Here is a 273,934-nt window from a genome sequence, read left to right as displayed (position 1 = left end):
TGTGTGTTGGGGGTAGGGGGGGTGGATAGGGGAGGTACAGACACGAGGCAGCTGGGTCTGAGGCAGGCAAAGGGGGAGGGGCTAGTGTGGCAGTCAGGGTAGGCTCATGCACTCACCTTGTGACCTCAGGTCCCCCGATTCTCTCAGGTTCGTCTGTGACCCTGGAGGAGGGGAGGGGGGCAGAGTGTCTAATCTGCACACACGGAGCCCCCTCCCCCAACCCACTGCCTCCAGGACTCTGGGCAGCCCCTGCCTCAGCCCTGGTCCCTCCCTGCTGGCTGGAGCTGGGCTGGGGAGGGCTGGGAGTCTCCGTGCCCAGGAGGGGGAGCCCATTCTGAAATGGTTAGTGCAGGTCGTAGGAAAGATACTGAAGAATTTGGAAGACGAAAGAGAAAGGGGGGGGTGGGGGGGGTGGGCAGAGGCACACAGGTACGTATAGAAGGCCACGGACACACATACACACACCCTCCTTCCAGCTTCGCTCAAACCTCCTTAGTGAGGCCTGCTCCATTTAAAACTGCCCCCCTCTTCCCTGCCCTTCTTCTTCTCCGTACTCATTTACTGTCTGGGTCCCCGTGTAGAACGTCAGCTCTGCCTGGGCTGGGATTTTACACGTTCTGTTCCCTCCATCCGGGGTCTAAGATCGCGCCAGGCGCTCAGTAAGTAAACATACGTCATTTTTGCAAGGCAACATTCTAAGCTCAGCCCATATACCACCTTTTAGTCTACCCGATAACCCTCTGAGGAAGGCACTGTCACTGCTGCTCCGTCTTACAGAAGAAAGTGAGGTCCAGAGAGGTTGAGTGACTTCCTCGAGGTCACTCAGCAGAGCTACGGTCCGCCCCTCAAGAGTCCGGCTCCAGAGGCCAGACTACTGTTTATTAAATGAGTCAATGAACAGCCAGATCCCCCAACCCGTGCCCCTCCCGCTCGCACAGAGTCCCCCTCCCCTCGCCCGGACACACAGGTCAGACATGCAGACAGGGAGGCAGAGCCGGGGACAGCAGAGGGTGGCGGGACTTACTGATCTTGGATCCCTGGGGCAGAGAGGCGCCCGAAACGCAGCGGTTAGAGTTCTGCCGTTTAGAGGGATCGAGGGTAACCCTGTAGTGTGAGGGGTGAGGTGAAGGGTGACGGAGGAGGAGGAGGAGGAGGAGGAGGAGGAAGAGGCGGAGGAGGTGATGATGATGATGTGAGGGTACAGAAGGCAGAGCAGAGCAGAAGACAGGTTAGGTCCCATTCCCCCCACCCCACCCCTGCCCCCCACGTCCCCTGGGGCTCACCTTCGGGTCAGTTTGGAGGTCAGCTTGGTGAAGAGGTTGGTGGTGGGGCGGGGCCGCCCAGTGGGCAGGGGTGTGGCCTCATGGGCCAATGTGGGAGAGGCGGGGGGTCCATTCTGCACACCCCCGCCTCCCCCGCCCCCTGCCCTCCGGTCCCGGACCTGGCCACCGTGGAAGGTGCTGCGGATGGTGGAACCGCGTGCCAGGCGGCTCCGCTCCCCCGATGGGGGAGCCAGGCTGTGACTAGAGGGAGAGGCGGGGGGCACCCGTGGGGTACCCGAGCTGTGGGCAGAGAGGGACAAGTCAGAGTGGGGCCTCGAGGCAGGCCGAGGCCCCAGTCCCTCTGATTCTTCACTGTCCTGTCCTGCGATCAGAAACCTCGAAAGACCTAGAGCTCAGAGAAAGGGCTGCCATGTACAGTTGCGCAGGCTGTGTACTATATAACCCTAGTTGTTTTACGGACTCTTCTGTCTTCCTAAGTCATCCCTTCTTCAAACTGCCCTTTCTTCAACCCCTACCGGCTCCAAACGTATCCTGACTCTCCTCTCGCCAAACGCGGCAACTGAATAGATTCAGGTGACATTTTTTGATGAATCCCTTGCCATTTGCCTCCAAACCGCAGGAACCAAATCAACTTTGCAAACACTGTCCTTTGCTATCTCAACTATCATTATTCAAACTCGGGATAGGAATAGATGTGAACATCATAGGCACTTATGAGAATGTGCTGACAGGTGAAAAGGGACCCTTTTCCTAACTTTTGTAGTTGTGTGGGCAGTGATGGCTCCAGTGTCCCAGGACCCTCCTCCAGGCCCTCGCAATCCTGACAGGAGGGCCTGACTATGGCAGATGCCACCACCCCTCCCTTGGAATCCGCCCTCCTTGTTTTACTTTTAGTGACCAAACTTCTAAGAGCAGGCATGTTGCACATGGCCACCTAGCGAGAGACTACATTTCCCAGCCTCCTTTGCAGTTCGGGATGGTCATGGGACTATTCTCTGCCCAGTGGGTTGCAAACAGAAGTACTTTGTCCTATTTCTGGGTCATGCCTCTGAAAAAAAAAAAAAAAAAGAAATGTAGCCTGCGCTCCACTCTCTTTCCTTCCTTCCTTCTGGTTAGGAAATGGTAACTGGTGCGCTGGCCTCAGTCCCGGAGCTGGAGCCTCACGCTGAGTTTGGCAGAATCAATCTGGGTCCTTGGAGGAGACTGCCTGCCTACCTCTGGCTGGTTATATCGGGGAAGGCTAAACCTCGGTTTCATCGAAGCCAGAACTGGAAGGCTATGCGTTACAGCGTTCACACTGGAGACACACGCTGGAGTCAGCGTGGGATCTTTGCTCCTTGACTCGCCAGCTGTGTGGCCTTGGGCAAGTTCCCTCATCTCTCTGTGCCTCATTTCCTCAGCTGTGAAATGGAGACACCGGGGTCTACCTCACGGAGTCGTTAGGGGCATTCAACCAGCAAATACACACGAAGGCCTGGCATGCTCTTACCGCTTGATGAGCATTCGCTATTATTATTTTTATTTAATAATCACAAAACTAGCGCTCACTCATCAAATGCCTTCTGTGTCACAGAACCTGTGCCAGGTACGGGACACAAGCGATCTCCACCGGATCCCTCTCACGGGGCCCAGAGGCAGGGAACGTCAGCCCCATTTTACAGAGGAGGAAAGCGAGGCTCAGGGACTTGGCCAAGACAATCCTACTAGCAGAGCGCGGAGGCAAGATTTGAACTCAGGACTTAGCAGCCACGGAATCACTGCTCTCGAGCACCCCACATCCTGTCCCCACCACACAGTACCACCTGTTTATCAGGTTTTCCCCAGCGTGCACCTCGGTGTCGTGCCCTACAGTCCCGGTGGGCGGGAGTGCCGTGATCCTGAAGCCCGCCCCCCTCCTGAACTTGAACCGCGATGTGAACTCATTCATTCCCTTTTTTAGGCTCCAGCCAGTCTGCACTGGTTTCCCTCACTTGCCAGCTGAACGACATCGAACAGACTCAGGAAAACTAGTCTGAAAACCAGCCAACAAGAGGATGTTGAAGCTGTGACATTCTGGGGCTTCTCTCAAAGTTCTAAAAATTGATCATTCAAGAAGAAAAAAAAAAAAAAAAATTCAACTCTGTTTCCCAAGGCTCGTAGGCAGAGAACAGGGCAAACTGCTTTCCTGGTGCTGATGACTAATTAATTAATTAAGAGGGGAAGATTTTCAGGGGGGTCTGGGAGGAGGAGGACCTGGGTAGATTCTGGGAAGAAGAGACACACACGCTCCCCAGTCCCCACGGCACCCCTTCCCCACAAAGGTTATCATCTTAGATCAAAGGAGGGTCCTGCTCCCCTACCCCCCCCCCCCCCCGCCACTCCCCACTGCTGTCCCCTCTCCATACCTGTTCTCTTTGCCATTTGGCAACAGGGACGGGCGCTCAGCCCCAGGGCGTTCTGTGCAAACGTAGGTGTTTCTTCGGGTCATCATGCTGGGAGGGAGGCTGTTCTGTGGGGAACACGGCCAGGAGGGAATGAGCGGGCGAAGGGACACCCCTTAACTCCCCGTTTACCCTCTCTGGCCTCCCTCGTTACGAAGGAGGCAGGGGGCCAAGAGCGGGTAGGTGATGGTTTACTTCAGGAGAAAGGGAAGGTTAATGAGCCATCCCAGCAACCCAGGCCGAGAGTCACGTTGCTGAGACGGGTGCTGAGGAGGGTGGCTCAGGGGCGGTGCCTGGGGGGGGTGGGGGTGGGGGGCGCCTTGCTCACTCCTCTCCCAGCTCTGCCCCACCTGGGTACGGGCCAGCCACGTCAAGCTTTTTGGAGAGCATACTTCTTCCGGGCACATTTGGTGCCTCCTCCTGGCCTTTGCACAGGCTAGCCCACCTGCTTGGCTATTCCTCCCACCTCTCCCCTTGACTCACACACCTATGGAACTTTCTGGTGTCGGTTCATAATATGCCCCCGCCTCTGGCCCCCGGCTGAGTCAGGAGCCTTCTCAGGGTCCCCGCTGCAGCCCTGATCGCTGTGTATCACTGACGTCTATCCCCTTAGACACCCCCCACCCCCGCATGGGACTGTGGGCTCTCTTGGATCATGGGGTGCCCATCGGGATTATGCCACCTCCCCAGATGAGCTGAGAAGTGATCCCTCTTTTTCTATCCTCTGGAAGCCTGTCTAAAGTTGGCTGGTGTTATTCCTTCTTTCAGTGTTTGGCAGAATCCCACCACTTAGGGTCTGGAATTTTCTTTATGGGAAAGTTTTAAGTCACGGATTCAGTTTCTTGAACAAGAACATAAGCGGTTCGGATTTTCTGCTTCTTCTCGGACAAGTTTAGTTACTTGTGTTTTTTGAAGGCATCTGTCCATTTCATCTAAGCTCTCACATTTATGGGCATAAGGTGGTTCCTAATACCTTTTGACTGTCTCTTTATGTTAGAATATAGCTTCCTTCTTCTTCGTTTTTTCCTCCCTCTTTCTTTTAAAAAGAGAAAGAGAGAGAATCCCAAGTATTCTTAGAGCGTGAAGCCTGACCCGGGGCTGAATCCCACGACCATAATATCACGACTTGAGCCAAAATGAAGGGTTGGACGCTCAAATGACTGAGCCACCCAGGTGCCCCTTTCACTTCTGCTATTAGTAATTCGTGGGGTCCAATGATCGCACCAACCTTTTCAAGACCCAGATTGCAGCTTTTTTTTGGTTTTCTCTAGGGTCCTTCTGTTTTCTCCTTTATTACCGTCTGTTATTTCCCTTCTTTTACGTTCTGGAGGCTAATTTCCTCTTCTTTTCTACCTTTTTAAGGTGTGGGTTTACCTTGACAATAACAAGAGCCGGGGCACCTGGGTGGCTCAGTCGGTCAAGCGTCCGACTTCGGCTCAGGTCACGCATGATCTTGCGGTTCGTGAGTTTGAGCCCCGCGTCGGGCTCTGTGCTGACAGCTCGGAGCCTGGAGCCTGCTTTGGATCCTGTGTCTCCCTCACTCTCTGCCCCTCCCCTGCTCATTCTTTCTCTCTCTCTCAAAAATAAATAAAAATTAAAGTAAATTAAAACAAAGTAACAAGAGCCTTCACTTATTGAGTGCTTCCTGAGCTGGACACTATGGGAGGTAGTTTATGTCCCAGACCTTATCAGAGCCTCACAAGAATCTAAGGCCTCTGATGAGCCCATTTCACAGGGTGGAATACTGAGGCTCAGAGAGGTGAAGTCACTTGCTCAAGGCCACACAGGTCACCAATGTAATTCAAGCTCTGGTCTGTAGGGCCTCAGAGTGCTGACCACTTTCCTATGACCTGTCTCCACCCACCCTCGTCTCTGCTGTGGGGCCTGTGTTTGTTTCTCAACTTCCTCTTTTAAGGAGCTGCACTGTCTCTCTCTCTCTCTCAAAGAAAATAAACAAACATAGGGGCGCCTGGGTGGCGCAGTCGGTTAAGCACCCGACTTCAGCCAGGTCACGATCTCGCGGTCCGCGAGTTCGAGCCCCGCGTCGGGCTCTGGGCTGATGGCTCAGAGCCTGGAGCCTGTTTCCGATTCTGTGTCTCCCTCTCTCTCTGCCCCTCCCCCGTTCATGCTCTGTCTCTCTCTGTCCCAAAAATAAATAAACGTTGAAAAAAAAAAAAAAAAAAGAAAAGAAACAAACATTAAAAAAATTTTAAAGGAGCGCCTGGATGGCTCCGTTGGTTAAGCGTCTGACCTCAGCTCAGGTCATGATCTCACGGTCCAGGAGTTCGAGCCCCGCATCGGAGGCTCTGTGCTGACAGTTCAGAGACTGCTTCGGATTTTGTGTCTCCCTCGCTCTCAAAAAATAAAATAAAACAAAATAAATAAACATTAAAAAAACATTAAGGAGCTGCAGAGGCAGGGAAGCCTAGTTGGCCACCTTTGCCCGCGGGAAGATTTGGAAGGCGGAAATGGGATGGAAGTTGCCTTCATGTCCCATCTGCCTCCTCCGTCCACGGGCAAGGTCAGGGGATGAGGGTCTTTGCCTCCGGAGGGCCCCAGGGCCCGTTTTCCAGACTTCCGGGCATCGAGGGGCCCTTCCGGTAGAGAAGAAAGTTTCTGAGTCTCGGATTACCGTCACCACCATGTGACAGTGATTCAACAGTGCCAGGGGCTAAGCAGCCCCTGTGGCGGGTCAGACCTGCTGTGCTGTGGTGCGACCCCTGAGGGTCTAATCATCCCCTGCCTGCTCCGCTGGTCCTTTCCACAACTTTGTAAGTACCTAATTCCCCGTATGAAAACCCTTCCGGGTGCCTGGGTGGCTCAGTCGGTTGAGCGTCTGTCTGGCTCTTGATAACGGCTTGGGTCGTGATCTTGAGGTCACGGGATCGAGCCCCACATCAGGCTCTGTGCTGACCCTCCGAAGCCTCCTTGGGATTCCCTCTCTGTGTCCCTGCCCCTCCCCCACGCTCTGTCGCTCTCAAAATAAATAAATAAGTATTTAAAAAAAATTCTTCTGGGGCACCCGGGGGGCTCAGTTGGTTAAGCATCTGACTCTCGGTTTCAGGTCAGGTCATGATCTCACGGTTTCATGGGATCGAGCCCCGAGTCAGGCTCTGTGCTGGCAGTGCAGATCCTGCTTGGGATTCTCTCTCTTTCTCCCCCCCGCCACTCCCCCACTCACGCTCGGCGTCTCTCAAAATCAATAAATACGCTTAAAAAAGTAAATAAATAAAGTCCTTCCCACCTAAAGCAAGTACCTTGCTTCTTTCTGACACTGAATGCTAATTTATATACTAGCGGTCACGCACAAGCTCCGGCAGAGGGAGAGAGCGCTCCAATGTCTATGGAATGAATGAATGAATGAATGAAACCAGCAGTCCTGCATGGTGGTCGGGGGGAGCAGGCTGGGAAACAGCAGGGTCTGGAAAACGTACACCAGGCGGTCTCCGCCCCCAGCCCGGGCCACTCACCGGGGTGCTCGTGCTGTCCTTCCGCCGCTCTGGGATCTCTGCCTTGTTGGGGTTGTGGGCGCTGCTGACCATGGGGCTGGAGGGGGGCAGCCCCCGGCTCCCGCTGCCCGCTGCACTGCAGCTAGCCTTCCGGCCTGGCAGGCGCTCCTCCTTCAGCTCCGTCTCCCCCGTGCTGGTTGGGCTGCGCTTGGGGTGCAGCGGTGCGGGGGAGGGGCCACCTGGGGGAGGGAGGGGGCAGCTTAGGGCTCGCGTGCCCTGGAAAAGCCCGAACCTACTCTGGGTGACCCTCGGAACCCGAGAGTTCCCCACGCAGGCTACAAGCTCCCGCGCAGGCCATTCTGACAGTATCTGGCCGGGTGACGAATGCGTGCACTGATCGCCCCGCCCAACTCCACGTACATGATATGTGATCCTCACGCAGGTTTATTCACGGCAGCCTTGTTTTTCTTTTAAGGCCGAAAGACTGGCAACAGCCTGAGTGCTCGTCAATGGGGGAATGTCTAAGTCAAGTCAAGATTTTTTTTTTTTTTTGAAACATTTATTTATTTTTGAGAGAGAGAGATTGAGAAAGACCGTGCAAGCAGGGGAAGGGTGGGAGGAGGGGTGGATAAAAGATCTGACGCGGGCTCCGGACTCGAATTCACTAACGGTGAGATAAGACCTGAGCCGACCTCCGGCGCTCAACCGACTGAGTCACCCAGGTGCCCCAAGATATTTTTCTCTCCCCCCCCTTTTTTTTTTAACTTTATTTATTCTTGAGAGAGGGAGAGAGAGAGACAGAACGTGAGTGAGGGAGGGGCGGAGAGAGAGGGAGACACAGGATCCCAAGCAGGCTCCGGGCTCTGAGCTGTCGGCACAGGGCGCAACTGGGGCTCAAACCCAGGAACCTCGAGATCACGACCTGAGCGGAAGTCGCAGGCTCAACCAACTGAGCCACCCAGGCGCCCCAAGATATTTCTATACGATGTAATACTCTGCAGCTAGGAGGAAGCTGCTTGTGTACCAACAAAGAATGATCTTCACGATGGATCGTAGAGCAAAAAAGGCAACGCCTGAGGTCCACGGGGTCCTATCATTTGTACCCAAAAGGGGAAATGTGCAGATCTATTTCTATTTATCTCTATCTACATATTTATACATGAACATCTTCAGAGGCAATCGTTTGTCTTAAAAGGTGAGAATATTACCTTTATGGTGCGTGACTATGTTAGCATCGTATTTATACATCTTTATGGCTCTTTTCTTTTCCTGTCTCTCCTTTTCATATCTAGCTTATATATACAGTTGACCCTTGGACAACAGGCGTTTGAACGCCGCATGGGATTTTTTCGATAAAGACTATCCAGTACTGCAAATTTGTCTTTTCCTCACGATTTTCTTACGGACATTTTCTTTCCTCTAGCTTCCTTTACGGTAAGACTACAGTATCTAACCCAGACAACATACAAAGTTATGTGTTGACGGGCTATGTTATCAGCGAGGCATCTAGTCCACAGCAGGCTATGAGCAGTTACATTTTGAGGGAGTCAAAAGTTATGCGTGGATTTTCAACGTACAGGGGGTTGGTGCCCTGACCCCAGTATTGTTCAAGGATTAACTCTATTTATACGTGAATAAAATCTCCCCAAAAGAAGTCATATAAAACTGATTAACAGTGGCTGCCTCCACGGATAACCGGGAGACCGGTGTTTGATGAAAACTTTTTTACTGTCTACCCTCCTTGTACTATCAAATTTTGAAGGAAGTGACTGTATTCGTTTCAAAAACAAAACAAACAAATCTGGTCTCCCTTAGAACATCTTAGTAAGGAGATTACGGTTTTAGAACCAGCCGATTTGAATGTGTTCACGAACTTCAGACAATTGAAACGTCTGTGTGTTAATTTCTCAGGAACCTTAATGCTTGGAAGTCCCAGAAGCATAATAAGGTCTGTAAATGACGGACACAGGGCACCTGTCGACAACCCTCCGGGAACCCCGGGAACCCAGAAGATTTCCATGTGGGTGTTTTTTAAGGTTACCATGTTGTAACCATAGAATGCTGGAGTCTTGAGCTCCTTAGGGACTTTCTGGACCAATCCGGCTATTTATAGGTGGAAAAAGGGCCACGAACACATGGATGAAAACGTTAGCCTAAGTGAAAGAAGCCAGACACAAAAGGCCACATGTTGTAAACTTCTTCTTGTAAGAAATGTCCAGAATAGGGGAATCTGTAGAGACAGGGAATAGACTGGTGGTTCTCAGGGGCTAGGGGCGGTGGATGGGGGTTTGGGGGTTGATGGCTAGCTAGGGCTTGTGGAGTTTCTTTCTGGGGCGATGAATATGGGCTAAAATGGATTGTGGGGCTGGCCGCACAACTCTGTGAATACACTAACGCCACTGAATTGTCCACTTTGGGTGAATCGTATGGTATGTGAATTATATCTCAACAAAGCTGCTTAAAAAATAGTTGGGGGCAGGGCACCTGGATAGCTCAGTCGGTTACATGACGGACTTTAGCTCAGGTCATGATCTCCTGGTTTGTGAGTGTGAGCCCCGCATTGGGCTCTGTGATGACAGTTCGGAGCCTGGAGCCTGCGTCGGATTCTGTGTCTCCTTCTCTCTCTGCCCCTACCCCGTTCATGCTCTGTCTCTCTCAAAAATAAACAAACATTAAAAAAAATAATAAAAGAATCTTAAGAAAGATAGTTGGGAGGATTAACACTTGAGGAGGGTGTAGGTAAGAGAAACGTCCATGTCTAATGTGTGGTGGTGGTTGTGGGATCTATTTTCTGTGGGTGATGACTATCTTTCAGTTACAGAATGTGGGGTCCAAGTAGGTGTCCGCCCAGCCCCTTTCCACTAGGAAGGGCCTCCCATCCTTTCAGCGCGGAGGAGAGCCAGAGGGCAAGCTCTCGGCAGCCACTCTGTGCAATGTGTCCTCCTGTGTCCCCATCACAGTGGCTAAATTCCAAGTGGACCCTGACATGAGAACTCTGTGCCTGACAAGTGGACCAAAGGGATTCATGCTACCATTTGGGCTGGTCTCCAAAACAGAGATGGAAGGAATTGAGAAACTAGGAAAAAGATAAGGTGAGATAAGTGAGAGAAAAAGGCAAAACCAGAGGAACAGAGGGTGTCTACTCCAGCTGCTTTTCCAGTTTCTAATCCCTTCCTGATCCTGGCTGGGCATTCCCGCCTCCAAGTTCCCTGTACCATCCCTGCAATCTTTATGCAAAATTCCTCTCTCCTCTGCAGCTGGCTCCAGTGGGCTTCTGGTGCAGGTGACCCCGATGTAACGCAGGGACGGTGTGGGAGGGCGTGGGGCCATACTCACAGAAGTCGCTATGCCTGCGCTGGCGGTGGTAGGTGGACGAGGAGGTCCGCTGCCCTTTGCTGTGGCTGGTGCCTTTGCTGGAGCTCGCTCCATTGGTGGTGTCGCTGGGCGCCCGCACCCGTGCGAGGGCCAGCCCCGGGGTGCCCCGGTCCCCACCCTCCTGCAGGAGGATGACAGACAAAGAGCCTCAGCCTCTGCCCCCGCTCTGCCCCAGAAGTCCCTCCACCCCGGGCATCGCGCATCCCAAATGCCCCTGGCGCCTTCTGACCTCAGTCTTCCTGCCCAGCAGGAGGTAGGTGGCGGTCACTTCGTTGTACTTCTGGCTGGTCAAGGCCTCTTTGATTTCTTCCCGCGTGTAGCCCATACCCACCATCACCTCTGGGAGAGGGGGATGGAGAGGAGGTTCAATCTCCCCAGACCCTTCCCTTGGACTCGCTTCCGCCCCACACAGCAACGCCTGCTCTTTGGCCTGTTCAGTATCCATTCCCCCTTCTGCCGGCAGCACCCCGATTTCCTTGGAAGAACATTTCTTTCCCGCTTGGATCACCTGGCCCACTCCTGCCTGCGCCAAGCCCCCAAGAGCACGTGTAACACCCAGGCCTGACCCAACAGAGTAGTCCATCCCCATAGCCACACTGATTGGCTCACGGCAGGCGTACGACCCGGGTCTGGCCACTCAGAACGCTCTATACCCCAAACCACACAGATTGGTTCAGGATGGGCATATGGCCCAGTTCTGGCCAATCAGAGCACTCCATCCCCACGGCCTGGTTCAGGGGTAGCCAATGGGTACCAGCCTAGAGCTTCCGTTGGAACATTTAGGAAAGTGGCATCTTTCCTTGACGGGGTGCCCAGGCCCCTAGTATATGCTGTTGCCAGCTTGCTCCTGTGACGTGAGCCTCCGGGGACAGAAGCCACCACTAAGATTTCCAACGACTGTCTTTGAGCGCCTGGGTCCAGCTGTGCCTGAAGGTCGACATACCCTGGCGTTTTCAGTTATGTGAATGAGTAAGTTACCACTTGTAGGTTATACCAGATAAACGTGCTAATGCTCACAAATTCTGACCCATAAAAATACCAATTTCAAACGGCTCAGCCTATTATTATTATTGGTTGAAGCCAGAATGGCTTGGGTTTTCCATTAACATATAACCACAAAAGTCCTGACTAATGTAACCAGCTCTGACGGTGGCCTTGGTCTCCTCCACTGTATAACGGCCAGTGAGCGGACGGCTCCTAAGGGGCTCTTGCGGGGCTAATGCCTTCTGGGTCCAGAGTTCAAGGGTTCCAGGCTGGAGGATTTGAGACCAAAGGGTTGGTGGGTGAGGCACATGCCAACATAGGGGCTTTCCCCAAACGTACAGATTACCAACGACTTGTGCCCAAACATTTCTGGAAGTGAGCTGTGATTTCTTTTTGTGTCTTAAGAGTCAAAACCAAGTGCTTTATGTGGGTTCACTCACTTAATATTCACAACAGCCCTATGACGGGTTCTGTGGCTGTCCCATTTTACCGATGAAGAAATGGCAGCACAGAGAGGGGAAGCTGCCTGCCCAGGGTCACACAGCGAGCGAGTAGCAGCACGGGGATCAGAGCCCCGACTTCACTCTCCCTAATTGCCTTGCACTCATCAAAGGGGTATTGTAGGTGCTGGGAAGCTCCTCCCCCTGGCTTGGGGGGGGGGGGCGCGTGGCTCTGAGGAGCTGGGGCGCCCGCTCTCCCCGACCCTCACCGATTCGCTTGGTGTCCCCGAAGTCTTCCTCGGGCTCCGTGTATGGCTTCAACTCCTCACCCTCATAGCCAATGTTGATCCACTTGTCTTTCATGATTTGCTGCAGGAATCGCGGGCAGGATAGGGAAGGGGGAAGACAGACGTCAGACAAAACCGGGGAAAATACAGTTCCTCGTCTCCCAGGCAGGCCCTCAAGTAGGGCTACATGCCCTGCCCCCCCCACCCCCTCCAAGACCTAACACCCCAGAATCGAGGGCTTCCTGAGAGCCAGCGCCTCCTCACCACACCCCCAGCACCCCCCCCCCCCCACCATCGGAGCCTCCCGATGTCACCTCCCTCCTCTGCATCATCTGGGTCCCCGGCACCCTGTAATCAGCCTAGGAGCTCATTAGCTAATTACTGGCATGGCGGGGAGTGGGCGAAGCTGGGGGTGGCGTCGAGACGGGCCCGGGAGCCTTTTCTCGGGCTGCCCGGCTCCCCCCACCTTCCAGCAGCGATCTCAGGCAGATGGGCACAGGAGACGAAAGTGAGGGCAAGAAGGCTGTAGTGAGGGGGGGCCGGGACTGGGGCTTACCTCGAGAGTACAGCGTTTAGCTGGGTTCAGCACCAAAAATCTCCGCAGGATGCTCTCACAGTCTGTTGACATGTAGAAAGGGACCCGGTACTTCCCTCTGAGGACTCGCTCCCGCAGCTCCTAGGGGGACGGGTTTACTGGGGGAGGGATCCACCCGGCCTCCCTGACCCATCTCTCTCTCTCTCTCTCTCTCACACACACACACGCACACACACACACACACACACACACACACACACACTCCTTCTCCCAATCTCCTGACAGAAGCGGCAGGTGGTAGAACCCCCCACCCCTGTCTCCTGACCACAGCTGCCCATCTGTAAAATGGGAACCCCGTACCAGGTGTAGGCATTTTCAAAAAAAAAAAAAAGCATTTTCATTCAGAGGAAATCCCACCGAGAAAAGCGAATTCTACGAGCCAGGAAGAGGGGAGTCAGCATCCGGGCCTCAGTCTCCTCGTCTGGGGACCCAGGGCTCACAGCACCCATAACGCTACATAAGTAAAATGCACAGCACACGTCTGGCCCAGGGTAAGTGCGACTTAACTGTTAGGTTTATGAAGAGGGCGGGGATCCTGCCCCTCGGCTCCCCCCTTCCCTGGGCATGCCTGTCTTTCCAAAGAACTGTGAGACGCTGGCAGTCTCAAAGCATGAGAGCCCATTTACAGGCAGACCTTTTTCTCTTTTTTGAGGGCCTTTTTTGAGGGACCTTGCCAAGACAGAGAAAAGAAACTCCAAGCCGCATGGCAGGCCAGGGACAGCCCCTTCCATCCTGAAGAAGAACTGGGGGAGACAGGAAACGGAGGGGGGACCGGTGTTGGGTAGGGGGGTGGGGGGGCGGAATCTCTGGGTGGAGCTCTGGGCTGGGAGCTCCCCTCCTGGGTGTCCTCCTGAAAGGGCTGGGAGCCTCCTGGGTCTCCAGATCACTACAGCCCGGAGGGTTGTGAATATTTAATACTAACGAGTATCGCTTTCCGAGCAGGGCACTTACCCCGCGCAGGCCATGTTCCGAGTGCTTTACGCAAGTTACCTCTGTGCTCCCAACGATGCTGTGAAGCAGGGCTATGCTGCCCGTTTTTCAGACCAGGAAACTGAGGCTTAGAGGGGTTAAGTCACTGGTGCTAGGAGTGTGCAGCCGGGAAATGGCAGGGCCAGGGATCCAAGCCAGGCAGTCTGGCTCCGGAGCCCATGCTACGTGACCACCGCACCACGCTGCCACTGTCACGTGGTAATGAGGAGTCGCCAAGGGGCCATCGCCACCACCAGCGTGGCTCCCAAGTGTAACACCCTGGCCAGATGCCAGGCCCTGGTGGAGGGCTTTAGACACCCAGGCTGGCCGTCAGCGGATACTCTCAATGTCCCCATCTTACAGACGGGGAAACTGAGGTTCTGAAAGGGAGTATGTCCCAGGTCGCTTAGCAAGGAAATGACAGAGTGGGGACCTGTCCCTAGCTGCATGTCTCCTTTGCCCAGAAAGGCTGAGGGTGGGAAACCAGGACAGCAGGAGGTGACAAGGGCCTGGGGCAGGTGGGATGTGGCCTAGCCTTCTAAAAAAGTCTCTTGGCTTGATGCCCGGGGCTCAGAGAGATTACTCTGTGATGGTGAGCACTTCGCACGTCTGATCTTAGCAAGCCCTCGAGTCACTGCTACATAGCTGGTTACCTTATGGACACCGAACAGAGGGGAGACTGAAGCTCAGAGGGGTCAGCGCCTCAGCTGAGGCCTCTGTGAAGAAGGGGCTCCTTCCTCCTCATCACTCAGGTCCCTGCTCTGGTGGCCTGTCCCCAGTAGTGGCTTCCTGACCTCTGAACGCTCCTTGCGGGCCACCTCGAGCAGGACCGAGCATCCCGGCTGTGGAATTCCTGCCCCAAAATGCACCCCTGGGACCCCATCGCGAGGAGACGCGGGTCACCCCAAACCGAGGGGGGCCCTGTGGCACAAGTGGCCTGATGGCCACAAAGCCATGCCACGCGGGACAGAATTGCTGCTCCACATGACAGGAGATGAAAGATACAGGTCAGCTGCAGACGACTCGGGAGCCCGAGTGCCGGTGCAGGAGAAAAACAGCTACGAGGACATTCTCAGGACGACTGGGGACATCAGAGGATGGTCGTGGGTTGCAGGCCAGGACTGCACCCTGGCTGGATTTTCCCGAGTGTGACTGTAGACAGGAAAACGTCCAGTCTCAGGAGATACCTGCTGTGTGTCCCCCGCAGGGACAGAGGCGCATCGTGTCTGCGGCCGACCCCCAAACGTTCCATCAGTAATGGCAGAGGCAACGGCGTGTGCCCGTACAGACTGATGGCAAACGTGGCCGGAGCATGTCCTGAAAGGTCCTGCGTGTTCTCTGTCCCAGTCCTGCGACTTCTCCATAGACTGGCCACGTTTCAGAATAAAAAGGTCAAAGAACGGAGGGCACCTGGGTGGCTCGGGGGTTAAGCGTCTGACTCCCGATTTCGGCTCAGGTCATGATCTCACGGTTCGTGAGTTCGAGTCCCACATCAGGCCAGGGCAGGGCCCGCTTTAGATCCTCTGTCCCTCTCTCTCTCCCCCTCCCCTGTTCACACACTCTCTCTCAAAACATTAAAAAAAAAAAACCCAAAAGGGCAGAGAAGAAAACCTCACACCATTCTGCCACTCACCACATATTTCCCACCCCTCCATGCACCCCCTCCTCCCCCCAGCACTGGTCAGCATTTGACATTGACATAATATTATGCATTTTGCTTATTTATTTTGTTTTTGGCTCCGCTCCGCTCCCTCCCCCGGGGGCAGGGATTTTTCTGTTTGCGGTACCCTATACAAAGGTTTCGAGTACATTCACCGAGTGGTGTGGCCATCACCAGTCAGTTAAGCCTGTTCTCCAACTCCCCCAGCCTGAGGTACCCACTCATCTGCTCCCACCTCTAGGGATCTGCCCGTTCTGGACACTTCATAGAAATGGAATCATATGATGGGTGGCCTTTGTGATTGGCTTTTCCCACTTTGGTTGTCTTCTCAAGGGTCACCCATGGTCCAGCACGTATGAAGGCAGAGATTTTTTGTCTCTTTTCTTCATATGGTATCTGTAAAACCTAAAACAACCTGACCACCCCCCCCCCCCCCCGCAATGGTGGGCAATGAATATTTACTGAGTGAATGAGGGAGTGAGCTGAGATTTGAACTCAAGCCTGCCGGCTGCAAAGCCCATGCCCTGAACCCCAGCACAGCACGGTCCGCTGGGGCTGGCCACACGACCCACGGTGGGGACCCAGGTCCTGCCTGGACCCGCCCCCCCCCCCCCCCCAACTTTCTTGCCGTGTGACCTCAGGCCAGCCCCGCCCCTCTGGCCCTCTCCAGAGGAGGTGTGGGGGGAGGGGCTGGGGGCCTACCGGAGAGACCCTCCCCAGGAGATTAAGACCTCCACGCCAGCCCCGCCCAGCACCTTGAGGTTGTGCCCATCGAAGGGCAGGGAGCCGCTGACGAGGGTGTACAGGATGACACCGAGGCTCCAGATGTCCACCTCTGGCCCGTCGTACTTCTTGCCCTGGAACAGCTCCGGGGCGGCATACGGGGGGCTCCCACAGAATGTGTCCAGCTTGGAGCCCAGGGTAAACTCATTGCTGAAGCCAAAGTCGGCGATCTTGATGTTGGCCTCGGCATCCAGCAAGAGGTTCTCGGCCTGGGAGAGGGTAGAAGGTGGACGTGTGTGGCAGATGGCAGACGGGAGCACAGGCTCTGAGCCGGCCCGCCTGGACAGCCTGTGGTCTGGTCCCCTGCTCCCCATGTGACCTGGGGCAGTGGCTTTGCCTGGGCCTCAGTTTCCTCATCCGCAGAAGGGGGATAATCACAGCTTCTGTCTCAGCAGGCTGTTTGAGGATTCAGTGAATCCTAAATGCTGTATGGCATTATCCTATGGGGTCTGCAGAGCTGGGGGTCCTCAGGCAACCTCCTGCCCCTTTCTGGGCCTTAGTTTACCCAGCAGGAAAAAAAAAAAAAGCAAACAAACATGAGGACTGACTGCTCAAGACCCATGAAAAATGAAAAAAAAAATCAAGGTTCTGTCTACTTTTGGCGGTACGTGTTCGTATAACGAGGAATACATTCACGAATGAGGAAGCAGAGGCTTAGGGAGGACGCAAGTCATGCCCACAGCAAGAAAGTGGCAGAACCGGTGTCCCCATGGCCTGGGCGTTGGAAGGAGGCTCCAGCTCCCTGCCTCTTGCGGCTTTGGGGGCACACAGATCCACCCTTCAAAGTGTCGTCCATGTGCGGCCCCTCCCAACCACGGCCCTTCCCCAGTCAGGCCGCCAGCACCTCTGGCTTCCTCATGGTCTCCCTACCTCCTAACCCTCGGGGTTACCCACCCTCCCCCACCTCCAACCCCACAGGGGGGAGCGAACCCCCAAAGACACACACTTCAGAGGGATCGTCCCCAAACCTCAATGTAATGGCCTCTCGATCTCACTCAGGGGTGATACTTCTGGTCCCAGGATTTGAGGCTCCACAATCCAGCCGCAACCCCACAGGTGGGCTGGTCCCTTATGTTGGTTCCCCACTGGGTGCACCAACCAGATCCCCGAAATCCCTTTCAGCCACTTCCAGGACCCTCCACCAGGGGGCGTGCCTCCTCCGGGTGATGGGACTCTCCAGCACCCGCACAGGGCAAACAAACCCCCCAGCCTCTAAGGGGCTTTCTCAGAGGGCGGGTACCCACAGAGAGAACGTCTAGAAACTTCCACAGCAACGTGACAGTTGATTTTTTATGTCTTTTGAATGTAATCATAGTTGTTTTTTTTTTTTTAAATTGGGTCTTGTATTTTGGACTTTTTTTTTTTTTTCACCTTTATTGTATGTACTTCACAAGCGTATCCATCACAATGGACTGGGAGTTGAAAATATTAAAACAAACCTGGTCCTTCACTACAGATACCTCGAGAAGACCTTCCTTAAAGCACAGCGCCTAGCACACAGTAGGTGGCTCAAGAAACGATAGTCAAGACAACTCGATTGATTGAGCAGGACAAACGTTTCTCTCTCTCCGGTCTAGGACAAGAAGCCCTGACTCAGTGTGACTCTCTCAGGGTGGGGGGCTCTCTCGGGGTGGGGGGCAGGGCTCGAGGGGCTGCCCCTGCTCACCTCCACCAGGCGGCCGGGGTCCAGGCTGGCTGAGTCCCTTCCCCGCCCGGGGGCTGCCTCAGGGGCTCCCTCTCAAAGGTCCTCCTCAACTTCTGAGAGGCCTGTGATTCTGAGACCTGGAGGCCCTGTGACTCTGGGGCTCTATGAACCTCGGTTCTCGAAGATTCCTGAATGTTCTAAAGTCTGAGAGATGCCAAGGCTCCAGAGGCTCTGAGGGTGGCGAACCCTTTTATCGCAGCCTGTGTCCTTGTTCGGCACACACGGAACCCGTGCGGGGCGCCCCAGGACATTTTGTCTCTTTCCCTTTGTTCTCTCTTCCTGTCCCCGCCGCCCTACCTGCTCCCCTATCTGCTGGCCCTTCCTCTGCCGAAACAGCTTGGGAAAAAGTCAAGGAGCCCTGGATGCTGAGGGAGGAGCACGGGAGAAGAGGGGGGAATGCGGAGGCTACTGGAGAACCCCAGGGCGACTGAAGGCAGGACTGGGGACAAATACGTGTGCGTGTGGGGGGGGGGTCTGTGGGCCGAGATGGGGAGCTTGCGCGGGGGTGGGGGGCTCACCTTCAGGTCCCTGTGTACAATGTTTTTCTGGTGACAGTAGTGCACAGCCGACACGATCTGGAGGGGAGAGCAGGGAGGGTCAGTCCCTCGAGACCCCGAACCCCGCAGCCTCTCTCAGACCCCTACTCACAAACGAGACCCAGGACCCCAGGCCTCCCCGAGGCACAGGCCAAGATGCTGGGGCCTCACGCTCCGATTCGGTCACAGCAGGGAATGCCCCTGGGACCCACGGCTGCAGGCCTGCACTCAGACCCCCCAGACGGCCTCAGACACCCAGACACCCTCCCGGCAGGGGCGTCAGAACCGGGACACCACGGCCAGTCCCCTCCCGGCTTTCCAGAAACACACATAAGAATGCTGCGTACCTGCAGAGAAACACTCGGCCCCAGCACACTCAGCACAGTCCCGGACCAACACTGCCCGCGCTCCACCCTTCACCCCTGTTGGCCAGACACCCCCTCAGCGTGTCCTTTTACCCACACACCCGCAAGCCTGCCATCAGGCTATCCTCACACCTGGGCATTTGCATGCTCGTGGGCACCCAGCGGGCCACCCTCACTCCCACCCAGGCTGAAGCCCCCCGGGGCCAGCGGTCAGCCCAGACCCGTGCCGAGCGCCCCGTCCCTCCTCCCCGGGGACCGAGGCACTGCTTCCAGCCCGGCCGGCAGCTGTGACCCCCCCCCCCGCCCCCCCACCTGTCGGAACTTGGCTCGAGCTTCCTTCTCCTTCATGCGGCCGTGTGACACGAGGTAGTCAAACACTTCTCCTGCAGGGCAGAGGCCAAAGTGGGGTCAGCGAGGGGCGTGCGGGGCGCGGTGGGCAGGGCGGGGAGGGAGGCCTCACCGGCACTTGCGTATTCCATCACCAAGTACAGAGTTTTCTCCGTCTCGATCACCTCGAAGAGCTTCACTGCAATGACCGGGGAGGGAGGGGGTTATTCGGGAAGAGACGCACTCCCCCCAACTCCACCCACATTTCTAACTATGCGTGTGCTAACCAGAACCCCCTCACTCACGAACACTCAATGGCTCCCTACTGATGGCAACATTTTCCAAACTCCTCAGCCCTACTTCACCACCTTTCCTACTTGCTCGCAAGAAAGCGGGCTCTGTGAGGCCAAGGTGTGTGTCTGTCTTCTTCACTGCCTATGCTTGATGTCCCCAGCCCCTGGCATAATGCAGCCACTCAATAAACACTTCCGAGTGAACAAACAAATGGATGAATAAATGCTGTGGCCCCATCCAGGCCAGGCCAAATCCTGCTTCTCTAGGTAAAGACCCCCCTCCCCCCTCTGCCTAACGATGACAACGACAGCGGCTGCTACCGATAATCAGACCAGCTCCCACAGCGCAGCTTTGAAGGAAGGGTTTCGAAGGCTCGATCTTATCCAATCCTCACAATGACCTTGAAGTAGGTCCCTTATCAGCCCCACTCCAGAGGAGGAAACTGAGGCTCAGGGAGGTGAAATGACTTGCCCAAGGTCACCCAGCCATCGAGCAGCAGTACTGCCAAGAGCAAACAGGTCTTTCTAACTGTTAGAACTGCCGGTTCTTCTGTCCCCTGACTCTCTCCTCTGCCAAGTGCCCCAGCTCATAGCCTCCGAGCCCATCCTCTTCCCCTCCTCACCGATGTTGGGGTGGTTTAGGCCCTTCATGATGCGGACTTCCCGGAACAGCTGCACACGGCCAAAACAGGAGAAAGAGAAAGATCACGGTGGGTGGTTTCAAAGACTGTCTTCCCGACCTGTCCCCACCCTGCTCCCTCTCCCTGGGCCTCACTTTCTGCAGGCTGCTGGGGTTCAGCTGGGTTTTGTCGATGATCTTGATGGCGACCTGGAGGTGGAAGGAAGGGGGAAAAGATCAAAGTGCTGAGGGCTCTTGAGCTGGGAAAGGCTACCCCAGCTCAGATCACGCAAGGGCTTTTCTGTTTTTTATTTTATTTTATTTTATTTTATTTTATTTTATTTATTTATTTTTCAACATTTATTTATTTTTGGGACAGAGAGAGACAGAGCATGAACGGGGGAGGGGCAGAGAGAGAGGGAGACACAGAATCGGAAACAGGCTCCAGGCTCTGAGCCATCAGCCCAGAGCCCGACGCGGGGCTCGAACTCACGGACCGCGAGATCGTGACCTGGCTGAAGTCAGACGCTTAACCGACTGCGCCACCCAGGCGCCCCTGTTTTTTTTTTTAAAGTAACATCTACACCCAACGTGGGGCTTGAACTCACGACCCCAAGATCAAGAGCCTCACGCTCCTCCGACTGAGCCAGCCAGGCGCCCCTAAGTTTTTTGTTTTTGGCTTTTCTTAATTTTTTAAAAAAAAATTTTTAACGTTTATTTATTTTTGAGAGACAGACCATGAGCGGGGGAGGGGCAGAGAGAGAGGGAGACACAGAATTCGAAGCAGGCTCCGGGCTCTGAGCTGCCAGCACAGAGCCCAACGTGGGGCTCAAACCCACAAACCGTGAGATCCATGACCTGAGCTGAAGTCAGACGCTTAACGGACTAAGCCACCCAGGCGCCCCTTTCATTTCTTTTTTTTTAAGTAGGCTCCACGCCCAACGTGGGATTTGAACTTAAGACCCTGAAGTCAAGAGTCGCATGCTCTCCTAACTGAGCCAGGCAAGCGCCCCAGCACCCCTTGTTCTAAAAGAGCTTTGAGGCAGTCACCATGGAGGAAGAATCAGAAAGTTATTAAACTCTCCTTATATTTATCTTGCAGTGTGGTTGATATTGAATTTGAATTCAATATTATTTTGAATTGCACTTTGGGGCAGAGCACCGTAAGTTTTTCAGTAGCGAGGGGCCAAACTCAGCTCTAGGTCTCTTGTTTCCCTGAAGGGTTTTGGGGCCTGGTCACCTCCAGATATCCTGGATTACAGAACCCTTCCCCCGGGAGATCCTGTTTCCTTAGAAGCCGGTCCTCGGAGAAGCCCCCGGAATCACGTTCAAGATCCACACAAGGGGAACAACACGTTCTCCGTGCGGGAGAGGGTCCGTTAGCTTTCCTCACATCCTCAAAAACGGGTTTTTAATTTTGTCACGCACTTTTTATGCCAGTATCGAGAGGATCATATGGTCTCTCTCCTCAAGTCTGTGAATGTGGCGAAATACATGAATAAATTGTCAATTTGAAAAGAACTGTGTATTCCTGGGACGAACCGAGCTTTGTCATCACACAGCCTTCTTTAATGGATGTGCCCGCGTCTATCTGCTCCGATTTTGTTTAAGGTTTTTGTATCGATGTTTGCGTGTAAGGCCGGCCCATCATGGTGTTCAGAGCCGGTTCTGACATTTTGGTCACTGTCCAGCTAGCACTTAAAATCAGCTGGGCAGTGGCATTTCTTTCCTTGGTCTCTGGAAGTATTGGCATAAAATTGGAATGTTTGGTAGAATGTGCCCATAAAACCATTGGGGCCTGGTATCTTTTGCGTGTCTGGAGTAGATGGTGTGGGGGCAGGAAGAGAGTTCATCCGAGGCAGGAGAAATCGCTCCAGCCATGTTCTCTAAAATGGAGGTACAGAAGAGTCATACTCTCCTCCCAAGAGTGAGTGAGAGGCTTCATATCCAGATTACAAGGTCTGCGTGGGCCCTTCTGCAATAATGTTGCCATACTCCCAACACATGCCCACTCTTGGAGGGGAGGTGGGCAGACTCAGACTGTGCCTAACTGAGAATTTAAGGGGCACCTGGGTGGCTCGGTCAGTTAAGCACCCGACTTCGGCTCAGGTCATGATCTCACGGTCCGTGGGTTCGAGTCCTGCTTCGGGCCCTGTGCTGACAGCTCGGAGCCTGGAGCCTGCTTCGGATGCTGTGTCTCCCTCTCTCTGCCCTTCCTCCACTCATGCTCTCTCTCTCTCTCTCTCTCTCTCGAAAATAAACATTAAAAAAAGAGAGAGAGAGAGAGAGAATTCAAGTTCTCACGAAGATTGCCGCGAGGTTCGGTGGAACCAAAGTCTACCAGTGAAACAGGGATGCTGTCCAGGTCTAGCCAAAGAAGCCATGAGAATTCTTAGAGATACGACACAGGGTTCTCTGCCTGCCATCTGAGAGCTCCCAACAATTCCAGGGATGATGACCAATATTTAACGAGTGCCACTCATTAATGCGTCATCATCCCTGTTTCAAGTTGGGAAAACTGAGGCCCAGAGCTGGACAATGTTTACTCCGGAGCTGACAGTCTTCATCACCTCACACTCCCACACCTTTTTTTTTTTTTTAAAGTAAACTCTAGGCCCAACGTGGGGCTTGAACTCAGCACCGGAGATCAAGAGTCACATGTTCTGCCAGACTGAGCTGGCCAGGCGCCCCGCCCACATCATTTTTACTAAACAGCATTTACTGTGGGCTAAGTCCTGGGCTAATAAGGACCTCAGGTACATTTAATTCCCACGGTAGCCCAGTTCTACTTGGATTGTTCTAGAAAAATCTGAGATGTCCTGACCTGCCCTGGAGAGAGTCCAGGGATGTACCTGAGGTCACAAAGCAGAGCGAGGGCCAAGTCTGACCTCGCCCCACCTCCCACAATGCACGCGGGTGCTGCAGGGTTGGGCCCTGAGCCCCACCCATCCCCCCACTCACCTCTCGGCCAGTGAGGATGTGCCGGGCCAGCTTGACTTTGGCGAAGTTGCCCTTCCCGATGGTCCTCAGCAGGCGGTAGTTGCCCACGTGGGGCTGCTCCTCGGGACAGGAGGCGATAGAGTTCCGGCAGCGGGCACCCAGGGAGCGGCTGGACCAGGATGGTCCCTTGTCCGAGGAGCGGCCACTGCCCAAGGTGCCATGCTGGACAGCGGAGACAGAGTGTGAGCAGTGGGGCAGCGCCTGCCCGATCCCACAGTCAATGGCACCTGTGGGCCGGGGTGGTCGATGCCAGCCTTGGCCACCGGCCCCTTCGTGGTCCTTCTCAAACCCAGGCCCAAGAGAAGCACAATGCCTTTGGGTCCCCCCGCCCCCACCGCCTCTACAAACAGACGCCTCCAAGAACATAAACGCCCCCCAACTCTGCAGCAGCCGGGGGTCCCCGACATCAGGCCTCCTCCTCACCCCTCCCTGCGGCCTACCCCCAACTTCCTTTTCTAGTTGCTGAGACCACATAGTATTTTCTTCGAAATGCTGCGGCCCTCAACCCCAGTCCGGGTCCTCAATCTGGCGGCCACACCGGGCCCCAGGTCTCTCTCACTGCTCTTGACGTCCCAGGTCACCCATCACCTCCCTGTCAGGCCCCGCAGCTCTGCTCTGAAGCCCATGAACAACATTTTATTCCCAGTTTACTGGCCCTAACATTTTCTTCCGCTCCCTATTTGCCCCAAATCCAACTTCAAACACTGTGACCAACAGTCCTTCATTCTGCCCTGACGGGCTAGCCCTGCACGGTCACCTTCCTTCCGTGGAAAACATTGTTGCTTCCCCCCCAACCCCAACCGTCGCTCCCCCCACCCCCCACCGCCCTGGGAACCTCTGTGGCTCCATCCACGCCCTGACCGGCGGTCTCCCACGCCAGCCCTCCCATCTGGCCCCAATGTTCTGTTCCTGCTGTCCTGTCCTCCTGGGCCTCTCCCCCGCAGGTCACTGCCTGCTCCGGGCTGCCCTGTCCTGATTGTCAGCCCCAGGGACTGTGCCTCCCTTTCAGCGCTGGGGCCCAGGGTGCAGGCGACGGAGGCAGCCAGAGGCCCGAGCCAAGGCGGCTCTGCTCAGACCCTGTGCTGCCCCCGTGCCCTTCCCAGGGCGGGGGTGGGAAGCAGGTGGACAAAGGGAGCTGAGGAAGAGAGAAGGCCAAGGACGAGGGCTTGCTGCAGGGAATCCGCGTGGCTACTTAACTAAGTGATGATGACCGCGATTTAATGAGCCCTGGCCGTTAATGTGTCCTCATCCCCGTTTTTAAGGCAGGGAAACTGAGGCCCAGAGCTGGAAAACGTTTACCCCAGAGCTGATGGCCTTCACCGTCGCCCAGCGCACGGACTCACACTCCCACATCATTTTTATTAAGCAGCTTTTATACGGGCCACGGCCTGGACCAGGAGGCACCTCGTCTGCATTCAATTCCCACGCTAGCCCGGTGACCGCAGGACCTACATCCTCATATTCCAGACAAGAAACTGAGGCTTGGGGAGAGAGGTGCCTTGTCAAGGTCACTCGATTCACCCACAAGAGGCAGGGAAGACAATGGTCCCCACAAGGGGCTGAAAGACGACCACCACTGCTGCAGCCCCAGCCACACACCGGCCGGCCAGCCGCTGTGTCCTCACCTGGGCCTCCCCTGTGCGACCAGTCACGATCCACATTCTCCAGACAGGGACCCCAAGGCTGAGGCAGGGTAAGTCCCTTGGCCAAGGTCACAGGGCACCGAAGCAGAGTGGCGGGGATTCGATCCCAGACCTGCTGGCTCCTGAGTGCCCAGCTCTTTCCTACCTCCTGCCCCAGTCGGCTCACAACCCCAGGTCTCCTCCCAGGGGAGGGAGGGTGGGAAGGGAGGTGGAGATCCTGGCTGATGAGGCCCCTGATCCCCACGGAGATAAGGGCTTGGAGAAGAAGAATCCCCATTAGGTGGCACCAGGGGAGCCAACTGGGGGTGGGCTGGCACCCCACTGAAGGCAGCATGCTGGAGGGACCCCTGCAAGGGGCAGCTGGGGCAGTAGGTGACAAAGCCCCCAGGGGCCGGGGGCGGGAGCTAAAATTGGCCGGCACCACCAGCTGGCCCGGCTCCCTCCCTCCCGCCCCGCTGGCGCCCCAACACCGGGCCTGTTGCTAGGGAACCTCCAGAGAGGCTGGGCGGTGGGGGGGCCTGGGACTTGGGGTGGGGGAGCGTGACCCCACATGGCTGTCGTCGTGGTAACTCGGGAGCAGGGGAGGAGCCTGCGACCTCCGATTCCAGAGGGAGAGGTGAGCCCCAGCCAGGGCTGACCAGCAGGACTTACAGACTAGTTGGGAGGAGAGGAGACAAGAGGACAGAAGGGGATTAGCCCTCTTCAAATGCCCACCGTGCACAAATCTGGATGAAAAAAGAGGAGGAAGCGTTCGGATGAGCCCCATTTTACAGATGAGGAGACCGAGGCTCACAGAAGTGAGGTCACTTGCCTGAGATCACACAGCGAGGGAGGGACAGAAACTAGATTTGAACCCATGCTTATCAGAACAATCAAAGTAACAATAACAGCACAGCTACAAGCGTGGTTTGCTCCCAGCATCTCTCCGCTCCTTAAAACATCCCTAACAGGGAGGTGCTATCATCAACCCTACTTAGAGATAAACCAAGGTCCTGAGCAGGGAGGGGATCTGTAAGCGCACGCGACAACTGATGACAGCCCCAGGTTGGGACTCCACGGCCCGTCTGACTCACGTCCATAGTCACCATAGCAGTGAACATGTGTAGAGAGCGTCCTATGTGCCGGGCTTCACCCATGGCATCTCGAATAATCCTCTGAGGGACTTGAGCATCCCCATTTTTCAGAACAGAAAACTGAGGCTCGGAGAAGACGACCCGGTAGTTTGAGGGCACAGTGTAAACCAGCTGGCAGAGAGTGCCAGCATTTGAACCCAGGCCTGTGGGCTCCCTGGCACTTCCTGAGTGACTTGGGGGCGGGGGGGAAGGGTGGGTATCTCATCGGAGACTCCAAATCAGAGTCCGACCTATTGTATGTGGGCTGCGGCACCACGGTGTTGAGGGGATCTCTGTGAGGGAGGGTTTGGCAAGAGGAAGGGGCAGAGACAGATCTCTCTGGTGGAGATCTGGAGTGAGGGTGGCTGGGCGGCTGGCAGGCAGGGGTGTGTGTGTGTGCACGCACGCAGGGACCTGGCAGAGGTCTAAGGGAAAAGGGACAAAGACCCCAGCTGGGAATAAGTCTGGCATTGGTTGGTGGCAGAGGCTCTTTAGAAAGGCTGAGAGTAATCAGAAACTAGGGAGATGGGGAGGGGGGTCTCCCAGGATTGTTCTGGGCTGTGGTATAGGGACAGGGGGCTTGGGAAGGGTTAAAGCCATGGGGAAGTGGCACTCAGGGGCCAAGGAAACTCCTAGAAGTTAAAGAAGCGGGGTTTCTAGGAGCAGTCTTCAGAAGCGGAGAAAGGTCTCGGGGCATGCAAGTCCCAGAGGACAAGAAGAAAGCCCGAGCCTTGGAGGGGGTCAAAAGGGCCTAGAAACTTAGGGAGGAGGTTTCCAACAGACAGACCTCCAAGAGAAGAGCTAAGGTCTTAACAGCTGAGGTCTTACAGCTAAGACCAGACCAGACGCTTTAAGTCCAGGAGTCTTCTGGAAGAAGGATCTGGGGCCAAGCCTTGTGGGCTTGGGGGGGCCTCCAAAGTTGAGGAGGGGGCTTCCCTGGGAGGCCAGACACCCCCACCCCCCACCCCAGACACACACACACAAGGAAGAGGGAGGCCTTGGGGCAGAAGAGATGGGGGGACCTGGAGATCAGTGGAAGGAGTGGTGTCCTGTGAGGAAGCTCCTGGCCTCGGAGGGGGTCAAGGGGGTCCTGGGGGTTTGGGGAGGGGGCTTGCCGGGAGCTGAGGAGTTGATACAGGCAGGATGAGGCCTGGAGTCAGACTAACCCAGGGCCTAGAAATAGTCAGACTAGGCTAGGGGCCTGGAAGTTGGAGGCCAAGGCTGCCCGGGAGAAGACACCAGAGAGGGTCCAGGGGAGGGGGGTGCTGGGGGAGAGCCGGGGTACTGGGAATCCAGGGACAGGGCTGCTTGGAAGATAGGGACCAGGCCTGGGAGTGGAGAGACCATGAACAAGCTAGAAAGGGCCCTGGGCCCAGGAAAGGTGGAAACCGGCTTCCTGTGAGGGGGTGCCCACAGAATCCGGGAGGATCCAGAGGGGCGGAGGGCTGAGAATGAGAGAAGGGGGGTTCCTGGGGAGCCCGGCACCCACATCCAGATGGGGAAGGCCGGAGCCAGAGGCGGGACTGGGCCGGGCCTTCCTGGGAGAGGGCCAGGGCCGGGCCTTGGGGTCAGGAGCCTTGCAAATCCTGGAGGGGGCGAGTTGTCTGGATGCAGGCAGCCAGGAGGGGAAGGGGCTTAAGAACACGCGGAGAAGGGAGGGGCTCCTGGAAGGCAGGGGAGGGGGCTTCCTGGAGGGGAGAGACCCGAGCGGAAGCGGTCTGCAGAGGGACAAGAGAGGGGTCCCGGGAGAGGGGCGCCCGCAGGGGTCGGGCTGGGCTGGAGTGGGGGAGGGTCGAGAGGCCTGGAAGTCCGGGCCGGGGTCGGGAGGTGGCACGCTGGGCCGAGCCGGGGGAACGAAGGTAGGGGCTCGCGCGGCGCGGGGCACACCAGGACGAGGGGCTCGGCGGCTGAACCCGACCGGCGCTCCCCAAGGGGCCGGGCCCCACTCACCGTGTCCGAGTTCCGATCGTTGCCCGGGGCCAGCGCCGTCCGCGAAGACATTTTCTCCGGGTCCCGGGGGACTGGGCGGCCGGGTGGGGGGGGGCGGGGGTCCCGGGGTCCCCTCTCTTCCCCTCCCCCCCCGCCGGCCTGGGGACGCGAGCTCAAAAGCTGGGTGCCGTGGACACCCGGGTTCGCGCCGCGGGAGAGGGGGCAGGGCGGGGAAGGGAAGGGGACGCCGAGGGTCCTAGTGGCCCCGCGCAGTGGCGGCCCGGGGCGCCATGGGGGCGGCGGGCAGACGGGCGGGCGGGGGCCGGGGAGGGGGCGCGGAGCCGGCCCGGGCGGCGGCGGAGGGAGGCGGTGGAGGGGCCGGGGAGGAAGGGACGTCAGGGGGAGGGGCGGGCAGGGCGGGGCCGCGGAGACCCCGCCCTCTGCCGCCGGCCCTTAAAGGCGCAGGCCCGGGCTAGCCGGGGGCTCCGGGGGCGGAGGCAGGTCTGGGCGCGTCTGTAGGGAGCGTGTTCTCACAGGAGAGCGGAGACTCACCGGAAGAGAAGGGGAGAGAAACGCCTAGGCAGAGCGCCAGAGACGCAGAGAAAGATAGAGAGATGCAGAGATAGAGAGACAAAGAGACACAAGGCTAGAGAGACAGAAGTAGGGAGACACGCAGACATACAAAGAGATGTAAAGGGAGCCAAAAGACCCGAGCGACTAAATAAATAGATAGATAGATAGATAAATAAATAAATAAATAAATAAAGGAGGGAGAAACATAGGGAAAGAGAGACACACAGAGACAGAGAGAACAGAGACACAGAGAGCGACAAAGACTGAGAGACCCCCACACGGGGACGGAGGGAGAGGCAAAAGGAGACAAAGAGATAACACACAGAGACGCAGAGACCTGTGAAGAGAGCGGAGATAAAAAGACAAGACAGACCGAGGCAGAGAAGCCCCGAGAGACACGAACCAGACAGACGGCGGCGCTGTCCGCATTCTCCCTCCCAGCCCACCCTCTGCTCAGTCGAGGGGCCCAGGAAGTTCTTGGGAACAGAGCTGAGGGCGCTGGGGGCGTAGTGTGCTAGGCAGAGCCGCTGCCCAGGGCTGACCACGATCTCTAGCAATGCCGCCCTCCCACCTCCCAGAAAACTCCAGAGCCCAGGCTTGTGGCTGCGGGCCCCTCTCCTGTGCACCCCAGCTGGGGTCTGAGGATTTCTCCGTATAGCTCTGTGACTCAAGGCAGGCATTGGCCCCTCCTTGGCCTCAGTTCCCCAATCTACAAAGCGAGAGCAAGGATCTACATGTTGCCTTCCTGGCAGGGCTGAAGCAGGTGCCAGAGAGCCCTGTGTAGGTATGCACCTGCCGGGTGCAGCTGCTGTCGGGAGGGGCAAGCTGAAACCAGAGGAGGGCAAGGGCTTCCCTGAGGTTCTGCAGTGGGGGCCACCCATCCCCTCTAGACTAGGGTGGTCTGAAAGAAAGAGGGGCATTGCACGGTCCTGCCCCCCCCCCCAAATCCCACAACCCTTGGATCGGGTCCATGCCCTGCCCCTGTCTGACCATCTTCTTGAGCCTCAGTTTGCCTTTCTAAAAGATGGGTGTGATGCTCACACCAGTGTGTTGGGAGTCAGCTCGAGCGAGCTGCCTGTTAAAGGCTCAGGAATTTTGGAACCGGTTAAGAGAGCCATTATAAAAAATTAAAGTATGCAAACACGTAATTAAATAAATTACACTTAAAACAAAGGTAACAAATGCGCATCACAACCTAATTATTTTACTACGTTTTGCTATCATCTGTGATCCTGTGGTGATTTACATCTATTGTGCCTTCATAGTGAAACAACTGTCTAATGAGCTTCTGTGCATCTCTTCCCCCCAAAATGCTTTCACTGACATCACTGTGGCTTCACATCACTGAGTCCAAGCTTGGCAACTTGAATGAGCCCCGGCGGGACAATTGACACCATGGAAGATGGCAAACGCCGCAAATCGAGGCTCCCCACCCCCCCAACCCCCAGAGAGCAGGTTGTCAAACATTCATCAGCGTATCACCGGTTGATACTATCAGCTACGTAAACTCACAGAAGCTTCCTCTGTGCCTGGCTCTGAGCACTTTCTTCTTTCTGCCACCTTGTGAGTTTGGACCGTCATTCTCAGCCCCACGTACACATGCTGAAAGGTTACGTGGCTGGTGAGAGGCAGGCTTGAGGTTTGAACCCAAGTGCTTCCAAACTCTGGAACTTGGGCTCTTAAGCACTATGGGCTTCCTGTCCCGGGACCATAATAGTAGCAACCTCAGTCTGCGGTAAGAGACTATGTATGTAACGACTACATATGTAAATGCTTCACAGGGGAACATATTAGAACTTCGTAAGCGGGTGACATTACCATTGTTACTCAGCAGATGGGGCCCAAGGAGTCTCAGGAATGGTGGGGTGCAGAGAGGGAGGAGTTCAGGATGGTGTTCCAGAAGTTTTGAGATCCCAAGGGCTCTGCAGGGTGAGGGGTGGGGTCTCGGGGATGGGTTGGGGGAGCTGAGTCACTCCTTCCTAGGCTTAGCGCGGAGAGCCACAGTTCTCCAATGCACCACGCGGGGGCAGCAGATCACCTCCCTACACGCACCTGCCCGCCACACCTCAGGCCTCACCCTGGCTCCGCCCCCCTCACCCCAGTACTGTCCCCACCCCATTTCCCAAATGAGGGGACTGAGGCTAAATGAAGGGGGGCGGCTACAAAATGATGAACCTTAAAAACAGTATGCTTAGCGAAAGTAGGCCGACACAAGGGACCACTTACTGTGATTCCTTTTATATGGAATGTCCAGAATAGGGAAACCCGCAGGGCTGGGAGCAGAGGGGAAGGGGGGAAGGGGGGGCTGCTAAAGGGCTATGGGTTTCTTTGTGAGGTGATGAAAATGTTCTGGAATTAGATAGGGTGACAGTTGCTGCATCCTTGTGAATATACTGAGAGCATTGAATTGGGCACTTTGAAAGGGTGAATTTTATGGCATATGAATTGTACCTCTTTTTAAAACAATTTTTTAAAGTTTATTTTGAGAGACAGAGTGTGTGTGTGTGCGCGCGCGCGCGCGCATGTGCATGAGTGGGGGAGGGTCAGAGAAAGAGGGAGAGAGAGAGAGAATCCCAAGCAAGTTCCCAGCTGACAGCAAGGAGCCCAACGCGGGGCTCAGTCTCACAAACCCTGAGATCGTGATCTGAGCTGAAATCAAGAGTCGGACCCTCAACCGACTGAGCCACCCAGGTGCTCCTGAATTATATCTCAATAAAATATTGAGTTAAAAAAAGAGGGGGGATCTGACAGCTGTCACCGCCCACGACAGGTCATTTGGTTCCAGCCAGATCTAGTCGCTGTCTTCTGATTTCCACAGGTCCACATGGACCTGGTGAGGACAAAGCCTCTTCCCCCCCCCACCCCCCCCCAATCTGGGCCACTCAACCTGGCTCCTTCCCCAGGGCCCATTGTCTGGCAAATCCAGGTCTTGAACTGAGACCTTCAGATCTTGGAATCTTAACCCCTGACCCACTTCTTCCAGCATAGGTGTCTATAGAGCCCTTGCTGGGGCTGGGGGAGAAGCAGGGATCCCTGAGCCCAGCCCCGACCCTAACCCCACACCAACCCCAACTTTGCCTAGGCAAGTGATCCCTTGTTCCAGGCCTAACACCTGTGACACGATGCCTGAGCGCCCAAAAGAGCACCTGAACCTGAAACCCAGCCTTACAAGTAACCCAAAGCCTGCATCTAACCCCACCCAACCCCCAACCCATTCCCAGCGCCCCCCCCCCCACTGCACCTGCCATATGCGTCCCCACCTTCCAATCCTTAGCTCTGATCTATCCCCATGTGTGCATTCGGTTAATAAACCTTTACTATTATGTGCCAGACGCACATGTAGGGATATAAAGATGAATGAGGTAAGCAAAATCTGGTTTGGATTTACATTCAAGTAGGAGAGTCAGGAAATCTACAAGGGAGACAGAGAAATCTGATCGTTCAAATTGAGGAAGGTGATACGAAGGAATTGAGGAATCAGAGCCAGTCCCTGGGGAGAGAGGAAGTGGGTGGGGGGGAGAAGGGGCTTCTGCTGTTCAGGGAATGTCTCCTTTGAGGGACAGAGGCTGGAGCCGAGGCCAGGATGATGTCGAAGGAGGGAGCCATACAGGGACCTGGGGACAGGGGAGAGGACTATAGTTCCAAAGCCTTGCCCCGTGCCACCCACGCCCTCAGGCCTCTGATCGCAGCTTCTGGGCCAGCAGAACCTTCCTCCCTGTCTTTATTTCAGAGCCAGGAACCCGAAGGAGAGCTCTGGGCCCGCATCCAGCATTGGGTGTCTCCCCAGGGTGCCCAGGATGGTGTTGTCACCTTGGAAGGCGTGAAGAACAGGCGGGGGGGGGGGGGCAATTCCGGGTGGGGGTGAGGGCGGGGGCCAGACTGTGGCCTTGTCCTTCCCAGCCCAACCCCAGCTTGGCCTAAAAGGGCAGACAGATAAAGAGTCCTTCCCGCCCCTGGCCCCAGAGAGGGAGGGGTTTCCTGACAGGAAATTGACCTCCTCTAACCCCCCCCCCCCCCAGTTCCAAGCTCTCAGCAGTTCTGGCTGAAGTGTCCTCAGGGCAGGACAGCAGCAGGGACAGAGGGACGAAGGCGCCTGCTGACGAGGAGGTGAGTGTGCTGGAGGAGGGGGCAGGATTCTTGCGCCCTGGCCTGGGATCCCCCCTGGACCTGGGCTGGACCAGAGGTGGTGAGAACATGTGCCCTGAAGCCAGGAGAGGCTGGGGGCAAAGACAGCATGTGGGGCCTGGCCTCAGGAGGGTGCCAGGCACAGGGCAGGAGGAGCCGGGGACCGCAGGGGGGTGCAGTGAAGAATCTGGGGACCCTGGGGATCCAGAGAAGCTTCAAAGGAGCCAGGAGAGCTGGGACCACCAAGGGAGAAAGGAGAGAAAGCGTCTGATGCCCTCGGAGTTCAGGTTGGGAGAAAGCGGTGGATGCTTTTCTCCATCCCCAAGAGATGGGGGCTTGGAGATGGTGTTCGGAGTGAAGATGTGCATGAGCTTGAACCGGGCTGGGCTGATGATGGGATAGTTTGGGGGTGAGGTCTGGATTGGGGTTGTGTGGCTGGGGTCCAGCACGGACGCACACTTTATAAGGGCTGTTCTCAGATACAGACTTGGGGGCTGGAGGTGCTGACTTCTGCAAACAGGTCAGACTGCCCGTGGAGGGTTTAGGGCTTTGGGGAAAGGCTGGCAGCGAGGAGGAGGGGGGGGAGGAGGGGGAGGAGCCGAAGCCCAGAGAGGGAAGCGCTGGTGGCCAAGACATCCTGTGGGAGTCGGGAGGCTGGGGGCTTGAGGGATGCCTCGGAAGTGAGTCAGGGGCCCGGGCACTGGGAGGCAGATGAGGGGGCTGGAGGGGGCAGGATGTCGGAGGAGCCAGTCTGCAGAGGCGGGTGGTGGAGGGTGGTGGAGCCTGGAAAGGGGAAGCCGGCCGGGCCACTTTGGAGAAACTGTTGCAGCGGGGTCTGAGGATGTTGGAAATGGCTTGGGGGGTATTGGGATCCAGTTTGGGGATGGATGTGGGAGCCAGTGGGGGAGTGGCAGATCCAGTTTGGGTCATGTTGGCTTCTGTTACAGGGAAGTAGAAGGGGGATGTGGAGTTTCGGGGGGGGGGGGACGATGGACACAGGGCTGGGACACGGTGAAGCCATTTGTGGGATGAAACACACAGAAGCCAGTTGGGAAAATGAAAGACAGAGAAACCCGTGCACGACTTGTGGGTGTGTGCATGGGGGGCTCGTATCGATTGCCCACAGCCATGGGGGCTCCAGGCAAGGGTTGCCATGGTGACTGCCTCTCTGGAGGACAGGGGACCATGGAGACTGGAGAGAGGCTTGAGGAACGACAGCTGAGGTCCAGAGGCTGAAGTCAGGGAGGAAAGAAGCAGGGGGGTGCTCCCCCATGAAAGGAAGATGCTCTTACCCACAGCCCAGCCAGCTCGGGGACCCTTTGAGCATCAGCCTCCTTCCAGATGCTCTATGCACCCCCAAGGGGCCGCCCAATCCCGACCCTGTCCCTCAGCTGCTCGGAACCTGTCCCAATTCAAAACAACCTATGTGTCTAGCAGGAGGTGAGTGGGGAAACCCCTGACGTTTCACACAGTTTTGCCAAAGCCAGACAGTGGAAGAGTAATGCGACACTTAAATCGACTAGAGCCACCGAGATAGGCACGGATACCTCTCCCGTATATGTGAGTCCAAACACCACCATCAAAGCGCAAGTTGCTGGATGCACGTAGTAGGAGAGCCTTCACAGAGCGGTTCTGAAACCCTGTAAAACGATACATTGTTTCTGGATGCAAGGCTACGGAGACTTAAGAGTAAAAGTCGGGTTGGCCTGGGGAGACAGCATTCTGGATGCTACTGTCCTAGGAAGAGGGCAAGGGAGGAGAGCTGGGGGCGGGGAGTGCATCTTGTAATGCTGGATTCTAAAAAAGACCAAAAAAAAAAAAAAAAAAAAACACCACCCGAAACAAACAAACACCCAAACAACAGCCAAACCTGAGCCATAGAAACAGAATAGTCACAAAATAGAATGTTTGCATTAGACGCAGCTAGGATTGGAAGCAGAGGGGGTGTTTATTTGTTTTCTAAATTTTTCTGAATTCCTGAATCTTTGAACGATTTCATCATTTTAAAAAGCGCCCTTCCACAGTTCCCCAGTGTCCTCGGGAAAAAGCCCAAGTCCCTCCTCGAGGTTCTCCTCTCCGAGGCCCTGCACGGCTTGCTCTGTACTGACCTCTCCAGCTTGACTCCTCACCCACAAGGAATGAGGTCCTTGCCTCCTTCCTTTGTTTCCTGTTTAGCACCCATTCATTTCCTGAGCGCCTGCCCTGGGAGTTGGGGACACAGTGGTGATTGAGACAGCCCGACCCTGTCCCTCTAGGGACTTCACAGTCCGGTGGGGGACACAGACTCATCCCCAGACACTGACAACTCAGAGTGGGCAGGGCTGGGATGGGGAAAATCCTGAGGGGGGAAAACTCGACTCAGCCTAGGCATGACAGAGGGCTTCCTGGAGGAGAGGGCCTTGAGGGCTGGATCCTAAAGCCTGAGTGGTGCAGGGAGAACACGTGTCCAGGTAGAAAGATCAACAAACGCCGGCACCCAGAGGAGCCTGGAGGGGGAGAATGTGGGATAGCACTGTTGAGGTGCACAGTTGGCAGGCAAGGGCAGCTGGATTTCGTGCCAAGGGTACTGGGGAGCCATGCAAGGTTAAGAGAAAGAGCAGGGCAAGTTTGTGCTTTAACGAGATCCTCAAAGGTGGGCTGGAGGGGCCAAGGTGAGAGCTTGGAGACCAGGGAGAAAGGGGGGAAGTGGGAGGGGGCCTGGACTGGGGCAGGGGCCATGGAGAGGGAGGAGATGAGGGACTTAGGAGGTGGGATAAAATTCACTTTATTTTGTTCTATTTTATTTGAGAGAGGGAGAGAGGGAGAGAATCTTTTAAATGTTTATCGAGAAAGAGAATCTTAAACAGGATCCATGCTCAGTGTGGAGCCCAACGTAGGGCTCGATCCCGCGACCCTGGATCATGACCTCAGCCAAAATCAAGAGTTGGATGCTCAACCGACTGAGCCACCCAGGTGCCCCATCAAGTTCCAGTTATGGGGCGCCTGGCTGGCTCAGTCTGTAGAGCGTGTGACTCTTGATCTCGGGGCTGTAAGTTCGAGCCCCACGTTGGGTGTAGAGATTACTTAAAAATAAAATCTTGGGGCCCCTGGGTGGCTCAGTCAGTTAAGTGTCTGACTCTCAGTTTCCGCTCAGGTCATGGTCTCACGATTTGTGAGGTCGAGCCCCGCCTCAGGCTCTGTGCTGGCAGCACGGAGCCTGCTTGGGATTCTCTCTCTCTCCCCCCCTCTCTGCCCCTCCCCTGCTCTCACTCTCCCTCTCAAAATAAGTAAATAAGTTTATTTAAAAATTTGACTTTAAAGCGTACAATTCAGTGGCATTCTAGTACATTCACAGTGCTGTTAACCATCCACATTATGTAGTTCCAGAACATTTTCATGTCCCAAAAGGAAACCTGTACCCATTAAGCAGCCACACCCATTAAGACCCACCCCCGTCTCCCAGTCCCCGGCCACCACTCACTTCCTTTCTGTCTCTCTGGATTTGCCTGCTCTGGACATTTCCCAGTAAGGCTTTGCTAAGGCAAAGAAGAAGGCGGGATAGAGGTGACAGGTGTGCTGGCTGGACAGGGGAGAGACGAGGCAGGTGCCCCATGTGTGTGACTGATGTCCGGGTAGACGGTGGGGCCCGAGTCCCCATGCAGTCTCTCCTCTTCGCTGGCTGTGCCGCCTTGGGACGGACCCTTCCCCTCTCTGAGCCTGTTTCCTCTTAGAGTGGGAGGGTCCACAGAGGTGATGAGCACCCAGACAGGAAGTCAGGCAGGGAAAGGGTCTGAACGCCAACGGTCAGGGTAATCAGACAGGTCTGGGCGCGAATGCTGGCTTTGTCCCTGAATCACCGCGGGGCCTTCGGTAAGCACCTTTGGTCCTCTGAGCCTCAGTTTCCTCATCTGCCACGTGGGCATGTAGTAATAGCACTAGCCTCATGGGATTAGTGAATGCTCAGACCAGTGCCTGACACGCAGGCCCTGCGTTGCTGGGCACCCAGAGGCGTTAATTATCAACACCACTTATGTTTTTCCCAGGTCCCTGCCTGTCAAGATGCCCATCCTGAAGAGTCTAGGGGTGGCCGACCCTAAGGTGCCCCGGGCGGGGACGCTGCCTCTGAGGTCCTCTCGGAACCCCTTTGAGGAAGTTCCGGGACCGGAAGAAGACGAGGTTGGGGAGCTGGGGAGCCTGCCCAACGGAACATCGTGTCGCCGCCGTGCCACCCTGGAGAAGCTGGCCGGCCTGGCCCCCTTCCGGCTGGGCTGGACCCCCGGCCGGCGGGCAGGCAGCCCCGGAGATGGGCAGTCCCGCTCTTTCCTGGGCCGAGTGCTGACACCAGGGATACGCAGGAGCTCAGCAGATTTTGGCCTCCTGGCCAGGCTTCAGGGGACCCGAACCCAGGGCGACGAGGAGGTGGCTGGGGAGGCCGCCCGGAGACTGGCCTTCCTGAGACTGGGACGCGGGCCCAAGCCCCGCCGCGCGTCACTGGCTGAGAGGGTGGTGCCCGCAGGCGAGGCAGCTCCCGAGCCCCCGCCCAAGGTCCCTGAGCCCCCAAAGATGAAGGAACCTCTGTCAGGTGAGTCGGGAGCCCCCGCCCAGCCCCCTCCCCCCAAAATCTTGATTTCTATCACCAAGCCCTGGCCCCAGCTGTGTCTCCACACCCACCCCCCCAACCCACCCCGCCCCCAATCCACCCTGGACCCATCCCACCCGCCGCCTGCCAGCCTCAACCTCACCCCCATGTCCTATGATAAGGATCATGAACTTTGGTCTCATCTCCTCTAATCCCTTCTGCACCCCCAATTTCAACCCTCCTTCCCTCCCTCCCTTCAAGTTCAGCCTCCATCCCATCTCCTTTCCACTCCTTTCCATGTAGCCACATCCAACCTTGACCTTATGCCTCTCCCTAACCTCTGTACCCCACCCCCTTCCCATCGCCAGCCCCAACCCTGGCCCCAGACTGCACCCCAACCTCCTCCTTCACCCCCAACCTCCTCTCCTTTTCCACCCCACTCTGAACCCCAAACCCAAATCCAGCCCAACCCCCAACCCCCAGCTTCAACCTCATCCCTACCTCACGTCCAAACCGCACCTCGAACTCCCCGCCACACCCAGCGCCTACCCCCCACCTGCGTCTCCCCACTGTGTCCCCCACGGCCTGTGTTATGTTCTCCAGGCTGCTGTAACCTTGTCCCACAACCCCACAAACCGGGTGGCTTCAACTATAGAAACCTATTCTCTCAGTTCTGGATCCATGTCCTTTCAGACACGCATAGGGGACTCCTTCCTCGACTCTTCTGTGCCTGGTGCTTGGCTGGCCATCTTCTCGTGATGCATGTCTGTCTCTGTGTCCAAATCTCCCTTTGTGTAAGAACACCAGTCACGCCGTATCAGAGCCCATCCTACGACCTCATTTTAACTTGCTCACCTCTCTGCTCATCTCTGTCTCCAGAGATGGTCCCATTCTGAGGTACCGGGGGCTTAGGACTTCACGCGTGTTTTTTCTTGGTGATGGTGGGGGGAGCACAACTCAGCTCATACCCCCACCCCGTCTCTATCCTCAGCCCCAAACTACCCCAAACCCCAGTGTCTTCTCTTCAATGCCTTTTTGAGTTTCTACTCTATCCTTATTCCAACCCCACTATCCCTTTGTCCAAACACCACCTTTAACCTCATCTCTGTGCCCAAGAACCATCAACACCACGGGGGCCAGCCAGTGCCCTCCGCATGCAGGTTGCAGCCTGGTCCCCAATTTAGCCTCACGCCCAACCCCCGACCCAGGCCCATGTCAGCACCCACCTTCAACCCCAACGGCAAGCTAGTCTCTCCCCCGTCATTCTTTTTTTTTTTTTTTTCCATTAAAAAAAATTTTTTTTACATTTATTTATTTATTTTTGAGAGACAGAGAGAGACAGAGCCACAGGCGGGGGAGGGGCAGTGAAAGAAGGAGACAGAGAATCGGAAGCAGGCTCCAGGCTCTGAGCTGTCAGCACGGAGCCCGACGCAGGGGCTCGAACCCACGAACCGTGAGATCATGACCTGAGCTGAAGTTGGACACTCAACCGACTGAGCCACTCAGGGGCCCCTCATTTTTTTTTTAACGTTTATTTATTTGTTTGTTTGTTTTGAGAGACAGCATGCAAGTGACCATGGGGGGGGGGTGGGGAGAGAGGCAGAGAGAGAACCCCAAGCAGGCTCCAGCCTGTCAGCACAAAGCCAGAGGCAGGGCTCAAACTCATGAACCGTGAGACCACGACCTGAGCCGAGATCAAGAGTCAGAAGCTTAACTGACTAAGCCACCCGGGGAACCCCTCTCCCTTCATTCTTAATCCCTGACCCTTAATCCACCCTGACCCTGAACCCCCCCCCCCCTTCCCAACCTCCACCCACATTCCTGGCCCCAACTCAGGTCCGGTTTTCATCTTCAAACTCACATCCAAACCCTTCTTTCCATCCTCAGCCGTCGCTTCAATTCATCTCCGCCCCCAGTCACCGTCCCAGGCCCCAGATGTCAAACTCAGCTCCTTTCCTGTCCCCTTTAGAGGTTGCACCCCAACTTCCCCCTCATCCCTTATCTCAGTCCCATCTCTGAGACTCCGGTTCGGATCCCTGGGGCTGGCTCCCTCCACCTTCATACACCCCCCTCCTCACTCCCAGACCCCACCCCCCACCCCCCAATGCATGCTGCCTCAGCCCCCGGGGACCTCAGGAGAGCCCTCACTTCGCCCCACATCCTGGCCAGGAGCTATTTCAGCCCCGGCTCCCAGGGGACTGGGAGGGCACTTCAGGGAGGCGAGGAGGGGGTGACTGGAGCCCCCGCCTTCTGGAAACGGATGGGCAGAAATAGCGCTGGCCAGGAAACAAGTTTCTCTGCCAGGGAGGAAGTGGAGGGGGGTGGAGGTGTCGGGGTAACCCTGGGCCACCAGGACCCTCCCTTGGCCTTCACGCGAAGGCCTCCCAACCCCATGGGGGTGTCTCTTGGGGGAGTCGGAACGCACAGTGCCAGATCACCCTCACAGCCACCCCCCCCCCCCCCCCCGCCCCGGAAAGACCCTCTCTGGTCTTGCTCTCCTCTCCCCACCTCCTGGCCTCCACCCTGCCCCTTGATCCATTGCTTCTCCACCGGCTCCCCCTACCTGGCTCAGACTGGCCTCCCTCCAGCCCTCTCATTCCCTGGATCCCTTTCTCTGGATCTGAGGTGCCTTCCCTGTCCTCGCCCCTCAAATATCCTGGTCCCTTCCCCCTATCCTCACCCACTCTCCCATACCCTGTGCCGTCCCCCGCCCCTCTCCCCTCTGCCTCAACCCCTTCCCCCCCTTCCCCTGACTTCTCTCCCTCCTCCGCCCTTCCACTTCCCTCCCTCACCCTGCCCCCCATCCCTCGCCCGACAACCTTCTCTCACCCACCCCTCTTCTCCCGGAACGTCCCGGGCTCCTTTCTCGGCCCCGCGCCTCCCCCTCTCCCCCCGCCCCGCGCCCTGCTCCCCCTGACCTCCCGCTCTGCCCCCACAGTGCTGGAGATCCTGAGCCTGATCCAGCAGCGCGAGCTCGCGCGAGCCGACGAGCACATCTTGGAGCTGGAGGCCGAGGAGCTGGCGTCGTCGGGGGGCGGCGCGCCCGGGCCGCCCGGGGCCGAGGGCGCGGCCGGCGGCCGCCGGGCGCGGGACGTGGCGCTGCTGTACGAGGCCCTGCAGCGCGAGCTGTGGGCGCTGGTGCGCGAGACGCTGGCGGGCCCCGGGCCGGGCGCGGGCGCCGGGGCGGGCGCCGTGGCGCAGCTGGGCCAGGTGCTGGTGCAGGAGGAGGCGGCCGACGGGCGCCGGGGGCCCGGGGCCGCCCGCAAGCTGCGCGCCCGCTGGGCCGAGGCGGTGGCGCGCGCGGCGCGGGAGCGCCTGGAGGCGGCGGCGCCCGGGGCGCCCGGGGGCCTGGCGGGGCAGCTGGAGGCGCTGCGGGCGCGGCTGCTGGAGGATATGGGCGTGGTGCGGGGCCGCCTGGCGCCCGCCTACCCCGCCGGCCTGGGCGCCTTCGGCGTCTACCTGCGCGGCTACCACGGCGCGCTCGCCGACTGGCTCGGGGCCGCCGCCCGCCGGAGGCTGCCGCTGGCCGACCGCTACGCCCTGCTGCACTGGCACAACCAGGTGTACCCCAGGTGAGGCGGGGCGGCTGCCCCCGGGGCGCGCAGATCCCGCCCCCGCCGCCCCCGACCCCCCCCTTCCGACCCACGCTCCCCCAGCCCCGGCCTCGCCAGGTCCTAAAGACCTTGGAACGGCCCGCTCTTCAATCCTCGCCTCTGAGAACCCTCGACCCCGCCAGCCCTCACCCCCCGGGGACCCTTACGATCCGAGCGTCTGAGCGCGATCCACTCGTCCCGTGCTAGAACCCGAGCAACACGGGCCCTTCCGGTTGTGACGGGCCAGGACCCTCAGGTGACCCCTCCACCCTGGGGAGCGTGGCACGGCTCACCCTGCCCGTCCTGGAATCTGAGCCTCGCTGCCCCCGCTGGTCCCGGAAGCTCAGCGGCGTTAAGTTGCCATTCTTAAAAATCTTAGCACCATCGACCCTTCCCCGGGTAGGACCTTCGCATCGTTGACGGTTAAACTCTCCGAATCTTAGCAACACGGATCATACCGATCCCTGCGGTTGTAGAACTTTAACACCCCTCGCTCTCCCAGACTTAGAACCTATGGGCACCATTGGCCCGCCCGGTTCTGAAATCTCAGCAACACTGACCATTTCTTTCCCCCCGCCACCCTTTCTTCCTTCCTTTTAAAGACTCCATTAAAAAAAAAAAAGTAACCTCTATACCCGGTGTGGGGCTTGAACCCACGACCCTGAGATCAAGACTGAATGCTCCACAGACTAAGCCAGCCAGGTGCCCACCACTGACCACTTCAGTCCTAGAAGCCCAGGGTGCGGTGGACCCCTCCAGGCCTAGAACCTTCGCATCAATGACACTTACACTATTAGAATCTCAGTATTGTTCTGAGTCCTAGAATTTAACACTGTTGCTCATTTTCATCTAGAACCTTTGTAGCATTGACCCCCCCCCCCAATCCTGCAACCTCCACACCACTGATTCTTAAAATACGAGGACCTTAGCACCAACATGCCTAAAATCTTAGCATCGCTGACCCTCCGAATTCTAGAACCGTTACTGCTCTCTCTTTCGATCCTAGGGCATTAGCACTGTTGATTTTTCCAATCTTAGAACTTTAGCACGGACGCTTTCTTAAAAACTTTTTAAATGTTTATTTATTTTTGAGAGAGAAAGAGAGAGAAGAGTAGGGGAAGGGCAGAGAGAGGGAGACACAGAATCCGAAGCAGGCTCCAGGCTCTGAGCTGTCAGCGCAGAGCCCCATGCAGGGCTCGAACTCACCAACCGCGAGATCATGGCATGAGCCCAAGTCAGATGCTCAACTGACTGAGCCACCCAGGTGCCGCTACACTTTCAATCCTAGAGCCTTAGCAGCGATGAGACTTCAAATCCTAAACTTAAGCCGCATCCACTCCGGATGTGGACCCACTGTGGATCCCTCCAGGGTTAGGACTGTAATCTCTTGATCCCTTGAATTCTAGAACCTTGGCATTTAGAACCTCAGCGCCATGGACTCTCCCGCTCCTAAAACTTCCTGTCAAGTGTTTGGATCCTAAAACATACCCAGTCTGGTGGCCAGGGGATGGAATATGATTAGCCATGACTGGGTCACCTACTGGTTCCAGGGACAAGGGAGATGGCCACACCCAAACCACAGGCTGGCGAGTGAGGAGGGTGGGTGGTCCCTCAAATAAAACCCTCATGCTGCCACCAGAAGGGGAAGGTGACAGGTACTGACATCGACCCCCTAGATCCCATCTGGGACTCCGTGTGAAGGACACGGTCACATCTCCCATGGGAGACGGAGGCAGGACGGGGAGTCCGGAAAGCTTCCTGGACGGGAGTTAAGTTGCTTTGTAGGAAGATGGTACTTCTGGCTGGGAAAAGGCCAAGAGCAAAAGCCTGGGGTGCGTGTGGGTGGTGGAGGAGGCATAAGGGGTCTGGTGGTATGGCACAGACCAGGTGTGTAAGAGTGTAGGGCCCGGGAGCGAGGGCTGGACTGGGGAGGCCTCGAAGGCGGGTGACGTGATGGGGACAAGGAGCGGAGGCAGAAGCTGGTCACGGCCGAGACTCTGCGTGCCAGCCCGTCAAGCCTGGACTTGATCCCTCCAAGTCTTGCCCGGACACCATTCATCAGGGAGCTGACTCAGACAGCTGGGGCCAGGGAAGCAACAATTCCAGAGACTTCCTTTGAGGGATGAGCAAAGCTGGCCCCTAGAGAGGAAGGGAGTGGCCCAGGGTCACAAGCACACTGGGTGTGAAGGGGTGGGGGGTGGGGAGGGGTTCCGTTGCCCAGACCCCCCCCTCTCACAGACCCCTCTGTCTCTTACCTCCCACTCCCAGAGAGGTCCTAGGCCTGGTGGACCTGGTGGCCCTGGAGAATGGGGAGCTGGGGCCCCTTCTGTCTCCTGGCACCCTGCGGGGCTTGGAGGATGAATGTGTCACAGACGTTAAGGTACCGGGGACTCGGGAGCCAGAGGCGCTCTGCAGGGAGGGAGGGGTCGCTTGGGGGGGGCTGGAGGGGAGGCTCTCCTCTCCCCCTTTCGCTGCGTCCATTTCCCTGTTCCCTTTGTGGATTTCTGGGTTCTGTCCGAAGGACACAGAAGTGTAAGCCCACGCTGATCACTTCTGCCTTATGTTCCGTGTGGTCACCCAAGCACCCAGGGGGGCACAGAGCCGATCAGCAAAGTTTCCAGACATTCCGATACTTCGAATCCTAGAGCAGGAGTCAGTCACAGAAGCTCAGCCCGCGGTCCCAAAGACTCACAGAAGGAGGGCATACAAGCAGCCTGTGCATACGAGCGGGGCCGATGGCAAACCCGGGTAATAACTGGCCGGGCGTAGGCACCAGTGAGGAGAACGGTGGGGCCATCAACACCCAGCCTGGCCACGGGGCTGTCTGCCACCGGAATGCCAGTCCTGCCTCGGCCACAGAGGTCAGAATCGTAGTAACTTGAGAGCCTAGAGTCTTAGGCTGGAACATACCTAGGTTCTCAGATTCACTGAAGGGAACATTGGACCAGGGAATCAGACGTGTGTCAACCTCAGAATCCCAGACCCTTGGAATTCTTGAATCACAGAATCTGACTCTCTTGAACAAAAATTTTTTTTTTTAATTTATTTTTGAGAGAGAGAGAGACAGAGCTGAGCAGGGGAGAGGCAGAGAGAGAGAGACACACACACACCGAATCCGAAGCAGGTTCCAGGCTCCGAGCTGTCCGCACAGAGCCCGACGCGGGGCTCGAACCCATGAAACCGTGGGATCATGACCTGAGCCGAAGTCGGATGCTTCACCGACTGAGCCACCCGGGTGCCCCTCGAACAAATTGTTTTTGCAGAACCTGGGGACCAGAGTCTTAGGACCATCAAATAATGACAGAATAGACCCTCAAACCCCCTGGCTGTCAGATGGATGAAACTTAAAACTATAGCCTCTTAATATGAAGCTCCAAATCATAAGGACGCAAGGGGCTGGGGAGGTTTTGTGGTCCAGCCTCCCTCCTTGGAGTAACCTTGGCAAGCTCAGGGGTAGGACCCAGATCGGCCTGGGGCTAAGAGGTGGGAACCATGGAGGGGAGAAAAGGAGGGACAGGCTTCCAGGCACCCCCTGACTCCTGCATTTCCCCCCTGCAACCTCCCCACTCCAGGCTCAGACTCGGGCAGCCCTGCTTCAGGTCCTACAGGAGAACGAGGAGCACTGGGGGAGCACGGAGGAGCAGCCCAGCAGCCTGGCGCAGGATGTGTGTGAGGTAGGGGGTGGGGAAGAGGAAGGAGAATCCGTTCTCCAGCGCCCCCCCCCCCGGGGGGCGGGAAGGTAAGACCTCCCCCCTCCTCACCCCTTCTCCTCTCCGGGGACCGTGTAGTTGCTGGAAGAACATACGGAACGAGCACCCCGCATCAGCCAAGAGTTTGGGGAGCGGATGGCCCACTGCTGCCTGGGGGGGCTGGCAGAATTCCTGCAGAGGTATGGAGGGCTGGGGCGGGGCAGGGGTGCAGGGCGGGACGGAGGCATCGGTAGCCGGGATCCAGCAGAGAGAGGAGAGATGAAAGGCAATCCAGTAAGGATGGGCAGGGGCGCTTCAGTGAGGGTCACGGGCTTTGTTGGGCTGAGTGTCCAGCAAGGGGACCCTCCTCAGGCCGGGTGCTCCGTCTGTCACGTGTCATCCCTTTCTCCCCCCTTCCCCCCGACTAGCTTCCAGCAGCGGGTGGAGCGATTCCATGAGAATCCAGGAGTTCGGGAGTTGCTACCCGACAGGTACATCAGTAGGACCATCTCCCTGGTCAACTGCGGGCCCCCCTTGAGGTGAGAGCACCCAGCGTGTGGCGGAGAGGACCAGTCCCGGCAACAAGCTGAACTGGGGTGCCCCGGGTCCCTGGGTGGGGATCACAGAGCTGGCCCAGAGACACGGGCACGTGGGGGCCTTAGAAACATCAAACCTGGGGGGGGGGTCCTAGAAAGAATCTTAGCATCACAGAGCACTAGAATTATGTAGCAATCAGAATATTGGGGTGCTGTAATTAACACGCACCTAGAAGAAAGACTCAAACACTCTAAGAATTACAGATCTTTTTTTTTTTTTGCTTTTTTTATCGTATTTTCCCTTTTTTATTAACGTATTTTCAATGCGTTTTCAAAATCGGTGATGTATTTACATGCTTCCTAATTCAAGGCACACTCGGGCACACCGTGAAAAGCCTCACGCCTATACGGCCCCCACCTTCCTTACTGCTAGAGTCTGTCATATCTTTGCAGGACATTTACCAGTAAATATGTGTAAATAAGGGTATGTGTGCATTTGCATACTCCATGCATATATATATACACATGAATATGCATATTTTGTGCATATCCATACACATATTTCATACATACCTATTTCATATTCATATTTCATATACAAGTAAATATATCTCACTAATGTGAATACATATTATTCCTTTCCCTTTAAGAACATTTTTTTCATGTTTATTTATTTTTGAGACAGAGAGTGAGCAGGGGAGGGGCAGAGAGAGTGAGGGAGACACAGAATCCGAAGCAGGCTCCAGGCTCCGAGCTGCCCACACAGAGCCCAATGCGGGGCTCGAACTCACAAACCATGAGATCATGACCTGAGCCGAAGTCGGATGCTTAACCAACTGAGCCACCCAGGCGCCCCTCTTTTTTTTTTTTTTAAGCTTTTATTCTTTTTTTTTTTCATTATTTTTTTAAATGTTTATTTATTCTTGAGAGAGACAGAGTGTGAGTGGGGAAGGGGCAGAGAGGGAGGGAGACACAGAATCAGAAGCAGACTCCAGGCTCTGAGCTGTCAGCACAGAGCCTGATGTGGGGCTCGAACTAACTCACAAACCATAAGCTCATGACCTGAGTGGAAGTTAGATGCTTAACCAACTGAGCCACCCAGGTGCCCCTAAAGCTTTTATTTTCAAGTAATGTCTACACCCAATGTGGGGCTCGAACTCACAACCCTAGGATCAAGAGCCTCATGCTGTACCGACTGAGCCAGCCAGGCCCCCCCCTTATTCCTTTTCCTTAAAAAGAAAAATATGCAAATGGTAGAATATTGAACACACTTCTGTGCCTTTCCCCCTTAACAGCTTGGAGATCTTTCTGTGAGCTTTTGGAGTTACCACTTTTCCTTTGCAACACGTGAACTGCATTCCACGTTTTGCATGTTCGATCATTTATTTAATGTGTCCCCAGTGAATGGAGAGTTGGCTCCACCCTTTTGCAGAGAAAAATGTGGCACACCTGTCAACTCCCACAGACGTGGGGACTCTGAGGGACACAGTCCCAGAGGGGGCCCGCTGCGATTTGGCCAGAAAATGCCACATTGCTCTCAGACCAGGTTACTGCCCTTTTAATGACAGAGGGATCATGGTTGCAATGAGAGAAAATGAGAAGCGTAGAATCTTAGAATTCTAGATGTTTAGAATCACGTTCCACGGAGCTTCCACACACACACACCCCCAGCCTCCCAGACATCCCCTCATATTTGTCATCCCCCCAGACTCTCCCCAGAGCCCTTGACTCTCCCCAGCTCCCCATCTGACCTGTCACCTCGGTGCTCACAAAATAGTCCATCTGAGAAGGCAGAGGGGTCCAAGCAGTTGAGCTGAATATCGGGGCTCCTTGACTTTTGGCTCCTCTGATCCACACAGGGCTCTGGCAGAGCGCCTGGCGCGGGTGGGACCCCCCGAGAGCGAGCCGGCCCGGGAAGCCGCAGCCAGCGCTCTGGACCGCGTGACCCGCCTCTGCCACCGTGTCCTGGCTGACCTGCTTTTCCAAGAGCTGCAGGTGAGTGAGGCAGGGGGCTGGGGTAGGGCCTGTGCCAGGAGAGGGGAGCACCCCCCCCCCCGCAACCTGCAGTTCCTTTAAGCCCATGACTCGGTGTTTGGGAAGCACGCAGGGGTGGGGGGGTGATGGCCTGTTTGGACCATTTGTAGGGGGGCAAAAGGGGGTGGCGGAAGGAAGAGAGGGGAGAACACAGTCAAGGGAAGGATGGAGAGCCACCAGCAGAAGGGGTCTTGGGGATCAGGTGGAGCCCCTCCCCACTGAGGCCCCCAAATCCCTGCCCGGCCTCTCCTAGACCCTGGAGCCCAGGTTACCCCTGGGCTCCTGTGCACGCCCAGAAGGGGCTGGGGTCAGAAGTGGGTGAGAGTATGTGGGGAGGGTGGTGGGAGTACCTGGGAATGAGAGAGAGGTGTGTGTATCCCTGGTTATAGTGCACGCTCAATCTATGTCGTACATCCGATCATGTCCCTCCTCTGCTCAGAACCCTCCATGGCTCCCAGCTCATTCAGGGCAAGAGCCAAAGTCCTTGCTGTGGCCCCCAAGGCCCTGGATGGTCTGACCCTTTCCTCTCCCTCTCTGACCTCCCCTTCTCCCACTGTCCTCCTCACTTACTCCACTCTGGCCATGCCAGCCCCCTTGCTATTCCTTAACAAGACATAGTCCAGCCTCAGGACCTTTGCACTTGCTGTTTGCTCTGTTTGGACCGCTCTTCTCCCCAGCAGCCCCATTGCCCCCTCCCTCACTTCTTTCAAGTCTTGATCCAGATGTCACCTTCTCAGTGAGACCTCCTCTGACTGCCCTATTTAAAATAGAAGCCCCGGAGGCGCCTGGGGGGCTTAGTCAGTTAAACCTCCCACTTCAGCTCAGGTCATGATCTCACAGTTCGTGGGTTCGAGTCCCGCGTCGGGCTCTGTGCTGACAGCTCGGAGCCTGGAGCCTGCTTCGGATTCTGTGTCTCCCTCTCTCTCTGCCTCTCCCCTGCTCATATTCTGTCTCTGTCTCTCAAAAATAAATAAATATTTTAAAAATAATAATAATAAAATAGAAGCCCCGAGAGGAGACTCCCTTCCCCAGTCCCTGCGGAGTTTCTTTCCAACCAAGCACTTAGGGCCACCTGCTCTGTTACTGCCTTTGCTTTTTTTTTTTTCCTCTCCCCAATCCAGCTCCCCCCCCCCCCCCGCCCCCGGAATGTGAGCTTCTCCAGGGCAGGATTTGTCGGAATGTTTCTAAAATAACTTTTTATTATGGAAAATTTCAAACATACACAAAAAATAGGCAGAATGACAGAATGACCTCCCGTGGACCAGCTCCAGCAAGTATCAGCTCCAGGCCAATCTTGTGTCGCCTTTCTCCACCCCCCCCCACCCCCGCCCCCGCCACATCCTGTCATCACCCATCAACATTTCAGCCTGCATCTCCGAAAGATAAGAAATCCTTCTTAAACAAACATAACCACGGTGCCGTTTTCATACCCAACCAAGGGAACGATAATTCCTTAAAATCACCAAATATCAGATCGGCATTATGATTCCCCTGACCTGCTCGCGATGATCAAATCCTCAAGAGTTTTGTTTGTCTCGTTCTGCACCGTGTGTCCCCGAGCCTCCTCCACGTGTCCCCAGCGACCCAGCTGAGCCACAGGAAGGGGGCGGGGGGGTGTTTGTTGAATGACTAGACGGACAAGTGTGTGCATGAACGTGAGCGAGTGGGGGCCTTATGGGGGTGCTGGGAAGGGGTACAGTCTTTGTTCCAGCAGTGGCTGCACTGCTTCTGAGGAGGGGGACCTTGGGCCAGTTGCTTGCCCTCTTGGGGATTCTGTTCGCTCATCTGGAAAATGGGCACAGGTGGCTGGTGGCCGGAAGGAGGCAATAAGATTGTGGCCGTACGGTGCTTAGCTGGGTCCCAGCCCATGGGCACTGGCTGATATCTTGGTAAAAATACAGGGTTCTTAGGGGCGCCCGGGTGGCTCAGTCCATTAAGCATTCGACTGCGGCTCAGGTCACGATCTCACGGTCTGTGAGTTCGAGCCCCGCATCGGGCTCTTTGCTGACAGCTTGGAGCCTGCAGCCTGCTTCGGATTCTGTGTCTCCCTCTCTCTCTCTGCCCCTCCCCTGTTCATGCTGTGTCTCTCTCAGTCTCAAAAATAAATAAACATTAAAAAATTAAAAAAAAAAATACAGGGTTCATAGTAACAGTGACAGGCCCTGAACCAAGAGCGTCAGCTCATCTAATTCACACCTGCTTTTCAACACAAGGCCCCACTCCTGGAGGTTCACGCAGCCAGGCTACTGTTCGCAATAGGTGTGGGGCAAAGTGGGATAGGACCTACTTCAGTTCAGACCCCCTGGACACTGACCCCCCATGTCCCCGGGGACCTCACGTTCCCCAGGGTCCACCCAGCCCACGGCATCTCCCCCTCCCTGCCCCCAGGTCCACTTCAGGGACTGTCCTGCTGCTGGTCCCACCTCTTAGGTCACTTGCAGGTGCCTCCCTCCCCTCCCCCCCCCCCGAAATTGTACGAATCCTACTATCTGGGTCCTGCATTCCCCCTCCTCACCACTCTCATCTGCTTCTTTCCCTCTTTCTTCTCTTTTGAGCCCCCCCCCCATTTCTGCTTCAGCCTTGCCCCTCCCATCAAGATCTCAGTAATGCACAAGCCTGACCTGCTCCTTCTCCTGCTCAGAAACTGCCATGGCTTCCCAGTGCCCTCAGGAGGAAGCTGGGGCTCCTCACAGCCCTATGTGCTCCAGCCCCACCCCCCCATCCCCCTGTCGCGAGTTCTAGCTTCAAGAGTCTGTGGAACCCATCAGTCACACAGGACGCCCTTGCCTAGAAGAGCCCGAGCTTGGTTTGCTGCTCTGCTGTTGCTGTGTTGAAGTTCTTCATAATTTTGAATGAGAGCCTTCCATTTTCATTCTGCGCTGGGCCCCTCAAGTATATGGATCTTGCCAGCCACAGGAACACCTTCTTTCTGATCCCACTGACCCCAAAGCCCGTCTGAAATCTGAGCCGCCTTCACACTGGCTCCTCCCGCCGATTGAGCCACTCCCCTCTCCCACCCCTCACCTCCAGCCTCTGTCCCCAGCTCTGGTGTCCCCTCCTCCAGGAAGCCCTCCTTGACTCTCTCCGCTGACTCAGGCATCCCCTCTGGGCTTCCTAAACTCCTGGGTTCCCGCCTCCCTGCCCTGACCACTCTGGGTCCATCACTGGGGACGGTCTGTCCCCCTCCCCGGACTGTGAGCCCGAGGAGGGCACCGTACAGAACCGGTTCAGCTCCCATCTGTTGAACTGGTAAGTGAAGAAAGACGGTGGCAGGGAGGAGGGCTAAAACCATCTCCCCCTTCCGTCGCACCCAGCCCCACTTCAACAAGCTGATGCGCAGGAAGTGGCTGAACAGCCCGGAGGCCCTGGATGGCATCGTGGGCACGCTGGGCGCTCAAGCCCTGGCACTGCGCAGGATGCAGGATGAGCCTTACCAGGTGAGCGGGCCGTGGGGGGGGAGAGGGGGGGCGGGAGCGCTCCGCTGGGGGAGACGCGTTCAAGGTGCGGAGCCACTCGCTCAGAGTGGGATGGGCGGCGCTCGCGCAGAGGCGCATCCGCGGGCACATAGGGTGGGGTGCGCCCAGGGTGGGGGCCTCTGGGAGGTGGGGCTCCCGGGGGGGGGGGCTGGGCTGGGCCGGCAGGGGGTGCCGGCGAGCTGATGAGGGGGCAGAGGAGGGTATCATCGGGCAGGACTTGGGGTCACCCGTTGGGAGTCGGAAGGGCTGCCTGGGGGGCCGGGGGGCTAAGAGGGGGTGTGGCGCCCTGTGGGCGGGGGAGGGGTTCCCGTTGGGTGCCCGGAGTGGGCGCGGGGCGCGTGGAGAGCGGGGGAAGGGGTCACCGGCTGCTCACAAGCCCTCGCGTCTCCCCCGGCCCCCAGGCGCTGGTGGCCGAGCTGCACCGGCGGGCGCTGGTGGAGTACGTGCGGCCCCTGCTCCGCGGACGCCTGCGCTGCCGCTCGGCGCGGACCCGCAGCCGCGTGGCCGGGAGGCTCCGGGAGGACGCGGCCCAGTTGCAGAGGCTCTTCAGGCGGCTGGTCAGTGCGGGCCCCGGGGGTAGGGGTGGGGGTGGGGGACTCCAAAAAACCTGGCCTCGCGAGAATCCGCCCGCTAGCCGGGGCGGGGCCTTAGCATAAAGCCGTCGCCCAGCTTTCAGCCCACGGTGAACACTTTGATCCTTGTCCTCCGCGCGTAAAAGCCGGCTTTCTCACGGTGGGTTGCCCGCCTCGGGGCGCAAACCGGAATCCGGTCCCCTGTGCGTGGGGTGCGGATTGGGTCACTTAAGTCCCGTGAAGGGCTTGGGACCCCACCTGGCACAGAGGTAGCGCTCCGGAAACGTCAGCTATTCTCACGAGCACAGACAGAGACTCAGCGCAGCCGGAACTCAGAATCTTGGCGTTCCCAAATCCAAGAGTTCCAAATTGCCCCCCTCTTTAATTTGTACCCCGTTGCAACCAGCAGAAGCTCAGCAGCGGGGGCGGGGGGGGGGGAGTGTGTGTGCGTCATTTTATTAAGAACGCAGAGAGACCCCGTGTACGCGTCCTCCAGGTTCCCCTAAGGGTAACGTTTTGCAAAATCCTAGGGCTAGGCTTTGAGGGGTGTCCCCGAGCCCCCCCAATTATCCACAAACCTGGGAGTAGATGTATTATGGATTTTTCTTCCAATTGCCCAAGCTTCCAGATAACCCGCCCCTGACCCCCTTTACAGACGAGAAGACTGAGGCCCGGAGGGGTGTGGTTTACGGGGAGGGGGACCTGGGGCCAGAGTGTGAGCCTGGGGCCTCCCCCTTGCAGGAGTCCCAGGCCTCGTGGCTGGACGCCGTGGTGCCGCACTTGGCCGAAATCCTGCAGCTGGAAGACACGCCCAGCATCCAGGTGGAGGTGGGGGTGCTGGTGCGGGACTACCCAGACATCAGGTGAGGGTCCCCCACCCCACGCCCGCGCCCGCCCGGCTCGTTTTTTGCGCGCGCTAGGCCGAGGACTGTCCGGGCCCTGGCATCCGTCCCCGCGTTTCCTGCTCTTGGGGCGGCGAGCGTGTCTGACGGCCGTTTCCTGCTGGAACCAGGGCATTATTAATACGATTTCCCTCCTTCTCCTGCCGCCGCCGCCGCCACCAGGGCTCGCAAACAAACAGGCAGTCACAGGAAGCCCAGGGCAGGGGGGCGCGGGGCCGCCGGCGGCAGGAAGGGCCAGCCCAGCCTGGGAGCCGCGGGGGACACGGGGACACGCACGGGCACACGGGCGCACACGCACTGGGACGGCGGCAGGCGCCGCTCAGATCCCGGTGGACCATTTCCTTTCTGGGTGACCCTCTCTGAGCCTCGGTTTCCTCACCAGGTCCATGGGGGATAATAGGACTCTTTTCCTAGGATTTGGCGGGGCGGGGGGGGGGGGTGGGGGGGGTGGGGGGGGAGTTCTTCGTCATCAGTCCATCCTCCTCCTCCTCGTCATCCACGGTGACCACACTACCGATTCCCGATTCTTATTTATGAGCCCTGATGTCAGACCTGAGAAAGCATGTTACACACCCACTCAATAAGTAACGCCTATAATAAGAGTTATTTTAGCAAATTATATGCAAAAGGCAGCGCTGTTCTAAATGCTTGGCGTCATCTGAGGCAGGCAGAAATTAAGGAGATTGCCCTAAATGCCACAGCTAGCAAAGCTGGGGACTTGCCCCCCCCCCTCCCCGTGGCAGGCCGTCTCTAAAGCTGGTGCACCTGACCACCCATCGCCACACCGCCCCCTGTGAATGTGGATGGTGGTGGTCGTGCAAGGCTCTTCTGTGTAGTGGGGGGGGGGGGTTACCCCTACGCCCCAGGGAGTGAGGCCTCCGCTGGGTTTAGGCTCCAAGGTTGAGGGCTTGGGGTGAAGGGAGCCACCAGTCCAGGACGGTTACTTCTGACTCTGGGGAGGCGGGTGGGGGGGGGGGGAGGGAAGACGCCTGAGCTGTGTTGAAGGGGGGTAGCGCGGAGGCCCGGGAGCTCTGTTTGAAATGAAGGTTCTGGAAATGACTGTTGGGTTCGGGGTCTCGTGTGGGAATGTGGTGATGGTTCCTAGCTTTGGGCATGGGCTCGGGAACCGCAGCGGTGGAGAAGCTTCCAGACCTGGCCTGGGGTCGGGGTGAAGGGGCGAGGTGAGGGTCCTGACCGGGGTTGTGGGTGAGCACTTCCGGGTTAGGTGGGAGCGATGGGGGTGGGGGTGGGGGCGCTGTTTGAGGGGCAAGGGAGGGTGGAGTTAGGGTTGGTGTAGATTCCAGAGCTGGTACACGTGTGAGGGGACCAGAAGGACATCCAGGAGCTGCCTGAACTGAGTTGGGGCTGAAGATTGGGTTTAGAGGTGAGGGTTCTGGAATGAGTTAGCAGTGGAAGGATTTGGAAATGGTTGGAAGGGAAGTTTTGGAGGATAGTGCGGGCAGGAGGGGAGACTGGGGGCTGGGGGGGGGGGGAGGGACCTGGAGGGCGGCAAAAGGGCTCCAGAGCTAAGGTAGGTTCTGGAACAGACGAGGTTCACAGGTGGGCCAGTGTGCGTCTGGCGCAGAGGACCCCATGCACGTGTCTCCTCCTCTGTCCCCAGGCGGAAGCACGTGGCAGCCCTCCTGGACATCCGTGGCCTGCACAACACAGCCGCCCGCCAGGAGATCCTGGCCGTGGCCCGGGACCTGGAACTGTCCGAGGCGGGAGCCCTGTCACCCCCTCGGGACCGCGCCTTCTTCTCAGACATCTCCGTGCCCCGCCCACCTTTCTGCCTCGGCCTCCCTCTCTTCCTGGGCCGCCTTCCCCTCTCCCGGCTGACCAGGCCCGGTCTGGCCTGCCTGCCCCGGCTTCGGCCTCCATTTCCATCACGGCCCCCCACCCAACGCTGAGACTCTCCCAGCCCCCTCCCACCTCAGTGCCCCCCATCTTTGCTGCTGACAAACCGTTCTCCTGTAGGGCCCCCTCTTGACTCCCTGCCTGGGACCACAGACGACCTAGGATGGAAAGATCTTCAGAGGCCTTTGGGGCCACCCCTACGCTCCCTGCGTAGAAGAGAAACGGGCCGGAGGGACCAAGGACTTTCCCAAGGCCACGAAACTCAAGCTCAGCACCAGCTCCCAGCCCAGCGTGTGCTGGGTGGCGTTTTGGAAGGCTCTAGAGAAGTGTCCCAGGCCCCCCCTTTTCCCCTCACCTCAAGGTCTGGCCCCAGTCCAATGTATTAAGGAATGTACGATACTTAGAATAAAGAGGTTTCTATTTAACACAAGGAAGGGCTGAGTCCCCAGCGTGTGGGGGAGGAAGGACCGGGGGCAGGGCCCAGGGCCAAGGGCTTCTCACACGCCCAAGGCTGGGCTGGGGTCCAACTCCTGGGCAGGGCAGTGGAGGCTGCGGGAGGCCCTGGAGGGCAGAAGCAGGCAAGCCATCCCATTTACCCCGAGTCCCCAGGCTGCGTGACTCCATCGCGAGGCCCTCGGATGCTCTCAGCCAGGGTCCCTCATTTTGTCAATCCTGACATGCCTGTCCTTCATTTCTGGGCCTGGCGGCTCCACCTTGGCACACCCCACCCCCCTCCATCCATCGTTAGCCCGGAATCTATGTCAAGAGAGGAAGGAGGTTGGGGGCAGGGCCGGCGGCATCCAGGGCGCCCTCCTGGGTTGATGCAGGAAAATCTCAGGGTGGGAAAAATTCCAGCGTCTCACCCCCAGCCCCTCCGGATCCTGGTCCCCACCGAGACCTTGAGGTCACCTCCCTGCTGACCCCTGCCCCTCCGGCCTGTTGGACAGCCTGTGATGGATGCTTCCTGGTGTGTGTGTGTGTGTGTGTGTGTGTGTGCGTGCGCACGCGTGCACTTTTTTTTTTTTTTTCCTGAGAAGTGGGAAGGAGGAGGCAGCCAGGGGTCAGCTTTGGGCCTGGGGTAGGAACCTCACCCACGTGTGAACTCAGGAAGGTGGGGACTGAAGACTCTTGGAGCCTCGGGGCTGTGTGACCTTGGGCAGGAAGCTGCCCCTCTCTGGGGAAATGCTTAACCTCTCTTTGCCCAGGACGAGGTGAGACATCCAGAGGCTGTCCCCGCCTCCTTCCCACTCCTGAGAGAACACTTTCAATGTCACTGATGCACAGAGAGAGGAGTTGAGGAGTGAACGACAGGTTGTAGTTTTCACTCATGTTCACGAAGGATGTATTCACCTCAGTGAGGTGGCGTTCTTTCCAGATTTGGGTTCCCCATTTAAAAACAGCTTTATGGAAGGGCGCCTGGGGTCAGGGGTCAGCAGGGAGGTGACCGCAAGGTCTCCGCGGGGACCTGGATCCGGAGAGGCTGGGGGTGAGACGCTAGAATTTTTCCCACCCTGAGATTTTCCTCAGTCGGTTGAGCGACCGACTCAGGCTCAGGTCGCAATCTCACAGTGAGTTCGAGCCCCATGTGGGGCTCTGTGCCGACAGCTCGGAGCCTGGAGCCTGCTTCAGATTCTGTCTCTCTCTCTCTCTCTCTCTCTCTCTCTCTCTCTGCTCCTCCCTTGCTCACACTGTGTCTCTCTCTCTCAAAAACAAATAAACATTAAAATTTTTAAAAAAATATTAAGTAATCTCTACACCCAACATGGGTCTTGAATTCACGACCTTGAGATCAGGATCCTCGGACTGAGCCAACTGGGTGCCCCTAAACTTCCTCAACTTAATAAAAGTCATCTACAAAGATGTCCACTAACATTTTACTTACTGGCGAAAGACTGATCACTGTCTCTCTGGGGTCAGGAATAGGATAGGAGCGTCTACTGCACACTTTTGTTAAATATTGTAACAGATCCTGACCAGGGCAATAAGGCAGAAAAAAGGAAATAAAAGGGAACAGATTAGAGAAGAAGTAAAATTCCATTTGTGGATGACATGATTATGTAAGATAGAAAATCCTAAGTGTTCTAGCAGAAAACAGAGGAAAAAAAACACACAAAAAAAACCAACCCAGCATTAATAATTGATTGTAACAAGGTTGCAACATACAAGGTAAACATAATAAATTAATCGTAGTTCTAGATGCTGCTTTTTTTTAAATAATTTTTTTAATTTTTTTTTTCAACGTTCATTTATTTTTGGGACAGAGAGAGACAGAGCATGAACGGGGGAGGGGCAGAGAGAGAGGGAGACACAGAATCGGAAACAGGCTCCAGGCTCTGAGCCATCAGCCCAGAGCCCGACGCGGGGCTCGAACTCACGGACCGGAAGATCATGACCTGAGCTGAAGTTGGACGCTCAACCGCCGGAGCCACCCAGGCACCCACCCCCCCCAAATCCAACTTTCAAATGAGTAAAAGCCTTGACTGACACTTCCAAAAAGAACATGTATGAATGGCCAACAAACACACAAAGATATTCAACATCTACATACAATTACCAGAGAAATTCAAATTAATACCACAAAGAGATATCCGTACACACTTTCTAGGAAGGCTAAAATTTTGCACGACTCTCAAAAACACACATTGGGAAAAGCGTGGAGTAGCTGGAACGCTCACATATTATTGAAGGGAATGTAAAATCGTACCTCACTCTGGAAAACAGGTTGGCAGTTTCTTGTGAAGTTGAACATACGTTTACGTGATAACTCAGAAATTCCTGTTGGGCGTCTACCCAAGAGAAATGAAAGCATATGTTTACAAAAAGGCTTTACACAAATGTTCATGGAAGATTTACTCATAATATCCAAAGAACTGGAAATAATCCAAACGTTTATTAATAGGTAAATAGAAAGAAATCACAGTATTTTCATTTACTGGATGTCACTCATCAATAAAAAGGAATAGCTTACAACATTGGTGAATCCAAAACCGTGACATTGAAAGAAAGAAGCCAGCCCTGAAAGTGCACAGGAAAATGCCATTTTCATTTATATGAAGTTCTAGTCTATGCAAAGCTAATCCATCAACGTAAACCAGATCTGTGATCGCCTGGAGGAGTTAGGGAGATTGTCTGGAAAGAAGAACAAAAAGGACTTCTTGGAATAATAAAAATGTAGTATTCCTTGATTAGTATGGGATCATACAAATGTATACATTTTTCAGAACTCAATGAATCATAGGTGTGTCATGTGAGCATTTTATTATCTGTAAATTATATGTCTACAATGTTGATTTTTTTTAATTAAAAAACATTTTTTAAGTTTATTTTGAGAGAGAGCAACGTGGGGAGAGGGGCAGGGAGAGGGAGAGAGAGAGAGAGAGACAGAAACCCAAGCAGGCTCCACACTGTCAGCCCAGAGCCCGATGCAGGGCTCGATCTCACGAACCGTGAGATCATGACCTGAGCCCAAATCAACAGCCGGACATTTAACTGACGGAGCCACCCCGGCTCCCCCGCGCCGAAGCAAATTTTTTAAAAAGCAAGTTTTGAGAAATTCCCAAAATAAATGGAAAACATTAACTCACAGATTAAAGAATCTCAGTGAGTCCCAAACACTATGACAACCAAAGGGGAGAAAACACGCGGGCATTTTGGTAGACTACTGAATCCAAAGAAAACCAAAATACCAGGAAGCCTCCAGAAAGAAAAAGTCACGGTCAAACTACTCTCAAGAGGAAAAGAAGAGGGTCTAAACGTTCCACAGAAACTATGTAGCAGTGTTAGCTTCTCAGGGCACCCAGAACAAAGCAGGCAGTGTGAAATGAGAATTTACTGTCTCACTTCTGAAGGCTACAAAGTCTGAAATCAAGGTGTCCCCGGGGCCCTGCTCTCTGCCCGCAGAGAGAGAATCCTTTCCTGCCTCCTTCCAGCTCCCAACGGCTCCCTGTGTCCCTCACTTCACATGGCCGGTTTTCTTTCTCTCTCTCTCTTTGTAAAGTTTTTAATTTCATTATTTTTGAGAGAGAGCACGCGCGAGCATGTAAGGGGCAGGAAGAGAGGGGGACAGAGAGGATCCGAAGGAGGGTCTGTGCTGATGCGGGGCTCGAACTCAACGAAGCACGGTATCATGGCCTGGGCCGAAGTTGGACGCTCAACCGACTGAGCCACCCGGGAGCCCCATATGGCCATTTTCTTATAAGAACAGCAGTCATATATTTTAGAGGTACACCGTATTCCAGTATGACCTCATATTTTTTTTTTTTTAAAGCTGAGTATGGAGCCTGATGCGGGACTCAGTCTCACGACTGTGAGATCGTGACCTGAGCCGACGTCAACAGTCAGATGCTTAACTGACTGAGCCACCCAGCCGCCCCCAGTATGACGTCATCTTAACTAGTCACATCTGCAACACTATTTTCCAATAAGGTCACATTCTAAGGTCCTGGGGATTAGACTTCAACCTATCTTTTGGGGGGGCTACAATTCAATCCAGAACAGATGTCAAAAGACAATGGAATAAAATGTTTAAAGCACCGAAAGGAAAAAGAAATTGTTACCCCAGGGGCGTCTGGATGGCACAGTCAGATAAGTCCGACTCTTGATCTCGGCTCAGGTCATGGTCTCACGGTTTGTAAGTTCAAGCCCCGCATCAGGCTCTGTGCTGATGGTGCAGAGCCTGCTTGGGATTCTATCTCTTCTTCTCTCTGGACCTCCCCTGCTTATGCTCTCTCTCTCTCTCTCTCTCTCTCTCTCTCTTTCTCTCAAAATAAATAAATAAACTTAAAAGAAAAGAAATTATTACCCTAGAATTCTATACCAGTGGTAACAGCCTTTAGAAATGAAAGTGAACGATAAGTTGGATTTCATTAAAATTAAAAAGCTTTGTGCATCAAAGAATAGCATAAAGAAAGTGAAAAAACAACTCACAGAATGCAAGAAAATATTTGCACATCACAGATCTGGTGAGAAACTTGTACCTACAACATATAAACAGCTCTTACAATTCAATAATGAAAAGACGACCCGATGTAAAAATGGACCAGGGGTCTGAGTAGACATTTCTGAAAAAGCACATACAAGTGTCCAATAAGCGCATGATGATATGCTCAAAATCATGAGTCACTAGGACAATGCAAGTCAAAACCACAATGAGATACCACTTCAGCCCCCTACGAAGGCTATAATTTTTTTTAAGTAGGTTTCACACTCACTGTGGGGCTTGAACTCATAACCCTGAGATCAAGGGTCACATGCTCCACTCACTGAGCCAGCCATGTGCCCCAGGATGACTGCAGTTAAAAGGACAGACAGTAACAAGTGTTGGCAAGGACGTGGAGAATTCTGAGTTATCATACAGATGAGCCACTTGTGAGTTCCTAAGCCACAACAAGTGACAGACAGTAAATGATTACTCTTGTTTTAAGCCTGTAAACTTTGGGGGTGATTTGTTACACAGCAGCAGATGACTAACGCAGTAATCTCAAACACCATATCCCTGAATATATTACATGCAAATGAAAATAAACACTCCAATTAAAGGAAAACATTGTCAGACTGGAAGAAAAACAAGATCCCGTTATGCACTTTTTACCTAAAAACATTTTTTTAATCAAATAATCTCTATGCCCACCATGGGGCACAGAGCTCATGACCTCGAGATCAAGAATTGCACACTCCACCACTGAGCCAGCTAGAGATGCATCTATACTCTTTACCTTAAATATAAAAATCACAGATGGATTTTTTTAACGTTTATTTACTTTTGAGAGACAGAGAGAAAACAAGTGGGGGGGGACGCAGAGAGAGGGAAAGAGAGAGAATCCCAAGCAGGCTGTGCACTCTCAGGCAGAGCCTAATGCGGGGCTCAAACTCACCAACAGTGAGATCATGACGTGCACTGAAACCAAGAGTTGGATGCTCAACCAACTGAGCCACCCAGGTGCCCGTGGATTTAGAGTAAAAGAAAGGGAGCGGGCTCCTGGGTGGCTTCATTGGTTAAACGTCTGACTATTTTAGCTCCAGTCACGATCTCACAGTTTTGTGTGATTGAGCCCCTCCCTGACAGCACTAACAGCACTTGGGATTCTCTCTCTCCCCTTCTCTCTGCCTCTCACCTGCTCGTGCATGCATGCTCTCTCTCTCAAATAAATAAAACATTTTAAGAAAATAGGAAGGGAGAATATGTACAAAGCAAATACCAAGTAAAAGAAGGAAAGCTGGCATGGTCATACTAATATCAGACAAAGTAGACTTTAGATAGAAGTATTATAAGAGTTAAGAGGGACATTTCATAATTTAAAATGAGTTAATTAGGAACCTATAATAAACTTGTATGCACCGAATAACATATCTTCAAAAGTATAAAGCAAAAGTTGACAGAAAGGGACAGGTAGACACATTTACAATCATACTTGGACATTTTAACGTGCTTCATGTAGTAACGGACAGAAGAAGCAAAAAAAAAGGGGGGGGGGTACCTGGCTGGCTCAGTTGGTAGAGCACGTGACTCTTAATCTTGGGGTCATCAGTTCAAGTCCCACACTAGGCATGGAGCCTACTTTTAAAAAAAAATCAGAAAATGTATAGATTTGAACAATGCAATTAATTGACTTGAACTGACACATTATAGAACACTACATCCAGTAACTGCAGCATATACGTTTTTTTTCAAGTGTATATGGCCCTTTAAACGTAGCTTCTGGTTTCCAGTTTCAGACGTAAGGAACCGTGGAGGTCACCACTCCATCTTAACAAGTGAAAGGCCGAGCAGACGAAAAACTCAACAACTCTACCAGGAGCCTTAAGAGAGGTGAGGACCCAGGGCAAACCCCTGTCCCCCAGGACCAGAGAGACTGACAGGTGAATACGGAAAATAACAACTTACCGGGGACAGACGCGTGGGCAGAAATGGCTGTGGGAAGCCGGGCCAGGCGGGAACATCAGAACCGTAACTGATGAGTCGCTGGAGGCTCAGTGTGCACAATTCTGAGAGTTAAAAACTCCAGGGGGACCCATTCACTGGAAAGTCCCCACAATTTTGTGAGATTTATGTCTAGGAGCTCAAGCTGGTTCCCAGAGTTAATATTAGAGGTGGGGGGGGGGGGAGTCTCCTTGGGCTTCTGGTAGGAAGTGGAGAAAAAGGACCATTTGGAAATTCATCACAGCACTCTTTTTTTTTTTTTTTTTTTTTTTAACAGGGCTCACCCCGCCCCCCCCCAGGAGAAACTAGTTAACCAGAACCTGAGTCACCTGCCGGGAGAAAACTATCCAACTGCAGTCCTCCCCCACGTGAGAGGGAGAGAAAAACTAAATGCATGCGTCAAGTTCACAGTCTAGAGGCTCGGGCTCGCTAATCACAGGACTCGAACGCTTCCTCTCCCCCCAACACCTCTTTTTGGATTTTTTTTTTCCCCCTAGGCTTTCCATCTCTCTGCTGACTCTGCCCATCTGTTCTTACATCCCTGACTACTTGATCCGTGACGTCCGTCCCTTAGCATATGAATCATCGTTGTCTTAAATTCCTGGTCTGATCATTCCAACATCCCTGCCATGTCTGCATCTGAGGCTCGCTCTGTCTCTTCAAATTGTATTTTTTTTTTTTTTTGCCTTTTGGTATGCCTTGTAAGTTTTTCTTGATAGCCAGCCAGCCAGGATGGGCTGGGGAAATGGAGCTAAATGGGTCTTTAGACATATATGTGTTCCCAGTAGATCTACCTGTATTAATTTCAGACAGAGCAGACTTCAAAACAAGGAAAGTTACTAGGGATAAAGAAGGGCACTACAGGGGCGGCTGGGTGGTTCAGCGGGTTAAGCATCCGACTAACTTCGGCTCGGGTCATGATCTCTCGGCCCATGGGTTCGAGCCCCGCACTGGGCTCTGCACTGTGGAGCCTGCTTCTGATTATGTCTCCGTCCCTCTCTCTGCCCATCTCTGGCTTGCGTTCTGTCTGTCTCTCTCTCTCTCAAAAATAAACAAACATTAAAAAAAAAAAGAGAGAGAGAGGAAGAAGGGCATCGCATACAGCCCACTTACCAAAGTACACGATATTCTGGGCCATAAATCAAGCTTTAACATTTTATTAATTTTTTTTTTTTCTTAGAGCGTGCCAGGGAGGGGCGGAGAGAGAGAATTCCAAGTGGGCTCCATGCTGTCGGGGCAAGCCTGACTCAGGGCTCAATCTCACGAATCGCGAGCTGAGATCAAGAGTCAGACGCTTAACTGACAGAGCCACCCAGGTGCCCCAAGCCTTTACAATGTTTAAGGGACAAGGGACACCTGGCTGGCTCAGTTGGTAGAGCACGCGATACTTGATCTCCGGAGTCGTGAGTTCAAGCCCCAAGTTGGGTGTAGCGAGTCCTTAAAAATAAAATCTTAAAAAAATTTCAAGGGATGAAAATTATAGCGAACACATTACCCAGTCACTTTTTAAACGTTTTAAATTTTAATTCCAGTGTAGTTAACACACAGTGTTATACTCATTTCAGCTGTACAAGACAGTGAGTCAGCAATTCCATATATTACTCTGTGCTCATCGTGATAAGTGTACTCTCGATCCCCTCCACCTGTTTCGCTCACCCCCCACCCACCTCCCCTCTGGTAGCCACCAGTGTATCTCTGTAGAGGAGTCTGTTTTTTGGTCGGTTTCTTTTTTCCTGTGTTTTGTTTCTGAAATTCCACATGAGTGAAACCATATGGTATTTGTCTCTCACTGGCATATTTTGCTTAACATTATACTCTCTAGATCCATCCACGTTGTTGCAAATGGCAAGATTTCATTCTTTTTATGGCTGAGTAATATTCCATTGTGTGTGTGTGTATGTATGTGTGTGTGTGTGTGTGTGTGTGTGTGTGTGTGTGTATATACCACAGAGTAATATTCCATTGTGTGTGTATATATATCTATACATTGTGTGTATAGATATATATACACATTGTGTGTGTGTGTGTGTGTGTATACATTGTGTGTGTATATATATACACATATATATGCACACTCACTACATCTTCTTTATTCATCCATTGATGGACACTTGGGCTGCTTCCGGATCTTGGCTATTGTAGATAATGCTGCAATAAACATAGAGGTGCATGTATCCCTTCCACATTAGTGTTTTCATATTCTTTGGGTAAGTACTCAGCGCAGTTGCTGGATCATAGGGTAGTTCTACTTTCTCAGGGTAGTTCTATTCTTAATGTTTATTTATTTTTGAGAGAGAGTCAGAGCACAAGTGGGGGAGGGGCAGAGAGAGAGGGAGACACAGAATCCAAAGCAGGCTCCAGGCTCCGAGCTGTCAGCACAGAGCGGGACATGGGGCTCGAACTCAACAAACCGTGAGATCATGACCTGAGCCACAGTCGGACGTTTAACTGTACAAGACTGAGCCATCTGGGCGCCCTTAAATTTTTTTAATGTTTATTTATTCTGGTGAGAGAGGGGGAGAGAGAGAGATAGAGAGTCAGTGGAGGAGGGACAGAGAGAGAGGAGAACAGAGGATCCGAAGCAGGCTCTGTGCTGACGGCAGAGAGCCTGATGCGGGCTTTGAACTCACCAACTCTGAAATCATGACCTGAGCTGAGGTCAGATACTTAACCAACTGAGCCAGCCAGGCGCCCCTTAAGCAGCATACTTCTAAATGGCTCATGAGTCAGAGAAGAAATAAAATGGGAATAAGGAATCATTTTTAACTGAGTGATAGTAAACATGTAACACTTGCAAAACTTGTAGATGCCATAAATACTAGGTTTAGAGGGAAGTGTATATAGCTTTAATACATACAGTAGAAAGTAAAATTCAAAAGCCAGATATCTAAGAAGGTAGAAAAAGAACAAAGTAAAAACAAAGTAGGAAATAAAGTACTATAGATAGGAGCAGCAATCAACCAAATAGAAAAAATACAACATAAAAACCAGTAAGGCAAAGCTGTTTATTTGAAAGGTTAGGGGCACCGGCCGCACCTGGGTGGCTCAGTTGGTTAAGCCTCTGACTCTTGATTTCGGCTCAGGTCGTGATCTCACAGTTTGTGGGATTCAGACCCACATCGGGCTCTGCACTGACAGCGTGGAGCCTGCTTGGGATTCTCCCTCTGCCCCCCTTCTCTCTCTCTCCCTCTCCCTCTCTCAAAAACAAACAAATAAACAAACATCAAGAAGAAAAAGGTTAGGGACCCCTGGCTGGCTTCGGTAGGCCACGTGTCTCTTGACCTCAGGGTCGTGAGTTCAAACCCCACACTGGGCTCAGAGATTACTTACAAATAAGAAATCTTAGGGTGGCTGGGCGGCTCAATCAGTTAAGCATCTGGCTTCAGCTCAGGTCATGATCTCACAGTTCATGAGTTCGAGTCCTGGTTCTGGTGAGCTCAAGCCCCACTTAGGGTGAGCCCTGCTTCTCTCTCCCTCTCTCTCTCTCTCTCTCTCTTTGCCCCTTGCTTACTTGCACCCTCTTTCTCTCTCCAAAATAAATAAATAAATAATTAAAAATAAAAAGTTTTTAAAAAATTCAAAGGTTAATATAATCAACAAGTCTCTATTAAGGGCAATGAAAGGGGGGGGGGAAGAGAAAACAGATTACCAATATCAAGAATCAAAATGAGACATCACTATAGATCCCACAAGCATAAAAAAGGGTAATAAGAGGATATTAGGAACCACTTCCTGTCAATGCATTTGAAAATTCAGATGAAGCAGATAAATTCTTTGAAAAACAAAACAACCACAGCTGACCCAGGGAGAAATAGGAAATCTGAACTCATATCTATCAAAGAAACTTAACCCCAAATTAACTCTTCCGCAAAAATCCAGACCCAGATGATCTCACTGGTGAAATCTTCTAGACACCTGAGGAAGCAATACCACTGTCACAGAAGTTCTAGGGAATCGAGAACACCGGGCACACTTCTCTGGCAGGGTTTTTTTTTTTAATGTTTATTAATTTTTGACAGAGAGAGAGAGAGAGAGACAGGGCATGAGTGGGGGAGGGGCAGAGAGAGGGAGACACAGAATCCCAAGCAGGCTCCAGGCTCCGAGCTGTCAGCACAGATCCTGACGCGGGGCTCGAACTCACGGACCGGTGAGATCACGACCTGAGCCGAAGTCGGACGCTCAACCGACGGAGCCACCCAGGCGCCCCTCTGCTGGTTTTATACTGTGTCAACTGGGCTGAGCTGCACCTACCTTCCTCAGAGTCCCCTTCTGCTTGGGGCGCCTGGGTGGCTCAGTCCGGTAAGTGTCTGACTTTGACTCAGGTCATGATCTCGCAGTTTGTGAGTTCGAGCCCCGCGTCCGGCTCTGTGCCGACAGCTCGGAGCCTGGAGCCTGCTTGGGATTCTGTGTCTCCCTTTGTGCCCCTTCTGTAGTCACGGTCTCTCTCTCTTAAAAATAAATAAACTTTAAAAAAAAATCCTTTTCCCCTTGTAGTTAGAGCTGGCCACAGAGGAAACTGCATGAAAAGTCAAAGGAAGAAATGAAGTTTGGTCATCGCTTCTGGGTGGTGGTTCTACTTGGAAGTGGCAAGAGGCAAATGTGAATGTGCCAGTGAGTTCTGCTTACCCTTGCTCTCTGCTGTCCTTGGGGGTGCGGAGGGGGGGTCTGGGGGCACGGAGGGGGGGGTCTGGGGGCACAGCGCTTTGTAAACTTGTTTCCCTCACACTCTGTTCATCTCAACTTTCTGCCTTGCCTGACCAACAGTGACCCCAGGCCCCCCACCAGGTGAAGAGGCCTTCCAGAAACTTCCAGAGACTTCCTCACCAGTCGTCCTTCGAGATCCCACTCTGGCAGCTGGCTAGGCCAGCTTCCCGGATTTTCCTGAAAGCTCTGACTGGCCCACCAGCATCAGGGCTTCCGGAGCTCTGGTAACCTTCCACTGGTCCCTCAACTCCCCTCTCCGGACCTTCCTTCTTTTCCCACCGTCGGCCGCGATTGTGTTAAAATCTTCTTCCCATAACAAACCCCTTATTCCACAAAATTCACGGTGTTTCTCAACCTCGATGGCGCAGTCGGTTAAGCGTCCGACTTCAGCCAGGTCACGATCTCGCGGTCCCGGAGTTCGAGCCCCGCGTCAGGCTCTGGGCTGATGGCTCAGAGCCTGGAGCCTGTTTCCGATTCTGTGTCTCCTTCTCTCTCTGCCCCTCCCCCGTTCATGCTCTGTCTCTCTCTGTTCCAAAAATAAAATAAATGTTGAAAAAAAAAAAAAAGAAAAAAGAAGAATAGTACATGGGGCGCCTGGGTGGCTCAGTCGGTTAAGCGTCTGACCCTTGGTCATGATCTCGCTGTTCGTGGGTTCAAGCCCTGCATTGGGCTCTGCACCTGCTTGGGATTCCCTCTCTCTCTGCCTCTCCCTTGCTCGTGCTCTCTCTCTCTCTCTCAAAAAAAAAATTAATAAATAAACTTAAAAAAATAGTACATGTCGGGGCAGCTGGGTGGCTCAGTGGACTGAGCATCCAATTGTTGATCTGAGCTCAGGTCTTCATCTCAGCGTCGTGAGTTCAAACCCCGCACTGGACAAGTCTACATTAAAAAAAAAAAAAAAAAAAAGTACATGTCGGGTGCCTGGCTGGCTGAGTCAGTGGGGGGGGGGGGGGCACTCTTGATCTCAGGGTTGTAGGTTCAAGCCCCACAGTGGGCATAGAGATTACTTAAAAATAAAATCCTTAAAAAAATAGTCAATGATCAATTTCCCCAATTCCATCACTGCCTTGTTGTCTTTAGGACAATGCCTTTCTTCTTAGGAATTACTGGCTGCAGCTTTGGGAGGTGAAGGATCATGATGTCTCAACTTTCAAACAGTCCATCAATCAATCATCATCGTCATTGTCCTCGTCGTCACATGCGCATGGAGAGACAGAAAAGCAAATTAAGCAAATAATAATGAGCGGTGACTCTAGATGAATACTCACGGACGCTGTTCTCGTCACTTCCATAAGTGTAACAATCTTCAAAATAGAAAGTGAAAAATAGCCCCACCTGTGCCGGAGATGCTTCCTTTCTGTTCTTTGAAGGTATCCAGCTTGACTCCACTCTCTCTCTCTCTCCCCTGCTCGTTACATGCTGGTGGGGCTCCACAGTATAATCCTGGGAGAGGCATCTCAACGCGTTCGCTGCTCTTTTAGCTGGCTGTTGTCAGATTTCTCTCCACCAAGGTTATGATCTTGCGTGCCCACCAGCAAAGCATGACAGTGTGTTTTCCAGCTTATGAATTTTTGCTAATTTTACAGGTGGGGAATGCTACTTTGGAGAAGTTTCAAATGGCTTTTTTTTGGGGGGGGAGGGGGAGAGAGAGACAGAGAGGTAGGGACAGCGGCAGAGGGAGAGAGAGAATCTTGAGCAGGTTCCACGCTCCGTGCGGAGCTTGATGTGGGGGTCGATCCCACAACTCTGGCATCATGACCTGAGCCGAAATCGAGAGGGGGACGCTCAACTTACTGAGCCACCCAGGCACCCCTGCATTGTTTTTATTATGAGCAACGTTGAGCATCTTTTCATAGACTTAAAGACTGTTTGTATCTGTTTGTGAATCGTCTGTTCATTTCTTTTTCACATTTTAAAACATTGGGCTTTTGTTTTTTTCTTATATATTAAGGAGATGAACATTTTGTGTGTGATGTAAGTTGTAACTATTTTCTCTGAGATACTTTCCTTATGGGCTCATATGTCCTTAACCAATTTCTAAATCTGCTTAAGTAGTTTTGTTTATAAATTTTATTTTACTGCCCTTGAATTTTCCCTAGCATTTTATTATACAGATTTCCAAACATGCAGAAGAGTTAAAGGAAGTTTACCGTGGACAGCCACATGTCTGCCACTTAGATTCTATTACTAACATTTTACCATTCTTGTCCAACTGTATTTCTTAAATTTTTTTAACATTTATTTATTATTGAGAGACAGAGAGAGACAGAGCATGAGCATAGGAGGGGCAGAGACAGGGAGACACACAGGATCCAAAGCAGGCTCTTGGCTCTGAGCTGTCAGCACAGAACTTGACGCGGGGCTCGAACTCACGGACCGCGAGATCATGACCTGAGCCGAAGTCGGCCGCTGAACCGGCGGAGCCACCCAGGCGCCCCATTGTCTTACTGTGTTTCTATCCACTGTATGCATCCCTCTATCCATCCGCGAATTCATCTAACTTTTCAATGCATTTCAAAGTTGCAGACGTCAGTACACTTGGGGCGGGGGGCGGTCCTCCATTTTAAAAAGTATTTTTACTGAGATATAATTCACATACCACGACATTCACCCTTCAAGCGTATGCAGTTCCCGAGTTTTCAAAATATTCACAAAATGTTTCAATCCATCACCGCTGCAGTTTTAGACCTATGTATAATTTCGTGTTTCTCCAAACGCCCATCTGGTTGTCTGAACACCACATCTTAAAAACTCCACCTTTCTGTCAGAGGCTGAGATGTCGCCAATTGTCGCTAAATGTCCAGTCTTGGGGAGGGGGGAGGGTATCTAATTCTGTTCCATTGACCTGCTTGTCCCTCTATTCCCACGTGTGGGACTTCTTTGCTAACAGCAGCCCCGGCTCTGGATGAGGGGGGAGGGGAGGTGACAGGTGGCCACGCCTCTTCGAGGCCTTTTATCCAAGAACTTTGCTTTATATGAGCTCGTCCGTCCACCGAGCTGCAAACTTTGCTCCCAGCGACTCAGAGAAAACCACCTGGGCAGGAGGAGAGGAGGCAGGAAACCCTGGGAAAGAGTGGGACCAGGCATCAGGAACACCCCATCTTAGGGTCCCCACTCTCCTCTCTCCCCAGCCCAGGGTGGGGGCCCTCCCCTCCTCTGGACAACTCACCCTCGCTTCTGAGGACTCCTGGAGCTGGGCGAGGGAATGTCCCGTCCGGCTCTCTGCACGAAGGCACCTGCACGGTGTCGCTGAGGCACCCGGAGTTTTGGGAGGTGAGGCCCAGCGTGTCCAACACCTGCCGGGCCGTCCTCGGAATTCACCACGAGCAGCCCTTATTGCACGTGTCTGGTCACGTTCGTGTCGGCCTCAAAGGGGCTCGCTGTCTGCAGGAAGGAAGGGGGGGGGGGTAAAGAAAAGAACTCCCCTCCCTCCAGCCTAAGCTCCCAGACCCTCTCAGAATCCCAGAGTCCCACCTACCCGCGCCTCTGCGGCTGCGTCTCAAGGGCTCCCCTCGAGGCCACGCCCCAAGCGGGCGAGTCCGCGAGAGGCCACGCCCCCGGCCACGCCCCCGCGAGAACCCACTCCTTCAGAGACCCCCTGAGTCACCGCCCTCTTTCAGAAATGCGCTGCCCGGGCCTCTGAGCCTCTACTGTCCCTAGGCTGCTACCCCCCGCCAGAGCCCCCAACCCCCTTCTGAGCTGCCCACTCTAGCTAGGCACCCGCATGGTGACCCCCTGAGGGGAGCACTCTGCGCCCACTACCACGAAGAAGCTTCCCGTAAAGGCCTGCCTTAGAAGGGGACGGAGGGTCCCAGCCCCAAGAGCCTTCCCTATGCAGCTCCTCCCGCCCGCTCTTGCTCAGTCCTTGATCGTAGAGCACCCCATGGCTCCAGAAGGCCCCCAGGCTCAGAGCCCAAGTCCTCACCTTAACCCCTGAATGTCTGCGTGTTCTAAGCCCTACCCCTGTTCCCATACACCCACTCTCCATTCCAGCTGGGGCGGTCTCACGCCTTGACCCCTAGCCCCGCCCCCTCTTTCTCTTAAAAAAAATCTGTCCTATTCACTGGACTGTGCCCCAGATGTCTGTCTGACCTATTAGCAGACCCAGACGTCGGTGGCACTTTGCGCGCGCGCGCACACACACACACACACGACTTTGCACCATAACTTTCAATGCCAGAACAAAGGGTCGTAGCGGGGACTTCAGCATGTCAGGACAGCCCTGGCCTAGGTCTGTGGGGTCTGAGTACATTGCTAACAATATGACAGGGGTTTCTGTCAATCACCGAAGACACGTTGGTGATGATGCCTTTGCCCCTGAAGGAGGAAGCCTTGAAAGGCGGTCATTGCCAATGGGGACGAGAGGGTCTAGGTGATCCCCCCGCTTCCACCCCGTAGCCCCACCCTGATGTAGAGTCAGAGGGATGGGGAAGAGCTGGGAAGGTGGACGGGACAGCCGGGGAATGGAACGGTTCCATTGGAAGAGGTTGGGTGGGGGAGGATCCAGAGTGGAAGAGAAAGAGACCGACTCTTACCTGGTGACCATGTGGGGCGGGACAGTTCTAGTCATGTACAGAGAAGAGCTGGGAACCCCTGCATCTTTCTGTTTCCCATCTCGTCACCTGCCCCTCCTCCTCAAGTTCAGGCTCCTCTTCCTGCCTTCCCTGGGGGAATCTCCTCCACACCAGGTCCGGTGCTGGTGGATGCTGGCTGGGGACGCTGCAGAGTGGCCAGGGCCATACGCTGCCCTTAAACCCCATCCCTCCTGGCCTTGTCTCACCTGGACCACTGACATCACATTACAGGTCATAATATCCAAGAGTCTCTGGAGAAGAGCGTGGCACTAACCTGTCTTCCCTTCCCTAGCCCTGCCACACTCCCATTTTCTTACTTCCTACCTTACTTTTCTTTTAGCATGGAACACTTTTTTGTTTGTTTGTTGTTTGTTTGTTTGTTTAAAGCAGCAGCTGCTATGATTTAAAATGCACACACCCTTTGATCCATCAAAAACTGCGCTTCAGGAAATGTGTTGCTTTCCAAGATACACGCGTGGGGAAACGAATATGTCCAAGGATGTTGGTTGCAACACTGTAGTCGCACAGAACAGGAAACATCCTGAATGTTCATCAGCGGTAGAATGGCTCAAATAGATACAGTGTAGCCCATGGATGGGTCACTGAGCAGCAAGTACAAAGGGTGGGTCAGGTGTTCACTCGCCTAGAACCATCCCCGAGATATATGCAGAGATACATGCAGACTGGTAAAAGGCAGGTGCATAACAGTAGGCTGCCTGCCCTCCAGATTTTATACGTGTGTGTATATAATATACATGTAAACACATATAATGTATGTTTCCCATATATAATATGTAACATGTAATATGTATACCATTATAAATAATGTATATATACTTCCATATGCATAGAGAAAAAAAACACCTACTACTTTTTTTTTTTAGTTTATTTATTTTTTGAGAGATAGAGAGAGTGAGCAGGGGAGGGATGCAGAGAGAAAGAGAGGGAGAGAGAATCCCAAGCAGGCTCCTCACTGCGCAAAGCCCAAGGTGGGGTTCAAACTCACAAACCGTGAGATCATGACCCAAGCCAAAATCATGAGCGGGTTGCTTAACCGACTGAGCCACCCAGGTGCCCCATACCTACCGCGTTTTCAATTGGGGGTCACTTTGGGGTAATGAGACTAGAGAAAGGGAGATTTTCACCTTCATTTCATAAAATTCTCTGTATGGATGCTTTGATCTGTACATTTTTATGTAAGTATAGCAGGGGCACCTGGGGGGCTCAGTCGGTTGAGCGTCTGACTTTGGCTCAGGTCACGATCTCACGGCTCCGTGGGTTCGAGTCCCGCGTCCGGCTCTGTGCTGACAGCTCAGAGCCTGGAGCCTGCTTCTGATTCTGCGTCTCCCTCTCTCTCTGCCTCTCCCCCACTTGCACTCTGTCTCTCTCAAAATAAATAAATGTTAAAAAAAACAGTATACCATACACACACCAAAGTGCACCAATCTTTAATGTAAAGCATGAGCCCAAATGATCAACGTCTCCCCATACGAAGAAACCAAGTAGTGACAATTTCCCAGATTCATCACCTCTTACGGTCATGCCCCGTGCCTCCCCTCTGGTTGACCACTGTCCTGACCTTGAACACGCTCTACAATAGTTTTGTCCAGTTCTGAACTTCATATAAGCGGACTCACACAGTACGTACACTTTTGTCTCTGGCTTCCTGTGTTAAACATGACGTTTCTAAGATGCGTCCGTGTTGGAGCTTGCAGACGTTCACTCCTGTCCTTTGCTATAATCTTCCACTGTGTGAACACAGCATGCTTTAGTTAATCTAACCAACTATCGATTGCCGTGCAAGTTGTGCCCGGTTTGGGGCTATCGCAAATAATCTATCTAGGAGCACTCTTTTTTTTTTTCCTAAATGTTTGTTTATTTTTGAGAGAGACAGAGAGAGAGAACACGAGCGGGAGAGGGGCAGAGAGAGAGAGGGAGACGTAGAATCTCCAGCAGGCTCCACGCGGTCAGTGCAAAGCCTGACGCGGGGCTCGAACCCACGAACCAAACCGTGAGATCATGACCTCGGCTGGAGTCGGACCCTCAGCGGAATGAGCTACCCAGGCGCCCCCTAGGAGAAATCTTGTGTCTTTCGGAGCCCGTGTGCACTCAGACACAACCAGGAGCCAAATGGAGGGGTCAGAGTATGCAGACCCCCCATCTTCCAAACGTATATGCCCACGAGCAAAGCTGAAGAATTCCTGTGGTTCCACAGCCCCACTGCACTTTGTACCGTCAATAATTTTAGTGTGAACCATTTTAGTGGCTGTACGGTCGCATCTCGCTCTGGTTATAATTTGCAGTTCCCCAGGAAGAATAAGATTGGAAGTAAGATTGCGGTAAGAAGAAGGTTGAAAACATTTTTGCATGTTCACTGGCCACTTGGACGTCCTCTTTTGTAGAGTGCCTATTCAGATCTGGTTCCCATTTTTCAACTGGGTGGTTTACATTGGTTTTTTTTTTTAATTTTTAAAATGTTTATTAATTTTTAAGAGAGAGACAGACAGAGTGTGAGGGGCAGAGAGAGAGAGGGAGACACAGAATCCGAAGCAGGCTCCAGGCTCTGAGCTGTCAGCACAGAGCCCTACATGGGGCTCGAACCCACGAACAGTGAGATCATGACCCGAGCCAAAGTCAGACGCTTAACCGACTGAGCCACCCAGCTGCCCAATAAAAACAAATCCTTTTTTTAATGGTTCATTATGGGTATTTAAATATAAATATGAAATCCACTGAATCGATTACTAAATTCTCCTGGGTTTTCTACATACGTGATCTTGCCATCTGCGAATAATGACAATTGTATTTCTTGCTTTCCTTGGTCTCATAAGTTTGATTTACTTCTTTTACTGTATTGCACTGGCTAGGACCTCCCATAAAATGGTCTAGAAGAGGTCACAGCAGAAATCCTTGTATTGTTCCCAATCTCACAGAAAAAGCGCTCAACACGTCACCTTTAGGGATGATGCTAGCTGCAGGTTTTTTGAAGATTGTTTATCAGATTAAGGCAGTTTCCTTCTATTCCTAGTTTGCTTCTTAAGAAATAATGAAGGCGGGGCGCCTGGCTGGCTCAGCCGGAAGAGAGTACAACTCTTGACCTCAGGGCAGAGAGTTTGAGCCCCACATTGGGCATAAAGATTACTTAAAAAATAAATAAATAAACAAGTTAGGAGCACCTGGGTGGCTCAGTCGGTTAAGCATCCACTCTTGATTCTGGCTCGGGTCATGATCTCTTGGTTTGTGAGTTTGAGCCCCACACTGGGCTCTGGGCTGACAGTGCAGAGCCTGCTTGGGATTCTCTGTCTCTCCCTCTGTGAATGAATGAATGAATGAATGAATGAATGAATGAATGAATGAATAGGGGCACCTGGGTCGCTCAGTCGGTTAAGCATCAGACTTAGGTTCAGGTCATGATCTCATGGTTCATGGGTTCCAGCCCCGTATCTGGCTCTGTGTTGACAGCTCAGAGCCTGGAGCCTGCTTCGGATTCTGTGTCTCCCTCTCTCTCTGTCCCTCACCTGCCTGCTCGCGCTCTGTCTCTTTTTCTCAAAAATAAACATTAAAAAAAAAAAAAACCCTTTTTAAAAATTCTTTAAAATTAGTAAATAAAAACAAACTTCTCTAGTGCAACTGTATGATTCAATTTACAACATTAGGATTACGTTAAGAAAAAAAAAAAAGAAGATGAAATTCCTTGAACTTTTTTATGGATTTGGATTACAGGTTGGACTTGAAGTAGCCATAATAAGTAGGTAGCAACGAAAAATCAAGGCGATGACTAACTCCAGGGAGAATAAGAAGTTGTTAAAGAAAGGAAATGATCGTCATCGTTCACTACACGACTTGGCCATTGCGCAGTGTTTTCATATGCACAGTGATGTAAATTCTGTAGCCACATCTGTGAAATACACCGGGGGGATGGGAAGCTGGGGAGGGTGTGTGTTTGTGGTGTGGGCACGGGTGTCTGTGAACAAGAAATAATCCTCATATTTCATTGTGGGTGATCACTAGACAGTGGCTAAAACGGACAAATCCAGATGTATACTATAAACATACTGTTTATTTATTTTTTAATTTTTATTTATTTATTTTTGGGACAGAGAGAGACAGAGCATGAACGGGGGAGGGGCAGAGATACAGGGAGACACAGAATGGGAAGCAGGCTCCAGGCTCTGAGCCATCAGCCCAGAGCCCGACGTGGGGCTCGAACTCACGGACCCCGAGATCGTGACCTGAACTGAAGTCGGACGCTTAACCGACTGAGCCACCCAGGCGCCCCTAAGCATACTATTTAAAAGCGTGAGTTATATACATAGTTTTTAAGGGTGTAAGTGGTACCTTCTAGGGCAGTGGTTCTTAACCAGGCGTGATTTTGCTTCCCGGGGGGGATATCTGGCAACATGTGATCACAAGTTCGAGCCCCACATCAGGCTCTGTGCTGACAGCTCAGAGACTGGAGCCTGCTTTGGATTCGGTCTCCCTTCCTCTCTGCCCCTGCTCTGCTTGTGCTCTGTCTCTGTCTCTCTCAAAAATAAGTAAAACATTAATTTTTTAAAGAAAATAATAAACGTTAAAAAAGTACTGGGGCAGGGGAGTCTGGTGGCTCAGTAGGTTAAGTGTCTGACCTCAGCTTGAGTCATGATCTCACAGTTTGTGGGTTCGAGCCCTGTGTCCCGCTCTGTGCTGACAGCCGGGAGCCAGGAGTCTGCTTCGGATTCTGTGTCTCCCTCTCTCTCTGCCCCTCCCATTTGTACTTGCTCTCTCAAAAATAAATAAACAATTTAAAATTTTTTTGAATAATTATTGGGGCGTCTGGGTGGCTCAGTCCGTTAAGCGACCAACTTCAGCTCACGTCATGATCTCATGGTTCATCATTTGGAGCCCCGCATCCATCTGTGCTGACAGTTCCAGGAGCCTGGAGCCTGCTTCGGATTCTGTGTCTCTCTCTGCCCCTCCCCTGCTCGCACTCTGTCTCTTTCTCAAAAATAAATAAACATTAAAAAAAATTATTACAAAAAAGAAATGTAAGGATATCTTTAAAAATTAAAAAGATAAAGGGGCGCCTGGGTGGCTCAGTCGGTTGACTGTCCGACTTCGGCTCAGGTCATGATCTCACAGTTCGTGAGTTCGAGCCCCGCGTCGGGCTCTGTGCTGACAGCTCAGAGCCTGGAGCCTGCTTCAGAGTCTGTGTCTCCCTCTCTCTGCCCCATCCCCACTCATGCTGTCTCTCTCTGTCTTAAACATAAATAAAACATTTAAAAAATGATTAAAAAATAAAGAAAATATTTAACAATTTCATTTAACAAAAGGGTTCAGCAGCTGAAACTGAAGTACAAGAGGCCATGTGGCTCCCACCAGTATATGGGAATATGTGTATAGGTGATTAAGAGAAAAACCGTGGCCTCAAGAAGGACCCCCCCACCCCCAAAGAATGATCCCAAATAAAACTCTAGAAAACCACACACTACAAGGTAGCACCAAGGAATATACAAGGGCAGAAGCAGACTCAGCTTGAACAGTTGTGCGGGTTGGGCACTGCAGAAGGACGCCGCGTGGAAAGAGACATCCTTCACATACTGGAACTAATCTGCAGGTTTTTAAAAACAATTTTCCAGAGGAGGCAATCAAGTCCCTTGCTAACAAAGCTAGAGAACTGCGTGGGTTTTCCAACAGAGGGCAGCAGCCAACAGGGGCTGGGCCCTCGCTCCAGCGGCCTCAGGCTGGGGCCGTTTCTTCAAGCCGGGTGCACGCTGCAGGTCACATGCCGAACAAAGAGGGGACAGTTTGCGTCACTCCAAGAGTCTCAGGGAGACCAGGTGGGGGCAGGGGGAAGGCGACCACAACAGGGCTCCGGGTCAGAGTGCCAAGGAGGCAGTTGAGGGCAGGGCCCCCGGGGGCAGGCATGGAGACAAACCCAGTTCTCCAATCTCCCGAGCCTTCAGTCCTGCCTCGGTGGCCCCATAGATCTCCAAGCCCCGGATGAAGTCGGCCTGGAGAACTGATCTTGCCAACAAGTTGCTCTGGGAAGGAGGCAGTGGAATCCGATTCCACCCGGGCGCCCACCCCACCCCATTCCCAGGGCAGCCCCAGCCTCCGCGGGCTCCTTCCCGGGCCGGGTTGCAGCGGAAGCCCCCTCTCCACGCCTCCGCCGCGGCCACGCCCCCGTCTAGCCCCACCCCCGTCCCCGCGACTTTCCCAGCCCCTCTGGCTCCGCCCCTGCCTCCTTGGCCCTGTGCGCCAACTTGCTCAGGTTTCTACCGATGAGGCTGACGCGCGTTCAGTCGCTCGTTCAGCAATTCCACAAATTACCGCGCCGACCGCGCGTCGCACAGTGTCGTCGGTGCTGTGGATGCGGAGGTGAACAACAGAGCATGCATTCGTGCAGCGTGCATTGTGGGGAACAGTAGTCCAAGTAGATGGAACAGCGAGCGCGAGGGCGCCGGTACAAAGGCTGGCAGTTTGCAGGACAGACTGGCGTCCGGCGGGCGCTGGGCGACGCCGCCGGTTGTATAGCAGCTCAGCCGGGTGGGCGAGGGACCAGATCATGGGGCCTCGAATGCCCCGGTAAGGGCTTTGGCTTTTATTGTCAGTGATATTAGAATGCAGTAATTCGTGTTCATTCCACAGTCACTCGTACATTTATTCCAAGTGCGCCTGCTCTTTGGGTGGTGCTGGAGACACAGGGTGCCCACAGCAGACCCAGTCTCTCTTCCTACCCTCCACCCTCCACTCAGAAGCCTGAGGGCTCTTTCGAAAGCACAAATATGCCCCTGCCTCTTCTGCTCAGAACCTGCCTTGACTCCCCGGGGCCCTTGGGACAAAACCACGTTCCTTACGCTGTTCCTGCGTGGTCTGGCTCTAGCCGAAGTCTTCATCTGTCACCTCCTGCCCTCTAGGGGAGGCCAGGCACAGAGGACAATTCATCTAGCCTCCAAAGCACCCTCTGAATTTTCCTGCCTCTGGGCCTTTGCTCATACTGTTCCTTCCACCCTGGATGCCCTTCCCCTCGAAGCAGAGTTCAGCAAAATTTGCGGAACGGGCGCCAAGCAGCATTTGGGTGCATGTCTGACCCTCTCCACCTGCATGGCTGAGGGTGACGTGTTATATGGGACTGAGTGCCCATCAGCTTTGGAGGGAGGCTGGGACACAAACATCCCAACGGCTCCACGCATTTGAGGGGTGGATGCTGTGTGATGGCGTGAAGGGCATTCACTCGGTCAGCAAACACTCGCCCAGCACCTGCTTTGTGCCTGGCCCTGTGCTAGGAGGCAGTGGCCATGACGGCCACAGCCCTGCCCTCACGGGGCTCACAGCGCAGTGGTGGGACAGACACTTTTGGTTTGGGTCACTGCCCTTCGACCTTGGCTGCTGGTGGGGAGCCTGATCTGATCACACCGATTACAAGAGAGTTTGGCCAACATCCAGTTTGTCAGAAAAACTTGATCTACAGAGTTTCTGCTCTGGCACAGTGAAAGCCAAAGCACTTACAACGGCCTCTTGCGGGACTTTGATCACTTCCCCTTTACAAATTCCTCCCCCACCCCCCAACGCCTGATGACCGCTCTTCTACTTTGTCTCAATGAATTTGCTTATTCTAGCTGCCTCGTTGTTAGGAGCAATCATGCATATCCCTCCTTCAATATCTGGCTTATTTCGCTTCGCCTGAGGTCTTCCTTTGTTCCTGAGGCGGTTTGTGCCAGAACCTTGTTCTCCTTCAGGGCTGAATACTATTTCCTTGCGTGGCTCCCCGTTTGCTTATCCGTTCATCTGTTGCTGGACGTGGGTCGGGGTGTTTTTACCTTTTGGCCATTGTGATTAATGCCACTGTGAACGTTTGTGTGCAAGTATCTGTTGGCGCCCCTGCTTTGAATTCTTCCGGGGCCTGCAGCTCGAAGTGGCCTTTGCTGGACCATATGCGGGTTTTCTATGTGACTTCTTGAGGAAGCCCCACACTGGCCTCCACGGCAGGTGCACCATTTTACATTCCAGCTGCAATGCCCGAGGGGTGCATTTTTTCACACCCCTGCCAACATTTGTTATTTTTATGTTGTTTTTTTTTTCATTTGTTTTAATGTTTGTTTATTTTTGAGGGAGAGAGGGAGACAGAGGATCTGAAGCAGGCTCTGTGCTGAGAGCAGAGAGTCTGATGCCGGGATCGAACTAGGGAACTGCGAGATCATGAGCTGAGCCGAAGTCAGATATGCTTAAGGAACTGAACCACCCAGGTACCCCTGGTTTTTTTTTTTTTTTAATGGTTATTTATTTTTGAGAGAGAGAGAGAAAGAGGAAACGTGGGAGCAGGGGAGGGGCAAAGAGAGAGGGAGACACAAAATCTGAAGCAGGATCCAGGCTCTGAGCTGTCAGCACAGAGCCCGACGTGGGGCTAGAACTTACTAACCTAGAACTCACAAACCCGGGAGATCATGACTTGAGCTGAAGTGAGACTCTTAACTGAGCCACCCAGGCGCCCCTTGTTGTTTTTAATAGCCACCCTAGTGGATGTGAAGTGGTATGCCATTGTGCTTTGTTTTTTAAGATTTTATTTTTAAGTAATCTCTCCATCCAAGGCAGGGGCTCAAACTCACAACGCTGAGATGGAGTCGAGTGCTCCCGCAGACTGAGCCAGCCATGCTCCCCTCCATTGTGCTTTGGATTAGCATTTCCCTAATGAGCACCTTTTCATGGGCTGGTGGGCCATTCGTGTATTTTCTTTGGAGAAATGTCTATTCAAGTATTTTGCCCATATTTGAATTGGGTTGTTTTTTGTTGTCGAGTTGTAGGAGTTCTTTATATATTCTGGATACTAATCCCCTACCAAGTATATGACTTGTGAATACTTTCTTCTATTCTGCGGGTTGCCTTTTCACTCTGTTGATAGTGTCCTTTGATGCACAAAAGGTTTTAATTTTGATAAAGGCCTTTTATCTATTTTTTGTTGTTGCCTGTGCTTTTGGTGTCCCATCTGAAATCCCTACAAAATCCAATGTTATGAAGATCTCTCCCCCCATGTTTTTTTTGTTTTTTTTTAAACTATGATTTTTCTCCTGTCTTCACAATAATTCTTCTAAGAGTTGCGGAGTGTTAGTTATGTTAGGTCCTTGACTCATTTTAATTTTTGTATGTAGTAGATAGTAAGGGACCAACTTCGTTTTTGTTTGTTTTCCGTATGAACACCCAGTGTTCCCAGCACCATTTGCTGAAAAGACCACCCTTTCCCTGTTGAATGCTTTCGGCACCCCTGTAGAAAATAATCAGCCCTAAGGGCACCTGGCTGGCTCAGTCAGAGGAGCATGTGACTCTTGACCTTGGGGTCATGAGTTTGAGCCCCATGTTAAGTGGAGATTACTTAAATAAATCTTCAAAAAAAGAATTGACCATTGTTAAAAAAACATTTCTTTCTGATACTCCCGTGAATGTGAAATTAAAAATTAACAAATGTCTACACCTTTTCTCCCATTAACCTGCCTGTGTTCACTTTATTTTCCAGACCCAGCCATGGAACGTAGGAGGGTAGGACGGAAGCCTTTTCTCTCCTATGGTTCTGGCAACAACGATGGGGTATCGTGGCCTGGAACCTTCTGCCCACTCCAGAGGCTGCCGCTGAGAGACCCTGGGGCCTGGCAAGGCAGAGAAGGTAAGAATTCTTTTCGGTCTGCTGGATCTCTGCACAGGGTCACGAAGCCAAGTCATACAAACCTCTGCCATCTCTTCGCTTCCTACATATACATTAGCCGAGAAAACGTTTGTGTGAGGGACGCCTGGGCGGCTCAGTCGGTTAAGCATCCAACTTGGGCTCAGGTCGCGATCTCGCGGCTTGTGAGCTCGAGCCCCGCATCCGGCTCTCTGCTGGCAGCTCACAGACTGCTTTGGATCCTGTCTCCCTCTCTCTCTCTGCCCCTCCCCTGCTCATGCTCTGTCTCTCTCAAAAATAAATAAACATTAAAAAAAAAATTTGTGTGAACTAGTTCTTTGGGTATAGTGACTTCTGTGATTACTGTCTGAGTGTGATTGATTTCTCCTGATCCTTTCCCTTCCGGAGATGGTTTTCTGCCTCTGTCTCCTGTGCTGTTTACCATACGGAAAAATCACAGGGGAGGACAGAGGCACGGGTCCTACAAGCCCGATGCTCAAGCTGGCCTCACAGCCTGGCAAGTTGGCGGGTTTCACCCTACTGGCGTCTCCCTGGACACACTTCGCTGAAATTCTCCTCTGTCTCCCCCAAATCTGGCCTCACCTCCTCAGCAAATTCATTTAATCCCTAAAACGCCTCTGACTTGCCCAGAAAATCCCTCAAACACCCAGCTGCCAGAATTAACTTTCCTTTTCCTGCAAAGGTTCCAGAGAGCACTCTGGCCTGATGTCTAGGCCCAGGGGACACAGGTTACTTCCGTAAATGCTGATGGAGAGGAAGATAATTTGGCAGAGGCTCCGGAGGGAAGGGAACACGGGTCCTTGCTGCCCAACAACTCCTCCTACTTCCCAGGGCTCTGTAATCAAACCCATCAGCTTCGGGCCTTCCCATGCAATGCACTGGACCTGAGTGCATTCTGGACCCCCACTGAATGTAGTTTCTGGCCCCTGGACAGCAGCGGATCATTCATTCATTCATTCATTCTTTATTTTGAGAGAGGAAGGAGGGAGGGGGAGAGTAAGAGAGAGAGAGAGAGAGAGAGAGAGAGAGAATCCCAAGCAGGCTCCTTGCCATCAGCACAGAGCCCAACTCAGGGCTCGAACTCATGAACCCCGAGATCATGACCTGACCCGAAATCAAGAGTCAGGTGCTTAACTGACTGAGCCACCCAGGTGCCCCTCTCTCAATATAAACTTAAAAAGGGGCTCAGTCGGTTGAGTGTCTGACTTCAGCTCAGGTCATGATCTCGCAGTTTGTGAGTTCGAACCCCGCGTCGGGCTCTGTGCTGACAGCTCAGAGCCTGGAGCCTGCTTTGGATTCTGCGTCTTCTCCTGTCTCTGCCCCTCCCATGCTCATGCTCCGTCTCTCTCTCTGTCTCTCAATAATAAACATAAAAAAAAAAAAAAAGATAAACTTAAAAATTTTTCACCTTCTTCTGTTAAATAGTTTATGCTCCCTTCGAACTCAGGGCCTTTGCACATGCTTCCCAAGCCCCCCTCCCCCACGCCAGCCATTCTACTCCACTTCCTCCAGTCTCACTTGCTTATACCTTCAGGGCTCAGCTCAACCTCCCGCATCACTTCCTGGGGAAGCCATGTGACCTCCCCCCATCTGCCCAGACAAGGTCAGAGGGATCTCGGTTATGTCCTCACAAAACTCCCGTACTTCTTTCCGGCACTAATCACAGTGACAGAAAACTTACCGCTAAAGTATAAATTGCAATTATTGAATCTATCTAGTTATTTAGGAGAGTATTTTATTAATGTCGCCCTCCCCCAGTGGACTGAGCTCTGTGAGGGCTTGGACCAGCTCTTGTGCCCCTTGTGTCCCGCACAGGACAGGCACAGGACAGGTGCTCAGTAACAGTGTGCTGAATTAACAAAATATGAATAAATGCAGCCCGGGGAAAAATACAAGGCATCCCGATTTCCTGGCGACAGCTTCCCCCTCAATAGGCCAGAAGCGAAAGCTCTCTCAGAACCCTCATTCTCAAGAGAAATCACCAATGAACCTAGCCCAGCTTAGAGGGGGAGCCAGGACAAATTCTCCACATCAGTAAATGTTTTGAGTTGTCTTTTTAGTGTTTTATTTGAGACAGAGCATGAGCAGGGGAGGGGCAGAGAGAGAGGGAGGCACAGAATCTGAAGCAGGCTCCAGGCTCCGAGCTGTCAGCACAGAGCCCGATGCGGGGCTCGAACTCACAGACCGCGAGATCACGACCTGAGCCGAAGTCGGACGCTCAACTGACTGAGCCACCCAGGCGCCCCAATGTTTTGAGTTTTAATAGGACAGGCACAGAGTACTCTTTTTCACTTCTCTATCCCGGGGGGGGGGGGGCGCGCAGCTGCAGGTTGGGATTAAAAAGTAGGGGAGGGGGATACATGTGAAGGGGACAGAGGGACCAGAGCTGGGCGCACAAGAGAGAGCAGAGAGTCTGCGAGCCCCAGACCCGGAGCCGAGCCAGAAATGCAAATCCCTGGGGCCTCCAGGGACCAACACAGTAAGCAAACACCCAGTGTGTGCTCTTCGTGTGCAGATTGGTGTCACGAGGCACCCAAAGTTCCCCAAGCAAGCCTGTATTGGGCGCTAAGTGCCTGAAGGGCGCCACTGTGAGCCTGGAGAGTCAGGAGGAGACCCATGTTGCAACTAGAGCTTGGACACAAAAGGCCACCTTGGCTTGGAGAGTAAGGAGGACATACCAACTTGGTCTGGAGGATCTGGGGAGATGCCCTTTTAGGCCTGGAAAGCTGGAAGGACTCCCTTGGGGCAAGGGGGGGCTCATTTTGGGCCATGGGGTGGGGGGGCTATGGAGCTCAAGATCAGGTAGGTAGTATAAATAAAATGGGAAAAGCAAAAGCAGCTCTTCTGAAAAAGTAAAAAAGAAAAAGCAACAGCAGCTAATCCTAAGGGTACAGCTGGATTCAGGAAACAAGATGGGGCGCAGAGGGTGGAACCAAGCCCAAGGACTGGAAGCGAGGAGACGGCAGAGGACGAACTAGGACGTGGAACCAGGGCCGAGCCTGAGGAGCAGAAAAAGGACCCAGCCTGTGGGGACAAAATTCCAGAAGTGGTTCTAGGACCAGAGGCAGAGACAAGGGAGTGAAGGAAGATGCCATGGAACCTGCACCAGATTCTGGGGCTCCTATGCGAAGAAGCAAGACCAGGCCCTGTGGGCAGAAACCAAACTCGAGAAAGGCAGAGCGCAAGAAAAGGTGAAGCAAGGTGAGACCCCGGGACGGAGAAAGATCAAGGAGCGACTGGTTACCCAAGGGCTGGAGCCAAGCCTCAGCGACGGGCTCGGAACCAGGGAGCAGCGACGGGGACAGGACGGGGTGGGGAGGAACCTAGGCTAGAGGTGGGGCGGGGCTGCACAATATTACCCGCCCCCTCTACACACACAGAGCGTTATCCTGGGGGCAAAACAGCAAGATGGGAAGGGAACTACACAGGATACAGAGCCAGGTCCCGTAGGCCTCAAGGACCACCCCCAGGGCGCAGAGTCAGGCGGGGTTACGGCTAAGCTCGCGGTCCCTGATCTTGCTCAGGCTCAGTCCCCGGCACGCCGCGGATGTCGGGCAGCAGGCGGCAGCCGGCCACGATGTCCAGGCGCTCGGCCAGCGCGCAGAGGTCTCCCCGCGCCAGGCGCACGCTGTGGGCGGCCGCCAACCCTGCCGCCTGGGCGGCCGCAAGTCTACCGGCCAGGGCGGCCACATCGCGGCCGGCGCGGCGGTACACGCCGCTCACCGCGGCCGCCACGTCGTGGTCCAGCCGCGCCTGGCTCTCGGCCAGCCGGAGCTGCAGCAGCGTGCGCGCGGGGGCTGGCGCCGGCATCTCCTCGGTCCCCCAGGTCTCCCCGGCCCTTTCCCGCTGCACCACGAGCGGAGGCAGGTCCCCCGGCGCGGCCTTCGGCTCCGAGTCCGAGTCGGTCTCCGCGGCCTCCCCGGCCACCCGCAGCCCCGTAGGGCGGCCGCGCGTCGGGCCCGAGGGGCCCAGGTACAGCTCCTCCTCCTCCGACGAGGACGCTGAGAGCTCCGAATCCGTCTCGGCCGCCTCCCCCGGCACCACCGTCTCGGGCCTCCGCGGCGGCCTCCGCCGACGACCCTGGGACGCCATGGGGCCGAACTAGGGAGAAGAGGGGCGAAGGGACGGCATGAGAGGCACCTGGCGGTGGTTTAAGAGTGCAGGTTCTGGATTCCCACCCCTTTCACTGACTAGCTTAGCGATTTTTGGCGATCTGCTTCCCCTGCCTGGGCCTCAGTTTCCTCTTCTGTAAACGGGCTCGTCATCCCTGCTGCCAGAAATAATGAGAGCTACTGGACCCCACCGTCTTTGTGTCCTGACAGGGAAACCGAGGACCAGATGGATGAAGGCTCGGGGGCCCGAGCTTCCAGAGTCGTAAACCAAGCTCTTTCCGATTTTGCCTCCTAGAGGCCACACCCTCCAACCTGTCCTCCAAGCCGGTGTCAGATCCGGAAGCACACGAGCTGCTGAGCGGCCAGGGTCACAGAAAGAAGGACAACCCAGGGGGACTTTGAAGGGGGGGGTAGCGTACACTAGTGAGGGCGCGGGGAAGCGCCGACACCGAAGGCCATACCTGATTACCGAAGCTCCGAGCCTGGAAGATCCGCTACGCAGCCCAAGTGCCCCGCCTTCACCGAGGGAGCCCCAACCAATAGGGAAGCGGATAGAGAGGGCATGGCGGCCAAACACGTGGGCCACTCGCCTACCAACCAGGAAGCAAACCCTCAAAACCAGCGGCAGGCGGGTACAAAGCCACGTGAAGAGAGGTACGACCAATAGGAAGTCGGCTGGGCTGGCGCTTCCGGGTTGTGCTGCGCGGAGAGTGGACAAATAAAAATTTTTTAAAACGAGGTTTGCCGCCTGCAACGAGTGATTCGGCCAATGGCGATGCTCGAAAACCCGGAAACCGACAGGAGACGAAGAGAAGGGCGGAGATGCTGTCACGTGCGGCCAATGAGAATAGGCCCTCCCTCTAAGTGCCCCGGGTTCACGCGCGCACCATGTGAGCCCGGAAGGCGGGGTTTAGGCCGCAGCACCGAGGGAGGTGGGAGTAGGCGGGCTCGCGCCTAGGTGCCGGAGGCGGGGCTTATTCAGCTGGGCCAATGAACGCACGAAGCGCTGGACGGTCGTTGGGTGAGAGGCCGGCGCATGGCGGACGCGGCGCTGTTCGAGTTTCTGCACATGGAGATGGTGGCGGAGCTGTGGGCGCACCACTCCGACCCTGGCCCTGGGGTGAGCGCCGGGTCCCGGGGGAAGGAGGCGCGGGCCGCGACGGCAAGGCCGGGTCTACGTCCAGGGGAGCACGGAGGGCGGTTCAACGTCCGGGGTGCAACCCCGGCTCCGCCCCTGCCTCGTTGGGCGCTGGCTCCCTCGTCTGCAAAGTGGGGACTTTTGAAGGGCCGGCCTCGCGGTTACTGCCAAAAGTGAGCGACGAAGCTCCGGGCAAAGCTTAGCTCAAGGCCTAGCACAGAGGCAGGACTTGCTGCCTGGGTTGAATCCCATCCGCTCCCCTAACTAGGAATCAGTCCCTGTGTGCCTCAGTTTCCTCCTTAGTTAAATGGGCATTATAACAGTACCTCAGTCTCAGAGACCTTTACTCGTCCAACAGACACTTATTGGCACCTACTGTATTCCAGACACGGTCTCCCTCTCCTTGCGAAACTTAACATTTTAGTACGGGAGTCAAACAAAAATATGCCACTGGCTAGTGAGAAGTGCGATAAAGAAAATTTCCGTAGGAGAAAAAAAGAAAAGAAAACTTCCGTAGAGTCCTGAAAAGAATAGGGATGGAGTGATTGATGGCGGAGGAAAGCCCTTCTGAGGAACAGAGTGTAGGAAGCAAGCCCTGTGGTTGGGGGGCGGGGGAGCATTCCAGAAGAAGGAACAACAGAGGCAAAGCCCTGAGGTAGGAGCGTGCGTGGCATCTTGGCAGTTGGTTCCTAGGAAGAACGAATGAACTCAAACTTTAAAGCCTTTCGTGCGATGTCTGGCACCTAATCAGCCCCCAGAACGTGGGAGCTCCTGTTCTAAAAATCTCTTCCCAAGAAGAAAGGGTGAGGGAGAGATTAGGTGCTTGATAAATGAATGCTGTGATTACTTCTTTTCATTATTATTGTTAGTATATGATGTTGGTCTATACGCAAGGCGCTTTTTCTGGCTTAGGTTTTCTGGTTTAGGAGCCTCAGGGAAAGTGTTGCTTACAGTGGCAACATAGTTTCTTTTGGGTTCACGTTCCCCGGGCTTCATCTAAAACTTAACAAGTGTCAGGCCCTGGCGGAGGCTCTGGGAATTAGTGAACTGTACAAAAACTCTTGGCCCTGCTGGAGCTTATGTTGTGGGGGATGGGTGTGGGGGGTACGCACATAAATAAGGTACATGGATAAAGTACAGTACGTTAAGGACATGCTATGAGACAGAGAGCACGGGAGAGGGATTGTGCATCGGCCTGTGTGTTGGAGAGAGGGGTTTGCAGCATTGCCTGTCCATCCTGGCTTTGAAGCCGGGACCCTAGGTGTCCCGGACATCAGCCTTTCCTCCCTCACCGCCAGCCCTCAACCAGGCCCTGCCCATTCTCCTCCCTGAATATGGTGTCCCACCTCTCCCCACCTCTGCCCTAGGCCGGCCTCCTCCCTCCTCTCTCCGCTCATTGCACCTGTCACATCTTCGCTGCGTTCACACCCATTAATCTTTCACACCTTGGCTCGAATGCCCCTTCCTCAGGGAAGCGTTCCCTGAGCCCCAGCTCGAAGCCAGGTGTCCTCGTTGTGATCTTGCAGCCCCCTCCCCTTTGCCCGTGGCCGCCCGGTCCCGCTCACGTGTGTGTCTGAACTAGGGATCGGTAAGATCCTTTGATTCACGCCCGCACTCCCTCCCCCCACCAGATTGTGTGCCGTGGAGGCGAGGCCCGGGTCTGTGTTGATCACACGGTGGGGCCTGTGCGCACAGTAGGTCTTGGGCGTGGCTCTGTGGAAGCAGACGCCGCCCCCGTGCCGTGGAGGGCTGGGCTGGGCATCGGGCTCCGTAATCGCGGCAGCACCTGCCGCAAATGAGATGTGCCCTCATGGGCTTCACGCTCCTGGTTTCATTTGATCTTCCTGTCAACCCACAGAGGTCAGCACAATCCTCCCCACTTTGTAGGCTTTGTGGACGAAGACACACAGGCTTTGATGGACGGACTGCTCGCTCTCAAGAGGCAGAGTGAGGAATGTAGAACTACGCCTCCCGCCTCCAAAGCCTGTGCTGTAAACGCTGGCCCGCATCTCCCGGCGTGTCTTCCCTCGCGCTCACCAGGAGGATTTTTAATGGGTTTCTGTGGTCGAGCAGGTGTGGGAAATATTGGGGTTACTCAGGGGTGCTCACCACGGGCTTTCAAAGCACATCAACGTGCCAGAGACCCAGCTGCCCCAGGAAGTCCCATGCCGGGGTCCTGCCCCACAGCTCCAGGGTGATTCCTGGGTGCAGCCAGGGGTGAGGACTCTGGCGGCTCCCCCACCTCCCCTCTGCCCGGGAGCCGCGCTTTCAGGGGGCAACGTCAAGAAAACTGCTGTTTTCTCAGCCCTTCCTCTTCCACTCCCGGCCCTTCCTCCGTCTTCCTCTTTCTGTTCCTTCTCTCTGGTCCAACACGTGTCCTGTCTGAACCAGATGCAGGCCTCCCGTTGGGTACTTCTGGTGGCCCCAGTGCAGTATTTTGCCAGAGTTTGTCCCCAGAACAGCCTTGCGAAGCCGACCTTATCGTCCCATTTTACAGAGGAGGGACTGAGGCGCCAGAGGGGTATTTCCCCAGGGTGCACAGCAGCGATAATCAGAGGGGAAATCAGGACTCAGGCTTCTGGCTCCAGAACTTGTCTGTGGCTTCAGGTCTGTCCCTTCCAGCAGCCGCTGAATTCCTTGAGCACAGGGATGGTGGCTCGTTCATCTGTCCCCGCAGCACATACGCCCAGGAGCTCTGGGGCTCCCCACATCCTGCCTGGTATGGTGGTTACCTGGGACTGTTGAATGGGTTTTTCTGGATGGTTACAGGTGGAATGGAAGACTAGCCAGAGGAGCCAGGAGGTCAAAGGGCTTTTGTTATCAAAGCAGGAAAAACCTGGGGAGGAAGAGGTCCCTGTGGTTTCTCCACCCCAGCAGCTTTGAAGATAAGGGGGGCCTGGGGCAAAGGAGTTAATGCCTCTGCACACTAAGAAGCCTCGGTCACCTACTTCTGTGAGCCCTGGCGGCAGCCCAGGAGCGATCCTGCTGGGCCAGACCTGCCTCCACCAAGGCCCAGTGAGTGCCCACGCCAGCCTGGGCACCTGGGATGGGTGTACCAGCTCCCAGATGGACCCCTGCCCTCAGCAGGAGCCTGGGTTCCTGGCAGAGCGGCCCCCTGGGGGCAGAGCCCCGGAGGGGGCGCAGTGCACTTGAGGCCAGGGAGCCCGTGGTGGGAGCCATAGAAGGTGTAAGCTGAGGTGTGGGGCGTTCGGATTTACTTTTTAGACGGGCCTCCTCAGCCATGTGAATGAACCTGAATGGACATGCAGCCAACTGGCTGCTGCAGGGGCCCAGAGCAGAGGCAGGCGCTCAGCCTGGGGTGGGAGGAATTAGCGGGAGAAGGTGGGATCTGGGGGTGTTTGGGGGTGTTTGGGGCTGCCCGGGTGGATACGGGGGGGCGTGTCGGCTCTCTGCGCTTGCTCATTCTTACTCCCCGGCTCCCTCCGAACACTTCTGGGCCTTCTGGGGCCATTCACCTGGGGAAAGCGAGAACTTTCCCTGTCCCTGCACCCTTCTGGAGGTGGGAGCCGGGGCTGCTCCGTCCCAGGTCCCCCCGCCAGGGCCGGCACAGAGGGCCGTGGGTCCGGTGGTGGTGAGCCTCACAGATCACCGAGGGGCACAGCAGGAGAGACTGGAGGGAGCCCAGCACAGGGCCCCCACCAACTCCCTCCCTTCAGCCCAGGGTGTTCTCTGGGAGTCAAGTGCTCAGCATGTGGGGGGGTTGTGGGGTGGCCTGGTTTGCTCGCTTTCCCACCATCCTCCTTGGAGCTCCGTGGCCCTCGTCAATCTGGACACTTGGACCTTCCTCCAGCCGAGCACGTTCTTCTCTGTTGTCTCTGATTCTTCTTCCACATTGTTCCACCGTGTCTTCTCGGCTCTCGGATGAACGTTAGATGTTCTGGGTCCCTTCCACGTGTCTTACAACTTTTCTTTTGTTTTTCTCTACCTCGTGTGCTTTCCTTGACGATCCGGGAGGCTTCATCCACCTTACATGTTGGTCTGTTTTTCAGCTCCCTTGTTAACAGATGTTTATTTTAGCTGCCCCACTCTCCCTTTCCAAGAGCTTCCCCTCTGTCTGTTGCCCCTTCCTCCCGGCTCCCCGTGCTGCTGGGGGGAGCGCCTTCTCGAAGGGGTTCCCCCCTGCCCCTGCATTATGTCATTTCCTGTCAGTGGGTTGTTGTGCAAATAGCCCAGAAATGCCCTGGCTCTGGGCTGGGCCAGGTGGCTGCGAGTCCCTGCCTTGCCTTTCTCAAGAATGACAAATCCCTAGGGGCGTCTGGGTGGCTCAGTCGCTTTAGCAGCCGACCGGTCATGGTCTCGGTCATGGTCTCACGGTTCGTGGCTTTGGGCCTCGTGTCGGGCTCTGTGCTGCAAAAGCAAAGCTCGCTTTGGCTCCTGTGTCCCGCCCCCCCCCCCCACACCCTCTCTCTCTCTCTCTCTCGGCCCCTTCCCTGCTCTCTCTCAAAGATAAATAAATGTTAAAAAAAAACAACAACAAACCCCTAATCCCTGACGAGCTCTTGGGAGGACCGAGGGAGGCAGGTATGATAGGCGAGGCTTCTGTCTCTTCCTCCTCCGCCCTCTCTTCTCTGCCACCTGCTCATCCTCGGCCCTGCCCTCCCACCGCCCGTCTCCCCTCCCTTTTCTGTTGTTCCTGGACCCACCACCCAGCCTTTCCAGTTCAGCAGATGCGTAATCGGCCCCTAGCGAGGGCTGACTACGGTGGTGCCAGCAGTAACGACGGCTGGGGCTGGGGCTGAGCCGTTGGAGACTGCCGGCCACATCGCTGTCGTGAGGTAGGGCCTGCCATCAGCCCCATCTCCCGCACGGGGAAACTGAGGCCTGGAACCATTAGATAGCTTGCCCAAGGTCACTAAGCGGGACTTGAATCCAGGCAGTCTGAAGTTCACCGAGGGGGAAGCCTGAACGCATGCAGACCTTTCCAGATCCTCACCCCTGCCACACACCCCCCCCCGCCCCGCCTCCCTGGCCTGGCTGAGGACCCTGCTGACTCTCTGGCTGTCCCCCCTCGGGACTGCTGTCCTGTCTGTGACCTGGGCTTGGGTGCCACCCCACTGCCTTCCCTGCTTAACTCCTCTTCCTTCAGACTTGGCCCCCGTGCAGCCCTCAAGGAGCGCATCTCCTCTCCCTGGGGCATCGAGGCTGTAACCGCGCCATTAGTTCCTGCGTGTTCCGTCCCAGGGACGGTGGCGTCCTCTCCCGCCGTGCCCGCCCCAGCCTGGTCCGCAGGACCCTCCCCGCTCCCACCCCTCGCCACTGTCCCCCGCCCTCGTGGCCTGAGCTGCACCCCCCATCCCTTTACCCGCCTCCTTGCCTTTGCGCACACCCTCCCCTTCCCGGCCCCCTCCTCTGAGAAGCAACCTGGGGCCCCTCCCCGGGGAGCTGGCTCTGCCCTGCCCGGCTCCCCTGCATGTGGGGTGCCCATCGCCTGGGCCCCCGTCGTCGCATCAGGCACAGTGGCCAGCTCCTCGAGGCCACCAGGAAATGTCTGTGGAGTGAATGGGGAAGTGTCCCCCCCCCCCCCGCCCCCCATGCTAGGAAGTCCTCAGGGACACATGTGCTCGTCAGAATGGAGCCTGGCCCGCCTCTTTAAGGCGCTCACCTCTGGAAGGGGGGGGACAGGGAGCACAGCCCCTTCCTGGGGTTTTCCTCCCGCAAGGGGCTGGTCACCCAGGTTGACAGACTCACCCAGGTTGAGTGACAAGGACAGTAACATTCACTAAGCCCGACTGGGACCACTCTTAGCCTGCATTTACTAACTCCTGTAATCCTCCTAAGGACGCTGGGAGGTAGCACTGTTGACACGGTCCTCTGTTTGCCCGTGAGGAAACTGAGGCCCAGGGCAGTTAGCCCCCACCCAGCCCCGCAGCTGGCAGGTAGGCGTCGGGCTGATCTGGCCGTGGACCCTGCACTCAGCCACTGGTCACGCGTCCCCTCCCTGTCTCACACACCTGAGCTCATCTGCACAGGCGCCTGCCTTAGCGGTCAGACCCCTCCCCGCTCGCCCACCTGCTGTGCCCGAGGAAACCAGAGGAGCCCCCATGGCAGGAGCGGAGAGCCGGCCGGCGGCCGGCGTCGGCCACCAGGGAGCTGTGTCATCACCGGGGTCGTTTCCTGCAGGAGGAGCGTGGAATGGCGGGCGAGGGCCTAGGGGCCAGGGGCCTGGCAGAGAAGAGGGGTGCCTTGCCCAGAACCGCAGGCAACCTCTGCTCGGGGCGGGGGGGGGGGGGGTGGTGAGCACAGCCCTTGCCACCTCACTGAGGCCAGGACAGCTGTGGGTGTTGTCCTGGCCACCCCCCCACCTGGCCGTCTGGGCTTGGGAGCCGGACCCGCTCAGGTTTGAAAGATGGCCCCATGGCTGAGGGGCCTGTTACCTAACCCTCGAAGCCCCGCTTTCCAGGCGTGAAATACAGCCTACCTTACGGGGTGGTGAAAATTCAACAGGAGGTTCGCACAAAGCGCCCGGCACACAGCATGTGCGCTAACCCCGACGGCTCACCTTGTTCGGCCTCTGTTTCCCAAGGGCCTCCCACATGCCAAGGCCAGTGTTGGCTGCTGAAGGTCAGCCCGGGTCCCCACGCCACAGACTGGTCAGCGCTGGGATCGAGGACCTAACCTGCCGGGAGGGCAGGACAGGAGGCCTCTGGGAGTTGGGGGAGGTGACAATGAATGGGCGGAGTGGCCCCTCTGCTGGACTAAGGGAAGCTGTCAGGGCACAGGGCAGAGGGTAAAGGAGGGACAGCAGGGTCCCAGAAGGCTGTTGAAACCTGCTGAGGCCAGGACATTGTCCCAGAGCCGGATCTCAGCAGGGAAATCCTATCCACCATGGGAAAGGCTCCGGTGATGGCCCATCAGGCCCAGAAAGGAGGCTGGAAGTCACTCCCGGGGGAGGGTGGTGGCCAGAGGAAGGGAGGGGCTCAGGCCTGGTGACTGCCGCTTCCCTCCCAGGGCTCGTGCCTGGGCTCCGCACCCCCCTCTTGACCCTGTTCCGCCAGATTTTCTCTAGGGAGCACCACACCTCACTCTATGCTGTCCTGGTATTTCTGATGCCCCCCACCTGCGCCTCTGCCCCTCCCGCCGAGGGACACTGGCCTGAGCTCTGGAGTGCCACGTGGCCACCACTGCCTTCCCTGAGCACCCAAGGGAATCTCTCCCATCCCTGAGCCCTTGCGTGTCTCTCCCAGGGGTCTCAGCTGATTTTTTTTTTTTTTTTAGATTTTAGAGACAGTGTGAGCAGGGTAGAGGGGCAGATAGAGGGAGAAAGAGAGAGAGAAAGAGAATCCTAAGCAGGTTCCAGGCTCAGCATAGAGCCTGATTCGGGGCTTGATCCCACGACCTGAGATCATGACCTGAGCTGAAACCAAGAGTCAGACGCTCAGCCGGCTGAGCCACCCAGGCACCCCCTTGGCTGACGTTTTAAGGCGTGATGAACAGAGTTGATGTTTGCAGCTTCCTGCTGGCCAGGCCACGAGGGTGGGCCCCACGGCCCGGGGCTCCCTTGCTGTGGCTGCAGGCGTGCTGCCACGAGAGCCCCCGGGCAAGTCACCGCGAGCCCCCCCCCCGGCGTGATCAGAGCGTCACCTGCCCACGGGGTATTGCAAGGCACACACCGGAAATGCTCGCGATAAGCGATGGGTGTTCTCAGGACAGAGCTGACAGACGAGCAGGCGGAAGCCAAGCCTGAGGAAGACCCCCCATTTTTCCTGCAGCAACAGGGAGCTGGTCTTCAGAGCCGATGGCGTCTGTGGAGGCATTGCGTGGCAGGGGCACAGCCCTCCCTCCTGGCTCTCCTTACCCTTGAGCTCGCAGAGATGGGCACATTGGTCTTAGGGTCCCCTCTGTGGCTGCTGCCCCAGGACACTCCCTCTTGGGGCTCCCCTGAGCCTCTCTTCCCTGGCCTTTTAGGGACAGAAGACGAGCCTGTCTGTCCTGGAGGGCATGGGCTTCCGTGTGGGCCAGGCCCTGGGCGAGAGGTGAGAGCCAGCACTTCCTGTCCTTCCCCTCCTGGCCAGAGGCAGGCAGGACCCGAGGTCAAGTCCCTTCCTGGGCACACCTGGACGGGGAGGGTCGTGTTGCTCCATATAGGAACCCAGCCTGGCGTCCCCCCCTCTTCCTAACCCCGGGCTCCCCATCCCGGCCCACCCGGCCCCAGTGTCTGCCGCTGCCCCCAGGCTGCCCCAGGAGACGCTGGCCTTCAGGGAGGAGCTGGACGTCCTCAAGTTCCTATGCAAAGACCTGTGGGTGGCCGTATTCCAAAAGCAGATGGACAGCCTCCGCACCAACCACCAGGTGTGTTCCTCGGGCCCGGGGCCCAGCTTCCTGGCTCAGGGCGGAGGCTGAAACCAAGAGGAGGCTGGAGAGGGCCCCCCCTCACCCCGGAGGCCCGGCCTCCCCTCTCTGGGCCTCTGCCCAGTCCTCCGAGGGAAGCCAGGAGGCCACTATGGGGCGTCCTGACTATCGCCAGAGTTTCCACAGGCCTCCCAAGATGGGGCCTCGCAGCGGGCAGCAGGCGCTCGTGGTTGGTAGCACCTCGCCCCGGCGAGTCGCCGCTTGTCTCGAGCTGGCCCGACCTCCTATTAGGCGCCCACGCTGTGCCGGGCCCTGGCCTCCGCTTCGAGGGCCGGGTCCGCAGCATCTCACCACAGCCCTGGGAGGAAGGACCACCCCGGAAGTCCTGCAGCTAGAGGGGCAGGACCCACATGCCCCATGGGCGGATACCTGGCCCAGGCTGGGCAGCTCCCGGGCCCTTCTGCATAGCTCCAAAGGATGGGGCCCGTGAACCTCCAAAGGATGGACCCCAAAAACAGGGGTTTTGAAGGAGGGGTTCCTCCAGACCTCAGCCCAACGGAGCAGGGGGCGCCGGGTCCTGGCTTATCCCTCCCCTGCTACAAAGGCACAGGTGCCTCCCCAGCCCCCACTGGGCTCCTCTCTGCCCCCAGGGGACCTACGTGCTGCAGGACAACAGCTTCCCCCTCCTCATCCGGATGGCCTCCGGCCCGCAGTATCTGGAGGAAGCACCCAAGGTAGGGAGGGTGCCTGGACTCCACAACCCCCCATTTACACACGCCTGCCCCAAAGCAGGCCTGTCCTCAAGCCGAGCGACTGTCCCATGGCCCGGGACCCAGGGAAGGAGGTGACCCCCACTGTGGAGCCCAATGCCCCGTATGGCCCCGGTCCTGGGTATTGGCCTCCCCTCTTCCCTGGGTGACTTGTGTCCCCTGTCCCCAGTTCCTGGCCTTCACCTGCGGCCTCCTGCGAGGCACCCTCAGCACCCTGGGCATCAAGAGCCTGGTCACCGCCTCCGTGGCATCCCTGCCCACCTGTGAGTCGGGGGGGGTGGTGGGGGAATCTTCCCAACCCTGAAGTGCGGTGGGGGCTCCGAGCCCTCCTGCCCCTGCCCCGGCTGAGGGTTGGGGAGGCGGGGCCAGGGCTGCCAAGCCCCACTTACAGATGGGGAATTTGAGGCCCAGAGAGCTTAAGTCACGTGCCCTGGCCACCCTGGCCCCCTGGCCACACACCCCCAGCCTGCTTCCCTGGGGTGCGCGCCAGGCCAGAGCAGGGGACACTGGTGATGGGCTGGTCTGGTGGTTTTGAACGTTGTTCCGGTTGGACGTGAAAGAAGTCAGCCTGGTTAATGCTCTGATGGGGTCCCCAAAGGGCAGCCGGGGCCTACGGGCCGCAGACTGTCTGGCGGGGTGTCCTGACCCCCCACGGCCCTCCCATCAGACAGGCTGAAGCTTCATCCTTACCTGGGGCCAGCCCGCCCTCTGCTGCCCCACCCCCCAGGTGTCCTTCCCTCTGTGGGTCCCCGAGGCCTCCTTGTGGAGGGGCCCTGAGACCACGTGGGCAGGACCTGAGCTACACATGCCACAGAAGCCCGTGCCCGGCCCTCCTCAGCAGCCTGCATGCTTGACCTTCGTGCCGCTAGTCACCCACACAGCTCTGGGACGCGGGCCAGGTGGGCGGGGAGCAGCACCCCCTCTGACCACCCGTCAGCCCAGCCCAAGGCCACGCAGTCTGCTGGTGCTGGACAGGGATGAACATCTCTGAGCTGTTTGGGTGCTTTCTGGCTCGCCCCTGAGGTCCCAGCCTCCAGCTAACGCCAGCCCTTCTCTTCCAGGTAAGTTCCAGGTGGTGATTCAGAAAACCTGAGAAGCCCCAGGCCCGCACCCCAGCTGAGCCTCACCGCCGCCCTGGCCCGGGGGGGCCTCGGACCACTGCCTTTGGGGGTGGCCCAAAGGGGCCCAGAGGGGGTGGCCTCTGGGGGTGGTGTTGGGCACCCCAGACTCTATGGGTGATGAACAGGTGGGGGGCGGGGGTCCAGCCGCTTCAGGGAGTCCCATGTGCTCAGGTGGGTGTCCCAGGGAGGTAAGGGCATCCCAGGTTGGGGCTGGTGTGAAGGGTTCCCTGCACGGGACTCCTCCTTCTGCGCAGCAGGTGCCCAATAAAGGTTTTGCGTGTGGAGCTGGGTTTAAAGTGGAAGGTGGAGGGGGGTCACTCTGAGTGCGGACGGGGAGGAGGCATCTGTGACTTTGTCACTCGTCCTGCGGAGGTGGGAAGCACAGCACCCTGTGTGGCTCCCCCCCCCCACCCCCGCCCCTTGCAGGCCCCTTCCACCCCCAGCCCACAGCCTCCTGCCCTGCACACCTGGCAGGGGAGGCTGGCCCCGGGCGCTGGCCGCCCTGCCAGAGTCAACAAGTCTGGGGCTGTCCTCTGCCCAATGGGGCGCACAGAACGGACCTCTCCCCGGAGAGCGGGGCTGAGGCCACCCGGAGTGTGGGCGGGAGTGGGCCTGGGGCTACCTGCACCGAGGACGGACCAGACGCCCTCATTTCCCACTCCCCGCGCACACTCTTGAGGTGCCTGGTGGATGGGAGTCCTACTCAGAACAGCAGCCTGGCTGACCTGCCCCCGGGGCAGTGGTGCCCATCCCCCACCGCCTCCCCCCTTTACGTTCATAGCACCCAAGGGTATCACACACCGGGACTCTGCCCAGGCCCCGCTGCCTGCTTCAGAGCTGTAAACTGAGGCTGGGGTGAGACCCAAGTGGGAGGAGAAAGGGTCTTCTCGCTTAAAACAACCACCGGTGGCTGGGGGCTCCTCCACCTCTGGAGGATCCTGTGAAGACACCCCATCTGGCCCGTGCCCTGCCCCGCCCCCCCGCCCCCCAGCCTAGAAGGCTAAGCTCTTTGTTCCCTGGCCTGCCTCTGGACTCCCCACATGCTGTTCCCTGCCTAGGCTGCCCCATCTCTGGCCCACTCCCCACTCTCCTCCCTCTTGGGCACCTGGGAGCCAGCCGCTTGGCCTCTGAGCGGTTCCTCACTGTGCCCCCAGCCCCCAGAGGACCCCTGGACGCTTCTTCTGGCCCCATGCCGTTTACTCCTGTTCAGCACACTTTTGCCCGGGTCCCTCTGGACCCCTCTGTGGGGCACTGGATCTGCCCAGTACAGAGCCTGGCAGATGCTTCCCGAATGAATTGGTTATTCAGGCTGGGCAAGGGGGGCAGGGGATTGGCCCTGTCCTGCCTCAAGAAGCTCCTGGGCCCATCCTGGAGGCTCCCCCCCTGCAGACTCGCCCCCTACTGAGACATACTCCCCTTCCCCCCCCCCCCCCCGCCCCGTCCCCGTTGGCTGGGCCTCTGGGGGCGGCAGTGGGCAGAGTCCCCAACTGGTGAAGGACAGGGAGGAAGCCTTCCCAGGAAAAGCGGCTTGAAGACCTGAGGAGGAGAGAGGACTGGCCCCCAGCAGACAAAAGGACGCATGGCTCTGGTCGCCCAGGCGGAACCCCTAGAGGGGCAGCCTGCTGGACCATCTGGGTTCCCTTCTGTCTCGTCCTGAACCCCCTTGTCCCGGGCACCATTCGGTGGTTGTCTCCCCTGCCCCCCCATCACCCTGTCGTGACTCCTTGTCAGGCAGCCGCAGGGAGCCTCCCACCCACCCAGCGGACAGGAGGGGAGCCCCAGAGCCTGCAGCACAAACCACGGCTTTCAGGCTTTCAAAAGCCCTACCCTCCCTCCATGTGACCTGGGGCGAGGGACTTCATCTCTCTGGGCCTCCGTTTCCTCGTCTGTCATGGCCTCACGGCTGCCCCCCGGGGAAGTGGTGAGGAAGAAGGGCTGACTATAGGGAAAGCGCATAAACCACACGCGGCTCCCGGTAGGGCGCTACGTGCGGGCGGCATCCAGGGCGGCCTGGTAAGTGGGTCAGCCGGTGCCCACAGGTGCTCACTGCCGTCATTACCGAGTGCCAGGTTCTGTGCTCAGCGGACTCCTCCTGACAACCACGGGAGGTTGGCTGTCACTGGCCCACTCAGCAATGAGGAAGGTGAGGCTCAGGTGAAGTCACTTGCCCAAGACCACACAGCGGGGCCCTGGAGGAACTGGCATCTGAACCCGGGACTGTGGCCTTCTCTCAGTTCCCGACTCTCAACCCCTGGGCCGGCTTCCTTCCCCGGGCAGAGTCTGCCGATCCCCCGGGAGGACAGCCCCCAGTCCTCGAGAGCAGAGAGCACCGGGGCAGGGCGGGCACTCCAGGGGAAGGGGCGGGGGCAGGGCGGGCAAACCGGTCGGGCGGCTGGCACCCGGCTCGGGCCCTGTCTCCAGTGGGGCCCGTGCTGACGGGCGGTGAGGCTGGCACAGCAGCTCGGCGGGGCAGGGAGCTGGGGCCTGGAGGCTGCCGTCAGGTACGGGGGGGCCCCAGGTGGGGGGCAGGCGGGCAGGGGCCACGCGCTGGGCCCCCAATCCTCACTGAGCCCGTCCTCACCCCGGTTTCCTCTGCCCCTCTGCTTCACCGCCCCCCCCCCCCCCCACAGCATCCCGCCCTCCCTTTTTGCTTTCGGCTCTTTACAGTTTAAACCTGTGCGCCCCATCTCGCCCCGAGTTTGCTGAGTCTCTTCCCGGGTTGGACCACCGTGATGTAATGTGCTGCCCCAGGATTCCCCTTCCGCCCTCATCCAGGCCCTAGATGTACCGGCCCTGGAATTTCAGTCACCCCGTGGCTCCCGGGGCTCCCAGCTCCCACCACGCCGGTTACATGTCCCTTCAAAGGGTGCCAGGCGCCACCTCCCACGGCGCACACCCCCAATACCTGGTGGTGCCTTGAGTTTACTCGGCACCCCCAGGCTCCCGTGTTTCCCCGGCCCACAGCTGCCAGGCAGCCCCCCTGTCCTGGCCTCTTAGAAGCCCCCAGGGGCGCCCAAACACCCAATCACCAGCCCTGGGAAATCTCACGCACCCCAAATCAGCCCCTAGCACCCGCATAACCATTCCCCGTTCTCTCACGTCTAGCTGTCCTTCCCCCGCCGCGACCACTCACTTTTACTCTGAAGAGCACCTCTGCGCCCCCCTGGTGACCCAGGGCCCCAGTGTCAGGGACAGGATCTCTCACCTGTCCCAGGTCACGGCCCGGGGGTGGGCTCTTCCTGCCGACGCCCAAGGGTGCCACGCGGGCACTAAGCCCTCTCCTTCCCCCGAGCAGGGCCCCCGCCGCCATGCACAAACACTACACCGTCCACTTCGCCAAGGGCGCCCTGCCCTCTCGGACCCCCGCCGAGCGCTACTTCTTGGACCCGGAGTTGGGGCGCCATAAAGGTAGGGGTTCAGTTTGGGGGGACGTCCCGGCAGGGAGAGTGGTCTGTGAGCGGGGAGGCCGCCGAGTGGATGGCTGAACACGAGGAGAACCTGAGGGCCCAGGAGAGGGGCCGCCACTGCTCCCCACGGAGGCTTCTGCGTAAAGGGGCCGCGGGTGGGGGCCGTGGGCCCCCAGGAGCCCAAAAGCGTGAGTCCAGGATGGGGGTGGCAGAGGGGGAGGCCCAGCCGGCCTACCCCTCCCCCAAGCATGGGAAGAACTCCCCCGCCCCGGATTGTGAGCTCTCCCCACCCCTGAGTGGGTACGAATGGGGGTCTGGGGCGGGGGCGGGGGCAGCGCAGTCTCGGGAGGCCCCGCCTCCCGGGACAGCCCCCTTCCCACCAGCCTTGCTGGAGCCCGGGTGTGAGGCGTCCCCTTCTTCTCAGTCCTGGCCACCTCTCACCACTCCAGCCTCCTCGGGACCAACCAGGCCGGCTCCTGATGGATTCCCTTCTGCTCCCCGAGCCCTGGGGACCCATCCCCTAGGGGCCGAGGACTTTGGGGGCAGCAGGGACTCCCAAGTCGTCGTCCCCGCTCCAGCCCCTCGCCCGGCTAGAGCCCAGGTCTCTGCACCTCTTCTTCCCACCCACGGGAGAGCACGGAGACCGGCCCCTCCCTTGCCCACACCCCCTCCTCATTTTCTCTGATTTCTCCGGGGCCTCAGAGGAAGGACCAGCCCCGGCCTCCACTTGAAGACTCGGCCTGGTTCCAGTGCCCGCCAGGGCTCAGGGACCCAGGCCCAGTCACCCCCACTTCCTTCCTTCCAGGATGCTGTCACCAGTGGCGCCGTGACCCGGCGGCCCTTCCAGCCCACGGGCCCTGCCGGCTGCCCCCACAGGTGCGCTGGCAGCTGGCCTACAACACCCGGGGGGGTGTCAGCGGCTGCCCCCCCGGCCCCCGGCCCCCCAGCCCCCTGCGACAGCGGCTCTGCTCCGTTCCAGGGGTCCAGAACGGGCCACCTGCAACCGCTGCTGCCCCCACGCAACCGGCCAGCGCCCCCCAGCCGCCCCCCAGGCCCACCATGTCACCTGCCACCGCAGCATCTGCCATGGCCAGCGGCGGCCCGGCCCCGCCCCCTGCAGCCGGCACCCTCCTGGAGCCCAGCAGGCCCAGTGATGCCCGCCCCCTGCCCGCCCCGGCAGCCTGCGGTTCCTTCACCTACAGCTCGGGTGCCTACCCAGTCCTCCTGCGGGCTCGTCCCTGCCGCCTCTCCCCCCTACCCCGCTGTCCAGGCCTCTTGCTCCTCAGCCTGCCCGCCTCCCCTCTCACTCTGGTCCCTGTCTCGGGGGTTGCTCCTCCCTGCCCGAGCCTCTGCTTCACCCGTCGGGATCCAAATCTGCCAGGCCAGGCCTGCCCTGTCCATGGGGCCTCTGTCCGGGCCAGCCAGGGGTCTGGGCCCTGGCCGTCTCCCTCTGCTGACAGCCTTGCTCTGTTTTCTCTCTTCCCGGCCCTCCCTCCCCCCAGCCCGGCAGGCCAGGGAGAACTTGGGGCAGGGGGTGACAAGCACCAGCTTGCTGGCCAGCCCCGGTGTGGGGCAGACAGTCAAACATGCAGCTAAAGCAAGAGGCAGGGACTGGCCTGGGGGCTGGAGAGAACAGCGTGGCCAGGGGAGGGATCCATCCATCCATCCATCCACCCTGGGACTGGACGGCTGTCCTGGGTGCCCGGCTCTGTTCCGGGGGAGCGGGGTGGGGAGATGGCAGGGAGCAGGGCAGAGGCTGCCCCCCTCACACGGAGCTCACGATCTCTAGGCGGCGGAGGGGAGCTGGGTACAGGCCGTGAGAGGAATCAGAGAAGTTTAAGCGTGTCACCCCACAATAGGCACGCTGGGGGAGAATAGGGCTGGGAGAGGAGCGAAGGGAGCATCAGGGCTCGCAAATTAAATAGGGTCATCGGGCGAGGGCCTCAGGAAGGCAGGATTTGAGCAAAGAAGGGGCAGTCTTCTCAAGTAAGTGGCAGAAGAATCAGCAAATGCAGACTCTGAGGTGGCCCGTTCCAGGGACAGAGTGTGGGGAGGGTCACACGGGGCCACAGCCTGGTGGCTGTGGGGAGGGGGAGGCGGGAGCCGCGAGCTGGCTTGGGATCTAACAGGAGGGTGCGCTGTGGGAGGTGAGCATGGGAAGCCGGAGTCCGAGCAGGCGAGGGGGGTGACCGAGGGGGTGGCAGGGGAGATGGGGACACGTGGCTGGGTTCCGGGTCTGGTTTGAAAGTAGAGCAACAGCCAGGCAGGGGCTCGGGCTCCAGGTCAGGCACCACCTCGTCGCTGGTGGCTCTCGGCCGTGATGCCCATGTCACACACAGAAGCAGAGGCTTGACGAGGTGAGGCCACCCCAGGCCTGGCGCTGACCTCGGGGAGGGGGCGGGGATCCTGCAGCCCACGGGCCCACCACGGGCCCACCGTGCACCCACCCGGAGGCTGGCCTGGCACAGCCCACAGCTGAACCCTGCCTTTCTGGTGCCCCAACCCCAGGCTGAGAAGTGGCACTCGGCGGGGGGATCTGGGAGGCAGGGTGCCCTCAGTCAAGTGGACGCCGTAATGCCCAAGGACTTAAACCTGAACCTGCTCCCTAAATGGCCACCCCAGACCATGGCATTGACCAAGTGCCCCCCACCCCGCCCCGGCCCATCCTTGTAGCATCCACGCTGCCCGGTGTTTCTGCACCCACCCTCCAGAAGGAGGGACTGAGCCTCGCTCAATGGCAACGCTCTCCCTGGGTCATGCAGAGAAAGGTGGCAGGGCCAGGACCAAGAGGCGGGTCTGCCTGGGCTTGGGGGCAGGACGGGAGCTGGTGGGCATGGGGTCCTGGAGAGGGAGAGAGATCAGGGTAAGGGATGGACAGGAAGCTGAGAGGCGCGTGTGACTGTCAGGGCCCTTCCACACTGGGGCCAGGCTGGCAGAGCAGGCAGGAGCCGACACGCAAGGTTCTGGAGCCTGCAGAGAGGTGTCTTAGGCATCTGAGAGCCTCAAGTCCCGAGAGAGGCCCATGGGGTTTTTCTGGGAGAATCACGCGCTGGTGGCTGGGCCTGGTGACCCTGGTGACCTAGGGCCTCCCATGGGCCTCTGTGCTGGGGATCGGTGGGGTGTCTCCTGGCCTTTCCCTGGCGGGTCTGGGGTCAGCTCCTCCTGCGGTGCCCAGAGGGACACATCTGACCCAGAGGAGGGGGTTGCCTACTGCCCCAGAAGTCTCCATCTGAGGGTCTGACCCGAGTCACCTCGGGGAAGTGGGGAGAGGGATGCCGATGCGGGCAGGAGCTGAGGGTGGGCTCTCTGGAGGGCAGATGGGTGGATGGTGGTGCCCGGCCAGCCTCATTGACTCAGTTTCCCCTCCCCCGCCCCCCACCCCGGCCTCCAGATATTCTGACAGAAGATGATGTCTACTGCAGCTGCCTGGCCAAGACCCTCTGCCACGTGCCTGTCCCTGTGACCGTGGGTTTCTATGCCCCCTTTGGCTGCCGTCTGCACATGATGCTGGACAAGATCACCGGTGAGGCTCTCTGTGTGTTGGGGGAGGGAGGCGGTGGGGGGCGGGGGGAAGGAGGAGGGGAAACGGAGCCTCTGATCCCTGCCCAGCCTCAGGCGTCCCCGGCCTGCCCCAGTCCAGAGACCCGGAAGTCAGCATTAACCAGGTCCCTCCTGATGCCCGCAGCCTCTGCCCCCGGCTCCCGGCTCGTTCCCTCTCTGGCCTCCCGGCCAACAGTCTCATCCCCTCTTCTGCCAGATCTGCTCCAAGGAATCTTTTTAAAGATAAAGATCTAGCCCCATCCTCCCCCTGTTCAAAAGCCCTCCCTGGTTCCCCAACACTCTGGGGAGAAGACCCAGGGTCCTCACTGGCTCCCGCAAAGTCCCTCCTGTGCCCACCCCCCCGTCCCCCGGACCCATCTCTTCTCAGCAGTGGCCCGGGCAGGGCCTGGTGTCCACAAGACCCCTAACAGATAGGTGTTAAGTGAGCACAGGGGCTGACACGTGGCCAGGATCCACAGCAGCTCGGACCTGGTTCAAGCCTTGCCCGGACCCCAGCCTGACGGTGGCCAGAGGGACCGGAGGAGACTCACCTCCACGAGCCTGGCCCCGGTGAGCCGGCCTCTGCCCCTGTGTTGTCACACAGCGACAAACAGGGTCCTGGGAGGAGAAAACATTCAGCTAGAAGGAAAAAGGAAGCAGCATTCTGGAGCTCCTAGTCTGTACGAGGTGACTGGCACAGGCCCGCTCATCGTTCACCGACCTCAAGAGCAGACCCACCCTGCCCCTCAACCTCTCGATCCATCCTTCAAATACTCCTTCCCCCAGCACTTCCTTGGCGTCCAGGGGACGCAGGACGCCCAAGACGACCAGAGCCCTGCCCTTCCTGGCCTCACAGTCCAGAGAGGGAGGCAGACCTGTCCCCAGAGAGGGATGACCCCCCCCCCCCCCAGTAGTGGGTAGGGTTGGGGTGCCCAGGAGGCACCTGACCCAGCCTGGGGATCAGCGAGGGCTTCCTGGAGGAGGAGGTGGAGCACGGAGCCAGGAAAATCAGACCAAGGCTGTACTCTGCTGCCCTGCGCTTCGCTTCCGCAGCACCTCGCACGCGTTCCTTCACTCTTTAGGGCCTTCCTTCCCGCTCGCGTCCTCTCTCTCCCTTGGGAGCTCCGCTTCTGCCCACCCACGACCTTGGGCCCCGCCCCCAGCCCTTTTCCAGTCCGTGCGGGGGGCGCAGGCCTCTGCTCCCGCCCTCCCGCACCCGCGTCAGCGTTTTCGTCCGGGGAGTTGTTACGGGGGGTGGGGGGGGGCTGGCTCCACCTCCCACTCCTGGGCCCCGCCCCTCACGCGGTTCCCCGCGCCCGCCCTCCCCTCGCTCCCCGCAGCGCTGATGCAGCAGGAGGCGGCGCAGCGCGAGGCCGAGGAGCTGCGGCGCGTGCGGTGGCAGCCGCGGGCGGTGCGCGGCTGGGGCTTCCCGCGGCTGCTGTGGTACCTGGTGTTCCTGCAGCCGGTCATCACCGAGGTGCACCTGCGGCGCAAGAACGTGAAGTTCCTCTTCATCCGCTTCAGCGCCTGGCAGTACGCGGGCACCGACAAGCTGTGGGCCGGCCTGGTGACCACGCTGTGCGAGGGCATCCGCCACCACTACGGCGCGCTGCCCTTCAGCGTGTACTCGGTGCTGGGCAACAAGCCGGCCACGACGCCGGGCTTCTGCCAGCGCGAGTGGCACTGCCGGCGCCGCGTGTGCCTGGCGCTGCTGGCGCTGCTGGCGGCGCTCGGCCTCGGCGTGGGCCTGCTCTACCTGTCGGTGGGCGCCCGCGCGCCGGGCCACGGCGCCGCCGGCGGCAGCCTGCTCCGGGTGTTCGGCGGCGCGGCCACCACGCTGTCGGGCTCGGGGCTGCTCATGGCCGTGTACTCGGTGGGCAAGCACCTGTTCGTGAGCCAGCGCAAGAAGATCGAGCGGCTGGTGTCTCGCGAGAAGTTCGGCAGCCAGCTGGGCTTCATGTGCGAGGTGAAGAAGGAGGTGGAGCTGCTCACCGACTTCCTGTGCTTCCTGGAGATCTACCAGCGGCGCCGGCTGCGCGTCGTGCTCGAAGTCACCGGGCTGGACACGTGCTACCCGGAGCGCGTGGTGGGCGTGCTCAACGCCATCAACACGCTGCTGTCCGACAGCCACGCGCCCTTCATCTTCATCCTGGTGGTGGACCCCAGCATCCTGGCCGCGTGCCTCGAGAGCGCCGGCTCCATGAAGGGCACGGCCGACAACGGCTACCTCTTCCTCAACCGCACGGTCACGCTGCCCTTCTCCGTGCCCATCATGGGCCGCCGCACCAAGCTGCAGTTCCTGCACGACGCCGTGCAGAGCCGCGACGACCTGCTCTACCGCGAGATGACGCGCAGGCTGCGGCCCGGCTGCCGCGGGGGAGGCGGCGAGGTCGCGCAGCTCCTGGCGGTGGAGACGCAGGCGGGCGCGCAGGGCGCGCAGAGCCGCATAGACGCCGAGGCGGCGCGCCGCATCCAGGAGGCGCTCTTCTGCCTGCACGACGAGCGCGACTGCCTGTACGAGTACGTGCCCGACAACGTGGTGTCCATGCGGCGTATCGTCAACACCGTGCCCATCACCGTGCGCCTGCTGCAGCAGCAGGACGGGGACTTCGCGGGCCCCACGCCGCGCCAGGCCGTGGCGTGGGTCGTGCTCGCCAACCAGTGGCCGTGCCGCCTCAGCTGGGCGCTGCAGTGCCTGGAGGACCGTCAGCAGGCGGGGGGCGCGCCCGAGGCCCGCGCGCGCCTCTGGGACGTGTTCTGCGACAACAGCCGCGAGCTGCACGCCATGACCAAGGCGTTGCAGAACGTGCTGGACTTAGACGGCGACCCCGAGCTTTTCGAGCGCTTCCTGGGCGCCGACTTCCCCTTCACCGTGGCCGAGGCGCAGAGCCTGCTGCGCTGCACCGTCAACCTGGACCACTCCATCCGCCGTCGCATGGGCCTCATCCGGGCGGTCAGCGCGCTCAAGCCGCCCAGCGCGCCCGGGTCCCCGGCTCACGCCGCGTCCCACGCCGCCAATGGAGCCGGCCACGCGCCCGGGGCGTTGGGGTCAGGGCAGGGCGCCGGGCACGCCCCCGGGCACGCCGGCGAGGCCCACCGCCCACGGGACCGGGCGCACGGGGGCAAACCACGGCCCGGGACGGGCCTCGAGTGGGTGCCCCGGGAGCCCCGGGAGGCAACGGCTCCTCCCGCCGCCCAGATCGGGGTGTGAGGGGTTCAGCCGGCCCGCGGCCCGTGTCTGGGATGAGGCCTCCGGTGGCCACCCCGCCCCCCACCCCCAGGCGAAGCTGTGAGCCGGAGAGAGCTGTAGGCAGGCGCAGCGTGTCGGAGCCGGCGTCTGAGAGCTGGCGCGGGGGGACCAGTGAAGAAGCAGCCCGGGTTCAAGTGCAATAAACGGGAGATGTGAAAGCCCCGGTGGGTCTTCATGTCCTGGTCTCCCTGGCTTACACCTGCCCTGTCCCGCCAAGCCCACGTCACCCCCTGGGGAGTCGGGCAGCCTCTGCCGGGGCCTCATTGCTGGCATCCCGGGAAGCAGAAGAGGGCGTGGGGGCGGTGGGTGAGGCCACTGAGGCAGGGCAGAAGGACGGATGTGCCGGGTTGACTCAGGCAACAGGGAGCGCCGAGAGGCCTTGGGGGATCCAGGTCCTTGTCCCCACACCCTAGCCTGCCCCTTTGCAGGCATTTCCGAGGGCGGTGTCCCCGGTGACCTCAGCAGGCTGGTCCACTCCAAGGGTGGCGCTCTGCCCCTGGCGTAATGGATTAATTAGGGTTCGCCGGCACTTCCGCCAGCTGGGGCGGGCAGCGCTGCACCCCGGAACAAGTAACTGTCCAGGGAGCACCTGCCCACGGGCCATCCAGGGCCACCTGATGAGCCCCTTGGGGACTGGGAAGTTGAGGCGCAGAGATGGGAACCTGTGGGACATACAGAGTTGGAGCCAGAGCCAGGCCGCGGTGGGGGCGGTGGTGTTTCTTAGCTACTGCGGCTCACACTTTCCCCTCCCACCCGTGTGATACAGCGAGGAGGCAGGTGGCACTCCTCAGACACCTTCTACGTCCTCGCTGGTCCAAGTAGCCACCCACTCAGGCCCGCGGCATGCCTGATCCAGTCCAGCTGGGGAGGGGGGACCAGCACTTAACCTGTCCGGTGTGACCAGAGCTCAAGGGTGTGACCTCTGAGCCAAGGCCCTAAGGGCTGAGGGGACAGGCCCAGAGGGAGCCGAGAGCTCTTCGAAGGCACCACCCTCAGGCCGTGCGGCCTGGTGGGGGTACTGACCTCGCACTGCTCAGCTCCAAGGCTTGGGCACAGCACCCCGACTCCACCGGCCAACGACTGCTTCCGAGTGGACGCGGGGCAGGAAGCCGGCATGTGACTGACTGAGGGGCTGCCTTCCAGTCCGGGCAGGGCTAAGCTTGGAGTAAACCCACACCTGCGAGATGTTCTCCGGCAGCGGGGGGGGCGGGGCGGGGGGGGCACTGCCTGCCGGAGAGTGAAGCCCCCACGGAGACACGTGGGACCCCGAGATGCCATTAGTTCACTGTCCGTAGGCGTGGGATCGGAGCCGGTGAGTCCCTCCCCTTTGCCTCCCTTCGGCGGATCTGGCTCCGCCTTCCGCTTCTCACCACCTCCAGTTGAGGTGGGAACAGATGAGCAGCAGGAGCAGGGCCCGCTCGAGAGGGAACAAACTCGGAGACTGGCGGGGGGGGGGGGGGGGGGGGTGGAAGCCGCGGCCCCCGTCACGTGGTGCCATCTGTGGCCCGTGTCTCTTAGACGCTGACAAAGCCTGAGTCCAACAAAGCTAAGCGGGGGGACAGGTGGGTGTCGCAGGGCAGCTGGGCATAGCCGGACGGTGACGGGCCACCGGCCTTGCCATGGTCTGTGCAGCTTTGCCGCTGGGACCCCGCACCCAGGTGAGTCCTCGGGGCTGGTTCCCATGGACGGAAAGGAACGTAAGCGACTGTGTCCCTTTCCCGTCGCGCCAACGAGTGAAGAAGCAGGTCTGCCTTCTCCACTCTCCTCCCCCATCCGCCCGCCGGGTGCAGGGGCTCCCCCGGGGCCTAAGCAGAGGCAGAGCCACGCGAGACCTGGGGCCACAAGTCACTTTGTGGGGAACGGCTGCCTGCTACCTGAACTTTCACATGCGCGAAAACAAACCCCGTGTACCGGCACGGACGTCTGGCCACAGCATCTGGACTCGCTGGGTCTTCACAAGCCCCAGCGACGCTTGGGCGGCCGAAGGCCAAGGGAAAACACTTACCAAGGGGATCCACCCTGGTGATCCAGGACTGGATCCAGGATCCAGGTGGAAACCAGGACCCCCGCGCGGCCGGTCTGTTAGTGGCCCCGGGCTGTTACAACAGAGTCCCGGGACCCGGGTGGCTTAGAACAGAAGTGTATTCTCCTGGTTCTGGCGCCCGGAAGTCTGAAGGGCCACGCACTCTCGGAGCGTCTGGGGCCGCCGGGGGCCAGCCGGTGGCCATGCTCCCTGAGCTGTGGACGGCTCGTCTCCACCACACCCTGAGAGCCTAGGCCTGAAGCCGGAAGATGCTTTGGGGTTGTCTCCCTCTGGAGACGCAGGTGGGAAGAAGATACAGGAGAGGGGAAAAAAAAAAAAAGTCGGCAGAGGGGGTGCACCAAGGCAGGGACTGTTGCGGGAAATGTGGCTTTCGTCTGTCCAGCCTCCCAGTTTTCCTCTGGGGGACCACGGCACGAACCCTGCAGACGACCGAGCCCTGCCCGCCCCGCTCCCTGTGCCCACAACTCCCGCAGGGGGCGCCCACGATCAGCACCAGCAGAGAGCAGGCGAGTGTGGTGAACCCAGCTCTGGTTTATTAGAAAAGGTGTGAACAGAGTTGCACCGACAGGAAGAGCCCCTCCCCCACCCTCTGCCCACCCGTACCCCACACCCACACCGCCCCCGGGGGTTGTAGTGCCTCTCAGGGCGCAGCCTCAAGGGGCCTGGACAGCAGGGTCTCCAGAACCCTGGCTGCTCCCCGCCCCAGCTCCCTGATAGATTTATTGCACTTAAGAAAAAGAAAGCTCTGATTCTCTGCTCCCAGCTCCCCCACCCCCCACCCCCAGCCCCGGCCCGCACCCCACCTGGGGCTGCTCTCCGCATCTCCACCACCGCCACTCACCGCCCCTCCGCCCGGTCCTGTGCCCGGGGCCACCGGGGGGCCACCCCTCCACCACCCGGGACTCCTGCCCACCACAGGGCAAGCCGGGCCGAACAGGCCCTCTTGAAAAGGCGTCCGGCCTGGTGGCCGATGTCCTCGGAGACCTCCTCCTCCCATCCCCCCAGCCCAGAGCCTTCGAATGCCGGACACAGAGATACAAGTGCTTAAGTCAGGGCGGGGAGGGCACCCCCTGCAGCTCCTGCACTCCGTGTAGTGTTGTTGTGCGGGGCGGGGGCCCCCAGCAAGGCCCCCCACACCCCCGGCGGCCTGGGCCTCAGGGAGGCTGGGGGTGAAGGTGAGCAGATTCTCATGGCTCTGGCCTCAGCTCATCGAAGACTGATGGGAGGGGGGGAAAAGGAACTTGGGGAGGAGAGATTGGGGGAGGGCCCGTCAGAGCCAGGGGCTCTACTGCCAGCCCCCCAGCCGCCCCCCCACCCCCCCAGCCCTCTGGGGCCCCTGCCTCACCTAAAGTGTCACAGTGTCTCCTGCCCAGAGTCCTGACTAGCTTCCAGAAGCAGCTCCTCGAGCTCCTTCTCGTTCTTGGAGCAGCTCAGCTCTGCAAGGGGAGGCGACAAAGGGCAGGCGACCTCCTGTCAGGCAGGCGGGGATGGGGGTTCCAGTCTGACCCCCAGGGCAGCACGGGTCTCGGGTACCAGTGACACCGTTAGACTCCAGTTAACAGATCTGGCCTTGCTCCCTCCCGGGGAGAGCTGCCCCGGATCCGAGGGAAGAAAGGTGGGGGCCAAGGGTCAAGTCCTACTCTTTCCTACCCCTGCACGGGCCATTTTAAAGAAGAGGACACCGAAGCCTTCCGAGAGGCAGGTGCCTGCCTGGGGTCACACACAGCACCCAGGGCCCTTGGGCACCCCGCCCCAGAGCGGCACTCACCGTGTTCCAGGCCACAGCTGCCCGCCTTGGCCTCGGGCCCCGGGGGCGGCTCCGGGGGCAGTGCGAGGGCAAACTCGGGCTTTAGGCCGTTGGGCAGTGGTGGCCCTGACTGAGGCGGCTCCAGCGGCGACTGAGGCTCCGACACCCCCGGGTCCTGAGTGCTGACGGCCTCGGCTGGTGGCAGGGCAGGTGAGGCGGGAGGGGAGGCTGAGGCAGGTGGGGAGGGAGGACGAGGAGGGGCAGGGGGGGCAGGGGAGGCGGGAGGGGTGGGAGGCACAGGGGGCTCTGCCCTCTCGGGTGGACTCTCCACCCGGGTCACCACAAATACTTTGTGGCCCCGGCCCGGGCTGGACACAGAAATGCGCTGCTCGGTGGGGGGGGAGGGGCTGCCTGGGGGGCTCCTGTCCCCAGGGCCCAGGGAGTCCGAGGGGGGCACCAGGGCGGGGCAGGGGGCCTCGGCCCTCTCCCCATCCTCCTCCTCAGAGTCTGAGTCCGAGTCCGAGTCCGGCCCGGCGGCAGGGTCCGGGGCCCCGTTCTCCTGGGCCTTGGCGGCGGGCTCGTCCCCGGGCTCCTCGTCGGGCTGGGGCTCGGTGACAGTGATCTCGGGCATGGAGGCCGACAGCTGCAGCCGCTGCTCCTTCTCCTCCTGCTCCCGAGCCAGCATGAAGTTCTGCTTGCAGCCGTTCTGGATCTCGGCGAGCAGCGCCTTCTGCGTCTCGATGAAGCTCTTCACCTGCGGGCGGAGCGGCCCGGCTAGGGCTCTGGCCGGCCTGTCCCCGGGGCGGGGGGAACCCTGCGGTGGCCCCGGGCCGGCCCGCCCTGCCCTGCCTGCCCGCCAGAGGCCTCAGGGGAGGGCCCACTCAGCTCACCGCCTCCTTCTTGGGCTCACGGTCAAGGTCCAGGCGCAGCAGTGAGCGGTTCACCTTGAGGGCCAACGACAGTGCCATGAGCCCGCCCGTCTTGATCTCGTTCTCCCGAAGGTCCAGTCTCAGGAGGCGGGGGCTCTCGGCGATGAACTCTGCCACCGCCACCGCGCCTGGGAGGGGGACCGCAGGGGCTGGCCACGGGCTAGCCGCCCGCCAAGCCCGCGGGCACCGCTCCCCTGGCCCGGCCCCGCGCCCTACCCTCGCACGTGAGCTTGGTGGCGGTCAGGCCCAGGCGCAGCACGCTGCGGTTGCTGATGAGGCCGTTCTTGAGGTTCCGCACGCCCTCGTTCCCGATGGGGTTGTGGCCCAGGTTCAGCGTCTCCAGGCTCTGTGTGTGCGGCTGCAAGGGGCGGGGCGTGACAGTGAGGCGAGGCCCCGAAGGCCGGTCAGGAAAGAGGCACACCGAGTGCTCCCTCTCCGGCAGCGTCGCCCGGACAATCCTGCTTCAGGCCAGGTCCTTCGCATACTTAGAAGTGGCCACAGCGCCAGCCGCCCTGTCCGCCCCCAGCCCCGGGCCCACTCCCTGCTGGGACCCAAGGGCTCAGGGCACAGACCTGGCCGTTGGTGATTCTTAACTTGGACGGGAGTCTTTGTATCCTGTGGGCTTGTTTTACATACCACGTGTTTATTTAAAAAACTTTTTTGGATGTTTATTTTTGAGAAACAGAGAGCGCGAGCAGGGGAGGGGCAGAGAGAGAGGGAGACGCAGAATCCGAAGCGGGCTCCGGCCTCCGAGCTGTCAGCACAGAGCCCGACGCGGGGCCTGAACTCACAAACCACGGGATCATGACCTGAGCCGAAGTCAGTTGCTCAACTGACTGAGCCAGCCAGGCGCCCCCCACGTATTTATTTTAAAAGATTTAAAACGTACTGAAGGCTTCCAGAAATAGTAACTTCCCATGCATAACATGTTCACCTTGTGCGAGACACTGTGCTAGGCTACCGTGCTGGGCGCCAAGAGACAAGGGAAGCGAGAGCAAGGCTACTTTCCTCGGGACAAAGAGGCCGTGGGAGCCGAAGGAGAGCTCAAACAGCACGGAAAGGGCTGCTGCAAGGCTTCCTGAACGGCGGGAGAAGCCGGATCGGGGAAGACGGCGGCGCTGAGAGGTGGTGGTGGACACGTGGGCGCCCTCCCCTCTCCCGGGTCCCACTCACCAGCGTCATGCCCAGGAAGGCCATGCCCGTGTGCGTGAGCTGGTTGTTCCACAGCACCAGGGTCTCCAGCCCCTTCTTCTGCTCCTTGAGACCCTCGCAGATGTAGGCCAGACCTGGAGGAGACCCGTGGGCGAGTCCCGCCTGTGGTCTAAGTGCCTCTCCCGGGGGCACCAGAGCCGCCGGCCAGTGAGAGCGCGGGACCCCCCCCCCCGCCCCCCCCACAGGCTCAGGCCCAGCACAGGACGGCGCCCTGTCCGCTTCAGGACCCTGCTCGAGTGTCGCCCTCGCACCAGTCCACCGCCAGCCCACCACTGCTGCTCTGTTTTTCTCCAGAGCACATCTCACCGTCCGACAGACTCGGTAATCTGTTCATCTGTCTTGGCGGTGTCTCTCCCGAGGGCAGACACCTCTGTCTCACGGCTATGAGCCCACAGGCAGCAGGCCCGGCACGTGCCAGCTGCTCAGTAACCGTGGCGTCCGGGCCCGGCCTCGACGCCCTCTGTCATTCCCCCAGCCCTCTCCTCCCACCGAGGCCAGGGGACCCCGCTCAACGGTAAAGAGGATGAAACGGAGTTCCTCTCAGTAACCACTTCCTCCTCCTCCCCATTTACCCCCCAGCTCACCGTGGCCTCGTTTCCCCCCAGACATCCACCATCTAGCCTCTTCCCCACCTCGGGGCCTCTCGCACTTGGTGTTCCCCTGCCTGGATTCTTTTTCTAGGTCTTTAAAATGGCCGGTTCCAGTCTCTCTCCACGTGGCCGCCCAGAGGCCCCCTCCCCACATGATCTTAAATAGCGTCTGGTTGGCCCCTTGTCCCAACAACCTTGTTTCCTTCAGGGTACTTTTTCCAGGTGGTAATTATTTTAATTATCTGTTCAATACCTCGCGTCATCCTGCAGGTCTCCGCTGAGCTGTCCCCTCCTCCAGGACGCCCTCCCTGGGCTCCCACAGCCCAGCCCTGCCCAGTCTGAGCGGTCACTGCCTGGGGATGTTCCCTCTTGGACCGGCAGCCCCAGGAGGGCAGGGCTGGGATCGTCCTGGCCACCGCTGTGTCTCCAGCACCGCGGGAGCACCTGGCTGGGCACACGGCGGGTGCTCAGTGGCTGGGGTGGGGTGGGCAGACCTCTCACACACCTGAGTCCAGCACGTGGTTGTTACGGAGGTCCAGGATCTGCAGGGAGCAGTTGAACTTGAGGAGGTTGCCCAGCTGGGCCGAGTCTTGCAGGCCGTTGAGCTTGTTGTCAGCCAAGTACAGCTCCCTCAGATTCACGTTCATCTTCAGCGCTGTGGCTGGGGGAGCACGGGCAGAGTGCCATGACCGGCCAAGCCCTGGTGCCCGGCGGGCGGCCCGTCACTGCCCGGCGCCCCCGGCCCCCGAGCTCACCGAGCAGCATCAGCGGTCGCCCCGACAGGCTGGCGTTCTCCAGGTGCAGCACCGCGAGGCTGCTGCGGATGCGCAGGGCGCGGGCCACGAACGGTGCCGAGTGGTCCAGCAGGGGCGTGTTGCGGGCATCCAGGTACTGCAGGCAGCTGGTCTGGTGGGGCAGGGGCGGGGCTGCGACGGGCCGGCCCGGCCCTCCCTGCCCCCGTGGCATTTCCCGCCCCCCGGCCGGGTGGGCACCAGGGCCCCGTGAGGGAAGGCCCAGCCTGGAGCCCCGCGGGTGAGCCAGGAGGGGCCCCCAGGCTCCCCCGCGGCAGACGCCCCGCCCCGCACGAGGGAAGGGGGTGGCAACCACAGCCACTTCCAAGGGGTATGTCGCGGGCAAGCGAAGGACGGGGGAAAGATGCGTGAAGGGAGGAAAAGGGGTTGGGGTTGGCCTGGGGCAGGGCACCCTTGGCACCACTTTCCCACTAGCCTGGAAGCTGGGCACCGGCGCCCCACCGACGGCCCATGCCCCGAGGGCTCGGGAAGCCAGGTCCCAAGGGACGGGTGCCCTGGGAAAGCGCCTGGATCCCCCTGTGCCCGAGCCCCTTCCACCCCGGGTACAGGTGAGGGGCACCCACCTTGCGCATCATGTGGGCTGCGGCCTGCCAGCCCCGGGTGCCGATGTGCTTGTTGAAGGAGATGTTGAGGTGGGTGGCCGACTCGTAGTATTCGATCATGTCGAAGAGGGCCGAGGCGCCCTGTGGCACACACAATGGCGTTTAGGCTCAGGTGGAGGCAGGCCCAGGAGGCTAGGAGGTGGGGGCCACGTGACTAAGGGAAGGGGAGAGCCCTGACGCTGCCCGGGCACCTCCGGGTTCCGGGAACCAACCCGCCCGCTCCTGCCGGACTCCGTCTTTCTCTTACTCGCCACCACCCCCGAAGTCGGGCAGATCTGGCACGTGACCAGGACAGGCCCTGGTGTTCCTGGGTCTCAGTTCTCGAGGAGTCCATCCACCGGGTCTCCCAGTGGCCTCCAAGTCTGGGGAGGCGAGGACACCTAGGCCTAAATGGGGAGGCTGCTTTCTGAAGGTTTCTTAAACTCTCCCCTACAGGTACTGTTAGCCCCAGCAGGGGTTCCTGAAAAGGTTTCCGGTGGTCACACGGCTGCCCCCACTAAGGCCCAGCTCCCCAAGTCCCTCCCTTGCGTCAAGTCCCCTGCCTTTGGGGTGGGTCTCTGACACCCCACCCCAGAGCCCCAATATTCCTCACACCCACTCTGGTCACACTGGCTGTGTCCCCATCTTGTCCTTCAAGAGGCCCTGCCCAGCTGTTGTCCAAGGAGGCTCTTTTGCTGCAGCGCCCCCTCCCCCCAAACCTCAGAGGGGCCAGAGGGCTCAGGGAACAGGTGAGGCGGTGGCAGGGGCTGCTCACATCTTCGTCCAGGTTTGTCTGCTCCAGGTCCACGACCTTGAACTGTAGCCTCTTGAAGACCTCTTCCAGGGCCTCACAGGTCTTGTAGTCGAGTTTCTCGCCTGGGACGAGACAGAGGGCCGGGCACGTCTAGTGCACCTGTGTGTGTATGTGTGTACTCGCGTGCCCCGGGGGGGTGGGGGCCAGAAACGCGGGCTCCAGGCCAGGAGAGGCTTATTGCGCCTGCCTCACATCGGGGGGGGGGGGGAGGGGGGGGGGCACCTGCCACTGCCCCGGCTAACCTCCTCTTCCCGCAGGACCTGCCAGCCCAGACCCACCCCCCAAGGGTCCCGGCCTCTGTCCAGACACGCACCTTTCAGGTCCAGACAGTCGATGCGGTGCCCGAGATCTGTGAACTCCTGGGAGAACAGAGCGGATGGTGAAAACAGGAAGACACCCTCAGGAGCCAGGCTGGACATTGACAGCGGGGTGGGCGGGGTTCTGATCTGGCTCCATTTCTGAGGTGGGGGCCGCGCACAGGGCCTCAGAGAAGAGGGGCAGTTCTGCACCCACAGGGCCCGGGCCAGGCAGCCGGGGCACAGTCCCTCCGCCCCAGCTGGGCATCTCTGGGGCGGGCATCCCAGGCAGAAGGAGCAGCCAGCACAAAGGCTGTGAAGCAGGTGCTGAGGCAGGGAAGGCTGACAGGCCTGGGGTGAAGGCCAGGCCCCAGGCCCCACACAGCAAGCGGTCAGGTGTGGGCCTGCTGGGGGTCACATTCTGTTCTTGGGGCTCCACACACATTAACCCGTGGGGCGGGTGCTGTGACAAAACCATGCGCAGACAAAAGGCTCAGGGCCAGCCTTGCCTAAAGTCACTTGCTAATGAGGGACAGGCTTGGTCGGAACCAGATGGTGGGCTCCAGGACCCACACTTTTGGCCACCACGCAGAGTGACTGTCTCTCCCTGGAGCTGCCGACAAGCCCTTCTGGAATTCTCCCAGAAACCCTTAAACCCAGTGAGCAGGAAGTCCCTAGCTGGATGGCAAGAGTGACTGCTCACAGTAATGCTAAGGGAACAACAACCCTGGAAACAAGCAACCTTGGAACATTCTGGAATGACCCATCCAGAGAGAGGACAGGCACCTGTGGCACACGGCTACAGGGGGAACACGCCACAGGCACAGGAGTGCCCCGTTCACATAAAAGCGGAAGGTACCCTTGTGTCTGTGTAACTCTGGATAGTGAACTGTCCTCTTACAAACGCAGCACAGCAAAGGCCAGAGGACAAAACCCCCAAGCTATCAACAGTGGGACCCCTGGGAAATGAGACTTGACTAAGAAGTGAAAGGTGGATTTTGTTTGTGCCTATAATATTTTAATTACAAAAAAAATCAGACACGGGCTGGTGGGTGGCTCAGTCGGCTGGGCGTTCGGCTCTTGGTTTCAGCCTGGGTCACGATCTCACGGTTTGTGGGGTCGAGCCTGGCATCAGGCTCTGGGCTGACAGTGCGGGACCTGCTTGGGGTTCTCTTTGTCCCCCTCTCTCTCTGCCCCTCCCAACTTGTGCTCTTTCTCAAACTAAATAAACTTAAAAAAAAATCAGACAAGGTATATATTGAACAGAGAATTTAAAGAATAAATGTGCACGTTTCCCCTGGGGAAGAGAATTTCTTTGGGGAGTGATAGATATTTGAAATTCTTATTTTTTTCTTTTTTATTATTATCTTTAAATGTTTATTTTTGAGAGAGAGAATGCGCGTGCACGTGGGGGAGGGGCAGAGAGAGAGGGAGACACGGACTCTGAAGCAGCCTCCAGGCTCCGAGCTGTCGCACAGAGCCCGACGTGGGGCTCGAACTCACGAACCTGAGCTGCAGTCGGACGCTTAACCCACTGAGCCACCCGGGCGCCCCGCATTCTCACTTTATGTAGTTCCATACTGTTTAAATATTCATGACGAGCCTGATTGCTTTCACAACCGAACAGAGGATTTTCAAGGATGTGTTCACACGGGCCCTGGGCTGGGCAGTGCTTTGTGCACCATCTCCTGCGCGGGGCAGGCAGAGGGGCCCAGAGGCTGCCGGGGGCCGGGGGGGAGCCCGGCCTCCTCCCCCCGCCTGCTCCCCCCGCCTCCCCCACTGGGTACCTGGAGCTGCCGGAGGAGCTTCGGGATCTGTCGGCAGTTCAGCTTCTGGCAGGCCTGCTTGTAGGCGCCAACGACCTCGTCCACGGTCACGTTCTGGGCTGCGGGCACAGAGGACCCAGGCCTGTGACTCCCCACACCCCGGGCCCCCCCCACCCCCTCCCACCCCTGGGCCTCTGCCAGCGCTCCCTTCCCCCCACGCCAAGCCTCCACAACCAAATGCCCCTCCCAACGACCCACCCACGGGGTTCTGTCTCCCGTTCAAGGGCCCTCGCTGCCGCCGCTGCCCCGAGGTGCAGCCGAACGGGCCACGCCTTCCCTCCCAGTCTCCCCACGATTCCTCGAGCAGCTTCACACAAACATCACGCAGCTGGTATCACAAAATTTCTCTGCTTGTCATTCGTCTCCCCCACTAGATGGGGAGCCCCGAAAGGGCAGGGCTGGGTCTATCTTTGTCACCACCTTGTCCCCACGCTGCCCACCCTAGGGCCAGGGCCCAGAGCAGGTGTTCAGTTTGTGGGGGTTTTTTTTTTTTTGTTTTTTTTTTTTTTTTGTGCATAAGAGAATGAATCTGTACTTTGGTGCTATGAGAAAGCTGAGCCCAGAGAGGTAAAGCACCTTGCCCAAGGTCGCACAGCTGGTAAGTGGTGGAGCCAGGGACTGAACTCCGCTCTTAACTGTGATGCGCGTGGCCTCCCAGACTCCCCACTCCTGAAACACCCTCAACAGCAAAACGTTCCCCAACGGCTACTTAGTGCTGGGCCTCGTCCCAGAGACACAGCAGCAGTCAGAGCAGACCGGGCACGGCCCTGTGTCCAGGGTAACAGCAGTGGCTCACAGAATGAAGGGATGTAGCCCAAACCCAACAGCGGCCCGGCACAGTCCTGGGGAAGCCCGGGGCCAGCCACCACGCCCCAGGCAAGGCTGGCCTCTCGGTCTGCACGGCTTTGCCTTCTCTGGATATCGCACTAATAATGGAGATAAACAGTACGTGGCCTTTTGCGGCTAGCCTCTTTCGTGGAGCATAAAAGACTTTGAGTTTTGCCCCTTTACCGTGCTGCACACGCGTTACACAGTCTGTTCGTCCATTCACTGGATGAGACATTTGTGTTCTTTTCAGTTTCTTTGACATACTGGATTCTGCCCCGGGGCAGCCAGGGAGCAGGAGGCTCCGAGCAGGGGAGGGACAGAGTCAGGCTGAGAAGTCGATGCAGGACAGAGTCCTACACTTGGCTCCGGAACCCCATTCTCTCCGCTGTGCTGGGTGGGGGTGGGGCGCTGGAAGAAACTGACGCAGGTCCCGGCTGAGCCCTCACCACAGGCCACCACAGGCGGCCAGCAGCCTCCCCGGCATCACCTTCCCGCAGACCTGGTGAGGGCGTGAGCCTGGTGGCCCCCGGGGCAGGGGCAGGGGGAGGGGGGAGAGAGGAGGTGGGGGCAGGAGCTGGCCCTGTCAGGGAAGGCAGCCCTTGGGACTTGAGCCACTGCCTCGGGGAGTCCCACCAAGCTGGGTCCACTGGGCCCCCAGGGGTCCACAAACTTGAGGGAGGAAAAGGGACATCTCTACTTTCACTAAGTGAACTGAAATGAGATTGAGCCTTTCCTTCTTATTAACTTGGGCAACAGAGAGAGAGAGAGAGAGAGAGAGAGAGAGAGAGAGAGAAGCATTTAGCAGCCCTGTGACTGTGTCATCAACTGCAACGACAGGTGCTTCCAGGTCACGCAAGAGCCCCTGCAGACTGTGACGTCTCCTCACTACCTCCTGTTATTTTATGTGCCCGGGAGGAAGAACAGAAATACTGGATTACAAGTTTAAAAAATCTCCAGCTGACTGTATTTTAATTGGTATCCTTTGTAACCCGACTTTATTTTTCGCCTTTAAGAGTCATTGCTCCAGTGCCTGGTTGGCTCAGATGGTGGAGCACGCGACTCCTGATCTCAGGGTTGTGAGTTCAAGCCCCATGTTGGGTGTAGGGCTTACTTAAAAAAATTTTTTTGTTTTTTTCAATCACCATTCTGAAAAGTGGTGCGCGGGCTTTAACCAGGCAGCCACAGGGCAAAAAGTGCTCCCCTGGACAAGCTTGCTTCAAGAAAGGCCCCTACGCCAAGGCTGGGTTGGCCTGGGCACATCAGACGGGGATGAGGGCCTGAGCACACGTGGGGCCATCAGTAGCTCTCAGGGCCCCAGACAGCCTACAGGAAATAAGCCTCCTAAGCAACCTCTCAAGCTGCCATCAGTCCTTGAGGTGTTCAGGTCTGACATCCCTTCCTCCAGGAAGCCCTTCCTGACCATCCGGGCTGGGCCAGGCTCCTCCCCTTCTAGCTCCACCCCCGCCCCCCCCAGCCCTGCCCGCTGGGTCGATCTGTGTTGCGAGGAGCCCCCTGAGAAGCTTGAAGCCCCGGGTCTCGAACCCGGCCTCCTCCACACCAGCCACAGCTGCCATCTGGTCACCCCTTCAGCCAGGGGTCCATGGGGTATACATGCAGCACGGCCTCACACAAGGTCACAGCCAGGGCTCAGAGAGGGCGCATCCGCCCACTCACTTACAGAAGGGGAAACAGAGCGGGAGGCAGGGCTGGACGGACTCGGAGAAGTGGGAGAGCCCCCAGGGCCCAGAATGACCGGGCGCCCTCTGCTGGTAAGAACGACAACTGCAGCTTGTCATTCTCTGATGCTGGGACACACTTTGGGGGGGGGGGGCGGGGGGACGGCCCAGGGGAAAGACACTAAAGGCACAAGAGCGCGGGGATTCGGTCAGTCCACAGCAGTCTGAGGGCACCTCTGCCCCACCTCGGTTACCCCAACATCGCCAGCGGCACGCCCCGAGGCCTGGCACGGCACCGGCAGGCCCGGGAGTGACCTTACACGTGGGGGCTTCAGGCGCGTGTTAAGAAAAAGAAACTACTGCGCATTGCTTGCGGATGATGAGATGAAACGTATTCAAATTAAAAAAAGAAAGAACCGATTTAAAAAACACTGGTAAGGAAGCGGCAGACGGGGGTCCGGAGAAGTAGCACGCAGCATTTACACAGCACTTCTTTCCGCTGGGCCTGGCGCCGCCCCGAGCACTTCAGAAGCCAGCGGAGCAGGACTGGCCCCTCCACACACCGGCTCATCTGTGACGCTGTGGCCAAACGGTCAAGGGCAGAACACCGCGGAGGCCCGGCGTCCGCGGACGGAGAGAGACAAAGCTTCCCAGACCCCGCACGGGGCCTCCAGCCTCGGGTCATCCGCTCCAAGACGTCCACAACCTTAAGGAACCGCACGGGCATCGCCACGGCATGAACGGGGGGGGGGGGGGGGGGGGGCGAGTCAGCGGGCTCAGCAGTCACCCCGCAGGGCCCTGGAGGCCTCCCCAGAGGCCGCAGACGCCCCGAGGCGCTGGGCCCAGGGGACAGGGCGCAGGGCCGCAGAGCGGTGAAGGCACGACTGCTGTCTGAGTGACCAGGGCAAGACTCCTTGCTGCCTCCCTCCTGGCACTCCTGGGTAGGGCTCCCAAGTCTCCACCTGAGACACCGGGTCCCACAAAGCGGTTAAGAACACAGGCTGCGGGGGACGCCTGGGTGGCTCGGTCGGTTAGACGGCCGACTTGGGCTCTCAGGTCACGATCCCGCCGTCTGTGAGTTCAAGCCTTGCGTCAGGCTCTACGCTGACAGCTCAGAGCCTGCTTCCAATTCTGTGTCCCCCCTCTCTCTCTGCCCCTCCCTGACTCGTGATCTCTCTCGCTGTCTCAAAAATAAATGTTAAAAAAATTAAAAAAAAAAAAAGAAAAGAAACAGGCCCTGAGGCCACCAGGGTGGCTCAGTCGGTTGAGCGTCTGACTTCTGCTCAGGGCATGATCTCACGGTTTGTGAGTTCAAGCCCCGCATCGGGCTCTGGGCTGACGGCTCGGAGCCTGGAGCCTGCTTCGGATTCTGTGTCTCCCTCTCTCTCCGCCCCTGTCCCACTCGTACTCTGTCTCTCTCAAAAATAAATAAAAACATTAAAAAAAAATAAAGAATAAATAAACATTAAAACAAAACAAAACAAAACACAACACAGGCTCTGGAGCCACAGTGCCTGGGGTTGGATCCCGACTCCTAATTTAAAACTCTTGTGACTTCGAGGGGTTTCTGGGTGGCTCAGTCTGATGAACATCTAGCTGACTCTTGATTTCAGCTCAGGTCATGATCTCACGGTGCCTGAGTTTGAGCCTTGCCTCGGGCTCCATGTTGACAGTGTGGAGCCTCCTTGGCATTCTCTTTCTCTCTCTCTCAAAATAAATAAGCTTCAAAAAACAAACTAACTAACTCTGCCTCTGAGCAAAGCAATTTAACCTCTGTGCCTCAATCGCCTTACCCATAAAATGGGAGGAGGGTGACTAACATCTCAGGTACATTGATTGAGTGAGTACAAGTGACTGAGTGAGTACAAGTTCATCCCTCAGACCAGGGCTTGGCCAACTCACGGGTGCACATTAAACACCAGCCATCACTGTCGTGTCGCCCCCACTGGAAAGGAGGGACCCAGGAAAGGCATACAGGCACCTGTCCCTTATGGAATGGTTGGTGAGGCTGGGCGCACACATGTATGTAGGAGGGAGGAAGGGGGACAGGCGTGCGCACGCGTGTCTGTGTGTGTGTCTCAGGTCAGGGCTCAGATGTGTTCACTCAACTCCCAAGTCCAATGCCCTGGAAGTCCCACTCAAGCAGCAGCTGGAGTTCAAGGGGTCGTCAGAGGAGGGGACGGTGACGAACGAGGAAGAGAGTGTGCATGCGTGCCAGGAAAGGTATATCCAGAGGTTGTAAGAAACCCCGCGCTCAGTCCTTGTCCTGGTGAGGCTGCGGCAAACGAGTGTGGCCACCTCTTCGCCTCTCTGGAAGGGGCATCGGCAGGGTCTCGGGAGATGAGGAACCTGAGGGCACTCGCTAAGAGGCCGCACAGAGCCAGAGGTGACTGAGCAGGAGACGCGACTGGACAAAGAGGACGCGGAAGGTGGTGGCCGCCACTTCCAGGTCCTGGGAAGTCACTGTGTGTGAGGCGCGACGCTGGGCACTTTCTAGGCACAGGTTCACTCAGCCAGCTTGGAGACGCGAGGCTGGCACAGTTACGACCCCATTTCCTACTAAGGGGAGGCCGGCCCAGGGAGCGCGCGTCGTCTGTGCAAGGGCCCGGGGCCAGGACTGTCAGGACTGGAACACACGTCCAGATCTGCACTGGTCTGAAACCAGAGCATGGCTGCTTCTACTACTTTGGCCTGAGGAGGAAGGTACCAGGGGGCAGAGGCAGGCTGTGGGGGACCCCTGGGCGCGGGGTGGGACGAGGCGTCAGCTCTGGGGAGGGAGGCTGCCGTGTGGCAGCTGGCAGGCGGGGTCTCCCGCAGGGGTGAGGCTCTGCGGCACGCCCCGGCAGCTGGTGCCAGTCTCCCAGGAAGAGGCTGTGGGGCCCGCGGAGCCTGCCTCCCCCCTCCCAGCTGCTACAGCCCTCACAAAGGGAGGGAGAGAAACCCGACCCAGGCATCAGGTGACAGGCAGAGAGACATCTGTCTGGTCCCTCGCTCTTGTCTGCACATACTTGCGAAGGCACCCACGAGATGCAAGGAGAGGCTGAGCACCAGGGGGCGGCAATGACTCAGGCCATCCCTGCCAGCCTGGAGCTGGTGGGAGAGAGAAGACACAGTCATCCAAGTGGGAGTCAAAAACCAGGAAGCCACAGTGTCGGGGGGAGAGGGAAGGGGACAAGGCAGATATGAACAGAGCAGTGGACAGCGGCCCCTGGGAGGGGTGGGTGTGACAGAGTGAGAGCAGGCATGGCAAGATCCAGGACACCAGGAGGCGGCGCATGGGAGGGAGGCGGGGGGGCAGCGAGGGCGCGGCCCCCTGCATGAGACAGGAGCCCCCAGGCCGGGCACAGGGCAGTGATGGGAGCTCCTGGTGCTGTCCCAGGATCCCAGTGGGACCAACCACATTACCTCCACTCTCCACTGTCCTCCCCAAAGGTTCCAAGAGTGGACAGTGGCCTGTCCCTAGCCGCTGTCACAGGGATCGGCTGAGGCAGACCCTTATAGAACCGGCCACAGCCAGTCACAGGGACTAAGCTGGAACTGTCCAGAAGGAAGGGCTCTCCTCTGCAGGGGTGGGGCTGAGGTTACCTCTCATTTCTGGAGCTGCTGGCGGCCATCCTGGCATCCACCAGGAGGAGAGGGCCTCCTGAGCCGACTCAGAGGAAAGGTGAGCTCAGACATTTGAGACCCTGGACCCAGCCGGGCCTGAAGCCTATTCAGGAGGACCCCTTGGGTCCATAAGCCAACAAGTTCTCCCTTTCTGCTTCAGCCCCTCGGAGTTCGGCTTCTAATCCGGGATGATTCCAAGTTAGGTGGCCTTTGGCCGTTCGCCCGGTGAACACCTTCTGAGGCCTGCCACATGCCAAGCTCGGTGCTGCACGGGGAGAAAGGGGCGACTCCGACCCGGTCCCTGCCCTCCAGGGGTTCTTGTTGGTGGAGGCGGCCGTGCCCTAAGAGGGCTCTGTGAACGTTCCAGACCGAGCTAAGATGAGGCAGTCAGAAGGGAGCCAGCTCTCAGAGGCCCCTTCTTTCTCCCTGGGCTCTGTGCTCCAGCCACACCCACGACATCTCAGCCCCGCCCATTTTGAGTTGTCACTGTCTGGACACAGGCCTATCTCCCACCCACCAGACTGGGAGCCCTGGGAAGACAGGGGAGGGGCAGGGGGGGTCCAGGCTGTGTCCCCAACACTGCCCTGCATGGGGGCCAGACACATGAGGGGGTGACAGACAGATGAAGGGGCTCACACCTGGCCGCTGTGCTAGGCCTCAAAGCGGACAGGGGCTCTGAGCAGGAGGGGCCCACCTGTCCCGGCGGGAGACACTATTGTGGAGGCTGGGACGAGGGCCTCCCGGACCAGGAAGCCTGAAGGGAGGAGAGGGGTGCCGGGACGCCGGGGCGCAGGCCCTGCCAGCAACTACCCACCTTGTGACAGAGCGCTCCTTGCACAGAACAGCAGAAACTCTTTAGTTCACCCGCTTCCCCACCAGGTGCTCCGCCAGACAGCGTGCACAGAACCGTTCGTCCTCGTCACAATCCCGCAGAGGGGACATCTCTGGCCCACTACCCACTACGCAGAGAAGGAAACCTCCCGTAACGCTGAACGCTCTCCTGAGGTCATGAAGCAGGGAAGAGGCAGAGGGAGGGTCAAAGCCGGGACAGGACGGTCCCTGTCCTACCTTGAGGTCCTGAGGTCCTCAGGCCCTCAGCTCCAGGCTGGACTGATGGGTGTGAGGGCCCAGAAATGCAGCCTTCTCTAACATCGGGCAGGGAGGCTGCCGGAGGGATTCATCTTTCTCTTTAGAGTTTCTTGGATCTACAGAGCCAGTCTTGTCCCTCAGTAGCACCTCTGGGGCTCCTCACGGTGCCTGCTGAGACCTGAGTGGCTGCAGCGGCTGAGCCTGAGACATATCGGTGGGGGACCAGCCCGGTGTGCTCCCGACCCCTGGGCCGGCCTTCTCCCCTCCCCACAAGTCCCCCCAATAAGCAGCCACCAATCCCCACTGGCCCTGTCCCAGAGCCTCCCTGTACGGTGAGGGAGACAAAGCAGGAAGCAATCACAGAACAGCCGCACAGGATAGGGAGGGAACATGGAAGCAGGGAGGATGGGCAGACTGGGATCTGCTGGAAGAGAACACATAGAAAAGTCTCACAGAGAAGGACTTGAAGAGAGACGGCAGAGAGAAAGGCAACCTGGCCAGAGGGAATGTTGTGAACAGGTACAGGCATGGGGACTGCACAATGCACATGGGCAGTAAGCCACACGATCAGGAGGGCCCAGGGGGGTGTGAGAAGAGGGGGTTTGGCAAAGACGCTGGGGGGAGGGGCACCCATGGAGGGTCTCAGTCACGGAGCATGGGACAGGGGTGTCATCCTAGAGACGTGGGTGGCAAAGCCCACACACAGAAGAGGCAGGAGAGCAGAGTGGCCCAGTGGTCAAGGTCCCCACTCAATCCTTGTCCGCGACAGAGCCATCTATTCACAAGGCCTCAGGGCCTCTGTACCTGCCACCCCTCGCCCAGAGTGCTCTTCCACCTCCTGCCTCGGTGGTTCTCTCCCTCCCCACCTGCAAATCTCTGCTCCAACGTCACCTCGTCAGAGGCCTTCCCCGATCACCCTACGCAAACAGTCCCCTTTGTCCATCCCTGCATCCTGCTTCATTCTCTGTGTGGTACTTTTCACGACAAAGCTTTATAATCTGTCTGCTTAATTACATGCAATGAGGGGAAGGATTTCACTGCTTCTGTTCAGTCAAGTATCCCCAGAAGGGTATGCACTGGGCACACAGTAGGTGCTCAATAAACATTTGTTGATGGAACAAACGAACAGAGGTGGGGAGAAGAGTGGGTCTCTGGAGTCTGAGTCCCCACTTCCACGCAGGCCAGCTGAGCTGGATGAACTTGGGAAAGGGTCCTTCTCTCTTGGGCGCCCCCCAGGCAGGCAGGGAGGACGTACCTGCAGGGAGGTCACGGACGGGCATGCTTAGCCCAGAGCTGACCAGGGCGAATGCCCTCCAAGCATCTTGACCAGGCATCCAGTCCTTCCCGCGCTCCTGAAATGCCACACACAACCTTCCTATGGCCTGGGCTGCCCTCAGGTGGGGCAGGGGGCAGGACAGCGGCAGGGCGACACCAGGCCGCCTAGAGCCTGACACAGGGAAGAGGTAGAGAGCACCCCCAAGGCTTTCTGAGGGGCCCTGTGCGCCTGAGGCCCCACCACCTCTGCAGTCCCCGTCCCCGCAAAGCCAGGTACATTACGCTGCCCACGTGCAGACAGATCTTCCTCGTTCCCACCTCCAAGCCCCGACCCACACCTCCCTGGGCACACAGTCCGAGGGGCCTCTCTGGTGCTTTGTGGAGTCATCATTCTGCAACTACTCCCAGACTGATCTCCAAGCCTGATCTCGCTGATGCCTCCAAACAGCCCTGGGAAGCTTTCCAGAAGAGGTCTGGAGGCGGGAAGTGACTTGCCCGAGGACACTCTTCTGGCTGGAAGAGGAGAGGCAGGGTCTGACCCTCAACTGCCGTTCTCCGCCTCCGCCTTCCTGACCACTGGGCTGGCTCCTCGAGCGGGGCGCCCTTCGCCGTGGGCGCTTATCTACTCTGCCAGCCTCGCAGGGGGCCTCTTCCAGCCTGCTCCCCAAAGCAGAAATCCACTTATCACGCACATTCACTTATCAGGCAGGCCAGCAGCCACACGCTAGACGGCAAGTGCTGGGGACCCCAGGAAGCGGGAGCGCCCTCAAGCGGCTGGTGAATGTGCCAGGCGCAACAAGCCCTTCCAAAGGCAATCCGGCAATACCTGTCAGAATTCCAAAATCCAAACGCGGACGCCCTTTGGTCAGCCATTCCACCCTCGGAGAAGCAAAGTTACGTGCCTGTCGGCTCATTCGCTGCGGCGGCGTCTGCAGTCGCAGAGCGGGAACCCACAGCACTCACTGTCCACCGACAGGCGAGCAGCTGATAAAGGCCCAGTCCGCTCAGGCACCAGAACCCGCTGTGGCCATAGAGAACGAGGACGCTTGCTCTGGGCCAACAAGGAACAACATCCAAGATACACTAAATGAAAGAAAGGCGCAGGATAGCGTGCTTGTGAACTAGAGAAAAATGAAACTCTGCTCACTGTTAACAAGCAAACTGACACAGGGGGCGGGCGGGCAGCCTGGCTGGCTCAGCTGGTGGAGCATGAGACCCCTGATCTCGGAGTTGTGAGTTCGAGCCCCATGTTGGGTGTAGCGGTTACTTACAAAAACCCGACACAACACAACACTAACACAGAGATGGAGTGGCAAGTGAAGCAGCTCAGGAATCAGGGAACGAAGGCACCCGGCCCCCTCACCAGGCTTCCCGGCTGCCCGCACAGATGAAATAAAAAGTTAAACGCCCTCTTACCCATGTCAGTTACAACCCCTGATGCCCTGGGCTTCATAGCCACCGCCCCTGGGGGAAGACCCTCTACCCTGCAGGGCTGTGAGCTGTCCCCAGGACCTGGCAGAGATCAGCACACTACGGGGGGCTCTGGAGGCCAGCCGCTGGGGGCCCCGGAGGCCTGACACAGAGCGGTGCGGTGACATGGCCCAGACACAGGGGAGGGGAGCAGCTGCCTCGGCCAGCGGGCGGTGGGCTAGCCGGGTACTTCCAGCAGCTCTGCCTATTTGGGAAAACCTCTGTCTGTGACTCTTCAGGAAGAGCGAAGGAACACTGGTCACGGGCAAGTCTTCCCAGTGAGCAACTGTTCAAGCTTCCTCCATCCCCACCAGCCTTTCAGGAGCTCAGAGGCACCAGGGGAGCGTGCAGCTGGAAAGCGTGCAGCTCAGGAAGCGACACCTGGCCCAGCAGAGGGGGCCCTTCCCACCAACACATGTCCTCGAGTCCAGTGTCTCCAGTGTCTCCAGTAAATGCGAATGAACGAATGTGATGGCTCGAGCCGAGCAACGTCTCCCTTCCCTTCTCCCCAGAGACCCACGGGACCAAGGGGAGGAGATCCTGACTGTGTCGCCAGACAGGAGGCCCTTCAGGAGAGGCTGGGATGGCACAACCAGCTAGGAAAGGCCCAGGGCCCTTTGCAGGGCCGCAGAAGGACCTGCCCGCTCCGCTGAAGGGCACAGACGGCAGGTGCCGTGGGCTTGCCCCGCCCCCCCCTCCCCCACCCTGACCTTCCAAGCCACTTGGCCCAACTGAATGAAGATCCTGTTACAGAAACACCTGAGGTCAGAGGATGCCTATGGCTTTCCAAGTCTCTCGGGACAGAGGGAGGAGGCCAGGACCTCCGGGGGGGTGGGGGGTGGTAGCTACAGAGCCTCACACACAGCAGGAGCTTGACAAGGTCAGTGGTGGATGAAGGGGGAAGTCACGCCTCAATCCCTGGGCCCCCAGTAGCACAGGGCACGCTAAATACCCAAGACCCAGCTGTATGATGGGCACATTTTCTTTTAAAATTTATGTTTATTTTTGAGAGAGAGAGAGAGAGAGAGCCCACGAGCGAGCAGGGAAGGGGCAGAGAGATGGAAACAGAATCTGAACAGACTCCAGGCTCGGAGCTGTCAGCACAGACCCTGACACGGCGGGGCTCCAACTCACAAACTGTGAGATCATGACCTGAGCCGAAGTCAGACGCTTGACTGAGCCACCCCGGCGCCCGGTCAGGCAACTTTTAATTCTAAGTTATTATCAGTAACCACAGCTAACACTGAGTATTTTACATATGTTACTTCATTTACTGTTCTCAACAACGCTGAGGTAGATCATCCCTATTTTTCAAGTGGGGAAACAGAGGCAGGGGAAAACTAACGAGCCTGTCCATGGTCACAGAGCCAATAAAGAGGTAAGATTCAAGAGCAACAGTCTGCCTCCACAGTCCTTGCTTTTTAACACGTTTGACCACCTTTCTGATCACAACCACCGTTTCAGGTGCAGACACGCCTCTCCCACCCTTTCCAGAAGGGGAGACTGAGGCTCAGGGAGGGGAGAGCACTTGCCAAAGACACACAGCTAAGGCAGGGAGGACCATGCAGACAGGCCTGCCTTCAAAGACCAATTCATCAGGCGCGAGTAGGGGCTGACCGGGCCCCCGTGAAACAGCTGTGACACTCAATAGTCTCACGTAGGCCAGGTGCCCGCCCACCAGCCTCACTCCCGTGTTCTCTATCCCAGCCCTTGGCTCATTGGCTTCCACCTGCTTCTGTTGGTCTACAACGGCTGTGCAGGCTGCTTGGCCAACTTCTCTCTCCCCTCCCCTTCCGGACAGCAAGCCTGTTAAGGCAGGGCCAGGTTTGTCTTGGCCGCTGCTGTGTCCCCAGCACAGGACGGGGCACAGAGCTCGATGCTGGCTGGCTGACTGCCAGAACCAGCAAGAAAACACATCGAATCCCATGGTGAGCGGAGACTCATGGCACCCACAGAACCCAAGTGCCCCAGGCTGCCCCACTAACCGAGGGTTTTCTGCTGGGATGGGTGTGTGTGTATGTGGGGGGTCCCGGGGCCTCCATGAGCCCCCGTCTAGAAGGGGCTCCCCCAAAGGCATGTGTGTATCCGAGAACACGGGTGACTTTCCACCTCATAACCGGAATCCACCTTCTCACCCCACAGAACAGCACAGCCTGGTAGTTGAGGGCATGGCCTTCGGGGTCTGACTGTACCGGGGTGTCTGCAGAGCCCGGGCCCCCTTCTCTGACATCTTCTCCCTACCCCCACAAGGAGAAGACAGGCCCTCGTAGGCCCCATTGGGCAGGAAGGCTGTGGACTTTTGCTAAGCCTGTATGAACCGCCCGGAGCAGGCACCCGGACTGATCGGTCCCACCCCAGCCACCAGGAAGGCCAGGCTTGCTTGGCCCGCGACCAGACAGAAAGAGAAACAAATCAGGAGTGCATGTGGCCCAGACAGCTAGTACCAGTCTTGGTTCCTGTTGGCTTTCAGGACCCCTGGGAACTGGCAGAGGACCCCGTGTCCTCCCAACGAACACCCTCATTTACCTCATGCAGCTCCAAGTGAATTCTGACCCTGACAACTTGAACAGACCCCAACTGTCACGGGAGAGGGCCTCATCTCCCCAAGGTTGAGTCTCCTCATCTAGAAAATGGAGCCAACGAGACTAAGACACACACACACACACACGGAGGCTTCTAGAAACAGCCACCGAGAGCGCTTGTGTACAACATCTGGCGGGGGGTTGGCTGCTGCTTGGTAAACAGCAGCCGGTCATCACCGGGCCCGGGCCTGACACCCTGGCAACAGCTCGGAGTGGGTGCTGGATGAACAAAGGGCAAACAAAGTGACCAGCTCCAGCCAGAGGCTCACGGAGCACTTGCTCCCAACTAGCTGCCCCCACCTGTCCGCTGCCACCCGGCTCAGAAATACCGGTTACACACACTCCCACTGGCCCGTAGGCAAATATTTACCCAGGGCCGGGCTCCTGAGGGCGCTGAAGTGAGGACTTGGGGACAAGTGAGCACCAAGAGAGTGGCCGAGAAAGCAGGCTCGGGGGCGAGGAGGTGGAGGAACCCAGCCCGGGCTGACTGCCTCCCACTCAGGGGTGGCTGTGGCCGTGGGGGCGGTGCAGCGCCATTCCTCAGTCTACCCGGCCGTAAAGGGGAGATGCTGCTTCCTGTCTCACAGCTCTGCCACGGAGAGTCAAGTGCACCGGAGGGAAAGCCCTCTGCCCGGTGCCCCAGGCAGGACTGCTACCTACTGCAGGGGCTGAAGGAGCCAGGCCCCCAGGGTGGCTTCCGGGCTTACCTCGGACTAGCCAGGTGAGCCGGCCTTAGGCTGTGCCTCTCAGGGTCCCCTCTTCATCTGTACGATGGCACAGTGATTCTTCCTACCTCCTGGGATAGAAAGACAGAAGGAGCTACAGCGTCCTGTGGGCGCTTAGCGCCCCACCAGCACCCTCTGGGACTGCACGGCTCCTACTCAGTCCGCTTTTTGTAAGGGTTCGCACAGACCTCTTCGAGAGAACACCGACGCCCACTCTCTAACTCCCAGGGGCCGGGTGGACCTCACGCTTCTCAAGGCACCTCTGCCCCAGCCCTGCACGCTGTCAGCAGAGCCAGATGTTGGGCAGTGTGACAAGACTCTAAAGTGTCAAGGGCGAGGGCTGTATCCTCTCTATCTGCCACAGAGCAGAGCACAAGCCCAAGCATCTGTGTGCTCAGCCACCTGGGGGCATGCTGGGCTTTGAGCCTGGTGGTCCTGGGGCTCAGGCCTACCTCCGACAAGTGCTGAATACTGGACTCCTCTCCCCACCCTCCTTTTGAAAAAACTTTTTAGTAAGCTCTCCACCCAACACGGGGCTCAAACTCACGACCCCGAGATCAGGAGTCACATGCTCTACCAAATGGGTCAGCCAGGCATCCCGCCGTTTCTTCTTTCTTAATCCCACCTGCCTCGAGGTGCCCACAAGACACTCAAGGGTGCGTGCGTGTCTCAGCAGTAACTCCACAGATCCTTCACCGAACACCTGCCCCGGGCCCCACTCTGTGTGGAGTGATGCTGGACACAGCACCCCAAACAGCTCTCATCGCTATCCACACAGGGATCCCAGGCCAGGAGGGGAGAGAGACCCATCTCCGGACGGTAATGGCAATGACCCAGAGTGGGCAGGGCTGGGGCCGAGGAGCCTGGGAGAGCGCCTGGCCCCATCTAGGGGTCAGAGAGGGCTTCTTGGAGGAGGGGCTACCTAACACCACTAATCACCCACGCACAGGGACCGGGTCGCCTTCACCACTGCACTTGGCACACGGCAGGTGCTCCATAGGTATCTGCTGAAGGAAAGACAGCGGGGAAGGAGAGCCTGGAAGAATGAGCAGGAGCTAGCCCTCTTCCCGGAGGGAAGAGCCACCGGGGAGTTGGCCGTGACATAGGAAGCTGCACAGATCCACCTACTGCAAGCAGCAATTCCACTCCGAGGTCTACACCCTAGACAAATTCTTGCTCGCAAGCCCGGTGCTACGTACCAGGAAGGTCACAGCTGCACCAGTCTGTCATACCAAAAAGCAGCAACAGCTCGACCGTCCACCAACACCACAATGGACAACCTAAGGCATGGTCACACAATGGAAGATTCTAGAGCACCTACATGGATAAAACAGGGAAACATAACGTTGGGAGTAAAATCAAGACCCAGGAGTCCACCCACAACACAACGCCATTTTTATAAAAGCCAAAAACAAGCAAAACTAAAGACCGTACTTTTCAGTGCACACGCACACACACACAACTTGAAAAAAGGGGCGCCTGGCTGGCTCAGTCCGAGGGGCATGTGACTCTTGATCTTGGGGTTTGAAGTTCGAGCACCACGCTGGGTGTAGAGATTACTTAAAAATAAAATCGTGCAGCGCCTGGGTGGCTCAGTTAAGCGTCTGACTCGTGATTTTGGCTCAGGTCATGATCTCACAGTTTGTGGGATTGAGCCCCGCATCAGGCTCTGCGCTGACAGAGTGGAGCTTGCTTGGGATTCTCTCTCCCCCCATCCCCCTCTCTCAGAATAAATAAATAAATCAAACAAAAATAAATAAAAAATCTTAAAAGAAAAACAACCCCACAAGGCATGACAGTCACAACATTCAGACACTCAGAACACAAGTCTCCGAGCTCTGGGGCTCCACCCTCCCACCCAGAAGTAGAGGTGAGTTAATAGCCATGTTCTCATCCCCAAATTGGGAGGTAGGCTCAGAGGTCCTCATTACAATTACATTTCAACTTACGTGTCTGTTACACACATAGTTCATATGCCCGGAAAAAATTTAATAACGCTAATTTAAAAACCAGAGAGAGAGAGAAAAGAGAGCACTGCAGCAGAGGGAATAGCTTGTGCAGACACTGTGGAGACAGAGCTGATGGTGCCTCTGGGGAACTGAAGGCCACGGTCAGGGTCAAATGGAGCAAATGGGTAAGGGACCCAGGAGAGGGCTGGGGGCAGCGACGTGCTTGAGAAAGGTCTGTGAGTCACTCAGTGGCTCACGGCTTCTCATCACTGCCACCCACTGAAATCCCAGGTAGGCTATGGGACACACTTGGTGAAGGTGGCCTGTAAGAAAGTGGGTGCCCATCAGGGGACAGCCAGTCCTGCCAGGACCAACTGGGCTATTTCAGGCTGCCTGCCTCAGGCTTCCGGTCAGGGGTACCAGATGGCCAGCTGGATTTGGAGGCACTGGGGGAGTTTTAGTTCAGAATTAAAATCAAGTTACTGTGAGCTGTTTACTGGTCCAGCAAAGGCTCCGGGGACGGAAACTGGGTGCCTGGAACTTCTCAGCGCCCATCCTGAGTTGTCCATGTGCGGAAGGTGAACACCACCACAACCTTCGTGAGGTCTGTTTGGGAACTAAAGGGTATATTTATTCCTTGATCCTCTACCAGATGACCTAGGCTGGGCAGACAACGGAGAACAAAACATTTTGATCCCTGCCCTCGGGGAGTAATTGCTAGGAGGACAAATACACATACAATTAAAAAGAGCAAGTTATGGGGCGCCTGGGTAGCTCAGTCAGCTAAGCTTCTGACTCTTGGGTTCGGCTCAGGTCATGATCTCATGGTTTGTGAGTTCAAGCCCCACATGGGGCTCTGTGCTGACAGTGTGGAGCCTGCTGGGGAGTCTCTCTCTCCTTCGCGCTCTCTCTCTGCCCCTCCCCCACGTGTGTGTGTGTATGTGTCTGTGGTGCACACGCGCATGCATGCGCGCGCTCTCTCTCTCTCTCAAAATAAATAAGTAAACTTAAAAAAACCCCAACAAGTTATTAGGGGGAAAAATCACTCCTATAGGAAAAACAGGGGCATATAAACTTAGGAGGGCGTAGTTAGGAAAGACCCGTAAGAGAGAAGAACATGTAAGCTGAAACCTACAAGATGAGTAAAGAGTCAGAAATTCATTCGTTCCTTCAAATATCCCTCTCGTGTCTATTCCGGGTGGGCCTGGCCCTATTCCAGATGCCAGGGCTGCCATGGCGAACACCCCCATCAGACAATCCCTTCCCCAAGCCACTTACACTGGAGCTGGGGAGGGGGAGCGGGGCACAAGACAGTAGTCGATGTAAACCAGCAGTAAGCACACGAAAGTTGGGGAAAGCCTCCCAGGCAGAGGACAGAGGCAGCGCAGGGGCCTGGCACGTGGCTGCTGGAGCAAAACCCAGGGATCCGGGGGGGGCAGGAGATGAGGCAGGAGACCTGAGCGGGAAGCACAGTCCACAGGGCCAGGAAATGTGAGTCTACAGGGAGCGGGGAGCTGCTCAGGGCTGATGGCATATGATAAAGAGGATCCTCACGCACAGAGTGCCGACAACACGGCGGCCCCGGCCACCGCAGGAGCTGGAGTCTGGGCTTCTGGGACTTGTCGAGCCTCTGCCAGCTGCGGCAGAGTGGATGTGCCCGGGGACCGAGGCAGGGCCGCTCTGCCTTCTGCCACCTTCTGCAAAGGAGTGCGACCTCAGGAAGCCACTGGTGGCCCAAGTCACAAAGTGAGGCTTCACCAGGTCTGTAGGCCCAGTGCTCGGCAAACAGTGGCTGTAGTTGTGTTTGCAGGGGACCCTCCCTACGACCTACTGTTGCTCCGCCCAGGCCTGGCTGCCACTAAAGTGCCCTCTGCTTACGCCGCACTGCTGCCAGGACCCGGGCTGATACCGCCTCATCTGCTCTTGGACTTGGCCGCCAGAACTCCTCCACCTGGAGCTGCTCCGGCTGGGATGGGTGCCCTGCTATGCAGATCCAGTGAAATAGCAAGGGAGAAAATGATTCTTTTTTGAGAGAGAGAGAGAGAGAGAGAGAGAGACCACTCACGTGTACAAATGGGGAAGGGGGGAGGGAGAGAGAGAGACAAGAGAGAGAGACAGAAAGAGAGGGAGGAGGGAGAGAGGGAGAGGGAGAGGGAGAGGGAGAGGGAGAGAGAGGGAGAGAGAGAGAGAGAGAGAGAGAGAGAGAGAGACAGGCAATCGAGCAGGCAATCGAGCAGGCTCCATGCCCATGCAGGGGCTCGATCTCATGACCTGTGAGATCATGACCTGAGCTGAAATCAAGAGTCAGATGCTTAACTGACTAAGCCACTCAGATACCCCAAAAATGATTTTTTTTAAGAAGGAAAGAGGGGTGCCTGACTGGTTCAGTCGGTGGAACATGCAACTCTTGACCTCAGGGTTTTAAGTTTGAGCCCCATGTTGGCTATAGAGACTACTTAAAAAGAAAATCTTTAGGGGCGCCTTGATGGCTCAATCAGTTAAGTGTTCGACCTTGGCTCAGGACGTGCTCTCACAGTTTGTGAGTTCGAGCCCCACACCAGGCTCTCTGCTGTCAGCGCAAAGCCCACTTCGGATCCTCTGTCTCTCTCTCCCTCTGCCTTGTGCTTTCTCTCTCTCTCAAAAAAAAACAAACATTAGAAAATAAATAAATAAAATCTTTAAAAAGAGAGAGAGAAGGAAAGAGGTGTCCCGCTCCACTCCCCAGCCTTCCCAGCAAGGCAAATGCTACGTGAGGAAAAATATACCAGTACGATGAAACTCCAAAGAGCCAGTATTTTCAATAGGGAAGGAGTCCTTACAAAAGGTCCCGAAACAAAAATGGGAAAGAGCATGAAGGAGGAATTTTATGTGGTTAACGATAAACAGGTTAACTACCAAAAGAACGCTCATTAAAACAAGACACCATCCTGGTATGAAGATACCCAAATGGAAATACTATTCCTTCACGCATCCAAAAAAGAAAGTCAAGAGATAAAACCAAGTCCTGTCTCTCAGGGCTTACAGTCCCAGGCGGGCACGGATGGTACATCTCATCTAGGGTTTCAAAGGTTCCTACCCTCTGACCTGGTAAAACCACCTTCTAAGAATTCCTTCTGAGAAAGCTCCCCGTAAGGAACATAAAGATTTATGGACGAGGATGAACATCGCTGCATTATTTATGCTACCGAAAATGGGAAAGGACCCAAACGCTCAGCAATGTGGAAATGGCTAGAAGCAATGACAGTGGCCCAATGATGTATTTTAATCATGCTTTTTAAAAAATGGGAAAATGAAGTGAAAACACAGGATATTCAACCGTACAGAGTATCCTCCCAGTTTTATTTTTATCTATCTGTGGCAGCGCATCTAGTCATAGCAAAGAGATGGAAAGGAAACGCTCCGGCATTTAATGTTGAAAACATTCCAGGTGGTGCAAATCACTTCTCCGGTAAGAGTCTTGCATCTAGAATATGCACAGAACTCGTACAACTCGGTAATAAAAAGACAGACAATCCAATTTTAAAACAGGCGAAGGATCTGAACAGACGTATCTCCCAAGAAGATACACGAGTGCCTGATGAGCACGTGAAAGGATGTTCAACTTCATGAGCCATGAGGGAAATGCAAACCAAAACCACAACGAGATACCACTTCACGCCCTCTAGGGTGGCTTCAATCAAAAGGACAGACACTGGGGCGCCGGGCTGGCTTGGTCAGTGGAGCATGTGACTCTTGATCTCAGGGTCATGGAGTTTGAGCCCCACGTTGGAAATAGAGTTTACTTAAAAAAAAAAAAAAACCGACATTAACCACGAGGTGGAGGAATCCGAACCTTCATACACTGTGGAGGGGAAAGTCAAGGGTGGCAGTTGCTCCAATGGTTAAACAGAGTCGCCACATGACCCAGCAACTTCATTCCCGGAGAAATGAAGCCATACGTGCACACAAAAACTTGTACCTTAATATCCACAGCAGCGTTGTTACTCATCATAGCCAGAAAGTGGAAACAACCCAAATGTATACCAACAGATGAAAAGATAAAGAAAACGTGATACAGCCACACAATGGAACATTCTCTAGCAACAATGAGGAATGAAGTTCTGGCACATGCCACAAAGTGGGTGAACTCTGAAAACATTATGCTAAGTGAAAAAGTCAGACACAAAAGGCTGCACAGTGCACAAATCCATTTGTATGAAATGTCCAGAATCTAAACAGACAGAAAACAGATCGGCAGGTGCCTGAGTTGGGGGAGGGGTGATGGCCAAGGGGTGAGGGTTTCTATAGGGGTGATGAAATGTTCTAAAATCAACTGTGCTGATAGATGTACAACTCTGTGAAAAACTGAAATCCAATGAACTATACACTTTAAATGGGTGAAAGATGTGTGAACTACATCTCAAGAGAGCTGTTAAAAAATTTCCAGATCGTGAAATTAACGAGTGATTTTTTATTTCCTTCATTAGACTTCCCAAGGTTTTTGTTTGTTTGTTTAAATGTTTATTTATTTTTCAGACAGAGAGAGACCGAGCGTGAGTGGGGGAGGGGCAGAGAGAGAGGGAGACAACAGAATCCGAAACAGGCTCCAGGCCCTGAGCTGTCAGCACAGAGCCCAACGCGGGGCTCGAACTCACGGGCTGTGAGATCATGACCTGAGCCGAAGTTGGATGCTTAACCGACTGAGCCACCCAGGCGCCCGTTTGTTTGTTTTTAACAATGAACATATCTTAATTTTAAAGTCAGGAGAGCAAGGGGCATGCCTGGGTAGCTCAATTGATTGAGCATCCAACTCTTGATTTTGGTTCATGATTTGGGAGATTGAACCCCTTGTCAGGCTTTGCGTGGACAGCACAGAGCCTGCTTGGGATTCTCTCTCTCCCTCTCCCTCTGCCCCACCCCACTCACCCATGTACTCTCTCACAAAAATAAATAAGTAAACGTTAAAAAAATTCTTTTTGGGGCACCTGAGTGGTTCAGGTGGTTAAGCATCCAACTTCGGCTCAAGTCATGATCTCACGGTTCACGAGTTCGAGCCCCGCGTTGGTCTCTGTGCTGACAGCTCAGAGCCTGGAGCCTGCTTCAGATCCTATGTCTCCCTCTCTCTCTGCCCCTCCCCTGCTCATACTCTGTCTCTCTCAAAAATAAACAAACATTAAAAAAAATTTTTTTTTTAGTGAAAAAAATTTGTGTTTCAAGTCAGGAGATCAAGGTAGCGATCCTGTCCTTAGTGACAACTATCATCAGCCTCCAGGGTGACTGCACACCCCTCTCCCCCACTCCCCTCACCAGCTCCGTGAGGGAAGAGGAGAAAACTAAGACCCTAGCCGCCAACAAGCTCTTTGGGCTCCATGCTGGGCTGGAGATGTTGTCTCCATTTTCCCAGAGCACAAATCCTTTCTGTAAATAACAACTTCACACAGCCAGTTGGGAGAACCCAGGTGCCAAGGCAGGTCTCCCTGACCACCCCCCAGGATGGGTCACTCTGCCCCTCGAAGCTACAGAGGTGGCCGAGGAGAGCAGCAGGAGCCCTGTCCCGCGTTCCAGGCCACTTCTCTCTGGCCTGCTGCCTCGTCGGTAAAACAAGGAGGTTACCTACCCCTTCACCTCCAAGAATCTATACTCTGGCCATGGGGAAGGGGCCTGCACTAGCCCTGGATCCTCTTGGCTGGGTGGTCAGTGAGGACAAGCATCTGGACCCGACAGCTGGTGGTGGCTAAGTCAGAGGCCCCGCCTTCAGATGCCTGCTGCACCCACCGGGCTCCTGGCCGAGGACGTCTTCCCCCAGGACCAGACAGGATCGGGCTCTGTCAGACATGGTAACTCTAAATAGGGTTCCACAGAAAGCGTCATCTCTGGGCTCTGCCCATACCCACTGCCCACCCCCACCCCCCAACTCCATCCTAATGTTATGACACTCCCTGAGCATCTGCTCTGTGCCTGAGACATCCCAGTAATGGAGACGGTCCTGGCCCGGCCAGGGCTCACGGTCCACTGGGGAAGACAGACCTGTCACCAGATAGGGACCACCCCGAGCGGGCAGAGCTGAGACAGGGAGCCCACAAAAACTTAGCACCGCAGATCCTGAGGGCTGAGCCCAGGCCCGGCAAGGAAGGAGGCTCCCCAGGGGAACGTAGCTTTTCCCGGTATTCTGATCAAAGTGGGGAGAGCTGGGTCAGGAAGCAAGGACTCCACCCGGGGGAAGAAGGGAGTTACAAAATAAGTGAGACGGAGCAAAGACAGGGAGGAGGGAGGCCTGAGTGGGTGGCCACACACCACTGACACCCTCCACCTCCTCCTGTAACACCCTGTTGTTGGGGGGACAGGGGATCAGGTCACCTGCCACAAAGGTGGAAAGGCAGATCAGCTACCAGCACCTGGGCTCTCCCATGATGGGGAGGAGGTCCTGAAACCTATTTAGTTCTCTAAATGGTGGGTGTGATCTATGCAGGGAGATGGGGAAACACACGCAGTGGGAAAGGACCTCAGACACCATCTTGATGCACAGAGAGGGCAGTGCCTCGACCTATAACACACAGCAAGTCAACAGCAAATATGGCTTCTCCTGCGCTCTACCAGGCTGGCTAGCTTTGGGGTCTGCCAGAGTTGGCAAGGGGACACTAGGGGCAGACTTGGGGCCCTCCCTTCTTCACACTTCCTTTTCTGGACCTGGGCTACATGAGGGCAGGGCCTGTCTGGTACCCAAGGCCCCGCATCGCATATTGCTTTCATTTTCACCTGCCATATAAGCTCCTGCTCAGAGCCCGCACAGTGCCACATGGTGTAGCATGTGGACACAGTGGCACCAAACCAAACCCTTCCCGCCTCATGATCCTTACAGTCTAAGAGGCAAGAGAAAATATCAGGAGGCCTACAGATGCGCAGATCGCTGACCACCTCACAGGGGATTTAGAGGGTCAGGAAGAAGAGTCTGCTGGTACCTGAAGGACAAACCGGACCGGTGACAGCAAGGCCAGCATTCCGGGACGGGATGTGGGGAGCTCCTGGCACATTCTAGAACTCAAAGAAAGCCACCACACTTGAACCCAGGGAGAACGTGGGCCAGGGTGATCATAGCCGTGGTCAGCGAGGGTGGCTAGTGCAGGGACTCTGGACTGGGGGTTGCGGGTCACAGGGCAGGATTTGAAGCGAGAGTGGAACAAGGTCTGCTCTTCTGAGCGTGCAGAGGGAGCACGAGGGAGCAGGGGCGGCAGTCGGGACCCGTCCGCCTGGCACGCGGGAGGCAAAGTCAGTGTGTGCCCGCAAGGAATAAATACATGGGAGCGTGAACAAATGATGCCTCAGTAAACGTCTTCTTCCCTTCCCTGCTCTCTCCACGGCCCCCGACTTTCCCAGGCCGCGGGGACTGGGTTTCGAGGGTTCCAAGGCATCCAGAGTGGGACACTCATTAGCAGACCCGCTTTGCCCTGAGTCCCTAAGGAAAGTGCCTGGGTGTGTCGGCGGTTTGCCTCCTCTGGGGAGCCGGACGGACAAGGTGTGGTCCCTCATGGAGCGTCTGGGTCCAGTGCGGGGAGATGGGCCCAAACAGATAACGACAGCATGAGGGGGCATCATGGGAACCTGAGTGGGTGCAGCAGCACTGCCTGGGGACCAAGGAGGTGATGTGGGAGCCAGCTCGAGGAGGATGAGCGGGAGCCGGGCAGGAAAGGCAGGGGACTGGCTTAGGGTGCCCTGTGCAGAGGGGGGTGGCGTCTCTGGGTCAGGAGGGAGGGTCTCCCGCCAGGCTCGGAGGTGGGGACTCGATCCTGTTGGTGGTGAAGGGGCCCTCAGAGGCTTTCTGGAAACACAGCAGAGGGTGGGAACCATCCCTTCTGGTTCGAACGCGGCTCCCCCATCCCCCGAGCCCTGGCTTCCTGCTTCTGGCTGCTGCGGAGATTAAATGAGCAGATGCACACGAAGCGCTGAGGCCCGGTAAGGGCTCCACGAAAGCGGGCTGTGCTGACCACCACCATCATCCGGAGGCGTGACCCCTCCGCAGGGTCACTTCCCCGGTGTCTGCCCTCAGCCCCCGGCAGCCCCTCCCAGACGCCCTGCTGCTTCGAGAAACAGCAGGGAACTCAGCTGGGAAGGCACTCTGCCCAGGACGGGGGCAGCTCTGCCGCGACATGGTTGACGACAGCTGGCGGGAGACGAGAACTGGAGAGACGTGGGGGTGGGCGTGAAGGTGGCACACGAGCCTGACCCCAGCGGGTTCCCAGAGGGACCTGCCCACCCACCCCAGGAGGACCAGCTGGGATCCGACGAGACCCTCCAGGGAGCGTCAGACAGCAGGGCTCTCAACCCGGGCTTCTGCTGGAAAGGAAGAGGGCGTCAGGCAAGTCACATGAGCTATCACATGAGTGGCTGTCAGCAGCCGCTTCCAAACCACCCCCCAACCTGAGGCAACGGCTCTGCACCAGCTGCAGCGTAAGCAAGGGGGTGAGAGTAGCTTCAGAGTGCCTACTGTGCACCTCCATCCACCACCATCGGACGTGAGGGCCTGAGGAGAGACAGGAGGCGCAAAGGCTTCTGCGGACGGCAAGGCGAGCCGAACGGATTTAGGCCCTGCCTTTGTGGAATCTGTATTCCAAGTAGGGAGAAATACAATCAGAGCACGATGGGGTCCGTAGGTGCTTTGGGCACTCACCCTCCGAAATCCCTCCTGGAACTGGGACCCCCCTCCGCCTCTCCCACGCTAACTCCAGCCCCGGAGACCCACCCGGGCTCAGCCACGGAGGGCTGCCCCAAATCTAGCCCAGTCGCCATCAGTGCCACAAGCCTCCCTGACACGAGCGGCATCCAGGGTCAGCATGGGCAGTGCCAGCGCCTGCCAGGGAGCGGTGACGTCCAGGACCTCAGGCACTCTCGCCAGATCTGCCTGACACTGGGATGTGCTCCCGGCTTCGAAGGCCCAAGGGCTGGCTCTGTTCCCAGGAGTCTGAAAGCTTTGAAATAGACTTGTCTGCCAAAAGGGCTTCACAAACGGGGACAGCACGGCACAGGGATGTTTCGGGACATGCCCACATTCACACGGGTGAACCCACACCTGGGCCTGTGCCATCTCGAGGGGGAGGTGGGGCTATCATCTTGCTCTTAGAGAGGAGGGAACCAGGGCAGGCTCCCAGCAGGGGCATGACCTCATTCAACTTCGGCAGATCCTCACGGAGTGCCTGTAATAGCCGGTCACCCTTCCAGTCGCTTTCCAAGTATGGAATAATCTGATCCTTAAGCCCCAGACAAATGAGGACACTGAGGCAGAGAACTCGAGGGATTCGCCTAGGGGCAGAGCTGGACTGGCACCAGGGGGCTCCGGAGCCCGAGACCTGGGGTGCCTCTCCTGTTGCTACCATTAGACGTTTTGGGGAATGAGGCCCACAGAGGACTCCATGGTCTCCTACTGGAAACCCTCGGGCCAGATGTGGATTCTGGATTCGGAGATGTCCTGGGTTTTATTGTTTTAAGTTTATTTATTTTGAAAGACAGAGAGCCAGTGGGGGAGGGGCAGAGAGAGAGAGAGAGAGAGAGAGAGAGAGAGAGAGAGAGAATCCCAGGCAGTGCAGAGCACAATGCAGGGCTCGAATTCATGAACCGTGAGATCACGACTCGGTCATGAGATCGTGACCTGAGCCAAAGTCAGACGCTCAACTAACTGAGCCACCCAGGCACCCCTGGATTTTATAAGAGGGCCAGGACAGCTATATTATGCTAAGACCCCAGCAAGGTCTGGGACAGTTTTTAGAGCTTTCCGGATCTGGGAAATGTGGGGTCTAAACAGACCGTGCAGGTGAAGCCACTTGCTGAGACCACCTGGGGGAGGTGGTATGGGAATCTGACCTCGCAGCCTACACGCTGCCCACCTCCCCTGCCAAGGGCAGGATGAACTGACTGGAGGTGCGGGCGGGGGCTCAGATCCAAGGAAAGAATGCGGGGGGGGGGGGGGAACTGTCACCTTACAAGGGTCACAGATAACACTGGCAATAGTAAAACCTTCGGGTAGGGGGGCGAGGAAAGTTCAGATAAAGCCAATGAGTAAATCAAAGACGTCAAATATCAGCTACCATCCAATGCAGGACCACACGAAGCTAAGCGCCTACAGGTTCCTAACCCCGTGGTCACCTTCCTGGTCTCGAAGCCTCAGTCTCACCCACCTGACACCACCCAGAAGGTTCTGTTAAAAATACCAGGCATGCCCCTTCTTAAAACCCTCCACTGGCTCCGGGCAGCCCTGAGGCTAACAGGGCCTGTGAGGCCCCAGCTAGCTGGGTGCTCTTTCCTGCCTCCTCCACCTCACCTCTGACCCTCCTGCCTCCACCTCCCGGAAGATCGGCTTTTTTTTTCCTTTCCTCAGATGCACCTCCCCCACTCTGCCTCCAACCGCTTCCAACTGCTGCCCACCTGACCAACTCCTGGGATTTCTGGGCCTCCGATGGCCCCGACTCCGGGAAGCCCCCCTTGCCCACCTGCCTGCCCAAGTACACCTGTGAGCTCTTCCAAATCAGAGTCCGGGCACCCTGGTTTGATGAGAATTGTTTTCTGTGTGTCTCTCTTACTCGGCTATGACCTCCATGGAGGCAGGGACTGGGCCCGTCTCATTCCCCGACCTCGAACACCTGGCACGGCCATGCCATGCCAAGTGAGTGGCGGCTGGCCGTGGGGGAACCGGGTCACACGTTCAGCCAGGAGGTCCCGCGCACCTACCAGGTACCGGACACCGCGCAGCACAGCAAGAACTCGGGCCAAGGGTCAGAAGGAGGACCTAATGCTGAGGGCAGGGGAGCGGCAGAGACCTCCCGGGGCTGTGGAGCTGTCCAAGAAGCACAGCAAACCCGCATCCCCGAGACGCCAACCGGGCCGGGCCCTTTACTCCGTCGCTTTCTCATCCCGGCCACAATGATGCACAGCTGGAAGTGTCCTCTCCACTTCGTAAAGGGTTATGGGTTGCAAGTGAAGAAACGAGGCAGCACGCTGAACTGAATGCGGCAACTTGCGGAAGTCCAGGCAGCCAGGAGACAGAGGTAAGGGCAGGGGACTGACTGGTTTGGATCCGGCTCACCCATTTACTGGCTCTGTGAGCTCAGGTAAGTCACATCACTTCCCTGTGCCTCTATTTCCTCATCTACAAATTGGGAGAACAGCACCTACCCCCTGGGGTGGTCGTGCGATTGAACTGAGACAATACGTGTAGCCCAGTGGTGAGCACACGGAAGGCAAGGAGTCGTGACGATTAAGGTCATCCAAGAGCAGGGATTTCAACCCAGGCTCCTCTACGCTCCACTGCAGCAGGCTGCCCTTCCCAGCTCGAATTTCTGCTGTCACCGCAAGCCAGACGCTTCCATTTGCTCCAAACAAGCTTACCAGGTCAACCCCAGCCACCCCTGAACGGAGGGCTGGAAGGCAGTCTTGGGATTGAGTGTTGCGTTGGCTCAGCCCTGAGCAGGACAGCCAAACCTGGCTGTCACAACCACCTGGGGAGCTTTCTAGAAACACAGATTCCTGGCCCCCATTTCCAGAGGCTGCCTTAGTTACAGCCAGGCCAGCCCGGGGGATCTGGCTGCACATTTCTTAACTTTCGGAGCATCAGACTGAGGAGAGCCACTCGTGCCGCGCTCCCAGAAGCACGCCCACGTGCACCGCCACTGACTCACTCACCGACTATTCACTGCCTCCTGCCCGCTAGGTTTGCGTGATCCTTCTGGGGGCTCGTGATGGGTGCCAAAGCCAGCCTGCAGATCTCTGGGGAAGAGCCCCCGGCACAGACCGGATTAACTACCCCAAAAAGCTTTCTCCCAAACACCACCGCCGGCTATGAGATGTGAGGCTAACCTCACTCCTCTGACATTCATCCAGTGCCCAGGCCCTCTTGTGCGCCAGGCTGAGGTCACAGAGGTGACGCGCACACAGTCTGTGCCCTTGAAGAGGGAAATACGATGCGAACACAAATAAAGAGTTGGAGGTGGAAAGAATGAGGGCAGCCCGCCTGAGTTTGAGGATGCAAAGGGCCCAGCCCAGCAGAGCGGCACTCCCAACACACTGCCGGACGGGGGCAGAGGGCTGGGGGCTGGGGTCCATGCCTCACACGGGACTAAGGCCCGGGGAGGAGCCGTAAGTTGTCCAAAGTCGGTATCTGGAGAGGCTAACACGTCGAGTCTAGAATCTGGGTTCTATTGCCTCTTTTCAGGCTGGTCAGAAAAACGTGTTGATTTAGTTTCAGCTCAGAGAGGTTGGGCAACTTGCCCACGGTCACCCAGCTTGTAACAGATGGGATCAGGCCTGGGGCCTGTGGTCTTTCCCAGGCCCGGTCAGGGACAGGGCAGCAGGTTTTGCCCGGGGAGTGGGGGGAGAGACCAGGGACAAAGACGAGTGCAAATACACAACAGACACAGGAAGCGCACTGACGGTGAGGCGTTAGGTGGGGCTGCAGGACTGGCACTGACAGGAAAAATGAGGGAGACATGGGATGAGCATTCACTATGGACTCTGTTATCTTACTTAATCCTCACGATCACCCTATGAGGAGGTACTATTGTCAGCTGCATTTTACAGACAGAAAAATCGAGAGGGCACAATTGTCCAAAGTCACACGGCAAATCGCCCAAAGTCACACGGCAGATGATGTGCCAAGGCCGGCGGTAGGAGGTGAAGTTGGGCCCGGATGGAAATCCGGGCAAAGGCCCCAAAAGCTGCCCCCCACGACCCCATTCCCTACTCTCCAGCAACACCACCACTTGTGCTAACGCGAGCTGAGTCCTTTTTTTCAAAGTTCATTTTTTTTTAGTAATCTCTACACCCAGTGTGGGACTTGAACTCATGACCTCGAGATTAAGAGTCACATGCTCCACCAAATGAGCCAGCCAGGCGCCCCTTGAGCTGAGTCTTTTAATGGAGGGCCTCTTCCTACCACTGACAGGTGCATTTCTACCTGTCAAACCAGTTTCAAGGACTAAATCTACAGCACAGGTTTCAATGAGAGCACCCAGTGAAGCATTTCCACCCCCTCTGATCCCCATTTAAGAACACCATCGCCACTGCCCTCACTGCCCCCTCCAGGCCCCAAGCTCAGGTGGCCAGAGGTCGCCTCGTCCTTGGGACCCCCTCACCCTGCAGACACGCCACAGGAGTTCCTGGTAGGCAAAACTCCCCCACCCCCCCACCGCGGGACTGACTCTCCTGGGCCAGAGGTCAGGGGGAGGGGAATGGGTTACCGGCAGGACAGGAGGGAGGGGGGACAAGCCTCCCAGACTGCGGCCGGTGTCACATGCTCTCCGACACCTGTCTCGCGAAGCCCACACAGCGTTCATGGGACGGGAAGACGAGCCGAGCCTTGGGTCACGCCTGCAGTTTGGTCTACAAGGGTCCCCAGCACAAGTCCCTCAGGAGAGCTGGGACCACGGGGCCTGCCACCGTGGGGTGGGGTGCATCCAGCCAGCCCCTCCTCCACTGGGGCCCCCGTCTACCCTCAGGGAGAGTGGAGCCCACAGGTGGCCAGTGTGGCAGCTCTGAGGCGGTCTCTCCCCCTCGGTTTCCACCCTGCCTCCTCCCCAAGCTTCCCTTCCCGACCACGCACACTGGCCTGTGGAGCAGGCCCCGCCCCACCGGGTTCATCCTATCTGCTCGGGCGTCCTGGGTGGTCAGCGGGGCAGGGATCACCACTTCACAGATGAGGAAACAAACTCAGCAAGAACAGGGGCCTCGCTGGAGGCCACAGCGCGCCGCCGCCACGGCTGGCCTGCACGTGCACGCTGGCTCCATGGGGCCCGGGTCTGGCCTGGGTCACCCCTTCCAGGATAGCCGCACACATGCTCACCGGGGCTCATTCAACCACGATCACTGCGTGTCCTCTGAAGGGCCGGAAGTGGAAACGAGGACGGACGGCGTCTGCTCTCCCATGTCAGGTGGGGAGAGGGACCACGAGCATGGAAACAAGCACGTAAGGAAACATCAGACGGCCATTAGTGCACGGAGGGAAATAAGCAGGACCCCAGCACTGGGGGCAGGCGGGCGGGGACACTACGTGACACGGGAGCCAGGCAAGGCCCCTCTGAGTGCTGGGCTGGGTTGAGCTTCCATAGGCCTGAGACAACTCCCCCAGTCCAGATCCATCTCATGTCTAGGGATCCCCAACACGTGACCTCTGGCGGGGCCTGATGGGGCTCTCGCCCTCAGGAAGACACCCCCCTGAGGCTCCCACCTGGCTGGGCCACCGCTCTAGTCAGGGCCTGGCTCTCCTCCACCCTAGCTGGAGGCTCGGTGAGGGCCCGGCCCAGCTCTCCCCGCTGAATGGTCACCCTGTACTGGGGCCCCCGGTTCCCCTAGTTCGGGAGTGCCCCTGCACCTCTCCTGGTTCAGCCAACTTCTCCATCTCTATGACGGAAGAACGGCTTCTGGATGACCTCTCTCCCAAGTCGGAACTGCCAAGTCCCCTGACCCTTGACCTCAGGGTCACATCACCGCAGCAGGCCCCAGAATGACTCCTCCGTCACCCTGCCCACCAGGTCTGCAGCTCAAATGACACCCTCTGTGCTTTCCCACGGCTTACAGACCAAGTCCAACAGATCTCCCGCCCTCCTCTAGGACGGACCAAGTCCTCCCTGCAGCCCCCAGCCAACACCCTTTGGCCTCCCAACCAGGTAACCCCCTTGGCCCAACCTTCTGTACTGAGTCTCCGCTTCTACGGCCTGGCAAGACTCCACCTTCCCTGGTCCTGGGCCAGGCAGCAACCCGCTGTCCTCCCCAGGCACAGAGGCTAGCCTCCTGCTCCTCAGCATGGCAGGCCTTCTAACTTCCCGTCCTGCGAATCCCACTAACCTCACCAACTGCACCCACGACGCCTCCCCTGCTTGGGGACCAAGATCACCCAACTCCGTCACAGCCAGGCCAAGCCCCCACCCCACCCCACCCCAGCCACGACACATGCGCTCTTCCAGCACACACACTGATTTCTCAACTTCTCCGTGTCGCTGCCTCTCTCCCTCAGACCCACCGACTCCTCCGGAGTGGGAGTCCTAACCAGTCCCTGCGTCCCTCTTTAAACTGCCAGAAAGGAGGGACTCCCCCAGCCTGTAAGCTGTGGCCACCTCCGCCGAAGCCGGGGAAGACTGATCGGCAACCATCCCCTCAAACTCCTCCCAGCCAGACTCCAAGCGACGCCTCTTTCTTGACGTTCTCCCCTGCGGGGGGGGGGGGGGGGGGGGGGGGGGGGGACAGCAGCTGCTATTTACGTGGCCAGGATTTACAAGGACTATTGTATTTAATCCTCACAACTACCCGGCGGTAGAAATTAGCACCTCCATCTGCAGAGCAAAGAACAGGAGGCTCAGGGTGGAAAAAAGCTTGACTCAAAAGCAAACAGCTGGTTACACACAGCTGTTCCTCTTCTGGGAACCTGCAGAAACTGCCCCCGCTCCGCCACCCGTGCCAACTCTTCCCCCCCCCCCCCCCGACCCTGAAGCCCACACAAACTGCCCATCCGCCCTTCTCCTTGCCCCGGGGCCCACACACACGGCCCACCCTCTCCTCCCCTCTCCTGGCAGCTTGTGAAGCAGAGACATCCAGGCCCCGACCCCATGAGCTGACTTCTCCAGACTAGCCCCTCAAATCACCAATATCACCCCACATCACCCATGTTGACCGACATCAACTGCAACTTCATGAAAGCTCATCCTCGCCAATGGCCTCTCATACGTCATCAGATTTAGTCCTCTCTTAAATGCCCCCATGGCAGGGGTATTGTCGCCCACCTCACAGTCGGAACACTGAGGCTCCGAAGAGTTAGATAACCAGCCTGAGGTCAGGAAGTGGGTACAAAGGAGTCAGGATTTGAACTGGAAGGTCTGCTCTTCACCACCCTGCCCTGCGCATCCAGGCCTTTCTCCCCTCGTGCCCTCAACTCCCCGGACTGGGTACCATGCTATAGCCAGGGCCCATTTGACTCCTCCCCGCCGCCAGCCCAAGTTCTCCGACTCAAAAGTGACACCTATCCCTGGGGCCTAGAGCCCAAGACTTGGCTGGCTCTCAATACCAACAATCTTAAATTGTCTCCTTAACAATACCTGGCCAAACTGGCGTTCATGGCAGGCTCCCTACGCGCTCAGCTTCCAGTTACCACGTTTCCCACTCTCACATGAAGTCCTCAATTCCTCCACCGCACAGACTAGCAACAGTGCCTCCTCTCTCCAGCGACCAAGTGACCAACTTCTATTGAGCCGGGACCAGGCTGATCCCTCTCTTGGTGGGCTCCACCCTGGCAAGACTGACCGACGTCCCCCGCACAGAAAGACTCAACACTGCCGTTCATCTACGAAGCGACTTTCCAACTTGAGCTCTATACGCAAAACACACACACTCCTCCAGCTGCCCCTTCCGACACTAATCTGACCTCCAGGGAACCCAGAATCGGCAGACTTGCTCCCTCTCCCAACGTCTCAAGCCAGCAAACTTCTTCCGGCTCCTACTTTCTACCGACCAGCAACTCCAGATCCCGAACTCTTTCTCAAGGCGGGGAGGGGGGAGAAAAATTTTAAAAAGAGACCCTTCTAGAGCCAGGCCCCAAAATTCCTCTGCTCCTTAATGGCTGATCATGTTTTGCTTCACTTTTGGGCGAAAGCAAAAAAGACATGCAGTGACTTTTCTTCTTCTTAATGCCAAGATCCAACACCTCCTCCGACTACCTCGTCCACCCCCAAAGTGACCACCAACTCTGCTCCTTTTCTGGGAAGCTGTTTAGCTTGACTCCCTTTTCCCAACCTCAGGTTTTACCAACTCCTCCACAGCCACAGTCCCGCTGGTTTATTCTTCCTCCTCACAGCCAAAAAAGTGAGCGGCATGACTACCCCTGGCCCCGAGGTTTGCAGACTAGCAGCTTAACCTCTTTCCAGCCCTATGGGCCCATCAAACGTCCACCTGCCCTTGGAACGCCAATTTTGACCCCCTCTTCCTCCCCAGACGACTCTCTTTATCCTTTCGGGCGGGTGGGGGAGTGGGACTATGATCTCAAAGGCTACCGCCCGCCCGATCTCCCTGGCCTCCAAACTTTCTTTGATTGCTTATCATTTTAACTCCTAAAACGACCACCTTCAGCGTCCGCGAGGAGTGCGGCGGGGCATAAACCAGTTACTTTTCACCTTCCCAATCTAACGCCACCCCGTCTCAAACACCTTGCAGCCCTAAAGTGACGACAGTCTCCTTAAATCATTAGGTGCAACTTCTCGAGCACCGCCTCCATGCCCGGCGCTGCACGGACTCCCGGTCAGCCACGAGCCCGCCCCCGCGCCCCGGCAGTAGCTACCGTGTCTCCAGGGGTCTTTGGGCTCCACCGCTCCGGACACGATATCCTCGTCGGAGGGGAACGTGACGCGCTTGGCCGCAGCCTTGAGGCGCCCGTCGGCGGGGGACGATGCGGGGCTGGGAGACCGGGCCTCGGCGGGGGCCTCCTCGGCGTCGCCGTCCGCGCCCGGCCCGGGCGGCCCCTCCTGCGGCGGGGTCTCCATCGCCGCCGCCGCCTCTTCACGGGGGCCCCGGGGACATGTCCCGGGCCCCGGACTTGTCTCTCCGGGCCCGCCCGCCGTCCCGGGGCATGGGCTCCGCCGCTGCTTCAGGCGCCGCCTCCGTCCTCCCTCCTGGTCGTCGTTGTCGTCGCCGCCGGGAGCTCGAGCGCGCCTCCCCCGAGCCCCGCGCGCGCCTGCTCGTCCGCAGCCGCACTTTCGTTAACAGCCGGGGAGCCCGGCGCGTACTAATGAAAGCAGAAAATCAATATACGCTATTCGCGGGTAGAGTTGTCTCGCGGGTTGTTGAAGCGGGTAACAAAAGGCAGAAAGAGCCACGGGAAAAAGAAACGTGAGCAGTGAATCTGCAGAGCCGGAACTGCAGAGTACGAGGGGCGGGGCGAGGTGGACGCCGTCTCCCGGAGCAGCGCGCAAGCGCGAATGTGGGCCGCCCCCACCCCGCCACCCTCCTCCAACTGGGTAACTAACGTTCAGACTCGCACACATTCGTCACGAACTCAGGCAACTGTGAGGGGAAGGGAGTTGATAAAAATAACATTTGCGTGGCGGAGCTAGGCCAACTGATAAGGAGAGAGGCAAAGGGACAGAGAACTTGAAAGGGACAGAGGCTGTATTGAATATATGAGTACAGGTGATAGATGCTGACAGACGGATCCTCTGCCTGGAGACGAAGCCTTGGCCTCTTTGCTACAGACGCTCTAGCCTTCCATTTGCAGACTGCAGTTTCATCAGTAGCTCTCTGTATTTGGACAGCGTTGCGTGAAATAGAACTTAAATTAAAAGACTAAAATAAATATGAGCCCATGAGGAGTATCATAACCTCTATTAAAAAACAAAAAATCCTGGATGATGGAAGAAATTCCAAAACCAGGAGACGAATCTGCCAACCAAACTACCGGCCGACGGAACAGGTAGATTACCAAGCCCCGAGGAACCCGCACGAGTTCTAACGCCCCACACACCCTTCCCTCCTCACACGCGCGCGCGCGCACACACACACACACACACACACACACACACACACATCACGGCTCGTTTCAATCGCTTAATATTCGCCTCGGCACTTTCGCCAGGCTTTCCCAGCACTTCCAGCAATTCGGGGGGGGGAAGGCGGGGCTAAAACTAAAAAAGGGAGGGAGGATTCGGGGAGGAGAGAGAGCGCGCGCGCGCGCGCGCGACGTCGTTGCCTAGGCAACTAGAGAGCTAGACCCGCGACTCGCTGGAGGCGGTGTCTTGAAACGACGGACGTAGGGGAGCTGAAGCTCTCCCCCCGCCCCGTTCAACATCACCAGCCGCCGCACTTTCGCGACTGAAGACGAACAAAGCAAATCTCATCTATACTTAATGGGATCTTCACTTACATTCCAAAGTTGATGGCATTACAAAGGGGGCAGAAATCACTGGAGCCCAGCGAAACCAGAAAAACGACTAGTGGCGGGGATAAGGGAAGCGAGTGATAACGGACGGCTACACAGCTGGAGCGAAATGGAGAAAGGGTGAAGCGTCACCCCAACCCCGTCCTCAGCCTGTCCTCAAAGGTGCGGCCGCACCGGGTCCGGGTCCGACCCCTTCCGGAGCGGGCGGGGAAACGAACCCGCCTTCCCTAGAGTGAGGCCCACGCCACCCAAGGGCCCGGCGACCGTGTAACCAACCCAATGCGAACCACGCCCCTCGCGGTGAACAACCCCTCCCCCCGCCCACCCGAGAAAAGAAACCGCGTCTGAATCTCCCAAACCCGCTGCTCCGGGAGCTCCAGCCACTCCCCCGGAGAGTGAGGACCAACCCAATCTCCACCTTTATCCCCCAGTTCCTCCCGGCCCCTTGATGTGTCCTCTTCTCGAGGGCCACCAGGATAGTCAACCTCCCATTTCCTAAATCCGGTTCCATCCCTATGTGGCACATTTAAACAAAACAAAACAAAACAGGAGTCTTCCTGGAATAATGGGTTCTTTAGTAGAGGGGACTTTCTCCAGGGTGGCTGAACTTCGCAACTTCAACAGACAATTTACCACTCTGCAATGTGCCGCCCTTTATTAACCGCCCCCAACCCCCAGTCTTCAGGAACTGGCATGAGGCCCTGTTTTAAGAGTTTAGATTCCTGTGAGGCAGAGCATTCCTTCCAACGGGCTCTAGAACTCCTGTGGTTGCAGAATTTTACTGACTGGACTCCGCAGGTCCCAAGAAGCCAGAGTTGCCCGGCGCTCGGCTCAAATTTCCAAGGATGTTCCAAACCCTGTGGGGCCCAGGGTGCTGGGCTCGTGAACATTTGGAGGCTGGGATACTGCGGCCAGGCCTCGGGCAGAAAGGTGAACACAGTCACGTCCTCACGGCTTGAAGGTGTAGGAAATAATGTCACTACACCGCAGCAGCGCCTCGGCTTGCACGCCTATCGGCGTCTGCAGCTGCAGCACGTAGAAGTTGGCCACGTCCAGGTCGGCGGCTCCGAAGTGGGCGGTCACGTGCACACCCTCGTGCAGTGTGAAGTTCACCTGGTGACCCACCATGGCCAGCAGGCTGCGGAGGTAGCGTTCCCGAAGTGCGGCTCGGGCCTGCTGTTCCCGGGATTCCCGAGACTCTCGACCTACTGGAGACCCCGGGCTTCCAGGAACCTCTGGCTTCGGGGGGGCCCTGCGTCCGTCTGGGGCAAAGCCTCGGCTCAAGCCATCAGGGCCCCGGGGGAGCCGGAGCACAGGCACAGGAATGGCTGGTGGAGTCTGCATTATCCTGGCTGTTGGGTGAAGGGGAACAGAGGGAAGCCATTACACAGGGAGGGTGGGACTATAAGGGGGGAGGCGGGGAGCAGGGGCTTGTCTACCCCACCTCATCTCAACTTGTCCCAAACCCAGTTCCTGCTTCTCCTTTTAGAAGGCTGCCCGGGTGCCTGGGTGGCTCAGTCCGTTAAGGGTCCAATTCTTGGTTTCCACTTAGGACATGATCTCACAGTTCGTGGGTTCAAGCCCCACACCCGGCTCTGGGCAGACAGCGCAGAGCCTGCTTAGGATTCTCTCTCTCTCCCTCTCTCTGCCCCTCCCCTGCTCTCGCACTCTCTCAAAAATTTAAAAAAAAAAATTTTTTTTTAAATGTTTTATTTCTGAGACCGAGAGAGAGAGTGCGTGAGCAGGGGAGGGACAGAGAGAGAGCAAGAACACAGAATCCGAAGCAGGCTCCAGGCTCTGAGCGGTCAGCACAGAGCCCGACCCGGGACTCGAACTCACAAACTGCGCCATCATGAGTCAAAGTCGGACGCTTAACCCATTGAGCCACCCGGGTGCCCCATCTCTCAAAAATAAATAAATAAAATCAGCCAGTAACCTCCTCCTCAGGAATTGGTACCACCATTCACAAGTTCCTCCTTTCCTCCCTCACGCACAGCCCATCCCATCCATAAGGAAATGCTCTCTTCCATATAAATTCCCAATTACACCGAAGCCAATTTGAAAGGGCTTCCAGTGGCCAACTCTGGAATGATGTGAATGTTAAAATAATGACAGTTACAGATTATAACCCACTGAATAAAACAGAAATTCATGACTTCATGCTAATTATAAATAAAAGAATAAATAAGGGAAGGAACTAAAATCACCAATGGACACTAAAATTTGTAGACGAGTGTTGGATGAAGTCTAGTGTATCTACACAATCTTCAAGTACTTCCTCACAAAATACTTATTTGTTGTAAAGAATAAACAGTAGCTTTATTTTTTTTTAATTTTGTTTAATGTTTATTTATTTTTGAGAGAGAGACAGAGTGTGAGCGGGAGAGGGGCAGAGAGAGAGAGAGAGACAGAGACAGAGACAGAGACAGAATCCGAAGCAGGCTCCAGGCTCTGAGCTGTCGGCACAGAGCCCGATGCGGGGCTCAAACTCACGAACCTCAAGATCATGACCTGAGCCAAAGGCAGACGCTTAACCGGCTGAGCCACCCAGGCGCCCCAACGGTAACTTTATAGTGGAGGAATCTGGTGGACCCTACCTTAACTTAGGCATCAAAGCCATCATGTGCAGTAAAGGGACAAAAGACCCCATGTGCCTTCTGAGGTGATACACTGAAGGACAGGGCACCACTTCCGTGGTATTCCTACCAAATATGGATTACTGAAATCCAATCACGAGAAAGCTCAAATTGAGGGACTTCTACAAAAAAGTGAGCCTGAGTTCCTTAAAAATAACAAGGTCCTGGGGTGCTGGGCTGGCTCAGTCAGTAGAGTACGTCACTCTTGATCTCAGGGCCAAGAGTTTGACCCCCACTTTGGGCACAGAGCTCACGTTAAAAAAAAAAATGGGGGCACCTGGCTGGCTCAGTCGGGAGAGCATGCGACTCCTGATCTCAGGGTTGTGAGTTCAAGCTCCGTGTTGGGCATGGAGCCTACTTAAATTAAAAAACAAAAAATGGGGCACCCGGGTGGCTCAGTTGGTTAAACATCTGACTCTTGATCTTGGCTCAGGACCTGAGCAGTACGGAGCCTACTTGGGATTCTCTCTCTCTCCCTATCTCTCTGCCCCGCCCCTACTGGTGCGTGCGCGCACTCTCTTTCAAAATTAGTAAATAAACATCAAAAAAAGAAGAAGAAAATCATAAGGAAGAGAAAATACATTTACAGTGCCGTACTGTATTTATTGAAAAAAAATGCATGTGTAAGTGGACCGATGCAGTTCAAACCCCCCACTGTTCAAGGATCAACTGTTGTGTACGTATTCCCAGCCTGACACCCCTGCCCACATCTTGCCCCCCATCGCTTCCTTCCTGGACTACTGAAGTCAACTCCACCCGGGCCCCTGGCTTCCACTTTCACTGTCCCCCCACCTGCAAGTCTGTCCCCACGCACAGCCAGAAGGACCTTGTTCGCACCTAACACCTACCATCTAACACCTGAGTCAGGTCACATGCGTCCTCTGCCGAGAACCTTCCCCTGGCTTCAGCCTCGCCCAGAGGCAAAGCCAACGTCCTCACCACAGCCCTCATCGGCCGCTCGTGCTTCGGACCCCGCCAGCACCCTCGTGGCGGGCCATGCTTCTCTCTCTAGCCCAGCCCCTCTGGCTGCCTTGCTGGGCTGCAAACGCGCCTGGCACAGAAGTCCCTCTCAGACCCCTGCACTTGAAGTTCCCCTCTGCTTGCATCTCCTCTCCGCCTTCTCTGAGCACACCATCTTCAAGTGCCACCCCACATTCTTCCACGCCCTCACCAGCCTCGTTGGTAGCGCGCAGGACTCTTCTGACGTGATATTGTATATTTATTGTCCTGCCTAGGGCCCTTCTCCTCCGCTAGATGCCTGCCTCCCTCCCCGTGGGCAGCGACCTTGCTTTCTCCCGGGTGCTGACCCCCAGCTTCCTGGAACACTGTGTGGCAGCGGCCCAGAGACCAGGCTCCTTAAAACATTGTTCCTGCTTGAATGAATGGAGGGGAGATTGAGCTCCCAGGCCTGCTTAGCTGGGTGACTTCAAGGGACAGTTTCCAGGCTGGACAGGGCCTGGTGATTAACAGAAGTGACAAATTTTAGGCACATGGTGTCCCATCCCTCGGCCACTCACGGTACGGGGGAGATCAAGATGATCCTTGGGGCGCCTGGGTGGCTCAGTCGGTTAAGCGTCCGACTTCGGCCCAGGTCATGATCTCAGGGTTCGTGGGTTCGAGCCCCGCATCGGGCTCTGGGCTGACAGCGCAGAGCCTGGAGCCTGTTTCGATTCTGTGTCTCCCTCTCTCTCTCTGCCCCTCCCCCACTCACGCTCTGTCTCCCTCCGTCTCAAATATAAACATTTAAAAAAAAAAGATGATCGTTTTTCTTGTTCAGCTCTTCTCGTCTCTGCAGCTCAACGGTGAGCTCCTTGGAGCACGGACGCCACAGAGCAACGGGTCAAGGCCGTAGAGGAGGGTTTCTCCCCAACATTGATGATATTTGGGACTGGATCGTTCTTTTTTTTTTTTTTTTTTTTTTAAGTGTATTCATCTTTGAGAGAGAGAGAGACAGAGCATGAACAGGGGAGGGGCAGAGAGAGCGAGGGAGACACAGCATCCGAAACAGGCTCCAGGCTCTGAGCTGTCAGCACAGAGCTCGACGCGGGTCTCGAACTCACAGACCGCAAGATCGTGACCTGAGCGGAAGTCGGATGTTTAACGGACAGAGCCATCCAGGCGCCCCGGGACTGGATCGTTCTCTGTGGTGGTGTGGCGGGCTGTCCAGGGCATAGGTGTAGGACTTTAGCAGCAGCCCTAGCCTCTACCCACTAGATGCCAGTAGCACCCCCCCCCATTACCCCCTGCTGTGACTACCAAAACTGTCCCCCCTTGGTGAATAATATGGTATGAGAATTACACCTCAGTAAATCCTTTTTCTTTTAAAAGATCTTATTTCTTTAAATATTTTTTAAATGTTTATTTATTTTTGAGAGAGGGAGAGAGTGCGTGCGCGCGCGCACCCTAGTGGGGGAGGGGCGGGGGGGGGCAGAGGATCCCAAATGGGCTCCGCGCTGAGCGATAGCAAAGGGCACAATGCGGGGCTTGAACCCACGAGCCTCGAGATTATGACCCGAGCTGAAGCTGGACGCCCCACGGATAGAGCCACCCAGGTGCCCCTAGAAGATTGTATTGTTTTTAAAGTGCTCTCTGCACTCGGCGTGAGGCTGGAACTTACAACTCTGAGATCGAGTAGCAGGCCATACTGACCGAGCCAGCCAAGTGCTGTAACATACGGATAACTTTAAAAAACAAAAAGGCTTTAAAGGGGCGCCTGAGTGGCTCGATGGGTTGAGCGTCCAACTCTTGACCTCGGATCAGGGCATGATTTCATGGTTCTTGGGATCGAGCCCCACATCGGGCTCTATACTGACAGCACAGAGCCTGTTTGAGATTCTCTCTCTCCCTCTCTCTCTCTGCCCCTCCCCATGCTGGTGCACGCGCGTGCTCTCTCTCTCTCTCTCTCTCTCTCAAATAAATAAATAAACATTAAAAAAGGCTTCAGGGGACGCCTGGCTGGTTCAGTCAGTAGAGCATGTGACTCTTGACCTCAGGGTCGTGAGTTCCAGACCCACATTGGGCATGGAGCCTACTCTTTTTTTTTTTTTTTAAGTAGGCTGCAACCCCAGTGTGGAGCCCAACGTAGGGCTGGAACTCATGAGCCTGACGTCATGACCTGAGCCGAGATCAAGAGTTGGACGCTTAATTGAACGAGCCCTCCAGGCGCCCCAGTAGTTTTAAAATTCTAATTTCAAAAAGGCAGGGGCATATCGTAATGTTTCCGTGTCCCTTAAAAGATGTTAGACTCCCGGAGCCTCTGGCTGGCTCAATTGGAAGAGGATGAGGCTCTTGATCTCAGGGCTGTGTATGGAGCCTCCTTTAAATTAAATTAAATTAAACTAAATCAAACCTAAAAATGTTAGATGTCCCCTTCAGGAATCTGAACTTCCTCTCCTATCCTTCCCTACTCCCCAGACTTTCTGTCCCGGTCCAGACCTTTCCCAGGGACTGGCTTTTAAGTCCTACAGATCAGACACCCCTACTGCTGACCCAGATTGAATCCCTATTAGCAGAAGTTGGCAAATTTTCTCTGTAAGGGGCCTGACGGTGAATACTGTAGGCTCTGTGGGCTATAGGGTCTGTCACAACTACTCAACTTTGTCACAGTTGCAACACAGCGGCCACAGACAGACACGAAAATAATAAACACGGCCGTTCTTACAACCTCACTTATTGGGACACTGACATTTCAATTTTATCTAATTTCATGCACCACAAAAATTTCTCAAAGTCTTCCAAGCACTTCACAAGTAAACCTTGGCACTTGGGGGACTCAGTCGGTTAAGTGTCCCGGCTCTCGATTTCAGCTCAGGTCGTGATCTCACCGTTCCCAAGTTTGAGCCCCGAGTGGGGCTCCGTGATGACAGGGCAGAGCCTGCTTGGGATTCTCTCGCCCTCTCTCTCTGCCCCTCCTCTGCTCGTGCTCTCTCTCTCTGTCTCTCAAAATAAGTAATAAAGTAAACTGAGGGGAAAAAAGGTAAAACCCACTCTTGGCTGGCAGGCCACACAAGACCGGGAGGCAGGCCATTAGCTTACCCCCCTCAGTGGATAGGAAGGTGTGGATTCGGGGAGACGGGTCGTTCTTAGCCCTCCCAGATTCGCTACGAGGGATCTGGACAGGTCACCGCGGCTCTGCAAACAGCCTCCCTGTTCGGTTTCCTCATCTGTAAAATGAAGCAAAAAAAGAAAAAAAAAAAAAAAAAAAAGACTCAGACTTCCTAGGGTTCCGGGAGACCCTTTCAGGCAGCAATGGGTGATCACACAAGGGACATCCCACAGCACCCTGGACTCCTCCTGGCTTTCTCTGCCACCCACGTTCAACCCAGCGGTAAAGTCACCTTCGGAAAGGTATCCAGAATCCAGCAACTTTTCACCTCCGCTCGCTCTCCCCTCCCCCTGCCTCCTCCTTGGTCCAGCCACCGTCTCCTTCCCTCTTCACAGCCTCCACCGCCACCCTGCAGTCTGTTCCCTACGCAGACACAGCTCAGTAAATATTTGTTGAAGGGAAAGGAAGGATCCACCCGTCCACATTATCCAAGTGCTTGCTCGGGGGCCCAGCTCACGTGGGGTGGTGCCAGGGACAGGGGGGTGAGGGAAACTGCCCTCACAGGCCAGTGGGTGACACAGACTTGTTTCTGGACAATGCCTACCCAGAGCGGGCAGGGCTGGAGGAGCCTCAGGTGCCCAGAGGGGCCACCTGGCCCAAGAAGGGGGCAAGAGATAGCCAGCCAGGAAGGGTGTTGTATCTGAGCAGCCCTAAATGAAATAAGGAACTGGGTCCTGTAGACATCTGGGGGGACAGCGTTCCAGTCAGTGGGAACAGCAAATACAAAGCCCAGGGAAGGGTGGGCTTTGAAGCAAAGCAAGGAGGCCAGCGTGGAGGAGGTGGGAGCAGAGGCAGATCGGCAGGGAGGGGCCTCGAAGACTGAGGTGAGGGCTTGGCTCACTACTCTGAGGCAAGAGCCTTGGGATGGTTCTGAGCAGGGGAGGGACAGGACCTGACTGATTTTCACATGATCCCTCTCCCTGCAGGGAGCCCAGTGAGGAAGCTGCCTCGGTGGCCCAGGCGGGCAGAGCATGATGGTGCCTGGAACAGGGTGGGGGCCGTGGGGGTGGGGGAAAGTGGTCAGATGAGGGTTGGGTTTTTTGTAATGTTTTTACTTATTTATTTATTTTTGAGAGAGAGAGAGAGAGGTAGACACAGAATCTGAAGCAGGCTCCAGGCTCTGAGCTGTCAGCACAGAGCCCGACACGGGGCTCGAACTCGCGAACCGCAAGATCATGACCTGAGCCACAGTCGGGATGCTCAACCAGCCACCCAGGCGCCCCACGTTTTTGATCTGTTAGTTAACACGCACTATTATGTTAGTTTCAGGACTACATTTCCTTTCTTTGACCACTACCACTGTAGATGGGATTAAGGGATATACACACTTTCTAATTTATCTGACCACTGCCCTTTGCACTCCAAGCTTAGCCAAGGCTCGTCAGCCCCCAGGGCTTTCACCCAACCTAGGTTAACACTCCAGTGATTTAAGAGATACACCCTAGTCTGTAGGGCTAGGACGTCCCACGGTACCGATGGGAATTAAGCAAATGGCCACAAATCACATGAAATCCCTAGATAGAACAACCAACGGAGATTTGGTCATACCACGTAATCCCCGTTCTCCTGAAGAGGAAACTGGCACTGGGAGATGCCAAATCATTTACTGGGTGCAAGCTGGTGAGTGGCAGGAAAAGGGAGCGAACCCAGGTTGCCCTGGGTTGGACAACAGACCCGGGCCATCACCCCTGCTCTCTGCAGGGCAGATTTGTTTCAGGGTCAGCGCACCACTGGAGGTCTTGGAACCAAGGTGTGACCTGATAAGAAGCTGGTTTAAGAAAGGTCAGGTAGGGTGTGCCCAAGAAGGCAAAAGCAGGCATCATCCCTTCTCCCCGGTGTGACCAGGCCCCAGAATCCTTTATCCTCTAAGCCAAGGATTTCTGGCCCAAAGATTTCAGAAAAATGGCCCAACCCACCCCCACGACTTGCACAGTCAAGACTCCAGACCCCATCACTTAGGTCACGGACAAGGAAGGGCAGGAGATTCACAGACCTCCCTTCTTGGGGCCTCAGTGCTGACTTCCAAGAAAATGGGAATGGATCAGTTCAAGGGACAGACATTTAGTTAACCCTTCAGTAGCCAGGGGAGGGATAGCCGAGTTACCAGGTTAACAGTGAAGACCCCAGACCTTGGCCAATTAACCAAGGTGCCGACAGGTCCACACACACCCCAGAGGTGGCCCTGTGGGATGCAAATCAGTTAAAATGGAGCCTCCAGAGAGGGTCGGAACCTCAAGCACGGAATACTTCCCCTCCCCTCTGGCCCCTGGGCTGGTCAGTTTCCTTTCAATTCCGCCCTGGCCACCCACAGCTAGCCTTTTCTTATACTAAGTAGGTCCTCCCGGCCCCCAGGCGTCCATTCCCCACTCTGCCTGGGCTGGGTGTCCTCCCGGCTCAGATCTGGCAAGCGATTCCGTCCCGCCAAGGCGGGAGTCACAACTGCTGCCGTTGTTGCTGTTACCATCGTCGTCGCTGTTATTTTCCCCGAGGGAGAGAGAGCATTCTGAGCGGCCCGGGCCCCTCACCCCAACCCCGGCGCCGGAACGTCCCCGATGCTGCGTTCCGGACCGGAGTCCCCATGCAGGCGTTCGGGGACCACAACGTCCCCACGGCCAGCGTTGCAGGCGCGGACCTGCCCCTTCCCGCCACTCCCGGCCGCGCACGCGGGCGGGCGTCCGGGGCCAGGCCCAGGGAGAGGGAGTGAAACGTGCTCGCGCCCCACCACCGACACCCAAGCACTCACCGAGGTCCGCGGCGCCCGGCGCCCCCACTTCCGCCGGCGCCCCAGCTGCAGAGGCCCGGGCGGGCCGCGAGCCGCCCAGCCTGGGTTCCGCCCGCGCTGCCGCCGCCCCACGTGGTGGCGGGCGGGCTCTCGGGGCTCGGAAACCAGCGCGGCCCCACGCACCACCCCCGCCCCGCGGCTTGGCCGATCGCTTCCATCTGATCCGCCTGCCTGCGAGGTGGGGGGCGTCCGGGATGCCCGCTTTAGGGAAGAAGAAATTGAGGTTCGGAGAGGAGGAGACTTCCTCCGGGCTGAGTTAAGGACAGAGCTTGGTCTCCCCCTACACGTGCACACTCCTACCCTTCACCTGCAGTCCAAACCGCAGCTCCTCTCTTTGAAACCTTGAGCAGCCACACGGCAGGAAAAAGGCTTGGAGAGGGCAGCAGCGGGACCCGAGGTGGTGGTCCTGTCTAGCAGTCCCCCCTGCCGCCCCGTTTTACAAAGGGGGAAACTGAGGCCCTGAAAAACGGAATGTCTGGCTTTAAGTGCTATGGAACCTCACTGCCCTGGGCTCAGATGGAATTCACTTCTTCCACATTTTTTCCATAAGCCAGGGGCTTCACGGGCCCAGCAGATCCCCAAGACCGAGTGCCTGGCACACAGCCCCTCTGTGAGGTCTGTTGAAAGAACGTGCTGGAGGGGCCTGGGCGGCGCAGTCCCGTTAAGTGTCCGTCTCTCGAGCTCGGCTCAGGCCATGATCTCTCTCACATTTTGTGAGTTCCAGCCCTGCATGGGGCTCTGCACCCACGGTGTGGAACCTGCTTGGGATTCTGTCTCTCCCTCTCTCTGCCCCTCCCCAGCTTGTGCTCTAAATAGATAAATAAATAAATAAATAAACAAACAAACAAGAAAGAAAGAAAAAGAAAGAGAATGTGCTGAATACCCATTGGTTGACTGACCTATGAACAAGCAGGATTTATGTGAACCAGGCTGATTTGACTCTTGCCCTCTGGAACCCACATTCTTGGAGGGCCGGGAGGGGCAGAATAGGGTATACCTGAGCAAATACATCAACAAGATCCTGCAGGGCTTGTGATGAGTGATAACAAAAGGAATAAACTAAGGATAATGGGGTAACAGGTGGTAGAGTCAGGGGAGCTTCTCTAGTTGGGTGGTCAAAGGAGGTGGCAGTGAAGAAGCCCCTTTAGGTAATAGATGGGGAAACTGAGGCCCAGGGAAGAAGTGAGGACAGATGGAGGTCACGGTTGTAAGGCCTTGAGCAGGGTGGAGCTGCTTTAGATACAGTGGCCAGGGAGGCCCTGGGCTCCCGGGAGGACGATTGAGCTCAGACCTGAATAACAATATGAGGAACCCTCTGGCCCGGAGCAGTGCTCCTGGGGCATTAGCATGTGCAATTCACTCAGAGCCGGGCTGGGGACCCAGGGGAGGACAGACCCCGGCCCTGACCTCAGCGAGCTTGTGTTGGGTGGGGGTGGGGAGGGAAGAGAGGACAGTCAACGGATGGGTCTATGTTATTATGGTGTGGCCGGTGCCAGGAAGAACAGGAAACGTGTAAGGGTTGGAGGGTGGGGCGGGGTGTTGATGCCACTTCAAACAGTGATCCGAGCGAGCTGCTTTGCGGAGGCAAGTTCAAGGAGGCCCGCGTGGAGGGAGGTGAAGACAGTTGCTTCTTTGGCTTTTATAGTGATTCCAGGTTTAGGAGCAGAGTAGATGTATATAACCGCAACCCTCCTCGCCTTAACCAGCCCTCCGCCGCAGGCGTTGGTCTCAGAAATCCAAAGCCCTTAAGTGGACCTAAGACCCCCTCGGCCCCGAGGCAGTTTTCTCACAGAACTCAATCACCCACGCCTCTCCCCACGCCCTGCCCCCCTTCCTTGTTATTCTGGAACATACAAGGCTGGCCGGCCCCCTCACCTCCTCCGGGGCTCAAGTGCCCCACGCTCTTTCCCTGTAGAAAACCGACCAAGGCCCCACCCCCACCCCCACCCCGGCAACCCTGCCCCTTTCTAGCCCTTCCTGGTTTTTTATTCGGGCCCCATCGCACTTGCCGTCCTGGAAGGCACTCCGTTTTACAGTTGTCTTGTTGAGAGTCTGTCTCCCCCCAACAAAAACACTGCGTGAGAGGAGATTATTGGCTGTCCTGTTCACCGCTATACCCTCAGTACTTAGAACAGAACCTAGTGCGAAGTGCTCAACAAATGTTTGCCCCCTGAGTTTTTATTGTAACGCATTTAATGGAATGGACCGAAACGTGGCCCCCGCCGTATTCTCTCTCGGGGGTGCATGTAGACACCCTGCGCCTCACTTTCACCGGTCCTAAAAAGGCATCAGGAATGGGCGTTTGTGTGCATGGTCGTGTGACCTCGGCGTCGTTAAGGTTTGGTCGCTAAGAAAATGCAGTGGGCTCGTCTTTGATCGAGTTTGGCTGCCGCCCGGGCCCCTGCGGGGCCGCCCCGTCCTCGCCCGCCAGGTCCCGCCCCGGTGGGTGGAGCCACGGGCCGGGCCAGCACGTGTAAGAGTTCGCGGCGGGTCGCCGCAGTCACTCACCTGAGCGTCTCGGTCTGAGCGCGCACGGCCCGCGCGTCCTCCGCCCGCCCGCTCACCAGCCCGCCCGGCCCTCGACTCATGTCCCGCCGCAAGGCCGGCTGCATGCCCCGCCGAGTAGACCCCGCGCCCGCCGCCAACACAGACGACGAGATGGAGATGCCGGCCCTCGTCATCGAAATGAAGCCGGAGCCAGACGTGCGGCCCCTACAGGCCCCGGGGCTGGGGCCCTTCTCCCCGAAGGAAGTGCCCACGCCGGGGCGGTTCGAGGGCGAAGCCCGCCGTTCCTCCGGCCCCTTGCCCGTCGGGAGCCCTCTCCACGCCCTTGGCGCGCGGAACCAGTGGGCACTGTGGACGCCGCTGATCCTCAACCCTCGCGGTGAGCGCCCCCTGCCCCTGCCCCGCCTCCCTCCCCCTTCACTCGGGTGGGACGCCCTCCTCCGGGCACCGGGCACCGACCCCCGACCCCCCGGCCTTATTTCCCTTGCTTGGTCCTGGCCTCCAGCCCCCTTTCTGACCTTCGGGGTTTCCCTCTCCCTCGGAACCCCCAGCCCCCGTCCGGGCCCCACCCGACGCTTACCGCCCGCTTCCTCCCAGCAGACCGCCAGCCCTGGACCGACAAACACCCAGATCTGTTGACCTGCGGCCGCTGCCTGCAGACCTTTCCTTTGGAAGCCATCACTGCTTTCATGGACCACAAGAAGCTGGACTGTCAGCTTTTCAGAGGCCCCAGCCCCGGCCAGGGCTCAGGTGAGTCAAGCCGGGATGCAGTCCCCCTCTCAAGTTCAAGGGCCTGGCTTCCTGTGGGACAAGGGGCTGAACTGGACAGGCGGGGCAGTGAGCACTACTTCCCCTTTCTCGCTCCCCATCGGGTGCAGCCTAGGCGTGGCCAGGGCCTGCCCGGTCCTAGGGCTGGGACTAGTGGCGGGGGTGGAGGGGGGGGGGGCGCGCGGGCAGGGGCTGGGCATGAAGGAGGGCCGCCCACAGGGTGTGGCCAGCCCCTGAAGCCTGGTCTGGGGATTTGCCACACACACACCCCCAATCTGGTTTCACTTCTCCTTCCCCTTGGCCAGAAATAACTGGCCAGGTGGCTGGACCAGTGTGGCAGTAGGGGGACCTCTGGGGAGGGCAGCGGCCTGGGGGAGGGGAGGCTGAGGCCAGCTGGAAGTGCGCATTACCACCCCCTCGCACCCCATTATTAGTGCCGATTGAGGTGCCGGTGCATTTGCTCAGAGCCAAGGAAGGGGCTTCTGGCTTCCCTCTCTGATGGAATCTCCCAGCCCTGCCCGCTGGGAAGCCCCTGGTTTGGGCCAGGTCCTCGGTGTCTGGACACCTGGGTTCCTTCTCTTAGAAGGGAATGAAAGCCCTTGACGTGATACTAGACTCGCGGGGAGCTTTTGGTCATCACAGGCTGTGGGGGGGCATCTAAACCTACAAATTTTCATCCCCTGGCCATTGTGGTCCTAGGACTTTTGAGAACTAGAATTATATTCAGGCCTGGGCCCGGGGGGGGGGGGGGGGGGCGGGGGCTGTGACTGGATCAGCCCGAGAGTTGAAGCCGGCAGGGTGGCCTGGTGGCCCAGGGAGGGGCTATGATGGAATCACTGGAACACTCCCAGGTGCTGGCACTTGGTGGAGCGTGGGCACTCCCGCCACGTGGGTGTAGCGCAGTTCATGTTTACTGAGGGTTTACATGGACCAAGACCTTCAGTTCTTCTCCGTTCAACGTCACAACGCCCCTCGAAGGTTAGAATCCCCGTGTTCTAACAAATGAGAAAACAGGGCCAGAGAGGAGTGTTTCTTGCCCAAGGCCACACAGCTAGGGAGCCGAAGAACTAGTTGGTGGACACAAGAGGCTGGCACTCTCCAGGCCCCATCTGTGCTCCTGACCTGGTGTTGCGTCAGGAAAGCCACCCCACCCAAGACTGTCTAGGACTTGAAGAGTAAGGTACTGATAGTACCCGGAGGGTCTAGAGAAAACACCCCATTTGGAGGGCTCTTAATTTGGGGTCCACGCAGAGGGAGAGGGAACCTCTCGCACTGCCCCTCCCAACTTCTAGGTGGCCGCTTCCCTCCTCGGCCCCCTCTTCTGCAAGGCAGGGAATGGGAGACCGTGCGTGGAACCCATGAACTTGGGGCCTGGCACAGAACCCCCGCTCAGTAATCAAAAGCTGTATTAAGCCGACAATCTTCTTTGAAAATCTGTCTCCCGCTCCCCAGGGTTCTGGGTGGAAACCCCAACTCCACCCTTCTAAGCTCGTGAGCTTGGGGAAAGGTCTTTGCCTGACCTCCCTTCCCGACTCCCTCCTATAAAACGGCCCTCCCCACCCCATCCCTCACCCTGCTTTCACTTCTGGTGAAGACTTGCAAACACAGAAAATCCTCAGGTATGCACCATCCACTCCGCAGGTTTTCCTTACTTGCCTGCCCGCCCGCTTCTGAGCATCAGCTTCTGGAGGACGGGGGTCTAGACGCCTGCCTTCCTTACTGGGCCTTCTCAGCCCCCGGAGTGGAGCCTTTCCCGCAGAAGGTGCCCGCCTGGCAGGCGTGAGTCGCAACTGTCGCTTTTCCCCACCTAACGCCGGGCCCTTCTCGTTGCAGAACGCCACGACCCCAAGGCCCTGGGCTGCTTCCGCTGCGGGAGACAGTTCTCAGGGGCCTGGAAACTGCTGCGCCATGCCCAGTGGGACCACGGACTGCCCATCTACCAGACGGAACCCGAGGCCCCAGAGGCCCCGCTGCTGGGCCTGGCAGAGGTGGCCGCCGCCGTGTCGGCCGTGGTGGAGCCGGAGGCGGAGGCCAAGGGCCCCCGGGTGAGCATCCCCCCGCGGCGGAGCCCCACCTGCCCCGTGTGCGCGAAGACCCTCAGCTCCTTCAGCAACCTCAAAGTGCACATGCGCTCGCACACAGGCGAGCGGCCCTATGCCTGTGACCAGTGTCCCTACACCTGTACCCAGAGTAGCAAGCTCAACCGCCACAAGAAGACCCACCGGCAGCCACGGCCTCAGAGCCCCTTCAAGGCCAAAGCCAGCCCAGAACAGGCCTCTGCCGCTGCCCCTCCTGAGCCAGCGGCCCACGCCGCGGCCCCGGCCAGCACCCTGCTGCGCAGCAGCGGCGAGAGCGCCGGAGCGGCCGCCACGGCGGGGGTCCAGGAACCCGGGGCTCCTGGTGGTGGGGCGCAGGTGGGCCCCGGCGGGGCCAGTTGGGAAGCTACCACCAAGGAACAGAGAACTGAGCCTGCGAAGGGCCCGACGTCCCCCAAGAAGCTGCCAAAGCCGGCGGTCAAGAGCCGCGGGCCCGGGGGCAGCTGTGAGTTCTGTGGAAAGCACTTCACCAACAGCAGCAACCTGACGGTGCACCGGCGCTCACACACGGGCGAGCGGCCCTACACCTGCGAGCTCTGTCCCTACGCCTGTGCCCAGAGCAGCAAGCTCAACCGCCACCGCCGCATGCACGGCCTGGGGCCGGGCAGCACCCGCTTCGAATGTCCCCACTGCTGTGTGCCCTTCGGCCTGCGTGCCACCCTGGACAAACACCTGCGGCAGAAGCACCCCGAGGTGGCCGGGGACGCCTGAGGCGCGGGAACGCCCTCTCTGCGGTCCCTGGTACCACCGTTACTGTGCTTGTCGACCTTGGCCTTGGCTCTGCTGCGAGTAAACCTCCCGCCTAGAACACACACGTTTGGACTCTGGCTTTCTTGGGGTGTCTGAGGTGGGGCGGGAGGCTTCCCTCTTTAGGGTGGACGGCTGGACAGACCGGTTTGCAGTGAGGGGGTGAGGGGAAAGGCCAGCCCCCAGTGCCCCAGGCACGGCAAGACTGGCACAGAAAGCCGTGCTCCCGGTTCCCGGTGTGGGCGAGGCCAGGGCAGGGGCCGAGACGAGGGTGGGGAGAAGCCCGGACCTGTCACCAGAGGCCCCTGGGCAAAGTCCTGGCCCGTCCTCCACATGCCCGGTCCAGGCCCTTCCCCACAGATCCCCACTGCTCGTGCCCCTGCCCTCACGGACTGCAGCAGAAGCACTTCTGATGAACAAGGAGCCGCCACCTAGACACCCAGGTGTGGGCGGGACTTGCCACGTGGGCTCCTGGCGGTGGCTCCGGTCCCCAGACCCAACCAGCTTCCTCCCCAGCTATCCCTGGTGGCTGGACACTGACCACACAGATGACACCGAGGCCAGGTAAAGGGAATTAAATAGCGAGTGATTTTATTTCATTAGAGATAAAACCAGCAGCATCACAGCCTGAGCCCTCACCCCACCCCCCAGCCCCCCGCACTTCTGCCTAATGTCGGTAATGGGGACTTCGAGATCGCGACCTTGAGCGCCTGGAGAGAGAAAGGAGGGACCCCGTGAGGGCCGGGTGAAGCAGCCACACTGCATGCACACGCACCCGTGACCGGGAGCGAGCTGCGGAGGGAGGGACGCTAACGGGAGCAGGCCAGCCTCCACACGCAGAGGGGTACAGAGAGGGAATGGGGAATCGAGGCAGGGGCGCATGTTCCAGGGAGCGGGGCTGGCTGGCTTACCTTCGGGAAGAGCTGTACTCTCGACCTGGAGAGAAAAGAGAACAAAGCACACACACGCCCAGGGACGGGGCTCCAGGGCTGGACGTCGACGCGGCATCCAGCGGCGGCCGTGGGGATACTTACTGTAGCGGGGGGAGGGTGAGCGGCTCTGCCGGCTGTACTGACGTTCCCATTCTTCTCTCTCCTTCTCTCTGCGTTCCCGCTCCCTGCAGAGAAAGGGAGGCGACCCAGGGGAAGGCATGAGCACGCGGGGAGAATGCTGAACTTGAGGGCGGGCTGGGTTGCCTGCCCGGGGCAGGTGCTTCCAACATCCCAGTCCAAGGGCAGGGTAAACCCAAGGGCAGGTACTGCTGCCGTCCTTGATTGGAAATGAGAACACTGAGCTCAGAGGGAACAGGCTGGGCAGAGCCAGGACTGGAATGTCAGTCGGCCTGGCTTTGAAAGGCCTGCTGAACAAACATACAGAACTGGAAAGTTTGGCCACTTCCTGTCAGTTTAGGTGGTCTCAAAACACAGGGACTCACACACTACGTGCTTTACCAGCCTTTGTCATAAAGTCGGGGACTGGGCCCCTTCTACTCGCCTGGCCCTGATCTCAGTGAATCCAGCCAACAAGCCTGCAAGGAGGGACAACTGTTCCATCCTCATTTAGCAGACGAGCCAACAGAGGCCCAGACAGGAAGAAGGCCCACAGCTGGGGGCGGCAGAGGCAGGATCAGAACTGGCCACAACGCTGAGTCCCCGGGCACTCTGCTTCCCCACCTGACAAGCAGGCAGCATCCTCAGAGGCGCACATGATGGGCTCGCAAAAAGCAAACCACAGTGACAAATACAACGAGCAGACTTCTGACATGCTAGGGACTGCGCTGGAAGCCCCACGGAAGGATCCCCCGGAGAGGAAGTGGAGAGTCCCCGCTCAAAGGTGAAGTTGCTTGTCTGAGGACCCACATCAAGTACGAGTGGAAACAGAAAGAAACATGGCCCTGCCACCGACGGACTCTCCTCCTCGCCAACACTGAGCACTTAGATCTCTGGTTCTGCACACTGGCCCCGAGCGAGCAGGCCTACGGTTTCCGAGCACTAATCCCTGAGCTACCCTGTGAGGTCGTCACCGAGATCTGTCCTGGCTGCAGAGAATGAAATGAGATTTTAAGTGAAATAAGGTAAATAAAAATAATTAAAAAAAAAAAAAAAAAAAAAGGAGTGGACGCCTGGGTGGCTCCGTTAAGCACTGGACTTCAGCTCAGCTCATGATCTTGTGGTTCGTGGGTTTGAGACCTGCGTCAGGCTCTGAGCTGTCAGCACAGCCTGCCTCAGATTCTGGGTCTCCCTTGCTTTCCGCCCCTCCCCCCGCTTGTGTTTTCTCTCCTCCCCCCACCTTCTCAAAAATAAATTAAAAAAAAATGAAAAAACATCTGAAGTGAGGAAAGAGCTGGCAACCACCCCTGCGGCCACACGGTCACAGAGAGGCAGAGCTGGAACTAGACTTCACGTCTGTCTGACCCAGGCCCCGAGCCTGTCCACTTTGCAGTGAGGAGTTGAGGAACAGAAGGGGAGAAGAGGAAGCCACCACGGGGTTGGCTTACTAAGCACCACTTCTGTGTTCCGGGGGCTGAGCACACACACAGCAGGGAGCCAGCACCGAACCTGTCCTCATCTCACTTTGAGGGACATCAACTAGTAAGCGAGGTAACAGAACAGCACGTGCCAAGTGGGGGTTAGTACTCTGAAGAAAACACAGCAGCCTCGGGGGATGGAGCGTTTTGGGGTGCCACCCTAGATAGGACAGTCAGGGAGCCCCCCTCCGGAAACCCCCCCACAAATGAAGCCAGGCAAAGGAACAGCAGAGGCTCCGTGCTCCGGGGCCGGCAGAGCCAGGAGGAGACCCAGCAGGTGCAGCACAAAGGCTGAGGACAGAGGGAGGACACTGAGGGCCAGGCGGGCACTTTGCCTTCCACCCCTAGGGCTGGAGCAGACCACAGGGCTCTAGCTAGGGACCGGGCGGTTGAGAACGCTGGGCAGCCCACGAGCGGGTGGCTGTGACCTAGACGCAGGAGTGCGATGGTCTTACTTCATGCGGATCTTGCGGGCCATGGCTCGAAGCTCGTCTTCCCGCTCCTGTGGCAGAGATGGCCGTGAGGGGGGGCCCGGCTGGCACCCCCTGTCCCGCCCCCACCCCTCAGTCTCACTCCTACCTGGCGCTCATGCTCCTGCTGTATCATCTTCTCCTGCGCTGCCTTCTTATCCGCCTTGACTGTAGTGAAAGAGGGACACGATCGCTGAGGGGTGCCCTCAAGAGCCCCCCCTTTCCCGATGCCAAAGCTGAGCCCAGAGAGGCCCACCAGACGGCCAAGGCCCTTAGCGTGGTGGCAGAACGGCATGCACGCTGATGCCCGCCCGTGCAGGGAAGGGCAGGGCCTCCCCCACAGGACGCTGGAAAGGGGCCGGGGAGACCGGGTGCACGTGGTGGGACATACACTGCCTGTTCAGCGCTTTCTGCATCCTCAGCTTCAGCTTCTCCTGTGGCGTCAGCTTGGGCTGGGGAAGGGGGAGAAGAGGCGGGAGAGGGGGTGGGTGTCCGGAGCTCCAACAACCTACCTCATCCAAGAGCCTGGGTCTTGCGGGGGCGCGTGGGGAGGAGGGACAGGCCGCAGATGCCCGCCACAAGGGTCTGGGAAGCCTGGGGACGGCTGGAGCCCCGCTGGACAGTGAGGAGGGGAGGGGGACGCAGATCTCAAGGGGCAGAGCATTCCCAGCCCCCTTCGACCCCAGGGCTGGATCTCCCGACCCCCCCCGGGCCCCCCCTGCAGGCCCACCGGGCCCAGCTCTCGGGCACTGCTGCTGGCGGGAATTAGACGGCCGAGTTCCAAATTCTTACTGACTTTGGCAGCTCCTGTCTCTTTACCAGCGGCAGGTTCGGTCCTGGGAGGAGGAAAGGACGGTTGCCACCTCTGACCCCAGGCAACCTCAGGACCATCTGAGGGCAGTGGGCCTCGGATGCCCCCGAGGAGACACTGTGCCTCTCGGCTCTCTCGAGACAGGGGCCGTGTCCCCTAAACCCTCATCCGAGGAAGGGCTGCGACTCCTCGGACGCCCCTCAGATCTACCCTCCCAAGTTGGGGCCACGTGCCCCTCAGACCTCCCGAGGCAGGACCAAGCCCTCTTCAGAAAGAGAACGGTGGGGCTCAGCCACCTCGCCTGAGGCTGACGACTGTCTTCCCCCAGCCCCCCTGCCCCCGCTTACTTTTTCAGCTTCTCGCCCACAGCAGGGGACGCCGCCGGCCTGGTCAGCTTCTCCCTTGGGGGCGATGGCGAGTGGCTCTGGCTGCGGCTGCGGCTGCGGCTCTGGCTGCGGCTGCGGCTCTGGCTGGGGCTGCGGCTCCGAGTCAGGCTGCGACTGCGGGACGGGCTGAGGGACCAGCTGCTGCGGCTGCGGCTACTGCTGTGGTGCCGGGGGCCCCGGCCGCCCCGCCTGTACCGGTCCCCGGAGCGGGAGCGGCTCCTAGGGGCACGGGGGGTGGCCAGAGAGGGGCCGTGAGGAGCCACGGAGCCCCTGCACACCCCCGCCTGGGCTCCAAGTCGACAGCCATCCCGCTAGGCTGGCTACGGTAGGTCCAGGTGCCATCACCCGCTTCTCTCCAGCTGCCTTCTCCTCGGCTGCCCCCTGGCCTTGCTCGGTGTCTACACAGAGACCACCCTCCAGATACGACCACCCTGAAATGGCTCCTCGCTTCTCGCTCATGAGACACCTTCTCACCCACTTCCCTGGGGGGTGACCTCTGGGAGGGTGGGACGTGGCTGGCCGGCTCCCCCCTTTACTCACCGTGCCCAGCTCTGGGCGCCCAGGGGCTGTGACCCCACCTACACCCTCAGCACCTCCTTACCTGCGTGCCCACTCTCCCCACCAATCCAGAGCACAGATCCCACGAGACCCACGCTGGGGACATGTAGCCCCATCCCTCCTCTGCTCAGGACCCTGGGGGCTCCTCAGCGATGGCTCACCCTCAGACTGGCATTCAAGATGTGGCCAGGCCCCCTTCCTCCAACCCCAGCCTTTCTCCCGTGGTCACCCTGGGTCAGGCTACAGGGAACCATCCGGAAGCCAAATCCACACTACACACTGATTCTGTCAGGAAGGAGCTGTCCGAGTTTTCACAACACTCAAACTCGTTGGCAACACTGAGAAAACGAACTACCCTTAAAAAATCCAGACTCTCAACTTCTCTCGAGAAACCACAAGACAGAACAACACCGGACCTGCTGCTGCACAACCAACAACCCGACTCGACGGGACGCGTGCGCCCCAGTCCGCCGGGGCCCACCTGGCCCCTTTATTTCAGACACCGGCCCCTGTAGGCGGCTCACGTGGAGATGCACGCCACAGGACAGGTGACAGTGCTGACGGAAGAAGCACTCCCCCAACGCCAGGGCCCCAATGGAGCAGTCCCCTGCGTTACCTGTCACACCTTCCCGCCGACTCAGCGAGAGCAACACTCTCCTAATTTTACGGATGAGAAAAACGAAGCCCTGAAAGTCTACCAGCAGGGCCAGGATTTAAAGCCAGGCAGACGCTCCACAGCCCACACTCCCGCAGGCTGAGCCATGCTGCCTTCACGCAGGCAGCCCTAATCCCACCGGGTTAGAGCCCAGGAAGGACATTCCAGTCCCCAGGTGCTTCACTTCCCGCCTCAGCAGCAGCACCTCTCTGCCCAGAGTACCCCAGGCCTAAAGGTCAGCCAGGTCCCCAGCGCAAACCAAAGGGCACCCTGGCGTGTCCACGTACCACTGCAGACACAATCCCCCCAACCGGAACTGGCCTGGGGACTCCCCAGGAGAGGAGCAGCTCAGTCTCCTGTCCCCACTGCATCCCCGAGGATGTGGCTGTGCTCCATCCCACGTCACCACACACGGAGAACAACGGCACATGCCTCCCTCTGCCAACCGAGTGCTTCCCCACAAAACAGCAGTGGCCTGGTCCCCTAGAGCCTGGTCTCGCTGACATCGGGCCATGCCCACCCCCCGGTCCCGCGCCCACCCCCCCAACCCCACACACACACACACACACACACACACACGCCAGCCTCACGCACCTGCTTCTGCGCCGGGGCCCGTAACCACCACGCCGGGCGGGTGAACGGGAGTACCGGTGTCCGTCTCGGGAGCCCCCACCTGAGTGCCGCCGGCCACGGCTACGGGACCGAGAATAGCGCCGGGAGCGGGACCGGGAGCGGGACCAGGACCGGGAGCGGGAGCGTGCATGGCGGCCAGAACGGTAGTAGCCCCCGCCACGGCGGGAGCGGGAGCTGGAGCGGGAACTGGAGCGGGAGCTGGAGGTCCTCGAGGCAGAAGAGGAGGAGGAGGAGGAAGAGGAGGAGCGGCGGCTGCAGGCGGGGCACGGAGGGCCGGTCAGCATGGGCCTGGGCCGTGGCCCCCCACTGCCCTGGGTCCCCCCCACGGTGGCCGGGGGCGTAGGACGGGCAGCGTGAGCGTTACCGACCGGGCGCCGGCATTACGTCCCGGTGCGGGGCCGCCGGGCTGGGGGGGCGCGGGGGGCTTCCCTGTGGTGGCCCCTGATGCGGCTGCTGCAGCCGCTGCTGCGGCTGCCTCCTCATCGCTGCCCCCAAAACTGGTGATGAACGTGATCTTCTCCTCACGGCCTGGGGTCGGGGAGCGGGAGCGGGAGCGGGACTCGGAGCTGGACTCTGAGGGTGACCTACAGGGCAGGGAGGAGGGGAGGAGGGGGCTCAATTGCCAGGCTCCCCGGGAGCCCCCTGGCTAAGTAAACACGGCACAGAGCCACAGACGAGGACGGTGAGAAGCTCAGAGGAGAAACTCAGCTTTGTAAGGATCTGACTCCCAACCACGGAGCCTCCTCAAAGGAAGTAAGAAAATGAGTGACAGAAAAATGTATCGATCTCATGGAACTATTAAAAGGCAATGAACAGATCCAGAAAGATCTCCTCAACGTAGCTTTCAAACAAGTTCTGAAACATTAAGTGTGGTTGAATTCCATCATCACAAAGGAAAACTACCTACGTCCCTAACAGCTCCTCTGTACCAAGCGCTTGCCTGTGCCACACCTTGTACTGAAAGGCACATGCCTCACCTTACCTATTCTTCCATGAGGCCAGAGAGGCAGGTCCCTCCCTCTGCATCCTGAAAAGCGTACGGGGGGTCAGACTGATGTCCGTCCAAACTCAAGGCCCCTGCCCCAACTACTCCCACATCCTGAAGACACACATGGGCAAGGCCAGGCCCTTCTGGGCCATATTTCTCACTGGTTATTTCTGGCAGTTTAGATCAAAGAGACTTCTGATTTCTATGTCAGGGCTTTCTATCACGCTTGGTGATTTTTCACACACAACCACGTTGTGTTTAAATCAGAAGATCAAAGAAGGTTCACGTTTAAAGGGAAAAAAAAACTGGGAAAGCAGAGTAACATTCTGAAAAACAGAAAAATGATTCAGACCCACAGGTGACACCAGGTGCCAGTCTGAGGTCTCAGAGCAGCCTACAGGGTGGCCCCGCCCCTCCTCCCCAGCCCTGCCCTTCCCTGGGCCCTGGAAACTCACCGCTTATAGGGGTCGTAGGTGGGGCTGTCTCGGCGGGCGTAGCTGTGGAGAGAACGGGGTGGGACAAGCAGGGACTGGGCATCTGAGTGGGCACGGAACTGCACCCATTCCCCCGACCAAGGCACTCAAGGCCAGGTACTCGGTCTGTGGAGGCGGCGGCTGCGGCCAGGTTCCGAGCCCTACCTTGGTCCCTCTGCCCGCCTCGCCTCAGATCTGTCCAGAGCCTGAACCTCGGCCACACACCACAAACAGTGAATGTCCTGGGCCCCTCCTGACCCTGAACAACAAGGACCTCAGCGGCCTCAATCCTGCTTGGCTCTGACCCTACACTGAAGTGTCCCCCCTGCCACTCCCAAGTCCTTGGTTCTGCTAACTGGGTCCTGGGCTGTTAATGACAACAATAAAACTAGAAAAGCTACCTCAACTGCCTCACAACTCTGCCGTGGGTCACGTAATCACTCACACCTCAGAGCTGAAGAAACTGAGGTCCAGAGATAGAGAGTCACTTGCCCAGCATCACACAGCTCCTAAACGAAGGAGCTGGGATTCACAGCTAGGCCCTAGACCCTGAGCGCATGCTTTCATGCACCACACTGACGACCCCTAGGGGAGAATGGGGACAGCAAGAACCCATGCAGCTTGTTGAGGAACCCTTTCCAGACCCCACACCAAGCCCTGTGAACCCACAAGAGGCTGTTTAACCCTCACAGCTCCCCTCAATGACCCTCCCCGACCAGAGGAGACACAGCAAAAAGCGGCACGGGTTTGCCCGCGGCCTCCAGGGCTAAGAAGCTGCAGCAGGCTCATCTCGAGGCCGCTGGACTAGGTGGGCTCTCCACACCCCACCTCTGCCTCACCCAAACCCGCCCCAGGCCTCAAAGTGGGCACTGGCTCGCCCCCAAATCCTGGGAGATGACAATGCCTCTTTTCCAAAGGAGGAAACCGAAGATAGAGAGAAGTCACTTGCCCCAAATCTGACAAGGACACAGCCCAGGAGGAGAACCAGGCAGGACTTCAGGGACAGGCCTGTTCCCCGTGACTCTGCCCTCAGCTACTCCACACCACCTCCCCACAGGTGTCTGGGATGCCTGGCAAGAGTTCCAAGTCCAGCAGGGTACGGGGAGTGGCTGGCAGGGCAGGGTGTCCACACGCCCCTCAGCCACTCCTATTCTGAATCTTTCCCATTTACTGCCTCACTAGGAGGACTCTGTCCACAAACGAAAGCGTGCCCCCAAAGAGTCTCCTTGAGCCCCAGCCCCTCCCCCAGAGCCCGGAAAGAATGAGGCTGGCAGGGCACAGGGGAGAACCCGACCTACCTGGGTGGGCTGATCTTGCGGCCCCTTAGTCGCTTTTCCCGGAACTCCCTCCGCTGGCGCCGGGAGCGACGGCCCTGGAGTAGGACGGGCACCTGGCCGGTGAGGGCTATGCCCTCCCTGACGCACACCCCTGCCCCCACCCGACCCGGCCCTCACCGAATACATGGCCTTCTCTTCCTCAAGAGCCTTGGCATGTTTGATCGCCTCCGCCTCCTCCTTGTCTTTCCGGAGCATCCTGTGGAAGGAGAGGACGGTGACAATGGAGGAGTGGGCAGGCCACAAACAGGGCTGTCGCAGGAAGCGAGGGATCCCGTGCCATCCTGGAGTCTCTCACTCGTTCAGCACTATTACTGAGCACCTACTGCATGCAAACGCTATTTTACACATTGGTGATTCAGCATTGAAAACAAACAAAAATCCTCGCCCTCACAGGCTTACGTTCTGGGGACAAGACGGACAATGACCGAGGTATTAGGTTAGATGGTGACAACCTTGACTGTAGAAGGGGGAAGAAAGTGCCAGGGAACTGGTAGAATCTGCTACAGCTTTCGACAGGGAGGTCACAGAAGCCACGCAGAGAAAGGGAGGGCTAAGCAGCAGCCTCGGGGAGTAAGCCACACAGAAGCCAGCAGCGCCAACAGCACAGTGGCCTAAAGTTGGTCGGGGGATGGCTCGGGGGTAAGGAGGCCACAGAGGCTGGGGGCGGGGTGTGGGAAGAGGGGCAGAGGACCAGACAGGTAAGACTTCGTGGCCATGGTGGGGACTCTGGCTGCCCGAGTGACGGGGTGGTCATGGAGGGTTCTGGGCAGAGGGTGCTGTGTTCAGACAGGATTATTCAGATTCGGACTCAATCCTCTGTTAGCTGGGACCGTTCTATGTGATCTGCACAGGGTGGGACTCAGGGAAGAGGCTCCGTTCGGCAAGTGCAAGTAAGTGAATCCAGTGAATGAAGCCTCTCCACCAGAGGGTGCTGTCCACCAGGCCCAGGAGCCCCGTGAGCTTTTAGGGGTCAGATGGCCAAAGTCACGTGGAGTTGGGCGCAGCCTCAGTTTCTGCACAGGCAAGGCCCGGTCGTGAGTATCCATCCCACAAGCTCAGGAGTCCGTGTGTGTGAAGCCCCCGACACGGGGCCAGGCACACTAGTGCTCACGAATAAAGTGGCCGTTGCTAGCAGGGGTAATGACAAATGCCAGGTCCAGAGTGGGGAGAACCAGCCAGCAGGCCTCACCTGACAAAGTCACCGTCGGCCATGCCATAGGTCGTGGCCTGTTTGTTGAGATCTGCCACCTGCTCCTGGTTCAGTTCGTCCACGTCCACCTCCACGTCTGCACCAAGAGAAAGGCCGTCAGGGACCAAAGCCGAGTGAGAGGACCAGGGAGAAGGGGCAGTGCCCCAGGAGGCGGGGGCACAAGGGGACGCCCACCAGACTGCAGGCCTCTGCAGGGAGGGAACGAGTCAGCTCATCTCAGCATCCCCAAGCTGGCACGGGGCTTGGCCAGAGGCGAGCACAACGAAGGGCAAGGGGCGGGGGAGAGGCGATGCAACGAATGAGGGTCCGAATGTAGAGTACCGATATGGACGAGCGAGACAAGTGGAGGCAGCGATGCAGGATACGTGAGGGGGGACGGGGGTGGGTAAAGATCTAAGTGGGCAGGAGGCAGGGGGTGGAGGTCATGGGTTTTCAGGAGCTGGATGCACCATGAGTAAGTGGAAGGTAGGATGGACCCCTTACATGTGTGTGATAAGCAGCGGCTGGCTGAGGAGGGGAAACGGGTAGCTGGCTGGAGCCATGGATATTTGGGTAGGGGGGGGAACAGCAGTGCTGGGGGGTGGGGGGCGGCAAGGGATGACTCTGGAACTGAATGAACACTCGTTTTCCAGAGGGGAGAGAAAAACAGGGAGACAGGCTGACCAAGTAGAAGAGAACGGAGACAGAGCCTAGGTGGGGACAGTATCATAAGAGGACAGTCCTAGAAATGAGACGACACGTACAGAGAGGGAGGCCGGCAAAGAGGAGCACATGAGTGAGACAGGGAGGACGGCAGAGGCTGGAGCGCCCCAGAGTGGGGGTGGGAGAGACAGGGCTCGTAAGTGCAGGGCGCCCCACAGAGGGTGAGGAACGAGACACGAAAACGATGCCCAGGGACTGCGGGGTGGGGGAGGGCAGAGAGGGGACCCCACCGATGTCGGGGATGACCTCATCTTCGTCCGAGTTGCTCTCCTCCTCAGCTGGCGACTCCTCCTCCTCTGGCTTCTCCGCCACCTTCTCCACCTCGGCCACGGTGCTGTCCTCGTAGGTGTAGCCAATGGAAGCCTTCTTCTCCGCCAGCCTGGGACCGGGGGAGCCCGTGAGCCAGGAAGGCCAAGGGCAGGGCGCAGCCCAGAGCCAAGCCTCGAGGGCACACTGACTCCCTGCACTCTGACCTCTCAAGGGTGCCCTTGCCTCCAGGCCCTCACACGTGCTCTCCCTCAGCCTAGGACCCTCTGCGCCTGCCTCCCACAACCCCTCCCTCTTCCCCCAGACTCCAGTTCCAACACACCAGGAAGTCCTCCCCCAGGCAGGGTCGAGCACCATCCTCAGCTCCTCGGCCCCACCCACATTGGATCATTACTGTCGGGGGACAGATCTGTCTCCCCCCCAGCAGTCTGAGCCCGAGACGGCAGGACCCAGTTATCCTGGGTAACAATATGCCCCAGCTTTGCCAGAGCAGAGGAGGGGCCTCATGCACGTCTGTCGCTGAATGAAAGTAGTCAACATTCCCTGCCGCCCTTCTAGTGCCAGCCTTCTCCTGAAAGTAGGCTCCTGGGTAAAGATCAGTCATCAAAAAGCTTCCATTACATCTGCGGAAACTGCAGATGGAGGGAAGCAGCAAGCGCTCAGAATCACAAAGGGGAAGATTCAGCAGCAGGAGGGGAGGAGTTGGGCCCAGGACCGCCGCAGACAAGCGGGCTGAGCGCTGCCCTGGAGGGCACGAGGCTGCCCAGGCAGAGGAAACGAAGAGAGCAGCGACACAGCCAGCTGAGGACCTCCCTGAGCCAGCAGCAGCTCCAGGTAAGGCCCCGCCCTTCCTCTCGAGGGACACGGCTTGAGAAGGCCCCGTCCACAGTGACACTGGCTGCTGCTGAGCACCCACTTACTGAAGGACACGCACGGGACAGGCCGTCCATAAGCTCCATCGCCCGCAAACAGAGGGGACCCCGTTAGCCTGTCACATAGGGGAGCATGCCAAAGCTCGGAGAGGGAGTCCTCACGCTCAGGACTCAAACCCGGGCCGGGTCAACCAATGGCACCTCCCACCGCGCTGCAAGCTGGAAACTCAAGGCAGGGGTTTCTGAGCAAATTCTTGCTTCTGGCAAGAAGCACCTCCTCCTCTAAATTCCTACTAAGTGGGCGCCCAGCGTGTGCCAAGCACTGGCCCCGACTCTGGGGACACTGACGTGGACAAGCTGGATGAGGCCGTGCTGGTGGGGCTCCCAGTCCTCCTGCCTCCCCCGACACCCAACTCACTTCTTCTTCTCATCCTCACTGGGTCTCTGGAGGCCTCCATACAACTCGTCAATGTAGATCTGGTACAGGCACTGCTCCTCGGAGACTGCAGCAAGGCAGAGTGGACGGGGTCACCGGGAATTCAGGAAGCAGGGGACACACGTGTGTGCAGCGGCGGGTAGGAGGGTGGGTACAACCCAAGCACAGCCAGGGACAGAGTCACCGATTTGCGGATCATCATAAACCGTGTGGTGAGGACACACAACTGCAGGTGGCCTTGCCATGGTAAAGGGACCTAACTGCTCTTTGCCTCGTTTCCTCTGCTGCAGGAGTGAGCTGAGCACCTGGTACCTGGGCCACGTGACTGATCCCCGGAAGGGAGGCCTCGGGTTGGGTCCTTCAGAACCACAGGCTTATCCTGAGCGCTGGATGTCACCTGGACTCCACGGGCTATTCTGCCAGGTGGCTCACCGTGGCTCAAGTTTAAATTATGTGTTTAGAGCCATCTGGGCTCTCACTTACCCACAACACCTAACTGGGGAGCTCAGCATTGTATCAGAGACTTCCCTGATGCTCCCTGCAATGAAACACATGCTCCCGACTGGGCGTGGGGCCCTGGGCGAGCCCCCTTCCCCTGGGCGTCAGCTCTACTACCCAAAAAGTCAGGTGGATGGGCCGGGCGAGCCTGGAGGTGGCGCAGCACTGTCCCTTGCTCCAGTGACCACTCTGGTTCCCGCCCATGGCGAGAAAGGGCCCTGTTGGCCTATCTCATGCAGGTGCCTCGCTCTCCCTACTCCAGCCACATAGGCCTTCGCCCTGTCCCCACAGAGTACCTACCTCCACCCCCCCTACAGGACTCTCCTTGCCAGAGAGCTCCTCTCCACCCCTCCCTGACCCTAGCCTTAGTCAAGGACCTCAGAGAATGGCCCACTGTGTGCTAGAACGCCACCTGAGTTTGCAATCACCACCCACTCTGGTGACTATGTGGCTGTTGCCCTCTCCCTAAGGAGACCCCCTGGCCCCAGAGGAGCATGTGATGTACGTCAGGTGCTCAGGAATTGTGGCAATGAACGAGTGAGGAGTCAGAACAAAAGGAAACTCTGACTCCGTCACCAGCAACCCTTGTGACCTCTGGTGAAAGCAAAAGGGATGATAAATCTCCCAGACTCTAACACCTCATCAGTTGCTAGAATTTTGGCAATCTTTGATTGCAGAGATGCTGAAATGTCTACCTTAGAAACAAACAAAAAAAATAAGGGCATACCAAACCCACGGCAGTGGCTGACTGTGCCAGGCTCGGTGCTGGGCCTTCACGCATCCCTCCCCAAACTTTTACACCCACCCTGGGGGACAAAAACCAACATCACCACCCTTCTCTGGGTGGGGGACAGCAAGGCCCGCCAGGCGGAGGGACTTGCATGTGGGCCTGTCCTCTCTTTAAAACTCAACAGGGAAGCCCTGGAAGGGGAAGTCTCAAAGCCCGTCTCAGGGGGTGAGCTAAAGCTCAGAGTTGTCCACCAGGAGGCAGCAGTGGTCAAGGGTAGGGTAAGAATCCCAGCTCCTTAGACAGTGTTCCCACCAACTCCTGAGCCTCAACATACTTTTCTGTAAAATGGGTACCACCCCTAGGTGATTGTGCAGATGTAATCAGATATAATGAGATAATACAGATAAAAAACTCAGGGTCCGAATATCCCTGGGCAAGCCCAGAGTGGGAAGAAATGTGAGCCTTCATTTTCTCATTTGTGAAAACAGCAGTGGTGACGGCTCAGAGAACAATACCAGACATATGTATACAAATGCTGGGCAGATTGTTAAACTCTAATATTTCTAAACAATTCCTAAAACACGTTTCCTCTTTAAAAGTGACATTCGGGGGCGCCTGGGTGGCGCAGTCGGTTCAGCGTCCGACTTCAACCAGGTCACGATCTCGCGGTCCGGGGTTTCGAGCCCCGCGTCAGGCTCTGGGCGGATGGCTCGGAGCCTGGAGCCTGTTTCCGATTCTGTGTCTCCCTCTCTCTCTGCCCCTCCCCCGTTCATGCTCTGTCTCTCTCTGTCCCAAAAATAAATAAACGTTGAAAAAAAAAAAAAAATGTTTAAAAGTGACATTCGACCCAAACAAGCAGGGTGAATGAACATCACACAGGGAAACAATGTGTTCTTGCTATTTTCCCCAATTTTTCAGGAAAAAAGACCACAGAGGCAGAGGGTATGGGATGTGGAAGTGACCTCAACAGGACCACCTCACCCAGCAGATATCACTGTACTGGGCCCAGAGACGGAGGCCCAGGAGGGAGAGAGCTGGGAGCAAACGCCAGGTCCCTTAGGAGAAACCACTGGGGTAAAACCGGTGTTTCCATCTTCATGGACTCCCGACCCACTCCCTGCACCCCAGCTCACTCACTGCCAGCAAAGTCGTTCTGCACCAGGCCTCGGTAGCGCTCGTAGTTACATTTCCGCTCGTCCGACTCCTGTTCTGGGGAGCTTTGGAGGAGGTCAAGATGTTGAGATGAGAGGGGGAGGGCAGGCCCCACCCCAAGCCAGCAGGAACTGGACGAGGAGCTGGGCTTGGGCTGGGAGGCTCCCCACCAGCACACCTACTCCTTCCCAGGAAGGTGATGGGCAGGCAACGGTTTGGGGAAGAAGAGGCAGCAAGGGTCAGACTCCCTGTCTGGCAAGCCTTAGGGAAGCTGCTTACATGGTGGTGAGCAGCGGGGGGGTGTAATCGGGGATGTAGTCAAGGTGGGCACGGACATCGAAGCGGTCAATCATGTTGTTGGTGTCTCCCTGCCAGGGCATCCTGAAAATGGGGAGCAAGGGAGCAAGGAGTTTAGGGGAACAAGGACTTTAGGGTCCCCAGTGCCCATGTCAATTCCCTGTCACCTCAAACTTGGGAGCCTGACCCTCAGCTCCTGTGATCTTCCAGGCCATGGAGCCCACCATCACCCCCCCCCCCCCCCCCCCACTTCTCACTCATTTCCCCGAATCCACATTCAGGCTCCTGGCCTGGTTAGGGCCTGAATAGGGCCCTGAGGAAACAAGGGCCCTAATTCACAGAACCAAACGAGAGAGAAACTTGAGCCAGGTCCCAGGGGCCGCTTTCTAAGCCCCGGTCACCTTGAAACATCCCCTGTGGCAAGCCACTTCCCATTTCATCTGGGCCCCTGGCACCGGCCTCACCCATTCCCCTCCAAGTACCCCAACCACCTCTGTATCCCAGGGCCTCCATCCCAAGCCCTGCTGGCTCTCCTCAGCCAGTGACGGTCACCTTCTCGTGTAAGGCAAGCGTTCCTTGCCTGAGTCCCCAAAGGTCTATTCATACCCTCGGTCTCTTCTGACCTCCAGCCCTCAGACACAGACACGACCCTGCCCTTCAAGCTCAGTCTTACATGTTAACGGGGCTCTCGGCGGCCAGGGCGACGGCAGAATCCAGGTGCACCTTGCAAGCTCGGCCGTGTACTTGCAGGAACTGGGCTGGGTCCTTCTTCTGCAGGGGTAGACGGGATGGAGGTCACCACCCCACTGAGCTCCAAGCCCTGCCAGCACTCCGCAACCAAGCTTAGCAGTAGGCTCACTTCTGATGTCAAGTGGGCCGTACTTCAGAGGGAAACTAAGCTGCACAGTGGCAGGACTAACGGGAGCCACCTAACCTCTAGGGACAGGGGGCCTTGTGACGGTGGAAAAGGCTCTGAGCTCTGGTCCAACTTTCTGTACAGCAAGTACCAAGACCTCCTGCCCCTAAAACGTTATCTCCCGAGCATTCGCGCCCCCCCCCCCCCCACTCATTCAGAGCCAGGTGTGAGCACTGTGGCTTAGACTGGCCTCTAAGACACACCAGGACCACGTGAGCTCATGAAAAGATCAGTGTCACGACTCATCACAGAAATATCAGAACCACGAGACACTGCTTCACATTCGCTAGGAAAGCTAAAACGGAAAAGACAGATACTGACAATACCGACAAGAATATGGAGAAATTAAGTTCTTGAAAAGTTAAACTACTGCCCTAAGATGCGGCAATTCCACTCCCGAGGATACACCGCAAAAACTAAAAATAGATATTCAAATACTTGTACACAAATATTCAGGCAGCACGATTCACAACAATCCCAAGATGGAAACAATCGAATATCCATCAACAGATGATCGATAAAATGTGGTCTATTTAGACAGTGGAAAATTACCAATATAAATGAAGAAGTGACATGTGCTACAACATGGGTGAACCTTGAAAATATAACGTGAAATGAAAGAAGTCAGTCACAAAAGGCACGTGTTGTATGACTCCATTTATGTGAAGTGTCCAGAAGAGGTGAATCCACAGAGACAGGAAGTAGATTAGCAGCTACCCAGCGGTGGGAAGTTGGGGGTACTGACTGCTAATGGGTATGGGATTCTTTTTGGGGTCATGAAAATTTTCTAAAATTAGAATGTGGTGATGGATATACACGCCTGTGAATATACTGGAAACCGCTGAGCTGCATAGTATGTGAATTCTGCGTCAATAGAGCTGTTAAAAAGGTACCAACGGAGAGGAGAAGGTCCCCTGAGTCTATGCCCCTCAGGCTTGAGCCGCTGTGTGGGGGGTCACGACTCCAAGTCACCATGAGGGTGTGAGGAAAGGATACAACCTAGCCCCGGAGCTCCCACTACCCAGCTTCCCGAGTGTCAGGTCTTGGCTGGGCTCCTGCTGTGTGCCACATCACAGAACCCACGGGAGCCACAAGAAGGGCTGCTGGGCCATCCGCTGAATGCCGGCGACACTCCTGGCAGCGCCTCCCCAGAGTCCAACCCTCTCCCGTCACACCCTGGTCCAGCCAGTATCTCCTCTCCCCAGACCCCCTGGCAGCCTCCTCCCGGGCTCCCTGCTGACGGCCCCCTTGCCCTCCACAGTCCATTTCCCACACAGGGCCTGGGGGTTCTGCTAAGGCCTATCAGGCCACATCCCTCTCCGACCTCTCTCCCCTGGCTCCGCTCCGGGGCACGCTGGCCTCCGCGCCATTCCTTGACCACTTCGCCCACGTTCTGCTCTGGACCTCTATGCTCACTCTTCCCTCAGCCTGCAGAGGCTCTAGGAGGTGGCTGCCCCCTCGCTTATTTCTGACCTCCTTCTAGAAGCCTTCCTCATCAACTCTAAGTAGTTCCCCGCACAAGCCCGTATTTACTCTTGCTCTCCTGAACTCCACTGCTTTATTATTTTAGAGAAAGCACGCACAGGGGAGAGGAGCAAAGGGAGACAGAATCTTAGGCAGGCTCCACGCTCAGTGCAGGGCCCAACACAGGGCCAACGCTGGGATCGTGACCTGAGCTGAAATCAAGAGGCAGACACTCAACTGACAGCCACCCAGGTGCCCCAACTCCACCTGTTTTCTTCACAACACCTGCTACCGCTTGGTCTTGCACCTTCCATTCATTTATCACTTGTCTCCCACTCTAGAACTTAACTCCCACGAGGCAGGGATCTCTGCGTCGTATCCCCAGTGCCGGGAGCAGGGCCTGCCCCACAGCAGGTGCTCGGGAACACTGACAGAACGGAAGAGAGTGAATCCTGGCGGATCAGGAGACCGAGCCCCTTGTTTTTCCCTCAGCCTTGTTTTTCCCTTGGCCCCTGGCCAAGACCCCCTCAGCCCCCCTGAGTCTGCTCCTGGCCAAATGCCTGGGGCCCACAGCCATCGAGGGACACTGTTTACAACGGGACTCTGACTGCAATGGGGAAGCCACTGGCTGCGCCTGCACCAGAGGAAGGAAAAAGCATCAGGCTGGGAGTGAAAATCTAAGTCCGGGGCCTGGCTCTGCTAGGAGATTCTAGGAAAGTCAAAAAACTGTCCTAAAAGCCAGGCACTGAACTAAGCATTTTACGCGTATTTTCTCAAACTTCTCAGCTGTGGGACAAAGGTTAGTAGTGCTCCAGATGAGTAAACTGAGGCTCAGAGGGGTGAGGCCCACTGGCTTGAAATCATGCCAGTAACAAGCAGAACTAGGATTTGAACCCAAATGGGTCTGCCCCCAAATCCACTCTTTTTTCAAAAAGTAGTTTTGTTTTTTTTTTCTAGTAAAAGGCATAGAATACAAAATCTACCACATTAAGTACTTTCAAGCGTACAGTACGTTGGCATTAAGTCACAGGCACCTTGCTGTGCGACTGATCCCTAGAATTTCTTCGTCTTGCAAAACTGAAAGTCTACACCCACTGAGTGACTCCCCTTTTCTCCTCCCCGCAAACCCTCGGGAACCACTTTTCTGTTTCCAGTTTCCTCTTTGAAGTGTATTTATTTTGAGAGTGGGGGAGAGGGAGAGAGAAAGAATCCCGAGGGAATTCCGCACTGACAGCATGGAGCCCGATGCAAGGCTCGATCCCACGACCCTGGGATCATGACTTGACCCGAAATCAAGAGTCGGAGGCTCAACAGGCTGAGCTACCGAGGGGCCGCTCGGTTTCCTGTTTCTAAGGGCCTGACTACTTTCAGATACCTCATATACGTGGAATCTTGCATCACTTTCTGTGACTGGCTTATTTCACTAGGCATCAGGTCTTCACGGTTCCTCTGTGTTGCAGCATGTGACAGGATACCTTTTTTAATTTTTTTCCCTTTTTAAGGCTGAACAATACTCCACCCTATGGACCCACCACATTTCCTTCATCCCTTCATCAGCAGACGGGCCTTTAGGTCGCTTCCCCATCTTGGCTATTGTAATACTGCAAGGAACATGGGGTGTACAAATACCTCTTCAAAACCCAAGACCCATTCCTTCAAGTTTTAATTCAATTAATTTCTACACCCAACGTGAGGCTTAAACTCATGACCTCAGATCAAGAGTCGCATGCTCTTCCAACTGAGCCAGCCAGGCGCCCCCCAAAAATCTATTCTTAACCATTGGATTATTCTGCCTCCAGCATCAGATGAAGTCAGAGGAGTTCGTGGACTCTCATTCATTCACTGAACTGATAAGCAGGCACCCACTATGTGCCAGGCCCTGTGCTAGGGCCATGGCAATGACTGAGACAGCCCCGGCCCTACCCCTCACAGCTCATAGTCCAGTGTCGGGGATAGACCTGTCCCACACAGTGATGACCTAGAGTGGGCAGCAGGGGGATGGGGAGACCAGGGGAATGCTTGACTTGGCCTGGGCAGCGGCTGGCAGGGATTGGGGGCTGAGGGGGTGGTCAGCCTGGGGCTTTCTGGAGGAGATGCCTGAACTGAGCACTGTTTATTTCCCATTTTCTTATCACCAGAGAATTCTGTTTCTCATCCAAACCACTGATTAAAGAAGAGACCTGACAAGGACGCGAGCAATGACAGAACCAAGGTCAGGGAGGGAGGGAAAGTAGGCACCGAGGACAAATCAAGAGCAGAGAAACCAGCCTTGTGTGGACACACCCATTCAGCCGGCCACAAACTACCAAGGCTTCTTCAACACTTGCCCCACAGCCTCCTCTCGGCCCAAGAATAAGATGAGAGACTCGTGTGAGCGGCCCCATCCCCTCCCCAAAGCAGCCACCAGCCACTGCCCACAGCGTGACAGCTCAGCTCTGAATGCTGATCACGTTCACGTATGGGGACAATGGAGGCTTGTACAGGCCCACACCATAAAGCACTCCACAGACACTGTCCTTGTTCTTGAATTTCTACCCTGTCACCCAGTGAGAGAGGCTGATGATCACTACTGTCCCGAGAGGGAAAATAAAGCTCAGGGAGCTCCCCTGCTAAAAGAGCCTGGAATCCCAGGCCTTGACAACGACCCAACTCCAGCCTTCTTTCCTCCACACCATGACAATTCCAGCTCTACCTGGTGATAAGAACTTCACTAGCAAGAGCTAGCATTCACTGAGCAAGTAAGTCACCCTGGGCAAGCCTGCGCTGAGGTCTGTGTGCCCAATCTCAATGAACAGCCCTGTGAGGGAGGTGCTCACCCCCCACCACTTGTGGCAGACCATTAACTGGCAGCCAACATCTACTCCCCCTCCTTTAGTAGTAACAGGCTCCTAACACATCTGGCACAAGGCCATCCAGAATAAAGCCTATGCCTCCAAGCCTTCCTTGCACCTGTACACGACCACGGGGCTACTTTCTGCCTAGTGGATAAGTGCAAGTGTTGTGTGCAAACATCTAGAAACTTTCTTAGAAATTGGCATAAGCGCTTTTGCCTCTTTTCCCTCCCTCCTCGTGCCTGCTGGATGGAATGCGGACATGATGGCTAGTGCCTAAGCAGCCCTCTTAGACCTTGAAGCAACACTGGTAAGAGAATCCATGTGCAGGTGAACAACTATATGGTCCTTAAGCAGAACTGGCTATTTCTGGGCTTCTGGGGGAAAAAGAAAGAAACTTCTATGTTGTTTAAACCACTAATGTTTTAGGATACATCATTTCAAACGCAAAAAAGGAAACTAGCTCAGGGAGACAGTTACTTGCCCAAGGTCATGCAGTATGTAAGTGGAAGAGCTGGAATTTGAACCCAGACCTCGAGGACTCAAACTCAAAGGCCTTAACCATTTTAATACTTTGCCTCCAGGCTGTGTCACCTTGGACTAGTCGCTTTACTTTTCAGAACCTGTATTTCTGCAGTAAAAGCCCAAGTGAGGTGCTAAGAGAGGTCAAGGTTCAGAGTCTGGTTAGAATGCCAGCTCTGCCCTCTTGCTAAAGGACTGTTGACCATGACTGTCTGAGCCTCAGTTCACTCATCTATGAAATGGAGATAAGAATATGAACCACCCCCTAGACTACAGAGAAGATCTGATGAAGCGTAAATGCATGTCAAGCACTTAGCCCGGCGGTTTAACACACAAGTGCTCAAGAGACTAGCCGTTCTTATCAGCATCACCTTAACACAGGCATCAATACCAACCTCCCAGGCCGGCTCAAAGGGCTAGAAAGAATGTACCAATGTAGTAGGCACTGGGTCTGGTACCCCATGAGCTCTTATTAGAGCTCAGGCCAGCTATTTACTCCTAAGCATTACGTCCCTGGCCCACACTGGGGCCTCAACTATGGCCAGCACAGACCCAGGCCCTGCCCTCATGGTCATGTTGTAATCTTTTCGACACCGCCAGAGAGGGGCTCTCCCTTCCGCCCAGTTCCTTCCTGGGTAACAGGAGGCAAGTGAGGAGCTCTCAGAGAATCCCTTCCTACAATAATAGCACTTCTATTTCATGGATGACTACGGGGATGCATCTAAAGCTCTTCTCACAGAGCCTGGTGTCTGAGGAGCAATTAAAATGGTAACTACCAGTATTAGTATTTTTACTCATCTATTCTTTCAAACCATATTTGTTGGCCCCAAGCTTAGGATGCAAAGATGACCTGAATACAACCAGTCCCCAGTCTTACAGAGCTGGATACGTGTGTTGTTATGTGTGTGCCAGGGGGCGCCTGGGTGGCTCAGTTGTTCAGAGTCTGACTTCGGCTCAGATTATGATCTCGTGGTTCGTGGGTTCAAGCCCCGCGTCGGGCTCTGTGCTGACAGCTCAGAGCCTGGAGCCTGCTTTGGATTCTGTGCCTCCCTCTCTCTCTCTGCTTCTCCTCTGCTCACGCTCTGTCTCCCTCTCTCTCTCGAAAATAAATAAACATTAGATTAAAAAAAAGAAATTCCTAAGGGGAAGAGCAAGGGTTATAATGGCATTCATGGGGACACTTGCTGGAGTATGGGGGATGAGGGAAGACTTCCTTGGAAGTGAGATCTGACGGACAAGCAGCAGTTAGCCGTGCATGGGAAGAGCTCATGCAAAGGCCCGTGGCTCTTGAATCCTGAGAAACAAACTGATACTTTATACATCTTCTGTGTTAGAGAAATATCACCCTAGATAACAAGGATGGCCAGATGGCTTGAGCAAAGGAACGAGGCAGAAAGCAGGGTGGCACGAGTTTAAAGGGGCAAGGGGGGAGTAGGTGGCAAAAAGCCAGACCACGTGAGGCTTGAAGGCTGTGTTGAGGAGCCTGGCCTTTCTCTCAAGAGCACTAGGGAGCCATGGAGGAGTTCAGAGCAAGTGAAGGACAGGGTCAGCCTTGTGCTTTAGAAAGACCTCTCTAGCCCTGCTGAAGAGGATGGATTGGAGCGGGGCAAGAATGAAGGCCAGGAGACCAGGTAGGGCGCTAAAGCAGTACTGCAGTTGTGAACAGGAACATCTGCATTAATACCGTCTCACAGAAGAATTGAACCTACTACACAAGTGCCATTTCCAGCTGGGCGCGGGGGGAGGGGGGATCTCAAGGGCAAGTAGGAGTTAAACAGGGGAGGGGAGACATTACAGGCACAATGCCCTGTGGTGACAGAGATGGAAATAAGCCCAGTGGAGCAACTCAAGGATGAAGCTGAGAGGCTGGCTGATAGAGGTCAGACCATAAGGGCCTTTCAGGTCACAGGATGGGAGTGTGGTCTCTCCAAAAGCAACCGAAGCATCAAACAGGAGACGAGAGCGGTCAGCGTCTGCTTAATGAATACCGATGGCGCTCCTACGGGGTGCCGAGCCAAACCTCAAGAAGGGCTGAGCTTTTCTGGGCGCTGCGAATGCAGCAGGAAGACAGCATCCGGGAGGTGGTCGGTCTTCTACCTGGCCTGCTTTGAGTGTTACAGAGACCTTCCTCCTTCCTGCTCACGCCAGCTCGGTACTGAGCCCGCACTGCAGCATGCCATAGCCGAGAGGACCCCTCTGGTTTTTACCGACGACTCCCGGGAAATGACTATCCATCCTCTTGAGGAAACTGGGCCCTTGTTGTGGCATATTTTCAAGCCCAGACCTCGCCAGGGTGGCCAGGGCCTCGCCCTCCAGGGGAGCCCCCACCCCAGAATGAGGCCCGTTACTCACAATCTTTTCATAGTACTCCCGCCGCCGCTCTGCCCTCTTCTTGTAGTCAACCATCATGCCTCGAAGCTTGCGCTCATGCTTCCGAGCCTCGTGCCACATCGTGGTGAGGCCGAGCGTGGGGCCTCAACCTGGGGGGATGAGAGGGAAGCGTCAGATGCGCTGTAAAAAACCGTAGGGGCAGAAGAACCAAAGTCGCCCAACGAGTTGGTGACAGAACCGATCCTAAACACCCGCTGCTGCAGGGAGGGGAAGGGAGGCTGCAGGACCGCGCGCCAGATGCTGAGGCGCATCCCTGGCAACTCTGAGCCAATACCCCGGGCGTTCTGGAAACCCCGCAGGCGATTCTGGAGTAAGCCTCCCCGGGGAAGGAGTGTCGTGAGTTCAGGGCGCTAGAATCAAGGATGAAAAGGTTTTGGAATGCTGGGAGCGAGCCTTTGATATAAGGTCTGGAGGCAGAGCCCAAACAGCTGGGGCTGTAGCTCCAGGGAGGCAGAAGGGTGGAAATGGGGTTACCCGTGGCGGCGGGGCACGGTATGAATGCAGGTGAAGACAAGACAAGACTTCATGGGAACAGAGTAGCTGTAATGGGACTGGCGGGAGGGGGGTGGGGGTCGGGACGGAGGGCAGGTGAAGGGCGTGGACGAAAGACGACAACGATCGGGGGCGGAGGGGGAACATGGTGGGGTGCTGTAAATAAAAACCAGAGTGGGGCTGAGGTCTATCTACAGAAGGAATCTGAGTGGCGGGGGCGGGGGGGGGGGGGAGTGTGAAAATCTGAAGAGGGACCGACGGAGGCGGAGCGGGCAGACGGGAGGGGGTGGGCTGAGCTGAGGGGCAAGGCTTGCAGACAGGGGCGGAGCCCCAGGGTTTGGACCGGGCTCGAGGACCGGGTCGGGGCCTTAGGGTTCGGGATAAGGTTTTTGACAAAGGGGCGGGGCCTGTGGCAAGCGGCGGGGTCCGACGCGGCGAGTTCTGGCCCGCCGCGGGGGCAGGGGCGCGGCCTGAGGCGCGGCAGGCCTGAGGGGGTGCGGGGCCGGCGGCCCTCGGGACTGGGGCTGAGCAGAGGCTCACGGCACCCCGGGGAAGGGCCGAGACGAGGGCGGAGCTGGGCTGACGCCCGCCCGAAAGCCAGGAGGTCGGGGCCCGCTGCCTGCACTCACCGGCTCGTCGCCGCCTCCCACCGCTGCGCTCGCGCGCGGCCCGCACCGGAAGCGGAAGTGGGAGGCCGCGCGAAAGGGAGGGGCGGAACGTGGCGCAGCGCGCTTCCGCCGACGCGAAGGGCGTGCCCTGAAGAGGAGGGGCGGGGCCTGGAGGACGGAGGCGTGAGAGGCGGAGCCAAGGACTTCCCGGAGGGTTCGTGCGTGAGGGCCCGGGGTGTTTCCCAAGCGGAGGAGAGACCAGACTCCCGAGGCTCAAAAACTCATCTTTATTGGGAAGACTCAAAACAAACAACCTGTATCCCCCACCTTCAGGCTTGGGGAAGGAGAGCTGAGGATCTGCACCCTTCTCCCATATGTACACTCCAGAATCCGCCTGGAGAAGGTGCCCCCCTCTTGTGGGGGTTGAGGCAGCTTTACAAGCTGGTGCGTGGGAGCCAAGCCCCTTTTCCTCTCCGGACTCGGTTTTCTCATTTGTAAAATGGGCTCAGGGGAAACCGGTGCTACGGAGCTTCTGACCAGCGCTGAACATGTCCCATTCAGAAGGATGAGGAGGTCGGAAGACTGACCAAGGGTGGCCCAAGGGGATGGAGGTGGTGGACATCCTGGTTGGGTTTTCAGGGCTCCTTCTACCTACTTCCCTCCCGCCCAGCGCCTCTCTCCTCCAGCACCTCGGGGCTACGTGGCCTCGGGCCCCGGGGACAGGAGCCCTCCCCCAAATCCGACCTCGCGGTACTGGTTGGGGAACATGTTGCTGCCCACAAGGCTGGCAGTGCCCCCGTCCCCGGGGCCTGGGGCCTGGTATGAGTCCAGTGTCATTGGCTCGGGGCCGGAAGGCTCTCCAACAGTGGGCCCTGCCGCCCCGTTGCCCGTGACAGCGCTGGCGAGTGGCGGCGCCGGGGGCAACATGTCCAGCATGGTGAAGAGTGTGGGGGCTGTGGCGTCATCGTAGGCAAAGCTGTCGTCCAGGAGGTCCGGCCCCCCTGGGGGCTCCAGGCCTGGTAGGGACACGGGGCCAGGGAAGAAGTCTGTATCCGGCAGCAGGGCTGACGGCGGGAGGAACGGGCCTGCAGGGATGAAAAGACCGAAGGAAGCAGGGCAGGCTTCAGGGTCAACTTCTGGCCCCGTTCTATCTCGAATGCCCCGATAGTGCTAAATGCGTTATTACTGTGGCCTCTGTTAATCCCAAGGAGACCCTTGGAGCAGGGACTATCACCATTCTCAATAAGCAAACTGAGGCAACATAATTCACTCACACATAGCTGGCGAGTTGTGGACCCAGGGTTCAAACAATGCTCCTGCAGTGCTAGGGAGTTTTTCCAAAAAATAAGAAAGCCGAAGAGTCTCTAAAGCCCCTCCGCCCCCCCCCCCCATTATAGACACAACCCGAAAAGAAATCCCCGCACATGGGATACCCAAATGAGGAGTCACCAGTCCCCAAATTGGAAGGTAAAATTATGTGTCATCATAGGAGAGTCTCTCTTTGCAACAAGACAAACCTCACCAGCAAAGGTATATTACGCTTATCTCAGAAAGAGACCCAGGACTACTGGGACTCTATTTCCCAGCCTCGCTTACAGCTTAATGTGGTTATGTGACTAAGTTTTCCTCACTGGAATGTGGGCATGATGGCTGGAGCTGGGGCAGCCACCTTGGACCATGAGATAGAAACTGTGAGGTGAAAATGGCTGGAGCTTGCTTGGGTCTCTGATGATCATACAGCCTCCAAACCATCCCAGGACTGTCTATCGCTGATTATCTGAGAGAAGACATAAAGTTCTACCTTGTCAAAGCCCCTGTTAATTTGGGGTTTGCTGTGAACGCAGCTAAACATGATCATAACAAATGCAGGTGGCATTCCCGATTTCTGGCAAGTTCCTAAGATCTGAGCATGAACTCTGTGCCAGCCACTGTGCTGTGGGACATGACCTCACTAAATTCTAAAAGGGACCTTAAGAGGTAGAGTTTCCGTCTGACAGATGAGGTCCCAAGGAGTCACACGGAAGTCTCACCGTGGCTAAATTCGGGCCTCAGAATTCAAACTCCATCTGATCCCATGAGGCCATGCTCCTAACCATTATACTATCATGCCAGAGCAGCTCTGCCCCAAGGATGAGAGAGGGGGACTTTAGGCACTGGGAAACTGGGGTGATGGAGGAGGCAGATGAATGGCAGGTGGCTAATGAGGAGAGGCTGGGATTGGTGGTTGCTATGGGCGGAGCTCTGGAGGCACTGGTTACCAGGGGCAGTGGGTAGAGGGAATAACAGGTGACACTTGAAACCTCCAGGGTGGGGCTGGCTGGGTCCAGGTTCAGCTGAGTCTGGCTGGGAGCTGGGTGGCTGGGGTACTGGGGGGGTGGGGGGGTGGGCGGCGTTCTTCCAGCTGGTCAGTGGGTGGGGAGGCTTCTGATGGCAGCCAGATGGGGCTGCGGTTCATGGGAAGTGGAAGCTGGCGTGTGAGTTTAGATGAAGGCAGGGGTCGAACAGGCCAGAGGGTGGCTGGGTTAGAGAGGCTCTCAGTGAGAGTTGGCTGGCCCTGACACCCACCCCCACCTGCCTGCCATCCACTCCCGGCCACCTCCTTCACACAGCGCTTCACCACCAACCTACACAGATGGCCACGTACAGCTCCCCGCCCCATCACAGACCAGGTGGGTGACCTCGGGTAAGACCCCCCGTCTGCCTCTCTGTCGGGCCGTGCGCTGAGCCTGGAGCCTGCTTGGGAGTCTCTCTCTCTTTCCGCCTCTCCCCCACTCGCTCTCACTCTCCCAACATCAATAAATAAACGTTAAAAAGTACATTAAAATCTAAAAGGCCCGTGAGGTACGCCTATGGTGAAACGCTTCAGAGGAGGCCCTGAAGCTCTGACCAACTTGGCCATGGTCACCCAGCGAGTCAATGGCCCAGCTGAGATCAGAGCCTCCAGACTGTGTCCAGAAATCTTATTCTTTCTACTTCAGGCTGCTGCCTAAGTGGTGAGTTACTGGCCTTGTGCGAGGTGGGGGGGCGGGGGGGGGGGCGCTGAAGAGGCCAGAAGCACCCTCACCCTGCTTCAGAGGGCAGGGACCGACCCGTGCCGTGACCCACCTGAGCCGTGGTTGGGCAGGAAGTGATCCAGGAAGGCCGGCTTTTTCCTCCGCCGTTTGCTCTCGATGCCATGGGGGTCTAAGGGAAGGTGGAGATGAGGAGCCCTGGACCCTCACAGCCCCGCCTCCCCAGCCTAGGACTTAGCCATCCCCTCCCAGGAACCTGGAGATGGGCGTGGAAAGGGGCATAAGGGACACACCGGAGCTGTTCAGCTCCCCGAGGACGTCCGGCATCCCCCGTTTCCGCTTCTTGTCCACTCCGTAGCTGTCTGTTCAGGAGACACCGGGGGCAAGGGAATCCATCAATAATTATAATTAAGCGTTAATTACAGAGACCGTTTAGGAAGTCCTTGACTTGCTCCGGTTTTTGGCCAACTAATGCAAATAGATGGCCACATCTTAATCAGAATGAAAAACCCAAATCCACTTCTAGCCACACTGGCCTCTTTGTCGTTCCTGGAACACGCCAGGCACAATCCTGCCTCAGGGCCTTTGCACTTGCGACTCCAGCTGCTTGACACTATTTCCCACCTCCCACCACTTCCCTCAAGAATTGCTTAGACATCCTCACGTCCTCAGCCATCCCCTTCTCCAGGAAGGCTTCCCTGATCCCCAGGCTTGGGTCAGATGCCCCCTCGGAGTGACCTGAGTCCCCTGAGCAATTCCATCCCCACTAAAGGACTATGACACTTACAAGGGCAAAGCTGAGGCTATCTTGGTCACTGCTGTGTCCCCAGCACCAGCCAGTACAGGGCCAGGCATGAGCCAACGTGCTGAGGGGACAAATAAATACTCCCCAAATGCCATCAGACAGGTAGCATTATTTCCATTTTACATAGGAGGCTGAGGTTGAGAGAGGCCAAGTTCACAAAACCAGTTAAGTAGTGGACCCCAGTCTGTGCAGTCATGAACCTGCATTTTACTTCTGCCTCTTCCCCTGGCCCCTCTAGGCCAAAGACCTGGTCTCTGGGCAGTGGGTCACCCTGGATTTCTGCGGTTACCATGGTCCCGAGGCAGGTACGTGAAGGGCAGAGGCTCACTGCAGACCCCGTCAGTGAGCCGCTGCAGGAAGACGTTCACGGTCACAGGCTCAACGATTTCCAGGTCCTCATAGGGCGGTGTCTTGAACACAATGGCGATCTGGCGGTGCACATCGGCCTGGGAGAAGTCTGCCCGGCCTTCCCAGGAGGCCCTGCTGAACACCACCGATATATCCTCTGGCGGGAAAGTGGGGACATCAGCTGAGCCAGGACACTGGCCCACTGGGCCCCCAACACGTTCAGCCTCCCCCCAAATCAATGTTGAGGTTTTTCAAGTATTTTTTTAAGTTTTTGCAATTCCAGCTGATTTTTTTTTTTAAATGAGTTCCACGCCCCATGTGGGGCTTGAACTTACGACCCCAAGATCGAGAGTCACACGCTCTACCAACCAAACCAGCCAGGTGCCCCCGATATTGATAGTCTTAAGAATAAAACTAATCATCGTGGCAGCTAACCTGTTGAGCACCTACTCGTGTGCTAGTCTCTAAGTATCTTAAATATTTTTTATGTATATTATCTCATTTAATCCTTTCAGCAACCTGAGCGGCAGGTAGAATTAATATCCCCACGGTGTCAGAAGTCCCCCAGACCATTGTCAGATTCAGTGATTCACTAAGGGGACCCACAGGACTCAGCATATACTCATACTCATGGCTGAGATTTATTACAGCAAGAAGGTAATGAGCGTCCTCAGTAAAGGGAAAAGATTTTGCCTGGAGTAAAGTCCAGAGGAAACCAGTCACAAGCTTCCAAGAGTCCTCTCCCAGTGGAGTCGCAGAGAACATGCTGAGTACCCCCCCACCCCCCGTAACAAACTGTGACAACACGTGTGAAATGCGGTCTCTCAGGGAAGCTTGCTGGAGACCCTGGCACCCCGGGGGTTTTTATTGGGGGTTGGTTCCATAGGCACCGTCTGCCTGGCACATACCAAAATTCCAGACTCCCAGAAGCAAAGCAGGTGTTCAGCACAAACCACATTGTCCATGCAAACAGTTTAAACACAGTGAGCCACTCCCATCAGTCAGGGAATGGTGGGAGCCCTCTCGACACCCAAGATTCCAAAAGCCAGCCAAGGGTCAGCCCTTGAAGTAGGCCTTTCAAAGGATAATAGTCTCAGATCTACTGTGCCAACTCTCCTACACAGCCACTTTAATTTTTTTTTAATGTTTATTTATTTTTGAGAGAGGGGGAGAGAGAGAGAGAGAGCACGAGCAGGGAGGGGGCAGAGAGAGAGGGAGACACAATCCGAAGCAGGCTCCAGCCTCTGAGCTGTCAGCACAGAGCCCCAACTCATGAAACTCGAGATCATGACCTGAGCCGGAGTTGGACGCGTGACCGACTGAGCCCCCCAGGGGCCCCGAGTATGATTACTTTTATTAGCATTATACAATGTACTAGCTTCAGGTCTGGCACTCAGAAATTCTCATTAACACTAACTCTTTGTAGTGTAGTTCTTGGGTAGTTGAGATCCCGTAACATCCCAACACCAGCTCATTTTAGGGATGAGGAAATGGAGACTCAGGGTGGTGAAGTCACCAACCCAAGACTGGCCAGTGAGTGAACGATGGATCAGGACTCACATCTGCCTCTAGCTGGTTGCACACACCTAGAACAGTTTCCCTGCTCTTGGACCCCAATCCCAGGCCCCTAACAATCTCCTTGGCATTCCTCAGATCTTGGCTCAAATATCACCTCCTCTGGGAAGCCTTCCATGGTGCCCAGACCATGTCTGGTCTTCTTGTTGTTCAGTCTTGGTGCTTTGTCTTCTTCCGTCTTAGCATAACTCACCTTTGGAATTTGTCTTTATTTCCTTATCCCCCCCACTGAACTGGGAGCCCTGCGAGAGCAGAGCCCAGGACTGTCTCTGTCACTGCTATGTCCCAACACTGCCTAACACAAGGGCCCAGCACAGAGAGCCACTCAATCACCATTTGCTCATTCACTCAAAATTCTATAAGAACCTCCCATTCCTGGGGGGGGGCACCTGGGGGGCTCAGCCAGTTGAGCGTCCGACTTCGGCTCAGGTCATGATCAGGTTTGGGAGTTCGAGCCGCGTCAGGCTCTGTGCTAACAGCTCAGAGCCTGGAGTTTGCTTCAGATTCTGTGTCTCCTCCTCTCTCTGCCCCTCCTATGCTCATGCTGTCTCTCTCTGTCTCTCAATAATACATAAACGTTAAAAAAAAAATTAAGAACCTCCCATTCCTGGGCACAAAAACTTATACATAAATGTTCGATTGGTCATAGTGACACTTGTAATAACCAAAAGGTGGGAGGAACCTGGGTGGCTCAGTCAGTTAAGTGTCTGACTCTTGATTTCTACTCAGGGTGGTGGAATCGAGCCCTACACCAGACTCTGCATTGCAGAGCCCGCTTGGGATTCTCTCTCTTCTCCCCTCCCCTGCTCATGCTTTCTCTCTCTCTCTCTTTAAAAAAGTTAAAAAAGGGGAGCCTGGGTGGCTCAGTCGGTTAAGCATCTGACTTCGGCTCAGGTCATGATCTTGCGGTCCGTGAGTTCGAGCCCCGCGTCGGGCTCTGTGCTGACAGCTCAGAGCCTGGAGCCTGTTTCAGATTCTGTGTGTCCCTCTCTCTCTGACCCTCCCCCGTTCATGCTGTCTCTCCCTGTCTCAAAAATAAATAAACATTAAAAAAAATTTTTTTTAGGTTAAAAAAAAAAAAAACAGGGGATCCTGGGTGGCTCAGTCGGTTGAGCATCCAACTTTTGATTTCAGCTCAGGTCATCATCCCCGGGTTGTGGGATCAAGACCTGCATCAGGGCTCCACAACCAGCATGGAGCCTGCCTGGAATTCTTTCCCCCTGTGCCCTTCCCCCACTTATGCATATGCTCTCACGCTCCCTCTCTCTAAAAAAAAAAAAAGAAAAAAGAAAAGACAAAAAAAGTAAGACATCTAGGTTTAAAAAAAAAAAAAAAAAAAAACCCAAAAACTCAAGTGTTTACAAAATAAAAAATTTTTAAATTAAAAAACAAGAATAGCCAACCCAAATATCCACCAACTTATAAATGAATAAACAAATTATATATCTGTGCAGTGGTGTATTCAGTCGTAAAAAGGAATAAAGCACCGTACTACCACATAGACGAATCCTGCAAACATTAAGCGAAAGAAGCCAGACATGAAAGGCCATGTATCCTATGATTCCATTTATGTGAAATGTCCAGAAGAGAGAAATCTACCAACAGAAACTGATTAGTGGTGGCCAGGGCTTAGGGGAGGGAAGAATACAGAGTGACTGCTTATATGATATAATAGACCACGAAAATGTTCTGGAACTAGATAGTGGTGGTGGCACCCCATGATGACTGTATTAAGTGCCACTGAATTGTATATTTTAAAACAGTTTAGGGGCGCCTGGGTGGCTCAGTCGGTTAGGCGGCCGACTTCGGCTCAGGTCACGATCTCGCGGTCCGTGAGTTCGAGCCCCGCGTCGGGCTCTGTGCTGACAGCTCAGAGCCTGGAGCCCGTTTCAGATTCTGTGTCTCCCTCTCTCTGACCCTCCCCCGTTCATGCTCTGTGTCTCTCTGTCTCAAAAATAAACGTTAAAAAAAAAAATTTAAAACAGTTTACAAAAATTTTTTTAAAGAGTAAGGGGCAGCCGGGTGGCCCAGTTGGTTGAGTGTCTGACTTCGGCCCAGGTCATGATCTGGTGGTTCGTGAGTTCGAGTCCCACATTAGGCTCCCCGCTATCAGCATGGAGCTGGCTTGAGATCCTCTGTCCCCTCTCTCCCTGCCCCTCCCTCACCTGCATGCGTGCTCTCTCTCGAAAATAAATAAACATTGAAACAATTTTTAATTTTAAAGAGTGAAACTTGTGGCAAAAAAACAAAAAAAAGTACAAATTTTTTTTTTTTTTCCTGAGAACGTCATGTGTGCTTGACCCTGGACTGGGTAGTTCTGGGGACACAGCTGCTCACCAAGACAGCCCTAGGTCCTACCCTATACACCCCAATGGGGGAGACAGATGTTAACTATGTAATCACACAGCCTGAGAAAGGATTGAGAAGGATCCCTGAAGCTGTGACAGGCTCTCCCACTCTGCTCCCCACCTGCCCCAATGGCCTTGCTGTTCCTCCAACACTGGGACCTGCTACCACCCCAGGGCCTTTGCACTTGCTGTTTCCTCTGCTGAATCGCTCTTCCCCAGAGAGTCACACAGATCCCTCATGGCTCCCATAACATACCCTAAGAGTGGTCTTCCCTGACCCCACTGAGTAAAATTGTGCCCACAAGCCTTCCGGCCATTCTTCCCTAGCTCCTTTCTCAGAATTGTTTTTCTCCAAACACTACTTTTTCACCATCTTCCTGAATTTTTTTTCAACTCTCTTTCTCTATCTTTTTTCTGTTTCCTCCCAGAACAATGATTAGGAGCACAGACCACCTGCATTCAAATCCGGTCTCTACCCGCCTAGCTGTGTGACCTTGTGCAAGTTACTTAACCTTTCTGTGCCTTAGTTTCCTGTCTATAAAAGAGAGATAATGATTGGATCTACCTCCTAGAACTGTTAGGCAATTAGATGATCTAATGAGTGATGCATACAAAATGCTTGTAAGACAGGTGCCTGGGTGGCTCAGTCAGTTAAACATCCGACTTCAACTCAGGTTATGATCTCATAAGTTCGTGGGTTCGAGCCCCACGTTGGGCTCTGTGCTGACAGCTCCGAGCCTGGAGCCTGCTTCAGATTCTGTGTCTCCTCCCTTTCTCTGCACCTCCCCAGCTTGCCCTCTGTCTTCCTCTCAAAAATAAATAAACATTAAAAAAAAAATCTAAAACAAAAACCAAAGTGCTTGTAAGAGAGCTTGGCATATAGAAAGGGCAAGATAAACGTTAGCTCTTTTTTAAAAAAATTTTTTTTTAAACGTTTATTTATTTTTGAGACAGAGAGAGACAGAGCATGAATGGGGGAGGGTCAGAGAGAGAGGGAGACACAGAATCTGAAACAGGCTCCAGGCTCTGAGCTGTCAGCACAGAGCCCGACGCGGGGCTCGAACTCACAGACTGCAAGATCATGACCTGAGCTGAAGTCTCACGCTCAACCGACGGAGCCACCCAGGCGCCCCAACGTTAGCTCTTTATTACTGTTGGGGGTGATGCGATGTAAAATAGAGTCACATGACAGAAAATGCAAAGGATACAGAACAGACATATATGGTAAGAGGGAAAGCTCTCCCCAGCCAGGCAATGCGGCGGGCACCTGTTTTTTATGAAACCCTCTCTTTGAAAAAGGGACACTTGAACAGACACGAATGAAGTGGGGGAGATATTTCTCCCCCTCTCCATTTTCCTCCTCCTGTAGCCCTAGCACAGCCGTCATAAAGCATTTATTTATGCAACTCCAGGATGTTAATATCAGAGTCCCCCCCCCCCCCCCCACCGTCGCAGCTCCTGGGGGCCGGCACTGCCTGGCCTGAGCCAGCACATAAGGCTCTCCATCTTTGCGCATGAATGAGCGAGTGAGCGGCTCCGTGAGCGAACGGACCAGTCAGCTGTTTCACTTGGACTCCCCAACCAGAGTTCTGGATCCTTCGACTCCGCCGCCCCAGTCGACCAGCTCCTCCTCACCCAATCACCCACCCAGCTCCCTGGCTACCCCAGCAAAGCCAGCAGACCCCACGCCGCCCCGGGGCGCTGTCCCAGGTCCCTCACCTTTCTGCACCTTGTCGCACAGCAGATAGAGCTCCTCGCCCCCCGTGCACGGCCCGCTCTCCTTGTTAATTCGGCAAATCCGCAGCTCTGACGTGTTTGTGGACTCTGGGACAGAGCGAGGGGAAGATGGATGGAAGCAAAGATGAGAATTCAGTCATCCAACCCTTAGCAGGTACCCCGTGGGTGCCCACCCTGGGCCAGGCCAAGATGGAAACGGAGAAGCCAGCTGGCCTGATCCTCCTGGAACCCGTGGTCCAGGGAGAAGAAGAAGATGCTCAGACGGAAGGGTCGATGGAGAGTCGCGAGTCCTCCAGGCTGGGGCCCAGCGAGTGTCCAGCCGAAAGGGAGGCTGTCAGACCTCAGAGGAGAGTCGGCCAGGTCAGAGGTCAGAGACCATTCTGAGAGCAGGATTCATGGTCTGAAATCTGTAGTGGACACCCTCGTCTTGCCTGGCTAGAAGCAGTCCTGGCCCTCTTTCTGTTAACAGCCCCTCGATTTTTCTTGAAGATAACAGCCCCCACCCCCATCTCAGTCAAGTGTGCACCTGTCTTGGGGGGCTGAAGCCACTCCCTAGCTCAGCAGTGATCACATGCCCCAAACCTGGCCAATGAAAGCACTGCCTCCCTCTGGCCACAGTTGATTGGTCAGAGAGGAACACATGACCAAAGCCAGGCCAATGAGAGCAAGCCCCGAGAATCCAACCAAAAACATTGGGTAAGAGAAGCTCTCTTTGGGCACAGGGGAGAGGTTCCAAGCTGGTAGGATACAAGGCTAGGGCTGCATACAGTCATTTTGCTCCCACCATGGGAGGACCCTGCCAAAAATGACTCTAAATTGGAGGAAGTAGAACTTAGAGTTGGAAAGAGATCCCTAATGGTACTGCTGAGCACCTGGATTCAGCCAGACCTGAAGCACTTTAGGTGCTGGACCTTGTTAATTAATGGAACAAACAGATTCTTCAGCCCACTTGAGTTGGAATTCTATCACTTGTACCCACAAAAGCCTTGACTGAATTAATATCCCTCCCATTTGGGGGCACCTGGGTGGATCAGTCACGTAAGCGGCTGACTCTTGGTTTTGGCTCAGGTTGCGAACTCACGGTTTGTGAAATCGAGTCCCGAACCGGGCTTTGCACTGACAGCATGGAGCCTGTTTGGGATTCTCTCTCTGCCCCTCCCTCTCTCTGTCTCAAAATAAATAAACTTAAAAAAAAAATCCCTCCTCGTTTTGATGCTTGTGGCAGTCACTGTAGGCTGCTAAAACCTAACAGCCATTCCCATTCTCCTCTTCCATACCTATATCCCTTTGGAGAGGATGGAAAACCTAAATGCTTGCTTTCCCAGACTCCCTTGCAACTAGGGGCAGCGATGAGACCAAATTACGGCCAAGGATACATAAACAGAAGTCCACCAGGGGGATTCTGGGGAATCTACTGTTTTCTGTATAAAAGAAAAAAGTATTATTACTCGTGCTGCCTCTTTCCTAGAACTGCCTAGTATAGTGGTTCAGGTTGTGCATTCTACAATACTAAGAGCCCTCGTTTCCATAGGCTACCTAATAAATGCTGACCACTGCAATTGGGCAGTGTACAGCCTGCACACCGTACAGGGTGACCCTGCCCATCGTGCCTTGAACACAGACATGATATCTGGAGCCGTGGCAGCCAGCTCATGACCAAGGGCATCACAGAGCTGAACCAGGGCCCTAATATTGCCGAGCAGCTGAATCAGCACCAACAGACTTAATAACGAGACAAATAAAAATAAAGAACACCCTTGGCTTGTTTGTTCAAACAATTGAATGTGGGGCTTTCCAGTATCTGTGGCCAACAACAATCCTAATACGCACACCCCAGACTCACTCTTGTCATAGACGGGCTCAGAGAGTACAGGGTCCATCCGGCGCATCTGTCCCTGCTGGTCCCTATATGAGGCCTGGAAGCAAATCCTCACGACATTCATGTCCACCTCTTGATGGTTCTTCAGGGACCCAGCTGTAGGAGAGGTATGGGAAGGCTGAGGGTGGGGGGTGGAGACTCTGGTGGGAATATGGTGGAGAGGGTAGGGACTGGGGGCTGGGGAGATAGTGGATACTGGAGAAGGTGAGGTAAGGGGACCGGGTGGCAGAGAGGGCAAGGCGTTCAGGAGGACAAGACAATCTGACTAGTTTCGGGGACTCACCGTTGTAGGGGTCGATGCCCAGCTGAATCTTCCGCTCAATGGCGGCTTCAATCTCCTTCTTCCTCACACACTGGATGCCCAGATTGTTAAAGCTGAACGGGGAGAGGGAAGGAATGGGTGAAGGGAAGTACTCATGAATAGGCAGGTAGAGACCTAACCCAGAGGAGGACTCCGGCATATGCTGCCTCGGGGCTCAGAGTCTCAGGGTGCCCAGCATCAGGAGGGCCCTAGGGTTTAAACCCCTCAGGAGCATTGGGGATTCTCAAGAGAACCTGGAAACGCACCTGTCTTTACCATAAGAAAACACTGGCCAACCCCATTTATAGTGGGAACACTGCAAATTATGGGGCACCCGGGTGGCTCACTTGGTTGAGCATCTGACTTCAGCTCGGGTCATGATATCGCAGCTCGTGAGTTCGAGCCCCACATCGGGCTCGCTGCTGTCAGCCTGTCCGCGCAGAGCCCGCTTCAGATCCTCTGTCCCCCTCTCTCTGCCCCTCCCCTGCTTGCGCTCTCTCAAAGATAAATATTAAAAAAAAAAAAAAGTGGGGCGCCTGGGTGGCTCAGTCGGTTAAGCGTCCAACTTCAGCTCAGGTCACGATCTCGTGGTCCGTGAGTTCGAGCCCCGCGTCGGGCTCTGGGCTGATGGTTCAGAGCCTGGAGCCTGCTTCCGATTCTGTGTCTCCCTCTCTCTCTGCCCCTCCCCCGTTCATGCTCTGTCTCTCTCTGTCTCAAAAATAAATAAACATTAAAAAAAATTTAAAAAAAAGGACACTACAAATTAAAACCGACGTGATGCCAATGTATAAAAAACTCATCGACACAGCAAGGATCAAAACGTTTGATAAAGCTCTCGAGAAAGCTGTCAAGAATCGAGCACTGTCACCCACGGTGGGTGGGAGCGTAAGGCACTCCAGCAAGGACAACACGGCAGGATTCATTCATGCTACAGGTATTTCCTGAGCACCTACTGGGTGCCAGGCACCGTGCTGGGCACTGGGGGACACAACCGGGAACAAAAGAGACAATATCCCTACTCACATGGAGCTTCCATGTGATTTTTTTTTTCTGCCCTTCAGTAAATGTATCCATCACTGAAAGTACACCTGTGTGGACTTAGAGCGAGCAATTTTATTTCTAGGAACCGATCCTAGAGAAGAAATGATATATGTGTAAAGCCATGCATTACAACACAGTTAGTAACTGGGCCACAGGAGGCCGGAACCACCCTAAGTGCCCATTACTAGGGGACTTGCTTAATTAATTGTGCACGTCTGTACATCAGAATTCTATGCAGCCAGGAAAAAGGATAGGGCAGCTCTAGATGCTTATAGGAGCGATCTCTAAGATGTACTAGAACATGAAAAGGAGGTACAAACGTCTGCTACTACTTGTAAGGGGAGAAAAAAAAAAAGTACGTGTAGCATATTTTTAATCGCCTCTAGGAAGGGACGCTGATAGCTGGGAGGAAGTTTATTTTTCACCGTAGAATCTTTTTGTACCTTTTAATTTTTATTTATTGTAAATGATAAAGGGGAAGAAGGAATGATCCTCGCAGTTAAGTGGGGTCGGGAGTCAAATCCCAGCTTTGCCATCAGCTATCTGGGCTCCTTCACCTCTCCGTGCCTCAGTTTCCACCTCTACAAAATGGGGATAAATATAATGTGTGTGAATGGGCGTGCAGCAGGGGGGCCAGGCCTAGGTAAGCCCCTCCACCACCCCCAGGCCTGGCCTCAGTCTCCTCATCTAGGAAATGCAGTGGGGACAATCTGGCCGAGCGGCCCCTTTTGCTAAGGTTTCCCTGGGCAATCTTCAGCCCCTCTATTTCTCTGGTGCCTGAGGTGCAGGGTTAGGGATCGGGGGTCAAGTACCTGTGCCGGGGGCTGACATGAGGCCGGAGCCTCACCCTGCAGACGCCGTCGGTGCAGTCTTTCCCCACGAGGCTGTGGGGGTGGACTCGGTGAGGCCAATCCTTCCACACCAGGCAGGCGGTCACCTCCACCTCCCGAAGCCCTCCACAATCCCGGAGCTGCAGGGAGACAGGTGCGCTTTTGGGGTCCCATCGCAGACACCTGCACTCATCCAAACTCCCTGGGGCCTCCTCTGGTAGCTCCCCAACCCTCTCCCCCCATAGGATGACGGAAGGGCGTTTGCTTAAGACCCCTCTGGGATCCTGAGCCAGAGGCTTCCGACTGGTGACCTGGGGGCCTCATCACATGATAGCTGCCCTCCAGATGTGCCTTCTTTGGCCACTGTGTTTTAGAAACTTGGATGCACACAGGGTCTCCAAGTATAGCCCACAGAGAACTTACTAATGACCAGAGGAAAAAAGCACCTTCGCAGGGGAAATGCCACTGGGCGCCGTGTAAATCAGGTGGCCAAGGTCAACATCACCAATACTGGGCCAAAATGACTTGGGCACCCTGACGGGGTACACTGGGAAGGCACAACATCGCTGCTGTGACAGCTTTCCAGAAGCATGTTACCTGAATCTCACCGTGATTCCTCAAACGAGCCCAAATGGTGGTTCATCAGGTCAAAAAAAAAAAATCAGTGTTGTGAAAGAATAAAAAGATGGGCATCGCATTTGGGTGATAATCGAACAAATAACATATATGGACCTGGCTGGCAATTACACAGTGGTGTATGTATGTGAAAATGCATAGAGCTGCACACACAAGAGTCGATCAACTGCAACTTGATTGGAAAAAAAAAAAAAGGAGAGAGGGGCATCTGGGTGGCTCAGTAGGTTGAGCGTCTTGAGTCTCGATTTCGGCTCAGGTCCTGAAACCAGGGTCGTGGGATGGAGCCCTGTGCCGGGCTCCGTGCTGAGCGTGGAGCCTGCTTGAGATTCTCTCTCTCTCTCTCTCTCTCTCTCTCTCTCTCTCTCTCTCTGCCCCTCTCCCCTGCTCACACTCTCTCTCTCAAATTAAAAAAAAAAAAAAGAGAGAGACAGAGAGACCAGAGAGACATGACACGCAAATGCAATCTATAACATATGATCCTTAACTGGATCCTGGATGCAGGAGGAAGAAACGATGATAAAACACATCTTGGGGACAAGCCGGAGACGTAATACATTGGACGATATAAGGGGATATTGTTAATTTTCCCAGGGAAGCTAATGATATTGTTAATGTCGCCATGCGGGAGTTTACTCTATTTGCAGGAGGTGCCGGCTGAAGTATCCCGAGGTGAAGTAACTTAATATCTACAATGTGCACGCACATAGTTTAGCACAAACAGTGTGTGTGTTTGCGTGTATGGAGAAGAGTGGCAGATACAGGGAATGTGGCCCAATGTCAACTGGCAAATACAAGTTAAGGGCACACAGGTGCTCACTGGACTATTCTTTCCATTTCCCTGTAATTAAAAAATGTTTCAGGGGCACCTGGGTGGCTCAGTCGTTAAGCGTCCAACTTCAGCTCAGGTCATGATCTCACAGCTTGTGGGTTCGAGCCCCGCGTCGGGCTCTGTGCTGACAGCTCAGAGCCTGAAGCCTGCTCCTGATTCTGTGTCTCCCTCTCGCTCTCTGCCCCACCCCCCACTCACGCTCTGTCTCTGTCTCTCTCTCAAAAATAAACATTAAACAATTGTTTTAACAAGTTTCATCCAAACTCATCAAAATGTATGCATTAAATATGCACAATTCTGCATATATAAATTATACCTCAATAAAAACTTTTTTCAGCTACAAAAAAAGACTAAAATAATTTTTGTTCCAATTTGGGGAAACCGAAAATTCGGTGCCTGCATTTCAAAAGCGTGAAACATCATGCTCTTCCAGATTTCCAGATTCCCTTTAAAGAAAATGGACGTTAAGGCAACTGGGGCCGGAATTCCTGTTCAGCAGCCACATGGCAGGGAGGAAGTTTATTTTTCACCGTAGAATCTAGCAGATAGAAACCAGCTCTTCAGATGTCGCCCAGACCCACCTGGTTTTCCTGAGTCACCCGTAGGGCCCTGCTGACATCAAAGACCCTGTAAAGCCTGCTCTGAACTTCTAAAAAAAAATTTTTTTTAACTTTTTTTTAAAATGTTTATTTTTGAGAAAGAGAGAGCAAGGCAGGGGCAGGAGAGAGGGAGACACAGAATCCATAGCAGGCTCCAGGCTCTGAGCTGTCAGCACAGAGCCCGACGCGGGGCTCGAACTCACAGACCGTGAGATCATGACCTGAGCCGAAGTCGGAGGGTCAACTGACTCAGCCACCCAGACCCCCTGAGCTCTGAACTTCTAAAGCCCTTCCCCATAAAAGACCAGGAAAGAATGTGCCTCTGTGGGGGAGTACTGCCCTCTAGGGGGTGTTTGGGATATTGGGAGGTGATATGGGTTGACTGGGTAATGGGGACCCATGGCAGGCGGTAGCCAGAGCCAGACGTGCTCCACCGCTTGCAAAACCAGGGACAGTCCAACACAAGTCCTGCAAGATTTTGATCATCCCGCCAACATTCACATCGGTGACAAACCTGTTTGAAATAATCACAGCCAGAATCTAGCTGTTTTGCATATACAGTCCTTTTTCCCATAACTTAAAAATACGCTGAATTTTGGGGGCGCCTGGGTGGCTTAACTGATTGAACGTCTGACTTCGGCTCAGGTCATGATCTCGTGGTTCGTGAGTTCGAGCCCCGCGTCGGGCTCTGTGCTGACAGCTCAGAGCTCAGAGCCTGGAGCCTGCTTGGGATTCTGTGTCTCCCCCCTCTCTGCCCTTCCCCCGCCTGCGCTCAGTCTCTCTCTCTCTCTTTCTCAAAAATAAACACACATTAAAAAAAAATTACACTGGGGCGCCTGGGTGGCTCAGTCGGTTGGGCGTCCGACTTCAGCTCAGGTCACGATCTCGCGGTCCGTGAGTTCGAGCCCCGCGTCGGGCTCTGGGCTGATGGCTCAGAGCCTGGAGCCTGCTTCCGGTTCTGTGTCTCCCTCTCTCTCTCTGCCCCTCCCCCGTTCATGCTCTGTCTCTCTCTGTCTCGAAAATAAAATAAAAATGAGGAAAAAAATTAAAAAAAAATTATACTGAATTTTCAAGGACCGCGGCCACCATGTTAACCAAGGGAAGACCGGATTTTGTTTAGACTAAGGGTTGTTTGCCACTTTGGAAGATCCCATCACCAGCTGCAACCCTGGCCAAATGGCGTTTAATTCGCTAACTCCACCTGACTGGGTCAGGCTGCCGATGGGGCTACTGCATTAGTGAGGTCTCAAGCGACTGCCACCTTCATTAGGATTCCCTGGGGCTGTGGCTGAACATTTACATATTGAAATGAAGGTGCTTATTATGCTGTTTATTTTCCTTTTATTTCTCCTTCATATTAAAGTTACAGCATTATGGATTTGGGGGGTGATTATGAGTAGAGAGACGTAATATTGTATATAAATTTCAAAAGATAGGACTAAAAATCCTGAGTCCAGATTCGGAGCCAGGTAGTCCCCTGTTGTTGGGTTTTTACTGTTCTAACTCTTTGAAAATCAAAACCAACACCAACTCAGAAAAACTGCCTGGAAAGACCTAGAAAGAAAGTGTTGGGGAAAACACAGCGTCCAAGCATCACCCCACAGGTAAGTTACTAATTACAAAGGAAGGCTGTACCTTTACAGCGAGACGGGCTGCTGGTCCCTAGCTGGTATGGGCCAAGGGCATCCCCCTGCGACTCATATGTTGAAGCCCTAACCCTCAGTGCCTCAGGATGTGACTGTATCTGGGGACAAGAGTCTTTCAAGAGGTGATTAAGTTAATGAGGCCGCTAGGATGCGTTCTGATCCAATCTGCCCAATGTCCTTACAAGAAGAGGTGATTTAGGGGTGCCTGGGTGGCTCAGTCGGTTGAACGTCCGACTTCAGCTCAGGTCACGATCTTGTGGTCCGTGAGTTGGAGCCCCGCGTCGGGCTCTGGGCTGATGGCTCAGAGCCTGGAGCCTGTTTCAGATTCTGTGTCTCCCTCTCTCTCTGCCCCTCCCCCGTTCATGCTCTGTCTCTCTCTGTCTCAAAAATAAATAAACGTTTAAAAAAAAAAAAAAAAGAAGAGGTGATTTAGGGGCGCCTGGGTGGCTCACTCAGTTAAGCTTCTAACTCTTGATTTCGGCTCAGCTCATGATCTCACGGTACATGAGCTCCAGCCCCGTGTCAGGCTCTGTGCTGAAGCGCGGAACCTGCTTGGGATTCTCTCTCTCCTTCTCTCTCTGCCCCTCCCCCATGCTCTCCCTCAAAAAAAAAAATTTAAAAAGAGGTACTTTGGACACGCAAAGAGACACCAGACGAGTGAGGACACAGAAAGGGAAGCCGTCTTGGACCTCCAGCCTCCAGAGCCATGAGGACAATACATTTCTGTTGTTCAAGCCACCCAGTCTGTGGGATTTTGTAATGGCAGCCTGGGCAGGCTAATATACCTCCCCACAGGGTCTGACTCAGCATCACTGACATGGGGACAGACTGTCACCCCATGTCTCCTGATGTGAGACTGATGTGAGCCACAGCATCGCCAGTGGGGTATTCCCACCAAAACATCCAGCCTGATCTCGTCTTGGAAACGCTCAACAAGCACAGAATGCGGGACATTCGACGAAACAGCTGTCCTGTCTCCCCCCCCTCCCACAAGTGTCCACACCCCAAAGCATGAAGTCAGACTGAGAAGCTAAACTCAGGTCAAAAGACACTAGAGGCAGAGGCACCTGGGTGGCTTAGTCGGTTAAGCCTTCGACTTTGGCTCAGGTCATGATCTCACGGTTGGTGAGTTCGAGCCCCGCACTCGGCTCTCTGCTGTCAGCACAGAGCTCGCTGAGGGATCCTCTGTCCCTCTTGTTGCCTGTCCCCCCACGCTCAAAAATAAACATTAAAAAGACACTAAGGCCATCCGTCTTTGTCCGGGCTGCTACAACAGAACACGTGAACTGGACGGCATCTAAGCAACAGCAATTTATTTCTCACTGTTCTGGAGGGGGCCAGCATGGTCAGGCTCTGGGGAGGCCCGTCTTCCAGCCCTGACTTCCCTCAGTGTCATTCTCACCTGGTGGGAGGGGCCGGCAAGCTCTCTGGAGTCTCTTACAAAATCATCAACCCCACTCACGAGAGCTCTGCTCCCATAACCTCAGCACTTCACAAGGGCCCTACCTTCTTCTCTCTCTTTTTTTTTTTAAGTTTATTTATTTATTTTGAGGGGGGGAAGAACAGAGGGGGGGGAGAGAGAATCTCAAGCAGGCTCCACACTTAGTGACCAGCACGGAGCTGAATGCGGGGCTCGATCTCATGACCCTGGGATCATGAACTGAGCTGAAATCAAGAGCCAGACGCCCACTGATTGAGCCACTCAAGCGCCCCACAAAGACCCTACCTTCTAATACCATCACACTGGGGACTAGGATTGCAACGGATGTAGTTTAGGGGGACACAAACATTCAGACCATAGCCAGTCCTGTCAATTAAATGCAGCATGTGATCCTGGACTGAATATTCAACAAGTGAACAACAAAAACAACAGCTACCAAGAATATTTGGGGGACACCAGGCTGGCTCCGTGGGGGGAGCACGTGACTCTTGATCTCAAGGTTGTGCGTTCAAGCCCCACATCGGGTGAGGAGAGTACTTCAAAATAAAATCCTCAAAAAGAAGAAAGAACAGGGATGCCCTGGTGGCTCAGTCGGTTGAGCATCCAACTTCAACTCAGGTCATGATCTCATGGTTCGTGGGTTCGAGCCCCACATCAGGCTCTGTGCTGTCAGTCAGAGCTTGCTTTGAATCTTCTGTCCCCCTTTCTCTCTGTCCCTCCTCAGCTCGTTCTCTCTCTCTCTCTCGTAAAAGAAAGAAAGAAAGAAAGAAAGAAAGAAAGAAAGAAAGAAAGAAAGAAAGAAAAAGAAAGGGAGGAAAAAAGAAAGAAAAAGAACATTTAGGGGATAATTAGAATATGGACTGAATATTAGATAATACTCTTGGAGGAAAATTAAGTTTCTAGAGCGTGATGATGATATTATGATTATATGGGCACTACATTGTAGGAAAACATCCTTGTGCTTGAGGGATATACTGAAACATTATGAGTGGAGTATATCTCCAAATTACTTTTATTTATTTTTTTTTTTAATTTTTTAATGTTTACTTTATTTTTGAGACAGGGAGAGACAGCATGAACGGGGGAGGGTCAGAGAGAGAGGGAGACACAGAATCTGAAGCAGGCTCCAGGCTCTGAGCTGTCAGCACAGAGCCCGACGCGGGGCTCGAACTCACGAACCGTGAGATCATGACCTGAGCTGAAGTCGGATGCCTAACCGACTGAGCCACCCAGGCGCCCCTCCAACTTACTTTTAAATCTCTCTCTATAAATGTCTATCTAAAGGGAGAGAAACACATAAAGCAAATAAGGCAAACATCATGTTCACTGCAATGTTCTTGTCTATCGTATGTAGGTTTTTAATTTTTCAAAAGAAAAAGTTGAGACATAAAGTTGAAAAAAAAATACCCTGACAATTGGAAAAATAGACAAAATCTTTAAAGATAAATAAGGGGCTACAAAAATATCCCTCTATGCCCTGTGCTTGCCCCATTCCTGAAAATCCGGTGATGGAATGTACATTTCAAAGTAAACCGTTCTTTCCACCAGAATGTTCCGCCCGGGATGCTGCTTTTGGCCACAATGTCTGGAACCAAATCAAATAACAACTACCTAGCTGAGTAAAGGGAGCCTCCACTAGGGGAGTGAGTGGTGGGGAGCTCCAACTCCATTCAGAAGCACCGGACTAACCTCAATTCACACAGCTGGTAAGATTCAAACGCACGTCTTTCTGACTCTAGAATCTGAATTTGTAACCACTATGTTGACTGCTTCCTGCAGGGTGGGGGAAGGACAGGATTGCTCTGTTAATCACCTAAATAAACCTATGAGTATAAATTCCCATACTTTATGGGAGAGGGGGAGGGAAGGAAGCAGGAGACCTCGTGTGAAGGAGTTTGGACCCGGGGCAGAAGTGGGCTAAGGCCTCATGGGTCTCCAGGCGGGAGGAACAGCATGGGCAAAGTCCTAGTGGCTGGAGGGTGGCCAGTGAGGAGGGGCTGGGTGGGAATGGGCAGCAGGAGCCAGAGGGTGAGAGCCTTAGAGGCTCAGGGAGGAGATTAGGCTTCCTCCTGGGGGCACTGGGGAGCCAAGAAAGGGTTCTGAGCAAGGGCAAAGAGCAGACGTGCAATTTAACAGGGCCCTTCTGGCTGCCTGGTCGGGAGAAATTCGGAGGACTCTGGGCGCTGGCGGCCATGCAACCCGGGGCTGGTGCAGTGATTCACACACAACTCAGGTTCAATAAACACTTCGACAAAGATCCAGAAGCACATGAGGGCTCTGTACCGGGGAGATGCAAGGAACCATGCCTCTCCGACGCCAGTTGGGAGAAATGGTCATGGGCACAACCTCACGGAGGGCAATTTGCCTACCAAATTACCTTAGACCAACCAGCAAGGTCCACTTCCAGGAGCGACATGAAGGAAAGAACAGACGAACCGAGTCATTCTCTACAGCGTTGCTTATAATAGGAGATGGGAAACAACCCCAATACCCACCAGGAGAGAACCTGCATGGTAAATTATCCCCCATCCACGCAACGGGTTACAGTGGTAGAGAGTGAGACATCTCTAGACAGGCTGAGGTTAGCCAAGCTCCAAGACATATTCTTAACCAAAAAAGACCACTGTGCAGAACAGAATGTATATATGACACTCCCCTCTATGGACAAAGGGAGGGGGGATTGTTGTACATAGTGTGTACATATTTACCTGTAGAATCATAAACTACTTCTGGAAGGATACACGAGATATGGATAAGAATGGTTACCTCTGGGGGGGCACCTGGGACCTGGGGGTAGGAGTGGCGGATTTTTATTCATTTTAATTAATTAAATTAAGTGTGATTTAATTCCTGTTAATACAAATCTTTGATTTTTGAAAGTTTTGAGGCATGTGCTTTAAAACTTTAAAACAGAGGCACCTTTAAACAGGTTTGAAACGGGTAGCTCTGGGGCGCCCGGGGGGCTCAGTCGGTTAAGCGGCTGACTTCGGCTCAGGTCGTGACCTCACAGTTTGTGAGTTCGAGCCCCACATCAGGCTCTGGGCTGACAGCTCGGAGCCTGGAGCCTGCTTCGGATTCTGTGTCTCCCTCTCTCTCTCTGACCCTCCCCCACTCACACTCTGTCTCTGTCTCTCCCTCGAGAATAAGTAAACATTAAAAAAAAAAAATCTGGGGCTCCTGGGTGGCACAGTCGGTTAAGCGTCCGACTTCAGCCAGGTCACGATCTCGCGGTCCGTGAGTTCGAGCCCCGCGTCAGGCTCTGGGCTGATGGCTCAGAGCCTGGAGCCTGTTTCAGATTCTGTGTCTCCCTCTCTCTCTGCCCCTCCCCCGTTCATGCTCTGTCTCTCTCTGTCCCAAAAATAAATAAACGTTAAAAAAAAAAAAATCTTGAAACAGGTAGCTCAGGGGGTTAAGCATTGGACCTGGGCTCAGGTCACATGATCTCACGATTTGATTCATGCATTGGAGCCCTGCAAGGGGTGAGTTCCAGCCCCACACTGAGTGAGCTCGAGCCCCGCTTCTGGTGAACACAAGCCCTTCTTTCGGTGAGCTCTGCTTCTCTCTCTCTTTCTCTCTCTCTCTCTCCCCCCGTCTCCGCCCCTTGTGGGATTCTCTCTATCCTCTCTCTCTGCCCCTTGCTCACTTGCACCCTTTTGCTCTCAAAAAAAAAAATAATAATAATAATAATAATAAATAAAACTTAAAAACAAATTAAAGATTCATGTAGCAAACCCAAATGTGGAACCTTATTTTTCCCTCTCTTTAACACAAAAGGTAGCATAATCCCCTACAAATGGTTCTGTGCCTTTTTTTTTTTTTTTTTTTTGGTTTATTAATCTATCTTGGAGATAGTTTCACATCAGTACAGTAAGGGAGGGCTTCATTTAAAATTTTTTCTGTGTTAACTAACTGCACGTGTTTATATTTATCGGCACACACATTCACACACATAGACTTGCCATGGCTGCGTAGGATTCCAATGTGTAGATGTTCACAGGATTATTTCACCAGTGCCATGCTGATGAACGCTGCATTCTGATTCTTTACGCAAGGCCGCAAGGGATAACCTTGCACATCCCTCTTTTTGCCCAGAGGCTGACATATATCTACATGATCAGTGCCTGGAATGGCCAGGCCTATGAGTCACGATGGATGGTCATAATCGCTAACACCGTAAGGCCAGCAGTTCATCTCTACGGAGCACATACCGTGCTGGAGGCCCTTGGCGTGTATAAATTAACTCGTTTCCGCCTCCCAACAACCGCAGGTGGCTTAGTATTATTATTATCCCGTTTTGTAGAGAAGGAAACTGAGGCACAGAGGGACTGAATAAGCAGCCCAAGGCTGCACAGCTAGTAAATGGCAGAACGGGGATTCATTCAAACTTGGCCACTCCGATTATTAAGACCTCCCTTGTGGACCAGGAGATCGCGTCTGCCTTTCCACGGCAATGATAATTTCGATTAATACTGCCAACTGCCAGGAAGGAGGCCTTTCTTTGAATGTCCTTTTGAATCTGGGGCCGGGTGATTAACTATGATCCGCTCCAACAACAGCAACAGCAATAATAATAACGACCGTCAACTAGGCTAACTACACGCACGCGAATCCCGGGGGCGGGGGACCGCGACACCCCACCCCGGGCCCCACCTCGATGGCGGGCAGCGTCTTGCTCGCCTCCGTGCTGCTCTCCCCGAGGATGCTGCCGGCCGAGCGGCCCTCGCACTCGTAGCGGAAGCGCATGCCGCGCTGCTTGGGCTGCTCCGTGATGACCAGGTGCGGCCGCGGCCCGGGGCCCGGGGCCGGGGGCAGGATCCGGCCCAGGGGACAGCCCCAGGGCGGCGGCGTGGCCGGGGGCGGGGGCGCCGCGGGGCCCAGGGTGACGGTGCTCAGGGAGGCGGCCCCGCGAGACACCAGGCGCGGCAGTCCCTCGCCCGGGCCCGGCTGCGCCCCCTCCAGGCCAAAGCCATTCTCCTTGATGTACTCGTCGATGATCTCTGCGGGAGAAGCAAAAACTGGGGGTGACGCTGATTATAAAAGGAATGGCTCGGTGACCCTCCCTCCCCACCCCCGCCCCGAGACCTGTGCCGCCCCGCCTTCCCTAAGCCATTCCTTTCTTCACAAACATATTTCTTGGGGCGCCTGGGTGGCTCAGTCGGTTGAGTGTCCGACTGGGGCTCAGGTCATGATCTCGCGGTTCACGAGTTCGAGGGACTGGGCTCTGTGCTGACAGCTCAGAGCCCGGAGCCTGCTTTAGATTCTGTGCCTCCCGCTCTCTCTGCCCCTCCCCTGCTCACACTGTCTCTCTCTCTCAAAAATAAATGAAACATTAAAAGTAAAATAAAATAAAATAAAATAAAATAAAATAAAATAAAATAAAATAAAATAAAAACATATATCTTGTGGGCTGAGGGGGGGGGGGGCTTGGCCCCAAACACAAAAAAAGTCCCTACCCCTCCTTCTTGCAAACAGCTCCCCAGTTCTTGAAGCCAGAAACCTGGGGACCTGCCTGGTCTCTCCTCCTGCACGCTCACATCCACTCCCCTCCCTAATAGCACCTGAATTCAAGTCTCCATCACCTCTCACCTGGATAAAGGTAGGGCCAGGTAACAGGTGTCCCTGCGTCCAGCTCACCCCGTTTAACAACAGCAAGAATAACAGCTGTTCTGCCTCAGAGAGCAGCCCCATCGTCCAAATGCTCAAGCTGGAAGGATGCGCCTCTTTGTGGGTTGCTCACGATCCCCCAGCTGTGTCCCGTCCTTGAACTTCTGCCTCTTGCCTCAAACACGTATTTATGCTTCTCCCCACACCCCTGCGTCCATCCTGGTCCACCCTCACGGTCTCCCCTCGAACCGCTGCTCCCGTTCGCCGCCAGCTCACCTCCTCAGCCTGTCCCCCACGCACAGCCAGAGGTATCTCATGTCAGATCTTGTCCCCCCTCCCGTGGCGTCCATCTCCCTTACAGTCGAAGTCCATGTCTTCCCCATATAACCCCCCCCAACTCTATTCATCTCAGAAAACAAAAAACAAAACCCCACAACCCGGACCCCTCCGGATCCCTGCCACAGAGCCTTGCATGGACGGGTCCCTGTGGTCCTGGGTCTCCCACCACCTCCCTGTCACCTAGCTCTTTTCTCTTGCTCCCAGCAAAACTGGCCCTCTCTGGGGGGGTTGTGCTTGTTCCCCATCTGCCTATTCCATCCAGCCCACACTGGTTTCTCATCCTTCTGGTCACAAATGCCACGCCTTCAGAAAGGCCACTCTAATGTGTGTCTTCCCAGGCCATCTGTTTTTCTTTGTGTTATTTCCTTCACAGCCCTTAGCCCAATCTGACATTATCTTGCTCATTTATTCCTTTTCCTACTGTCTCCTCCACTAGAGCGTCAGCTCCAGGAGGGCGGGGACCTTGTTTGGTTTGTGGGTGAATCCCTGGGGCCTAGAACAGTGCCTGGCACATGACGGGTGCTTGAAACAACTCACCGAAAGAATTAACAACGGTCACGGTAATGGTGACACGAAAGGCAGCTGGCGTGCGGAGTCATTTCTAATTATCAAGCACTGCTAATACCTTGGGAACGTGACCGTTAAAATCCCCTGGTGGTCCTAGAAGTCACGCTGTGACCCTCCCCCTGCCCAACAGCAAGGGAGGCCAAGATCCCCCACTGTGAGAACTTGGACTCCTCAGCCTCCCCCCAGACCTGCCCTGTGATACTCACCCAATTCATCTGTGGAAGGAAGAGAAAGAGAAAGAGAAAGGTGAGGTCCAGAAAGTGCTCAAGACTTTGATCTTTTAAGACAGATTCCCCAACCCCCTCGCCTCATGGAACCCCTCCCTTTCCCCCTTCCTCCATCCTGGGAAACTGGGCTCCGACTCCCTGGGGTACCAAACCCCAGCCCCTGTCTTATCCTCTTGGGCTACCCTCCCCTCCCCCGCTCAGCTCCCAATATTGGAGCCCCAGGGTCAGGGTACCCTCAAGTGCCTTCTAAAAACCGGGAATTATAAAGCATCATCGGGAAGGAAGCCGAAGATCTTATCACTGGGAAAAAACTCAACATCCAAGATTCTAAACTGAATGTGGGGGGGGGGGGTTCCCTCCCTAAAGCCCACCACAGAACCCCAAGGCTCTATACTAGCTAGTATCTGAAGATCCAAGGAAGTCGGTCCTTCACCTCCAGGCACCCACCTGCCCTGCACCCCGGCCCAGTCCCTCAGCAAGGCCCACCCACCATCCCAGATTCGCCCCCTGAGTGGGGAGAAACAGCAATGCTGGGGAAGCCCTTTATCACCTCCTCAGGGAGGCCCTGTCCTGAACGAGGCCATGGAGAAATTGAAACACGCCTCCCATCATTCCATAGACAGGATGAGGGGAAGGCCGGAGTGAGCAAGCCTGGGCTCACACCGTGAGGGAGGGCAGTGGTCTGCTGCCGGTCGTAGACTTATCGATGCCAGCCTGCCTCACGGCCAGACCTGTCCTCTTCTTCCTCCTCCACTCTCGGGGAGTGGCTCCTGTCAGCCACTGCCACCTGGCAGTTTGCTCCTCGGAAAGCAGTTTACCTGCTCCCCTTATCTCATGTGATCTTTGAAGTCAGCAAGGGGGGGAGGATCCCCCCCTCACTTGATAGCTGGGGACACTGAGGCTAGGAGAGAAGAAGGGACAGGCTGTAGATCACTGGCAGGGCCAACCTCCAACTTGGAACAACTTTCTTAAGCATCTATGCTGGACGGCCTGGGAACCCCAAGATGAGTTAGACTTTGGGGCCCTCAAGGAGCTCCCAGGCTGCAGGGGGAAACTGAGGCCCAGGAGGCAGTGGCCTGAGCTTTGGACTGCTTCAGCTCAAATCTTGGCTCTGCAACTTGCTAACTGTAGGGACTTGAGCCCATTACTTAACCCCTTTGGGCCTTGGTGTCTTCACCTGTAAAATGGACACAATAATAATGCCTCGCTGGGCTGCTGTGAAAATCAAATGAGCTAATACGTGGGAAGCACTCAGAACTGTCACAGTTGTAGGAAAGACATAAATGCTGGCTGCTCTTGGATAAAGTATTGGGAGACATTGTATTATGGACTTAGGTAACCCGCTCTCCCTTTCTAGGCCTCGGTCCATCTGTCTATATATAAAATGAAAGGGTTGGAAGATGTGCTTTCACAACATGGGGTGTAGAGTCACCCAGATGTTGGTTTGAATCCTATCTGTCACTCACTGACTGTGCGGCCTTGGGAAAGTCTCTCAACCTCTCTGAGTCTTTCTCTGAAACATGAGGTCTGAGCTCCTATCTCAGGAGTTAACATGAGGATTCAGAATCACACGGGTCAGTTGCTCAGCACGGTGTCTGAGCCCTGTGTCATAAAGCTTAGCTAATAGTATTATTATCTAAAATCCTCTTTCAGCCAGGAAACGCTGGGACCTTCTCCTTATTAAAGGCTCAATTCAAATAACCCCCTACCCCACCTCAACCTCCCACAGAGACCTGCCAAACCATTCGGGGACGGCCAGGATGGGCCCCCTGTCTTTCCTGCCTCAGGGCCTTAGCACAACCTGCTCTCCGCCAGAATGCTCTTCCTCCGTTTCTTTGCGTGGCCTCCTCCTCCTCCTTCAGGTCCCTGCTCAAATGTCGCTTACTGGATGGGTCTTCCCTGACCACTTTATCCCTGGTCCCTTGCTCCAGTCACTGACAGTTACATACCTTCGTTTTATCATTTTCATGACACCGATTAGGATTTGACATGACTTTGCATTAAGAGACTCACATCTATCTCCTCCTGCAGACTGTGAGCACCTCGGAGTAGGGAACATGTCTGCCCCGTCGCACTGTATACCCAGGACCCAGTATGTGTCTAGCCTGTCAGAATGAGGGAAATTTTCCCTCCCACTCTGTCCTGGCATTTAGGGCTCTCATTCTTACCCTGCTGTTAGATATCACTGGCCCCGAGACCTCTTCAGAGCCTTTATCACATTTTATAGTCCTGCATTTACTTTATTGCCTACGTGTCTGCCTCCACATCTAGGGAGGGAACCTAGGAGGGCAGAATCAGGGCTGTCTCAGTCACTACTGAGTCCCCAGCACTGCCCGGCACAGGGCCAGGTACAGAACAGCACTCGGTAAATATTTATCGAAGAGATGACATCACCAATGACTCTCAATTGAAACCAAAGATCTAGGTCTTGCACCAGAAAAACCTCAGTGCTCGGGCAGTACCTGTCCCCAGTGCCATGCCCCACCTTTCACCGCTGTCCAAATTCTCAGCCCTGTTAGAGAACCCGCTGAGCCTCCTCCGCGGCCAGGCCAGTGCTTTGCAGGTCCATCCCAAGGATCTACCTCCAGACAGAGGCCCAGCCCCAGCCCACTAGGGCCAACTGAGTTTTCACGGTGACAGGATTCAATCAATCCCTGCCCTCGAAATCCCAGAAGATTTCTAGGAGAGAAGATGTTGTCATTTAGCTATGATTCTGCGTTGTCTTGGGCAGCAATGAATTTTGGATGGCACTGACTGAGGGGCCGTACAGACTACTGGTTCTCAGCTTCTTTTGGGGAACTTGCTAGAAATGCAAACTCTCAGGGCCGCTCCTAGACCTACTGAATCAGAAACTCTAGAGGTAGGGCCCAACAATCTGTTTTAACAAGCTCCCTGAATGACTCTGATGAACACGGAGGTTTAAGAGCCATGGTTACAGGCTCTGTAACAACGACAACAGCAGCAGCAACAACAGTAAAAGCCATTAACAGTTAACACTTACGGGGACTTTACTGTGTGCCAGAAACTGCTTTGCAGACCTGCCTGTATCAGCTCATTGAATCCTCTCAATCCCTGCCACCAAAACGGAGGCACTGATATTATGCCCATCTTACAGATGAGGCAAACTGAGGCCCAGAGAGGGGAAGTGATTTGCAGGCACTCACACAGGGAGGAGGTGATGGGTGGCACCAGTGTGTAATTATTACCCTCCGCACTGCCACGGTAAATCTCTAAAGAGGACTCCTCTTAGAGGGTGAATAGGTGGTTAGTTTTACCTGTCCAGCTCCTAATCACCCGGGAGGTAGGGGCATCTGGGGCCCCCATCTCAACCGGCGGGGATGAATACAGGTGGTCAGAGGAAAGCTGAGGTGGACCTGGGCGAAACCCCAGACAAGAGGCGTGCCCAGTGCCGCCTCCACAGGACGCCCCCCTCCCCCGTCCTGAGGGCGCAGGTGGGCCGGAACTGTGGAGGGCTGCTCACCCGTGGTCCTGGAAACGGCGAGCGAGAGCGTGGAGAGGTCAGCGGACCCTGCAGGGAGGGAGGCGTGTCTCAGGAGGTAACGCGGCGGCTGCGGGGGGGGGGGGACCGGAGAATCTCCCAGGCCCCACCCCGTTCCTCTCGTGGTCCCGCCCCTTTGGATCACGCCCCTTCTGCCTTATTGCGTGCAGGGTCTGGCCTTCCTTCTCCAACTTCTGGACCCGTTCCCCAGTTTCTGTCATTCTCACCACCCTCCATCACAGTCAGGCCGGCTCCTTCTCTTTCTCAAGGGCCTGGAGGAGCCCTTAACCTCAGTTAGGAAAGCCCCCACTCCGTCCTTTCTCTCAGGATCAACCCTCCCCCTTCACTTTTTCAGTGTCACCCAGTCCCCTTCTCCCTCTCAGACCCTGCCACTTCTCTCCAGAGGCAGGCCCCACCCCCCTTTCTTCTCCGAGGCAGGCCCCGCCCCTCTTTTTTTTTTTTCGGAACAGGCCCACCCCCTTTTCCCTGGCAGAGTCAGGCCCCGCCCCCTTACTCTGAGTACGACGCCGCTTCCTACTTAGAGTTAAGCTCCGCCCCCTCCTTGCTCTCAGAGTCAGGCTCCGCCCCCTTCGGTGAGCGAGGACCCTCATTTTCGCCCTCGGTGAATCTGTCCACGCCCCCACCCCGCAGGAGCAGCTCCCGCCCCGCCTTCTCCGAGTCGGGCCCCGCCTCCTCCTCTGCCTCAGGGTCAGGCCCCGCCCCCTTCTCACTCTGTAGTGGGACGCCTCCCTCTTACCTTGAGCTGGACCCCGTCACTATCCTCTGTCTCCTTCCTTCCCTCTAATACAGTGTCCCCGGAACCCTCAACCTCGCCCCCCCAAACGTTTTAGAGTCCCGTAGGAACCCCCAGACTACTCCAGGACCCTCCAGAACCCCTGTATCTCCAGTCTCGCCCCAGACTCCTCTCCCGAACCCCGGTCCCGCTTACCCAAGGCCCCCAGCTCCGGCGCAGCGGACGGTCTGGCGACGCGGCGACTCGGCATGGCCCGACCAGTGGGGACGGACGGCCCGGAGGCCGGCCCAGATCCAAACACACACGCGGGCAGGCCGGGCGGCCAGAAGGCACGGTCCGGAGGACGATCGCGGGTCGGGCGAGCGGCGCAGGGGCTGGGGCCACAGGCCGGGCTGGACGCGCGGCGCCCGGGGCTGCGGGGGGCGCCGGGCCGGGCCGGGCGGGCGGCGGGCGGGGGCGGGGCGGCGGAATTCCCCGGCGCCGCCGGCCTGCGCGCCCATTGGCCTGCACCCCATCGTGACGTCACGCTAGGGGAACGGGAAAACCCCCACGCGTCACGTGGTCTCGGGGGCGGGGCCGGCCGGGAAGAGGAGGCTGGGCGCACAGGAGGGGCTGGGCGAGCGCCGCTGCCCAGTGCTCAGTGGGGAGACAACTTAGGCTTGTTTAGGGCCACTCACGTCCTACCCCGGGAGCAAGTTGGGAAACTGAGGCCCGCCCCCCAGGTCTGCAAGCGGGAGCTGAAACTGCTGTTTCTCTGTAAGGGAAGCTTAGGGATCGGGAGGTTGCCAGGGCTCCAGCTGCCATTGGTAATAATGATCTTTACGAAAACCTCCGCAACCTCTCTATGCCTCAGTTTCTTCAAGGGTGAACTGGGACTGAAGGTACTTAAACGTTTAAAGCTAGAATGCCGGTTTTAGGATTTGTCTGTCTTGTTCCTTGCTCTAACCCTAGCGCCTAGAACATCCCTTGGAACACAGTGGGTGTCCATTAAATGTTTAGTGCATGGATGGATGTTTTATTCTTCCCCCATTACCCCTTCAAGTTTCCCAATGGCCCAGAACACTTTTACCTCGAGGGCTCAGCAACTCATTGTGGGCACGGTGACCGCCGAGCCCCCAGTGTACATGTTAAGCTGACCCCTGAGCAAAGGGCTTACCTGGGGCCTTATATCTCACAGCTTGCACCAGCCTCAGAGGCATGTGATCAAATTACCATTATTGCAGAGCAGGAGCCTGAGGCTCAAAGAGGGGCAGCTATTTGGTTAGGTCACATTCCTAGGCCTTCCCTGTTTGTCCCTGAGAATGACCGGTTGACCATTAGGTCCTAATTTGGCCAGGGTTTAGCATCCTGTGCCCACTCGTGTCAAATTTTCACCCCTTCTCTCCGTTACCCATGCGGACTCATTGATTCATTTGACATACACTTACTGAGCACCTGCTGTGTGCCAGGGCCTGCACCGGGCATCGGGTCACAGCACTCACCATGCCAGGCCTGGTGCCTCCTCGTGGAGAGCAGAATAGGGTACAGCAGCAGTCTCAAAGTGTGGCCCTCGGGCCTTCAGGTGATGCAGATAGCTGAAGCCCAAGTGTTGCCCTGGAGCAAAATATCAAGCAAACCTTTTCCACAAAAAAGCCGCCAAAGACAGCACAGAAACAATGAGCACGGCCATGTCCCAATAAAACATTATTTTATGGGCGTTGAAACTTGGGCTTTGTAGAACTTTCATGTGAAACGAAATATTTTTGAGATTTTTTCTTCCAACCACTCAAAAATGTAAAAATCACGCAAAAACTGGAAAAATCTCGTTTTCACCTGGAGGCTGTAGCCTGCATTTGACAAGAGCATTGCAAGAGAGGTTATGATTCGAGGGTCCAGAAGCAGGCTGTTGGGGTTCAAATCGTAGGTCTCCCACTTACCAGCTGTGTGGCCTCAGGCAACTGACTTCGTCTCTCAGCCTTGGTTTCCCCATCTGTAAAATGGGTCTTATAAAAGGATGGTTGTCAGGATTAATAAGATACTAAAAATAGTTGACACTATAGCTCTATATGTGCTAGGCACTGTCCCAACAGCTGAGGACAGAGCGAGAAAGACGACAAATAAAACCCCTGCCACCATGGAACTGAAACCGAAGGTGGGGGAGGACAGATGGAAAAATAGATAAGCAGGGCACCTGGGGGGCTCAGTCAGTTCAGCAGCCGACTCTTGATTTTGGCTCAGGTTATGATCCCAAGGGCTTGGGATCGAGCCCTGTGTCGGGCGGAGCCTGCTTAAGATTCTTATTCTCTCTCGGGGTGCCTGGGTGGCCCAGTCGGTTGAGCGTCCGACTTCGGTTCAGGTCATGATCTCGCGGTCCGTGAGTTCGAGCCCCGCGTCGGGCTCTGTGCTGACAGCTCGGAGCCTGGAGCCTGCTTCGGATTCTGTGTCTCCCTCTCTCTCTGCCCCTCCCCCGCTCCTGCTCTGTCTCTCTCTCTGTCAAAAATAAACATTAAAAAAAAATTTTTTTTTTTAAAGATTCTCATTCTCTCTTTCTCTCTCTCTCTGCTCTCCCTCTGCCCCTCTCCCCTGTTCATGCTCTCGCTCTCTAAAATAAAAAATAAAAATAAAGCAGATAAGCAAACGTGTATCTGGTGGCGACCGCAGCATTACAGAATAAAGCAGGACGTATAGATTGAGTTTGGAGGGTGCTGTTTGGGTTAGGAAGTTCAGGGAAGGTCTGAGATGACGTCTGAACAGAGTCGAAACGGTGAAGACTCTTTGTGGCTACCTAGAGAAGTGTTCAAGACGCAGGAAACAGCAAACGCAAAGACCCTGAGGTGGGCACGTGCATGGCATGTTCGAGGAACAAGGAGGCTGGGGTGACCGCTAGAGAAGTAGAGGAGGCAAGAGTTAAATGTGGCCTGTAAGGCGATGGGGACATTGAGTAACATTAAATTTAACAGATGAAGTGAACCGCATACAAACCTCAGGCTAGAGTTTGGCTCCGGATAAGGAACATCTAATAGCGGCTCCTAGAATAGGACCAGGAGCCCAGTCGGTCCCCCCCACCCCACCGTCCCTTGCAAACATCTGGCCTCGTAACTGTTTAATTGGGTGGATAACCAAAAGCACAGGCCAGAAATCCCCAGCATTCGGGGCTTCTGCTGGGCTCTGAGCACCCTGAGGGCAGGCTTGGGGCTATCTTGGTCTCTGCTGTGTAAGCAGAACCCCCTCCGCCATCCCCGCTCAGTGCAAGGTGCAGGGGAGGTGCTCCGGAAAAATCTGTAAAATCTGTGGACTGACTGCATGTCAGTCTCTCCACCGGTGTGTTAATGCAGGCCCCGCCGAGGTCCACACTTCTGGATGTGTACCTGTCTGTGACAGACTGTACAACCATGTGCTCGGCCAACATTCCCAGAGGACAGAGCAGTGACTGAGACAGCTCTGGCTCTGTGCTCACAAGGCTCAGTCCAGTGGGGAATAACCTGTCCCTAGACAGGGATGACTCATAGGGGGCAGGGCTGGGGTGAGAGATCAGGGAGCTGGGGGTCCCGGATCAGGTAGTCAGGGAGGACTTCCTGGAGGAAGAGATACTGGAACTACAATGTGGGGGACGCCTAGGGTAAGATAATGAGTTGTGTGCCTCAGGGCACGTCCCAGGGAAGGGAAGAGCAGGGTCTAGAGCCAGAAGATAAGAGATCATGGCAAGTTAAAGCAAGGGTGATGAGGGGCGCCTGGCTGGCTCCGTCAGTGGCTGGAGCGTGCAGCTCTGGATCTTGGGATTGTGAGTTCAAGCACATTGGGCATAGATTACTTGAAAATCTTAAAAAAAAAAAAAAAAAAAAGGCGAGACGAGGCTGTGGGGGTGAAGTCCCTCCCATCCCCTCAAGGTCTCGTTTATTAGGGGCCTGGACTCTTCCCAGCATACTGGGAACCACAGTAGGTTCTGAACAGGGGACAGGCAGGGTCAAGTCTGCGCCTTGGAAAACCCTCTGGCTGCTGAGTGGAGAGTGGATGGGAGGGGCAGGGACAGACAGGGAACAGCTTGGACCAGGTGGTCTCAGTGGGAGTGAAGGGGTGGGACTCCCGAGTGTGGGGGGTGCGGCCGGTGGGCCTTGCCAAAGGCTTGGGCGTGTGCCCGCGGGGGGCTAGTGAGTCCAGGTGGCCTGAGAGCCTCCTTGGTTCCTAGAATCGTGGGACAGAAGCCCCACAGAGGAGTCTGGGCTTTCTCCCGGGGCACTGGCAACCCTGGGATGATGTAGGGCAGGGAAGGGAGTGTTGGGGGTCCGTGGGGCTGCCTGAGGGGAGGAGGGGCCCGCTGCCCACGTGTGTGCACGTGGGGCCCTGCGTGTGCCAACGTTTCCCAGGACCTCATGGATTCCCTGCCCGGCTCTGCAGGAGGTCGGCAGTGGAGCCCTGTGTGGCCCTGGGCGTCCTCTCCCTGTGTTGACGCGGCCACCCCCCCAAAACAGTAAATCTGGAAACGTGAGGTCCCAACAGTTCGGAGGGAAGGGACATCCAGAGACGCATAGAGTCCACGTCTCTACAGTGGATCGACAGTCCCAGCCCAGACAGCTGGGAAGACGTGTTGGCTGGGTCCTGGGGGCAGATGTCACCTCCACAGCTACAGAGCACGACAGCCAGGCACACCACGCTGAGTAAGGAGTCACCCCCGTACCCCTACCATGACCCTGGCGGGGAGAGCTCAGAGGCCCAGAGACGGGAGGCTGTGTGTCTAGGATGCGGGGACTACTCAACAAGGAAGCCTGATGGGGAGTTGACTCATGGGGTGGGCTTGTGCTGCTGCCCCGCCTGGCGGCACGAGGCCAGGAGAGCATCAGGGGAGGGGGCACAGCCAGATGCAGCCTCGTGGGCAAGAACGCAGGTGCAATAAGGTCACAGCAAACAGCTTCCCGTCTGTGAAACGGGGACAGTTACGGAAGCCCCTGGAGGGCTGCCGGGAGGGGGAGTAGGGGGAGAAAGGGCCTGGTCACGGGGGGTCACTGTCTCCCACTCTACTCCGTGCTGCACTCCGCAGGTCTCCCTTGCAGACCCAGGAGAGACACCCGCACCCCGGCGAAGCTGCCCTCCGAGGTGGCAGAGGAAGGCAGGCACGAGGGGGGATGGCTGAGTTTAAGTTAAACACCCATATGAATTTATTAAATCCAGACTGTGTTAAAGGGTGGCGGTCTGGGAGGAGGGGCGTGGCGGGGAGACAAGGGACAAGATGATGGATGGCCGCAGGCATCCCGCAGAGGGGCCCCAGCCGCCCCCCCGCCTGGGCACCCCCCTCGGCAGCGCCACGTCGGCTTCACCATGATTCCCAACGGTGCTGGGCTGGCAGGGCGAGATGGCTAGAAACACAGAGGGACACACGGACAGACGGCGCCTCCACAAACAACGTGCCCCGGCCTGCCCCGGCCCCCGCAACACACGCTGGGCTCTGGCCCACGGGGGCCTCCTGCCACCCTGGCCCCATCTGTCCAGGGAAAGGGCGACAAGGAGGGGAGGCGAGGGGGCCGGGGCCGCGGGGGTGGCGGTCACCAGGAGCCGGAGCGGAAGAGGAGGACCAGGGGCGGCTAATCCCTTTTCTTGTCCTCTGCTGGCTTTGGAGGGGCTTCCTGGGGCTCGGTGGCAGAGCTGGCCCCCTGGGTGGGCTTGGCGGGCGGGGGCGTGGAGGCCTCCTCCCTGGCGGCGGCGGTGGTGGCTGTGGCAGGGGCCGGGGCGGGTGGGGGTGGGAGGGCCCCTGCTGCTGTCGGGGCCTCGGCCACGGGGGCGGCCGCTGTCGGGGCCTCGCCACTCATGCCAAACTCGTTCACCCGCGTGGGGTCGACGCGGTAGATCCACCGTTGGTAGAGGTAGATGAAGAAGACCACATCTGGCGGGGGGGGGGGGGGGGCGAGGGGGCCAGCGTGAGGGGGCGGCCATGGCAGCCCTCAGACCAGGGCCCTGCCTGTGCCCGGGTCTGGCGGCGGCCTCCCGCACCGGCCCTCCCGCCCGCCCACTGGACCTCACCGTCCCGCAGGCAGCCGATCCGATACATGACGGGCATCTTGATGACAAAGGCAAACAGGTCGTCAATAAAGGTGTTGAGGGCCTTGTAGGTGAGCATGCGCCAGGGCAGGTGGGCCACAGACTTGAGCTTGTAGTTGATGAAGAGCTGGGGTGTCATGGTGATGAAGCCTGCAGTGACGGGGAAAGGGACGCCCGTGAGCAGAGGAATGGGCGTCCTGACCCCGACCTCTCTGGCCGCCTTGCTGGTCTCGCCCTCCGCCCTCCGCTCCAGCACCACCACCCCCCCACCACTCCCTCGCCCAGCCACATCTCACCACAGCTCTCTCGCCCCACCCCGGGCAGCTTGCAGGCCTCAGTTTACACATCATGCCCCGAGAGGTTTCCCCAAACCCCTTTACTTCGACCCCTTCGCGGCACCCGCTGTAACTCGCCCGTCTGCTTGTTGACTCTGAAGGGGCCCCTGAGGACAAGGACATACCGAAACATGCCGTGCGTGGCCTCCGGAAAGTCCTCGCTGACCCCCACGTTGGACCAGGCTCCCCTCACCCCCTTCAAGGCTCCTCACGCGCCACCCCTGCCCACCCAGGGCTGTCCCTGTCTGGGGAGGAGTCCCTCCCGCACCGGGCCGTGAGCATCAGGAGGGCAGGGCCGGGCCTCCTGGACCACCGCTGGGCGCCAGCAGGGCCCGGCGTGGGGCCCGGGAGCGTCTGCGGCGGGTGCCCCGGGAGGCCGGCTCACCGAAGGTCAGCAGGAAGCCGTAGAGCATGCTGAGCACCCAGGAGTACCAGCCCTTGTGCTCCAGGTACAGGAGGCTATAGACCGCGTAGCAGCCCAGGAGCGGAAAGAGGATCCACGACAGGTACCGGAACGCCATCTGCGGGGTGCAGGGCAGGGCTGGCACCCGGCTCCCCACCCTCACCCACCCACACCCGGTCCGGCAGGCCGGGCCAGGGGAATTTCCAGGTGGCCCCGGGAACCGTGGACTCGCACAGGAAGTATACACGGCAGGCGCGGAACACCGGAGGGTGTGACGCAGGCCATAAAGAAGGGCCCCACCAGTGGGCGGGCAGATGCCCCAGCCCCCACCCACTGCCCATCTCCTGGGCCCCCCAAGGGCATGTGGGTGCTTGGAGACCCTCCCCGGGGCCCACCGTGGAGGACACTCACATCATCATACACTTTGGTAGAGGACTCGATGTACGTGGACTTGTCTTTGAAGGTTGGGCGGGGGAAGAGTCCTGCCACCTTGTGCTCCCGGTCCAGCTGCAGACGGGGAGGGAGGCCGTGGTCGGCTGCCACGCTGGCTCCCACCCCCACCCTTCCTCACTGTTCCCAGTTCCCCTGTCCCACGTGTGACCCAAAAAATCCCCTGGTGTGAAAATCCCCTTGGTCCTGGGAGTGCAACAGGCACTGGGAAACCCCCAGGGGCCAGCTCCAGGGTCTGGCTGGCGCAGACGACCGCCATTCCAAGTCCCGGTGGCCCCCAGAACAGCACAGCGGCCCGGCCTTACCCGGACGTCCATGACCTTGGTGATCTTCCAGAGGTCGATGAGGACCCCGATGAAGACGCTGACCTGGACCACGAAATTGGTCTCGTTGTCCAGGATGTAGAGAAGGACCACGAAAGACTGGAAAACGCCGAAGAAGACGGAGCGCACGGACAGGCCCTCCAGAGACTGCCGGCTGTTCCAAAACTGGATGTCTGCACGGGAGGCGGGGGGAACCTGAGAGGGTGCGGAGCCCCCGAGCCCCTCCTGCAGCTCCTTCGGCCCCGTCCTCAGACCCCCAACGCGCCACAGTGGCGCTGGGTCTGTCACGGGCAGTGGCGCACACTACCCTCCGCTCCCGTGAAGAGTCTCGTGCCAGAGCGGCAGGCAGGCAGGAAGGACGACTGCGGTCCTTACAGTGGAACCCCGCCCCCGCCCCCACCCCCACCTCCACCCCCAGGGTGCAGTCTGACCGTGCGCACTGCCACCCGTCAGGTGCCGAGGCTGGCCAGGGAAGCCACATTCCTCGGGCCACACAGCCCGGCCTGGTGGAATGTGGACGGAAGCCAGGTCTGCATGACACCAGCCCCAGGCTGTCCCCCCCGGTGCCATGCTCTCTCCCCTGGGCACGACGCTCTGGGACACGCACTTCAAGACCAGCTCCTCCAGCCCACCGCCCTGAAACCCTGGAGGGCCTCAGACACGCCTGGGGCATAGGCAAGGACTGGGCACTGGTCTCCCAACAGCTCCTTCTAGTGCCCCTGGCGGACCCCACCCACAAGGCTAGGCCAGCCCCTCCCTGAGCCCTGGCCTCCCGTGGGCCAAAGTGGGTAACGGCAGTGTCCCCACCTGCAGCCACAGGAAGCCGACCGCCCCAGTGCCTGCCTCACAGGAGCGAGGCCAGGCCCAGGCTCACACAGGGCTGGCTCTGCATCAGTGTGCAAGGCTGTCCACCCTGCTCTGATTCTGGTTCCAGGGCTCCAGCATGCTCGCCCTGCCCCCGCATCAGACGCGGGGACACCCACAGAACCCCCCAGTCCTGACCGGGAAAAAAGGGTACGGAGACAGGGTCTGTTGGAGGCGGGTGGATCTGAGTCCCACCTCAGACCAGGGAGGCAACGAGCACGAGTAAAGGCCCCTGGGGCCCATCCCCCTGCTGAGTGACCTCGGGCGAGTGACCATGCCCTCTGTGCCTTCATCTCTCAGGAGGAAGAGGGACCCTAGGCGACCCAGCCGGCAGTCAGCAGGAAGTCTGGGAGCCACGGCGTGCCCAGGCACAGCGAGTGCTCCCTATGGCACAGCTACCAGTGGTCGCCACCACCTACTGTCCCATTTGGATGGTAGAAACTTCTAGAAGGTAACTCTCAACCATGGCAGTACCGTCTTAAGAATGCTAGTGCCCGTTAGTACCGCTGCTTGCGCAAGCTGTAGAGCGGGAGGCCCCCCGCCCCCCGCCCCCCGCCTGCAGCTCTCCGGGGAAGGAAGCAGTGGCCCATGGGGCTTAGAGGATGAGACTGGGTGACGGAGCCTCCACCCGGGCCCAAATCCTGGCTCTGCCACGTGGGAGCTGCGTGACTACGGGCAAGCTACCTAACCTCCCTGAGCGTCCACTTCCTCACCCCTAAGCACAGAGGTAACGGCAGGCTTCCTTGTGGGGCTGGGGTCATGGAGACTCGGCAAGTACCTAGTGAGGGCACTAAGAACGGTGCCCGGCACCTGGCCAGTCCCCCCTGAAATGCTGCATCAGCATTGTTGGCCTTTGGAACCTAGGGGCCTTCTGGGGACAGGGCTGCTGCCTCCCCACCCAGGTGGTCCCCATCCGCGCAGCCTTGAGGGGCCTCTCCCACCAAAAAGCTGCTGTGCAGGGCAGCGGGAGTAGCCCTGGGGCTTCCCTGTTCCCAGCCCTGGAGTTCCCCAGCCCCGCTTCCTGGTGGTGCCATCCTGGCTTCTGCCGGCACAGCAGGCCAGCTCCTTCCCCGGTGCCACACCCGCTGGATGGGAGTTTCTGGGCTGGGAGTTTTGGGGCCATTACCCTCCCCAGCTCCTCAGGCCTCTGGAGAGTGGGGCTGAGAGACCCCACGTAGAGGGCGAACCTATGGGGAAGGAGGGAAGGAAGGGGGCAGACCCTAGCCCCCACCGCACACCCTCCTATCCCCAGCCCCTGTGGCCTCTCATCGCCCCAGGGTCCCAACCCTACCGTTCTTGAAGGCCAGGAACTCAAAGACACTGTGGACGATGGACACAATGATGGTGAGCGCCAGCAGGTAGGGGTTGGTCTCTAGGAGGGCAACCTAGGGGTGGGGGGAGATGCCGGTGAGCACCGTTGCGCCCTTGCCCAGGGGTGACCGCTGCGGCATGTTCGTTGGCCAGCCCCACTCCCCTTCCCCTGGGCCCCAGAAGACCGGAGCCCGGGGGCTGCCCCGGGGCAGAGAGAGCACACTGGCCAGCAGGAGAGTGGGTCAGGACGGGCAGGGGGGCACGGAGAGGCGGGCAAGTGCTTTACAGACGGGAGGCGAGGGGGGTGGAGAGACAGTAATGGGGAGAGAGGCAGAGTGACCAAAACACATGAAGGGACAGCTGGGGTGAGGACTGGAAACTCAACACCAGAGACAAGCCCAGGGAGGCACCACTGAGTCTCCAGGTCACGGACACAGGCCAGGAAGAAAGGTGGGAACAACAGACGTTCAAGGACACAGTAAGGGGGAGAAGAGACATGGAGTCGGAGCTCAGGGTCAAAGGGACAGGCCGTGGTGGCGGCGGAGGCGGGGGGGGGGGGGGGGGGGGGGGGGGGGAAGGGGAATGCAGGTCCAGACCCAGAAGGCCCAACCAAGCTGACATAAAGGCTGTGACAAGAAGGTCCACAGGAGCCTCGGAGACAGGACCCCCGAGCCAGCCGGGGCCTGCCGCAGGAGGGGGCCCAGGAGACTGTGGAGCTGGGCAGGCAGCTCGGGCCGGAGGTCCTCAGGCTGCCACCTCCCCTCCCCCTTCCCCTCTCGCTGCCCGGGAAGGTGCTGGAAAGCCCCCTGTCCCCTGTCACCTTCACTGAGTCCTGCTCCTCGTCCGACTGCTCATACAGCTCGTCCCCCAGGAAGTTCCAGGGCGACTTGGTGCTCTGGGCGGCATAGAGCTGCCAGCGCCAGAGCGACAGCGGGCAGAAGGACACGCGGAGCGGCAGGCTGGCCAGGCTCTCGTTGATGGGGTAGTAGTCCTTCTGCAGGTTCCAGTAGTCGTTGAAGTAGATGATGGGGTAGTAGTCACCACTCACGGCGTCAAACTTCACATCTGCGGGCACGTGGGGCAGGGGCGCCTCTTAGCCCGGGCTGCAGGCCACCGGCACCCAAGAGGCTGGGGAGAGCCCTCGCACCTCCAAGAATGAAGGCGGCACATCCAGGGGCCTGCAGGGATCTGACGGGGCCCCTCTGACAGGGGACGCTTTTTGGCTACACCACAAGGGGCCAAGGGACTGCCTGACCTCAGCGGAGGGAACAGGGCAGAAAGAGCCAGGCGGACCCCGCCGGAAGGGGACAGCTAGGGCTCAGCTCCAGCCCACGGCTGCCCCATCCATGATTCCAACATATCGGCTTTGTGAAAGAAGTCAGAAATCTGGGTTTGTAGGTGATGCTGTCCCAACCTCAGACGTTGGGTCCAACAGCTCATGAGCCAGGTGAGACCTGCCAGGGGACTGGTTTTGGCACGCACGCGGGCGGTCAGTGCCGGGGTCACCAGAAGGTACAGGAAGGAGAGAAGATAAAGGGGAGTGCTGGGGGTAGTGGGGACCAAAACTCTCAGGGAGTGGGGGTGGAAAGACAAGGAAACAGCCCGGGCAAGGGCCCGAGGTGGGTGGGGGCTCACACTGGTCCAGAGGAGGAGGCACGCTGCCCTTCACCCACGGCGTGTGGTCGTCCACGATGTTGATGGTGATGTTGGGGTGCCAGTGGGAGATCACCTCCACGGGCCCATAGTCCTCGGCCCTCTGAGGGGAGACAGAGTGAGGCAGGGTTGGGAGAGGGGGGCCTCGGAGACCCCTGCCTGCTTTCTCCTGAGGGCTCCCGTGACATTTGAGACAGCAGAACAATAACCATCACGGTGACCACTGGCCAAAGGCTCACCCCAGACGGTCCCCATGCCAGCCTTTACAGAATCCCCCCAACCACCTAACAGAGCAGGAGACCCAGGCCTGAGGTCGTGGATGGGGTCATGTACCAGGCTGCAAAGCCTGGCCTTGTGACAGCACGGATGTGGGACCCCCACGCAGCCTCCGGGCTTGGGGACCATCCCTCTCACCAGGGACCAGCTTGTAGAGAAAGGAAGGTCTTGGCGCCCATCATGGGTTAACACCCCAGCACCCCAGCCTGCCAGGGAGTATTCCTGCTAGAGTCACATCATCAGGTGCCTACTCTGTGCCAGGGTGAGCCTGAGCCCTGGGGCCTGGCTGCTTGGGTGTGAATCCGGGCCCTGCCGGGTCCTGACTGTGACACCCCTGGCAAGTCTCCTGGTCTGAACATGGGAACAGTGACAGGACCCTCCCGGCGGGGCTGGTGAGAAGCGTCTAAGTACGCGCGTGTTCAGCGGGCAGAACGCTTGCTCCGTAGGTGCTGACTGCTGTATGCTTGCCCGGAGTCCTCCCCAGCCTGAGAGGTAGCTTCGACTCCTTACCCGGTTTCCAGAGAGGAAACTGAGGCACAGACAGGCGAGGTGGCCCAACCAAGCCCCCACAGCGGCTCAGTGGGAGTGCCACAGGGGAACCCGCGGACGCCGGCTGCTGGGCTGTGAAAGGCCAGGTGCTCCCCCAAGATCTGACAGCTGTGCTCGCGTTTACCTTGATCATTTCTGGATCAGCTTCTGTCTCTCCCGTCAACAGGTTCTTGGTTTTCTGAAATCGCCGGCGCTTGTATTTGTTGATCACTGTTGGGGGGGAGGGGTGGGGTGGGGCGAGGAAAGAGGGGGGACATGAGACCCGCCGGCGCCGGACACCGGACCTCTGCCCACCAACAGCCGCGCGCTGGCCTCCAGCCCGCAGCGGGCAAGAACAGTGGCCAAGAGCCGCAACTGCCCCCTCAAACCCTGCCGCCCAATCCCCCAACTTCACAGCGGCGCCAACATCTGCCATACCGCCCCAGGCAAAGCCCTGGAGTGGCCCTTCTCCAGAATCCGCTCGGTCCGTCCCATCGGCCGCCCCGGGGCCGCCCCCCACCCAGCACGTGCCTCGCATCCAACCACTCCTCCCAGCCCCCTGGTGGCCCGCTCCTGCCCCCGTAACCTTCTCTCCACAAGGCAGCGACCCTTTTGAACCAAGGATCAGCTCACGTGCAGCTGCTCCAGAGACTCCGAAGGCTCCCGCTCCTGGAGCAGGGCGCCTGCCACGCTCACCACGGCCGCACCGACCTCCCGCCTTCGCCCGCCTCACTCCTCTCTCCTCGCACCTGCCAACCCCGGGCCTTCCGAGGTGCCGCCCCATCTCCCCGGCACGCATCCGCCGTGGTCGGAACCTTCCCGCCTGGCTCCCCTGTACCCTTCAGGTCCCTGGTGACATGCTCCCCTTCCACAGGCTTCCCTGCCCACCCCACTGCAGGAGGCCGTCCAGCCGCCCTCCTTGCCACTTCTGTGTCCTCCACCACTTTTTGCCCCGGCCCCAAGTTCACCTCCCCGTCGGCTGGCTCATCCGCTGCCTCGTCCGGTCTGCCAACCCCAGGACTGACAACGAGCAGAACCCAGAGACACAAACAGGGGGGCTGTGGGACAGTTCTGGAGAAGGCCTGGAGCCACCAATGTGAGAGATACTGAGGGGCTGTGAATCCCCAGCCGGCAGTGGACCTCACTTCCCCTTGCAGAGGCCAGGTTGGCTACGGGCTCCCTGCCACCCTGCCCGGAGGACTGCCAAGACTTGCCAGGAAGAGGACGCCGGTGCCCTCCTGAGCTCCGTCTCCCCTCCTCCGCCCTGGCCCTGTACTCTTCAGCTCTTCCTCGTGGGAGCACGACGGCAGCCCGCCCCTCCCAGGACTCCCTCCTGCCCGAGGGCCGGGGAGAGAGGGGGCAATGCAAAAGGGAGCGGGCCAAGAGCGGGGGCTCTGGGGTCACATCCCGGCTCCGGCTCCCCGAGGGACCTCCGTGAGCTACATCGCTTGCTTGGGCTTCAGTCCCTCCTCCGGAGGATGGGGTTCAGAGCCCCACCCCTTCTTGGCAGAACCGCTGGGAAGTGGCTCCCTGCTCTACAGGGTCCCTGCCCGTCACACTAACACCAGCCACAGGGCCCAGATCCCTCCCACCGACTCGGAACCAGGGCTCGGGACTCTTGGACTCTATGGATGAGCTCAAGTGTGAAAAGGCTTCTGGGAATTGGCTTTCGGTTTCAGGCCAGAGCCTGCTGCTCTCCCTGTCGGCGTCAACATCACCCACCACTCCTCCCACGTCCATTCATTGGAGACCTTGCCTCCCTCCATGTCCGGGGGGAGCAGGAAACACCCGAGGGTGGGCATCCTGGAGGGAACCTTCCAGGCGGACGTGCCCTGCTGCTGTTTCCAGGGAGAGGCTGTCCAGGGAAGGGAGGAGCCGTATCCGGCCTGGCACGCAAAATGGCCCATAACATGAGATGGCCCTGCCTTCCGTGGGGGACAAGAGTCCCCTTTTCTCGCAGTTACAGCTCCCGGAACGGCGCCAGCCAGTACAGTCGGTGGCCACAGGAGGCTGTGGACACTGATGATGTGGCTGGGCCAGACCGAGATCTGCTGTGAGTGCATAACACACACGAGACTTCAAAAGGTAAGGCGGGGGGGCGCCTGGGTGGCTCAGTCGGTTAAGTGTCCAACTTTGGCCCAAGGTCTCACAGTTCATGAATTCGAGCCCCACATCGGACCGTGCTAACGGCTCAGAGCCCGGAGCCTGCTTCGGATTCTGTGTCTCCCTCTCTCTCTGCCCCTCCTCTGTTCGAGCTCTGTCTCTCTCTCAAGAATAAAAACATCAAAACAAAACAGAACAAAACAAAACAAACTTAAGGCAAAGACAAAGATACCTCACCAATTTTCCCCATTGATTCCACACTGAAATGACAACGTGTTGACCTCAATAAAACTATTGCTAACACTAAGCGGCCACTAGAAAACGTAAAGGACTTCTGTGGCTGCTTATGACAGCTCTATGACACCATCCTCCCCTGTGCCCTAACTACTGGCCCTCTGGGGACAGAGACAGAGGGGACTTCTCTGATCTCACACTCCCGTTCTTCCCCCTGGACTTGACGTGGGACCAGCTCGAGTCCCTCCAAGCCCCTGCTCCAAGGGGTCCTAGCTGCGAGGCCGGGAAGGGAGGCCTGGAGGGGCCTAGCGGGCTTTTCAGGTCCATGGGCTACAGATGCTGTTTTGCAGACCATGCCAACACGTGTCACGCTGACCACAAACATGACCTTAGCCGCACATTAATACGGATCACGTTTCACCAAGAGGCAAAACCCCAGAAAATAACACTGGCGTCGGTTGGGGGCAAATGAGAGGCGGGCGAGCCGCCCCCCTCCTGGGCCACGTTCAAGGCAGCCTCCGAGGTGTCCGGCACATCTAACCCGGAGCTCCCAACAAATCCCACTCCCAGGGCCACACCTGTGGAGTCTACCCACGCAAGCCACGCTCCCTCCGCTTGCCTCTGCCTGCACCAGATCCCGCTAGCAGATGCCACACATCATGTTCCACAGACACACGCACACGGCAGAGCTCAGCACACACGAGGGGACTTCCGCCAATCAGTTCTGGAGACTGAGACAGGGTCATCGACCTTTTGTTTTGCCCAGTACAGGTGACAATGAAAAAATCAGATGGTTCTCTGGGATATTTTTATACCCTCCAAAATTAGCAAAGACCTAACCCGCACGAGGAGACGTACATCTATCACTGCCCCACACAAAAACAGCCGGAGGGATCTGAACTCAATCCCCAGGCGCGATGAAGTAAAAGCAAGGTGGGCACACGAGACTCACAAGAAGGGAACGGGAACTTCCTGAGGGAGCCATGGAGTTTCTAGATCTGCTGAAGCCCAAGTACGGTGAGAGAGTCCTACCGGGTGGCCAATCAGGACACGGTGGACTCCAGGACAAAGACACAAAGTGGGAGCAAAAAGACGCCAACCACGATGAAGCTCGTGCAAAATGAGAAGTTGGACCGGAAGGGAAAAATAACTGTGCTCACCATGTGGCTCGGATGCAAACAAGCCACGCCACTGAATATTAACGTAATCAAAATCTTATTCGTGTATTAGGGTTTTCTCTTCCAGAACAGGAAGCGAAGAAAAGTGTCTAAAACTGAAAAACCAAGAAACCGCGGCATCACCCGGTTAATCGGGAACTGTGGAGGTTCAACAAGTAGCCGAAGAACGGCCACCGGAGCTTGAAAGCAGTTGGCTGTGGGGAGTGGGAAGGGGGGGGGGTGGGGAGTGGGAAGGGGGGGGAAGGGGGAGAGGTGAAGGGAGACAGGACTTGCGCCATCTTGTTGAATTATTTGGATTTTAAGCCGCGTATGCGCAAGAAGAGTTGAAGTTTAAGATGAAGCCCCGGGCAGAGAAAAACCCTGGTCAGACTACGTCGGAAGTCCCAAGTGGCCGGCCCTCCCCCAGGGCTTGTCGGGGTCACTCAGAGTCCCTGGGTTTTATCCAGAGTCGGGATTCTTCTGGTGAACAGCCAGCGCCAGACGGCTGGCCGGCCAGAATGAGGACGGGGAGGGGGGTGCCTCATCCAGCCGCGTGGCCCTCACAGCACACTCACCCGGGAACACCCTGGGAGCCAGGCACCACCCCACAGGACCCCCGAAGGGCGGTGCGTTTGCGCAAGACCCGTTCGCGCGGTTACAGACGCCACACAGGAGATGAGCCCCAAGTGTCCTCCCGGCTTCAGCCTGCTTACTCTTTGTTGCTCCCTCACAGACCATTCTGGAACGTCCGCTCCCACCAGGCCTGGCAGCGGGCACAAGCCAGCCCCGCCCTCCCCCTGCCCTCCCCTTCTAGGAAGCCCATCTGACTTTCAAAAGTCCCTTTCCCTACCTGCTCTCTGACTCCTCCCCCGTCAGCTCCCGGTTGGAGCTGGCCTGCCCACCCCAGCCGCCCCCCCCCCCCCCCCCGGCTGGGGTTCCTGCCTGCCCTTGTGGGCCTGGCGTTGGGGGGTCTGCCGCACAGTGGGGGTGCTTACTCCGTGACATGTGGACGGTGGCGAGCCGGCGGTACAGGGCCTTCTGCCGGGGGTCCGGGTGGAAGCCGCTCTTGGTGAAGTAGACGTGGATGTAGATGGAACCGTTCTGCTGGACGCTCTGCAAGGCAGACCGACAGGGGAAAAGGAAGGGCTGAGGCCCCTCTCGGCACCCGGCTCCAGGTCCCTGCTCCGGAGTGCTGGCGCGGGCCGGCGTGGCCGGGTGCCTGCGAGCAAGCCACTGATGTCTGACACGCTCGGGTCCGAGCCCCGCCTCGAACGCACCCTGGCTGTGTGACCCTGGGCTCCACCTGGCGGGGCCTCAGTGCCCGGCTGCACGACACAGACGGCCATCCCTGAGCTTACGAGAGCGCCAAAGTGACCCGAGAGCCCCCGGCGCGGCCACTCGGGCACGGGGCAGCAGCTCAAGAAACGCCAGCAGTTCCAACCCGTCCGGCAGCAAGGCAGGGTCACTGCCACTGGTGACCTCCAAGTTACGCGTGTGTAAGTAACCCACATACACCTGACGCAGCGGTGGTGTTTCTGGCCCCATTTTCCAGATGAGGCAAGTGGGCCTCACGAGGAGGGTTATGTGACATGTGGTGAATAAGCGGATCTGAAGCCAGTCTGTGGGCTCCCGTGTGCCTCTGTCACCGTCTGTGTCCCCCCCCTTCTCTGCCTGTGCCTGTCTGTCACCTACGATCTCCCCAGGAAGGGGACTACTCTCACTCCCACCTGACGCAGATGAGGAAACCCAAGACGGTGGTCGTGTGCCTGAGGCCCGTCTGCTACTCAAGCAGAGCTTGGATTAACTTGGCCACACCGTGTCCCCGTCACTTCCCTGCCTTTTAAGCCCACCTCTGTGTTAATTATGTTTTGTGTATTTTTATTGTTTCAACATCTTGGGGGGGGGTGGGTCTCCCCTGGCTGGGGAGAGGCCGCCCCTCCCAGGGCTACTAATTCCTAGAGACAAACAACTCACCTGCCCATCCAAGCCCACACTCCTGCCCACTCCCCTGATCTGCCCGATCTCATACCCCAAGCTGCCCTGAATCACCCAGCACCAGGTCCACACTGCTGGAGACCACCCCTCCAGCCCAGAGCCCACCGAACTAGCCAATCCTAAGCTGCTTCCCTTGCCTGCCTTGCTTTTCCCGTGGAAACTCCGGCAAAGGCTCCTGACCCAACCCGGTGCTTCCCCTGCGGCCCTGAGTGGGAAATGCATGTAGTAACTCAAAATCAGGCACAAGCGAGCCACCTCCCCCCACCGCAAAGAAGCTGGGAAGGAGGGTTAGACTGGACGCTGCGGAGCAGCTCTCACCACCCAACCTGCGGCCCCCTCGGCCTTCCTGGGGTCTCATGGCAAGGACGAGGACGGGGCCGGGGGCTGGGCCTGAGGTCTCGGCCGAGCCACTCCTCTGCAAGCTACCCTACCCGCCTCAGAAAGACTGTGCACGCACCCTACTTCCAGGCACCAAGCCAGAGCAGACATCACTTCCCCCCCCCCCCACCCAGGGGCGGAGGAGAAGACCTGCTGGGGAGAAATGAAAGACAGGGCAGCCCCAGAGAGATGTCCCCACCCACTGGTCCACCGATCCATTACTTTCACTGACACGCGTAGTCACTGAGGTATCGGCCCCACGCTGTGCAGGGCTGGGGACACAGTGGTGACCAAATCAGCCCTGGGAGGGACAACCCAGAGCGGGCAGGCTTGGATGCAGAAGTCCAGAGAAGGCCAGCTGCCCGAGCCTGAGCGTCAAGGAAGGCTCCCTGGGGGAGACAGACGCGGACCTGTGGCTGCCGGAGTCCAGAGCCAGACGGCCTGAGCTCGAATCGCTCACGAGCTGTCTGTCTGACCTCGTACGTCACCTAAGCTCTCTCTCTACCCTAGAGGTAGCTGGGAGGATCCCAGGCCAATTTCAACCCCACCCACATTTTTCAGATGGGGAGGCCAAGGAAGGCCCAGAGACCTCGGGGACCTCCCTGTGGTCACGCAGCGTGAGAACGGAGGGCGGCGCCCGGCCTGGAGCCTGCACTCGGCGGCGGGACTGGGAGTCGGAAGAAACCGGGAGCTGCCCCCACCTGCGGGATGTCGAGCTCGGCGAAGTGCTCGTAGCAGCCGTCCGAGTTCTCGCCGCTGGTCCAGTCGCCGTACACGAGGTCGTGCTGCTCCCAGAAGAGCGCCGACGTGGCGTTGAAGTCTGTAAAGTGCTCGTGCTCGGAGATGTACACGTGCAGGTTCTGTGGGGGGGGCGGGCGGGGAGGGGGCTCAGGGCTGCTGCCGAGCCTCTGAAGGCTGGGGGATAAAGAGCCGGCAGCACACTGATACCCCCGGTGTTGCAGAGGGAGAGGAAAGGGGGCAGGTGACGAACGGCAGCTGCTAGAATAAATGTTCTTTTTTCTCAACCCTCCCCCGCCACCATGTCTGTCTTGCTCCGAGCCTATGGCATCCATGAGCAAGAAACAGCCGAAGAACGGCCAGCCTGCCACTTAGAATCCGGGGGCAGCGCCTGACTGGCTTGGCCGGCCAGCGATGGGAGTGAGTTTGAGCCCCACTTCTTGAAAGGAGGAAGGAAGGAAGGAAGGAAGAAAGAAAGAAAGAAAGAAGGAAAGGAAAGGAAAGGAAAGGAAAGGAAAGGAAAGGAAAGGAAAGGAAAGAAAAGAAAAGAAAAGAAAAGAAAAGAAAAGAAAAGAAAAGAAAGTAAGTAGAATTTGGGGTCAGAAGGGATCAAAGTCTCGGAAATTATCTTCTCTCTTCTCAGTCTCTTACAGCCTTCTTGGTCAGAGCTCTGCAGGCTTGTGAATAAAGCACAGTCAGAGCGGCAAGAGGGTTAGCTGGTCCCTGAAAACACCAGGGAAGTGGAGAAACCAGGCCTCGGAGAGCGCCCTCCCTTCACAAGTCCCCATGGCCATCTTTGTCCAGAGCCCCAGAGGCCCACTGATAAAGCGCATCTGAGCAGCGGGCACCCGCTAACCAGAACTCTGTGTAGTCGGGGATCCCAGAGCTGCAGGGAAGCGCAAAGGCGGGAGGAGTCTGGGTTACCAGGGTCTGAGCACTGGCTGCGGGTGCTCCCGAACCCCAGCCACTCGGGATCCTGCAGGACGCGTGTCCCTCGTCCCCCTCTGCCGGGCTCCTCGCTCTTTCCCTCCCGTTTCTTTCCAACTCGTCCCCTGCACACCTCTCTTCGCAATTCTGAAACCTAAGCAGACTTTTGAAATACGTACAGGCCCTGTTAAAAGCGTTTGCGAACAACTGCGTGAAACCTCTGATGTCTCTCTTCCCCACAAAACCAGAATTTACTCTTTCCTTAAGCGTGTTGCTAGACTGACACAGGTCTCATGGGCTGAGAATGGACCCGGAGCTCCTCAAGCCCAGACCCGTGCGCGGCCGACAGTGACCAGGGACCTGTCTGTCCCAACTGCTCACGCCCCTCCCTCACACCCTCCCCCACACCGTCATCTCCCGAATCTGGCCTCCCAGACGGCGGTTACCATTAAAGTGTCTTTGGGGAACAGGTTGCGGCTGGCGACGCGCGGGGCTCCTCCGGGGCCCGCCTGGTCCTGAGGGGCCGGCCCTCGGCGGAACCAGCTGCTGATGACCCAGATGATGAAGATCCTGAGGAGGCAAGCAGGTCAGGTGGTGAGTCCCAAGCCTCTTCTTTGCAACGTGGGTCTGCCTGACCTCCTCCAGACTCAGCACGGGCTAGGTAGGGCCTGACCCGGGGCAGGTGGCGGAGCAGGGAGGGCCCCTGAGAAGGCAGCCCCTGGGCTGCTGGGAAGACAAGATGCCCCCAGAGGCCGTATCTGGGGTGCTGCCCACGTTTCCCAAAAGGCCCTGGTGGCTGCGGGGCTGCGAGGGCTTGGACCTTCTAACCTCAGACCTAGGAAACCTAACACGCCAGGCCCCTGGGACCCCAAAGTGAGAGGACCCTAAGAATCTAGAACCTCAGCATTTTGGAGGCACGGCACCTTTGAGAGCCACATTTTAGAACTTCAAGTCAACTGAAGTACTTGAGAAGCAGACAATGAGTCAAGGGTTAGTCCCAAGTTTTAGTAATGTTGGGCTAGGCGATTCAGGCCAACACTGCGGTTGGAAACAACTTGGAAAAGATTAGTAAAAATTAACATACTAAGAACATATCAATGCTGGTTTTCTATACATAATTATATATCTTGATGTAGCAAAGATATATTCTGCTCGTGGTTCTCTTATGTATGTTTTTTTTATCAAGTTTATATACGAATATATGTAAATACATATTTTTTTAAGTTTTAATTATTTATTCATTTAAATAATCTCTGCACCCAACGTGGGGCTTGAACCCACGACCCCGAGATCAAGAGTTACAATCTCCACCGCCTGAGGTAGCCCCTGTAAATACATTTTCTTAAAAACACTGAAGAATATATCCAAGGGATACAGGTGTGCTGTTTTTTTTGTTTTGTTTTGTTTTTTAATGTCTATTTTTGAGAGAGACAGAGACAGAATGCGAGTGGGTTAGGGGCAGAGAGAGAGGGAGACACAGAATCTGAAACAGGCTCCAGGCCCTGAGCTGTCAGCACAGAGCCCGACGCAGGGCTCGAACTCACGGACCGTGAGATCATGACCTGAGCCGAAGTCGGACGCTCAGCCGACTGAGCCACCCAGGTGCCCCCAGGTGCGCTGTTTCAAAGGGACACATGCACCCCATGTCTATAGCAGCACTATCAACAATAGCCAAAGTCTGGAAAGAGCCCAAATGTCCATCGATGGATGAATGGATAAAGAAGGTGTGGTCTATATATACAGTGGAGTATTACTCGGCAATCAAAAAGAAGGAAATCTTGCCATTTGCAACTATGTGGATGGAACTGGAGGGTATTATGCTAAGTGAAATTAGTCAGAGAAAGACAAAAATCATATGACTTCACTCACACGAGGACTTTAAGAGACAAAACAGATGAACACAAGGGAAGGGAAACAAAAATAACATAAAAACAGGGAGGGGGACAAAACATAAGATACTCATAAATATGGGGAACAAACTGAGGGTTGCTGGAGGGGTTGTGGGAGGGGGGGATGGGCTAAATGGGTAAGGGGCACTAAGGAATCTACTCCTGAAATCATTGTTGCACTATATGCTAACTAATTTGGATGCAAATTAAAAAAAAAAATTAAATTAAAAACAAAAAAACACTGAAGAATGAACAAGACTATAGATTTACCAGGCAAAAACTGAAGGGAAGACTGGAAACAAGAGAAATGAAACACTACCAGAAGCTTCTTTTTATATCTGAGGACACTCGCCAGGTATTCTGGTGGGTAACAGAAATGCTAGCCAAGACCCACACCGGGTAACCAGAGACCTACCACATGAGAAACTAAGACCCCACAGGGCCCCGCACCCAGGACCCAGGAGGCAGGTGAGGCCGAGCCCTCCTCAGGAATCACCTGGTGCAAAGAGACCTCGGATGGTTGATGCCCCCAGCAGCCAGCGGATGGACAGCATGTCCTCCTGGAGAAAATAATGTTCATCCTAGGTCTGAAATTATTCCTACAAATAATTCTGAGATGCTCACAACAACTTAACTCTGATGTTGCAGAATCTGTTACAAAAACCCTCAAAATTTGAGGGCACCTGGGTGGCTCAGTCGATTAAGCATCCGACTTCGGCTCAGGTCGTGATCTCACGGTTTGTGAGTTCGAGCCCCACGTTGGACTCTGTGCTGACAGCTCGGAGCCTGGAGCCTGCTTCGGATTCTGTGTCTCCCTCTCTCTCTCTGCCCCTCCGCTGCTCAGGGTCTACCTCTCTGTCTCTCAATAATAAACGGTCAAAAAACATTAAAAAAAAAAAACCCCTCAAAATTTGTATCAAGAGAGCTTTATTTTTTTAATGTTTATTTTTGAGAGACAGAGAGAGCATGAGCAGGGGAGGGGGAGCGAGAGAGGGAGACACAGAATCCCAAGCAAGCTCCAGGCTCTGAGCTGTCAGCACAGAGCCGGACGCAGAGCTCGAACCCATAAACCGTGAGATCACGACCTGAGCCGAAGCTGGACGCTTAATCAACTGAGCCACCCAGGGGCCCCAAGAGAACTTTCAAAGTACCATGCTGGCAGCACGTGACTCTTGACCTCGGAGTCATGAGTTTGAGCCTCACGTGGGGGACAGAGTTTACTTTGAGGCAGAAGTAACGTATATTCAGTAACACGACAGAGAAAACAGAAACAAAACCAAAATGACACGAAAACAAATACGCTGGTGTCCTATTTTCAATTCACAAAACTGAATAAACGCAGTATTACACAGCCTTAGAATCAGCATTGACTTCGCAGTATTTCCAGGACATACTATTAAAAGAGAAAGGCGAGGGGAGCCTGGGTGGCTCGGTTGGTTAAGCATCTGACTCTCGATCTCAGCTCAGGTCGTGATCTCACGGTTCATGGGTTCGAGCCCCAAGTTGGGATCAGTGCTGACAGCACAGAGCCTACTTGGATTCTCTCTCCCTCTCTCTCTGCCCCTCCACCGCTCACGCAAGTGTGTGCTTTCCCAAATAAATAAACGTTAAAAAAAAATTTTTGTTTATATAAAAGAGCAATGCACGTATGGAAAGAAAGGAAGAGAAGGAAAGTATGTAGAATAGGACTCCAATTTTGTATAATAAACATGTTAAAAAACGACATATCTGAGGGGGAGGAAGGAATGGGAGTTAGTGTTTAATGGGTACAGTGTTTCAGTTGGGGAAGATGAAAAAGTTCTAAAGGGGCACCTGCCTGGCTTGGTCAGAAAACCATGGAACTCTTTATCTTAGGATTGTGAGTTCTAGCCCCACATTGGGTGTAGAGATTACTTAAAAAACAAACAAACAAACGAAACACAAAAAAACCCAAAACCACACAGAGAGAGAGAGGTATGAAATGATACACATCAGACTTTCAAATGGATTTCCTGGTTTGGGAGAGCAGGGGGAAGGTGTACAAAAACAATAGGCCACAAGACACAATACTGCCTTAAAAATCCTAAATAAAAAAAACCAGGGGCACTTGGCTGGCTCAGTCAGTGGAGTATGCGACTCCTGATCCTGGGGGGGGGGGGGGGGTGCTGCGAGTTCAAGCCCCAGTTGGGAGAAGAACCTACTTAAAAAAACAAAACAAACAAACAAAAAAACCCCAGCATTTATACGAATCAACATGTAAAAGGATCACCACCAATAGAGTAATGATGACTGATGGTTATCCTTAGGGGATTTTTACTTTCTTCTTAAGGCTTTTTGTTTTGAATATTTTTTTGTTTTGAATTTTTTTTTAATGTTTATTTATTTTTGAGAGAGAGACAGCATGAGCAGGGGAGGGGCAGAGAGAGAGGGAGACACAGAATCCAAAGCAGGCTCCAGGCTCTGCCCTGTCAGCACAGAGGCCAAAGCGGGGCTCAAACCCATGAACCGTGAGATCATGACCTGAGCTGAAGTCAAACGCTTAACCGACTAAGCCACCCAGGCGCTCCTCTTTTTTTGTCTTTTAATGAACAAAAGAAAAGCCCCAAAGAAAATTGTAGCAGACTGCTAGATGTTTCCCAATATCTGTCTTCCCCTTTTGTCTCAAAAAGAGAACTCCTAAATAAAGACTACAATTCCAGCCTCGCTAACAGCTAGAAATGGAGAGAAGGTGAAGTCCTGGCCAATAAAATGTAAACACCGTGTATTGTGCTGGGCTTTGCAGGAGTGTCCTTAAAGGGAAAGAATAGGCCTCCTTGATTTCTGCTTCCCTCCTAGAATGTGGATGTGATGGCTGGATCTTCAGCAGCCATCTTGGGCCATGCAGACAAGGGGCAAAACCTATTGACGGTAGAAAAAAGGCAGGAAGGAATCTGGGTTGCAGAAGATGACAGAATCCTGGTTTTCCTATGTCTGGAATAGTACATGAGAGAGAAATAAACAACTTCTAAAAAACCTTGTGTTAATTCAGGTCTCTCAGACACCTGCTGCTGTGTAATTATTAAATGAGACAGGAACTTATTAATTACAGGTATGAAAAGCAATATAGCAGAGGTTAAGGGCTCAACCTCTACTTTGCAATACCCGGACCTGAAGCCCAGCTCTGCCTCTTACCAACTGTGTGACCTCAGGCAAGACTTAACCTCTCCAGGCCTCTGTCTCAACAGTTAAAATGGGGATAATAACACTACCTACCTTGTAGGGTTGTTTATAAGCATTAAATGCATGAATATAGCTCTGTACCCGTATCCGTCTATAAGTACGTATGCATACACACCCATGATATATATACGTCACCTAGAATGAAGCCTGATACACAGCCAGTAAGTACTTTAAAAGTGTCAGATGTTATTAGTTTCATCATAGGAAAAAGGCAGACAAAACTCTTTGGAATGGAAAACTACTACCAGGGAATCTTAGTGTGGGTGGGCCCCAAACCACATGGAAGGGCATGATTGGGCAGAGAGGCTTGTCTTTGCCTGTAGCAGCTATGGAGCCCTGGGGTCTGGGGTCTCAGGGGCGATGGCCCAGCTGAGCCATCTGTTGCCTCCGCAAGAAGTCCCTGACGCACACAGCTGAGGAAGGTCTGGAACTGGCGATCTCTGGGGAACCCTCCGCCTCCAAGAGAGGATCCCATTCTGGTTAATTACGCCGAGGGAGCGTGTGGGAGCAGGGATGCCCACCAGCAGCTCTGCCCTGGCTTAGTGTGGCCTCAGGAGTCCCACCCCTCCTCTGGGCTCCTGGAGGAAGCCCCACGTGTAAAAGGAGGTAGACTGGACCAGACGTTTTTGGAGAACTCCAGATCCCTCGTCTCCTGAACAGCACCTGTGTGTACCTGTACACCCACAGTTTTGTGGGTCCTCTCAGACGGCTCGTGGACACACCCCTCCATCCACACATCCCAGGCCAGGAAGTCCTACCCTACAACAACAGGCCTGGAGGGGACTGGCATTCACCTGATGCTTTTCAGCCTACCGGAGTAAGCAAATAAAAGAGACAGTAAATCTTCTCTCCCACCCCACGTCAGTATCCTGCATTCATGGGTTCAGAAGAGTGTTAAATACATGAAAAGTCAAATAATGAAAACTCTCCACCCCATCCGTCTATCCACACAGTGCCCATCCCATCCCATCCCCCACTCCAGGTAACCACTGGCATCACGTGGGGACGCGCTGAAAACTGGACTCCACTCTCCCCAAAAAACTCCATTCTTATGCCATCTGCTCGAAGCTTTGAAGAATTCACGGGCCCCTGAAAACAAACCCTGGACCCCACCTTAAGAATTCCAGTTGAGGGGCACCTGGGTGGCTCAGCTGGTCAAGCGTCTGACTTCGGCTCAGGTCATGATCTCACCGTTCGGGAGTTCAAGCCCCACATTGGGCCCTGTGCTGACAGCTCGGAGCCTGACACCTGCTTGGGATTCTGTGTCTCCCTCTCTCTCTCTCTGCCCCTCTCCTGCTTGCTCTCTGTTTCTCTCTCTCTCCCTCAAAAATAAATAAACATTAAAAAAAAAAAAAAGAATTCCAGGCGACATGGTCTCCAGGCACCCACCCCGGCTAACGTTTGGTGCTGCCTGGTTCTAAGGAAGGAAATGAGCCTAAGCTATGACCATATTAAAAAATGTCTATCTGAAGGGGAAGCGGCCGTATGCACTGATGTGGGAAGATTCTAAGATATGTTGTTAATGAAAAAAATCAAGGTGCCGAACTGGGGAAAATAGGCTACTCTTATGTAAAAGTGAAGGGAAAGATAAAAATAATCTTTATTCACAGCTGCTTGGAGCACGCAATAAGGAAGATGATACGGAAGAAAATTCTAGGTCCTAACTGGACCCGGTGGGGAAGAGTGGAACGGAGAAGGAACGGAGGGAACAGAGGCCGCAGTGGAAGAGGTTTGGGTGCGTGTCAGGGATGGCGCCCAAGTGTCTGGGCGGAACAGTGGGGAATTTCCTTCCTGCAGAGCCTCTCCGCATCCTGGGTGACATCCTCGGAAGACACTAGGCAGGCAGGCCTGTCCCACACCCAAGTGTGACTGGTGACTGCCTGGGATTGTGGGCTGCTTTTTTTTTTTTTTTTAAGCTGCTTCTCTTTATATTATCTCAGTTTTTTAACCCTCAGAAACAAAAGCAACCCTGGCCAATTCTGAGCGGGTGCCAGCTCCCGCGTCTCCAGGTGACACAGACCTCCTGGCACCCTGTCATGACCTGCGAACTGTCAGGATTCCCTCCTCTGAGACGGAAACTCAGGCACGAGAGGGTATTTCACCCAGCGAAGGCACACGGCAGGGAGGCGGGGGGGCCGAGGTGTTGGAGGGGACCTGCCCCCCTCCACGTTTCAGCAGCCGAGCCTCTGGTTTGGACAAGCAGTCCGTTCCCCATTTTCCTCTGTTTTGAACAACTGTCTATGAGCATCTTCACATAGCGTCACCTCAGGCAAACCGCAGGTGTGCGTTTATAGGACGGCCACCAATCCTAACACACTTCTGTGTGACTTTCCTCTCTCTATGCATCTGTACTGTTTGAATTTGCTTTCTACAGGAAGCGTGTATTACTAATGAGTTTCGAGGGGAAAACGAGGACGACGGCATGGAGGAGACAAGCAGCTAACCCACCCCAACCACCTTCGCCCCCCCAGGAACAGAACCCCAGCTTTCCGCGGGGCGCTCGGTTTCCCAGAAGAAAGATCACATTTCCCAGGCTCCCTTGCAGCAGGCCACAGCCCCATAAGGACGTACTGGTCAAGGGGAGGACTGTTTTAAACAACTCTGCTACGCAAGGATGTGGCGACAGGAACCCTCGCGCGCTGCTGGTGAGAATGCAAACTGGTGCAGCCACTGTGGAAAACAGTATGAACTGCCCGACGATCCAGGAACTGCACTAGTGAGTATATACCCCCAAAATACAAATACGTTAATTCAAGGGGATACATGCACCCCGATGTCATAGCAGCATTGTTTATACTAGCCAAATTAGGGAAGCAGCCCACGCGTCCATTAACAGGTAAGTGGATAAAGATGAGATAGATACACACACACACACACACACACACACACACACACACGTAAACAGATTCTTATCCAGACATAAAAAAGAACGAAATCTTGCCGTTTGCAGTGACATGGAGCTATAGGTTATAATACTAAGCAAAGTAAGTCAGAGAAGGGCAAATACCATAAGACTTCACTCATATGTGGAATTTAAGAAACAAAACAAGGGGCGCCTGGGTGGCTCAGTCAGTTAAGTGGCCAACTTCGGCTCCGGTCATGATCTCGCTGTTCGTGAGTTCGAGCCCCACGTCGGGCTCTGTGCTGACAGCTCGGAGCCTGGAGCCTGCTTCGGATTCTGTGTCTCCTTCTCTCTCTGACCCTCCCCCGTTCATGCTGTGTCTCTCTATCTCAAAAATAAACAAATGATAAAAAAAAAAAAAACAAAATAAACGAGTAAGAAGGAGAAAAAAAAAAGAGACAGAGAGATAAACCAAGAAAGAGAGTCTTAACTCTAGAGAACAAACTGATGGGGAAGTGGGTGGAGGAAGGGGGAAACAGGTGATGAGGACTAAGGAGTGCATTTGATGCGATGAGCTGCGGGTGATGTATTAAGTCTGGAATCACTGTATCGTACACCTAAAGACAATATTACATTGTATGTTACCTATACCCCAATTCAAATAAAACCTTATTAACAGGGGCACCTCGGTGGCTCAGTCGGTTGAGCATCCAACTTCGGCTCAGGTCATGATCTCGCGGTTCACGAGTTTGAGCCCCACGTGGGGCTCCGTGCCGACAGCTCAGAGCCTGGAGCCTGCTTTGGATTCTGTGCCTCCCTCTCTCTTTGCCCCTCCCCCACGCTCACTCCCTCCCTCTCTCTCTCTCTCTCTCTCTCTCTCAAAAATAGATAAACATTAGGGGCGCCTGGGTGGCTCAGCTGGTTGAGCATCTGACTTCGGCTTGGGTCATGATCTCACGGTTCGTGAGTTCGAGCCCCGCATCAGGCTCTGTGCTGACAGCTCAGAGCCTGGAGCCTGCTTCAAATTCTGTCTCTCTCTCTGTCTCTCTCTCTCTCTGCCCCTCCCCCACTCACACTCTGTCTCTCTCTCTCTCTCTCTCAAAAATAAATAGAAACATTAAAAAAATTTTTTTAAACCTAATAACAAATTAAATAAACAACTCTGCCACGGAATTTCTTTTTTTTTTTTTTTTTCAACGTTTATTTATTTTTGGGACAGAGAGAGACAGAGCATGAACGGGGGAGGGGCAGAGAGAGAGGGAGACACAGAATCGGAAACAGGCTCCAGGCTCTGAGCCATCAGCCCAGAGCCCGACGTGGGGCTCGAACTCCCGGACCGCGAGATCGTGACCTGGCTGAAGTCGGACGCTTAACTGACTGCGCCACCCAGGCGCCCCTCTGCCACGGAATTTCTTATAGTTGATAAGGAGAGAAAGTGCCTGCCTAAATGCATGGCCTGTCTCTTGAACATTTTGCTGAAATACCTCTCTGGAAAGAAAAAGAAATGTCTGTTTTGCAAATGGGCAAAAAGGGCCCAGATCAGAGAAGGCAGACTGTCACCAGGTCTAGGTGGGCAGTCATAGAACTCAGCCTCTGATAGATCTCCCTGACCCCACTCAGCTTCTCCCCAGGGCCTTGGTCACAGGCCAGGTTTCCAGAAGGCAAGCCCTGTGCTCCCACTACCCAGGAATTGGCCACATGAAGGCACACATAAAAAGACCACCACCAGCCAGGCACAAAAGGACAGCCTGTATGACTCCACTTAAACGTGGTAAGTGTAACAGTCAAGTTCAGAGAGATGGAACGTATACAATGATGGGTGCCAGGGGTTGTTACAGCGGGGGGTTTGTGCTTACTGGGGTTGTTAGTGCTTGATGGATACAGAGTTTCTCTCTGGGGAGATGAAGTTCTGGACATGCATGGGAGTGACTGTTACAACTGTGCACTGGCATATTTTATGTAGTAATGTACATGTTGTGGCTAAACTACGCCCCCCCCACCCTAAAATTCATAAGTTGAAGTTCTAACCCCGAGTACAGTCACCCCCAGTGAGTGTACTGGGAGATCCAGCCTTTAAAGAGGTGGCTGAAGCTAAGTGATGCCACTGGGTGGACCCCAATCCAATATGACCAGGGTCCTTATAAGAAGAGATCAGGACACAGACACACACAGTGCAAAGACCATGTACGCACACAGAACATGGCCATCTACAAGCCAGGGAAAGACCTTGGAAGAAACCTCTATCATGGTGACACCTTGATCTCAGACCTGTAGCCTCCAGAACTGTGAGAAAATACATTTCTGTTGTTTACAGCCCCCAGTCTGAGCTATCTGTTACAGCAGCCCTAGCAATTTAACATAGTATATTTAGGGGCACCTGGCTGGCTCAGTTGGTGGAGCATGCAACTCTTGATCTCAGAGTTGTGAGTTCAAGCCCTGCGCTGGGTCTGGAGATTATTTAAAAATAAAATCTTGGGGCGCCTGGGTGGCTCAGTCGGTTAAGAGTCCGACTTCGGCTCAGGTCATGATCTCGTAGTTTGTGGGTTCGAGCCCCATGTCGGGCTCTGTGCTGACCGCTTGGAGCCTGGAGCCTGCTTCAGATTCTGTGTCTCCTTCTCTCTCTGCTCCTCCCCCACTTGTGCTCTATCAAAAATAAATAAACGTTTAAAAAAAAAAATCTTTACAAATAAAATCTTAGGGGCGCCTGGGTGTCTCAGTCGATTAGGCGTCCGACTTTGGCTCAGGTCATGAACTCACAGCTCGTGAGTGCGAGCCCCGCGTCGGGCTCTGTGCTAACAGCTCACAGCCTAGAGCCCGTTTCGGATTCTGTGTCTCCCTCTCTCTCTGCCCATAACCTACTCGCATTCTGTCTCTGTCTCTCTCAAAAATATATAAAACATTTAAAAGAATAATTTAAAAAAAAAAATCTTAAAAATATATAAAACATTTAAAAGAATAATTTAAAAAAAAAAATCTTAAAAAGGGGCGTGGGGTGGCTCAGTTGGTTGAGTGGCCAACTCTTGATTTCGGCTCAGGTCATGATCTCATGGATCGTGGGTTCGAGCCCTGCATCGGGCTCTGTGCTGACAGCACGGACCCTGCTTGGCATTCTCTGTCCCCCTCTCTCTCTGCCCCTCCCCTGCTCGCTCTCTCTCTCTCTCCCAAAAATAAATAAACATTTAAAGCAAATAAAATAAAATCTCAAAAAAGACATATTGGGGTGCCTGGTGGGCTCAGTCAATAGAACATGTGGCTCTTGATCTCGGGGTTGTAAGTTCGAGCCCCACATGGGGTGTGGAGACTACTTATAACAACAACAACAGCATATTTTACCATAGTAAAAGAAAACCCTAGTCACCACCAATGGTTATGCCCGGTGGCTTTTTCCTTTCTTATGTTTTATGTGAACTTTTTTCGATGACCAGAAGCAGCCCCACCTGCTCACCTGAACAGCACCCCTTTGATGACTTGCCAGGCGTTGGGCGCTGGCTGGGGTGCTGGGTTCCGGGGCTGGGTCTCCGCCCGCGGGTCCCTCCCGATGCTGCCGTTGCTGGCCACCTGCAGGAAACGGAGACCAGGTGAGGAGGGAGGGTGTCGCCTGAGGCACCACTGCGCGCCAAGGCCCGGCACAGGGCTGAGCACAGAGTGGTGCCTGATCAAGAACTGGAGAACATTTCGGGGCCCCCGGGTGGCTCAGTCGGTTGAGCGTCCGACTTCGGCTCGGGCCATGATCTCACTATTTGTGAGTTTGAGCCCCCGCATCTGGCTCTGTGTTGACAGCTTGGAGCCTGGAGCCTGCTTCGGATTTTGTGTCTCTCTCTTTCTCTCTCTCCCTTTTCTCGCTCTCTGTCTCTCTCTCTCTCAAAAATAAATAAACATTAAGAAAAAAAAATTTAAAGAACTTTAAAGAACGGATGAATACAGTCACCCAGGAAGGGTGGTATAACTTGCTCCTTCAAGACAAAAACGCTTCCCCAAAACCTACTCCATGCTGGTGACACCGAGGTGACGGAGACGGCCCTGTACTGCCCTCCTGGGGATCACAGTCCAGTGGGGGGAGCTAAAGAGTCCCCAGATAGGGATGATCCAGAGTAGACAGGGCTGGGATGTAGGATGCTAGAGTGGGCATCTGGTCCAGCCTAGAGGTCAGGGAGGGCTTCCTGGAAGAAGGGGCACTGGAGCTAAGACTTAAAACATAACAAAGGGATAACGCAGAGGAGACAGTGAGGGGAGCAGCTGGTACAGAAATGAAGGGGAGAGATACTATCTGACTCTGAGGACTGTCCACTGCTCCCTGAAGCCAGAGCCCAGGATGCAAGGGACGACGATGCAGCATGGTGACAAGCGCCAGATCCCATAAGGCTTGGGTTTATCTAAAAGGGTCTACCCTGGGCAAACAGTTCCGAAGGCCTCCTTGGTGGCCGGCCCTGTGCGGGGCCTTGTCCCTCCAGGGGCTCCTTATCCAGCAGGAGACAGACACAGAGCAACACGGCCAGAGTGTGAGCCACGCCACTGTGAGCCACAGGCACACACTACCCCGTGAGGCCTCGACTAGGAGTGTTTCCATTCAGCAGCCAGGCAGATGGAGGCTCGGGCAGGCGAATCCACTTGTGTGGGTGGCTCAGGAAGGAAAAGGGCAGCAGGGTGACAAGGGGGTGCCAGGCAGGGCTTCCTAGGGCAACCCTCACTCGGAAACAGAAGCTCAGAAGCAGGGAATGTCGTGCCAGGACGGGCCCGAGGCGGGGATGCCTTCCCACCCCTCTCCTTGCACCTGCTGGCTCCCGGATCCTGTCCTCTTCCTCCTCCCAGCTCTGTGCCCTCACCGCTCAGCCTTCAAGAGGCAGGACCAGGACTGTCATGGTCACCGTGAGGCAGGAGCACTGCCCAGCACAGAGCCGGGGCTCAACAAACACCTGTGGAATCAACATGTGTTCCCTGAAGGGCTTGCCCGCATCACCCAGGCCTCCCCCGACCACAGCCCCGAGCCCAGCCCTCTCTGTCATTCATCACCCCCTGTCCCCTTCGGCAGGAGTTCCTCCCTGTATCTACCAACATGCAGGACAGTACCGTGGTAATAGGTAGGGGCTCTAGGGCCCCACAGTTCCTGACTGTGAGATCTTGGGCACGTCACTTCCCCTCTCTGACCCAAAGGCCAGGTTGTGAAAATACTGGTCTGTTTTAGGCAGAAAAGATTTCCTTCAGGTGTGAAAAATGGACTTCCTGAGCATCTACTGTGCACCAGGCTCAGTACTAGGCAGTGGCCACGCAGCTCTGGGCCCTGCCCTCACGGAGCTCAAGGTCTAGAACAAAACACACCCACGGAACAGCCAACAGGACCGTTCAAGCTGGTAAACAGGAAACAAAAGTGCTCTGGAGGAAACAAGCAGGGACACATGATGCCTACTGGGGTGGGGAAGGGGACCCACTCTGGATTAGGTGGTCAGGAGCCTGCCTGAGGAGCTGTTGTTGACATTTGGGTGAAGGGCATGCTGGGAGGGCAGGTTCACGGAAGGGGTTGGCTGGGGGCAGGCAAGGTCAGAGACAGGCACGGGGTCCCCTTATTCAGGCTTGGCCTTGCTTCCGGGAGCGCAGGGGGCCAAGTAAGTGCTTCCAGCAGCTGTGTGCTGATTCTCAGGTTCAAGAAACAGAAGGTGAGGGCCAGGCCAAGATGTGAACCCATGTCTGGCCGACTCCCAGGTCTGTTCTCTTACCCGCATGGGTGGACAAGCTGGCTGGAAACCCTCCCACAGAAAGGCAGAGAGTCAAAGGGACGGACAGTCACAAGTGTTGACGAGGGTGTGGAGGAAACTGGGCCGGTGGGGAGATGGGGTTGCGGCTTTGAAAGATGCAGCAGAGCATTAATAAGTGAAATGTGCACCTGCCACACAACCAGCAGCCCCACTCCTCGGTCTCTACCCAAGAGAAAGGAGAACACACACACACACACACACACACACACACACACACACGGGAAAGCTTATGTGCAAATGTGCACAGGGGTGTTATTTGTAATAGCCAAAAACAACCCAAAGGCCCCTCCACCTTGACGAATGAACCTGGTGTATCCATACACACAATGGAATGCTACTCAGCAATAAAAAGGAGCCCAACTGGGGGCAGAGAGTGGCTGCAAGAGGAAACCGGAATGTTCTGACTGGATGCAGACAGGATGGTGGCGATGGTGGTGCCGCACGATTGCAAAACTGGACTAAAAGCCACTGGACTCCACACTAACAACAGGTGAATGTTGTTGTATCTGTTGTGGCTCAAAAGAAAGGCAACTTCCCTGTGGCTCCCACTTCCCTGGGAGTAAAGGCGAAGTCTTCATGTTGATCCCTAAGCCCTGGCCTGATCTGGCCCCTTCCATGCCTCTCTACTCTCATTCATCGGGTCCAGCCACAAGGCCTCCTCGCTGTTCCTTAGTAGGACCAGGCACCTCCCACCTCAGGGCCTTTGCACTGGCAGTTCCCTTTACCCGAGAGGCTTCCTGCTGACCCTGTATCCGCATGCCTCCCTCCCTCGTCTTCTTCAAGTCTTTGTTCAAATGTCACCTCCTCAGAGAGGCCTTCCCAGACTACCTTGTTTAAATTGCAACCCTCAGGGGCGCCTGGGTGGCTCAGTCAGTTGAGCATCAGACTTCGGCTCAGGTCACGATCTCGCGGTCCGTGAGTTCGAGCCCCGCATCGGGCTCTGTGCTGACAGCTCGGAGCCTGGAGCCCGTTTCAGATTCTGTGTCTCCCTCTCTCTCTGCCCCTCCCCTGTTCATGCTCTGTCTGTCTCAAAAATAAATAAATGTAAAAAAAAAAAAAATTATTAAAATAAATAAATAAATAAATTACAACCCTCTTACCCACTCCTCACTTCCTATCTCCTTCTCCAGCTTTACTCTGTCCATGGGACTTATCGCCATCTGACCTGCTATATTCATTGTACTCTTGTCCATTCTTTCACCCCCACCCCCCGACCCTTAGACAGAACATGAGCTCCAAAAGGGCAGGGACTCTGTTCTGTTCACAGCTGTATCCCCAGCATGAGCCTGGAGCCTGGCAAGTAGTGGGGACTCAGTATACATTAGCTGAAGGAATGAAGGGCAGGGCTCTGGGCCGTGTTTGGGCCTCTGGCTGGAGGAGCATGACACGGCCAAGGGTCCGCCCCCTCAGTGCTAGGCCCCACAGGCCCGGGGAGGGTGTGATGTCCCTGCACACAGTAGTGACTAAGACGCAGTTCCTCCTCTGGGACCCACACATCCAATCTCACACAATCCCCAGAAACACTGGCTTAGGGGCCCAGAAGCAGCTGAGACCATCAGCCTGGGCTGGAGTATGAAGACCGGCTTTCAAGCACATCTTCACCGACTGCCTTGGTCCACCGTGGGAACTCCATCTCGGCCCAGCCTCTGACTCAAGACCTGTTCATTCCACAAACACTGAGCACCTGCTCCGTGCCGGGTCCCCAGCTGGGCGGTGCAGGGGACACAGTGTTGACCCAAACAGTCCTGGTTCTGCCCTCCAAGGCCTCCCAGTCCAGGGGAAGAGACAGGCAGACAGTACAACCCAGAGTGGGCAGGGCTGGGACAGGCGAGCCCAGGGGGCTGTGGGAGCCCTGACCCAGTCTGAGAGAGTCAGAGAGGGCTTCCTAGGGGAGGGAACATCTGTGATGTACAGAACTAGTACGGATCGATCTGGTAAAGAGGGGAGAAGTATGTGAGAAGGCCATGAGGAAAGAACAAGGCACACTCCTGGAAATAAAAGACCTTTACAGTGGCTGATGTTCCATTCACTCAGTGTTTCTCAAGCAGGGGTGATTTTGCCCCCCCCCCCCCCAGGGGGGATACTTAGCAACATCTGGGACATTTTTGACGGCCACGACTGGGAGAGGTACGTGTGTTACTGACATCTAGTGTGCAGAGGCCGGAGATGCTCTGAACACCCCACGATGTGTGGGACAGCCCCTCACAACACACAATTAACCGACCCAAAATGTCAATAGTGCTGAGGCTGAGAAATACTAATCTATCTAGCCTGAAGAAAATTCAGACCACGCAAGGCCTTGATCTACTAAAGAATTTGCACTTTACCTTGAAGGCAAAGGAAGAAGTCTTGAAAGGTTTTAAGCAGAGGTGAGACAAAAGAAAAATCAGGGGGTCCCTGGAAGCCTGGTAATCAAGGGAACCTGAGCCCTGGTCTCTCTGACCACCCCCGATCCAGTAACCAGCAGAAACTCAGAGGGGGAAAAGATCTTTCAGCAAGACTGGGAAGCCCCTGATGACAGGGACTCTGTCTTCACTCTAGAGTTAACTCAACAAATATTTTCTGAGGCCACCCCCAGGCCGGGCCCTGGTTGCAGATGGTGAGCCAGGTATGTTGGGCTCAGTCACCAAATCTCATCTGGGTGGCCTCCCCAGGTGATATTATTTGCTCTTCCTCTGGGCTCCCTCAGTCCCTGGCACAGACTTTTATCACCATCCTAGTCATTCAGGACTATAATTCTTTACATGTCAATCTTCTCTCCCACTCCACTGATGGCAGGGGCATGGCTGGAACCATCTTTGTGACCCATCACATGGCCGGCCATCCTGTGCAACCCCTCCACTTATCACTGGAGAAATAAAGGCCCAAAGAAGGCAAGGAACTTGTCCAAGGTCACACAGAAAGTCAGCTTCATTCTTGCCTCTCAACCTGCACCTCCTCTCCCCGGTGCTGCCTCCCACATGTCAGTGACATCCCAGTGGGTGGGTCGACAGCACCTTGCTGTCACTCCATCCATTCCTTAAATGCCTGAAGAGTGGATGCCTGAACTAATATGTTCTGCAGCTTCAGTTTAGTTGAAACAGTAATGGGTCAGAACTCACCACCACCTGGGCTAACCCCCCCCCCTTGGATTAATTTATGCTCAAAGCATAAACACCCTTCCCAGTCCTGACCACCCTGGGTCAGCAATGTCTGGATTGCTACACGGAATGGATCCCAAACCCAACCTGGGTGACCTTCTACAAGAGCCTTAGTCTCGCTCTTCCTTGGATTCCCGTCTGTAAAGTGGGTCTGTCGGTCTCCACCGCCCGTGCCCTTACCCACGATGACTACCTGACTTCCCCAGAGCTAGAAAACTCCCAATCAATCAATGATTGCCCACATCTCAGGCACTGCGAGGGAGACTCTGAATGCCAGTCCACTTCAAGAACGGTCTTAGAGCCTGAATCGCAGAGTCGAGAACCAGGGCGCCTGGGTAGAAGTCTGCGCCCCTCCGCGCCACTGTCTCCCGGCTCGAGCCATGAGCCTGGTGGCCGCCCAGCGCGAGCGTGCAGGGGACCCGGCGTGCAACAGGGCCCCGCTCCCCGCACCGTCCGGCCTCCAGGACTGCCCGGCCCGCCTGGGCCCGGTACTCAAGGTCCCTCTGGGCAAGGAGCCCCCAGTGCACGGGATTCCGCGAAAAGGGGCAGGACACGCCCCGTGGGAGGCCCCCCGGGTGGGGAAGAACCCCTCAGGCCCCTCTCGGCCTCCGTACCTGACCGGAGCCGCCTCCCCCGGCCGCAACCACGGCGCTGCCGGCCCCGTCCGCCTCCTGCGCCGCCGCCATCTTCCCGCTCCGGGTCCCCGCCCCCGCCGCCAGCCCCGCCCCGTCCCCGACGGCGCCAGCGCGATCGCGCGAGATTTCACACTTCGCCGGGCCCGCCAGCTACCGTATCCGGCAAGACAGCTCAAGCCACGCCTCTCAGAAGAGCCGCTTCCGGCTAAGAAAGAACCAGCCCGGCCACCGTACCCCAACCAGCACCCTGCCGTACGTTTTTCACCTAGTAGACCGTCACCCTGCTTGGAACGCTCGGACTTTCTCGGCAGCGTATCAGCGTCCCACGGGCTCCATTCCCTTTGCTTCCTCGAGTTAATCTGCTTCTTCCATTTATATGAAGCCTTGCAGGCCATCCTGCCTTCCTCGCTCGGCCGATTCTTCGAGTCGTTTCCGTTTTCGTGTTTCTTGAGCTTTCCCGGCCACCGTAACTCCTCAAAATGTTCTGCTCAGTACACGCCCTTCGTGTGTTCAAGGAACCTCCCTGGCCGCGGTACCGAGACTCAGAGGGCGGGCCTTAGGCCAATGTCATCGCCTTCAGACCCCTCTTCCTAAAGGAGCCATTTCCTCCAAGTCCCCTTAGGTTATAATTTTTCTGTGCATTCAAAGTTATTATTTCAGGGTTCTCACGGCCACCACACCTTCAAATCGGACCCTGTCGTTCCCTCCCCAACCCTTCGGGCCACCTAGTTTAGCCCGCACGCGCGTTTCCGGAGTGGTGTTTGCTTTCTAGCAATTTCGCAACTCTGGACTCTGCTTCAAGGGCCCTTAGAACTTCATCCTTTTTCTTAGGTATGTGTGTTTTTACAGTTCCAAGCCTGGACACGGGTTGAGTGACCCCTGGTCTGGGGAGGATGGTATGGAGGACGGGAAAGGACAGAAGTCTGTCAGCGGCTGTTAAGCCTTATGTATGAATGGAGTGGACGTGTTTAAACCCTGGTTGTGCTACTGACCTTCTATACGATCCCAGACAAGTGACATTATCTCTTTGGGCCTCGGTTTCTTTTATAAACTAAGCATTTCCCTCCCGCTTTTGCCTCTCCGGGTTTTTGGAAAGACCTAGTGAGATCACTAATGTAAAGCACCTCCCACCCCACCCCACCCCCCCCCCACACACATACACACCTGCTCTTAGTAAGCGATCAATATTGTGCACTGTTATTATGAACCTTACATATTACCCGGAAGGGAGAGTAGGCTTTGCATTGGGATTCTCCAATTAACTTATTTCTCATTTTATTGTTTACTTCCTTCACTTTCCTCTTAGTCCCAGCTCAGTAGTAATATCACCTCCTCCTGGAAACCCTCCCTGGCCCCCAGGCTGTGCCGGCACAGTCTCCTAGTCTTTCCAGATCCCAGGACTCCCAGCTCCCCCCCCCCCCCCGCCCATTTTGTGTTATCGCTGTCAGGGATGGGTGTGGTGTGTCTTGCCGTGGGAGTGGGCGGGGAAGCCCAGGGCATTCACGGTCACTGCTCTGCCTCCAGCACTGCCCCAGGGGATGGTTGCTAAGTGAAAGGATGAAAGTCTGCGTGCAGCAGGTGGATGACACACATCTGAGAGCGAACACAAAGGCAAGAAGGAACCTTAGAGAACATCTTGCCCAGTCCACTTCTCTCCCACATAATGAGGGTAGTGAGAACGATTCTCTAAAATTGTAGGCGCAGTCTAGGGATGAAACGAACATACTAAGTCCACCAGACATGAGGCAGACTGAGATTTACCGGCCTCTTTCTCAAAAGTGCAAAATTAGGGGCGCCTGGGTGGCTCAGTCGGTTGAGCATCCAACTTCAGCTCAGGGCATGATCTGACGGTTCATGGCTTGGAGCCCTACATCAGGCTCTCTGCTGTCAGCACAGAGTCTGCTTGGAGCCTCTGTCCACCCCTCCCCCTGCCCCTTCCCTGCTTGTGCTCGCTCTCTCTCCCAAAAATAAATAAACACTAAAAACATTAATTAATTAATTATTTAATTAATTAATAATAAATAACAGTGCAAAATTACGTGTGTAGTTTGTAATAGAGGACCACAGAAAGCCCAGGCAAGTGAAGGGCTTTGAAACTTAATCTTCTCTGGCTTCATGTAACCTCATCTCTGCTTTTAACTCTAGATCTAAAAGCTCCAGTCGGCCCTCCTGTCTCATAAACTGCAGAGTCCCGATCTGTCGGAGCTTGAGGGTCAGTGAGCTATACTGTGACCTTAGGACCCCTGCAAAGCCCTCCCCCATTTCTGTTGAATGACCAAAAAAGCTCTTCCATTTCTGTTAACTGCTAATTGAATCACCGCCCAGGGCCACTCTGCACTCCACTAGGGGGCGCCCAACACCAACCAGAGGCTGTGATCTCAGGTTCTAAGGGAGAAGAGAGCTGGAGCCCTGAACGTTTGGGTCCTGAGGAAAACGGGCTGGAGGTCCAGTCTCCTGAGTCCCAGGGAGAAGAAGTCTGGGGACCCAGACTCTTGCGTTGTGAGGCAAGAGGAGTCCAGGGGCCTGGACTCTGGGGTCCTAGGGCAGTGGGACTGGGGTGGAAGCCTGAGAAAGGAAGGAGGAATCTAGGAAGGGCACCAGGATTGGTTGGAAGCAGAACTGGCCTGGGCAGTCGTTTGGTTTGGCTTGAGTCCGTGGGAAACAAGTGGACAGAGCAGGGATTGTTCCTCTAGGGTCCCCCCTCCCCATCACCCCCTGGGTTTGGCAGCCTCAGCTCTTCCCAGGCCCTGGATCCTCGGAGGCCAGCAGCCCCACCCCTGAGACTTGGGGGCCCCGGACCACCCTCTACTTCCTGACGAGCCAGAAGTCCAGATCCCCAGCCTTCTGCCCAGGGGCCCCAGCGCTGTCCTCTCTGACTGTACCATCTCTGCTCTTGTTCACCCTGGGCTTTTTGCCTACAATTCCCCCACTGCCCAGATACCATTTCCCAACCACTGACTGCCCCGTGGGGACCTGGGGGCCAAGCCAGTACCCTCCTCCCCGCCCCCCACTTCCCGGCATCAACAGCCCCAAACCACTGCACTGTGATGCATCCCCCTGTGACCAGCCCAGCCAGGATGCCCTCCCCTACCCCAGGGGCCTGCTCCCAGGCCTGGATCTCCTCACTTCTTCTTTTCTTCATTGCACATAATGTTACTTGAAGTCATCTCCTTTGCTCGTCGTCCTCCTCCTCCTCTGCTTCCTCCCTACTCCCCACCACCAGCCTCTCTCTTTGTGGCTTCAAGACAGAATAGAGCTCCTGACCCTGAGCGGAGCTCAGGAAATGATATCGCTATTGCTAATAAGGAGAGAGCAGCTAACAAAACATACCACAAAGCCATCAGCACTCAAGCTGAGTGGAATTGGGCCAGGACCCAATGAATAGCTTTTGGAAAGACCACAGAGGGCAGGACTCTCTGTCTTTCCCCTGTAGTGTCTCCTGAGCCTGGCAGGGTCTCAATAAATACTTGTGGGACAAGCGTGTAGGAATTGTCACAGGGCACGGATTTTACGGATCCATTCTCTTGGGGCCCAGACAAGCTGGGCGCTGACTTCCTATGCTCAGCAGTGACATCTGGGCACCAGTCTCCCCCTGTCATAGGACCATTGGATACCTCACTGTGATGCACACTTAAAACATCAGCCCAGGGGCGTCTGGGTGGCTCAGTCGGTTAAGCGTCCGACTTCAGCTCAGGTCACGATCTCGCGGTCCGTGAGTTCGAGCCCCGCGTCGGGCTCTGGGCTGACGGCTCAGAGCCTGGAGCCTGCTTCCGATTCTGTGTCTCCCTCTCTCTCTGCCCCTCCCCCGTTCATGCTCTGTCTCTCTCTGTCTCAAAAATAAATAAACGTTAAAAAAAAAATTAAAAAAAAAAAAAACACATCAGCCCAGGGGTGCCTGGGTGGCTCAGTGGGTTGAGCGTCTGACTCTGGCTCAGGTCATGATCCCACAGCTCTGTGAGTTCGAGCCCCGCATCGGGCTCTGTGCTGACGGCTTGGAGCCTGCTTTGGATTCTGGGTCTCCCTCTCTCTCTGCCCCTAACCCACTTGCATTCTGTCTCTGTCTCTCTCAAAATAAATACACATTAAAAAAATAATAATAAATAAATAATAAATAAATAAATAAAACATCAGCCCAGGGCCTAGAGACTGGCAGAGGCCACAGCAGGTTAGCGATGTTCATGGTCGTTTTACATGTGAGAAAGCCAGACCTTGGTGAAGGACAGTCTCTAATGTTGCTGTGACGATCCAATGTTATTATTCACCTTTTTTTTTTTTTAATTTTTTTTTCAACGTTTTTTAATTTATTTTTGGGACAGAGAGAGACAGAGCATGAACGGGGGAGGGGCAGAGAGAGAGGGAGACACAGAATCGGAAACAGGCTCCAGGCTCCGAGCCGTCAGCCCAGAGCCCGACGCGGGGCTCGAACTCACGGACCGCGAGATCGTGACCTGACCGAAGTCGGATGCTCAACCGACTGCGCCACCCAGGCGCCCCTATTATTCACCTCTTTATCCCCAATGATCAAATTAGGGCTACATACGTCCAATGGGCACTCGATAAGTATTGGATGGACTGAATCAGTCCTGCCGTCTTGGCCCTCTAAAGTCTTCGAAAAGCAACCACATGGAAGAAAATAAATGTTTTTTTTTTTTTAATTTATTTATAAGAAGTCAGGCTAGCATTGGGAACAGGATGCCGAGAGCTGCTAAGAAGTGAGGGGTAGGTCGCGGGAGCCGAGGAGTCCTGGGGTCTGGGCTCTCCCCTCCCCCACGGTCGGGGCCCAGCTGCTATGAGTCTCCCGACAGCATAGAAAGTATCTGGTCAGTGAGAATCCCTGTGTAAATTCTCACAGCTGCTGTGCTTGTGCTGTACATGTCCCTGGGGAGAAAGGATAGCGGCTCTGAGCAGGGAGGAGCCCCGGGTCTTGGGCCCCAGGTCTGAGGGAGGATGAGGCTTGGGGCCCAGAATCATGTGTCCTGTGAGGGATGGTGGCTGGAACCCAAACTCCTGGATCCCCAGGTAGGACAGGGCTGGGATCTCAGAATCCAGGGTTCCGACAGAGCTCGGGGCCCAGACTCCTGGTTCCCCTGGGTGGGGGGCGTGGCTTGTGGATACCTGATTTTCTCATCCACAGCGGTCAGATATGTCTTCTCGTATAGGTCCTGGGCGGCCGCTTTGGCTGAGCCCCAGTAGCTGTAGAGTGATTCCTGCATCTGGGAGAGCAGGGTGGGGCCCGTGGCTTCATCTTGCCGGGCCATGTCGTCCCCCTGGACATCTGCAGAGGGAGGGTGCCTTAGGAGAGCTGAGGAACCAGCAGCAGGGGAGAATGAGGCAGGGAAGGTGGGGGACAGGGGTAGGGCCAGGCGAGAACTGGGCTGGGAAGATGCTTGGGGGTGTCATCCCATCCCCCTCACAGACCCTCTGCCCCCTGCCGACCACACTCACCGCATCTCAATACCAGAAGGACAAGAAGCAGAACGAGGAGGCATCGGGTGCCCATGGCGTCAGATGACCTGGAACACTGAGGAGGCTGTGGGACAGGGCCCCTGGTGACGTCTAGTCCTGGGGTCCCCCCCCCCCGTCCCCGGAAACTCCAGGGGGAGAGGCTGGCTTCCCTGCCCCTCCACCTCCCCAGCTGAGTTCCGGGTGCTTATGCATTGGCTTGGGGCTCATCGTCTAACATTTTATGATTCTGCTCCTGATTTTAACACCTTAATTCTGACATCCCCTCATTCACTCAGGAAGCACCTACTGTGTACCGAACACAGTTCTGGGGCCCAGCTGTGAACACAGCAACAGCCCTGCCTGTCTACGAAGCCATTGTGAGAGAGATACACGATCAACAATATTAACTGAGTAAAATACACGGCGGGTCGTATGGTGGGGAGCGCTCTGGAGGGGGGAGGGTGTGTCACGGAGCCTGGGAAAACCTTAGCAGAGGGTGACACTTATGCCAAGACCCAGTCTGCAGGGTCCCAGGCTCAGTTAAGAACCCAACCACTGGGGGTGCCTAGGTGGCTCTGTCCGTCCGTTGGGCGTCCGACTTCGACCTAGGTCATGATCTTGAGTTGGAGCCCCGTGTCGGGCTCTGTGCTCACAGCTCGGAGCCTGGAGCCTGCTTCGGAATCTGTGTTCCGCCCCGCCCCCCCCGTCCCTCCCCCCTGCACACTCTGTCTCTTTCTCGCGAAAATAAATAAACATTTAAAAAAATGTAAAACAATTTTTTTTTTTTAATAAAAAAAAGAACCCACCACTGGATGAGTATGTTTCTGATGCCCTGGGCCCTGTTCTACATGAGATTCCATCTGTCTTCACCCCAACCCTATGACAGAGGCTCTCGGCTCTGAGGCACGCACACGGCTCCCAGGCCCTGTTGTCATTTGCGATTTGGAGATAAGGTGGAGGTCAGACCCCGAGGGACATCAGCAGGGGGAAACAGTCTATGATTCTAAATTCTGTGATCCCAACAGAGGAATCCAACGAATGTCGTGACTCTTGCGGTTTCTGATTTAATCACCTCTGCCCCCTCCCCGCTGACCCTTCCCCTTTTCCATTTTTCCATTTCGGGCCCTCTCTTACCCGACTCTGGAAGGCTGTCCTCATGGGCTCCACGCGTGCAGAGAAGGTCTTTATAGCTCTTGGGACCCACCTCCCCTCCGCAGCCACCACCCCCACCTTGTCCCCTAGGCCAAAGTCCTGGCCAACAGGACCGCTGAGGGGGTGGGGTGGGGCAGAGAGGGCAGTGACATCATCCCCGGGGTCAAGCCAGAGGGAGCCCCCCCCCACCCCCCGCAAGGTTCTCTCCCGGGAGATACAGGGGGCCAGGTGGGTGCTGTGGAGAGGTTGGGGGTCCTTGGGGTTCAGACCAGAAAAGGGGTCTGGGGTTTCCCCCACATAGGAAGCAAAGGCATAGGGGTCTCTGTGGGGACCTGCTGACCCCGCCTGCACTCCAGCCTTCACCTTCCATCCCAAACTGAGTTGCCCGGTGTCTCCTGCCCCCCCACATTCCCACAGTGGTGGGTCTCAGGGCTGGGGGAAGGGATCATCCCCCCGACTCTTTCCCCTCAGCCCCCCCCCCCCATCCCTCCCTTGCCAGGTGTCCCTTCCTCTACTCGTTAACTGCTGGGGGTGGTCACGCTGGGGACGGATTAAGACAGGGACACAGAGAAGCATTTCTTTATTGTGGAGGCTGTAAACACTTTAATTCTTGTCACCGTCCCTGCACAGAAGCTGGGGGCACAGGCTGTGGGCCTTGTTCAGGAGGCTGTCCCTGGAGCTGCGGAGCCAGGCCTGGGTGCGGAGCCTCAGATCCTTCAGGTGGTCTTCATAGTAGGCCTGCACAAAGCCCTGGAAGGCCTCGGGTCCCCTGCAGAGGAGGGACAAAACCGTGAGACCCCGGCAACTCCCAAGACTCCCGCCCCCTTCATCCCCCCTCCCTCGGGCCTTACCCCACTCAGAGCCCAAGAGTGCGGGCCCTGCCCTTTTCCCCTCTCTGACCCGGGTTTTCCCGCTGACCCAGGGGTCTAGACTCTCAGCCTCGCCCCCCTCAGACCCAGGAGTCCAGGCGCCCAACCCCTCCTCCCTCACGCCCAGGAATCCGCCCCCAAGCCCTGCTGCACACACTCACCAGAACCACTGCCACTTCTCTCTGGTCCTGGTCACCAGTGTCTTCACCTTGTCCTTCATCAGGCTCCAAGGACTATCCACCAGCTCCGGTGGCATACTGGGGGTTGCTGCAGGCACTTCTTGCTGGCATGCTAGGTGGGACCAGAGGGTCACATGGGTGGGCTGGGACCCAAGAATCCTTCCTCCTCCCTTCCCCTCCATGCTCGCCATCACTGTCGCTCCCGGTGGCCCAAGGGTGACCCCTTGACATCACTCCTGGTCTTCACCTTTTCTGTCCCTTTGAGCACTTGTCCCCCTTTGAGCCATCCGTCGATTCCTTGTCACCCTCCGTGCCCACGGCCCCTCCTGTCACCCCTCTGTCTGCCTGTGGCTTTTCCCCCTCAGTTTGCAGCCCCACCTCTTTGACTCCTGTCCCCCTCTCGAGGCCTCCTTTACTGCCCGATCTTGCTGCCCCCTCGGTTCTCCTGTGACACACACCCCCGCCCCCCACGTTGTCCGAACCACCTCCGCAGGCAGTGGAGGGAGAGCTCAGAGGACTTTCCAGCCCTAGGGAAGGAGGCTGGCAGGGCTGCGTCGTCCGTTCCTCCCCGGGGCCGGGGTCGTGCCTCGGAGGGCACTTTACATCCTTGCACGCACCTCCCTGCGCGGCGCTCACGCCCCCCGGGCGAAGCCTCACCTACAGATCCCAGGCGTCACACGGGCACACAGGCGCACGCATGCGCAGAGGCACCTATGGGCCCGGCAGTGTGCTCAAGCCAACGGTGCACATCTTCAAAACTCAGTTTCCCCTTCTGCAGAATGGGATAAGGCCAGGATTCCTGGGAGGACTTGGCGCTAACACCGAACACGCGTAAGGCACTAGGAATGGCCCCTTGCACATTGGAGGCACTACGTTAAGTGTTACCATTTTAAATGCGCGTGCAAAGCCGAGGCACGCTCGCACGCCAGCGCCTACAGACACCCTCACAGCGTCCACGCGCTCAAATCCTTGGCATAAGTACCCCGTAAAGACACACGTGCACACACACATTTACCACTGTCGTTTGTACCAGCCCCAAGGACACCCCTCGCTCACGGCCCCCGTGGACACGTTCGCCCGGAAACGCACACACATCTGCGTGCGTAGGACAAAGCAGGCGAGCTCCAGGCCCGCGCGCGCGTCTACAAACCTGCGTGCCGTCCAGACCGTCACACTCACACCTCGCACGACTGCAGGGTCCCCGCGCCCGCCCATCCCTTCCTTCCTCACCCACGACACAGGCCAAGACCAGAATGCAGAAGCAGAGGGAGGGCAGGGCCTGGGGCCTGCGACCAGGAACCAACATTTCTGGGGGCTCTGCTCCTCTGCGCTCAGCTCTCCAGGCTGGGGGAGGGGGAGACTACACGGAGCAGAGCCCTCCCCTGGCTGCCTCCCCACGCCCCTTGGCAGGGACTTCAGAGAGAGGGGCCCAGGTGACAGTGACAAGCAGAGGCCTCACCCGCCCCTGCTGGCCTCCCTCCTTCCTCCCCTCCTAGCACTTTGGCCTGACCGGGGAAGACAGCCGGCTCTTTGGCCTCGGACGCTGACTGGTGTTCAAATCCTGGCTCCACCTCACAAGTTGGCCCCTCTTTCTGGCCTCAGTTTCCCGCTCTGAAAAATGAGCCCACAGTCCATACTCCAGGCAGGGCTTTAATGGAATGAAATGCTGCAAGGAGAGGTCTTAACAAGGAGCCCAGCAACGGAGGTGCTCACGGACCATGGCTGTTTATGATTACTTCCTTCATATTGAAGACTCTTGGGCACTGGGCTCTAGGCCAGACACACTCTCGCCGTGTGATCTGGGCAATTCCAATTCCTTCTCTGGGCCTCACTGTTTTCATCTGTAAAATGGGGATGGTAAGAAGCGCCTGCCTCCTAGAGTCCGTGTGAAGGCTACGTGAGGCTCTGTGAGAGAAAGTTCCAGGTGCACATAGTAGGAGGTTGTCAATGTCAGGCTCAGGCCCAATACTAGGCAGAAAGAAAATGAGCAAAAGGAAGAAAGAAAGAGAGAAACGAAAGAGAGAAAGAAAGAAGACATAGAAAGAAAGAAAGAAAGAAAGAAAGAAAGAAAGAAAGAAAGAAGAGAGAGAGAGAAGGAGGAGAGAGGAAGGAAGGAACGAACGAATGAAGGAACGAAGGAAGGAAATGAGCCTTTATCTCTCGGAGGACCCAGCCATAACTCAGGGCACACAGCCTGGCCAGGGAACCATGGACTGGATTCTTTGGTCCAGGGTTGCCGAGTAAAATATAGGATGCCCATGTGAATTCAGATAAATAATAAGTTTTTCTTTTGATACAAGTATGTCCCATGCAATATTGGGGAATTATACTAGAAATTATTTGTTACTTATCTGAAATTCAAATCTAACCAGGAGCCTGTCCTTTTTTTAAAACATTTTTTTAAGGTTTATTTATTTTGAGAGGGAGAGGGAGAGAGCATGTATGCAGGGGAGTGGCAGAGAGAGGGAGAGAGAGAGAGAGAGAGAGAATCCCACAGGCTCTGCTCTATCATCACAAAGCCCGATGTGGGGCTCGATCTCACAAACTGCAAGATCATGACCTGAGCCGAAACCAGGAGTCGGTTGCTTAACTGACTGAGCCACCCAGGCGCCCCTGGGGAGGCTGTATTTTTATGCGGTGAATCTGACAACCACCCCCCCCCCCCCCCCCCGCTTGGCCACAACCCGAACAAGTAGCGGGCACACCCCCCCGCCTCACCTTTATGCACAGTGTCAGTGACCCAAGGTCAACTAAGGTTTGGAAGCGGATGACCTGACAATATGCCAGCAGGTCAATAATCACCTAATACTGTGTCACAGGGTCTGTGTCATTGCCATCACTTCATCTCATCACGTGGACATCCTATCCTCTCACATCATCACAAGAAGGGTGAGCGCAGTACGATAAGATGGGGGGGGAGAGAGACCACGCTCACATAACTTTTATTACGGTGTATTATTGTAATTGTTTTTCTTTTCTTTTTCTTTTTCATTTTTAATTTTTCTATTTATTTTTGAGACAGAGAGAGACAGAGCATGAGCGGGGGAGGGGCAGAGAGAGGGGGAGACACAGAATCTGAAGCGGGCCCTAAGAGCCCGACGCGGGGCTCGAACCCACGAACCGTGAGATCGTGACCTGAGCCGAAGTCGGAGGCTCGACCCACTGAGCCACCCAGGCACCTCTGTAATTGTTTTTCTTTATCATTAGTGTTGTTGTTCATCTCTTACTGTCTGATTTTAAAAGTTAAACTGCATCATAGGGGTGCTCCGATAGGAAAAATCAGTGTATCTAGGGCTTGGCACTCACTGTCTGTGGTTTCAAGTCTCCACTGGGGGTCTTGGAGTGCATCCCCCACAGATAAGGGGCGACACTGTACAGCTTGGTCCTGACCCGACGGCTTCCAGCAGAACGGGCTCTGGCATGCAGCAGGTGCACAACGAATGTGCCCAGCAGTTCCTCACTAACAGAATCACAAAATGAAACCTCCGGGACGGGCGCGTGGGCGGCTCGGTCCGACTCCCCAGTTCCGCTCAGGTCGTGATCTCACAGCTGGCGGGTTCGAGCCCCGCCTGGGGCTCTGTGCTGACAGCGGAGCCTGCTGGGGATTCTCTCTCTCTCTCGCCCTGCTCCTCCCTGACTTGTGCTCTCTCTTTCAAAATAAATACAGAAATAAACATTAAAACACACACACACCTCCTTGAATTTCTGTTTGGGACGTTGAGAAAGTTCCAGGGATGGAGGGTGCGACTTAATGTACCCCTAAAATGGCTAAAATGGTAAATTGTATGTGAGGTATTTGACCATGAGAAAAAAGGAAAAAAGAAAAACTCACCATGCCTTGTGTTACAAGAAGCACGAGGTGGGGGTTCAGAGCCTTGCTCCTCATCCTCCCTGCTGTGTGACCCGGTGCGAGTTGCTTAACCTCTCTGGGCCGGTTGCTTCATCCACGACTGAGAATCATGGACTACCTATCCCAGAGAGTAGAGGAGACCGTTTATGTAAATTACCACGAGAGGCACCAGAGGTGCCCAGTCAAGGTCAGTGGCTGTTGATTAAGCCTGTGTTTTTCTGAGCACACGCTAGGCACCAGGGGCCACAACAGGGCTTTGGCACCTTAACTCGTTGATGTAACACAACAGAGCTCTGAGGTGGGCACCTTTATCGTTCCCATTTTACAGATGAGGAAACTGAGGCTTGGGGGCGTGGGAGGGGAGTCCACTTACCAATGGCTCCTCGAACAGCAAGGGGTGCATTTGAACCCGGCTCTCTCAGATCTAGCCAAGCCAGGACATGCCCCGACGCACCTCCCCCATCTGAGTCCCGGAGCCCAAGAGGGTGGTTGGAGCAGGGCTGGCAGCAGGGTGGGTGGGGGAGGTCTCTGACCCCTGCCCCAGGTCCAAGGTCAGTGTGGGCTGTTTGCTGTTTGCAATGTTTGTCCATCCTGGGGACAGGAACAGGCTGAAGGTCGTTCAGGGCGGACCTCAGAGTCAGCTCAATAACAACTTGGGAGTGGGGTGATGGGCGCAGAGACGGAGGTCACAAGAGGGAGCGGGTTTGGGAGTGGCAGTCCCCGTGAGCCCACAGGGCAGAGAGCACCTCTGAGCCTGCAGTAACGTGTCCAAGAGACCCCCAGACCCCAAAATCACTCTCCCCCAGTCCAGACCCCATCCCCTCCCTCCTCAATCCCCTAACCCGCCTCCCTTCCAGCACTCCTAAGTGCTCACCTCCTTCCTCTGTGCCTCCGGGTTCTGGCAGGGAAGCCTGGGGCAGAAAAGAGGTTGAAACGTCCCCTCTGTTATCTCTTCCTTCTGCCTTCTGCCCGGGAAATTCTTTCATTAATTTTTAAAAACGGGGATATTCGCAAACCGTAAAACTCGCCCTCCTCAAGGGTGCGATTCGATGTTTTCTAGTACGTTTGCCGAGTTGTGCAACCATCACCGCCCTCCGATTCCAGAACGTGTTCATCACCCCGAAAGGAAACTTCCACTCCCGTTAGCCCATTAGGGTCACTTCCATTGCCTTCTCCCCCCCTGGCCCAGCAGCGGGCAACGACTGCCGATGGACCTTCTGTTTCTGTGGGTTTCCCGATCCCGGGCATCATGGGAAGGGAAACATACACTACGTGGTCTTTTGCGTGGTGTGTGAGGGCGCTTGCTTCCTTTTTCTGGCAGAATAATATTCACTGCGCGGACACACATCTACACACGCCATGTGGATTTGCTTATCCGTTTCTCAGTTGATGGGCATTTGGGCTGTTCCAGTGGAAACACCACTGCCGTGACCATCCACGCGTACGTTTTTGCGCGAGCCTGTGTGCGGTTCCTCTGGGTGGATAGACGCCCAGTAATGGGATCGCCGGGAGCTCTGTCGCACGCTTTGAGGACCCGCCAAACTGTTCTCCAAAATGGCTCTGCCCATTCGCTTTTGTAGCCAGTTTTTCAGTCACGTGGTTCCTGGCGAACATACACGGGGACGCAAGTTGTGCGGCTTCTCACGCGGTTCCCCGGTTCTCGCTGACTACTTCCGGATTGTCTTCTGGGTTGCAGGTGCTGTATCGCCTCCTCCAGGGAGCCCTCCCGGACTAGCTACCCCAAGCCAGGGGCCCACTGGAGTCCCCCATCCTTGCCCTGCCCGCTGGGTGGGCCACCTTCGCCCCCCCCCCCCCCAAGTGTGGAGTGTGAATGCTCCTACACACATGCTTGGGGCTCTCTGGGTGTTTTTTGTTGTTGTTGTTTGTTTTTTGTTTTGGTGTGATCAGGGCTATTTGCTCTCTGAGGTCCTGAAGGTTAAGTTTGTAAACCTGAGAAGAAACATATTGGCTCTAAATACAAAGTGTAAAAAGAGGGGCGCCTGAGTGGCTCAGTTGAGCGGCCCATTTCTGCTCAGGTCACGTTCTTGCGGTTGGTGAGTTCAAGCCCCGCATCGGGCTCTCTGCTGTCAGCACAGAGCCTGCTCCAGGTCCTTCCCCCCCCTCCCCCCCCCCCCCCCCCGCCTTCTCTCTGCACCTCCCCTGCTTGCTCTCTCTCTCAAAAATAAAATTAAAGGGGCGCCTGTGTGGCTCAGTCGGTTGAGCGGCCGACTTTGGCTCAGGTCACGATCTCGCGGTCCGTGAGTTCGCGTCGGGCTCTGTGCTGACGGCTCAGAGCCTGGAGCCTGTTTTGGATTCTGTGTCTCCCTCTCTCTGACCCTCCCCTGTTCATGCTCTGTCTCTTTCAGTCTCAAAAATAAATAAAAAACGTTAAAAAAATAAAAAATAAATAAAATTAAAAACAAACATTTAAAAAATAAAACGTAAAAAGAAAATCTTAAAATTAGAATGAATGAAGGGCGCCTGGGTGGCTCAGTCTGTTAAGCGTCTGGCTCTTGGTTTCGGCCCAGGTCATGATCTCATGGTTCATGAGTTTGAGCCCCATGTCAGGTTCTGCACTGACAGCACAGAGCCTGCTTGGGATTCTGTCTCTCCCCCTCTCTTGGCCCATCCCCTGTTCTCTCTCTCAAAATAAATAAAGTAAAAAGAAGAAGAAGAAGAAGGAGGAGAAGCAGCAGCATTGTTGGAGCTCTCACTGTGCTCCAGGTACTGTCCTGGGCACTCGGGGGGGCACTGCAGGAGACAAGACCGCCTCCGTGAACTTGACTTCCAGCAGTGGGAGACACAGGCGGCAGTAAACAAGTAACCAAAGAGACATATATTAGAGGGTGGCAAATACTGGAAAGACAGGCAGATAAGGAGGTAGCAGGGCAGTGGGAGGGCAGTCTGGGGGGGCCACAACGGGGACACGGCTGTTGAACAGACCCCTGAAGAAGAGGAGTGAGCCAGGCAGATAGCTGGACATCTGCGGGAAGAACGTTCCAGGCAGGGTGGGCAGCAAGTGCAAAGGCCCTGGGGTAGGAGCCTGCTCAGTGTGTTGGACGAGGCTGAGGAGTTGCACACAAGGGAGGGGAAAAAGCCGTAGGGGTGACCTGGCCAGGTAGTGAAAAGCTGACAGACTCTCATAAGATCTTTTGAGTTTTCCTCTGAGGGTGGTGAGAGGGTTCTGAGTGGAGGAAGGGTATGATGTGACTTGTGTTCTAACAGGATCCCTCTGGCTTCTGAGTGGGAAGAGGGTATAAGGAGCTTGGAGAGCTGATTAGGGCAGGGGGAAATGGTGCATTAAGTACAGAGGGTTATATTTATTTCCCACCTTTAAAAAAAAAGGTGGGGAAAAATGTTTAAATGTTTATTTCTGAGATAGAGATTGCATGAGCAGGGGAGGGGCAGAGAGAGAAGGAGACACAGACTCCGAAGCAGGCTCCAGGCTCCAAACTGTCAGCACAGAGCCCGACGTGGGGCTCGAACTCATGAATTGTGAGACTGCGACCTGAGCCGAAGTCGGATGCCCAACTGACTGAGCCACCCAAGTGCCCCTAAAAAAATTTTTTTTAATGTTTATTTACTTTGAGAGAGACAGTATGAGCAGCTGAGGGGCAGAGAGAGAGAGAGAGAGAGAGAGAGAGGGAGATACAGAATTGGAAGCAGGCTCCAGGCTCCGAGCTATCAGCACAGAGCCCGACGCGGGGCTCGAACTCACTGACTGCAAGATTATGATCTGAGCCAAAGTCAGACTGTCGACTGACTGAGCCACTCAGGCGCACCCCACCCTCACCCTTTTTTTTTTTTTTTTAAGATTTTATTTTTAAGTCATCTTTATACCCAGTATGGGGCTTGAACTCACAACCTTGAGATCAAGAGTCACAAGTTCCACATACTGAGCCAGCCGGGCGCCCCTATCTCCCACCTTTGTTCTCCATCCTCTGTCCTGTCCTCCATCCTCCATAAGCGTCCCCGGCCGTGCTTGGAGTTGTCCTCAGACATAAAAGAGGTCAAACACACAAGGCCGTTCCACGTGTGTGTGTTCGAATTTTACATCAATGACACCACCCAATGCAGCTTCTGTTTCTTTTTGGTTTCCTGAACATCTAGCTGGTTCTTTCTGTGGCTGCATGGGGTTCCACGCTTTATTTTTTCAACCCCCACCCCCACCCCCGCCGGTGATGGACTGTTAGGCTGCTTCTGTAGTGAACGTCCTCATCCATCTTCCCGGGTGTTTCTCTGGTCCCCGCACGGTGCCATATTGGGGACCGCTGGGACGCGGGGCACCCAAATACTTAATGTCACTAGAAACTTCCAGGATGCTCTTCATAAGAGAGATCTAGTCCACACTCCTGAAGAGAGTGTGCTGGGTTTTTTAAATTTTTTTATTTTTTAATGTTTATTTATTTTTGAGAGAGAGAGAGAGAGAGAGAAACAGAGCTCAAGCGGGGGAGGGGCAGAGAGAGAGGGAGACACAGAATCCAAAGCAGGCACCAGGCTCTGAGCTGTCTGCACAGAGCCCGACGCGGGGCTGAAACTCACCAACTGTGAGATCATGACCTGAGCCAAATTGGATTCTTAAGCGACTGAGCCACCCGGGCGCCCCAAGAATGTGCTGCTTCTCGGGTACCCATATCCTCACCGGCACTGGGCATTTTCCAATCTTCTGCTTTCGGCCAGGTGACCGGAAGCAGACTGGTGTCTTTGGTGGTTTTCACGTAATTGCCCCTGAGTCTGAGCCTCTCTTCAAAAGCAGAGGGGGCACTCACTCCATGAACTGCTTGCTGTCCGTCTTCTCTGTCCCTGTGCCTTTCTAACCTGAGAGCTCTGGGGGGGTAGGGGGCAGGGGTTGGGGGTTGGGGATGGGGTGGGGTGGCGGTTTTCAGGAAAATGCTTAAAAAATAAATTGGCTCCGGGGCGCCTGGGTGGCTCAGTCGGTTGAGCGTCCGGCTTCGGTTCAGGTCATGATCTCGCGGTCTGTGGGTTTGAGCCCCGCATCGGCCTCTGTGCTGACAGCTCAGGGCCTGGAGCCTGTTTCGGATGCTGTGTCTCCCTCTCTCTCTGCCCCTCCCCTGCTCACGCACTGTCTTTCTCTCAAAAATAACTAACATTAAAAAAATTAAAAATAAATAAAAATAAAATAAAATAAATGGGCTCCGAAATGCTGGACAAAGGGCCAAGTAAAGATTAGCAATTGATTAAGTCGGCACAGAATACACCCTTTTGCCAAGCGAGATTGTGCGTATGAATTTTACCTAATGAGGGATGTGGGTGTGCTTTAATATGCTGGGGATGAGCAAATAGGGCCC

The 273,934-nt window shown here is 56.2% G+C and overlaps 13 protein-coding genes and 1 long non-coding RNA gene across 51 annotated transcripts in view; 4 read left to right on the top strand and 10 right to left on the bottom strand.

Annotated features, from left to right (window-relative positions):
* MARK4 (microtubule affinity regulating kinase 4) overlaps positions 1-28,139 on the bottom strand; it is a 30,738-nt gene extending 2,599 nt beyond the window's left edge. The window contains exons 1-17 of one of the 2 annotated variants that reach the window (XM_027037784.2): positions 27,796-28,139; positions 23,052-23,252; positions 20,247-20,300; positions 20,095-20,143; positions 19,312-19,377; positions 19,164-19,234; positions 18,469-18,525; positions 16,218-16,454; positions 12,795-12,914; positions 12,221-12,320; positions 10,757-10,866; positions 10,489-10,648; positions 7,174-7,391; positions 3,668-3,771; positions 1,284-1,562; positions 1,025-1,104; positions 117-161 (exon numbers count right to left, since the gene is read on the bottom strand). In XM_027037784.2, coding sequence (XP_026893585.1) covers positions 117-161; positions 1,025-1,104; positions 1,284-1,562; positions 3,668-3,771; positions 7,174-7,391; positions 10,489-10,648; positions 10,757-10,866; positions 12,221-12,320; positions 12,795-12,914; positions 16,218-16,454; positions 18,469-18,525; positions 19,164-19,234; positions 19,312-19,377; positions 20,095-20,143; positions 20,247-20,300; positions 23,052-23,252; positions 27,796-27,846 — 2,002 coding nt within the window. In that variant the 5' untranslated portion in view covers positions 27,847-28,139. The remainder of the gene's footprint in view (positions 1-116; positions 162-1,024; positions 1,105-1,283; positions 1,563-3,667; positions 3,772-7,173; positions 7,392-10,488; positions 10,649-10,756; positions 10,867-12,220; positions 12,321-12,794; positions 12,915-16,217; positions 16,455-18,468; positions 18,526-19,163; positions 19,235-19,311; positions 19,378-20,094; positions 20,144-20,246; positions 20,301-23,051; positions 23,253-27,795) is intronic. The other variant, XM_027037783.2, reaches the window with a different exon arrangement.
* A 4,182-nt stretch (positions 28,140-32,321) lies between these two features.
* On the top strand, positions 32,322-54,119 carry EXOC3L2 (exocyst complex component 3 like 2). 2 transcript variants are annotated; one of them, XM_027037782.2, is made up of 12 exons: positions 32,322-32,454; positions 36,495-37,033; positions 39,969-40,602; positions 42,892-43,003; positions 44,196-44,297; positions 44,412-44,512; positions 44,741-44,851; positions 46,708-46,843; positions 50,197-50,319; positions 50,760-50,915; positions 51,672-51,793; positions 53,454-54,119. In XM_027037782.2, the coding sequence occupies exons 2-12, from the start codon at positions 36,511-36,513 to the stop codon at positions 53,740-53,742; spliced, it is 2,409 nt and encodes an 802-aa protein (XP_026893583.2). In that variant the 5' UTR covers positions 32,322-32,454; positions 36,495-36,510; the 3' UTR covers positions 53,743-54,119. The 2 variants fall into 2 exon arrangements, with proteins under 2 accessions (XP_026893583.2, XP_053066309.1); XM_053210334.1 differs by lacking the exon at positions 32,322-32,454 and adding an exon at positions 36,052-36,321.
* Positions 54,120-67,633: 13,514 nt separating this feature from the next.
* On the bottom strand, positions 67,634-70,061 carry LOC113593387 (uncharacterized). Of its 2 annotated transcripts, none has more exons than XR_008293514.1 (3): positions 69,848-70,061; positions 68,482-68,696; positions 67,634-68,375 (listed from the first exon to the last, which is right to left on the bottom strand). It is a non-coding gene; the product is annotated as an uncharacterized LOC113593387 (long non-coding RNA). The 2 variants fall into 2 exon arrangements; XR_003413532.2 differs by lacking the exon at positions 69,848-70,061 and adding an exon at positions 68,791-68,948.
* A 12,312-nt stretch (positions 70,062-82,373) lies between these two features.
* Positions 82,374-84,271, bottom strand: BLOC1S3 (biogenesis of lysosomal organelles complex 1 subunit 3). The gene is made up of 2 exons (XM_015070679.3): positions 84,112-84,271; positions 82,374-83,639 (listed from the first exon to the last, which is right to left on the bottom strand). Exon 2 carries the CDS (start codon positions 83,628-83,630, stop codon positions 83,034-83,036), a length of 597 nt encoding a protein of 198 aa, XP_014926165.2. The 5' UTR covers positions 83,631-83,639; positions 84,112-84,271; the 3' UTR covers positions 82,374-83,033.
* Positions 84,272-84,569: 298 nt separating this feature from the next.
* Positions 84,570-95,050, top strand: TRAPPC6A (trafficking protein particle complex subunit 6A). Of its 5 annotated transcripts, none has more exons than XM_015070724.3 (6): positions 84,575-84,770; positions 92,715-92,782; positions 92,962-93,098; positions 93,749-93,832; positions 94,038-94,131; positions 94,930-95,050. In XM_015070724.3, exons 1-6 carry the CDS (start codon positions 84,687-84,689, stop codon positions 94,931-94,933), a joined length of 471 nt encoding a protein of 156 aa, XP_014926210.3. In that variant the 5' UTR covers positions 84,575-84,686; the 3' UTR covers positions 94,934-95,050. The 5 variants fall into 5 exon arrangements, with proteins under 5 accessions (XP_053066065.1, XP_014926210.3, XP_014926208.3 ...); XM_015070722.3 differs by having other exon boundaries at positions 84,586-84,770; positions 92,981-93,098; XM_053210088.1 differs by lacking the exon at positions 84,575-84,770 and adding an exon at positions 87,115-87,803 and having other exon boundaries at positions 92,981-93,098.
* A 2,561-nt stretch (positions 95,051-97,611) lies between these two features.
* NKPD1 (NTPase KAP family P-loop domain containing 1) lies at positions 97,612-106,350 on the top strand. Of its 4 annotated transcripts, XM_053210085.1 has the most exons (5): positions 98,330-98,397; positions 99,202-99,272; positions 99,376-99,603; positions 101,788-101,919; positions 103,277-106,348. In XM_053210085.1, the coding sequence occupies exons 3-5, from the start codon at positions 99,456-99,458 to the stop codon at positions 105,145-105,147; spliced, it is 2,151 nt and encodes a 716-aa protein (XP_053066060.1). In that variant the 5' UTR covers positions 98,330-98,397; positions 99,202-99,272; positions 99,376-99,455; the 3' UTR covers positions 105,148-106,348. The 4 variants fall into 4 exon arrangements, with proteins under 4 accessions (XP_053066059.1, XP_053066062.1, XP_053066060.1 ...); XM_053210084.1 differs by having other exon boundaries at positions 97,612-98,397; positions 99,202-99,603; positions 103,277-106,350; XM_053210086.1 differs by lacking the exon at positions 98,330-98,397 and having other exon boundaries at positions 99,184-99,272.
* Positions 106,351-107,831: 1,481 nt separating this feature from the next.
* Positions 107,832-149,035, bottom strand: PPP1R37 (protein phosphatase 1 regulatory subunit 37). 5 transcript variants are annotated; one of them, XM_053210864.1, is made up of 13 exons: positions 148,519-149,035; positions 115,999-116,096; positions 114,229-114,274; positions 113,877-113,977; positions 113,084-113,203; positions 112,464-112,614; positions 112,214-112,369; positions 111,080-111,192; positions 110,123-110,264; positions 109,868-110,034; positions 108,999-109,731; positions 108,576-108,700; positions 107,832-108,446 (listed from the first exon to the last, which is right to left on the bottom strand). In XM_053210864.1, exons 1-12 carry the CDS (start codon positions 148,718-148,720, stop codon positions 108,612-108,614), a joined length of 2,118 nt encoding a protein of 705 aa, XP_053066839.1. In that variant the 5' UTR covers positions 148,721-149,035; the 3' UTR covers positions 107,832-108,446; positions 108,576-108,611. The 5 variants fall into 5 exon arrangements, with proteins under 5 accessions (XP_053066839.1, XP_053066838.1, XP_026893571.1 ...); XM_053210863.1 differs by having other exon boundaries at positions 107,833-108,470; positions 148,519-149,034; XM_027037770.2 differs by having other exon boundaries at positions 107,833-108,446; positions 108,576-108,666; positions 148,519-149,031.
* Positions 149,036-150,665: 1,630 nt separating this feature from the next.
* On the bottom strand, positions 150,666-162,992 carry GEMIN7 (gem nuclear organelle associated protein 7). 9 transcript variants are annotated; one of them, XM_027037774.2, is made up of 3 exons: positions 162,780-162,992; positions 156,735-156,910; positions 150,666-151,463 (listed from the first exon to the last, which is right to left on the bottom strand). In XM_027037774.2, exons 2-3 carry the CDS (start codon positions 156,772-156,774, stop codon positions 151,060-151,062), a joined length of 444 nt encoding a protein of 147 aa, XP_026893575.1. In that variant the 5' UTR covers positions 156,775-156,910; positions 162,780-162,992; the 3' UTR covers positions 150,666-151,059. The 9 variants fall into 9 exon arrangements, with proteins under 9 accessions (XP_026893575.1, XP_026893578.1, XP_026893574.1 ...); XM_027037777.2 differs by having other exon boundaries at positions 162,801-162,992; XM_027037773.2 differs by having other exon boundaries at positions 162,720-162,861.
* Positions 162,132-167,861, top strand: ZNF296 (zinc finger protein 296). Its single transcript, XM_027037771.2, has 3 exons — positions 162,132-162,518; positions 162,740-162,889; positions 164,741-167,861. Exons 1-3 carry the CDS (start codon positions 162,221-162,223, stop codon positions 165,712-165,714), a joined length of 1,422 nt encoding a protein of 473 aa, XP_026893572.1. The 5' UTR covers positions 162,132-162,220; the 3' UTR covers positions 165,715-167,861.
* CLASRP (CLK4 associating serine/arginine rich protein) lies at positions 166,316-190,136 on the bottom strand. 9 transcript variants are annotated; one of them, XM_027037765.2, is made up of 21 exons: positions 189,998-190,136; positions 188,838-188,965; positions 181,426-181,523; positions 180,735-180,836; positions 180,441-180,520; positions 178,058-178,142; positions 176,731-176,879; positions 175,778-175,874; positions 174,706-174,784; positions 174,550-174,623; positions 173,234-173,275; positions 172,159-172,374; positions 171,752-172,042; positions 169,906-170,163; positions 169,544-169,583; positions 169,139-169,199; positions 168,857-168,915; positions 168,733-168,779; positions 166,785-167,019; positions 166,662-166,686; positions 166,316-166,460 (listed from the first exon to the last, which is right to left on the bottom strand). In XM_027037765.2, exons 2-21 carry the CDS (start codon positions 188,934-188,936, stop codon positions 166,342-166,344), a joined length of 2,256 nt encoding a protein of 751 aa, XP_026893566.1. In that variant the 5' UTR covers positions 188,937-188,965; positions 189,998-190,136; the 3' UTR covers positions 166,316-166,341. The 9 variants fall into 9 exon arrangements, 7 of the variants coding, with proteins under 7 accessions (XP_026893566.1, XP_026893567.1, XP_053066836.1 ...); XM_027037766.2 differs by having other exon boundaries at positions 166,785-166,867; XM_053210861.1 differs by having other exon boundaries at positions 166,662-167,019.
* A 113-nt stretch (positions 190,137-190,249) lies between these two features.
* RELB (RELB proto-oncogene, NF-kB subunit) lies at positions 190,250-220,449 on the bottom strand. 3 transcript variants are annotated; one of them, XM_053210869.1, is made up of 12 exons: positions 220,188-220,379; positions 219,221-219,268; positions 215,719-215,727; positions 213,653-214,017; positions 203,834-203,991; positions 201,963-202,054; positions 201,644-201,775; positions 199,783-199,887; positions 194,082-194,297; positions 193,281-193,349; positions 193,082-193,159; positions 190,250-191,061 (listed from the first exon to the last, which is right to left on the bottom strand). In XM_053210869.1, the coding sequence occupies exons 1-12, from the start codon at positions 220,240-220,242 to the stop codon at positions 190,673-190,675; spliced, it is 1,716 nt and encodes a 571-aa protein (XP_053066844.1). In that variant the 5' UTR covers positions 220,243-220,379; the 3' UTR covers positions 190,250-190,672. The 3 variants fall into 3 exon arrangements, with proteins under 3 accessions (XP_053066844.1, XP_053066843.1, XP_053066842.1); XM_053210868.1 differs by lacking the exon at positions 215,719-215,727 and having other exon boundaries at positions 213,653-213,999; positions 220,188-220,449; XM_053210867.1 differs by lacking the exons at positions 215,719-215,727; positions 219,221-219,268 and having other exon boundaries at positions 213,653-213,999.
* Positions 220,450-225,100: 4,651 nt separating this feature from the next.
* CLPTM1 (CLPTM1 regulator of GABA type A receptor forward trafficking) lies at positions 225,101-257,244 on the bottom strand. Its single transcript, XM_027037763.2, has 14 exons — positions 257,110-257,244; positions 251,051-251,163; positions 240,123-240,246; positions 238,713-238,871; positions 236,634-236,751; positions 232,290-232,375; positions 231,323-231,443; positions 230,508-230,752; positions 229,668-229,761; positions 227,495-227,685; positions 227,151-227,246; positions 226,722-226,857; positions 225,984-226,151; positions 225,101-225,846 (listed from the first exon to the last, which is right to left on the bottom strand). The coding sequence occupies exons 1-14, from the start codon at positions 257,179-257,181 to the stop codon at positions 225,548-225,550; spliced, it is 2,022 nt and encodes a 673-aa protein (XP_026893564.1). The 5' UTR covers positions 257,182-257,244; the 3' UTR covers positions 225,101-225,547.
* A 4,509-nt stretch (positions 257,245-261,753) lies between these two features.
* On the bottom strand, positions 261,754-263,239 carry APOC2 (apolipoprotein C2). Of its 2 annotated transcripts, none has more exons than XM_053210492.1 (3): positions 262,576-263,239; positions 262,246-262,432; positions 261,754-262,008 (listed from the first exon to the last, which is right to left on the bottom strand). In XM_053210492.1, the coding sequence occupies exons 1-3, from the start codon at positions 262,628-262,630 to the stop codon at positions 261,918-261,920; spliced, it is 333 nt and encodes a 110-aa protein (XP_053066467.1). In that variant the 5' UTR covers positions 262,631-263,239; the 3' UTR covers positions 261,754-261,917. The 2 variants fall into 2 exon arrangements, with proteins under 2 accessions (XP_053066467.1, XP_026893563.1); XM_027037762.2 differs by having other exon boundaries at positions 261,756-262,008; positions 262,246-262,405; positions 262,576-263,195.
* A 1,051-nt stretch (positions 263,240-264,290) lies between these two features.
* APOC4 (apolipoprotein C4) lies at positions 264,291-269,776 on the bottom strand. 5 transcript variants are annotated; one of them, XM_015070749.3, is made up of 5 exons: positions 269,500-269,776; positions 268,608-268,743; positions 266,493-266,616; positions 264,758-264,887; positions 264,291-264,496 (listed from the first exon to the last, which is right to left on the bottom strand). In XM_015070749.3, the coding sequence occupies exons 2-5, from the start codon at positions 268,659-268,661 to the stop codon at positions 264,331-264,333; spliced, it is 474 nt and encodes a 157-aa protein (XP_014926235.1). In that variant the 5' UTR covers positions 268,662-268,743; positions 269,500-269,776; the 3' UTR covers positions 264,291-264,330. The 5 variants fall into 5 exon arrangements, with proteins under 5 accessions (XP_014926235.1, XP_026893562.1, XP_026893561.1 ...); XM_027037761.2 differs by lacking the exon at positions 269,500-269,776 and having other exon boundaries at positions 266,489-266,680; positions 268,608-268,737; XM_027037760.2 differs by lacking the exon at positions 269,500-269,776 and having other exon boundaries at positions 266,493-266,680; positions 268,608-268,737.
* Positions 269,777-273,934: the final 4,158 nt, after the last annotated feature.

Source organism: Acinonyx jubatus, chromosome E2 (genome assembly GCF_027475565.1).
Source record: "Acinonyx jubatus isolate Ajub_Pintada_27869175 chromosome E2, VMU_Ajub_asm_v1.0, whole genome shotgun sequence".
NCBI lineage: Eukaryota > Metazoa > Chordata > Mammalia > Carnivora > Felidae > Acinonyx > Acinonyx jubatus.
The sequence above is the reverse complement of the archived record's forward strand: the minus strand, read 5'-3'. Positions and strand labels throughout refer to the sequence as shown.

Coding starts and splice junctions, on each gene's coding strand:
- EXOC3L2 (XM_027037782.2), top strand. CDS start 36,511: ATGCCCATCCTGAAGAGTCTAGGGGTGGCCGACCCTAAGGTGCCCCGG. Junction 44,513..44,740: donor CTGGCAGAATTCCTGCAGAG/GTATGGAGGGCT, acceptor CCCCCCGACTAG/CTTCCAGCAGCGGGTGGAGC. Junction 46,844..50,196: donor TGCTTTTCCAAGAGCTGCAG/GTGAGTGAGGCA, acceptor CGTCGCACCCAG/CCCCACTTCAACAAGCTGAT.
- BLOC1S3 (XM_015070679.3), bottom strand. CDS start 83,630: ATGGCGTCCCAGGGTCGTCGGCGGAGGCCGCCGCGGAGGCCCGAGACG.
- TRAPPC6A (XM_053210088.1), top strand. CDS start 87,702: ATGCCTCTGCACACTAAGAAGCCTCGGTCACCTACTTCTGTGAGCCCT. Junction 87,804..92,714: donor CCTGCCTCCACCAAGGCCCA/GTGAGTGCCCAC, acceptor CTGGCCTTTTAG/GGACAGAAGACGAGCCTGTC. Junction 94,132..94,929: donor CGTGGCATCCCTGCCCACCT/GTGAGTCGGGGG, acceptor CTTCTCTTCCAG/GTAAGTTCCAGGTGGTGATT.
- NKPD1 (XM_053210084.1), top strand. CDS start 98,298: ATGCACAAACACTACACCGTCCACTTCGCCAAGGGCGCCCTGCCCTCT. Junction 98,398..99,201: donor GGAGTTGGGGCGCCATAAAG/GTAGGGGTTCAG, acceptor CCTTCCTTCCAG/GATGCTGTCACCAGTGGCGC. Junction 99,604..101,787: donor TTCCTTCACCTACAGCTCGG/GTGCCTACCCAG, acceptor CCCGGCCTCCAG/ATATTCTGACAGAAGATGAT.
- PPP1R37 (XM_053210864.1), bottom strand. CDS start 148,720: ATGGAGACCCCGCCGCAGGAGGGGCCGCCCGGGCCGGGCGCGGACGGC. Junction 113,978..114,228: donor CGACTGTCTGGACCTGAAAG/GTGCGTGTCTGG, acceptor GTCTCGTCCCAG/GCGAGAAACTCGACTACAAG. Junction 111,193..112,213: donor CAACCACGTGCTGGACTCAG/GTGTGTGAGAGG, acceptor GGTCTCCTCCAG/GTCTGGCCTACATCTGCGAG.
- GEMIN7 (XM_027037774.2), bottom strand. CDS start 156,774: ATGGCCTGCCTCCCGGTCTTGTGTGGCCTGCCAGCCAAGA. Junction 151,464..156,734: donor GTGTGGCCTGCCAGCCAAGA/GTGGGTTTTACC, acceptor TTCACCCAACAG/CCAGGATAATGCAGACTCCA.
- ZNF296 (XM_027037771.2), top strand. CDS start 162,221: ATGTCCCGCCGCAAGGCCGGCTGCATGCCCCGCCGAGTAGACCCCGCG. Junction 162,519..162,739: donor GCTGATCCTCAACCCTCGCG/GTGAGCGCCCCC, acceptor TCCTCCCAGCAG/ACCGCCAGCCCTGGACCGAC. Junction 162,890..164,740: donor CAGCCCCGGCCAGGGCTCAG/GTGAGTCAAGCC, acceptor TTCTCGTTGCAG/AACGCCACGACCCCAAGGCC.
- CLASRP (XM_027037764.2), bottom strand. CDS start 188,936: ATGTGGCACGAGGCTCGGAAGCATGAGCGCAAGCTTCGAGGCATGATG. Junction 175,875..176,730: donor TGAGGTCATCCCCGACATCG/GTGGGGTCCCCT, acceptor CTCTTGGTGCAG/ACGTGGAGGTGGACGTGGAC. Junction 166,687..166,784: donor CTCACCCTCCCCCCGCTACA/GTAAGTATCCCC, acceptor TTTTCTCTCCAG/GTCGAGAGTACAGCTCTTCC.
- RELB (XM_053210869.1), bottom strand. CDS start 220,242: ATGCCGAGTCGCCGCGTCGCCAGACCGTCCGCTGCGCCGGAGCTGGGG. Junction 219,269..220,187: donor GCCGGAGCTGGGGGCCTTGG/GTAAGCGGGACC, acceptor CCCTCCCTGCAG/GGTCCGCTGACCTCTCCACG. Junction 202,055..203,833: donor CATGTCAGCCCCCGGCACAG/GTACTTGACCCC, acceptor CTCCCCGTTCAG/CTTTAACAATCTGGGCATCC.
- CLPTM1 (XM_027037763.2), bottom strand. CDS start 257,181: ATGGCGGCGGCGCAGGAGGCGGACGGGGCCGGCAGCGCCGTGGTTGCG. Junction 251,164..257,109: donor GGGGAGGCGGCTCCGGTCAG/GTACGGAGGCCG, acceptor CGTTTCCTGCAG/GTGGCCAGCAACGGCAGCAT. Junction 229,762..230,507: donor AGGAGCAGGACTCAGTGAAG/GTGACAGGGGAC, acceptor CCCCACCCCTAG/GTTGCCCTCCTAGAGACCAA.
- APOC2 (XM_053210492.1), bottom strand. CDS start 262,630: ATGGGCACCCGATGCCTCCTCGTTCTGCTTCTTGTCCTTCTGGTATTG. Junction 262,433..262,575: donor CCTTCTGGTATTGAGATGCG/GTGAGTGTGGTC, acceptor CTGGTTCCTCAG/CTCTCCTAAGGCACCCTCCC. Junction 262,009..262,245: donor GCTGTGGATGAGAAAATCAG/GTATCCACAAGC, acceptor CTTTCTCCCCAG/GGACATGTACAGCACAAGCA.
- APOC4 (XM_015070749.3), bottom strand. CDS start 268,661: ATGAGGAGCAAGGCTCTGAACCCCCACCTCGTGCTTCTTGTAACACAA. Junction 264,888..266,492: donor AGTAATCATAAACAGCCATG/GTCCGTGAGCAC, acceptor GGTCCCACCTAG/CATGCCAGCAAGAAGTGCCT. Junction 264,497..264,757: donor GAGAAGTGGCAGTGGTTCTG/GTGAGTGTGTGC, acceptor CCTCCTCTGCAG/GGGACCCGAGGCCTTCCAGG.